The sequence below is a fragment of the Bufo gargarizans genome, chromosome 3 (assembly GCF_014858855.1).
Source record: "Bufo gargarizans isolate SCDJY-AF-19 chromosome 3, ASM1485885v1, whole genome shotgun sequence".
Lineage (NCBI taxonomy): Eukaryota > Metazoa > Chordata > Amphibia > Anura > Bufonidae > Bufo > Bufo gargarizans.
The window spans coordinates 170,740,212-171,028,569 of NC_058082.1; the positions used below are offsets into that span (position 1 = coordinate 170,740,212).

The 288,358-nt window shown below is 42.6% G+C and overlaps 2 protein-coding genes across 7 annotated transcripts; both read left to right on the forward strand.

Annotated features, from left to right (window-relative positions):
• Positions 1-28,580: 28,580 nt before the first annotated feature.
• SCEL (sciellin) lies at positions 28,581-145,561 on the forward strand. Of its 4 annotated transcripts, none has more exons than XM_044285241.1 (28): positions 28,581-28,676; positions 64,943-64,989; positions 66,041-66,167; positions 66,249-66,311; positions 67,791-67,859; positions 72,422-72,487; positions 77,276-77,299; positions 77,386-77,448; positions 89,027-89,098; positions 97,488-97,520; positions 99,537-99,611; positions 102,226-102,270; positions 103,874-103,939; positions 105,428-105,499; positions 109,069-109,128; positions 111,682-111,741; positions 115,884-115,943; positions 117,379-117,435; positions 118,174-118,227; positions 119,272-119,325; positions 120,275-120,328; positions 121,914-121,964; positions 124,050-124,334; positions 124,581-124,619; positions 128,646-128,723; positions 129,173-129,281; positions 138,424-138,526; positions 144,833-145,561. In XM_044285241.1, the coding sequence occupies exons 2-28, from the start codon at positions 64,962-64,964 to the stop codon at positions 144,847-144,849; spliced, it is 1,884 nt and encodes a 627-aa protein (XP_044141176.1). In that variant the 5' UTR covers positions 28,581-28,676; positions 64,943-64,961; the 3' UTR covers positions 144,850-145,561. The 4 variants fall into 4 exon arrangements, with proteins under 4 accessions (XP_044141176.1, XP_044141177.1, XP_044141178.1 ...); XM_044285242.1 differs by having other exon boundaries at positions 128,649-128,723; XM_044285243.1 differs by lacking the exon at positions 120,275-120,328.
• Positions 145,562-165,069: 19,508 nt separating this feature from the next.
• Positions 165,070-240,438, forward strand: SLAIN1 (SLAIN motif family member 1). Of its 3 annotated transcripts, XM_044287954.1 has the most exons (8): positions 165,070-165,536; positions 176,944-177,083; positions 206,839-206,985; positions 210,020-210,169; positions 211,534-211,887; positions 215,165-215,323; positions 223,064-223,346; positions 240,363-240,438. In XM_044287954.1, exons 1-8 carry the CDS (start codon positions 165,070-165,072, stop codon positions 240,436-240,438), a joined length of 1,776 nt encoding a protein of 591 aa, XP_044143889.1. The 3 variants fall into 3 exon arrangements, with proteins under 3 accessions (XP_044143889.1, XP_044143890.1, XP_044143891.1); XM_044287955.1 differs by lacking the exon at positions 206,839-206,985; XM_044287956.1 differs by lacking the exons at positions 165,070-165,536; positions 176,944-177,083; positions 206,839-206,985; positions 211,534-211,887 and having other exon boundaries at positions 210,109-210,169.
• The last annotated feature ends 47,920 nt before the right edge of the window (positions 240,439-288,358 follow it).

Genomic DNA, 288,358 nt, shown 5'->3' on the forward strand with positions numbered 1-288,358 from the left:
CTTTATATTTCCACCCTTAGATTAGTGGCCCAACGGCGTTTAACCCCTTAAATTCCTCAGTTACTTATTCAAAATGCTGAAAATGTATATAGTTGGCAAGGTTGGCACCTGTTTTAATGCCAATCCACAGTTTGGGCCAGGCTGGATACAGTTGGGTATTATAGAGGGGTCCTTACTCTTTATATTTCCACCCTTGGATTAGTGGACCAACGGCGTTTAACCCCTTAAATTCCTCAGTTACTTATTCAAAATACTGAAAATGTATATAGTTGGCAAGGTTGGCACCTGTTTTCCTGCCAATCCACAGTTTGGGCCAGGCTGGATACAGTTGGGTGTTATGGAGGGGCCCTTACTCTTTATATTTTAACCCTTTGATTAGTGGCCCAACGGCGTTTAACCCCTTATATTCCTCAGTTACTTATTCAAAATGCATATTTTTTCATCCATTTTTCACTATAGTTTTTTTCAGTAAAAACACCAATAATGTAGATTTTTTTTATTAATCTGATTGTTCACAAATAATATTTAACATTTATGTAGAAAAAAACAGATTTACTGCAGAGGAATAAGAGGAAAAAAGGTTTATTTGTCATAGTAATGTATAAGAAACTGCCGAATAAGAAACCAACTTCAGTGAATAAGAAACTGGACGAATAAGAAACCAACTTCAGCCTCGTAGCCACTGTCACCTTTTTCTGATGTAATCTTTACACAAAAAAGCTCCACAGTTAAGTTAACCAACACTCAGTAGGACCTGTGATGACCTCATAGCCATGTGACCAGTAATTGCTAGGTTACTGGTCACATGGTAATGATGTCATTAAGGTCCTAGAATTAAGATCATTAACACAGTACGATCATGATGCCTGTGTAGCCGACAGCCTGACACCCGATGCAGTAGCTAGCAGGGCTCAAGAGGCAGCTGCCTTGGGCCCCCCAGGAGCAACTGGGCCCAGGGCAGCTGCCCCTTTTGCCCCTTGGTAAAGACGGCCCTGCTTATTATAGCCAGATCATTGGCCCGTGTAAACTGAGCTTAAAGGGGTTATCCCATCATAATGATCACTGTTAAATCTATTAATGATTTGACAGTGATAATTTTTGTAAATATACTTTATTAACAAATCCCCACACGATTAGGATAAAATTCATCCCCACTTACCTGATTGTTGTGACTCGGTCTCCCCTGGTTACGACCACTGCTCTTCTCCAAAAGCCGGAAGGTCGCGCTTGCCCAGAAGACTCCTTCTTTTCTCCCGGCCGGGCCGCTCGCTGTTCTGAACGCGCACGCTGCCGCGCATGCGCGACGGTGACTTCTTCCCGGCCAGAATAGTACAGAGCTGCGAACGCGCACGCCGGCTCTGTAGGAATAAGTCACCATTGCGCATGCGCGGCGGCATGCGCATTCAGTCCAGCACGCGGCACGGCCGGGAGAAGACTTCAATCAAGATGAAGCCCGCCCCCAGCCAGAATCCAGTAAGTGAACGCGCGGTGGCAGCAGGTAAGTATAAAAACGTTAAGTGGGATAACCCCTTTAATAGGGACACTCAAGGCATTGTTGGTGAGCAGACTGAGAGAGAGGATTAGGGAGTCAATAGTCTTTTTGGTTGCATATTGTTTTTTATAAGTTGGTGAGTTCTTTTACAGTCATCTCTTAAGGTGCCTGTACAAGGTATTTGTACATATTTGTGTAAGAAATCTGCTCCAAAGCTGCACAAAAAAAAAACATACTGGGGGACATTTACTAAGAATGGCGTTTTGATTTGCGCTAAATAAATGAACTGTTTTCTCCAGAATTTTCACCATAAAGAATACACCACGCCAGAAATTAGTTATAAATGTCAAAGTGGGCGGGGCTATCGAATTGGTGCATATTACGATAGCCCCGCCCACTTTGGTGCATATCGGCAGAAATGGCTCCAATTGTTGTGGACAATTAAGCCAGCTTATGTGGTGGCGTTTTGTGTAAAAAGTCATATTTATGGCATAAAGATGCAACAGTTTTTCAAAAAGCTGCATATATGAAAAGAAAAAACAACTTGTCATGGGAACACTTGATAGCTAAGTATTAAAGGAGGATATGGACACCTTTGTAACATCTTTTTCACCAGGAGCAGCTCCAGACTACATTGTGGTTACAGGGCCTGTGGTGAGGTCACAGTGTGTGGGAGGAGTTAGGGGGACACAGGCTCTGTGCTGGTGGAGAATGCAGAGGTACTTTATGTATGGAAGGTGTGTATAAAACAGGGCTATCTCAGTGTAACCAGTCTATTGTACATTTTTGTATGTGTAATGTGCACACAGTAGTTCTATCTGTGTAATGGGCATGTAGCAGAGCTGTGTGTGCAATGTGTATATAGTAAACTATCTGTGTAACGGGCAAGTGGTAGAGCTGTGTATGTAATATGTATATAGTAGTGTCAGGTGGGCTCTGTGTATGGAAGCATCAGGTGGGTGCTATGTATGGCAGTGTCAGGTGGGCGCTGTGTATGGCAGCGTCAAGTGTATGGCAGCAGTGGTCTTATGTTTAGTGTATGATGTTGGATAAATGTGAAATTGTCTACATTTATTTATGCATGGGAGATTAGCGATTGGTTTCCCTGCAGAAATATCAGCCTTATAACGTTATGTGGGCCTATGCATTATATATGTGAATTTAATCCTATTCCTCCTCGGCTAAAAATACTCCTCAAAATTAAGAGGAGTATTTTTACTCTTCTGGAAAAAATGTAGTGCGACCTCTGCTGTCAGCTGTAACATACAGCTGACAGTCTGCTTCAAACTGGAGACATAACACCTTCCATGCCATGGTCCTTAGGGACCATTGTATGGAAGGGGCTAACCATCGGGCCGCTGCTCTGCTGTGGCAACTGCCCAATGCTGTCGCTATCCCTCTCTGGGGAAGAGTGTTAGCTGTGACATAAAGCTGACACTCTGCTTGAAATGGCTGGCATCGGTGCTGGCACTGATGTCGGACGTTTAACTCCTTCCATACCACTGTCCTTAGGGACCTCTGCATGGAGGGGATAACCATTGAGCCTCTGCTCTGCTGTGTCAGCGGCCCGATGCTTGAAGGGTAAACTGAGGGAGGGAGCTCCCTCCCCCATCGGGCCGCTGCGCTGCTCAGGCATTCGGATTGCCATGGTATAGCTGAGCCTGATTAGGCTTACTGTGAATGACAATACACTGCAGTACAATATACAGTGTGCCACAGTGTATTGTAGAGGCATCAGACCCACTGGATCTTCAAGAACCAAGTGGGTCCGAGTAAAAAAAAAAAGCAAAAAATAAATAAATAACTTCTTCCTATATCTGCACATATAATTGGTTAAAAATGTAAAGAATAAAGAAATGCTAAGCTTGTTTGGTATCACCGCATCCGTAACGACCTGATCTATAAAAGAATCATATACTTTTACCGCACAGTGAACGCCATAAAAAAAAAGAAATAAAAAAGAAAACTATGATGGAATAGCAATTTTGCCCACCGCACTTCCCACAAAATGGTATAAAAACTGATCAAAAGAGTCATATGTACCCCAAAATAGTACCAATCAAACCATCATCTCATCCCGCAAAAAAAGAGCCCTTACTTAAGACAATCGCCCCACAAATAAAAAAGATATGGCTTTCAGAAAATGGAGACACTATTTGTTTCAAAAATGGTCTTATTGTGAAAAAACTAAATATATAAAAAAAAAACAGACATATCAGGTATTTCTGCGTCCGTAACAACCTGCTGTATAAAAATATCATATGCGCTAACCCGTCTGGTGAACGCCATAAAAAAAAGTGCCCAAAAAAGCCAATTTTAATCACCTTACTACACAAAAAGTGCAATACCAAGCAATTAAAAAGTCATATATGCCCCAAAATGGTACCAATCAAACCGTCATCTCATCCAGCAAAAAATTAGCCCTTACTTAAGACAATCGCCCCACAAATAAAAAAGATAGGCTTTCAGAAAATGGAGACACTATTTGTTTCAAAAATGGTCTTATTGTGAAAAAACTAAATATATAAAAAAAAACAGACATATCAGGTATTTCTGCGTCCGTAACAACCTGCTGTATAAAAATATCATATGCGCTAACCCGTCTGGTGAACGCCATAAAAAAAAGTGCCCAAAAAAGCCAATTTTAATCACCTTACTACACAAAAAGTGCAATACCAAGCAATCAAAAAGTCATATATGCCCCAAAATGGTACCAATCAAACCGTCATCTCATCCAGCAAAAAATTAGCCCCCTAAATAAGACAATCGTCAAAAAAATAAAAAAATATGGCTTTCAGAAAATGGAGACACTAAAACATGATTTTTTGTTTCAAAAATGTTTTTACTGTGTAAAATAAAATAAAAATAAATCCACATATTAGGCATCACTGTGTCCATAACAACCTGATGTGATCCAACCCATCTGGTGAACACCATTAAAAAAATTAAATAAAATAAAAAATGTGCCCAAAAAATATGGCTTTCAGAAAATAGAAACACAAATGCATGATATATTTTTATTTTTATTGTGTAAATCCAAAATAAAATTATAAGAATAGACATATTAGGTATCACCGCGTTGTTACAACTCTACTCTGTCAGATGAACATTGTAAAAAACAAAAAATAAAAACTGTGCCAGAACAGCCATTTTTTGGTTACCTTGCCTCACAAAAAGAGTAATATACAGAGAGGAACAGAAGTATTTGAACACCCTGCGATTTTGCAAGTTCTCCCACTTAGAAATCATGGAGGGGTCTGAAATTCACATTGTAGGTGCATTCCCACTCTGAGAGACAGAATAAAAAAAATCAGGAAATCACATTGTATGATTTTTAAAGAATTTATTTGTCTTGCACAGCTGAACATAAGTATTTGAACACCTGAGAAACAGCAAGAATTCTGGCTCTCAAAGACCTGGTACTGTGCCTTTAAAAAGTCCACCTCTACTCCACTCATTAATCTAACTTAGTAGCACCTGTCTGAGCTCTTTAAAGACACCCACAGTCAGTCAGACACAAACTACTATCATGGGCAATACCAAAAAGAGACAAAATGACCACTGTATTTGATAATCCAGACTTTCCCTTGGGAGTAGGACAGCAGAAGTTGCTAGGAGTTCGGCGGGAAGAAACCTCAGGGTATATCAGCTGATTGTGAAAAACGCTATTCGTCTACTTGATTCGTTCCCTGGGAACAATAGAAGGGCTTGGTCCCATTACAATAGTATTAAAAACTTGATTTCCTCTTTAGGCCCTATTACGTTACTATCTAGGGAGCTCACACCTTTTGAATCTCTCTGCTTGCAAACAACTTCACCCACACATCTGGTGTCTCTGGTCTATGTCCGCATAATGGGTCTGCATCCATTCCGCAATTTTGCGGAAGGCGTGTGGACCCATTCATTTTCAATGTGGCCACAAAAGATGCGTACAGCACCACCATGCAAAACAGTTGCTGACGTGTTAATGGACCCTTATAGTCACTGGTAGCAGAGTCAATAACAGAATTCTTAGATAACCTGAACCTTGTACGCCGAACTTGAAGCACGAGTTCACTCAACACTAATCGCAACGTTTTAGCTCATAGCTTGAAAAGAGACTCTGTGAATGAGTATTGTTCACAAATCTGTCTAAATCTGTGCTAGTGAGCACTTCTCCTTTGCCGAGATAATCCATCCCACCTCACAGGTGCGGCATATCAAGGTGCTGATTAGACTGCATGAATATTGCACAGGTGTGCCCTAGACTGCCCACAATAAAAGACCACTCTGAAATGTGCACAGTTTTGCCTTAGTGGGGTGGGGGGGAGGGGTCAGAAAAGCAGTCAAAATCTGGTGTGGCCACCATTTGCCTCACGTAGTGCAAAGCATCTCTGTTGCATAGAGTTGATCAAGTTGTTGATTGTGGCTTGTGCAAGGTTCACTCCTCTTCAATAGCTGTTCGAAATTGCTGAATATTGACAGGAACTGGAACACGCTGTCGTATACGCCGATCCAGAGTATCCCAAACATGCTCAATGGGTGACATGTCCGGTGAGTATGCTGGCCATGCAAGAACTGGGATGTTTTCAGCTTGCAGGTGGTAGAAGATCTGAAAGACTGGCTGCACTTGAGTGATCTGACAGCTTCTTTTGGTTTCACGTAGTCTATGTGTTGCTGGAGATGGCCTTGTGGCTCGCCCAGCAGCCATTTCACAGCGAACTTTGCTCATTCGCCGAACAGGCGAACATATGGCGATGTCTGTCGGCGCCATATGCTTTGCATTGTGCAGAACTTTGACCCATGACACATCCATCAGGTGGAACACGACAGCCAATTGAGACATTTCAGCAAATGGACACCCTATGAATAAACCTAATCTGGCCGCCATTTCACATTTTGTTTTTTGCCAGTGTAGGGAGAGGTTGTTGTGTGGAGATGGGACAGACTGTTAGAGACACCAAATGCTAGCTAATAGCACCACAAAAGTCCTTTTAAGGACCGGTATAGGTGTGTTATCATAGAAAGTATAATATAGTGCATTTGTATTGTGCAGCAGTTGTGCCCGGTTCTGCTGCGATACTGCAGCTATACAGAGGGACAACCGCTATTGGAACGACTAATTGCAACTGGTGTGATATACCAGTTGCCCCCCAAAAAATGTGATTGAGGCAGGGGTGCGATATACCTAGAATATAATTTCTATATAGTGAATTTGTATTGTGCAGCATTTGTGTGCGGTTCTGCTGAAATACCGCAGCTATACAGAGGGACAAACGCCATTAGAACAACTAATTGCAACTGATGTGATATAACAGTTGCCCCAAAAAAAGTCTGATTGAGGCAGGGGTGCGTTGTACCTAGAATATAATTTCTATATAGTGCATTTGTATTGTGCTGCATTTGTGTGCGGTTCTGCTGAGATACCACAGTTAGTTATACAGAGGGACAAATGCCAATGGAACAACTAATTGCAACTGGTGTGATATACCAGTTGCCCCCCAAAATAACTGATTAAAGGGTTCTATATACCTGCTTCCACAAATACTGCTCTTCTCTAGGGACTTTTGCACAGGGTAATGAAAATGAGAGGCAGAGGAAGAGGCAGGCTGTTCCGCAGGGGTGGTAGTGGTCGGGCAGATGCACCAGGCCAAAGCCTAAGTGGGAAGGTGCGTGCGATTAAGTGAAAGGACGCACCAGAGTTGGTTTAGTGGCTCCCTCAGCCTTCCGCTTTTGCACCCTCCTCATCCTCTGTTTTAGCAACCTCCTCACTCTGCTGTGTGCACCCCCAAAGACACTGCCATAGCCCCTCCACTCGAGCCAGAGGAATTATTTTCCCATCCACTTCCAGACCTTACTGATGCGCAGCCATTCTTGGCATCGGATGAGGAAGAGAAGGTAGCAACGGCCGCCAACCAGCGGTCTGACGACAGTACCCAGATCAGCCCAAGAAGGGTGGTCCCCGCTGTTGCTGCCTACTCCGAGATCTCTAATATCAGTGTTGGTAAAGGTGACAATGATGATGTGTCGATGGACGTCACGTGGGTGCCCACAAGAGAGGAAGAGGAGGGAAGTTCAGAGGGAGAGACGGAGCAGCAGATAGGAAGGAGAAGGAGGAGCAGGCAGAACTCGCAGTGCACAGGAGGCAAAAAGCAGACTGCACGGTCACATCTTGAGCTCCCAGAACGCGGACACATGGCTACACAGTGTTGTATTTTTTTAACGTGTCAGCTGCTGAAAATAGTGTTGCCATCTGCAGCCTGTGCTGTCAACGCATAAGTCGCAGTAAGTCCAACGCTCACCTAGGGACGACCGCCTTAAGAAGGCACCTGGACTCCCATCACCGAGCCCGGTGGGAGCAATGCCATCAGAACCCACAAAGACACACTCCTGGTGCTCCACGTCCTGCCTCTTCCCTTTCTCCTCCCATTTTTCCTACACTCCACCTTCTACCGTGCCATCGTTGCATTCATCTGGCAGAAGGCAGGCTTCCCTGGCCCAAATGTTTGAGCATAAAAAAATGATGACGCCAGATAATCCTCTTGCCCAACGGCTGACCACTAGCTTGTCGGAACTGCTAGCCCGCCAACTATTGCCATATAAATTGGTGGACTCGGAGGCCTTTAGAAAATTTGTGGCCATTGGCACACCGCAATGGAAGGTACCCGGAAGGAAATATTTCTCCCAGAAGGGCCTCCCTGAACTATATGGCCACGTTCAGCAGCAAGTTAATATATCTCTGGCACACACTGTCGGTGCCAAGATACATTTGACCACAGACACGTGGTCTAGCAAACACGGGCAAGGAAAGTACATAACTTTTACTGCCCACTGGGTGAACCTTCTGAGGCCTGTCAAGCATGTAACCTGTGGCACCTGTGTGTATTTGATGTTTCTGCAATGGATTGCATGCAGGCGTGCCTCTTCTTCTACTCCTTCTCCATCCTCCGTCTCCTCCCCGGCTGAGTCCTCCTTTTCCACTGCTACCGCCTATTCCACTGCACCCCCAAGCTCCCCAGAACCTATTTGACGTGCCAGGTGAGACGTTGTCATGCTGTGCTGTGGCTGTTGCGCCTGGAAGCCAAGAGCCATACCGGTCCTGCACTCATTTCAGCTCTGTGGTCACAGGCTGATCAGTGGCTAACCCAGCTCAATTTGACAGTTGGTAAAGTGGTGTGCGACAACGGTGCCAATCTGCTGAGTGCGCTGAAACAGGGCAAAATGACACACGTACATGACACACGTCCTGAACTTAGTCGTGCAGCAATTCGTTGCCAAATACTCCGGGTTCCAGGATGTCTTGCGGGAGGCCAGGAAAATTTCTGCCCATTTTAGAAGATCTTGCACGGCCATGGCTCGCCTTGCTGACGTTTACTTGTGACACCACTTGCCCTTCAAATGTCTGATTTGTGACTGCCAGTGCCCGACACACTGAAACTTTACCTTATATATGCTTGATAGGCTTCTCCAGCATAAATGTGCCAATAACGACTACCTGTATGAACTTTGCGGCAGGACAGGTTCAGGGGAGCTTGTTTTTTTTTCACCGTGCCAGTGGCTACTCATGCGCGATGCATGCAGACTTTTGTGGCCATTTGATGAGATCACCAAACAGCTCAGTCGCAGCCAGGGCGCCACGAGTGACATCGTACCTTACGCCTTCTTTCTGGAGGGTGCATTGATCAAGCCGTCGAGGAACAGGAAGGTGAGGAAGTCCTAATGCTGAATTAATTCCCAGGGGGGGCTACTCCATCTGAGACAAGTCAGCAGGAGTCTGAAGAGGAGTCAGAGGAGGATGGTGACTGAGGGGGAAGGGGAGAAGGGGCAAGAAGAGCAGGCTTTAAACTTTTCTGGGATCCCTGGTGTTGTCCTTGGATGGAGGGAGGTGTCACCACCAGACATCTGAGAAGCTCTGACAGACGTCCTTCAGAACCTCCTCCTTGAGGTTCCTTTTGTTTTGCTTTCATTTTCTCATCTCGTTAGCCTCTCTCAGCTGTCATGTAGTTGCACCGATTGCATCCCTTTAAATCCCTTCCCATACTGCATCACTTCCCGGTTTATACAACTTCCTGGAGTGTGTGCATGCTGATGCTACTACTGAGTCTTCCACAGATAAGTTTTGTTCATTTATTTGTGTTTTCCTGTTTGCTGGATCCCAGGTGACCCTGACTCCCTCCGTATCAAGTATAGGGTGCCGGTGGTGGTGTCCCCTCACTATTATAGGGTGTTCAGGTGTTATACAGTCGAGGTACGAGGATATGCGATCATCTACCATTGAGATTTTTGCATAGGCTGAGCAGTTAGGGAGAGAGCCAGGTCTGTTGCAGGGCTCTCCCTTTTGTTCCTTAGTTTTGGATCCAGTCAGTCGGATCTTCATTTTGTGTCTTCTAGTTTTCTGTACACCTTCCGTGACATTATAAACCGCCAAAACCGTCTCAAGCATGGATCCGGTTTCACTTTTGACTGAACACATGGAGGGTCTTTCATTGGAGGTAGCAGATCTCCGTAAGACTGTTTCTCAGTTTCAGGTGACCGGTTCAGCTTGCGTTCATGGAGTTTGTTCTGAGCCTAAGATCTCGTTCCCGGATACGTTCTCCGGGGGTAGTGAGAATTTTGTTAGTTTTAGAGAGGCTTGCAAACTCCATTTTCGCCTACTTCCCCATTCCTCTGGTGATGAGGAGCGGAGGGTGGGGATCATCATCTCGCTGCTCAGGGATAACGCTCAGTCCTGGGCCTTTTCGCTGCCGGTGGGGGCACGGCCCCTCTGTTCAGTGGATTAATTTTTTTTAGCCCTGGGTCAGATATATGATGATCTCGATCGTATTGCTCTGGCTGAGTCTAGACTACGTCTTTTATGCCAGAGTAAACAGTCCGCAGAGATATACTGTTCAGAATTTCGGAGATGGGCAGCTGATACTAGTTGGAATGATGCTGCACTCCGAAGTCAATTTTGCCATGGTCTTTTAGAGGGATTGAAAGATGCATTTGCCTTTCATGAGAGACTTACCTTCTTGGACTCTGCCATGTCTCGGGCCGTTTGTATTGACAGGCGTCTTAGAGAGAGACGAGAGATCACTCCTTCCTGTCATACTCAGTCCAAGGACAGTGCGGCGGTCTCATTCAGTGCACAGGGGTCTCAGTCGCTCTCAATCCCTTCTGAGCAGGAGCCCATGCAGCTGGGTTTGATTGCCTCTGACAATAGAAGATTCAGCCCTCATAGGAAGGTTTGTTTCTGTTGTGGAGGTATAAATCATTTGGCAAATCTTTTTGGTTTGCCCCTCTAGGAGATTCAGGCAGTTTTTTGAGAGTAATAAAGTAACAAAAAGAAAAAATCCTCTAAAAACGTTCCATCTGTTACTATTGGCAAGGTTGATGCAGAAATTGAAGGTTTCCCGATTGCTTGTAGTTCCCGTTTTGTCCTACCTGCCAGGGTGGCGCTAGAGAGCAAGACATTTTTTTGTGAGATTTTTGTAGATAGTGGAGCAGCTGTCAATCTCATTGATCATCAATTTGCTATAACTCATGGTTTCCAGGTATGCACTTTGGGAAAGGATATACCTGTTTTTGCTATTGATTCCGTTCCACTTTCTCAGAAATCGTTAAAGGGCATAGTTCACAATATCCGTTTGATTGTGAGTGATACTCATGTTGAGGATGTGTCATGTTTCGTCCTAAGCGGGTTGCCTACTCTAGTGTTGGGGCTACCCTGGCTCACTAAACATAACCCCACCATTGATTGGCAAGCGAGGCAAATAAATGGTTGGAGTGACTTTTGCAGAGAGAATTGCCTCACGACATCTGTTTCTGAGGTTTCTACTAAGACTGTACCATCTTTTCTCTCTGAATTTTTGGATGTGTTCTCTGAGAGTGGTGTTCAGGACTTGCCCCCTCACAGGGAGTACGATTGCCCTATTAATCTCACCCCAGGCGCCAAGCTGCCTAAATCTCGTTTATACAATCTCTCCCAACCTGAAAGGGTCGCTATGCGTGCTTATATCTCTGAGAGTCTGAGAAAGGGACACATACGACCCTCAAAGTCACCTGTTGCCGCTGTTTTTTTCTTTGTTAAGAAAAAAGATGGTTCTTTAAGACCATGTCTGGATTTCAGGGAGCTGAACAGTATCACAATTTGTGACCCTTATCCGCTTCCTCTGATCCCAGACCTGTTTAACCAGATTGCTGGGGCTAAAGTTTTTTCTAAGTTTGATCTAAGAGGGGCATACAACCTGGTCAGGGTCAGAGAAAGAGACGAATGGAAGACGGCCTTCAATACCCCTGAGGGCCATTTTGAGAATTTGGTCATGCCTTTTGGTTTGATGAATGCTCCAGCCGTCTTTCAGCATTTTGTGAACAGCATTTTTTTATCATTTAATGGGGAAATTTGTATTAGTGTATCTAGATGACATTTTGATTTTTTCTCCTGATTTCAAAACTCATAAGGAACACTTACGTCAGGTCTTGCTCATCCTGCGGGAGAATAAATTGTACGCTAAACTGGAAAAATGTGTGTTTGCGGTTCCAGAAATTCAATTTCTGGGGTTTCTTCTCTCCGCTTCTGGTTTTCGCATGGACCCCGAGAAGGTCTGTGCTGTGCTTGAGTGGGAGCTTCCTGAGAATCAGAAGGCGCTGATGCGTTTTTTGGGTTTTGCCAATTATTTACAGGAAGTTTATTTTGAATTATTCCTCTGTTGTTAAACCACTCACTGATATGACTAGAAAGTGGGTAGATTTTTCCTCCTGGTCGGTAGAGGCACGTAAGGCCTTTTCTAATATCAAGGAGAGTTTTGTTTCCGCTCCCATCTTGGTGCAACCTGATATTTCTCTACCCTTCATAGTTGAGGTTGAAGCTTCTGAGGTGGGTGTGGGTGCGGTCTTGTCTCAGGGTCCCTCTCCTGCCAAATGGCGATTGTGTGCCTTTTTCTCGAAGAAACTCTCCTCCGCAGAGAGAAATTATGATGTGGGAGATAGGGAGTTGTTGGCCATCAAGTTGGCTTTTGAGGAATGGCGCCATTGGCTAGAGGGAGCCAGACACCCTATTACCGTGTTTACTGACCATAAGAATCTGGCCTACTTGGAGTCAGCCAAGCGTCTGAACCCGAGACAGGCCAGATGGTCTTTGCTCTTTTCAAGGTTTAATTTTGTTGTCACGTTCCGCCCTGGGGTTAAGAATGTGAAGGCGGATGCCCTGTCACGTTGTTTTCCGGGAGGTGGGAATTTTGAAGACCCGGGTCCCATTTTGGCTGAAGGTGTGGTGGTCTCTGCTCTTTATCCTGAATTGGAGGCAGAGGTTCAGGTAGCCCAGTCAGAGGCTCCTGATCTTTGTCCTCCTGGGAGGTTGTTTGTGCCTCTCGCTTTAAGACACACGATTTTTAAGGAACACCACAATACTGTCCTTGCTGGGCATCCGGGGGCAAGAGCCACAGTGGATCTCAATGCTCGGAGATTCTGGTGGCCGGCGCTTTGTAAGTCGGTTGAGGGTTTTGTGGCAGCCTGCGAGACCTGCGCTCGTGCCAAAGTCCCTCATTCACGGCCATCAGGTCCTCTCCTTCCGTTACCCATTCCTTCCCGTCCTTGGACACATCTGTCCATGGACTTCATTACGGACCTGCCTCGTTCCTCGGGGAAGACTGTAATTCTGGTGGTGGTGGACCGTTTTAGCAAAATGGTGCATTTCATTCCTTTTCCTGGCTTGCCCAATGCTAAGACGCTGGCGCAGGCATTTATTGATCACATTGTCAAATTGCATGGTATTCCTTCAGACATAGTCTCTGATAGGGGCACACAGTTTGTTTCCAGATTTTGGAAGGCTTTCTGTTCTCGCTTGGGGGTTCGGTTGTCATTCTCTTCTGTTTTCCACCCGCAGTCGAATGGTCAGACAGAGTGCATCAATCAGAATCTGGAGACATATCTGCGCTGTTTTGTGGCGGAGAATCAGGAGGATTGGTGTTATTTTTTGTCCCTTGCTGAGTTTGCTTTAAATAACCGTCGTCAGGAGTCCTCTGATAAGTCACCATTTTTTGGTGCATATGGGTTTGATCCGCAGTTTGGGACATTCTCTGGAGAGGGATCTTCTGGTTTACCTAATGTGGACAGATTCTCCTCGTCTTTGTCATCTATTTGGCAAAAGATTCAGGATAATATAAAGAGCATGAGTAAGAGATATAAGCGTGTGGCGGATAAGAGACGTGTGCCTGGTCCGGACCTGAATGTTGGTGATCTGGTGTGGTTGTCTACTAAGAATATCAAATTGAAGGTTCCCTGGAAGTTGGGTCCTAAGTTTATTGGGCCTTACAAAATCTTGTCCGTCATCAATCCTGTTGCCTATCGTCTTGATCTTCCTCAGACTTGGAAGATCCATAATGTTTTTCATAAGTCCTTATTAAAACCTTATGTCCAACCCATTGTACCCTCGTCTTTGCCTCCTCCTCCGATTGTGGTTGATGGTAATCTGGAATTTCAGGTCTCTACGATTGTGGATTCTCGTGTTGTCCGCGGTTCTCTCCAGTACCTCGTTCATTGGGAGGGTTATGGTCCTGAGGAGAGGATGTGGGTCCCAGTGACGGACATTAAGGCCACTCATCTCATCAGGGCTTTCCATAGGTCCCATCCTGAGAAGGTGGGCTCTGAGTGTCCGGAGTCCACTCGTTGAAGGAGGGGTACTGTCACCACCAGACATCTGAGAAGCTCTGATAGACGTCCTTCAGAACCTCCTCCTTGAGGTTCCTTTTGTTTTGCTTTCATTTTCTCATCTCGTTAGCCTCTCTCAGCTGTCATGTAGTTGCACTGATTGCATCCCTTTAAATGCCTTCCCATACTGCATCACTTTGCGGTTTATACAACTTCCTGGAGTGTGTGCATGCTGATGCTACTACTGAGTCTTCTACAGATAAGTTTTGTTCATTCATTTGTGTTTTCCTGTTTGCTGGATCCCAGGTGACCCTGACTCCCTCCGTATCAAGTGTAGGGAGCCGGTGGTGGTGTCCCCTCACTATTATAGGGTGTTCAGGTGTTATACAGTCGAGGTACGAGGATATGCGATCATCTACCATTGAGATTTTTGCATAGGCTGAGCAGTTAGGGAGAGAGCAGGTCTGTTGCAGGGCTCTCCCTTTTGTTCCTTAGTTTTGGATCCAGTCAGTCGGATCTTCATTTTGTGTCTTCTAGTTTTCTGTACACCTTCCGTGACAGGAGGAGACCGAGGATGACATTCTCCTGGGTGATGAGCAGGAGCTAGGCCGCTCCACCTCTTCAAATTTAGTGCAAATGTGGGCCTTCATGCTCCAGTGTTTGAAGAGGGCCCCCTGTATAAATAGCATAAAGGGCAAGGATCAGTACTGGGTGGCAACGTACTTAGACCCCCTGTACAAACACAAAATGTCAGACATGTTACCAGTATCACAGAGGGCTGTCAGAATGCAGCATTACCAGGCCTTGCTGCAAGAGATGTTGAATTCTGCTGTTGCCGGCGCTGGCAGAGGAATTTCCACCCACAGAGAAACAGTTGTGAGTACCAATCCTAAAGCGCATGCAAGAAGAGGGCGGTTTGAAGATGTGTTGGTCAATTTGAATATGAGATCATTCTTGCAAGCAACCCATCGACAGCCGCCCTCTGGATCCAGCCTCAGGGAACGCCTAGACAGACAGGTGTCCAACTACATCGGGTTAACGGCCGATGTGGATGTTTTGAGAAGCGAGGAACCCCTTGACTACTGGGTGTGCAGGCTTGACCTGTGGCCAGATCTGGCACAATTTGCCATGGAACTCTTGGCTTGCTTCTCGAGTGTCCTGTCCAAAAGGACGTTTAGCGCTGCAGGGGGGATCGTGACCGATAAGCGCACTCGCCTAGCTCACGACAGTGTGGACTACCTCACATTTCTAAAAATGAATGAGGCATGGATCTCAGAGGAATTCAACACCTGTGACGACCACGTTTAATTCAATTTCCTCATAACAGCCCAAAAATATCCTCCACCACACAGAACAAATAATGGTCCCTGTCTTAGGTAAATACAGCGGCACAAAAGGCATTTTCTGTCCGGTGAATGCCTAATGTTTGGGACCTCGGCGGAATTCAACACCTGTGACGATCACAGGTTATCGAATTTCAACTATTATAATATTTTTTTTTTTTTTCAAGAGGGGGGGATTTCGTTAGCCATGTTTTTAATCTAATTTTATATTTTTTGTTCTTTTAAACATATGTACAGTATTTGACATCTATTTGTACTGGCCTGCAGTAAAATCGATATCCAAAGACCGTCTAATATACCTCCAGCCACATAAATACTTGTTCTTTTCTGTCCGGTGAATGCTTAATGTTTGGGGTCTGTACTACACTGGCCTGCAGTACAATTGATATTGAATGGCCGTCTAATATATCTCCAGCCACATAATTAGTTGATCATTTATGTACGGTGAATACATAATTTTTTGGGGCCTGTAATCTAACTGGCCAACAGTAAAATTGTTATAAGGTGACCTGCCTAATTTACATCCAGCCACATTATCAATAATGCTTTTCTGTACGGTGAATGAATAATTTTTGGGGCCTGTAGTCCACCAGCCTTCTGTAAAATTGATATCCATTGATCATCTAATATATTCCGGCCACATAATCACTTGATCATTTATGTACGTTGAATACATATGTTTTGGGGCCTGTAATCTAACTGGCCAACAGTAAAATTCTTATACGGTGACCGCCTAATGTACCTCCATCCAAATTATCAATTGTTCTTTTCTGTACGGTGAATAATTAATTTTTGGGGCCTGTACTACACTGGCCTGCAGTAAAATTGATATTGAATGACCTTCTAATATACCTCCAGCCACATACAGTAATTACTTATTCTTTTCTGTCCGGTGAATGCCTAGTGTTTGGGACCTAGGAGGAATTCAACAACTGTGACGACCACGTGTTATCAAACTTCAACAATTTTTTTTAAGAGCGGGGATATCATTAGCCATGTTTTTGATCCAATTTTATATTTTTTGTTCTTTTAAACAAATGTATTTGACATCTATTTGTACTGGCCTGCAGTAAAATTTATATCCAATGACCGTCTAATATACCTACAGCCACATAATTACCTTTTCTTTTCTGTATGGTGAATGAATAATTTTTGGGGCCTGTAGTCCACTGGCCTGCACTAAAATTGATATCCAATGACCGTTTAATGTTTGGGGCCTGTAGTCCACTTAGGTGTTCCACAAGAATTAATGAAAAATAGAGATGACATTTCAGAATTTCACTTTTTTGGCAGATTTTCCATTTTAATCAATTTTTTCCAGTTACAAAGCAAGGGTTAACAGCCGAACATAACTCAATATTTATGGCCCTGATTCTGTAGTCTACAGAAACACCCCATATGTGGTCGTAAACTGCTGTACGGGCACACGGCACTGCACAGAAGGAAAGGAACGCCATATGGTTTTTGGAAGGCAGATTTTGCTGGACTGTTTTTTTGACACCATGTCTCATTTGAAGCCCCCCTGATGCACTCCTAGATTAGAAACTCCAAAAAAGTGACCCCATTTTGGAAACTACGGGATAAGATGGCAGTTTCGTTGGTAATATTTTAGGGTACATATGATTTTTGGTTGCTTTATATTACACTTTTTGTGAGGCAAGGTAATAGCTGTTTTGTGATCCTTTTAATTTTCATTATTTACAACATTCATCTGACCGGTTAGATCATGTGGTATTTTTACCATTTTTCTACTTTTTTGGTTGCTTGTTTCAGTCTTACATAACAAAGCATTTTTGAAAAAAAAATATTTTTTAGTGTCTCCACATTCTGAAAGACATAGTTTTATTAAAAAAAATTGGCGACTGTCTTGTGTAGGTGCTAATTTTTTTCTGGATGAGATGACGGTTTAATTGGTACTATTATAGGGTGCATATGACTTTTTGATCGCTTGCTATTACACTTTTTGTGATGTAAGGTGACAAAAAATTGCTTTTTTCACACCTTTTTTATTTTATTTTACGGTATTCACCTGAGAGGTTAGGTCATGTTATTTTTATATAGAGCAGGTTATTATGGATACGGCGATACCCAATATGCCTACTTTTTAAAAATTTATGTAAGGTTTACACAATGATTTCATTTTTTAAACAAAAAAAAATCATGTTTTAGTGTCTCCATAGTCTGAGAGCCATAGTTTTTTCAGTTTTTGGGGGATTATCTTAGGTAGGGTATCATTTTTGCAGGATGAGATGACGGTTTGATTGGCACTATTTTGGGGTGCGTATGACTTTTTGATCGCTTGCTATTACTTTTTTTGTGATGTAAGGTGACAAAAAATGGCTTTTTTCACACTGTTTTTATGGTGTTCATCTGAGGGGTTAGTTCATGTGATATGTTTATAGAGCCGGTCGATACGGGTGCGTCTTTCTTTTTTTCCCTATTTTTTACAAATTTAGTTTTACTTTATTTGGGGAAAATGATGTTTTTTTACTTGAAACTAAATTTTTGGGCGGGAAAACTTTATTTTTTTAACTTTTTTTGTCCCACTTTGGGACTTCAACTTCTGGGGGTCACAGCAGCACAGGGACCCGATGGCAGCTCCAATCCCCGTCTGACATCGCTGACCGCGGCACATGAAGGGTTAATACGCTGGCATCTGTGATTTCACTGATGCTGGCGCATGCAGCAGGGGTCCGGCTATCAGTGACTGCCGGACCCCTGCTGCAGATCAGGCTGGCTCAGGTCTTGCACCCTCCCGATCCCCATGAAGTACATGTACGTCACAGGTCTTTAAGTCCCGGAAAGAAATTACATACATGTACGTCATAGGTCCTTAAGGGTTTAAATATGTTTATATTGAGTTATGAATGTTACTTATTAAATTAATAAAGGCCGTGGCCAGTTTATGAAAAAAACGTATTCCAAACAAAAGTAATTGCTTTCAATGCTTTAATTTATATTTTAATGTTATTGTAAGTGGGTATGACGTTTTATCCCCGAAACACACATAATCCGCAATGTGTGCAGGCACCCTTAGGGCTCATGCACATGAACGTGTTTTCTTTCTGCGTGTGTTCCGTTTTTTATTGCGGACTGTATGCAGAACTATTCTATTCAGTGGGTCAACAAAAAAACTGAAGTTACTCCCTGTGCATTTTATTTCCGTATGTACGTTCCACAAATAATAGAACATGTCCTATTATTGTCTGCATTACATAAAAAGGATAGGACTGTTCTATTAGCTGTTCTGTTTATCAGGATATTTTGTGGATCTGTATTTTGAGGACAGCAAAATACATACGGTCGTCTGCATGACCCCTTAGGCGTATTTTGTTGCAGAAATTTTCTGCTACTGAAAATCAATTCGATTCATTTGATTGGGGTTGTTTTGGTGGTAAGTACATGGATTTCTGCAAAAATCATTCAGGAACTGATTTTCAATTCTGGAACATTTCTGCAACAAAATCTGCCATGTCACAGATGACACACTTAAAATCTCAACCATGTCGCCAAATGGTGTAAAATAAAAAATTATGGTATACTTATTTCAATCTCCAGCTATGTTCTCTGCACCGCTGGTCAAGTCCTCCTGCATCGGCTTGCTTAAATTTTGCAGCAGTGATGTGCAGGTGTACAGCACATCATCGTTGCAGGCAACTGTTGTCCTGATTTTTCATTTGACATTATTTGGCAGCATGTCTGAGATTTTTAATTACCTCACAAAATCCCTTAAAAATCTAACATTTTTTCCCCATAAAGTTGTTTAAGGCCTTCTTTGCACTTTTTGGGGTAAATTTTTATTTTATTTTTTAGTTTGTACTGTTTTGTGTATTTTAAATGCAGTTAAAACTACTGCTTAATGGGATTTTACAGCCTGTTTATATTAATGATCTATCTTATTGGTGGCTATCTGACACCTGACACCCCCGCCAATCAGTTGTTGGAAGAGGAGGGTGCCCTCCATGCAAGCGATGCTTCCTCTTCATTACACTGCTCTTCGTCTGCACTGTAGCAGTGACTCCATTCAAGTGAATTGAGCATGTAATTGTAATTACACTGCACTTCTGAGACGAGGGGCAGTGTAATGAAGAGGAAGTAGCGCTTGCATGGAGAGCCCTCCTCCTCTTCAAAAAGCTGATCAGTGGTGGCGGCAGGTGGCGGACCCCCGCCAATCAGATAAGGATGACCTATACTTGACTTGGCCATTAGATTGTTAGTAATACACTACATAGGAATCTTCTTTTCTCTTGCTTCCTTTTTGCTAAAAGGCTTCAACATCTACAAAGAGCCATAACTGAATGAGAGCCTGCTTTAATACTTAAAAATCCTGTAAGAGCAGTTAATGTTGCACTTAGCGATAAAGAGTGAGAAACAAATTGCTTCTTATATTTGCCAAGTCATAGATGTCCTGGATTGCTTTCATGCTTTGGGACAAAGCTACTTGAGTAGTGCAAATAACTGGTCAGGATCCATATTCTGCCCAGCAGGATTAGAAAATGATTATATTTAATTCTGCCATTTTCTTTTCAAGTGTTTAGTGTAGTTATAGCACCATGTGCTATAACTACAAAGACTGCTGCATTGTGGGTGGTGCAAAGCATTGTGGGAGTGCAAAGCATCCTGGGAAATAGAAGTCTCCAGTCACCAGGACACATCAGCAGATAAGAACCATTTGGCCCATCTAGTCTGCCCAATATACTGAATACTATGGATAGCCCTGGCCCTATCTTATATGAAGGATGGCCTTATGCCTATCCCATGCATGCTTAAACTCCTTCACTGTATTTGCAGCTACCACTTCTGCAGGAAGGCTATTCCATGCATCCACTACTCTCTCAGTAAAGTAATACTTCCTGATATTACTTTTAAACCTTTTCCGCTCTAATTTAAAACTATGACCTCTTGTAGCAGTTTTTCTTCTTTTAAATATTTTCTCCTCTTTTACCTTGTTGATACACTTTATGTATTTAAAAGTTTCTATCATATCCCCTCTGTCTCGTCTTTCATCCAAGCTATACATGTTAAGGTCCTTTAATCTTTCCTGGTAAGTTTTATCCTGCAATCCATGTACTAGTTTAGTAGCTCTTCTCTGAACTCTCTCCAAAGTATCAATATCCTTCTGGAGATATGGTCTCCAGTACTAAGCACAATACTCCAAATGAGGTCTCACTAGTGCTCTGTAGAGCGGCATGAGCACCTCCCTCTTTCTACTGGTAATTCCTCTCTCTATACACCCAAGCATTCTGCTAGCATTTCCTGCTGCTCTATGACATTGTCTGCCTACCTTTAAGTCTTCTGAAATAATGACCCCTAAATCCCTTTCCTCAGATACTGAGGTTAGGACCGTATAACTGATTTTATATTCTGCTCTTGGGTTTTTATGCCCCAGGTGCATTATCTTGCACTTATCAACATAAAATTTTAGTTGCCAGATTTTTGACCATTCCTCTAGTTTTCCTAAATCCTTTTCCATTTGTTGTATCCCTCCAGGAGCATCAACCCTGTTACAAATCTTTGTGTCATCAGCAAAAAGACACCTTACCATCGAGATCTTGTGCAATTTCGCTGATAAAGATATTAAACAATATAGGTCCCAGAACAGATCCCTGAGGTACCCCACTGGTAAGAAGACCATGGATTGAGTATACTCCATTGACTACAACCCTCCGTTGTCTGTCCCTCAGCCACTGCCTAATCCATTCAACAATATGGGAGTCCAAGCACAAAGACTACAATTTATTGATAAGCCTTCTATGTGGGACAGTATAAAAAGCCTTACTAAAGTCTAGATAAGCGATGTCTACTGCACCTCCGCCATCTATTATTCTAGTCACCCATTCAAAAAAATCAATAAGATTAGTTTGACATGATCGCCCAGAAGTAAACCCATACTGTTTTTCATCTTTCAATCCATGGGATTTTAGATGTTCCACAATCCTCTCCTTAAGTATGGTTTCCATTCATTTCCCCACTATTGATGTCAGGCTTACTGGCCGATAGTTGCCTGATTCCTCCCTACTACCTTTCTTGTGAATGGGCACAACATTTGCTAATTTCCAATCTTTTGGGACGACTCCTGTTACCAGTGATTGGTTAAATAAATCTGTTAATGGTTTTGCTAGTTCACTGCTAAGCTCTTTTAATAGCTTTGGGTGTATCCCATCAGGTCCCTGTGATTTATTTGTATTAATTTTAGACAGCTGACTTAGAACCTCTTCCTCTGTAAAGACACATGCATCAAAAGATACATTAGTCTTCCTTCCTAACTGAGGTCCTTTTCCTTTGTAAAAACTGAACAGAAGTATTCATTGAGGCAGTCAGCTAGTTCTTTATCTTCTTCCATATACCTTCCTTCTGTTGTTTTTAATTTGGTAATTCCTTGTTTTAGTTTCCTTTTTTCATTTATGTATCTGAAGAATGTCTTATCACCTTTTTTCACTGACTGAGCTAATTTCTCTTCTGCCTGTGCTTTAGAAGCTTTTATAACTTGCTTGGCCTCTCTCTGCCTAATCATATGAATTTGCCTGTCATCCTCTTTTTTTTAATTTTAGAATTACTAAATGTTATCTTTTTGTTTTTAATGATTTTGGTCACTTCTGCTGAGTACCACAGTGGTCTCTTCCCTTTTTTTGCTTTTACTGAGAAGCCTAATGCAATTATCTGTTGCCTTTAATAGTGCCACTTTTAAGTAGCCCCATTTCTCCTGTTTCTCCCTGAAACTGTTCCAATCTGATAGGATTCGAATACCACTAATCTAAGTTTAGAAAAGTCAGTTTTTATAAAGTTTCCCATAATGATAACTTCCCCTTTCAATGTGATTTTAGCTACTTCCTCAACTAGTAGATCATCTAATTATTTGACTTGGCCAGGTGGTCTATATATCACACCTACACGAGTTACCTTATGATTATCAAGCTCCAACGTAACCCAAACTGACTCTAAATTGGTCTCGCTAACTTGTTTTAAATTTGATTTTATGCTATCTTTCACATACAGGGCCACTCCTCCCCCTTTCTTGCCTTCTCTGTCTTTCCTATATAGAGAGAACCCTGGTATTGTTATATCCCAGTCATTACTCCCAGAGCTGTTCATTTAGTTGTAATTGTTACTCAGGGAGTTTTTACTACTGTTAGTTAGGCATGTAGTCCTATGTTACTCAGCCATTTTACCTTGTGCTTCAGTGTTATGCAAATGTTACAGTACATGCTATCTATACTTTATACTTATACATGCTATTTGTATTCATGTAGTTTTACCAAACAATCCTGTTTTGCCAACCAATCAACAATCCTGTTTTACCAATAAACAAGTTTGACTACAAAGAACAGTCCTCTTATTTGGAAGACAGGAATGGTTTATGCTGAATGTCAGACTGCACACCGTGTGAACATGTATGAAGACAGAATAATCCATGTGTAAGCCTTTGTTAGAGTTTATATATCCCAGGAAGGCCAAGCAAAAGTTGTTAGAGACATTTCTCCAGATAAGCATATACAGTGCTCTTGTTGATGCTATAGATGATGCAGCATGCATTTGATGAGATTTCGAATCAAGAGATAATTATGAGGATCCCATCCAAGTCTACTACCAGGCAGATCTACAGGAGAGTTGGAAAGATGTCATTCTTGAAAGGGGTCTCTAGGGTGTTGGTCTAATCAAAGGGCATCACCAGGTACTTAAAGTTGCCACCTTGGGAATTAAAAGCTGTCTTCCATTCTTCACCCTCACAGATTCAAATTAAATTGTACGCCCCTTTAAGCTTTAGTCTAGAGAAAATCCTCAGAAGTCATAGGCAATGGGTATTTGTTTTTAACTGTTTAGGACATAGTAGTTGATTATAGGGGTGCAAATTACCATAATTTTTCTCTAAGAATAAGAAACCTGCTGCAGCTATGCATATACATCCCCTTTTAAGAATCTCATTAATGTACTGGGACAAAGCTTTTGTCTAAGTGAAATGCAAGAGGTTGACCCTAACCTTGCAAGAAGTAGATCCAGAGTCAAGTGTATGGCACAATCTTAAGGCCTATGTAGATGTAAAGTTTCTCTCCATTGTTTGCTGAAGACATTCACTTATTCAGCATAAGGATTAGAAAGACCATTAAAATATGATTCTGGGAACCGGGTTGGGGGATGATAAAAAATAGGCAGATAAGAGTGGCAGGAATCTCCACTGTACCCAGAATTCTATTGTATGACACGTAAATTATTCTGAATCCATGAAAGTCCAAAGAAGAGGAGGCTGATCAACTACTGCAAGACACAAAAGGAAATTTACTCTTGACGGAGTGCCTCTACTGCCTAGTTAATGGGGTTATCCCATGAGTAATGTGAAAATTAAAATCATACATAATCTAGTACATGACAACCTCTTTCTAACACAACTATAACCAGCCCTGTACCTCACATGGATCCAGAAGATCTCCCCATTCATTGCTCCAATTATTCTGCTAGATTTGTTTCAAGCTGTCAGTTTAGGGGACGTGTCTTTTCTCAGGGCTATGTCCTTTCTTCTGCAGTTGAAGGAATGAACTGAGCATGTGCATCTGTCTCAGTGAGAAGAGAAACATTTGAAAACAGTGAACAGAGCAGTTAGACGAAGAGCAAACAGCAGGTTGTGTTGTACAGATAGATTTCATTGAATAACTCAGCAGCTATAATACATTTTTAATTACACGCAGTTACAAAAGTATTTAGAGCCAGGTCCTGATTTGAAAGTTGTAGAATATTTTTCATGGGATAACCCCTTTAAGGAATTGTTGACCTGGTGGATGACTTCAGGGAAGACTTCCCTATTGATACCTGCAATAGAGAGCAGTTTCTCCTTATGAACTTGATAATGGGAATGAAGGATTGGTGTATGAAGTTTCCAGCAGATCACAAATCTACTAAGGCTTGTACTAGGACCTTTACTTAGGGTAGCCTCTCTTACTTGTCCTATGCCATTGAGTTTTCTGTCTCAAAGGACAGTTTTTCCAAAAATGGCCCCTGTCATCTCAATAGAAGCTTGGATTGTTATTACACCTGTGTCAAGGCTGATTGGTAAGCTTGACCCTTTCTACCAGCATGGGTTTCTCATGCGTAAAAGATACTAAAGTTTACAGCAGTATCTGAAAAGCGAGTACTACTTAGTTATCTAGCGGACTTAACCAGTCTCTCTCTTACAACCTAATATCAAACTGATTTGAGAGAGAAATGCGTTCACCGAAAGAGGAAGGAAGGTCACAGCCAGCTAACTCATCTTTAATAACATAAAACAACTTCTAAGAATGTCGCTACTAGTGCTTCGTTGTTCCAGCTGATCTCAGAAGTTAGGGTTCGAAACTGGTATATTGGCCCAGAGTAGAGGTTCCCTGGCATAACTGAAGCAAACAAGAAGCTACCGAGAAGGTTCAGTTGGTTTTTCAAAAAATCCTTTAAATGTCTTAAAAAATAAGTGCAGGTGAGGCATGACTGGGTAATTCTGCCCCAAAAAAGGGACAACAGGGGGATAATACAGTACTGTCAAAAGTTTTAGGTAGGTGTGAGAAAATGCTGCAAAGTAAAAATACTTTCAAACATCACTGCGCTCATCATATGGTCGTCACATGATCCATCACCATGGTGATGGATCATGTGACGGACCATGTGATTTGCGCAGTGATTTCACCACAGGTCCTTTTCCTCAAAGAAGAAGAAAGAAGAGAAGCTGTTGTGTGCGAAAAAGTGGATTAAGGTGAGTTAAATTTTTATTTTATTTTTTAACCCCTCCATCACTATTTTACTTAGCATTCTGTATTAAGAATGCTATTATTTTCCCTTATAACCATGTTATAAGGGAAAATAATAAAATCTACACAACACCTAACCCAAACCCGAACTTCTGTGAAGAGGTTCGGGTTTGGGTACCAAACATGCCAATTTTTCTCACGCACGTGCAAAACGCATTTAAATGTTTTGCACTCGCGCAGAAAAATCACACATTTTCCCGTGACGCACCCGGCTCTTATCCGGCCCAAATCCGTGACGCCCATGTGAAAGAGGCCTTACAGTTGCCATCATAACATGGAGATGCTGATAAAGGAGTAGCAAACTATTGGGCATAGGTGGAATTTCTGGGTTGCAATGGATTTGTTTTAGTGTTAGGGTCCATTTACACATCCGCAAAATGGATCCACATCTGTTCTGCAATTTTGTGGAACGGGTGCAGACCCATTTATTTTCAATGTGGCCGGAATGTGCTGTCCGTATCCGCATTTGCAGATCTGCACTTCCGCATCCGTGCTTCCGTTTCCTAAAAAAATAGAACATGTCCTATTCTTGTCCGCAATTTTCTATTATAGTGTCGGGGATGTGCAGTCCGCAAATTGCAGAATGCACATTGCCAGTGTCCGTGTTTTACGGATCCGCAATATGCGGATCCACAGAACACTTATGGATGTGTGAATGGACCCTTAATCTGTGGAACCGAATCTGAGGCAACCTCTGGTTTTAACCCCTGTACAGGAATCTGGACTTCACCACTGAGAACCTCAGGTTCACTTCGTCACCAGATTAGTCTTTGTTACCAGCAGGAGTCAAATAAATGTAACAAAGAAGAAAACAGATAGTATAGTCAAACAATCCGAGGTCAGAAAAGGCTGAGTTTTTTCATTATGGTACACAGGCAGATGGTCAGGAATGGTGGCAGTTAAGAAGACAAGGTCAGGAACTAGCACTGTAAGTAATAGAGACATCAGCAAGAGTAGAGCACCTTAGTGTAGTACAGGGTTGTCCAAGATTTTAATACTGATGCCCTATCCCTGATAACGTTTAACAATTAAAGGGCTTTTCTGAGATTTTAATACTGATGAGCTGATCCCCCACCAATCAGCTGTTTGAGAAGTCACCGGCACTCCTGTAAGCTCTTTGGCCTTCTCGCAGCCTACCAAGCACAGTGCAGTACATTGTATAGCGCTCAGCCCCATTCACTTTTGTGGGGCTGAGCTGCGCCTAGACCACATGACAGTTGACCATGTTGTCACTGACCTAAGGAAAGCTGTGAGAAGGCCACAGAACTTACAGGTGCGTCAGTGCCTTCTGAAACAGCTGATCGGTCGGAGTCCCGTTTGCCAGACCCCCACCGATCATACACTGATGACCTATCCTGAGGATCGGTCATCGGTATTAAAATCTCAGAACCCCTTTAATTGTGAAACATTATCGGGAGTGAGCATTTGTACATCACAGACGTTCTCAATAATTGGCTTGATTCTTGGCCAGTATAAAAAGGCCCTAAGGCGTATCTATTGTTGATGATGCCACATGTTAGCTGTTGACAACACTAGCACAATCTTTCAAAACCCTCTGGCATTAGTATCAAAAGCTTGAAATTAGATGCATATAAGGCAGGATATTTTACAAAGTAAAGGCCTTGGGCCAGATTTATCATTACACTTACGTCTTACTCCACTTTTACATGTGTCCAAAGTCACTTTTGGCTAAGTCAGATTTATTAATGGTCCTTTAATACTGTGATAAATGTGGTTTGACGGTAGCAGTTTATCCTTCAGTAAGCGGCTTTACAAAAGTTGCACGTCTTTACGAAAAAGTACCATGTTCTATTAAAAAGTCGCATAAGATAAGCATGGTCCTCACTGGAGTGAAATTGCACAATTTTTTGTGACTTTTAAATTGTCGCAATAGTAAATCATACATAATAAAACACGCCCACTTTCAGAAAACTGGCGAGCATAGCGCAGAGCCAATAAAAGTAGCAAATTTTTGCGCAGTTTTAGCGATTGCGCAAAAAATTACGACTTTTTCACGCCATTATTTTGACTTGAGCTAATGATAAATCTGGCCCCTTGTCACACAGACCAAGCATTGGGGCAATTATTGTCGTTATGCTTTGGTGTGAAGGTTTGTTTTCAGTAATTACATCATGTAAGTTTGTGTTCCATGGGGTGATTACATCTTTACTGTGGCAAATAAAAACTAATTGTTTTTGGTGCAGCTGATAGTCCTGTGTAAAGTGGAATGTGCTGCTGGCAAACAATGAATACTTATAGGGATATAGGGATGAACACTTACAGTAATGATCACTAGTACCTATACTGTACAGAGGGATGTGTAAATGCAGCTCTCCCCTTTTCTCAATGATAGGCAGTTATCAGGAATTAATAGTTTATTCTCAATAATTTCTAATCATTCTGCCTGTGTAAAAGGGCCACACAGAAGAGCTATGAACACTCTATGTGCCACTGTAGGGTACCTCCGCGTGGCTCTGCACTACAGAGAAATTATCCCCTAGAAGCAATGCTTTGTATACAATCAGAGGTATTGTATATGGATATACAGTGAGGCCTCATAGATTTGTAGGTTCTATATTATTCCTCCATACAGTTTAGAAGTTGTAGGGAGCCATAACGCTCATTTGAGGCCTAAGTGAAATGGATTTTTATTTAGCGGATCCGGGCCGCAAAAAACAGATTGGTCGTGTGCATGAGGCCTTATACTGACAAACATAATGAACCAAGTAATGCACGAAGAAGGAATTGTTGAAATGGAATGAAACTTTCGGTGTGAGGGTAATGATGATATATGTAAGTGATTACAATATTAGAGCGAAAGGCTAATTTTATAAATGTATTACTAGTACCCTGTTAGGCCTCCTCTAGCCTGGATAAGATGAGATACGGTTGGGCATGGAGACATACAGGTTCCATATGGTATCCTGCATAAGAGCAATTGGATAATAGGGGCCCATATAACGTTCTGGGATAGGGGTCCTCAGCTGTCTATGTCCACTCCTGGTCTTCTTGGTACATCTGTTGCCATTTTCTGAATCAGGGTTAAATTTTTTTAGTATTTTTCAGCCCTAAAGCGTGTAACATAAGCAGCATCTCCAGGTTCTTCAGTGTCTACCCTCCGGCACTGTCAATGTGAACTAGTTATGTGTCCATGCAATTTTAGCATACAAATTAAAAGTGGTATTATTACCACAGCGACTGTGTCATCTTAAAACACAAGGCATTCCAGAGGGTGCTGCCCCTGGCCTAGTACTGATTTACTCTAGTTATGACAAAAATGTGAAAGTGCTTTGACTCACAAACACACAGACTTTACAGGTGGAAGGAATTTGCAGGTGACACCCATTCCACACCCCGCCTACCAGAAGAGTGAGTCACAATCTGTGAGGTAGAAGTCATACGGATATATCTCTCCTTCAGTCTATACCGACACAGCAGGTGACTACTTGGTCAGAACACTGCAGAGTGAGTAGTATATATACCGTACATTGTTTAATTTATGTATATAGAACTTCATTTTATATCGTTTTGCTGTGTCCGATTAATGTATGCGTATCTTGTGTGTTATATTAATTTTACGTGTAGCCATCATTTAGGTTCTGTAATGTCTTCAATAACATGTCAATTACATAGACAGGAACAGCAACACGGCCTCCACGAGCAAATGCAATGTTATATATGTGATTTATTTTACTGATAAAAGCACGGTTTAGAGAATTATTCCTATGCATACTCTTCCTATTCTTTTATCATCTCATAATTATATCTTACTCATGAATATTCTTCGACTCGCACTAGTCCTTTTGGCTACTTCTGTGCTTTGTAAGATATACTTGGCATCCCGGATGCATACGGATCGAATATATATAACATTAGATCTCTTCATTGCAAACATCGCTGAATGCATTTTCAGATGGGGCAGTTTTTCCTTGAGTATATTTTACTGCTAGTAAACTATAAAACACTTCTTTATGTATGAACACATTTGGGGTCATTTATCAAACTGGTGTAAATTAGAACTGGCTTAGTTGCCCATAGCAACCAATCAGAGTCCACCTTTCATGTTTGACAGCTCCTTTGGAAAAAGAAAGGTGGAATCTGATTGGTTGCTATGGACAACTAAGCCAGTTGTACTTTATACCAGTTTCATAAATGACCCCAATTATATGTAAGTTTATGATAGATGCTATCATTTTGCACAAATGACATCTCTCTTGGGAATGTGTTAAATGACGCAATACAATTGGTGTTCTCCCCTTCGCTGCATACAGGCCACTTATAAAAAGACAGGCTTACCCACCCTAACCTGGACAAACTAGTTCAGTTACTTTTCATGGTTATGAATAGCCAGGGATTACATTTTAGAAATATCTGTACTTTGTTTGCCTAGTGATTTTGAATTGTCAAATTTGTCAGACTAGGTGGGAGGCAGAGGATGAGCTAGACTTACCAGACGGGCAGGCTTATAATTACTGCTTCTGATGTGCTATTAGTAGGCTGCTAGTTACTGCATTGGTAATAATACGTCCATTCATTCTTATGGTAGCCGTCTAGTGAAGACAATGACTGGGATGTGTAAACTAGGTTTTTTAAACTGTTACCAAGAGCTCTGCTGTGGGTGGTGTATAGCATCATAAAATCCATCTACAATGAAAGGTTTGGTTTAGCATACCCAGCTAGACATGGCAGCGGCGTCAAGGCTTATTGGGGGCATGCCAGTACAAGAGGACTGAAGCTGTGCTCCCACTGGGTTGATCTGTTGTTAAATAGTCACATTAGAGTTATATAGACACGTTTTATTAGAAGTGTTTGTACTGTAATTACATGCTCAGCAGCATTTCACTCTTAAGAACATTTAAAAAAAAAGACATGACTTATGGAAATTATATATCTCACCATTTATTGGCTGCTTAACTCGTAAAGTACAACATGTGGATTTTATAGATGTAATGGCAATATGTATGGGAAGGGAAAATTATTGCAATAATAACAATATCTCGGCATATTCACAATGTCTCTATTCTCTTGCACACAGTGGGTGCAATGTTACTTCTGAATTTTAACAAGTTGGCAATGTTCTCATAATCCATCACACATATTGTATTGGCCATGACTAATTCAAGTGAGCCATTTATTCAATTAAATTAAAACCAAAAATAACCCTCATTTATAGCTTTTTTTTGTGTTGTATTTTCAGAGGGTGACCAGGTCAACGTTTGCATTGCAGTTTATGAGCATATCTTTCAGATATAGTTTGCACCCATACTCTAAAAAACAATACTGGCATGCAAACTAGCTTTCTAATAAATGGTATGCATGTGTATACCTTTATAGAAAATATTAGATTGCGAGCCTTAAAGAGAACCATTACAGACAGGAGCGTAGCTATAGGAAGGGGGGGGGGGGGCAGAGGTAGCAGTCGCTACTGGGCCCAAAAAACCTTGTGTCACATAAGAAGACTGGTATTATAGAAAGTGCATGCTGGTCAAGTTATACCTCTGGCTGGAGGGAAGGGGTTAAGTCAAGAATTTGGTATAGGAAGGGGGTGCCGTTTCAATTTTTGCCTCAGGCAGCACAAAGTCAATGTGCTTCCCTGCCCCTGGCCACAAATGGAAGTGGAGCCCCAGCTGAACTCTTGCACCAGGGCCCATGAGCTTTTAGCTAGGCCCTTGGTTACAGATGTGCGTGTATACAAGACTGGTGCTACATAATTATCAGAAAAGGGAATTCTCACGTGGTACAGTAGGTGTCAAACTGCTGGGTGTTGAGAGATAGGCATGTCAACAAGCAATTTACTGATCTTCAGATTACATTTTAAGTGCACATTAGTTTGAACACAGTGGAGAAATCTGGTGTTGAATGTTAGCTCTGTTCTATTGAAGGTGCAAATGTCTCGGAATTATCTGAGATTTTATGGATTCCTATGGTATTTTTAGACTTATGGGCTGGCCCATCCATTTATAAAATATATCACTTTTGAATGTATTTTTCTGAATTAAGGTTAGAAGTAGTGATGAGCGGCAGGTGCCATATTCGATTTCGACGAAATTCGCGAATATTCGATAGAATATTCGTCGAAATCGAATATTCGTCATTATTCTTGTTATCGCGATTAATATGCGATTTAAATAATCGAATTTCGATTTTAACTTAAAGGCTACTCTCATATTGAAATAGCAATGCGATTATTTCAAGTTATAATAATCGAATTTCGATTTTAACTTAGCACTGCTATATTCCATATTCGTTAATTCTAGCCTAATATGGAATATAGCAGTGCTAAGTTAAAATCGAAATTCGATTATTATAACTTGAATTAATCGAATTGCGATTTCAACTTGGACCTGGTTTACTATGGTTGGCTTGGTAGAATTAGCGAATATGACGAATATATTCGTTATATTCCACAAAACGAATATGGCGAATGTATTCGTTATATTCCACAAAACGAAGATAACGAAATATTCTCCATCTTCGTTTTAGCTACCTATTCATCAACTTCGCTAATTCTAGCAATCATATAGGAAAGTTTACTATAGAGACAGCTAAGTTTAATTCGCTATGCGATTATATGACTGCTTTTTAAAAAAAAAACAAATGGAATAATTATAATACCTGATAATTATTATAATTATTCTATTTATAAAAAAAAAGCAAAGTAATATAATCGCATAGCGAATTAAACTTAGCTGTCTCTATAGTAAACTTTCCTATATGATTGCTAGAATTAGCGAAGTTGATGAATAGGTAGCTAAAACGAAGATGGAGAATATTTCGTTATCTTTGTTTTGTGGAATATAACGAATACATTCGCCATATTCGTTTTGTGGAATATAACGAATATATTCGTCATATTCGCTAATTCTACCAAGCCAACCATAGTAAACCAGGTCCAAGTTGAAATCGCAATTCGATTAATTCAAGTTATAATAATCGAATTTCGATTTTAACTTAGCACTGCTATATTCCATATTAGGCTAGAATTAACGAATATGGAATATAGCAGTGCTAAGTTAAAATCGAAATTCGATTATTATAACTTGAAATAATCGCATTGCTATTTCAATAGGAGAGTAGCCTTTAAGTTAAAATCGAAATTCGATTATTATAACTTGAAATAATCGAATTGCGATTTCAACGTAATTCTCAAATCCGACAGTACATTCTAGTATATGGAGACGTTCCCATGGTGATGGGGACGCTCCATGAGCACGCAAGTCGGCAGAAGCAGCAACGGGCACTGACAGGAGCAGCCAGGAAGCCAGGAATCCAAAGGACAGGTAAGAACAACTTTAGTGAAGTGGGAAAGAAAAAAATATAAAAAAAAAAAAAAAAGAATATCACTATATTCGAAATATTCGCGAATTAGCGAAGTGCCGATATTCGCGAAAAAAATTTGATATTCGAATATTCGCGCTCAACACTAGTTAGAAGCAGCCAAATAAAGATCTCAAAGCATATATGGATATCTATAGCATCTTGAAGAGTAATCTACAGCTTTTTGAGATGCTACTATTGTATTACAATACTGATTGAGGTATACAACACAGGTGGATGAAAACAATGAAGTTGTACAGAACGTTCCAGTAATTACAAAAAACAAAAACAAAAAGTCAGTAAGCAGTGTTCACTGGATAGGAAAATATCAAGTGAATGGATACCTCTAGACATATTATGTTTAAAGGGAACCTGTCACCCAAAAATCGCCTATTAAGCTGTTTACAGTACCTTATAGTGCTGTATAGTCGTTTCCTGATGCACTTTTTGTTAGTTTTGCAGCATGTATGCTCAGTCAGAAATCGATGTTATATTCAGCTGCTGCCCCGTGCTTCAAGTCAGGCTTGAAGTCACGGGGGCAGCGGCCTCGGCGTCTTACATGGCCCTCTCCCCGCCCCCTGCCTCTGTGACTGACAGCCGAAATCCGATTCCGGGACCGCGCTCAACGGCCGCATGCGCAGTAAAGGGAGGCAGGAGCGCGGTCCCGGCTGCCGCGCGTACTACGCTCCGTCTTACTTTCGCCGCACTGCGCATGCGCCCGACATCCTGTATCAAACGCGGCCGCCCTTTACTGCGCATGCGGCCGTTGAGCGCGGTCCCGGAATCGGATTTCGGCTGTCAGTCACAGAGGCAGGGGGCGGGGAGAGGGCCATGTAAGACGCCGAGGCCGCTGCCCCCGTGACTTCAAGCCTGACTTGAAGCACGGGGCAGCAGCTGAATATAACATCGATTTCTGACTGAGCATACATGCTGCAAAACTAACAAAAAGTGCATCAGGAAACGACTATACAGCACTATAAGGTACTGTAAACAGCTTAATAGGCGATTTTTGGGTGACAGGTTCCCTTTAAATCTGGTAACACAATTACAAACTACAGTAACTAAAGCTTTCACAATCCTCCTTCTTGTATGCCTGGGCTTTAGGTTTATATGTATAAGCTCTTCAGGAAAAATATGTCTTGTAGCTTCGCCAGTTGACCAACAAAACTCAAATTTAGCATTTCCACCAGGTCATTGAATTTTTCTTGGAGAGATGACAGTTAGGTTATACTAGATGGTTACATTTAGATTATTTCTTCTCTAGACCAGGGTAAAATAGGTTGCGTGAAATACAATATCTTGAATATCATAATTCATGGTCAACACTGATCTCCATAGTGTATGATTGCTATTTTAAAGACAACATTTTGGAATAGTTAATGAGATTAATCATCTTGACAATCAGTCTTTAAACTTAAAGTTTATGTACCTAACCTTTCAACAAACTTTGCATTAATCAATAGTACAATGTGTGTGTACATGAGAAATAACACAATTTCTGGCCATCAGTAGCATTTTTTTAACATTTTTTTTAGGTGTATGCTATATATTTAGCTTGCCGTTCTTCCAAATCTGTTGAGTGGAGACTAGCTCCCATTCCCTGCACACAGAAAGTAGAGAAGAATCTGCATACTAACTTTTCTCTTACTCACTGGGAAGCTGCTCAGGATCATGAAGGATATTACAAAGAAGTACTGACCTATACTGATGTTAATAAAACACTTGGACTTAGACAGAAACTGTCTATGCAGTCTCAGTTGCTGTGCCTGTCTTTGAGTTGCTACTCATCCCCTCCCACCCAAATAGACTTATATTGACATGTGTCATCTGATCTTCAGTGATCTGCTCCGCCCTGGATTGTTTCAGGAGAAAGTTTAAAGTGAAAAGCATTCACTAATCAGGGGTGGGGGGGGGGGGAGACAGCTGATAACATGAGAACTAGACATTTCTCACTGATAAGATATATTACAAAGTTTCATATGGCTACTTCTATTATTTATTTATGCAAAGGTGTGTGAAAAGTTAGTGACCACTTCAGACATCCTGGTGATAATCCACACAAATGTAGAATTACATGTGGCCTATTCAAAAGAATGGCCTTCCATGTAAAACATGAATGGACCAGGTTTGTCAGACCTGAGCCAATCGCTGTTAGACCCCTTCTTTAACAGCCACTTGCTTTAATCAGGCTTTTAAAATCAGTTTTTTTTAAAATGAGAAACCCCCTTTATAATTAATATTTGTAGCACATCTATCATTATTATTTATGTTGGGATTTACATAGAAACAAGTATGGTTTAAAATGTGTTCCTGAAAATATCTTAGCTATTTTATTATTCAGGAATTGCACAATGAAAAGGTCATCTCCCTGCCCACCAATATGTTCCATTCAATTACATGTAACTAGTCCATCGTGAAATGCTACAAAGAGCACCGCTCTAGTATAACTGGAAACTTGACTCAACAGTTTGGATTGTCTCTTTAAACAGAGACAAACTATTTCACACACCCATTATTTTAGCAAAGTAAAATGCCTAGCTGTACAAACTGAATTCAGAAATAGAACTTGTTAGATATCTGTTATTCTTGCCAATTAGAGCACTAGTTCATGCCGCCAAAGATTTTTATCTTAACAGATATTTAGGAACTAAAGCCTTTTATATGCTACCATTTTGTATGAGACTTGTGCACATTTTCATTCCACCTTTTTATATAGAATGAAATGAGTGTCTTTCTATGACATAGTATTAATGTGTCATAAACGACTACATCAACAACTGTTTGGGGGTATTTATTTGGTAAGTGATTTAGTTTCAGTTTTGAGGCTGAAAGTTTTTTTTTTCCATTACATCAATAAAATACGCTACAAATGCTTGATCATTGGTGGATTAGATTGAGTGCCATTTTCCTTTGCAACAAAATGTCGTCAATGGAAACATCTCATAGAGAAAAGCTTAGAGATCCCAAGAAGGAAGGCGACAAGATGTCAGATGATCCTCAGAAACAGCACATACAAAACTCTAATAGCATCAGATAACTCAAATAACTTAAAGGGGTTGGCCCATCTGGGACATTGATGGCATATCGCTAGGATATGCCATCAATGTCACATAAGTGCAGTTCCCACTTCTGACATCCACTCCTAGCTCCATAATGGGGCCGCTGAAGGGAACAGAGAGTAGCCACGCATGTGCAGAAACCCTCCGTTCACCACTATAGGAGTTTTGTAAATAGCTGAGCCCTGGCTCTGCTATTTCCAGTGGTTCCATAGTAGTGCTTGAAGAGGTAGCCTTGCTTGATTGGTGCACTCTCTATTCACTGGTATGGGATTTCCGAAAAAAAGGCAAGCACGCTTGCTTGCCTATTTTTGGAACTCTGATAACAATGAATGGAGTGCACTCTGTGCGTAAGCTCTCCTTCATTTCAGGGCCCGTGTGGGACCCGCTCTTACTTGACATTGATGGTATATCCTAGCAATAGTCTATCAATGTCCAAGATGTGCCAACCCCTTTCAAAGCTATTGTACTCTTCAAATCATTTTGAATGATTGGAACATAACCCTTGGTGGTACATGGAAATTATCCTCAAATGCAGTGGATCTTGGTCAGAATAAAATACACGCTGTAACATTCTCCATGTTAAAGGAATTTTCTAACAGGTATGATTTATTAATATTCCATAGGCTAGGTAAGAAATCATTGCTGGGGTGTCCACCTCTGGGATACTCACTGATCATTGTAATGGTGATCCTGAGTACTACCACCCTATTCCTCCACTATGAGGAGGAATTTGTATAAAGTGTTGGTAGAGCATACATACAGCTACTCCATTTAGAGTCCATGGGGCTGACAGAAACAGTTGAACCCTGTACTCAGCTGTCTCTGTCAAAGGTGCTGAAAGGAGTGGTAGTGCACATGCTCAACCAGCGCTTCATTCAAATTCTATATCACTGTGGTCATGAAGTGCAAGGAATAGGTTGGGTGAACGTGGTGGTGTCAGTGGTGCAATCAGTGATCATACATCTGTCATCTATCCTGTTGACAGATGACATGTGTAGGAAAACTCCTTTAGGGCTCCTTCACGCACCAATTTTGTCTAGCTTTTTTATACCACTGCATCCATACTGCATGCCTTTTTGGGCATTTTTTTGTGGCTTTTTTTTACCCTATAGAGAAGGAGATGGAAAACTGCCTAAAAAAATATAGCTTTATCTTGAATTGGGCAAAAAAACACTTGTGTGTCCTGTATTTCATATTTACAGTGGACTTTCATCTAAGGCCTCTTTCACACTTGCGTTGTCCAGATCCGGCGTGTACTCCACTTACCGGAATTACACGGCGGATCCGGAAAAACGCAAGTGTACTGAAAGCATTTGAAGACGGATCCGTCTTCATAATGCTTTCAGTGTTACTATGGCGGCCAGGACGCTATTAAAGTCCTGGTTGCCATAGTACGAGCGGGGAGCAGTATACTTACAGTCCGTGTGGCTCCCGGGGCGCTCCCGAATGACGTCAGAGCGCCCCATGCACATGGATGACGTGCCAAGTGATCACGTGATCCATGCGCTTGGGGCGCCCTGACGCCACTCTGGAGCGCCCCGGGAGCCGCACGGATGGTAAGTATGCTGCTCCCCGCTCCCCACTACACTTTACCATGGCTGCCAGGACTTTAACGTCCCGGCAGCCATGGTAACCATTCAGAAAAAGCTAAACGTCGGATCCGGCAATGCGCCGAAACGACGTTTAGCTTAAGGCCGGATCTGGATCAATGCCTTTCAATGGGCATTAATTCCAGATCCGGCCTTGCGGCAAGTCTTCAGGATTTTTGGCCGGAGCAAAAAGCGCAGCATGCTGCAGTATTTTCTCCGGCCAAAAAACGTTCTGTTCCGGAACCGAAGACATCCTGATGCATCCTGAACGGATTTCACTCCATTCAGAATGCATTAGGATAAAACTGATCAGGATTCTTCCGGCATAGAGCCCCGACGACGGAACTCTATGCCGGAAGAAAAGAACGCAAGCGGGATAGAGCCCTAACATCTGTAGCTGGTATTTTTGCAACAAAAGCAATGGTGCTTAAAAATACCATAAAATACCTAGAGTATGTGTGAATCCACCCTTAAAGATTGCATACATAATACAATATAAGCCCATCAATGGACTTCTGGAATAAGCTATGTGAGCACAACTGGATATTTCTTGTCTCATCTGGACTCTTGAGTATGACGGGGGAGTGGGATATTTGCATATCTACAGTATCTGCCTGTATTTTCAGGTTTTGGGTGGAATAAGACTATAAATGATACTGAACTGAATATTCTGAATCTGCATTTCTAAAATTGTCTGATAATTCCATATATCAATACTAGATGTCCCCTTATCTTTTTTGGGAGCATGCTAATGTTTTGTTTATTGCATTCTAAAAAAAAATTTTTTATTATTCTCTGCATATTACACAATAATCAATGCTAATTATAAAAAAAATTGGAAAAATCAAACATGAAATTTCCCTACACATCTTGTAGGAAAGGGGACTGTGTATGAAAACCTGGATGAACACAAATTGGAGCGTTTGGTTATAGCAGCTAATCAGACTCCAGCTTCCTTTCTGAGTAGGTTAGAAAATGAAAGAAAGAGCTAAAAGGAATATACAGTTGTGTTCAAAATAATAGCAGTCGGACATCACTAACCTGATCAATCACTGTTTTTGGTAGAAATTATATGGCAAATAATTTACTAGCAGGTGTAGTAGAGTAATATGCATCCAATAGACCCAACAGTCATGACATGCATGCTGCTGATTCTTTATTTGAAAGAGGCATGTTCAAAATAATAGCAGTGTGGAGTTCAATGACTGAGGTCATTCATTCTTTGAAAAACAGGTGGCAATTATTGCCCTTATTTAAGGAAGGAAGGCAGCAAATGTTGTACATGCTAGTTACAGTGCATTTCTCTCTGAAATTCTGAGGAAATTGGGTCGTTTCAGACATTGTTGAGAAGAACAGCGTACCTTGATTAAAAAGTTGATTGGAGAGGGGAAAGCATATAAAGAAGTGCAGAAAATGATAGGCTGCTCAGCTAAAATGATCGCAAATGCTTTAAAATGGCAACCAAAACCCGAAGGACGTAGAAGAAAGCGAAAAACTACCATTCAAATGGATAGAAGAATAGCCAAAATGGCAAGGACTCAGCCAACAATCAGCTCCAGGAAGATAAAAAAAAGGCCTAAAGTTACCTGTGAGTACTGTTACAATTAGAAGACGCCTATGTGAAGCCAAGCTATCTGAAAGAAGCCCCCGCAAAGTCCCATTGTTGAAAAAAAGACATGTGCTGAAGAGGTTACAATTTGCCAAAGAACACATTGACTGGCCTAAAGAGACATTTTGTGGACTGATGAAAGTAATATTGTTCTTTTTGGGTCTAGTGGCCGGAGACAGTTTGTCAGACGACCCCCAAACACTGAATTCAAGCCACAGTACACTGTGAAGACAGTGAAGCATGGTGGCGCAAGCATCATGATGGGGGGATGTTTCTCTCTCATACTACAGTGTTGGGCCTATTTATCGCATACCAGGGATCATGGATCAGTTTGAATACATCAGAATACTTGAAGAGGTAATGCTGTCTTATGCTGAAGAGGAAATGCCCTTGAAATGGGTGTTCCAATAAGACAACGACCCCAAACACACGAGTAAACATGCAACATCTTGGTTCCAGGCCAACAAGATTGACGTTATGGAGTGGTCAGCCCAATCCCCGGATCTTAATCCAATAGAAAACTTGTGGGGTGACATAAAAAATGCAGTTTCTGAGGCAAAACCAAGAAATAGAGAAGAACTGTGGAATGTAGTCCAATCATCCTGGGCTGCAATACCTGTTCACAGAGGCCAGAAGTTGATTGACTCCATGCAACACAGATGTACAGCAGTTCTCAGAAACAGCGGTTATACAACAAAATATTAGTTAAGTGATTCAAAGGAAAGCAAAATCTTCAAACATTTTTCAGTTTATATAGTGAATGTTTGAGTTTGTAAAGAAGAATATAAACACTGCTATTTTTTTGAACCGCCTAATATTCACTTTTCTTCATTTTTTTTAGAGAAACAACACAAATTTTATATATTTTTCTTCATGTTTTGATTTGGAATAAAATGTGTAGTGTTCCCAATGCATTTATGTGTATGGAAATAAAAGCTATTAGAAGGATTTTAAGCTTTATTCACTTTTTAAAACACATTTGCCATTATTCTGAACACAACTGTACATTTAGTACAAGTGATAAGTAGCAGGTAGACTAGCAAGCATATAAAATAAAAAAAAACACAAAATTAATCTCTTAGCTTTGGGTCTGTTCTTGTTAAGCTCTTGTAGTCTGCACGCCAATGCCCAAAAAGGTCTATAACTAAGAGTGTTTGGAACATGTCTTTAAGGACTTTAGGACTTCTCTATGACAGGTACTGGGTATTTATTCACTTAGTGTCCATAGTAGGGTGTGCCTTGAACTTAATATTATTTTAGTGGTGTGTTATTCTCCAGAATGTGGGCTTGAAACTGATTCTAATTTAGAAGTTTTAGTTTAAGATAGTAAGAAGTAACCTTTAGGACTCTTTCACACGTCAGTAAATCAGGGATGTGTGCTGTGTTTTCCACGGTCATCACATGTATCCTTTGCTTTTCCACTGACTGGAAAACAATACAGATGAGGGCTAAAAAAAACTGACACAGACCAATAACAGACTCTTCACAGACATCTTCATGGATGAAAAGCAGATTTCTTTCATGGATGTCATCAATTCCATGGACATGTGAAAGAGGCCTTTCATACCTTACACATATGAGGTCGATGCAAGGAAATATTTTAATTTTTAGTCAATGTATTATGTAGATTTGGAATTTGTATATTATTCAAAAGTAGAGTTCTACTTTGGACTACATTCGCATGCAGTGATTTTTCCATAGATGTTGCGTTGCGTTGCGTTGAATCGGCAAAATCCGTACCTTTTCCACAACATAATAAGCATGTTGCAAATTTGGAAATCAGTAGCATGCTCATATTTTTGCACAGAATTTTTTTTTTGTTTTGGTGGATGCGATTTTAAAACCCCATCCTCATTTATTGTACTGTAAATTGCCTTGTATTTGTCTCAACGTGACCAGAAAACTGTAATGTTATTAACCAAGGCAACAAGGTTTATATACAGTGGATATAAAAAGTCTACTGTTAAAATGTCAGGTTTCTGTGATGTAAGAAAATGAGACAAAGATAAATCATGTCAGAACTTTTTCCACCTTTTAATGTGACCTATAAACTGTACCACTCAATTGAAAAACAAACTGAAATCTTTTAGGTGGAGGGAAGAAAACAAAAAAAAAAAACTAATAATGTGGTTGCATAAGTATGCACACCCTCTTATAACTGGGGATGTAGCTGTGTTCATAATTAAGCAATCACATTCAAAATCATGTTAAATAGGAGTCAGCATACACCTGCCATCATTTAAAGTGCCTCTGATTAACCCCAAATAAAGTTCAGCTGCTCTAGTTGGTTTTTCCTGAAATTTTCTTAGTTGCATCCAACAGCAAAAGCCATGGTCCACAGAGAGCTTACAACGCATCAGTGGGATCTCATTGTTAAAAGGTATCAGTCAGGAGAAGGGTACAAAAGAATTTCCAAGGTATTAGATATAACATGGAACACAGTGAAGACAGTAATCATCAATTGGAGAAAATATGGCACAACAGTGACATTACCAAGAACTGGACGTCCCTCCAAAATTGATGAAAAGACGAGAAGAAAACTGGTCTGGGAGGCTACCAAGAGGCCTACAGCAACATTAAAAGAGCTGCAGGAATATCTGGCAAGTACTGGCTGTGTGGTACATGTGACAACAATCTCCCATATTCTTGATATGTCTGGGCTATGCGGTAGAGTGGTAAGACGAAAGCCTTTTCTTACAAAGAAAAACATCCAAGCCAGGCTACATTTTGCAAAAACACAGCTGAATTCTCCCAAAAGCATGTGGGAAAAGGTGTTATGGTCTGATGAAACCAAGGTTGAACTTTTTGGCCTTAATTCCAAAAGATATGTTTGGCGCAAAAACAACACTGCACATCACCAAAAGAACACCATACCCACAGTGAAGCATGGTGGTGGCAGCATCATGCCAAGGGGCTGTTTTTCTTCAGCTGGAACTGGGGCCTTAGTTAAGCTAGAGGGAATTATGAACAGTTCCAAATACCAGTCAATATTGGCACAAAACCTTCAGGCTTTTACTAGAAAGCTGAACATGAAGAGGAACTTCATCTTTCAGCATGACAACGACCCAAAGCATACATCTAAAGCAACAAAAGAATGGCTTCACCAGAAGAAGATTAAAGTTTTGGAATGGCCCAGCCAGAGCCCAGACCTGAATCCTATTGAAAATCTGTGGGGTGATCTGAAGAGGGCTGTGCACAGGAGAAGCCCTCGCAATCTGACAGACTTGGAGCGTTTTTGCAAAGAGTGGGCAAATCTTGCCAAGTAAAAATAGACTCATACCCAAAAAGACTGAGTGCTGTAATAAAATCAAAAGGTGCTTCAACAAAGTATTAGCTTAGGGTGAGCACACTTATGCAACCATATTATTTTATTTTTATATTTTTTCTTCCCTCTACCTAAAAGATTTCAGTTTATTTTTCAATTGAGTTGTACAGTTTATAGGTCACATTAAAGGTGGAAAAAGTTCTGAAATGATTTATCTTTGTCTTATTTTTTTACATCACAGAAACCTGACATTTTAACAGGGGTGTGTGTAGACTTTTTATATCCACTGTATTTGCTCATTAGAGGATACTTAAACCTAATGCAAACAATAAAAACTGTTTTGCTTAGAAAATAAGCATATGTCATTTTGGTGTTGGTTATACTAAAAAGAACCTGTCACCTTTATGCTGCCCATACTAACGGCAGAATAAAGTAGAAAAGTAGAGACAGGTGAGTTGATTTCAGCGGTCTGTCATTTATAAGTTAAAACTAAGAGGTTGCCAAGAACCAACATCACAATCATTGCAGACTGGGCCTGGAAAAGAGTCCCGGCCACCTGAGAAGAGTCCTGGTTATTTATGGATTCCTGCTCTCCTGGCCACCTGCTGATGACTTACAGTCTTCTACCTAGTGTTCACCCTTTCTCTCTAGCAAAGAGCTGCCAATCATCAGCAGATGGGCGGGGAGAGATTTTTTTTTTTTTATGAATAACCACGATTCTCAGGTAGATTTGACTCTTTTCAAGGCCTGGGCTGTAATGATTATGATGCTGGTTCTCAGCAACCACTTACATTTAGCTCATGAGTGGAACACTGCTGAAATCAGCATTTCTGTCACTATTTTATGCTGCCATCAGTGAGCTCTGCATAAAGTTGATGAGTACAATGGAAGTTTAAGTACAATGGAAATTTTTACTGATTAAGTCAAAAATAAGATTTGGGTGAGGTCTATGATAAAGCCCCAAAGAACTGAGGACTCCTGCACATGATGGTGTCTGTATTTATGTCCACAAGCCACAAGACCTACGGCGTCCACTCCGCATTTGTCTCACTTCCTTCTAGAAATGACAAGAATAGCAGTGCAGCCATTAAACTGATTGGGGTCACAGTACGACTTGCAAATTGCCATAACTTTAGATTTGTAAAACAAATCAGCAGTATTGGAATTTTTTTCATTCTGAGGTTGTGGCAACGTGTGAATCACATTGTAATCCATTTCAGTTCAGTGGCTTCATAGCTAAACAGGGATCTTTGGTTGTGTGTCTTTGGTTGTGTGTCAGGTGTCATGGCCATGATTGCCAAATAGCCCAAGACTAAATATTGCTAATTAAGATAGGAAAAATGAAACCGTTGTGCTAGTGATTTCTTTTTGTAGATCAGTAGAGCAGTTTGTTTGACCAGAAGCTGCCAGGTTTAGACACTAATTATCACATTTTCCTGTAGTGGCAGTCCATAATAAATTAGGAATGTGAATGGTACCTTGCCAAGACAGGGGGTGCATTTCTAATTGGAATGCCTGAGGATTACCACAAACAGGATGTGTGTATAAGCACTATGCCAGGAACAGAAGTATCATTTGTAGCATGCTGTTCTTTAAGAATAAAAGATATGAAATACAAAGCCAAACGATAAGTTGTTACATCCAGGATGCCTTAAAGCGGCTCTGGATGCCAGGATGCTGTAAACACCTGGATAGCGTGCGCTCTTTATCATTCTGATGTTTGGAGTCAGCTCTGTGATTCTTGTAACAAATAGGAGATTTGCAACATACTAAATATCCATATCATATCATCCATATCAGGGGAAGGTAGTCTAGACCACCACAGGGAAAGTTAAAGGGGTTGTCCACATTTTAAAAAATCCTAAATCAACCAACCTTCCACCCAGCATGTCCTGAGTATACTCACTTCATCCTGACACTCAGTTCTGGGTCCTTGAGTCCTGGACTGTCTTTCCTGCATGTAAACTTCCCGCATGGACAGGGTCACATGCGCTGCGGTAACCTATGACTGCCTCAGCGGTGACTTGTGCCCACATGGCACATCAATTTCGGGTCACATGCTGTTTTGGGACACTTGACTGCTGAGGCCAGTCATTGGCTGGAGCTGCACACCTCATCCCTGAAAAGAGTACCACCTCTGTTACCTCAGAAGTCCCTAATAAGATATATGAATATGGGTTTTCTAAATTTGACAACCCCCTTAACAGAAGGTACATTTAGTGATCATTGATGTGCAATCTGAACGGCGAACTGGATAGGGACACATACTGTACTTTTTCACAGGACAGTACATACTATATAATATAATCTTATACAACCCCAAAGACTTATCCTATTATAATTGCATACTTGCAGGGTTTGGTAAATATCTAATACATAAAAATATTTTTTCATCCTGACATAGTGCCTTTTAATTTACCATACTAACTTGCGCAAAACGGGGTGGATTATGGGAGTACTCTGAGAGTAATTACACGAGATGTTGGGTTCACTATAAGGGCAAGAGCTTAGTAATTCTATTCAAGGAGAGAATACTGAATGTGTGGAGATGGGAGAGGCACACGTTAGAATGACAGCTATGAATAAACATGTCTGACAAGGCTGTGTCTTTTATATGTTAAACACCCCGAGCAGGGGCGTAGCTAAAGGCTCATGGGCCCTGGTGCTAGAGTTTAGCTTGTGGACAGGGGCAGGGAAGCACATAGCCTTCGAGCTGCCGGAGGCAAAAATTTAAACGGCCACCCCCTTATGCCAAATTCTTGACCTCACCCCTTCCCTCCAGCCAGAAGTGTAACTTGACCTGCATGCCAGAAGTATAATACCTGTATCTTCTTACGCGACAAAAGGGACTTTGGACCCCCTCAGGCTCCTGCTACCTCTGCACCCCCTATAGCTACGCCCTTGACCCCAAGCATTTACCCATGTTCACAAATCTCTCTCCAGTTTCCTCTAAATTCGGTACTTGGATTTTAGGAACACAAGGTCCTCTCTCTGTATATATATATATATATAAATAAAGCATGCTGTATATGGAGGCCTACAGGTTTGTCTGTATAGCGTCAATGTTTGTGGCGCATACAAGGCGTTACACAGATGCCATGAGCACTGTGATAGCTATCCTCATCTGTTCAGATTGTGCAACAGCGTGTATAATGGAAAATCTATTTAATGTAACTTCTTGATATATCCTATGATGGTGTTAATGTACTTATCAATTACTTATTGATCATTTAAATGGGATATGCTATGAACATTCTTCCTCGTGTATTCCTAGCCTGAAGTCTCTAATATCTGAGATCAGGCTTGTGTGTGTCCAGCCCAGTTCCTACAGGTAAATAGTTGATAATTTTCAATGGATAGTTAATCTATCCACACTCCTCACTCCTCTCATTTCTAAAATCAGGTATGTGGGTGTTCAGCTCAGTCCTACTTGGTAAACCATTGATAAGTGCCTGGCTAAAATTTAAATGTGCATAATGAACATGGTGGCCTTGGGACCTAGACCCCACCTGAACCCTATCATAGAAACGTATAGGAGATGCGGCAGTGTATGCACACTGTACTTTTCCCTTTAGTCTATGGGACTCCCACAATAGTTATTGCTATACTTACCTGTCCTCATTTCCAAGTGAGCAATCGGTGCAGTGTGGATGCCTCTTTCAGCTCATGACCAATTCTCCTGGTTTGGTTGTGATTGTTTTAACTGTATTTCTATTAAATTAATTACCTAGTGGAATATTGCAAAAATGTTGTACATGGAGTAAGGTTCCCACTGCATTCTTCTAGTAGATAACAAATTCCAGCACAATATGTGAATTAAAGATGTAATTAGGTAATTTTATTCAAGAACGGCTATGTCTGTGATGTTTCGGCCCCTAACCTTAACCCTAACTATTGCTGCAGAGGAAGACAGGAGACAGCATGAGAAGCGCTAAAGAAAAGTATATCCACACTACTGTGAATGTGCATTGAGGGCAAAATGTTACAGACACAGCCGCTCTGGAATAAAAATCCTCAATTGCATCTTTAATTCACATATTGTGCTGGTGTATTTCTGTTAAAACATTTTGAGAATATAATAGTAGAGGCAGAGTAAACAAATGCAACCAAACTAACACAATATCAACAGTCTATGCAGTTGGGTCAAGAACACGATAAAGAATAGTGAGAAAAAATATAATGCAAATGAGAAAAGAACCAACCTGGACATGAAGGTCTCCAAGGTGGCAGAAGTTCTGGGGTACAGGCTGTATGTGTCCTTCCTAAAATCTACAGAGAATCATTTTGTTTTGTTTTTTTAATAGCTTTTTTTTTTATATTGATTAATTTCCTCAATTATGTAAATGCTTTTAGTAAATTTGTTAATCCTTGTATTCTATATGGTAACATAGTAACATAGTACATAAGGCCAAAAATAGACATTTGTCCATCCAGTTCGGCCTGTTATCCTGCAAGTTGATCCAGAGGAAGGCAAAAAAAAACTGTGAGGTAGAAGCCTCACTTTAGGGGAATAAAAGATTCCTTCCCGACTCCAATCAGGCAATCAGAATAACTCCCCGGATCAACGATCCCTCTCTAGTAGCTATAGCCTGTAATATTATTACACTCCAGAAATACATCCAGGCCCCTCTTGAATTCCTTTATTGTACTCACCATCACCACCTCCTCAGGCAGAGAGTTCCATAGTCTCACTGCTCTTACCGTAAAGAATCCTCTTCTATGTTTGTGTACAAACCTTCTTTCCTCCAGACGCAGAGGATGTCCCCTCGTCACAGTCACAGTCCTGGGGATAAACAGATGATGGAAGAGATCTCTGTACCGACCTCTGATATACTTATACATAGCAATTAGATCTCCCCTCAGTCGTCTTTTTTCTAAAGTGAATAACCCTAATTCTTCAGGGTACTGTAGTTACCACATTCCAGTTATTACTTTAGTTGCCCTCCTCTGGACCCTATCCAGCTCTGCTATGTCTGCAGTGTTCACTGGAGCCCAGAACTGTACACAGTACTCCATGTGTGTGGTCTGACTAATGATTTGTAAAGTGGTAGGACTAAATAAGGGTCTGGCTATGACATTACTTAATTCCCTTAGGATACAGGGGTGTATGCCATCCGGTCCTGGCGATTTGTCTATTTTAATCTTTTTAAGTCGCTGTTGTACTTCTTCCTGGGTCAGACAGGACACTTTTAATGGGGAATTTATTTCAACATTCAGCATTTCATCTGACAGTTTATTTTCCTCAGTGAATACATTGGAGAAAAAAATATTTAACAGCTTTGCTTTCTCCTCGTCGCTCTCTGCCACTCCCCCCTCATTACTCTTTAAAGGACCGACACCTTCAGATTTATACTTTTTAACATTTATATAATTGAAGAACATTTTAGGGTTAGTTTTACTCTCTTTGGCAATTAATCTCTTGGTCTCTAGTTTGGCCGCTTTTATTTGTTTTTTACATGTTCTATTTTTTTCCTTGCTTCCGTGCTACCCTCCTGTTTTAGTGTTTTATATGCTTTCTTTTTGTCATTTATTGCTTTCTTTACAGTTCTGTCCACATTGGTTTCTTTTTGTTCCTTAACCTTTTATTCCCATACGGTGTATGTACCTCTCCCAATTGAGATTTTAGGATGCTTTCAAAGATATCCCATTTTGTGGCTGTATTTTTATTTGTGAGGACTTTATCCCATTTAGTTAGGACTATGGCCTCTCTTAGTTGGCTAATTTTAGCTTTTTTGAAGTTTAGTATTTTTGTTCCTCCCTGTAGAAACGCTCTTTTGAATGATAATTGGAAGGTTATTACTTTATGGTCACTATTTCCCAGGTGTCCCCCAACCTGCACGTCTGTTGTTCTGTCAGGCCTATTGGTTAATACAAAGTCCAGTATGGCCGTCCCTCTAGTCGGTCTTGAACCAGTTGGGAGAGGTAATTGTCTTTGGTTATTGCCAAGAACCTGTTTCCTTTATGAGATATACAAGTTTCAGTTTCCCAGTCTATATCTGGGTAGTTGAAGTCCCCCATAATAACCACCTCATTATGATTTGCCGCCTTGTCTATCTCATTTAGTAGTAGATTTTCTGTGGACTCTGGTATATTAGGTGGTTTATAGTAAACTCCTATTAGTAATTTAATATTGTTTTTAGCTCCATGTATCTCTACCCAGAGTGATGGGTCCCTCACTTTAGACAAGACTTTACATAAAGGCAGACACCTCCCCCTCTCTGGTTTTGACGATCCTTTCTAAACAGACTGTAACCCTGTACATTAGCTGCCCAGTCATAGCTATCATTCAGCCATGTCTCAGTTATTCCCACTATGTCATAGTCCTCCTCACACATCACTAATTACAGTTCCCCAGTTGTATTAGTCAGGCTTCTGGCATTAGTATACATACATTTGAGAGGTTTATGTATATTTTTTACCCTACACCTTTCCTTCTGGACTGTTCTAGTCCCTCCTTCCATTCCTCCCCCAGTCCCACTGCCTTGCCCCCGGTCTCTATCTTCCCCTCCTATAACATAATTACCCTCCCCCAGTCCCTAGTTTAAACACTCCTCCAACCTTCTAGCCATCTTCTTCCCCAACACAGCTGTCCCTTCCCCATTGAGGTGCAGCCCGTCCCTACGATAGAGCCTGTAGCCGATAGAGAAGTCAGCCCAGTTCTCCAGGAACCCAAACCCCTCCTTCCTACACCAGTTCTTGAGCCACTTGTTAATCTTTCTAATCTCCTGCTGCCTTTCTTGTATGGCCCGTGGTACAGGTAGTATTTTGGAAAATACTACCTTTGAGGTCCTTGCCCTAAGCTTTTGACCTAAATCCCTGAAATCATTTTTAAGGACTCTCCACCTACCCCTAACTTTGTCATTAGTTCCGATATGGACCATGACCGCTGGATTAAAGACAGGTACGGCGCAGGCGCGATATTTTGAATTCAAACAGGGCCAGCAGAGAACGATCCCGTTCCCTGGCCCTGTCAATCACACAGCAGAGGGGGCGTCATTATGAGAGGAGGATGCGGCTGCTACCAGCAAGTAGCCGCCCTACTTGCTGGTAGCAAGGTAATTTACATATTATAAAAATAGCTTTTTAACAAAATCTACAGAACCAAAATGAATATTTAGCTTATGTATAGGGAGCTCGCAGTGTAGGGATTATTATTAACCCCCCAAAAAAAAAAAACGGTTTGGGCTGACAGAAGCCCTTTAAGTAGTCACTTTATCTTAAGTAGTAAAAAAAAAATATCATAATCCTTATTGAATATATGCTTGCTATCTTGAATAGTGAATACTCCTTTACAGGGACTGGTGAAGCCATGATATCTAACAAAACCCATTGGAGGAGATTTTGCATATTTCATCAAAATTATGTGTTTTGGACACATTTTATGCCTAGCTCAACTATTTTATAATGTGTCTAGAGCAATGAGCATGGTTTAAAAAAAGACGTAACATATACCAAATTTACAGTATTAAAGCCATGCTCTATATTTGATCAATTTGAAGTAAATTGTGTCTGGTTTGAAGTTTTGCTGCAGGAGAACGACCAAGCTGCTACCTCCAGGAGTAGTCTCTGTGTGATTGACAGCTGACCCATAGGGGTCAGAGACACTAATGCAGGGGATCAGGCAAAACCATAATCAGAGAAAAGCTGAGGACAGAGCAGGCAGAGTACAAGCAATCCAATAAACAGTCGAAGGTCAGGTCAGGCAGCTGAGGATCAATATCCAGGAAATGTGCAGAAGTCTGTATATGGGCGGACAAACAAATACAGTACACCTTTGCAGGAACTAGCAAGCAAGGAACCTAATCATAGGCAAAGGTGCCTTAAGCATGCAAAAGTGGCCAGGTATTGGTTGGTGTGAATTAGGGTGTGCGTGCTGGCCCTTTAAGAGCCGGGGAGAGCACTTGCGCTCCTTATGTCCTGGAAAGAGAGGCAGTGCTGGCAAGGGACAGGCTGTGGCCTGCACGGGAAGATAGGTTAGGTAACTCTGATGGCTGGGCCCACCACAAGGGACCAGAGAAGTCTGGTGGGACTGGCCTGCCAGAACAGGAGTGAGAGGTTGAGCAGAGTGGCACCCTTCATACTGTCTTCGTACTCGCTTGCATTCTGATGCTAAGCTCCCACAAACCAGCAGTAAAATGCATTGAGAGGACTCTTCTTTGAGTCCTCTCTATTATGTGCGTGAGCATAGGAGTCCTCTTAATGGATTTTACTGCTCAATTGTTGGAGCATGGTGTTGGTATGCCAATGAATATGTAGATAGAAAATTGCATAACTGGACACGGTGTCACACTATTCACCGTTTACTCTAGTTTGGGGTGGGGTGTTTTGGAGCTGACAGATTCCCTTAAAAGATGGTCCCTGCTGTTGGGGAGGAGGGAGTGCCATAGCTGCCAGGTGACTGCTCTTTTATACAGCAGACACCCAAGCTAATGTATGTGATTGGCAATAACGTGGCTCTGAGCATGTTTTTCCATAGAGTGCTGTGTTCCTGGGGCCTGAACGGATCTCCCGCATTGAGATGAAGGGAGCCATTTATTTGTTGTTTGAGCATTAGGAAGGATCTCGGGCTACCAACCTCCTATAGACTGCAATGGTAATTCATTGCAGTCTATGGGAGAAGCAATTTCATGTTCAAGTCTTTCATGTTCAAGTCCTTTAAGAGGATCCCTTAAGGGGACTTAATATTAGTGTAAAATTAGTTTAAAAAAGTTTTTAAAAATATAAAAAAGTAAAAAGAAAAAAACAAATCACCCATAATACAAATAAGGCTACTTTCACAATCGTGTTTTGTGCGGATCCGTCATGGACGGATCTGTTCAGATAATACTGCCGTCTGCATCCATTCAGAACTGATCCATTTGTATTATCTTTAACATAGCCAAGATGGATCCATCTTGAACACCATTAAAAGTCAATGGAGGACGGATCTGTTTTCTATTGTGCCAGATTGTGTCAGTGAAAACAGATCCCCATTGACTTACATTGTGTGCCAGGACGGACGTTTTGGCTCAGTTTAATCAGACGGACACCAAAACGCTGCAGGCATCATTTTGGTGTCCGTCTCCAAAGCGGAATGGAGACTGATCTGATGCATTCTGAGCGGATCCTTTTCAATTTAGAATGCATTAGAATGCAAACTGATCCATTTTGGACCGCTTGTGAGAGCTCTGAACGGATCTCACAAACGGAAAGCCAAAGCGCCAGTGTGAAAGTAAACTAAAGATAAATAAACAATAAAAAAATTACTGTAAGATAATTTGCACAGCTGTTTCTCAAAACACCTGAACTACTAAAGTATGAACAGATTTATCCCATACATTGAACGCTGTGATGGAAAAAATAAATAAACAGATGATTATTGCAAAATGTTCATAGGCTACTTTTACGCCTGCATTGTTAATTCCGGTATTGAGATCCGGCAGAGGATCTCAATGCCTGAATTAAATGGATCCGTTTTGATTTTGCACATCAGGATGCATCCGTACCATTAGGATGCAGTTGTGTGAAATCAAAACGGATCCGTCACTAAATACTTTGAAAGTGAATGGGTGATGGATCCGGTTTTTTAGGCTCCTAAAAAAACTGATCAGTCACCAGTGACTTACATTGTTTTCAGTGCTGGATCCTTTTTTCCCCATTTTTATGTGTCTGGTCGCAAAACAGAATGCTGCCGGAACTGAAGAAATACTGATTCGTCCTGAACAGATCTCTTTCCATTCAGAACATATGAGGTCTGAATGGAAACACTTTTTTCCGGTATTGAAAGCATAACAGCATAAGGCCTCATGCGCACGGCCGCATTGGGAACCACAATTTGCGGTCCCCAATGCACCGGAAACATCCGTGCGGCGGCCGGGATGGAATGAGACTTAAACTTGAATGGGTCCGTGATTCGTCCGCACGCATTCTATTTTTTTGCTGTGCTGAGGCACGGACAGAAACACCATGGAAGCACTCCGTAGTGCTTCCGTGGGCTTCCGATCCATGCTTCCGTTCGGCAGTGCACCAATTCAGGTAAATGGGTCCGCATCCGTGATGAAAGTCACACACGCTCCAAAATGGTAGATCACCCGACAAAAATGAGCACTCAAACAAATCCATAGACAATTGAGGTCAGAATATGGTGATGCAAAAAATGTTTTTTTCCAAAGGTTTTTTTTTTAACTATTAAAATACAAGAAAAAAACTACAAAACTATTGCTGAATAGCGTTTTTCCAATTCCACCCCATTTGATTTTTTTTCCAGCTTCCCACTGCCTTGTATGCAATATTAAATGGTGCAAAAAAAAAAAAAAAAAACCCTCATATGTCTATGTGAAATGAAAAATAAAAATGTTATGGCTCAGGGAAGGCAGGGAGTGAAAAACAAAAATGCAAAAAAGGAAAATTACTTGGCCAGGAAGGGGTTAATACATGATCCTCTCCATTTGATAACATGCACCTGAAGATATGCTGTTTTAGGATGATATAGGCTGAAACTATGTTATTATTAGGATGCAATATAGAGGAAGGCAACAAAGGCCTAAGCATAGGGCTGCAGAATTGCTGGACTGCCCAGTTATTCTGCTTATAAAATTTGACATTTTATTCACTATATATATATATACTGCCTGTCCAAAAAAAAAGTTGCCACCAAAAAAAGCCTTTAGCTTTGATTACGGCACGCATTCGCCGTGGCATTGTTTCGATAAGCTTCTGCAATGTCACAAGATTTATTTCCATCCAGTGTTAATTTTTCACCAAGATCTTGCATTGATGATGGTAGAGTCTGACTGCTGCTCAAAGCCTTCTCCAGCACATCCCAAAGATTCTCAACGGGGTTAATGTCTGGACCGAAAATGATGTCTCATGCTCCCTGAGCCACTCTTTCACAATTTGAGCCCGATGAATCCTGGCATTGTCATCTTGGAATATGCCTGTGCCATCAAGGAAGAACAAATCCATTGATGGAATAACCTGGTCCTTCAGTATGTTCAGGTAGTCAGTTGACCTCATTCTTGGAGCACATACTGTTGCTGAACCTAGACCTGACCAACGGTTGCAACCCCAGATGATAGCACTGCCCCCACAGGCTTGTACAGTAGGCACTAGGCATGATGGGTGCATCACTTCATCTACCTCTCTTCTTACCCTGATGCGCCCATCACTCTGAAACAGGGTAAATCTGGACTCAGACCACATCACCTTCTTCCATTGCTCCAGAGAAAATTGAAGCCTTTTTTCTGGTTTGCCTCACTGATTAGTGGTTTTCTTACGGCTACACAGCTGTTCAGTCCCAATCCCTTGAGTTCCCTTCGCATTGTGCGTGTGGAAATGCTCTTACTTTCACTATTAAACATAGCCCCGAGTTCTACTGTTGTTTTTCTTCGATTTGATTATCACCAAACGTTTAAGTAATCGCCGATCACGATCATTCAGGATTTTTTTCCCGCCATATTTCTTCCTCGAATATGATGGGTCCTCGCTATCCTTCCAGTTTTTAATAATGCGTTGAACAGTTCTTAACCCAATTTTAGTAGTTTCTGCAATCTCCTTAGATGTTTTCTCTGCTTGATGCATGCCAATGATTTGACCCTTCTCAAACAGACTAACATCTTTTCCACGACCACGAGATGTGTCTTTCGACATGGTTGTTTAAGAAATGAGAAGCAACTCATTGCACCAGTTGGGGTTAAATAACTTGTTGCCAGATGAAAGATAATCGCCCATGCAGTAATTATCCAATAGGAGGCTCATAACTATTTGCTTAGTTAAATACAGGTGGCGACTTTTTTTTGGGACAGGCAGTATATACAGACGTGGACAAAATTGTTGGTACCCTTTGGTCAATGAAAGAAAAAGTCACAATGGTCACAGAAATAACTTTAATCTGACAAAAGTAATAATAAATTAAAATTCTATAAATGTTAACCAATGAAAGTCAGACATTGTTTTTCAACCATGCTTCAACAGAATTATGTAAAAAAATAAACTCATGAAACAGGCATGGACAAAAATGATGGTACCCCTAACTTAATATTTTGTTGCGCAACCTTTTGAGGCAATCACTGCAATCAAACGCTTCCTGTAACTGTCAATGAGACATCTGCACCTCTCAGCAGGTATTTTGGCCCACTCCTCATGAGCAAACTGCTCCAGTTGTGTCCGGTTTGAAGGGTGCCTTTTCCAGACTGCATGTTTCAGCTCCTTCCAAAGATGCTCAATAGGATTGAGGTCAGGGCTCATAGAAGGCCACTTTAGAATAGTCCAATTTTTTCCTCTTAGCCATTCTTGGGTGTTTTTAGCGGTGTGTTTTGGGTCATTGTCCTGTTGCAAGACCCATGACCTGCGACTGAGACCAAGCTTTCTGACACTGGCTAGTACATTTCTCTCTAGAATTCCTTGATAGTCTTGAGATTTCATTGTACCCTGCACAGATTCAAGACACCCTGTGCCAGACGCAGCAAAGCAGCCCCAGAACATAACAGAGCCTCCTCCATGTTTCACAGTAGGGACAGTGTTCTTTTCTTGATATGCTTCATTTTTTCGTCTGTGAACATACAGCTGATGTGCCTTGGCAAAAACTTCGATTTTTGTCTCATCTGTCCACAGGACATTCTCCCAGAAGCTTTGTGGCTTGTCAACATGTAGTTTGGCATATTCCAGTCTTGCTTTTTTATGATTCGTTTTCAACAATGGTGTCCTCCTTGGTCGTCTCCCATGTAGTCCACTTTGGCTCAAACAACGACGGATGGTGCGATCTGACACTGATGTTCCTTGAGCATGAAGTTCACCTTGAATCTCTTTAGAAGTCTTTCTAGGCTCTTTTGTTACCATTCGGATTATCCGTCTCTTAGATTTGTCATCAATTTTCCTCCTGCGGCCACGTCCAGGGAGGTTGGCTACAGTCCCATGGATCTTAAACTTATGAATAATATGTGCAACTGTACTCACAGGAACATCTAGTTGCTTGGAGATGGTCTTATAGCCTTTACCTTTAACATGCTTGTCTATAATTTTCTTTCTGATCTCTTGAGACAGCTCTTTCCTTTGCTTCCTCTGGTCCATGTCGAGTGTGGTACACACCATATCACCAAACAACACAGTGATTACCTGGAGCCATATATATAGGCCCAATGGCTGATTACAAGGTTGTAGACACCTGTGATGCTAATTAGTGGACACACCTTGAATTAACATGTCCCTTTGGTCACATTATGTTCTGTGTTTTCTAGGGGTACCATCATTTTTGTCCATGCCTGTTTCATGAGTTTATTTTTTTACATAATTCTGTTGAAGCATGGTTGAAAAACAATGTCTGACTTTCATTGGTTAACATTTATAGAATTTTAATTTATTATTACTTTTGTCAGATTAAAGTTATTTCTGTGACCATTGTGACTTTTTCTTTCATTGACCAAAGGGTACCAACAATTTTGTCCACGTCTGTATATATATATATATATATATATGTATATATATATATATGTACATATTTCATGCTTTACATAATGTAGTATGGTTATATACAGTACAAATTATTCAATAGAACCTACAAGAAGGAAATATCGTTTTGCAGAGAGGTCACAGTGATTTTGCCATACTAAACGATTAAAACACAATAAATCAGTATCGACTTTGCTGTACAAAGGCAGCCAAAAAAATCAATGTCAATAGTTGCAATTCCCCATGAATCCCCCGAAAATATCATGATTTAGTCTTTATAGAAATTCTAATAAAATAACTAATCCAATAAAGTTTTAAATTAATGTGTCGGTTTTGCTGTCGATGTAGAACTGTCTATTATTACGCTGTGAAGGTCAAAAAAGTAAGCCAGCCCCCCCCCCAATATTACCTCTCGTGCAAGGACCAGGTCCAGTCCGTAGTATAATTCAGGAAAACAATGAAAAATGTCCAGCACTGAGATGAATAAAAGTCTTCAATCTTCATTCCATAAATTTAAAAGAATACAATTCTTCACATGTACAGCAGTAACGCACCAACGCGTTTCGATCTATCAGATCTTAATCATAGTATGGGTCAAATGCAAGTATAGTACTCTTATATACCTGGAATGAAAATGGCTCCACCAACCAGGTTGGAATTGCCATTACCACACAGGTGGTTGTGATATCAGCCATTCCTTGCATTTAACCCCTGCTGTTCGCACATAAAAACAATGTCATATAAAATAAAATAAATGTGCAATAGAACATCTGACACCCAGTTAAACTTTGATAAAGCAAATCCAAACATCCACAACTCAGTATAAAAAGGAAATTGCCCTTTATAAACGGGAATATTACATGAGCATATATAAACATGCATAGCTTTGGGAAATGACATTATTTCTCTGACTCGGGCAGGGTCCACTGAGGCACATAAGCATATCAGGGCCACTATATTGAATTCCATGACATTGTACAGCAATTCATCTATGCCCCATAAATTTTTGACAAGATACATTCCAAAATTAAATTGTGTGTTGTGAACATATATTTTATTTTTGTAGGCCAGTTGGGTTAGTAGTGATACATTATTTCACGCTTCATATTTAGATCGTTAGTGGCTATTGTGTTTCATTAAAATATCCAATATGCCTCCCTATTATGCAGTAGATGCTAGACATTCCCCCCCTCCGCAGTGTCATCTGCGTTTGAAAACTGTTTACTTAAAGGGGTTGTCCAGGTTCAGAGCTGAACCCGGACATACCCTTATTTTCACCCAGGCAGCTCCCCTGAGGCTAGCATCGGAGCATCTCATGCAAGGTCTCTTTTGTTTTCAATAACAAACTGCCGGGCGGAAACTTCCGCCCAGCAGTGTGTTCGGTGATGTCACCGGCTCTGATGGGCGGGCTTTAGCGCTGCTCTAGCCGTTTTTACTGGCTAGGGCAGCGCTAAATCCTGCCCATCAGTTCCGGTGACATCACCGGGCTTCCTGGCAGCCCCATGGAGAGCCCTGGTACGTCACCGGATCTCCCCAAAATGCCTTTGCCCTGCGCAATTTAGCGTAGGGCAAAGGAGAGCATCGGAGCATGAACTTCTCCGATGCTCAAGTCAGGGGAGCTGCCGGGGTGAAAATGGAGGTACAGCTCTAATACTACGTCCGCATGTACGGCAAGGATGTGAACCACATCTATAAAAGCCTGTACTTTGTAGCCAAGTAGCCTTATGTGTTTTTATGGACTGGCATAAACTGGAGGTCTCCTAAAAATAACATCATATCCCTGTTGTATCAGTCCCTTTACCATAGCATCATCTTCCAAGATGGGCAAGAATTTATGAACAATATCTTTAGGGTCCATTCACACGTCCGTGGTGTATTGCGGATCCGCAAATTGCGGCACCCCTAATAAAACTGCCTATTCTGCCCCATTGAGAATGAATGGGTCTGCACCCGTTCCCGATATCGCAGAACAGATGTGGACCCATTTGCGAACGTCTGAATGGAGCCTTAATCTGATTGAACTGATTGCTGTATTGGAGAATAAGCAACTGTTTACTTTTAAATCTTGTTGTTTGCAACTTTGCTTTATTATTGATATTTTTCAGTATTTCAGGGTCAGTATTTTTGCCTCCTCATAATGGTTAGGATCAGAGCAGTTGCGCTTAACATTCGTTAATTCGCCTATGGGGATTGCTTTAAAGAGGACCTTTTTATCAGTTTTGACATAGGCTAATTATGGTATTACCTTGTAGGGTGGCCCCTACTGATGCCATGGGTATTTATATTTTTTTCAAACCCCCCACCGTTTGTCAGCTGTGGTCCCCCGATATTATGGCGCGTTATATTGTAATGAGCTGTAACTTTGCAGCGGGGCAGATACGCAGTCTTCTGCTGTGGGCGTCTCCTTCTCCCTTGCTGTGAGCGCGATCCAATCAGAGCAGACCGCTCACAGCCAGGGCGAAGGAGATGCCCAAAGCAGAAGACTGCGTCTCCACCCCATTGTGAAGTTACAGCTCATTACAATAACCGCCTTGTTAATAAAAATATCAATAAAAAAGCAAACAACAAGATTTAAAAGTGAACCGTTGCTTATTCTCCAATATAGCAATCAGTTCAATCAGATTAAAGATATTGTTCATAAATACTTGCCCATCTTGGAAGATGATGCTACGGTAATGGGACTGATACAACAGGGATGTGATGTTATTTATAGGAGACCCCCATCGATAGGACAAATCTTATTACCCAGTTTATGCCAGTCCATAAAAACACTCAAGGCTACTTGGCTACAAAGTACCGGCTTCACACTGGTTTACATCCTTGCCGTACATGAGGACATGTAGTATTGAGTAAACAGTTTTCAAACGCAGATGACACTGCATCTTTCACATTTAGGAATTATATCAATTGCAATACTAAATTTTTCATTTACATGATCCTATAGGTTGCACATCACGAAAACTAAAAACCCGAATTTTAGAACGTCTTAATGACATCACTAATCCAAAAACAAATAGGAACATATCAAGTGTATCCAAACATTTTTTACAGGCACTCAAAGGTTCACTAATGGGGCTGCAAGTGATTGGTATGGAAAAAAATCAAAAAAACCTTTGGGGGGGTGGCAATGTCAAAGATATACTGCATATTGGAGGCATATTGGACATTTCAATGCAACACAATAGCCACTAACGGTCTAAATATGAAGCCTGAAATAATGTTTCACTACTAACCCGACTGGCCTACAAAAATATTCCTATTTGTATAACATATATTTAGCTAGCATTAGTTTTAACTACCATCAGTACTATAATAGGCACTGCACTTTCGGCTAACTTTGCATAAATGTCACGGAATGTGTACAGGAAACAAGACCATGCAAAATGAATATATGACTAACTGGATCCAAAACTAAGGAACAAAAGGGAGAACCCTGCATAAGACCTGGCACTCTCCCTGACTGCTCAGCCTATGCGAACACCCCAATGGTGGATGATCGCATATCCTCGTACCTCGACTATATTACACCTGAACACCCTACAATAGTGAGGGGACACAACCACCGGCTCCCTACACTAGACACGGAGGGAGTCAGGGTCATCTGGGATCCAGCAAACATAAAATGAACATACAACACTTATCTTGTAGAAGACTGGGAAATAGGATCAGCATGCACACACACTCCAGGAAGTTGTATAAACCGCAAACTGATGCACTATGGGGAGGGATTTAAAGGGATGCAATCAGTCCAACTACAAGACAGCTGAGAGAGGCAAACGAGATGAGGAACTGAAAACCAAAACAAAGAAAGCTCAAGGAGGAGGTTCTGAAAGGCATCTGTCAGAGCTTCTCAGATGTCTGGTTGTGACAATAAAGCAATAGTACAATATAGTAAAATTGTAAACTTGTAATCTTCTTTCTCAACTTATCAGCCACGTACCAGCTAAATTCTCTCCCATCTCCTAAAGTAATCGTTCACTCTCAAGTAACAGCTAAAATCCGTGTTGAGCGAGGAGATGGGTTATAAACTCACTGAGGGGATTAGGTTGCATGCTACCCATAGATATCTATGGAAATGGGAGGGGGAAGAGTGAAGAGAGACAGATGCACAGACATGCAAGCTGTAGTAAGTTCTCTATCTCATCCCAGTGCTGGTTTGACAGCTACACTGCTCAGTAGTGATGGACGAACATCTGCCGGGACGGTTCGCGAACGAGATCAAATGTTCGCGAACTGCAAGTTCGCAGCGGGTCCCATTCATTTTAATGGCAGGCGAACCTGAAAAACCTTTAGCTCATATTTGCAGCCAAGAAATAATTACTAAAAGTGCACAGATAGTCCCACAACATGGACAGTGACATACCAGATGTATTATTCGAATTTGCAATCTCCATTCATTATTTTTTTTCAATGCGAAATATCGGCAATATAATGTTCACGTACGCGCATGCGCAAATGCACTATACAGTACCCAATGCACTATAAAGAAAGTATATTGGTATATAACACCCCGCTTTAATTAGTTTTTTTGTGGGACGACTGGTATATCACACCAGTAGAAATTATTTGTTCCAATAACGCTTGTCCGTCAATATACCTGCAGTATCGCAGCAGAACCGCACACAACTGCCGCACAATACAAATGCACTATAATATACTGTCTAACATAGAAAGTATATTATAATATTGTACAAGGAAGGCACTCCACTAGAATATACATAAAGATAAAACGTAACCTTTAATAATGTTACTATGAGGGTCCATTCACACGTCCGTAAGTGTTTTGAGGATCCGCAAAACATGGACACCAGCAATGTGCATTCCGCAATTTGTGGACTGCACATCGCCGGCACTATAATAGAAAATGCCTAATCTTGTCTGCAATTGCGGACAAGAATAGGACATGTTCTATTTTTTTGCAGAAACGGAAGCACAGATGCGGAAGTTCGGATTTGCAAATGCAGATGTGGATCCGCCAATGCGGATGCGGACAGCATATTCTGGCCCCATTGTAAATGTATGGGTCTGCACCCGTTCCACAAAATTGTGGAACGGATGCGGACCCATTTTGCGGACGTGTGAATAGAAAAGATATCCCTCAAAATTTAAATAAATTAAATTATTAAAGTTAAGCAAAAAGCATAGATGTGGTAGGCAATAACAAGTGCTCGGCGGCACTAAATCAGGTGCTCGGCGGCACCAAATCAGAAACCATATGTCCTACCACAATCTGGGGGGTTCCAGTGCACTTCCATGAATCCCAGAGGGAAATCAAAAAACATCTATCCCTGGGCTAGATGATGATGTGGTATTGAAGGACAGGATGGGCAAAGAACTGTCCCTGATATTGCCCTACAGGGGGGTGCTAGTCTGTCCCTAATAGCCTAACCACAGAGCACCCACCCTGATAAGAGCGACCCCGTCCGGAACCTTACCCTATATAAAAATGGCCCTAGTAAGCCCCTTGCCCCTAGGCTCCTGACTTCCAGGTGATCACTATATAGATCCATGTGTTTTTGACTCATTATAAAAGTATATTATAAGTATATCGCACCCCTCTGTGTATCACACATATTGATAGCACACCTATACTAGTGCTTAAAATGACTTTTGTGGCCCTATTAGCTAGCGTTTGGTGTCACTAACACCCTGTCCCTGCTCCACACAGCAACCTCTCCCTACACTGGCAAAACACTGAATGCAAAATGGCGGCCAGATCAGGTTTATTTATAGGGTATGTCCATGTGCTGAAATGTCTCAATTGTTTGTCCTGTACCACCTGATGGATGTGTCATGGGTCAAAGTTCGTCATAATGTAAAAGAATATGGCGGGCGCGAATTTCTCCATATGTTCGCATGTTTGGTGAATCGCGAACACGCAAATTTCACCACGAAACGACCGCCGGGCGAACCCCAAGGCCATCCCTACTGCTCAGTACTGCTGTATAATGTTCTCCATGCTACTGCTTGTGAGGGTGGGATACAAAGAGATAGGGGACCAAGATCTCCTCTTCTCCGTGTGCTGTGTAGGGGGATATCATAGCAGCTAGTCTTTACCTACTAGCTCAGGGAATACTGACAGATCTAGAAACCAATGCAGCATATGAGTCATATAATGGCCAGATGTACACTTTTCGTCAGGTACACACACGACAGCTTATTCTTAAAAGTCACTTGAAACAACAGGTACATTTTAAAGAGTCTGTGCTGAAATATGTGGTATGATCGCCTGCTTTCAATGCATTGTACTATGCCAGTGATTACCTGTGTATAGTCCTGTCATTAGAAACAAGTATTTTAATACTGCTGATACTTCCTTGTGTCAACTGACTCAATCAATCAAACCAAATATTTGGCAAGATGCAATGTAGGAGTGACTACAAAACCCGCCAGTTTCACTGAGTGTATCTACATATTTTACAGAGGTGCGGATCTGACTCATCTTCATTTAATCCACCATTATGTTCTCCAAAGTTAAAAGACTGTATCATCTACTAAAGAACACTGTTTATGCTTTTACTATTGAAACCTCTGCATAAGCACCTTTAAAGGCAACATGTCAGCAAAATCATGCTGCTCTTGATTACTGACAGCCTTTCTCATTACAGGGAACTGTTTTACCCAGAAATGCTCCAAAATGTGCAAAAAGATCTGGGCTTGAGGCGGTCTCCACTGGGTGGTTCCCCTCTGGCTTCTCCCCGCCTGGCTTTGGATGACAGATCTTTTCCTAATTTCATATATATAGAGACCAGTGAATCTAACCCATCAGAGCTCAGTGGACACTTCTCCCCACACGTAGCTCTTTTTGAAAACAAGCTTTCTAAAAAATACAGCAGAATTTTTGGGGAAAAACTGTTCACTGTAATGAGGGAACCTGTCAGAATTTCATGCTAGCTACTCACACTGTTAAGCAGGATCTAAGGACTCATGCACATTATGGACAAGGATAGGACTGTTCTATTAGGGGGCAGCTGTCCTGTTCCGCAAAATATGGAATTCACACCGACGTCATCCGTATTTTTTGCGGCCCGCAAAATACATACTTTCGTGTGCATGAGCCCTAAGTCAGGGTTACACCACCAGTGAGGCTAGGTGAGGCGATCTCCTCAGGCAGCACCAGGTAGAGGCAAGAGGGGGCAGCGGAAGGGCCATGGGTTGAAGGGAAGAGGTTAGGTTAAGAAATTGGCATTGGGAAGGGGGGGCGCTATTACAGGCAGCAGAAAGACTAGTTGCAACCCTGGTTACAAGGATCTGGATTTTTATGGTGTAACTCCTCAGGTTGTGTCTACAGAGTAGTTTCTGACTGGTGGAGCAAAGAAGTGACGAGAGTAATCTAACAATGCCAGGGTTCAAACTTAGGTATCAGAAAATTAATTGTCAGAGCCAAACAAAATCCAAAACAGCGTCAGAGCCGGGTCATAACCAGGAGGAAACAACAATTTAAAAAAACCAGAAGGCAAAGGGGAAGTAGAGGTCCAAAGTCGAACACAATTCAGAACCAGAAGGGTTAATCAAGTAGAGTAGTCAAGGAAATGCCAGGTCAAAGAACAGAGTAAACACCACACAATATGCACATCGGGAGCTGATTCCCCTAGAATGCTGAGCACTTAAAATGGGCCACACCATTAGCTCCTGGATTAGTCCACTGCCTCAGACCTCTGATTGGCCAACCAACCGAACCTTTGGATTGCCTAAGCTGTCGGGACCAGTGATTGACCAGGCGAGACTGAGTGACGAGTTATTTGCCATGCCCATGACAGGGTAGCTACAACTGGCGGGGACAGATATCATGGGCAAGATGACTGAAAAGTATGTAAAAATACTTTTAATGGACAGGTATGGTGCTGTTTCTAGAACTATGTAGAACCCTAGTATTTAGCAGTCATCAATCGTTACTTTTAAATAATCCAAATACCGTATTTTTCGCCGTATAAGACGCACTTTTTTCCCCCCAAAAGTGGGGGGAAAATAGCAGTGCGTCTTATACGGCGAATGTAGCTTATTTTGCCCAGTTTTCAATGATACACCCGCCGCGATGCCGTGCGGCGGGTGTATCAGCTGTGAGGGAGGAGGGGCTGGGGGCGGCATCTGCATTAATAATGACAGCGGGGCCCGTGCAGTGACTATTCTACTACACGGGCCCCGCTTACTGTATAATCATATCTCTCTAATGGTTAATTGTTCTATGCATGTAATCGCATAATGAGCGCTAATGAGCCCTGTGTATTACCGTACTTAAAACTAGCAGCGCTCGCCGTTCGGAGCAGAGAGGAGGCAGGAGGCAGGCCGGGAGGACGGGCACTTGCAGCGTGAGTCATACGTCACGCGCCTGCACCGCCCACTTATGAATGAAGCAGACGGCGCAGGCGCGTGACGTATGACTCACGTTGCAAGCGCCCGTCCTCCCGGCCTGCCTCCTGCCTCCTCTCTGCTCCGAACGGCGAGCGCTGCTAGTTTTAAGTACGGTAATACACAGCGCTCATTAGCGCTCATTATGCGATTACATGCATAGAACAATTAACTATTAGAGAGATATGATTATACAGTAAGCGGGGCCCGTGTAGTAGAATAGTCACTGCACGGGCCCCGCTGTCATTAAAGCAGATGCGACCCCCACCCCCTGTATTGAGGGTCATTCACTACAGGGACACTTATGGAGGGGATCTGTGGATGACAGCATAAGATGCTATATATGTGTCATCCACAGATCCCCCCATAACTGTCATTCACAGATCCTCATCCTCATAACAGTGCCATCCAGAGAGGATCCCCCATAAGTGTCACCCACAGATCCCCCATAAGTGTCACCCACAGATCCCCCATAAGTGTCACCCACAGATCCCCCATAAGTGTCACCCACAGATCCCCCATAAGTGTCACCCACAGATCCCCCATAAGTGTCACCCACAGATCCCCCATAAGTGTCACCCACAGATCCCCCATAAGTGTCACCCACAGATCCCCCATAAGTGTCACCCACAGATCCCCCATAAGTGTCACCCACAGATCCCCCATAAGTGTCACCCACAGATCCCCCATAAGTGTCACCCACAGATCCCCCATAAGTGTCACCCACAGATCCCCCATAAGTGTCACCCACAGATCCCCCATAAGTGTCACCCACAGATCCCCCATAACAGTGCCACCCACAGATCCCCCATAACAGTGCGTCACCCACAGACCACAATTAGTTCAAAACCCACCAAAAGTGCACCTTTTTTATTTTGAGTATTTTTAGCTAGAGCAGGTTTGGTTACTGTAGGTCACACCATTATTACCTGATTAGGTGGGTCCTTTTCACCCATTGCTCAATTATTGTACTATAGGTCTTACTGAAACATAAAAAAGGGAAAATATACAGATTACAAGTACACAGATTTTCAGGATTCTAGTCAGTGGCATTTATCACAATTGACTCTTAGTATATATTATTGTCCAATGACACTCTTTTGTTTTATATTTTCCAGGTTTGAAAGACCAGAAAAGATGTCTACTTATAGCAAACCTGGAAATGGTAATATTTATCTGCATAGTGTGCAAAAGAAAATAAATTAAACATTATATGGCCTAAAACTTGTCTTACGAATAGACAGAGAACTTCGGAATTATATTGAGCCTCTATCAATATAACTAATACATATAGGGTGATTATATCAACATGATGTTATATAATAGGACTAAGGCTATGTTCACATCTACATTCAATATTTCATTCTGGGATCCAATAACTTCTGACAAGAACAGCCTAACATAATGTACTTGCTGTAAAAGCAATAAAAACCTGATGGAACACCGGACAGACCCCATCATAAGTAAAAATCCAGCACACTGCAATGACTTTGATTATGAATAGAATCCATGGCACATTTGTGAACAAAGCCTTAAAAGGGGTTTTGAGGCTTACTGACTCCCTGCTGGTCTCCGCTTCCTGGTCCAGGCTTGATATAGGACATGGCAGGAGAAGCCTGCTCAACCAATCACTGGCTGTGGCAGATACTCACCTTAGTCAGTGATTGGCTGAATGGGGATTTTCTGCCAAGTCTCGACCAGGAAGCAGAGATCAGTTAGGACCCGATAACAGTAGGAAAGGCAGTGAAGGAGGATTGGTTAGGTGAGTAATACTTTGTCATTTTTCCTTATTTAAAATATTCCATTGGGTAAACCTTTTAAAGTTTCCCTGTACGTTGAGAAAACTTTTGAAATCTCCAAGCAACAAGTTTTGATCGGTGGGGCTGCTAGAATGAGGATACAGAAGTGCCTGCATCTCTCTCCTCACTGCAGTAGATGGATTCCACAGAAAGTCTACGGGTCTGTCCCAATTCTGTCTCCGGCAGTGAGGAGATTCAGAACGCAATATAAGCACTTCTCTCTCCTCGTTCTAGCAATCAGTGGGTCTCAGCGCTCGCACTCCCACCAAACAAAGATTTTGATATGTCACACGAAGTACAATGCCACTTTAAGACCTTTCCAAAATTACATGTTATGTAAAAGAAATAGGTAACCCATGACCATATGAGAGGTTTTAATAGGCAATTTATTTATCTTGTTTTTGTCCCACTAAATAGATGGCAAAAGCAATACTCTGGGATCGATGAACAGGCAGAATGTGATACAGGAGACAAACAAGAGAAGGACCCTGCTAACCGACAATAGCTGGATCAAAAACCGACCAGAAGAGGAAGAGGAAAAGATGTAATAAGACACCCCTGGCCACCATTTTTGAGTTTCCATTTTTGTGTTTGTGTGAACATTCTGCTTTTATATTTTTTACAGTAGAGACGAAAACTTTGGGAAAAGTGTCCTGAGCCGATATAAATCACAGGACAACTTGGACAGGTAATAATTAGACACACTGGCATAAAAAAGTCACTAATTATGGTGCACACCATATTTGCATAGTCATTTTCAACTTTTAGATCTTCTTGCCACTTTTGAACAGTGGCAAGGAAAAGGGGCATGCTTAGCGGGAGTGGCAGGGCTTTGCTTGGCCCACCAGATTTACTATAACTATACTCTAGTAATAGCTGAAGTCTGTGCCAGCAACTAGCGAGCTTCGAATTTCAGACTGCTAGAGATGCATCTGCGCACAGGGATCAATACTGGTGTAAGGGAATGCCAGTCTTGATAAAGGCCAGTTTTGATAAATTTATGAAACTATTTTATAGCAAAACTGTCTTTGTTGCCTGTTGCAACCAATCACAGCACAGCTTCCATTTTCCAAGAGCACTATGAGAAATGAAAGCTGTTCTGTGATTGGCTGCTATGGGCAATAAAAACAGTTTTTCTTTTAGATAGTTTCATAAATCTCCTCCATTGTATTGTGGCTTTACTGCTGGAATTTCTATACTACTCCTGATATTAAAGCAAATTTAAGAGAAAACTACAGTATTTGGTTTTAAAATAATTTATATATTTAGAATGTAATATAAGTAGAAACTATGGAACAAAGGGTCAGTTTTGTCTACACAAGTGCATAACCTTTATCCACTGTATCCACTTCCATTGCATTCACTTGTGATCAAATATATTTCTTTGAATTTAAGGAAAAATACACCAATTGAGGCTGTTTGGTGAAGGCTCCAACCCATAGGCACATTAGTTGTCTTAGCCATTCTGTCACTTTTGTTATTGGGCTGTTGGATGGTCTCTGCACAGGGCTACTTGTAATGCATTCCTAATTCCCAAACAGGCTTCAGCTTCTGGTAGTAGATGAAAGTAATGGTTAGCTGCACTATGCTAGATCGTACTGGGCCTTTTGTATTTGCTATAAGCTAAGGCTACTTTTGCACTTGCGGCAGAGTGATCCGGCAAGCAGTTCCGTCGCCGGCAAAACATATGCCAACTGATGGCATTAGTAAGACTGATCAGGATCCTGATCAGTCTTAAAAATGCCTGATCAGTCAGAAAAATGCATTGAAATGCCGGATTCGTCTTTCCGGTTTCATCCGGCTCTCCATTCAGAATGCATTTTCCGGTATAGAGCCCCTGGGACGGAACTGTATGCCGGAAAAGAAAAACACTAGTGTGAAAGTACCCTAACATTGCGGTTGATTTCCAGATTGATCTTGGAGAAGACATATCACTTGCAGATAATTGCATATTTAAAGAAATAAATAGTAGAAGGAGGAAAATAACTTTGATACTGAATGTCCGCTGTCAGTCTTTCATGCGCCTATTGTACATATACCAGTATGTGCAATGTTGAAATGGTAGAAGTCTCAACTGGGTCAGCTGTTTTGGGAAACCAGTGTAATACTCTGTAGATTTGCATGTTTTATAATAACTTGAACATGAGTGGTCTATGTTGTATTACAGCGGCACTGAAAAAGATGAAAAGAAGCAGCCTATACACAACAGATTCAAGTCGGATGATGCTTTAGACAGGTATCTGATTTTATGTTATATCGGTATGATTTCCCAAAAAAAATTTAAGAGATTAATAATAATAATAAAATCTCCTTGAAGCCCAATAAGAGACGTTTGATGAGCAGGTCCTGTTTACTAGGATTCCCCATTCAATCCAGGACCTCCTTGTGGGGCTGTTTTTTTTTTTTTTTTTTTAAATCCATTTTGGGATGATATTTTACATTGTTCTAAACTCATTAACATAAGTTGCAACATGATTTTTGCATACATCAATTTATTATTGACTTGCACTATACAGAAAAGATGTTTGTACCATGCTATACACTATATAAGACAGCGTGGTTTAGTTGAGTAGTTAAAGAGGACCTGTTATCACAAAATGTAGGCAGCAGGTTATAGAGCAGGAGGCACGGAGCAGATTATACTATCGTTTTGTGGGGAAAAAATGTAATCATTTATACCTCTACTCTTTCTGAGCTCAGTTGTACACAGGGTCTGTCTTATCGGACTGACAGCTATCTCTTATTAAAGACAGAGAATGCTATCAATCACAGATAAAACCCCCCCCGTGAACACCTATCATTGACTGACAGCTATCCCTGTATACACACACAGAATTCTCTCATTTACTAATAACACCTCCACCGTGTACAACTGAACTCAGAAACTGCAGAGAATTAAATGTTTTAATGACATTTTTTGTGGAATCTTTTCCCATAAAACTATATATCAATCTGCTCATCTCCTCCTGCTCTATAAACTGCTGCCTGCAGATTACATTGCATTTTCTGGTGACAAGTTAAAAATTTGTTTGCTAGATTTCTGATGCAGAAAATAGAGTAAACTTAGAACAGTAGCCTAGTTGATCTAGTTTTGGCTGTCTAACCTACAGTCCACCTACTATCATTAGACCCAAGGCAGAGTATTGTCAGCTTTCTGCTGGGTTCTGAGTAACAGTTTAATTTGAGACCATATTTTCCAGTATTACTATTTGTCCGCTTTCAGACAAGCGGGTTGCATACTGCAGACTCACTGCGTGAGTATAAAGCCTCATTCACATGACAGTGTATTGGTCAGTGATTTCCATTTGTGATTGTGAGCCAAAACCAGGATTGAAGCCTCCGGAGACATAAGGTATAAGAGAAAGATCTGCACCTGTTCTGTGTTTAGAGCCGCACCTGGTTTTGGCTCAAAATCACTGATGGAAATCACTGAGCAAAACAGTGACATGTGAATAAGGCATAAGACAGCTCCCGCCCTAAACCTCCACTCACATAGCATTATATTGATTTATGATTCTATTTGACCCTTACAGTTCTGAAATGTAGTGGATACCACTGACCGTATTATGTCAGTGTTATACAATACATTCCAGACCCCTAAGGGTTACATAGCATCATAAATCAATATAATGCTATGCGACCTCGACAGTGCTGGAAGTTCAGGACGGGAGCTGTCTTATATTCACGCAGCGAGTCCGCAGTTTGCAACTTGCTCATCTGAAAGCGGCCTTACTGTCCTAAGTCCTGAACCACTCTACTGAACTCAAATCAGTAGAATCACAGGGGTCCACGTTTGTTGTGGCCATAACACAAACATGAAATAAGGGTCTATTATGGCCTCATAAAACCTAATAGAGAAATAAACGCTGGATGGCTAGATGATCAAGTTCAGACATTACCCAGTCTGTAAATTGCAGAAACATTACAGCTTCCTACTCTTTGACCATGAGAAAGCAGCAGGAGGTTTTTGATAGTCCTCATCGTGAACAAGTATTCCCCAATATTAATTAAGCGATGTGACCACCAAGCACAATTTACATGGAGCTACACACTTGAGCTTATGCATATATTAATGTCAACTGTGAATTATTTATGTAGAACCACTTTCATATAGCTCCATTTCAGTAATGATTTCTAAAATATAGCTGCAGAAAGAATAAAGAAAGCCTTGTAAGAAATAATCTGATATTTGAAGTTATTCACATATCTATTTTCTCTCTTAATACAGTAGCATGATATATTGATAGGAAGTAATGCTAAGTTTCTTTATGTATTTCACTAAGAAATGTGTCAGATGTAACCATACAGTATATGACCCAACTGGAGTGCATGTTTTTGTCATTTTCTTACTAATAATTAATAATTAACGTAACTTTATTAATATCTCAAGTTACAGTACTATAAGATTAGCATTCCATTCTTCTATGTCATCTGCTGTAACTGTAATGGGTGTGGACAATACCCAGTTTCTAGTATCTTTATATTTCTTGTAAAACATGGTATTTCATGATGTTAGAGATATGTAGAGCAGACATTCAACCCAGACCTGCTTAGAACGAATGGCACATTTCAATAACGTGAGTAAGTCTTCTCAAAGGTTTCCATAAAAAATGAGTGCAATGAGTGTTCAATGAGGGGGTCACCATTGCTCTTGTTGCACCCAAGCTTCACTCCTTTCTATGGTTGGTCCCTCTCTTGCTGCTTTGTCACTGCCTTACCTTGTCAGGGACAGGCTGGCCACAGACATGAATGGAGATTGGTTATGCCCTCATTGCACTAAAGGCCTAATTTGCATTTTAAAGGGAACCTGTCACCAAAAAATCGCTTACTAAGCTGTTAATAGTACCTTATAGTGCTGCATAGTAGTTTCCTATTGCACTTTTTCATCGTTTAGCCGCATCTAGCCTCCTTGAGAAATCAATGTTTTATTCAGCCGCTGCCCCCTGCTTCAAGTCAGGTTTGAAGTCAAGGGGGCAGCGGCCTAGGCGTCTCCAATCCTGCTCTCCCCGCCTCCCGCCGCCTTTATTGACACGCCGGATCTCAGTGCCGGGACCGCGCTCCCAGCCCGCATGCGCTGTAAAGGGCTGCTGTAGCGCGATCCCGGCTCCGGCTCTTACACTCAGCCGGCTTCAGTTTCGCTACTGCGCATGCGCCCGGCATCTTCTGTAACTGCACTAGTATGTAAGGCTGGCGGGCACATGCGCAGTAGCGAAACTGAAGCTGGCTGAGTGTACGAGCCGGAGCCGGGATCGCGCTACAGCAGCCCTTTACTGCGCATGCGGGCTGGGAGCGCGGTCCCGGCACTGAGATCCGGCGTGTCAATAAAGGCGGCGGGAGGCGGGGAGAGCAGGATTGGAGACGCCTAGACCGCTGCCCCCTTGACTTCAAACCTGACTTGAAGCAGGGGGCAGCGGCTGAACAAAACATCGATTTCTCAAGGAGGCTAGATGCGGCTAAACGATGAAAAAGTGCATTAGGAAACTACTATGCAGCACTATAAGGTACTATTAACAGCTTAGTAAGCGTTTTTTTGGTGACAGGTTCCCTTTAAGAAAAACTATCATAACTCAGGAACGGAGCCTCAGATCCTTAAAAGAAAAACTGCATTTTAATCAGGTGAACCACAGCTACGTGTCTATGCTTTACTGCAAATTACTTTCTGGTTTGAGTTGGTTTACAACCCCTGACTTCTGGTGTGAGGAACTTGTAGTGGTCTCCTGGTTGGATGAGCTGTCACTCAGAGCAGTGGGGAGGGGATTCGAAGCAGCTCAAAGCAGAGAGAACCTCACAGTAAAGCTCCTCCTTCAGTGCACCTAAAGGGGCTGTTCAAGATTAGTAAATGGGTGGCCTATCCTCAGGATGATCCATAAATATCTGATCTGCAGGGGTCTGACACTCTGCACCTTTATTGAACAGCTGTTCCCAAGTAGCTCCTGCTTCAGGAGTAGGTGCCAGAACCATAAATCTACGTCCACTGAGTAGTGGGTGGAGCTGGATACTGAAATGCTGCTCCCAGTAACATCAATGCAATGTTCTCCACAGCACCTCCCTAGTGCTCTCAACAGTTTAGAATGGTCAATACTGCTGACAGATTCCCTTTGAGGGGGTTATCCAACATTTTGATATCAATGACCTATCCTCAGGATATCAATATCAGAGCAGCATGGGTCTGCCTTTCCCACCCCTGTCCATCAGCTGTTAGAAGAGGCCTCAGTGCTCTGGTGAGTGTTGTGGCCTCTTCTTAGGCCAGTGACATCATTTTCATCAGTAACATGACCTAGATGCAGCTCAGTTTCATTCAAGTGAATGGGGCTGAGCTGCAATACCAAGGTATTGGTAAGCTGCAAGGGGCCGCGGAGCTTACTAGAGAACTTTGGCCTCCTCAAAAAGCTTATTGGCGGGTGTCCCGAGGAGAGCTTATCAATATCAGAATCTCGGAAAACCCCTTTAAATCCTTATTGGCATTTCAGTTGGGAACCGTACTGGCATCTAAAACAAGCTTGTACAAAATAAAGATCTGATGGTGACAGATGTGCTTTAGCTTTGCATCTTGTGTTCTTGATTAATTGATTTGATAGAATACACTTCTGACAACGTAATGACTTGATTTAATTCGATTTCTAGATGTGTCAAAACACAACAACTAAGAGAATTAATGTTCTACAGTGCTTAAACAGATGAATCATTGTATCTTAACCATTTGGATTTTATTGCAATACATAGCAACATAACACAGATTATCAATGCAGTAATCTGTGATGACTTTTTTACAACCTGTGGTTCCATATTTCCTCACAGAATCCCATCAAGAAATACATTTGAAGGAGGAAATAAAGCAGCCACTCTGGAAAGAGTACCCATGAGGTAGTGCCTAACGAATAAAGGAGAGCGCAGATTTGCCTCTAGCTGCGGGTGCTTGTTGCTCTAGCATCGGGCAGTTACTTCTGTATGTAGAGTATTAATTATCTGCTACTTAATCAATCTTCATTAGCTCACCTACAAGATACCTTATATACCCAGCCTAATAAAACTGACGAGGCACGACGAGTTATTTACAAGACAAAGGCGTATTTCCAATGAAATCTTTGAAAACTCACACAGTGCCAGTCAGTATTATCGGTGGCTATATCCAATGTTCTTGTATTTTAATTTGGTGGCTTTTTATAAATCTTCCGTGTCACTTTAAGAACTGACTGTCTGACCAGTCCCAAATTTTTATCAACCATTACTTCCCTGTGATAATCTGGCCCAATGTGTCTGTTCTGTTTATGAACTTTCCCGGAAGACTTGATGGTTGACCAACATTTCCTGGTGAAGTGGGACAGGTTAACATTAAAGGGGTTGTCCAGTCTTTTAATATTGATGACCTATCCTCCCTTTAAAGGGGTTGTCTCACTTCAGCATATGGCACTTATCATGTAGAGAAAGTTAATACAAGGCACTTACTAATGTATTGTGATTGTCCATATTGCCCCCTTTAATGGCTTGATTCATTTTCCCATTATGCACTGCTCATTTTTATGGTTACGACCACTCTGCAATCCAGCAGCAGAGGCCGTGCTTGCACACTATAGGAAAAAGTGCCGGTCTCTCTGGTGGCCGAGACCGCGGGAGTGCACATGCGCAGCAGCTCCCGTCCCAGCAACTGCTGCAGTGCAGATATGAGGTGTTAATGAAGGTGATGGTACTATATTCACTTACATAGCCTGTTCTTGTGAGATTTACCAAATCTCACTAGAACAGCTCTTCTTCTCCCTAGCGGTGGAGCAGTGCACTGCGGCTGGACAGTGTCACAGCCAGGGAGAAGGAGACACCCACTGAGCAGAACTGAGGTCACCTCACTGTACCAGAGGTACTAATTAGAATATTAGGCGCCAGAAAACACAGGGGGGCATAAAGGCGCAACAGAAGGTACTATGTGACTACTTACCTTACATAGTGTTTTTTTTTTAATCCTATGAAAGGTCCTCTTTAATTTTGTCTACATGATAAATGCCATTTAAGGAACTGAGATAAGTGGAAGATAACTGGTCTGAGGCCCCTTCACCTCTTTTTCGTTCAGTGAAATACAGAGCTCAATGTAAAACAGTAATCTTATCCCACAACTAGTCATAGACTGCATACAGTACCAATTATATGTTAATTTAAGGTTCTTGAACAACTTTTGCAACAGAAACTCCTATGATGATACTTACTGACTACCAAGTTTCAAGTTAAGTATCTTCATTTAAACTAAGCAGACTCTATTAGATGTATATTTATTAACGTCACACCCTCATCTGGGTGAATGCACGTCACACTAATTCTTGTACATTGACTGTTTCAGAACAATGGGAGTGATGCATAGAAGTCTTGGCCTTATAAAGTGAGGTTCAGCTAATGATGCGAGAACATGTCAGACAGCATAGGGAATCACGGCGGCCCTATGGAAGGTCCATTTCCAGAATATATACTGCTATAAATGGCACATGTACTTTGATCATAACATCTGTATGCCTTGCCACCTCCAGGACAGTGTTCGGGAATTTAACGAAAGCCACAGCCTTTGAGGCTTTCAACCTTTGAGTATACCAGGCATTGATTCCATTAAATGACAGTAAGCAGAGATCTTGAAAATAGGAATTAGGAACACAAAAGAAAGAAGCAGATTGTATAACCTGACAGTACGCTTAGAGGGGCAGTGCCAAGTTTAAAAGTCCACAAGATAACCTGTCTGATCCATTCATTCGCTATGGGACTTCAGACATCCCAACCTGCAAAAACTCATTTCAGGGAGGTGCACTTCTCATTTCAGGGAGGTTTTTTGTTGTTGTTTTTCACAAACTTTTTATTACATTTTCCAAACATATGAAGTATCTGCACACTTTGCTCTATGGTGTGGAGGACCGGGCTCATTACCCTGCCCCAAATTATCATATTTATATATATGATTAAAGCATCCAGGGGGTGTGAATTTAACACTGGGGTAAATAATATAATTAAAATGGAGGGTTAAATGTGTAAATGTATTTAAAAAAAAAATGCATCTCTCTCAATAGTTATATAGCTACTGAATGAGACAGAAGGAGGGATGCCTTTTAACATATATATCTCCTTGAGAAGCCAATTTGACCCTAAAGGGTTAATTCAACCTGTAATCTAAACTCTGTCCTGTCACTTCTCTGCTATCTGACTGAGATAAACCTTTCCGGGAGATATTGTTTCACATGCGGGTGTCAGAGAGCTGCTATCTAATAGCGGGAGACTCCCTGAACCTCCGGGAGAGTTGAGATCCCTGGGACTTCAGGAGGTAGTTGTGTACAGCCCTCAGCTATCTCTGGCAGCTTCAATCAGATGAGAAACAGGACCCTATTCTTAGAGGTCCCAGCGGGCAGACCCCACTGACCACTGTCTGATGACCATGCATGTTTTTTTTCCCCTGGGGAATAAGGTGTTTCCAAACCCCTCTGGAATACATTCATCTTTCCCAAAACCAAAAGGCCAGGCATAGTGAAATACAGCATTCCCGAACTTTTGGTTGGGAGAGAGTGGGGGAACCCCATACACCGGGGATCAGCCACCTTCGGCACTCCTGGTGTTTTGATACTACAACTCCCAGAATGCTCCATTCACTTTTATGGGAGTTATAAGAACAGCTGAGCATGTTTGAATGCTGGGAGTTGTAGTTTCACAGCAGCTGGAGTGCCGAAGGTTGCTGATACCTGCCATATACCTTAGATAGTCAGCTGATCCCACCAGAATTTGCAGATCCCACTAGCATTCCCCTGATGTGTATGGCTACTTTAAGACCGGATTGCCTCTTTAAATTGGAAGCAGGTTGGAAGCTCACCGTTTTGATTGCGGTAACAATGCGCATTAGAAGTTGATGTTTAGATTGAGCTCCCTATTTCTACTGAACAGTTTATATTCCCACCTTTCACCTACGCTGCGGCTTTACCTTTGATTTGCATGCTTAGCACAGGCTCCGTACAGGAAATGGCTTTATTTGCAAGTTCTAGCATGCTTGCTGTATTCATGTATATTATGTTCTTTGGAAGTTGGACCCGTCACCTCTCCTGACCTGCCTGTTTCCGTAAATACTTGTATTCCCCATGCAGTACCAATTGTGGGGCAGCTTTTGGTTGAACTCTGCCTTGTGCCATTCCTCGGTTATTGCTCCTAGAAATGTATGAATAGATTGACAACTCTGCACTACCATTCCATATCAAGGAGGCATGACCTAGCATGGCCTGTTACTGTCTGCACTGACCGGGCAATGTCAGAGTGTATAAGGAAAACCCCCTCAACTGGTAACACCTCGTTGTTAGTTTATTCATACATTTCTCGGAGTAATTATAGAGAAGCAGCACAGTACAAGAGTCATAAGACTGCAAAAGTGTTCTATTATGGGCCATACAAGTATTTAGTAAAAATAGACCCATCAGGAACCTGGCAGGTCCTCTTCAAGATGTGTAACGCTGGCGGTGGTAGTCCCAAGTTTTTAAAAAAATTAGGAGCTATTTTATGGTGAACTTGTTTGTCATATAGTCTCTGACCAGGACAAAGATGTATGTCTGCCAAATGAGGGGGGGTCATTTACAAACAAATATATACCACTTTTTGGCGTATACCTGTCACAGATTGCAGCGCAACGGTTATTTGCGCCGCAATCTGCGACTTTTCCCTGCTCACACCAGGTCTAAAAAAGAGGGATTGACGGGGAAGGGACCGTCTCATTTATCATTTTCCACGCTTCTTTTAGCCGTAGAGAATGGTCCAAATCTACGGCAGCAAGGCAACTGGCGTAGATTTAGACAGGCGGTGGATACCCTGAAGTTATGTAGAAGCCGGCGCCTCTACGTAAATTCACTGCATCCACCGCTAGCTAAAGGGGTATTAAAACTGGCGTTTCAGACACTGATCTTTTTGTTTCCTGAGGTAGAAATATTTAAAATGTATTTCACGCATTATATCAGTACAGCTCAGTCCTATAGAAGGTGGCTCTGAGCAGACAATATAAAAAACAAGGAAAAGATTTGTATCCATGATACTGTTTCCAATGGTCATTGTCCATGCCCCTAAATTCTCATAACATTTTTGTTTGCATGATAATCTTAATCTCTGATTTCAAACACCAAATATATTAATTACTTGTCTTCTAACATATATTTTCGCTATAACATATTCCACTAATCACAGATACTCACCAGGCGTCACTTAATTAACAGTGCCTGCACTAGTAATTATTAATGTAACTAAGCTGACCTCATATGTAATAGGTCTAAAAGATGTTTAATGGTGAGAATTGCTTTAAAGAAAGCAGCAGGGACTATTACAGTGATATTATAAGAGCCGGCGAGCTACTAAAGCTTCATTATTGCAGTTAATTGCGCCACCTGTTGGGCGCCAGCAGTTGTACGCCTGAATGGAACAGTCTATGACTTACACCTCCAGCATGTGATATTATTAACTTTAGTAATGAATCTTCTCCTTATAATAGTCCTGTAAATATGCCAGATGACAAACCAGTTAAATAACCACACTTTTGAGCTAAGTAACCTTCTACGTGACTTTTAGACTTTGATTTATTATTTGTGTTTGAGATTTGGCAGCCTTTCATACATTCCTTATTGCCACTCCTAAATTATGTCCTTTTTTTTTACTTCCATTTAGTGGGACAGAAGCCACCAATAAAAGGTATGAATGTTTCTCTTCTATAGCTATAGATTGCACTTTGCATTGCACCCAGTCTCACACCAGGAATGGATCTTTACATTTCGCAGACAATCCTGGGCTCCCAGTAACAAGACAACAACTACGACAACGACTACAGAGGAATCCAAAAGGTATGTATGATATTTATGTTGGCCCTGCCTTCTGTCAATTTGGACCAGCCTACAACATGGGGCAACTTTTAGTTTTTTTTTTTTTCCGGAGCCACTTTAAGCTTCTAGTCAGTCCCTGAAAGAATCCTATGCTTATTACCCAGTAGTATCGAAATATTTGAAGGACAAAAATCTGTAAATAATAATTTTAAATATATTGATAGTCAATCTTTAATAGGTTAAAATATTGTCACCCAAAATATTGTATGACTACCTTTCTTCAGTCAGCTCACCCTTGCGGGGTGACATTGAGGATAGAGCCGTACTTAGAGGGAGACCTTGTCCCCTTCATGCTGCTTATTTCCTCATTACTTCTCTTTCCTATCTGTTGTATAGGACAAGAGATGCATGTAGCCTACGCGGCTCTCCTTTACTAGTGTTATAATGATATCTGTAGAAAGGCAAAGTGTTGTAGAAGTTCACACTATCAATAAGGAAGGGGGATGGAGCCAGACTTTCTGTTCACTGCTCATGAAGCACCATATTATATGCAATGTATATACACCATTGCCTTTAAAGGGGTTATCTCATCTTAGACAACGGGGGGGGGATATTACTAGGACCCGCACCTATGTCCTAAACGGAGCCCCACAAAGTGGTGGCTGGAGGACTCCGCTCCAGACACCACCAAGCGCTTTCTCCATAGAAGTGAATGGGAGCGCACCACGCATGACCGGCCACTTCTCTCATTCACTTCTATGGGTCCAACGGAAATAGCCGAGGCAGTGCCCGGCTATTTTTGGTGTCCCTATAGAAATGAATGGAGGGCGGCTGCGCATGCGCCCTCCACCACTTTTGGGGCTACGTTCTCGATATAGGTGCCTGTCCCAGTGGTGGAACCCGCACCTATCAGACAATGGGGGCATATCCTAATGATATGCCCCCATTGTCTGAAATGAGACAACCCCTTTAACTACAGAAGGAAATTTGCACCATCTTCTGTTTATCTTAGGGTGCAGCTTGTATGTCATATGCAGAATGCTATAACATTATATTTAGCTGTTACATTGATAATAGGTATAGCACTATGTATACTGTACCTATTACATTTCTACTAGCTCAAATAACTGAATACTATTGCACATATCTATAAGGTTGGCTTTCATGAATCTATTATGTTGTCACAGTGGCCAAAGAAAATGCTGTATTTAAATTCAATAAAGTGCAACACACATCTGCTACTTGTACTTTTACAACATAAAAGGGTGCGAAAAGTGTATCAGGTTATTGTATGTATGGATTTTGTGTTGCTGAAATGCAACCCCAATTAAAAAAAAATGGTGTAAAATGTAACTTAATGTAAATAATGATAGAATGCAATGATTTGCAAGTCTTATACACCCATATTTGGTTCACAGTAGATCATAGAACACATATCAGATGTTGAAAGTGAGACATTTGACCATTTCATGAAGAAAAATAACTAATTTAGAACTTGATGGCAGCAACACATCTAAAAAAAAAGTTGAGACACGGTCATGTCTATCATTGCATCCCCTCTTCTTTTATCAACAGTCTGTAAACGTCTAGGAAGTGAGGAGACCAATTGGAGTTGTAAGAGAGGAAATGTTGTCCCATTTCTGTCTGATGTAGGATTTTAGCTGCTCCGCAGTCCTGGCTCTTCTTTGCCGGATTTTTAATTTCATGATGAGCCAAATGTTTTCTATTGGTGAAAGGTCTGGATTACAGGCGGCCAGTTCAGCACCCAGACTCCTCTTCTGTGAAGCTTTGCTGTTGTGATGGATGCAATATGTGGTTTAGCATTGTCTTGCTAAAATATGCAAGACCTTCCCTGACGGAAACCTTTTCTAAATTATAGCATATGTTGTTCTAAATCCTCTATATACTGTTTAGCATTGATTGTGCCTTTCCAGGTGTGTAAACTGTCCATGCCATAGGAACTACTGCATCCCATCAGAGATGCAGGTTTTCAGACTGTAGGCTGGATGGTCCCTCTCCTCATGAGTCTGCAGAACATGTGTCCATTTTACCTCAGTTGGTGACATTTTTGGATTGTGTTGACATATGGCTTATTTTTGCTTTTTGAACTGTGTTCACAGACAGTGATTCATGAGTCCATGCAGTGATTTCCAGTACTGACTGTTTTAATGCAATGCCCACAGATCACAAGCATCCAATGCAGACCATCGGCCTTTGCCTTGAGCACATGGATTTCTCCAGATTCTCTGAATCTTTGGATGATATTATGTACTGTAGATGGAGGGATATTCAAAAGTCTTCTCAATTTTATATTGAGGAAGATTTTTCGGAAACTATTCCCCAACTTTTAGATGCAGTTTTTGGCAGATTGGTGAGGCTACTTTCACATTAGCGTTTTTGCAGGATCCATCGTGGATCTGCAAAAACACTTCCGATACCATAATACAAACGCATGCATCCGTCATGAACGGATCCGGTTGTATTATGTCTTCTATAGCCATGACGGATCCGTCATGAACACCATTGAAAGTCGTTTCCGTTTTCTATTGTGTCAGAGAAAACTGATCCGTCCCCATTGACTTACATTGTGTGCCAGGACGGATCCGTTTGCCTCCGCATTGTCAGGCAGACAGCAAAACGCTGCAGGCAGCGTTTTGGTGTCCGCCTCCAGAGCGGAATGGTGACTGAACGGAGGCAAACTGATGCATTCTGAGCAGATCCTTATCCATTCCAAATGCATTAGGGCAAAACTGATCCGATTTGGGCCGCTTGTGAGAGCCCTGAACAGATCTCAGAAACCTCAAACTCGAGTGTAAAAGTAGCCTGAAGCATCTTTGCTTCTGAAAGACTCTGTCTTTCTAACATGCTCTTTTTATATCGCGTTATGTGACCTTGTTGCGAGTTTCTTCCAAGCTGTTTTTTTATTTGCACCACTTACTTTTCCAGCCTTTTTTTCACTCCTGTCCTAACATTTGTGTTGGGACAGGAGATATATGGTAAAATGTCTCACTTATATATGATTTACTGTGTGTATATAAGGCTACTTTCACATTAGCGTTCGACTGTCCGCTTGTGAGCTCCGTTTGAAGGCTCTCACAAGCGGACCCAAACGCTTCCGTCCAGCCCCAATGCATTCTGAGTGGACTCGGATCCTCTCAGAATGCATCAGTCTGGCGGCGTTCAGCCTCCTCTCCGCTCAGCAGGCGGACACCTGAACGCTGCTTGCAGCGTTCGGGTGTCCGCCTGGCCGTGCGGAGGCGTGCGGATCCGTCCAGACTTACAATGTAAGTCAATGGGGACGGATCCGTTTGAAGATGACACACTATGGCTCAATCTTCAAACGGATCCGTCCCCCATTGACTTTCAATGTAAAAGTCTGGACGGATCCGTTCAGGCTAATTTCACACTTAGACATTTTTTGACAATATAATGCAGACAGATCCGTTCTGAACGGAGCCACCGTCTGCATTAATATGATCGGATCCGTTCAGAACGGATCCGATCGAACGCTAGTGTGAAAGTAGCCTAATGTGGGTGTATGAGACTTGGAAATCATTGCATTATGTCTTTATTTACATTTCTTTACATTTTACACAGTGTCCCAACTTTTTGGAAATTGAAGTTGTAAAAAAAAAGTGTCATTTATACGCATATTGCAACTGTATGTAACTGCCATTTTTCTGTGCATTACTATCAAATTACAGCTAGGCATCAATATTTCCCAGGGGAAGGAGTCCAAGGATATGGATAAGTGCTATAACATTAAGCTAGAAATAATACTCATAAAGCAACACAATATAAATCCAGCATTTGAATTCTAGAGCAGTTTCTCAATGTTTCTAAGCTAACTACCCTCCACTCACATACATTATATCACAGTACCCCCGGGCTATAATCATATACTGTGCTGCATCTACTAAATGGACGGTGTAAGTACAGGCTAGAGGCATGACATGTACCCTGGGTTAGAGCAGTGATGTCCAACAGCCCACTGTCATCATATCAGATCTATAGTATATACAGTATGTCATGTTTATTTTTTATTCATAAAATACATTCTATTCTTATTGTACGTTTTCACGGACATTCAATAATTAGCATTAATATTTTCTGACTATATTAGGTTCTGTACAGATTGGGCTTGTCTACGTGGTGGAGGTAAACATTGGGAATTTGTGACTCAGTATTCCTCAATGTATACGTCAGACGAATGCCACTGCATAGCCATATGAGCCATTGGCCACAATGGAAAAGAAACATATACCGCACTGCACACTATGTGTCTTAATGCATAGTCCACAGTGATGTAGGCTGAAAGGATACTCTCTTGACTTCCCACTGGTGAACGTGGGCCTATGAATAATTTTGACAAATGAGCCAGAAGCTTAACAGAAGATTTGCTGAATGTGTTCCCCGAAATGCAGAGTGATCATAGCCTTAAATATACATAAATTATTTCAGTTTGTAATAATCTGCCACCTTCAGCCATATGCATTCAATATTATTACAAGATGACAAGGGAAAACCCAATAGGTATTATGTATCAAAGCTCTCAGAAAAAGGGGCCCATAGCAAGTCACAAGAACCCATGCGTTCTTTCTCCCGGTCCAGTCCCAAATTGAAGGCTAATCATTGCTTGCTATGGGCATTACAACCACTTTTTCTCTGATACAGTTTTGTTACATAAGCCCCAATATGCCTATAGCTCATTTATGCACCCCAGTATTGCTACTACTAGTACCCTGCTTGACTACACAGCTCAACATTTGCTACTGTTTCCTTAACATAGTGACCTAGATAAAGTGCATGTCCTTAGAGGATACTGTGGCCTTTCATGTCAGTCTATGCTGTGTACGAGATTGTGCACTTACAGTATATTATTAATAATTCACCCAGGGAGTGGGAAATGCACAGGAGTCTTTACTTCTCTAAACATTTAGTTATATGCACTATGTAGTAGATTTTATACCCGAACTGCTGATGTTGATGTCTTGAGGATTGTCCCATTATCTGATCATCACAAAGTGATACATTTTTTAATCAGGCTTATCCACCAAAATATCATGATTTTTTTAAATTTTGTGTCGGATGTAAAATTAAACCATAGAATTGTGTTTATAGTGTCCACAAGATATAGGCACCAAAGGTCATGCTTCATACTGGTAAAATACCCTCTGAAAACATGGTGGTATGAAGCTGTCCCATTAAAAGGAGATGTCTGGTTTAGAAATACTCCATTAGGACATTCTAAGTTAATAGGAGGGAGGGCCTCACTTGGGTCCTCCATCAATAAGCCGGATCAGAGAGTGGATACAAAGAGCATCTGTGTCTCTGGAGAACCTAGTCCATGGATAACACAGACTGCCTATTGATTTTAATGAATAAAAATAAATCCCGGCAGTCGTATCTTTTTTTTCAATATATCAGTTTTATTCCATCCAAAGTGAAATGTCCCGACAACCAGGACGCGTTTCGGCGCTATGCCTTCCTCAACAGGTACATCCTCTAATGTGTATACAACCTTATATATAGTACTGAAAGATCCATCTAACCACATGACATCCCACACCCTAACTGGGTGGTGCTCATCGGGTGGTGAGTAATCAGCTTAAAAACAACACTAACACATAGTGACGAAAGAGCAGCAGTGATAAAGCAATGGTAAAGTATTCCAAAAAAACATTGTTACTGTATCAGCATAAGGATCCTCAATACAAAGCAGTAGTCTGGAAAAATATAAAAATATTGAAGGGATAAATAATCACAATTCAGAGGTGAACAACGTCATAATCTCTATTAAGGCCTTTAGGATGTAAGGTATCCAATATGGCTCCCTGCACAATAAAAGCTTTTTAATGTCACCCCTCTCCTTGGTAAAAAAAGCCTCCTACATCAAAGGAACTCCCTGTGTATGGATGACAAAACTTTTATGTGTGAACATGGAAGACAATGGAGGCACCGAAAAGTGCCCTTACTTTGTGTGAATAATACACTGTCTGAATGTATCTTCTGCTACCCAAATCCACATGTACTCATTTATCCCTATAATTTGGGTTTCTTTTATTACATATCAGTGGTGGGTTTTTAAATTCTTCCACCTTCGGATAGGCCTTTGTCAACAAATGCCAATGTTTGCGAACAATTTTGTCGAAACCCGCATTATAGGGATGAAATTTTTGTACAAATACCATTCTTGGCGGTTTTTCACAGGTAGAGAGATGTATGGATCTATCCAGATCTTCACTGGATCCTCACAAGTCATATCCAGATAATCAAAAAAGGACTCAAGGGATTCCTGCCCACATGCAATTTTTTTGATTTTTTATTATCTGAATATGACTTGTGAGGGTCTGAGATTTACCACGGTTTATGACAATAAGATGGTTAGTTTTTTGGACACAAATGTGATTAAAGATGAACATGGTCAGCCTCGAAAAGACACAGATAGAAACAGTATCCTCCATTTTTCTAGTGCCCATCCCCCATCTTTGAAAAAAGATATACCAAGGTCTCAATTTCAAAGAATTAAACTTTATTGGTACGGACACAGGTAATGCGACAGGAAGAGATGACTAGGAGGTTTGAAGAAAGGGGATATCTGTTGTCTATCTTAAAAGAAGCCAGTGAAGATCTGGATAGATCCATACATCTACATGTGAAAAACCGCCAAGAATGGCATTTGTACATAAATTTCATCCCTATAATGCGGGTTTCGACTAAATTGTTCGCAAACATTGGCATTTGTTGACAAAGGCCTATCTGAAGGTGGAAGAATTTAAAAACCCACCACTGATATGTAATAAAAGAAACCCAAATTATAGGGATAAATGAGTACATGTGGATTTGGGTAGCAGAAGATACATGGAGACAGTGTATTATTCACACAAATAAGGGGCACTTTTCGGTGCCTCCATTGTCTTCAGTGTTCACACATAATAAAAGGTTCGATGTTTTGTCATCCATACACAGGGAGTTCCTTTGATGTAGGAGGCTTTTTTACATGTGAATCCACAAATGTGACTTATCTTATAAAATGTCGCTGCGGCTTGTTGTATATTGGAGAGACAATGCAGACGATCGGGGATCGGATCTGCAAACACAAGTCGACCATTAGAAGAAAGAATGTACTGTTACCACCACCTCATCAGTGTGATAGATAGAAGCATGCTGTAGCACAACGGAGGTTTCAAGTAATAGAGCCGATCAAGAGACCAAGGAGAGGGGGGACATGAAAAAGCTTTTATTGTGCAGGAAGCCATATTGGATACCTTACATCCTAAAGGCCTTAATAGAGATTATGACGTTGTTCACCTCTGAATTGTGATTATTTATCCCTTCAATATTTTTATATTTTTCCAGACTACTGTTTCGTATTGAGGATCCTTATGCTGATACAGTAACAATGTTTTTTAGAATACTTTACCATTGCTTTATCACTGCTGCTCTTTCGTCACTATGTGTTGGTGTTATTTTTAAGCTGATTACTCACCACCCGATGAGCACCACCCAGTTAGGGTGTGGGATGTCATGTGGTTAGATGGATCTTTCACTACTATATATAAGGTTGTCAACACATTAGAGGATGTACCTGTTAATGAAGGCATAGCGCCGAAACGCGTCCTGGTTGTCGGGACATTTCACTTTGGATGGAATAAAACAGATATATTGAAAAAAAAGATACGACTGCCGGGATTTATTTTTATTTTTTATGTGGAGGTTGCTCCTTCCCGTAGCAGCGTTCACAAACGGACGAGGGCCGACCAGCTGGATTATTTATTGATTTTAATGGGCACCATGTAATGCTTCAGCTACTCTGAAATGGCGCTGAACACTTGAGAGGGAGCCCTGAGACGAGCTTATTTTTCAAGGGCATCAATCCAATAATAAAAAGGGATTGCCTGAAGTGGACAACTCCTTTAATGACCACTACCACTTATTAGATACAGCATCATACTAAAGCAACCACTTGCAGACTGCTGAACGACTTACATCGTCTGGAGGTTCAACATGTAACTCGGCAAGGACGGTCCATAACATTCTTGCCAAGTCTGCAAGCTGCAAAGAGATTATGCATCTGTAGGAGTGGTAAACGAGCAGTCAGTGACAGATAGAGAACGCAGAGATACATTTACCATCCGTGCCTTCCTGACCGCTGTATGCATGGAAGAGCGCTGTGCATACAGTTTAGGAAGCAGCCATGATGTACAGTAGTCCTATCCCTGCCATCACAAAATCTCCTGGTACTGGGTAACTGCAGGACCCAGATAAGCTCTGCAGTAAGTTTCTGGATGTTATATCCCCTATTTACCTTGGAAATCAGCAATAATAAAAACACAATGTTAAAATGTCCCCCATAGGTCTTGTATAACTTTATGGCGGCATAATGTGTAAAATAAAAAAGATAAAGCAAAAATAAATAAATAATGTCATCACTAACCCTACCCCTTCGACCATAAACTATATATCCCTTAGGGCTCGTTCACACGAATGCGTGATGCCCGCTTTCCGTATTGCGAACCGCATTTGCGGATCCGCAATACACGGGCCCCATTCCGTGGCCATTCCGCATCACGGATGCAGACCCATTCATTTCCATGGGTCCACAAATCCGGAGATGCGGAACGGAAGAACGGAATGGAATACAACGGAAGCACTACGGAGTGCTTTCTGGGGTTCTGTTCCGTGCTTCCGCACCGCAAAAAGATAGAACTTACTCTATCTTTTTGCGGAAAGGAAGGATCGCTGGACCCATTCAAGTGAATGGGTATGCGATCCCCATGCGCCTGCCCCACGGACGGTGCCCGTGCACGTTCATGTAAACAAGCCCTTATATAGAAAGGACAATAAAGGAAAGGAGATACAATTAAAAGATAGTATATTTGTTGCATTTATGGTATAAAAAATGTGGAAAACAGACACAAACATAAAAAATTCTAGATTAAAAATGACATTAAAATAAAACACATTGGGCCAGATTTATCATGACTGACAGCTCACTCCACTTTCACATATGGCTAAAGTCAGTTTTAGCCAAGTCAGATTTGGCTAAAAAATGTGGTTTGACGGTAGCAGTTTATCCGTCAGTAAGCAGCTTTACAAAAGTCTCACGTCTTTATGAAAAAGTCGCATGTTCTTTTAAAAAGTCTCATAAGATAAGCATGGTCCTCACTGGAGTGATTCTGAGCATTTTTTTGCGACTTTTTTGCGACTTTTTAAATTGTCGCAATAGTAAATCTGTCTAGAGATTCATTTAAATAAGAAAACACACCCACTTTCAGAAAACTGGCGAGCATAGTGCTGAGCCAATAAAAGTTTTTGCGCAGTTTAAGCAATTGCGCAAAAATTAGCGACGTTTTCGCTCCATTATTCTGACTTGAGCTAATGATAAATCTGGCCCTATGTATCTAAGCAGAAAAAGAAGCAAACATTATTCAAATAACTTAACAAAAAGGTCATCACTTGAAACCCACATGTACTAAAAAAAAATTGAAAATAACCCAGACTTGAACTGGTTAATATAAAATAATTGCTTTAAAAAAAAAAAGAAAAAAAACTTAAAGGGCTTCTTCAGCTTAAATTTTGCAGGCCCTCCCTATTTTACTTGTAAAGGGAAGCATATTTACCTGCTCCCTTCCGCTTAGTCCTGGCTCCTTTAGTACACTGCCGAGTTTGCTGTGTGTTAGTTCCCGATCCTAAGCTTCAAGCACTGCGGCCAGTCATTAGCTACAGGGGCATATATGACCCCTATCCGTTACAAGTGGGGACCAACTTCTTCACACTTTCAGTTCCCAGTTACATCTGGACATTAATCCTATTGTATAAACGTCCACGGTAGTAAATAAAGGGAAACTACCATGTTGTTATCATTGCTTCAATAGGTAGAAATTGTAGACAAACCTTGAGCTCATATGCAGCTGGCTCCTTTACCTCACAGATGATTGTGGACATTGGTATTACTTTCTGGGAGACATCCAGTTTGACAGGCCAACCGACAGAATAGTCTTGTATGAACTTGTCCCCCAGTTCTAGAGCTGCTGTATGCTCTATATCTTGATGAGTCTGAATCGGCGCTGCACCTCTGCACCTTAAACTCAATGTCCACCATTGACAATAATATTCTTTTTACAGTCAGTGAGCCTTACATTCTGTGCTGATTACCTTCATGAAATGTCTTTATCATGGTTGGAGCTCGCTTTCTGATACAGAGCTCAAAATTCTCATCAAGATAGCGAGCTAAATGACTGCCTGTAGCCACCAGAAGAGGGAGCTTAGGAGCATACTGCATACTGCTTTATTATTCAATGTGTAGAGCTTATGCTGAGAGCTCCTATGCACACTCTAGCGATGGCTGCAGATGGCCCCAATGTTTTTAGGGGAGAATTAAAAAAAAATCTGAAAATGTTCAAAATAAAAAGAATAATAAGAATTACTCAGCTCCACTGATCCTCAGCAAGATCCGAACAGCAGTGGCAGGGGATCAGTAGAGGTGAGTAATGCTTCATTTTTATTTTACATTTTCTTCTAATTTTTTTTCTTTATTATTTGTTTGAATGAGTCCGCATCCATTCCGTAATCTTGCGGAACGGGTGAGGGCCCATTCAATGGGGCCACAAAAGATGCGGACAGCACACCGCAAAAAATATAGAACATGTTCTATTCTTGTCCGCAATCACAGACAAGAATAGGCATTTTATAATGGGCCGTTCATTCCGTTCTGCAAATTGCGGAACACACACGGGGCGGCATCCATTTTTTGCAGATCCGTAATTTGCGGACTGCAAAACACTGCGTGGCCGTATGAATACGCCCTTATCCTTACCAATACTAAGCAATCATCTGTGATGTTTGTCGGAGCAGCCTCCTCAAATAGCTGATCGGCGGGGTTCCAGAGCGTCAGTTCCCCAATGATCACATACTAATGACCTCTCCTGAGTATCGGCTGTCACTAACGCTGTCAGTGTAATCATGACATACAATCGTTAATAAAACACACAGGTTACCCCTGTGTAATAGACCATAATAATATGACTCTTCTAAGTAAACTGCATCTGTGGGAATCCGCTGTTTGGATTATTTTTACAGTCAACCATTGTGTGAATCACTGTTTGCGCTGGACAAGCGTTGCTTGCTTTGGCTTTATTCTAAACAGTGTACTCTTTGATTATAGAAGAATCGTGAATGAATCCAGTGTTCTTTGCCGTCTGCATTGCCATTGTCTTCAGTTTAGTAAAATAAATTTACAAGGCGACACTACTAGGGACAACAATATCTGCATCATGGTGCAACAAGTAATGTAGAGTGGTGACTTGTACTGTACTAATGTATATATTTTACATGATAAAAAATGGGAAAATGACTTTATACATATTATCCAAATGCGGATCCGCATTTGAACATCAATTATCCAAGGGTCTGCCTCAGATTTCTGCTGCAGATTCCACACATCTTGTGTGAACATACCCTTAGGCAAATACATTTTCTAATAATTTTTAACTATTCACATGCATTTAAAAATGCTATGCTATTACATTTTCAATACACATACAATCATAGTTGGGATAATATATTAATTAAAATAATTGTTTTGTTTCACATACAGAAAATCCTGGGCTCCAACGAACAGGAACAGCACTACTACTACGACTACAACAAGAACAACAGAGTCTAGACAGTAAGAAAAAGAATCATTTGAACAACTTGCACAGTTTGGGGATTTAAAGGGAACCTGTCGCCAGATGTATGGTGTCCTAACTAAGGGCAGCATAAAAAAAAAATGTCCATCAGCAGTATGGTGCGAGGAGAGCTGGGAGCTCATGAGTATGAGGACTCATCAGCATGTGCTGGAGCTTTTAGGACCTAGGGTAGCATAAAACTGATGACAGATCCCTTTTAAATGTAGAGGGGTCAGGGTCCATCGTTTTTCACTTTACCTCTGGAGTCCTGCCTCATCTTTTGAACATATCTCCCTCTAAATGTAGATATACATCTTGGCCTTCAGTTTAACCACAACTACAATACTAAAAAAGAACAAAATAGGAAAATACCCCAAAGTCCAGTGCTGAATTCCAGCTACCACCTTCCTCTGGAATTGGTATTAGTGTATATTTGTGTTAGGTGCTTACGGTAGTACAGAGAAGAGCCCTGGAATGCAGGGAAAGAAATGCAGTCGGTTGTGGTGTGCCGAAACCGAGGATGAGGTAGGCCTAAGAAAGAAGAGGGCCCACCCAAGGAAAAGACATAAAAGAAATGAGTTGTAAATGAGTGGAGTGGTGGGAGGGACAAAGCTCAGACCTCAGACGGTGCAGGAGCCAGGTAAGGGGGGTGCCCTAAATAGGCTGGAGGCGGACCTCAGCCCCTCCCACAAATCCAGGCAAATGCCTTAATACTTGTGTTAGGTGCTTACGGTAGTACAGAGAAGAGCCCTGGAATGCAGGGAAAGAAATGCAGTCGGTTGTGGTGTGCCGAAACCGAGGATGAGGTAGGCCTAAGAAAGAAGAGGGCAAAAATGGAAATAACCAGTTTATTTGTAACCAATAAAACATGTACACAGCTCAACCCGACAAGCTTTGGAAAGCCACTCTTAACTCATGCGCTGGATTGGGAATGTACCGCGCATATGCGGACGACTTCCAGCGTCCCAATTTCTTGATAACATGGGTAGGGATGTTGGCACTGGAGGCCGTGGATGCCGCTCCAATGCGAAAGGAGTGCCCCGAGTAGCTGCCAGCGTTTAGGCCCAGTTGGGTGAGAAAAGACCTGACATGGATCATGAAGGTGGTCGTGGTGAGCACCGATCCATGCACTTGGAGTAGCGGTTGAGAGGGTAGGAACCTGTGAAGCTGACTGTAGGTGTCCAGTACCCTCACCGGGCACCATTTGTTGTGCGTGGGGTAATATGAGATGTTGACGGGTGAATGCTGACTACTTTTGGACTGAGGTAGGGTCAGGATGTAGTGATCCAGGTGTTTGGATAAGTGGGAGACGAGGAGACAAGGTGAGGTTTGGGACGTGGAGGTGGTAGTGAATTCCCCGGGCCTCAGGAACCCGTAGAAGGCTAAGTAAATTGCGGTTTTGATGACAGCGTCGGTATTTGAATCGACAGGCGTCGCGTCCAGCAGGTCGGATAACGCCTTGAAGACATGACTGTCGATGGGCAGCCTTTGGGCTGGACGCGCGGGTTCCGTCTTCTGAATGCCTCTGAGTATTGTTTTGATTTGGTGGGAGGCCATGAAGCTGGTGTAGTTAGGGTGCAAGATTAGCATGTGATGTTGGATGCCAGTGAGATATAGTTTGATGGTGTTGTATGACATTTTGAGTTTGAGGTGGCAAAAGGAAGCAAATCCCAAAACAGACGACATGATGAAAGGGTGCGTGATGTTGTGTTCTACCAGGAATCTGTTGAAAAGCGTGAACGCTCTGTTGTATGTCCTATGTGTATTGACTGATAGTGAAAGGTGGGCCAAAGACTGGCTATGCCGCATGATGGCCTCTAGTCCAGAATGAGTTGCTGAAATGACGGGGTGCTGGAGGCAGTGGGTGATGCTGACGGGAGATCCCGATGAAATGCCTGGAATTTGAAGCGAGACAAATTGTCAGCAGCCGAATTGCACACCCCCGGGACATGGAAACAATGCAAGAAAAAATTATTGCAGGCGGCCAGCCAAGTGAGTCTTCGCATGAACCTCATGATTGTGAGGGATTTAGAACGACCCTTGTTTATGATCTGGCAGGTTGCTTGGTTGTCCGAGTAGCAGCGGACCGCCAGATTTGCCCATAAATGACCCCACGCCACGGCAGCTGCTACGATGGGATAGATCTCAAACAGTGCTGAGGTAGTGGAGAATCCTTCCAAACCCTGGACCTCAGGAGGCCAGCCGCCCCACAGCCAGTCGTCCCCGAATATGGCCGCAAAGCCTGTGGTAGATGCCGCATCTGACCAGATGGAGGGGGAAGAGTCCGACAGCTGAGGGAGAAACAAGCTCCTGCCATTCCAGGTGGACAGAAATCTCCCCCACATACCTAGATCCGCCGCAGCGTGGGCATCCAGGGACAATCTGTGTGAGTCGTGTCGGAACAAGGGGAAGAGGTGCAGCAGCCGTGAAATAAACGAGCGACCCTGGGGTATGATGCGCATGGCAAAGTTCAGGGAGCCCAGCAGGGACTGTAGTTCTCTGCGGTTGCAGGTGCCGAGTTGAAGATAGCCGTCTATGTGGGTGAGAATGTCCTGGATCTTCCCAGACGGTAAGCTGGCTTGCATCAAAGCTGAATCCAACTGGATACCCAGGAAGGTGATGATCGTGTCCGGCCCCTCTGTCTTCTTGGTGGAGAGGGGGACCCCCAGTTCATTGAACAGCTTGATGGTGGCTCTGAGGCTGGAAGGAGGGGAAGTGTTTTCTTCCACCAATAGGAAGTCATCAAGGTAATGCAAAACCAGCGGGCATCTCGCTATGTTCAATAGCAACCAGCATAACGCCTCCGCAAACACGTCGAAGATGGCCGGGCTGCTTTTGGACCCGAAGGTCAATCGGGAGAAAAAATAGTACTTCCCTGACCACTTGATGCCGTGCAGGTGCCACAGGGTAGGGTGAATCGGCAGTAGTTTGAAGGCGTTGGCGATGTCGGTTTTGCTGAGCCATGCCCCCACCCCCGCTTGTCTGATGGCCGTGATGGCGTGGTCAATGGTGGTGTACTGTAGAGAGAATTCCTCCGAGGGAATGAGGGAGTTGAGACTGGGGTTGCCCGTCCCGTGAGGCGCCGATAGGTCGATGATGAGCCTCTGTTTCTGGGAAGATTTCCCAGTGACAATGCCAATGGGGTTGGTGCGCCATGTGGCGAACGGGGGAGTTTTGAAAGGACCTAGCACAAAACCCTCTGTTACCTCCTGGGCTATGAGGGCGTCAATGGCGGTGGGGTTGTGCAGAGCGGACAAAAGATTGGGACACTCCAGGGTGCCTGTTGGCATGTACAGGATGCCCGTGTGAAATCCTTCTGTCAACCCTGAGATGAGAAAATCTGAGAGATGCCTGGAGGGGTGCTGCGACATGAGCGCGGTAAAGACTGGCATGTTGATGGTTGATAGATACGGTTTAGTGAACATTTTATTCGGACACATGGATTTGGCATGTGCCCGGAAGCATTTGGTGCATATATGTAACAATTTACATCCGTTATAATTACAGGACCCCTCATTGAAATTGTTGCAAATCATAGATTTGCCTAGAAATTTGATCGGCCGGCCCAGTTTGTCCCGGGCCAGTCTCTCCGGGACCCCGGAGGGCCCAGCTGACTGGGAGGGGCCCTGTCTGACCGACGTGTTCGGGCAGAAATTGGTGGTGTGGGCCGTGGAGGAGCAGTGCGCACAGGCTGGGGTCCTAAGGCCTGCGAAGTGGCGGCAAAATATGACCGTGTCAATTCTTGCCCAGTTGGAGCGGACTCCGTACTGGGAGAAAGCCCCCGCCACTTTCGCCGAAAAAGACCTGTGATAGTCATAAAATGCTGATCCTCCGTATTTGTTGCCCAAGTCCACCAGTTTGTGCAAGTAGAGGTCGAGTTCCTCCCTTCTGTCGGGGTGGACCGCACAGATGACCTCTCTGTAGATTCCGAAGGCCAAAACGAATTCGGAAATGGTCAATTTCCTATTGAGCCGGGCATCCCTGGACTTGACTACAACTGACACCTCGTCATAGGCGTACGTCGTGTTTTCGACCACGTCCTGGGAGGCAATCAGAAGGGAGGCCAGGTTTACATCCTTACCTTCCAGGATATCCCGTTTCAAGTGCTCAGGAATCATATGCGCCGGGTTGACTTCCCGGTCCTCCATGCTAGTGGATGGAGTGATCACCGGTAAACCGGCCGGTGCTGGTGATGCTGCAGGTGGTGGACCCGTCAAGGAGAGGGTCGTGGTGACCGCCTCTAGCCTTTCCAGCCTGGCATTGACTGTTGACATGGATGTCATCAGAGAGGCCAGCATGGCGTGGATGTCCCCGGTGCCGGACTGGCTGGGCCCTTCCCCCGCATCCCCAGGATTGGATGATGCGCGCAGCAGCCGGAACAGCTCCGCCTTTCTCGCCGTGGCAGGGAAGGGAACGTGACGTTTCCTTAACTCCGCCGTGATGCGTGGAACCGTCCAGGACCGGATGGACGCAGGACTGGCTAGATCGTCTCCCGGAGTAGCAGTGACAGATCTAGCCGGGGTACCAGGTATGGAGAAGTTTTCTAACCCATCCAGTGACATACTACAATAAAAAAGTTGATTAATTTGAGGCCACGCAGGAACGTGCTGGCTAGCTAGGCCGAACCGGCGAAAAATTACATTTGCATGGTGACAGATGAGGCCCTGCTAGTTGCCAAGCGGCTTTGAGAGGCTCTACCTATGATTTGGCGCGAGGGGACAATGAGGCCACTCGTGGTAGCGGCAGGATCGTTGGCCTCTCGGTGACTGTAAGACAGTACTAGGGGAAGGGAGTGACAGGTGAGGCCCTCTCTATGCAACATGCGAGGCGGCTTACTAACGAGATGGCGCGTTGGGCAGGTGCCTCCGTACGTTTGAGGCGGGGTGTCGGCCTCGCGGGACCACTAACTGCTGGCGAAGCCAAAGAAGGGGGGGTACCTAGTGGGATGATGGTGCCCCTAAAGCCAGCACGCTGACCCTAACGGGACCGTCCGAAATGAGAGGAAGATTTTGGTGAAATGAGCAGGTGAACGTACCTGGTACCAAGAAAAATACTCCGGCTACACGGTAGTGTAAACAGTATGGGTTAACCGCCTAAAACACAAAGGGGGGGGGGGGTAGACATGACAAAGTGTGAAAAAAGTGTAAAGCATGTGGTACATGTGCATGACCGGGAGGATCATGGCGGTTGTCCGTGAAATGACAGCTTGCGCCTGGTATGAAAGGGGGGGCCGGTGCGTGCCGTGTGGCCATGCCCAGGTGAAAGTAAGTGTCTGCGATTGGATGGCGCATGGGGACCGTGCACCAGCCATTCCACCTGTCCATTTGGGTTTTTTTTTTTTTTTTTTTTCCCGTCCCCTGATGATCTGCTTATCAAAAGGGGAATAAAACATGCATCACAGTGCCGGTACAACTGATGAGATTCACATTTGGCACTGAAATCCATTGCAATCCGTGGGACCTGCTGAATCCCTGGTGAACACCGTTGAGGCTGATGATTGTGAATATGCAAATTGCTGCTGTATGATGATGGTAGTGCCCATGATGGAGAACAGGGGGGGGGGGGGCTGCTGGGAGGTTCTCTCGTCGTCCGCCGGCGTGCCCCCCGCACCAGATGTGGCCCGCACGGCCGCCGGGACACCGCGCACGCGGCGACGGAATTGCCGCGCATGTGCCGAATCCCGGCCGCGCATGCGCAGACCAGGCACCAGGACGCGGGCGGGCGCCACCGGCCGCGCGGCGGGAGGAGTGGTGATCCAGCAGGAGGTAGCGGGGAGGGGACGACAGGGCCGCGGTGAGCCCTGTGAAGGTGAAATGAGCCGCCCGTAGGCCGGGGGGGGGGGGGGGATGAGTGTGTGCGGGTGTGGTGTGCGCAGGAGGCGGTGGGGAGCGCCAGCCTGATGATGACATGCACGAGGGAGGAAGGGGGGCCAGACTGATGGTGGCCGCATGGAGCGACATCGGTGACTACCCCCTGGCGGCGAACCCATGCGCCTGGAGTCCGCCCGCGGGCGCCGGGATCCCGCGCATGCGCCGAAAAATCGCCGCGCATGCGCAGAACCGGCCCCAGGACGCGGCCGGGCGCCATTGGCCGCGCGCAAGCGGAGCGGCAACAGGCAGGAGGCTGCGGGTCAGGAGGTGAGAGTCTTCCCACGTGAGTGAGACAACGAGTGGAGAGGAGGCCGCAACAAGCAAAGGAAAGTTTGGCTATTGTTTACCTTGGTGATTGTCTTCTATGCGGGATTCTGCCATCAGCATGGGGCCATGCTAACTGTATGTAAGAGCGCCAGCCTGGTGAAGTGGATATGAACGGGGGAGGAAAGGGGGGGCCTGAAATGATGGAGGATGGGGGGGGGGTGAACCCACCGGGGAATGGGGCTGGGACTGACCGGGACTGACCGAAATCTGCTGGGGAGATGTGAGAAATGCCTGAGAAATGCGCTGGCGGTGACCGCTGTGAGAAGCCGTGACCTGGGTGCAGCGTGTGTGAAGCAACAGAAAAAGGGGGGACCATGCCGCATGCCGTCAGAGTGTGAGACCGGAGGTGGTGCAGATGTGACATAGAATGCATACCCAGGTGAGACAGAAATGCTTTTAGTGACTTGTATTGAAACCGTGACATTGGTGCGACATGATGAGAAGAGCTGAACCGGTACTGGGGCAACCGTGAGGCCCTGCAGACCCGAACGAATAACTCACAGTTTGACGGGCAAACGCGACCCACAGTGACACCGAGTGAAGCTGGGAAAGAACAGCAAGGCTCCAAAACCAGACCCAGACGGCGACGCAAAAGCTCTCAGAAAATCAGCGGCTCGTAGGTAAATTCCTCAGAACTCCAACAAGCGACTTCCTCTCACAAAGCTCAGACCTCAGACGGTGCAGGAGCCAGGTAAGGGGGGTGCCCTAAATAGGCTGGAGGCGGACCTCAGCCCCTCCCACAAATCCAGGCAAATGCCTTAATACGTATGTGATATGGTTGGGGAGAGCAAATTCTTTAGACAATTTGTGAACGACAGGCCGCAGCTTGACAATAGCATTAAAGGTCACCTTTAGCAGGGGCACAGTGGGCCCTGGTGTCTGGCACTTTTTGCCAGGGGTTCACGACAGCAATGAATCAGTGCAATTAAAAAGTAGCTGTCGTCTCATTTAAATGAATATCACTACATGTTGCATCTCAGCAGCCTGAAATGGCTGCACATGCAGTAAATCTGGTCTTAGACATAAAAATTAGAATTTATAATGTATCCCATGGTTGTAGCTTTACAACATTTTACAGTCATTAGTGGTATACACCATAGCAGCATTTAAAGGGGTATTCTGTTTAGAATGAGTTATCCCCTATCCGCCATCCACTGAACCTCCCATTGGTGAAATCTCCACAATCACTAGAATGGGGGTCTGTCGTCCCGTTTGAATGGAGAAGTAATTTGAGTATAGCAACCACTGCTTGAACCAGTCTATAGCATGGATGCCCAACCTGCAGCCCTCCAGCTGTTGTAAAACTACAACTCCCACAATGCCCTGCTGTAGGCTGGTAGCTGAAGTCTGTTCGGGCATGCTGGGAGTTGTAGTTTTGCAACAGCTGGAGGGCCGCAGGTTGAGCATGCCTGGTCTATAGGACTGCTGGAAATAACTCAATGCTGTACCTGGCTATCTCTGGCATTCCCATGCAGCTGAATGGAGTGGCAGTGTGCATGGTGAACCTGCAGCTCCATTAAGAAGGGGCAAATGACTCCCGATCTTATGATTATTGAGGGTCTCAAGGCTCAGGCCACCACCGATCTCACGGTTATCCCCTAGTGAAGGGGTTTTCCAGGCTCCTGATATTGGTAACTTCTCCTTAGTCATTTGTATCTGAGAAGCTGTTACCTGCAGCCGCCAGAGCTAACACTCTAAATGGAACCAAAAGCACAGGTCCGTACAAAGTGTAGTGGCTGTGCCGGGTTACTTCAGCTCAGTTTCAATTCACTTCAATGGATGAGGGGTAATTTGTTCTAACCTGAATACCCCTTTAATTTTGCCCTATAAAAGTAATCTCACAGCATAATAATTTCTTTAGTGAGTCTAGTGTGCCTTTAGACCAGGTCTGTAATGAAAAGGATATCGTTCCTCAAATTGACATGATTTTAGCACGAACATGGATAAAACAAGATTAGTGTACCGAGGGCTAAATATTTAAGAAATTCTTAGAATATGGACAACTAGAAGCCCGCTATCTGGAATATGTGTTTTTACACTACAGCATCCAGCATTGTTGTTTGTGATAATGATGGGCGCTCATTAAGCGTTAATATGCAGTATGGTCTGCATTACAAAGATTCCCTACAGGTTATACCATGAAGATGTACAGTATATCATATACTCATGCAAGTCCATTACTTCTCAACAGGGTTGTGCCAGGCAAACCAGAAGGGCAAAAAATGTAAGTAATCTATCATAGTATCATTTTTAGTTTATGGAAAGCTTTAAAGGAGGTATTCTATTTTCTGGCATTTTTCTACAGACCCTACAGCAATGCCAGACTCGAGGTGGTGACCATACTTACCTGATCCTTACCGTTGTGTTCTGGCTTCATTTCTGCCCGCTGGCTCAGCAGGTCACCCTACATCAAAAGGCATTTTGACATGAGATATGTGACCGATGGCTGCAGCAGTGATGTGTCACCTGTGTGGCACATGCAGCATGGGTGACACATGACCACTGCAGCAGTCATGTGTCTCATGTCAAAATGGATGTTGATGCGGGGAGACCCGAGACCTGCTGAGCGGGCAGGGCAGCGATGGAGCCACAACACAAGGGAAGGGAACAGATAAATATGATCACCACCGCAGGTCTGGCAATGCTTTTAGATCTGCTGGAAAACACTAGACAGGTGAACAACCCCTTTAAAAACTGTAAACTCCTTAGTACTGATGTAGCAAAGGTTAACGTGTTAAATACAAAGTTATGGTAAACTTGAAATTGACGTGTGGTGTATTAAGTGTCAAGTTCACAACTGCTACATTGGATAGGCACACTCAGATTTTTAATATTAAGAAGATGACAAATAGCAATGCAAAGTAGCAGTATGTGATTTCTCATGTCATTGTATTATATTGTATGACTGGATACTGGCTTTACAAATCAGAAACCATCCAAACAGCCATTCCAGATTATTCCTGTACCATACAGTACCTCAAGTGGTTAAAGAGGACTTCTCATCTCTCCTGACATGTCTGCTTTAGTAACTATGGGACCACCTTTTCTCATAACTCGGTTTTGCCATTCCTCTTTCATTCTTACTAGAAGCCCATGAATAAAGGCACATTTGGGTGCTCCCAGTTGGGGGTTTGCCCCTGCACCGTCTAACGCTTTCAGCACTGATTGGAAGACTGCGCAGAGACAATCCCCAACTGGTGACACCCAGATGGACTTTTATTCATAAGGTTCTAGCAGAAATAATAGAGGAATGGCATAACATAGTCATTAGAGATAAGTTTCATAAGTTTTGAAAATTTTGATTCAGCTGCTCCGCCGAATTTCCCAAAGAAATTAGATTTGTGGTGAATTACATTGTCGCGAACCATGTTATAATGGAAAGTAAAATATACAGAACACTGATCCCAAACCCGACCTTAATTGAGAAAGTGCGTGTTCGGGTCTGGGTACCACAGTCAGTTTTTTATCAGGCGCATGCAAAACGCATTGCACCCACGCAATAAAAACTGAACATCGGAACACAATTGCAGTAAAAACTGACTGCAATTGTGTACCTACTCGCACGATTTTCCCACGACGCACCCGCATCCTATCCGGCCCTCACTCGCACGCCCGTGTGAAAGAGGCCTAATAGTCATAAGAATAGATGCTCCAGAATTGTCATTTCATGTCGAATACAACTATTGACTAATACAGACATGTCAGGAGAGGCGATGAGTCCTTTCTAATATTCTGGTCCAGGCTTAATGTAGGTACATAAGGCAGAGTCATTTAGAAATAGAGATATTATAATGATCTCTTAAAAAAATAAGTCATTACACAGGGCTTGTATAATGTACGAGGGGTTGTGCAATGGTATTATTTTTTTGTATATGGCTCACAGTGGACTACAAACAAAAAATAAACATTACTCACCTCACCGGTCCTCCACCACTGCAGTTCTGACATTTACAGGCCCCCCTGCTCTCCACTTCCTGGTCCCTGTCTGACATACAGGAAATCACCAATCACTGGAGTCAAGCCAGGACCAGAAAGAGGACCAGCGAGGGGCAGTAAGCACTAGAATGGGAGCTGCAGGGGATCAGGGAGTATGGCTTCTTTTTGAGCCATATATAAAAATGTGATACTGCTGGACAACCCCTTAAATATGTTTGATACAAAATCTGGTTGGTTAATATAATTAAGTTAATACATTAATAAAACCATCCACATCAATTAACCCTATTGTCTTATCCATTAGCACTATTTTCTCATCTGATACCAGGACAACAGATATACAACCCAAATCCAGCTTTATTGATAGTGCCAGATCAAGGTACAGGAAATATGTACTGTTTTTTTTTAAGCTATATCTTATAATCTGCTGTACATTGTATAAATGCATCCTCCTTGAATTATAACGGTAATACAGTTGGAAGAGTAGAAAAATATTCATAATTTGCTCACAGTATATCATAGCTTCGTCAACCAACAAATATTCAATTCTGCCATGTGACAGAATGGGATAACATCTCATTTATTATACTCGGTAAGATTACAAATTGGTTTGCTTAAATTGCTCAAACTTGAGTTTTCTTTCTCAGCTAAAATCCCAAACATCATAAATCATGATTATAAAAGCCTATTCTAAGACAACAATACAGAAGCAAAGAATGAACATCACTGCATTATGAAAGTAAAATATACCCAAAATAAGAAAAGTAAAAATTTGTGGGGTCATTTATTAAGACCAGCATTTTAGATGCTGGTCTTAATAGCCCTTGCGCTGGCGGTGGATGCGCCAAAGTTATGTAGAAGTACCGCCCCCTCCATAGTGCCTGCCCCTTTAACAGTGACCTCCACAGTGCCCGCCTCTTTAACAGTGACCTCTACAGCAGCTGCCTCTTTAATAGTGGCCCCTGCCCCCTTAACAGTGAGCTCCACAGTGCATGCCCCTTTAACAGTGACCTCCACAGCAGCCTACCCCTTTAATAATTGCCACAGCCCCATTAACAGTGTCCTTTACAGCGCCCTGCTCCTTTATTAGTGGCCTCTGCCCCCTTAACAGTGACTTTCTCAGCGCCCTGCTCCTTTAATGCTAGGGCTACATGATGACATAGTGCGCACCCCTTTGACAGTGACCTCCACAGTGCCCGCCCCCTTAAAAGTGACCTCTATAGTGCCTGCCCCTTTAACAGTGACCTCCACAGCGGCCTGCTTCTTTATTAGTGACCTCCACAGTGCCTGGTTCTTTAACAATGACCTTCAAAGTGCCTGCCCCTTTAACAGTAACCTCCACAGTGCCCGCCCCTTTAACAGTGTCCTCCACAGCGCCCTGCCCCTTTAATAGTGGCCTCTGCCCCCTTAACAGTGACTTTCACAGCGTTCCTTTAAGGCTAGGGCACCGTGAAGACATGTGTCACACGACATTTTGTCATACCAATGTCGCGCAACAATTTTTATAATGATAGGCTATGGTGTTGCACTGCGACATGCTGCAACTGCGACACGACAGTCGCAAAAAACCCATCCAAAATGGATGCATGTAGCAGTGTAGTTGTGCCCTATGTGTCGTGCGACTTATTGTCGTCCTGTAGCCCTAGCCTAAAGCTGACCTACAGCAGTGAAGAAAAATGGCTGGTTTGTTATGGAAACCTGGTGTAAAACTGTGTGTATGTGGAGACTAAGGGCCTGCGAGCTTCTATTGGCTGATAAGGGACATGTGACCGTGTGTATGGCAGTTGGGATATGAAGAGAAAGACTTGCAGGCTTGTATTGGCTAATGCAGGTCATTTTTTGGGAATATCTCAGGAACGGTTTGTCCCAGAGAGCTGAGACCCCCCACAAGATTTATTTCCAGGTAGCAAGGGATGTGTTTACCAAGTTTCGTTGAAATCGATAGTTGCGTTTCACGGAACATACACACATACTGTATATACATACATATACACGTCATTCTTTATATACCGTATATATAGATTCAGATTTGGCAAGTTCTTTAAAATGAGCCATTCTTTCATAAATGTTTGTAAAGGTAGATACAATGTGGTAATGGGAGTGAGTGAGACACCTGAACTCAATTAAAAGGGTTCTCCAAGACTTTAGAACTGATAACCTCTCCTCAGTATCTGATCAACAGGGGTCTGACACCTGAGACGCCAGCTGATCAGCTGTTTGAGAAGGCTCCGGGGCTCCTGTGAGCGCTGCAACCTTCTTGCAGCTCACCAAGCACAGTGCTGTACAATGTATAGGGGCTCTGCTTGGTATCGCCCAGGGTAGGGATAGCTGAGAGAAGGCCGTGGCGCCACTGCGAGATTGGCGATTGGTGGGGGTCCTGGGTGTCATCAGCTGTAACGTTTCAGCAAGCCCCTATAAAGAGGTGTTTCCCAATACTTTTGGCCATACAGTGCATATACATGGCTTTTCATCATGTGCATGATTTCCATAGAGCAGATTACAAATGGCATTGTGATTCAGTGAGGTAGGAACACCATATAGATCATAAATAAGAACACTGTAAATGCTGTACCGTACATAAAACCTTCGGATGTGATAGCTGAAGATTTTGTCTTGACTGGGCTTACAGACATGTTCACCATGATGATAATAAATCCTGATAATATAATATGGGCCTAGACTTGTAGCTGTGGTCCAGATGCCAGAGGACCATGTGAGGATATCTGTTGGTTAAAATTACCTCAGATAGTGGTAATCTTCTCAGTTCACTGAAAGCGATAGACATTTACATTTCGTAGGTTGCCATGGTAACTGCTCGCCCTTTGAATTGCACACTGAGTACATGATCCACAATGTCGCTGTTGTAAGCAGCAAATGCAAACAAAACCACTGCTGGTGGATTGCATGCCATTAAAATGAGGAATATATTCCGTGTGCCTTTATTCTGATTTATTGGAAATAACATCCAATCACTGAATGTTTTTTTTTTTTAGGTTTGAGAAGAATGAGGAAAAGCTCAGCCCGACCCCCTCACCCAGGTAAAGGGTTTAACGTCCATGTTGAAATACATTATATAAAAATGGCTCATCTTTGTTCAAAATGAAGTGCATTTGTCATTGCTATTGCAGCTCTGTTGCATCTTCGCTTCTGTTTATAAGTGTGAACAGAGCATACACCTTCAATAGCTGCCAGCTGAACAGCTACTCCTCATGACGTCTCCATATAAATCCATGCCTGGATTGGCATGTGTTGTCAACAGAGGATAGATTGAAGTAAACTGTTGCTAGACACCATTGGCGACTTGTCACATGAGAAAAAAGGATCAGGCATGTTGAAATTCAACATGCCTGATCCCTCTTTCCGCTGATATCATCTGTCAGTTGATATTCAGGAGGTAGCTATGCACATAAGATAACTGGCCAGTCTCGCTGAATTCAGCAGGTTTATCCAACTTTTATCTTATGTGTTTAGTGGCCCTAATTCTTTCAAAAATCGCCAATATCAATGCTTTCACCCAATGCCTTGAATGAATAGAAAGGTGGGACATGTGCCCACATTCTCTATTCATTTCTATCTCCCTGTCACGGACGGGGGTAGGGAAGCGTGCACCCCCTGACTGCCACCCACGCCTCTACCCCTACCTACTTGCACGATCCATCCTGGGTAACGGGGTGCAACTGGACGGCAGTCCCTAACTTAAGTAAGTGCAGGGGGAAACAAAAGACAGGACAAACAGAACAGGAAGCAAGTCAAACTAGCCGAAGTCAAATACCAGGAAGTCAAATCAGTACAAGGGAGCAACAAGAGCGAGACCAAACACAAGCTGGAAGTCGGGCCCAGGGGATCACGACAAGCAACAGGGGATGAGCAGAAGTGAGGTCAAACGAGCAGAGCCGAGGTCAGGATTGAGGAACACAATTCCAGGAATAGAGGAGCACATAAATGACTTAGTCACAGGCGACCTGTGTCCAGCAGGCTGCCTGTTTAAATAGGCCTGGCTGGTGACTCACATGACGTGGCCAGCGTCACGTGACTCACAGCAGCTCAACTCAGCCGAACACCGATCATCATTATCGGCACTCGGCTCCCCTGCTGCTCGCCTGCTGCCATGGAGACGAGGACACAGGCTACGTCCTTGCCCCTCTCCTTGCGCAGGTTGCCGGCGGTGCTGCGAAGGAAGCATGTGCCGCCTGCCCCTCGTTACACTCCCAGAAAGAAGTAAGCAAAGGTGCTGGTTCCACGTCTCCCATGGAAAAGAATGAGGACAGCTGCTTCTCTTTATCCTCTTTATCTGTGGATATGCTTTAAATGTCTAATCTGTGAATACCCCTTTAAATCCACTCCCTCGGGCCCTACATTTGGTGTAACAGTGTATCAATTTTGCTTGGACTATTGTATAAAAGTAGAGAGGGAGAGAGCAGTTTCTGGGTGATATGTATGCGTTGTCTAGGGGTTCTCGCTCTCTCTATCTCTCAGGGCAATCGGAGAATATTTGATTTGGGTAGAATTGATTCTGACCCGAACAAATTGTTTTGAAAAATCTGTCAAATCCAAAGAAATGTGCTCAACATTTCAACATAAGTGATCTTTATCATCATCATATGTAAAGCAATTATATATGAGTTTTATCACGTTGACTAGGATTCAAAATGTAGATGAGAAGCCAAGGTTGCCTCCTAAATCACCTACTGCCAAAACCGATGACCGGTAAGTAAATGTTCTTTTCAGTATATATTCTACATCGGTCAACCTTTATTTTGCTATGAGTAAAAAGACCTAAGCATAAATTAGAATTTCCTTATCCATGAATTATGCAACTTGTGAGTGTCAGAAGCAAGAGAGATACGTCAAAAGCTGGAAAGGGCTATAAGGTGTAAAAGAGACTCAGTGGAAGAAATTACTGATGGTTGAGTGTTCTTCGTGTGTCTACTTTCAGTCAATATATGATGTGATTTTTGAGGTTTGGAATTCAGGTTTTCCTTCTTTCAAAATTCTTTTTATTGATTGACTTAAATCAAAAGTGGTCTTGTGTGAAAAGAATACAATGACATGAAGCACAACCATTGTCATACCAAAATTAGGTTAACAGCTGAGCATAACAACAGGGGTAGTTAGAGAAACCTGCATTATTGTACATTATCTCATTGCACATTACATCATTGTTTTTACAGCTTAGACAGTATATTGAGTCAGTATAGTCAAGCTAATTCTGCAGATTGAGGAAATCCTCAAGTTATCTAGACCAAATTGAAAGACAGCTTATATTTAGATGGTTAGGGTTGGTTAGGAGAGATAAGAAGGGGAAAAGGGGGTGGGAGAGGAGGGAGGAGAAACCAGGGAAGGGAGGGGGGGGGGGGAGAAGGAAGGGAAGGTGGTATGAGAGGGTGGGTTTAAACAAATATTCCTCTAGACAGTCCAAATAAGGAAAGTTTAATACATTGACTAGGCCTGAACGGCTAACATCAGCACCTGAAATTTAAGACTCAGAGACTCCATGACGGCAAAATCCAACCTTCTATTATTCCCCTCTATTGTCAGGGAGTAGGAGAAGGAGTTCGATCCATTACTATGGAGTGGACACATAATTAGAGATTACCTAGTTATGCCCTTGTTTTCCATGGCTTCCAAATCTTTTCAAACTTATAATGATTCCTAAGTTCCCAATGGGAGAGTTCCTCCAACCTGGCTATGTCATTAACTTTGGCAGACCAATGAGATCCAAATGGTACTTCCCCAGACCTCCATTTTGTAGCAATGAGTATTCTATCCGATGCTAGTAATATTCTTATCAAGCTTTTTTCTAAGTTGGAGAGGGTAGAAGGCAAAAGGGAGAGTAAGGCTATTTCTGGAAGGTGGGGGAATTTGCCAACTGAAAGTTTTAGAATCTTCCTGATCTGAAGGAAAATCTCGTCCCAGAAATCTGTTATTTTAGGACAAGACCACCAGATGTGGAAGAAATCTCCCACATGTGTGAGGCATCTCCAACATTTATTGGAGGAGAGGGTATATATTTTTCTCAGTTTGTGTGGTGTCATATACCATCTAGTAAGGAGTTTATAAGTGAACTGAGATGTCTTGTGATATATTAGCGTAAGACAAAACTGTGAAAGTTGTCCCAACAATGCTAGTGTTTAATGACCCATAACAACACGCTTGGACTAATATGTAATATTATCATTAAAATGATTATTTAAGGCCTGCATACCCCAGCAAGCCTGTCAATCCAGAGGCTGGAGAAAGAAGAAGTGCATTGGAAAGAAAGCAGAGGTACAGTATGACCGATTCATGTCAGCGAGTATACCTACAGCAAATAATTCACCAAAAAATAGTAATAATAAAGTTAATCTTGTCTGTTCTATTTCTTATATGTTTCTAGTGATGAGCGGCATAGGCAATATTCATGTTTGCGATATTTTGCGAATTCTAGAATTCGTGATCTCCAGTCATTATTTTTGCGATTGCGCAAATTGGCACTAATGATGCGCATATTTTTTGCGCAATACATGCAACTTCACATTTTATCAGGTCTGAGTAGATATTACTGATTGGTGCACTTAGTATTGTTGTGACATCACAGCAGAATGTCTGTAGCATGTACGTATGGACAGCAGAGAAACAGTAATTCCTATCACACTACCTAACACCCTGCACTGGAACCAGCTACACTATATCACTATCTAACCTGCACTGACTATCTCCCACTAACTATATGTATTATATACATAGGCTAACTAACTATCTAATGTAATTGGATGAGGAATAGGATCCAGATGAAAGCACAGAGCACAGCAATGTCACTGCGTTCTCTCTCAGAACGCCATAAAACTGTAGAAAATGGCTGCTGGGGAGGTTCTTATATTGTAAGGGGTAGGCAACTTTCCTATTGGTTGCTAGGGATGTTGCTAAGCTCTGACAAAGATATTGCAGCCTTCTCATTGGCCCACAAGCAAGAAGGGAGGTTACTAATGAAAACATTATTTTTGAATATACGCGATTACAAATATATAGCACTATATTCTACATCTTCGCAAATTCTTGAAGTGCCGAAATTTGCGATTAGAATATTTGCGATCAACACTATGGGCCAGATTTATCATTAGCTCAAGTCAAAAATAATGGAGTGAAAAATTCGCAAACTTTTGCGCAATCACTAAAACTGCGCAAGAATTTGTGACTATTATTGGCTCTGCGCTATTAAAGTGGGCGTGTTTTCTTATGTAAATGAATTTCTAGACAGATTTACCATTGCGACAATTTAAAAAGTTGCAAAAAATTGCGCAGAAAATTGCGCAAGTTCACTCCTGTGAGGACCATGCTTATCTTATGCGATTTTTTTAATAGAACATGAAACTTTTTCGTGCGACTTTCGTAAAGCCGCTTACTGAAGGATAAACTGCTACCGTAAAACCGCATTTATCACAGTATTAAAGGACCATTAATAAATCTGATTTAGCCAAAAGTGGAGTAAGATGTAAGTGTAATGATAAATCCAGTGGCGTAACTAGAGTTCTATGGGCCCCAGGGCAAACTTTAAATTGGGGCCCCCCGCCAAGACTCCACCCCCGCCAAGACTCCACCCCCGCCAAGACTCCACCCCCGCCAAGTTAAGTTTAAAAAAAAAAAAAAAAAAATCAGTTGCAGGTTTTTTGTGTATCCATGGACTACCTCCAGTGATACCAATTTTTTTTTTCCAGACATTATTAACGTCCACTGATGAGCCATCCATCTGCCCCACCCCCACCCTGATTGCAGACAATGGCAATAATAATGTCTGAATTCAGGGGGTGGGGCGGATGGATGGATGATCAGTGGGTGGTAATAATAATGTCTGAAATCAGGATGCGGGTGGGGCGGAATGGCGGATCATGGATGGATCATGAGTGAACAGCAATAATTTATTACCATCCACTGATGATCCATCCATCGGCCCCACCCCGGCCCTGATTTCAGACATTACTACCGTCCGTCCACTGATGATCCATCCATCGGCCCCACTCCAGCCCTGATTTCAGACGATAATAATGTCTGAATTCAGGGGGTGTGGCGGATGGATGGATGATCAGGGGACAACATGGATGAATCATTGCATTACTAATACTACCTACCAGTCTATAGACCAGTCCAGCAGGCAGTGAGGCAGGAGAAGATGGTCCTGGAGTGCAGTACTTCTGCTGCAATGCCCAGCGCTCGCCCTTGGTGTCTGTCTGTCGGTCGGTTGGTCGGTCGGTCGGTCCTCTTCTTTCTTCCTCGGAGAATCGCGCCCTGAGCCCTCTAATCTGTGCTGGCACAGGCACACACTGCTGGGGGGCGGGGCTCTGCCTCTTTTAAATCTGCTCTGGCGGGCTTTTGCTGCGCCTGTGCGCCTAGAGTCTACTCTCCTGAGTCCTGACGTCAGAGACTCTCATCTCGCGTGAGCGGAGGGACGGGTCACGCGGCCGTGGTCATGTGGGTGTATTGTGGGCGTATTGTGGGCGTGTGTAGCTTGAGGGAGGGCCCGGCGGAGGAGCGGCAGCAGCTGAGTGAGGGAGGACGGTGCACACAGGCAGCGCAGGTGAATCAAGCACAGATCAGTTTCGCAGGGCCCGCCTGCCGCCGCAAGCACTTGCTGGCCTGCAGCGGGCCCACCTCCCGCCGGGCCCGGTCGCAGTCGCACTCTCTGCGACCGCGATCGTTACGCCCCTGGATAAATCTGGCCCTATGTTCTTCCTCCTACCAGTTCCTCCACAATGACAGAACATGTGGACTGCTTGTGGTGTTTATCCTGAGCAGTGATGGCCAGTTCGCATGGTTCACCCACGAACATATGCGGGCTGCCATCTTTTTTCACAAGTCCGGCAAAGCACAGGTGAGCCCTTACTTGTGCCTGTGCCGTGAGCCAGTCTGAAAACAAATGCGGTCACCGGGAGCAGGCAGTTCCGAGAACAGTCCGATAAAGGCCCCCGGTGGCTGTTCTCGGAACTGCCTGCTCCCACTGACCGCACTTGTTTTCAGACTGGCTCACGTACAGGCACAGGTAAGGGCTTACCTGTGCCTTGCCGGACTTGTGAAAAAAGATGGCAGCCCGCATATGTTCGCGGGCGAACCATGCAAACTGGCCATCACTGATCCTGAGGCACCCTCAGCCCCTCTAAAGTGTAGTAAATGTAACCAGGGGATCACTGCTGCCTAGCAAGCGCAAAACTGCTTGTAATTACTGAACAATTAGAACATATTCATAAGCAACAGATATATTGCAGATATTCTGAAAATCTATTCTATTTATCTGAATGGGGTTGTTTGGACAGCAAGGACTTGGATTTCTGCAGGGTTGACTCAGGTGAATGGAACAGAAATTCCTACAACAAACCTGCCATATGTCATTATGTCTTTAGAATTGGAACTTTTTTTTTTTAAACTGGAGTTTTCATTTAATGCAACTCAAAAATAATCTAATTATTTGGAAATACAGGAGAGAATTTACTAGTTGTACTCCAGGTTCGTAGAAAAATCACACATTTTTTTGGGAAGCGGATGGCCCATTGCGTGGGGGGCTCTGTAGCCTGACACATTTACAAATAGCTGCTCCTGAAAACTTGCAGACATTACACTTCATGTTGACCTCCCAAAGACGCTCCAAGATTATTGAGGCATGTATCTCTTTTGGAGCATTTTTTAAACTTTGATTATAATAAATGATAAATTTATATATTCCTATCATAATCTCTACCCGCTACATCAAGAACAGCATTTCCCATGGGGAAACTGATGGAATTACGGTATTCTGTCTGTCAATATCTGTCAATCAGTCATGTATTCAGAGCTGTACATGTCAGTCATACTTCTATTTCTGTCAACAGAAGTCAAAATATAGATAATCTCATTGAAGTTTCAACCTCAAAAGTTTCCAGCAATAAAAGGTAACCCACAGTTAAATGTGCCTACAGGGCTGTAATGTACAGTATATCTTGTGAGCGGTCACCCCTTATAACCTATTTCTGAAACACAAAATATTCTTGTGGGAACAAAATGAACTAGTATCTTCATCTGAACAGCAAATCCATATGTATTTCACTGTATTCAGGATCCACATACCATTAGTCCAGTATACAGAATGCATGGAACATATCCTACCTACTTTTGGATTTTTTATGATTCTCAGAAAATTTGCGTGAAACACATGCTTCAACCCATGGCATTTTATAGAGACATAGAGGCCTACGGCACACGGCTAAACAAAAACGGAAATATAGGTCCATATTACATGTAAAACCTCAATGCACCAGGTGCTTAAATAGGTACTCCAGGATTTTTATAATGAGGGCCTATGTGCAGGATAGACCATCAACATCTAATCAGCGTGGGTCTGACATCATGCAACCCCACCAAACAGTTGTTATCGAGTAGCAGCGGCGCTGGAACTTCACAGCTCTGTCCATTCTGTAGCAGGCAGAGCTGGTTACTGCAACGCTGTTTACTTCTGCTGCCGGAACTACTGATGGCTGGGGGTGCAGGGTGTCAGACCCACGCTAATCAAATTTTGATGGTCTATTCTGTGGATAGGCCATCATTACAAAAATCCTACAATATCCTTGTTAGGCTACATTCACACGACCGTATGTGTTTTGCGGTCCGCAAAACACTGATCCACAAAAAATACGGATGGCATCCGTATTGCATCAATTTTTTTAGCGGATCCATTATAACAATGCCTATCCTTGTTCGCAAAATGGACACGAATAGGACATGCTCTATATTGTTGCAGGTGCTACGGAACAGACATACGGATGCGGACAGCACACGTGTGCTGTCCGCATTTTTTGCGGTCCCAAACAGAACGGACAAGGAAACAAAATACGTTATTGTGCATGTAGCCTAAGTCTGAATGTCCTAATAACCTGAGGCTTCTGTGCATGTGTGAACAAACTCTTAGGCCTCTTTCACACGGGCGTCATGTTTTTGGCCCTGATAAGATGCGGGTGCGTCGCGGGAAAATGTGCGATTTTTCCGCGTGAGTGCAAAACATTTTAATGCGTTTTGCACGCGCGTGAGAAAAATCGGCATGTTTGATACCCAAGCCCGAACTTCTTCACAGAAGTTCGGGTTTGGGTTAGGTGTTGTGTAGATTGTATTATTTTCCCTTATAACATGGTTATAAGAGAAACTAATAGCATTATTAATACAGAATGCTTAGTACAATAGGGCTGGAGGGGTTAAAAAATAAAAATAAAAATTTAACTCACCTTAATCCTCTTGTTCGCGCAGCCCGTCTTCTCTTCTGTCTTCATCTGTGAGGAAAAGGACCTGTAGTGACGTCACTGCGCTCATCACATGGTCCATCACATGATCCAGCACCATGGTGATGGATCAAGTGATGGACCATGTGATGAGTGCAGTGAAGTTCATCATAGGTCCTTTGCCCAGGTCCTGAAGAAAGAAGAGAAGCCGGGCTGCGCGAACAAGTGGATTAAGGTGAGTTAAATCATTATTTTTTTTTTTTTAACCTTTCCAGCCCTATTGTACTATGCATTCTGTATAAAGAATGCTATTATATTCCCTTATAACCATGTTATAAGGGAATATAATAATGATCAGGTCCCCATCCCGATCGTCTCCTAGCAACCATGCGTGAAAATAGTACCGCATCCGCACTTGTTTGCGGATGCTTGCGATTTTCACACAGCCCTATTCACTTCTATGAGGCCTGCGTTGCGTGAAAAAAACACACAAAATAGAGCATGCTGCAATTTTCAAGCAACACAAAAGTAATGCGTGAAAATAACCACTGGTGTGCACAGCCCCAGAGAAATGAAAGGGTCCGGATTCATTGCGGGTGCAATGCGTTCACCTCACGCATTGTACCTGCGCGGAAAACTCGCCCGTGTGAAAGGGGCCTTACTCAGAAAGAGAAAAAAATAATAATTACTTCACACCTTATAACAGAGATCTATGTCTAATCCATTATTAGGAATGTGAGAGTCTTAGTACACACTGTATAAAGCAGATAAAGACCATTTGTCACATGATGATCTCCTGCTATGGCAGGACCAAATGATGAGTAATCGTGCCACAAAACTGCACGGAGTAGGCATCCACAAGGCTGTGCACAGGGGCATAGCTATAAGCGGTCTAGAGGAGGCAGTTGTACCAGGTTGCAGGTGCTGAGAATCCTCAAAGTCCTCTCTGCCCCGTAAGAAGATAGTATTAGAAATGACACATGGTCAGTAGGGGGCAATGATACAAATTCTGTATTGGGCACCAGGAGCCATACATTACGTCTCAGGCTTTCTTCTTTCTTTGGGTTGAGTACGACTTTCTTTATAATATCTGTATACACATAAAGTAAGGATGAAAAAGAAAACTCTTTTATGCATAAAGTGCGACCAGATCAGCTGTCATCATCCTTGTCTGTGGAGTAGTTTTCCTTAATAGTTTTTTTTTTCTTAATGCTCTGCATTTTATTGATTTAATAGTACTCAAGACATTGACAACCTTATAGACATCAAACCCACCACAGAGAAAGCAAAGAAAAGGTAAGCACTTCAACCCAAGCTCTGCCAAAGAGTTATGTAGTGTGCGTTCAAAGCCTCGTTATATGGTTGTTTTTCAAGTTTTCACTGATGATCAATATTGATGGAGGGCAAGATTATATAAAATGTATAATTAGATACACTAAGTAAAAATAGCAATGTAGAAAAAACATAAGAAAATATCTTATGACCACAAATATGTAAAGCTACTTTCACACTGGTGTTTTGGTTTCCGTTTCTGAGATCCGTTCAGGGCTCTCACAAGCGGACCAAAACAGATCAGTTTTGCCCTAATGCATTTGGAATGAATAAGTATCCGCTCAGAATGCATCAGTTTGCCTCCGTTCCACCTCCATTCCGCTCTAGAGGCGGACACCAAAACGCTTGCAGCGTTTTTTTGTCTGCCTGACAATGTGGAGGCAAACGGATCCGTCCTGGCACACGTCCTGTGCGATTTTCCCGCGCAAGTGCAAAACATTTTAATGCGTTTTGCATGCTCGTGAAAAAAATCGGCATGTTTGGTGCCCAAACACGAACTTCTTCACAGAAGTTCGGGTTTGGGTTAGGTGTTGTGTAGATTGTATTATTTTCCCTTATAACATGGTTATAAGGAAAAATAATAGCATTCTTAATACAGAATGCATAGTACAATAGGGCTGGAGGGGTTAAAAAAAAATTACAAATAATTTAACTCACCTTAATCCACTTGTCGCGCAGCCCGGCTTCTCTTCTGTCTCATCTGTGAGGAAAAGGACCTGTGGTCACGTCACTGCACTCATCACATGGTCCATCACATGATCCAGCACCACAGCGATGGATCATGTGATGGACCATGTGATGAGTGCAGTTATGTCATCATAGGTCCTTTGCCCAGGTCCTGAAGAAAGAAGAGAAGCCGGGCTGATTGAACAAGTGGATTAAGGTGAGTTAAATTATTATAAAAAAATTTTAACCCTTCCAGCCCTATTGTACTATGCATTCTGTATTAAGAATGCTATTATTTATATTAAACCTCAAGAATACCTACAACTCAATTTGATTCCCCTGTTGAAAAAGCTGAGGGCCAAAATTAAGATATGGCAAAAAATCGTGCCCGCAAGAGCGGATAGAATCTCTCTAATAAAAATGGTAGTGTTGCCCCAGGTTCTTTATGTCCTTCGCAACTCGCCTGTATGGATCACGGACAAGTATTTTAGATTGATAGAGCGGATGCTTAATGATCTATTATGGGGGAGGAAGCGCGTGAGACTGAAGGCACTCTATTTTTCCATGCCCTATAATCAGGGAGGTCTCAACCTCCCTTATTTTAAGGGCTATTTTGTGGCCTCTCAACTTTGCTTTTTTAATGATTGGGAAAGTAGCCATTTCTGCAACAGAGTGGTGAAAGACTCAGGTTTTTCGGATTTTTTTACTGTACTGGAGTCCGATTACTTATCAAATCCACAGATTGGGTATACACTCTTTTGCAGAATGGCTATAAAGACGTGGCTGGTTATAAGGAGCTGGTGTGGAGTCAAGGCATCACTTATCTGTACTCCATTATGGCATAACTCAAAGCTCTTGGAGTTAGGGGATTTGGGTTGTTGCCAGTATTGGAGGACTAAGAATGTTCAGTACTTATACCAGGTGGTTAGCGGCGGACAAATCCTGTCCCCGACGGAGCTAAGGCAAAGAACAAACCTGGGTGAGGTGGCTTGGTATGCATACTTTCAATTGAGGTCAGCACTTTCTAGTACTTTGAATAGTCACCTTTTTACTATAGATACTCCGCAATTTTTACATGACTTACTCTGTAAAAAAGCTGTCACGAGAATTAAAATATCACATTGTTATAGACACTTAATGAAAGGATTTTTTTTGGGTGTTCTTTCTCCAGGACAAAGATCCTGGTCTTCTGTACTTCTAGAGATGGGTCCCCCAGATTGGGAGAATATAGGGGAAAGTTTAAAATTTGTTTCACACAACTTTAATCACACTGTTGTACAATTTAATATTTTGCACAAAATATATGTGACACCTTTGTGGTTATATAGGAGAGGACTTAGAGTCTCCTCTGACTGCCCACGCTGTGGCGATTCCGAGGCAGATCATTTACATCTGTTTTGGGACTGCCCAATGGTGAGCAGCTATTGGAGATCGGTCCAAATTAACTTGGCTCGTAAACTTAATATTGCTATCCCTCTGTCCCCCAGGATATGGGTCCTGGGAGATTTATCAGAGGTTAATTACCAGCCTATAAAACGCCAACTATTGATTAAAGTAATGTTTTTGGCCAGGCTTCTCATTTCCAGATTATGGTTTTGCTCTTCTGCTCCAGACTGCAACCATTGGTTAAGCTTGGTTGAGAAAGTGAAAAGTTATGAGAGGATTTTGTATAAACAAAGAGGATCCTATCTAAAGTGGGGCAAACTGTGGGCAGACTGGGACAAGCTTAAATAATTAATCTGGGTTATTTTATTTTCTCTTTTTTTTTTTTTTTTCTTTCTCCTGCAAGGTGGGGGGGGGGGGGGGGGGCTGGGCGGGGTGGGTTGGGAACGATCCTATTGGTCCGGTCTTTTCTATATGAATCATAAATAGTAAAGGAGGTGAAGTTGCATTTGGGAACTGGAGTATCTCTAGGAATGCTGGGGGATGGCAGGACCTTCCGGCATTAAACAATGGTTAAAAATTTTTAAACAAACCAAAATTTTTAATTGAACCATGACACCGTGCCGGTTATGGGTGGGGACCCGGGGCCCGGGATATTGGGCAGCCCGGCGAATGGGTGTGCCCTAGGACGCGGCTCTCTCTGACAGACATGTGGCTCGACTGCAGGCAGTGATATGACACATGTTGTATGGGTACCAAGAGGTGTTCTCTTAGCGGGACAGAGCCGGTTTTAGGTAGTGCTCATGTTTACATCTTCCCTAAATGCCGGTGATCACCGAGTGATACTCGAGTTGAGTCCCTTTATATGCGAGACACTAGTGTGGACATATGTGAGCTACGGTTAAGTCGGGCATTAAACTCTTAATTTAACTACATGGGGATGAGGCAGCAAAATATGCAAGAGGTTCCTTCTCTACTGCGATGGAAGACTGCTGGACCCCCAAATTTGTTTTATGAAATGCTTGCGATCAAAGATCGCAGTAGGCCCGCTACGCACGGTTAATGTGAGCACTGGATGAATGGCTACATGATTGTCAATCCTGTCAATTTCCTCCCTATGATCGGGGGAGAGAGCACGGGGCGCGCGCTCGCTCCCTGGTTGCCGCCCGGGCTGAGGGCCCCTGACCTTTTTTTTTCCCTGTATAGACAATAATATGTCAAGTGGGATGCTCTGTGTGTTTGTTTTGCCTTATTAGGCTGTGGATGACGGACGTATCCCGCCTTTCCCCCAGCAAGTGAGATCTCCATTTGTACTTTTTTTGTCTCCATAAGTATGGATACTTGCATGAAATTATTCCTAATCATGTTACAAATCACAAATTTACAGACTGAAGGATTTTATAATATTATAATTGTAATATGGATATGAATTTTTGCATTATAAATTAATAAAACATATAAAAAAAAAAAAAAATGAATGCTATTATTTTCCCTTATAACCATGTTATAAGGAAAAATAATAATGATCAGGTCCCCATCCCGATTGTCTCCTAGCAACCGTGCGTGAAAATCGCACCGCATCCGCACTTGCTTGCAGATGCTTGCAATTTTCACGCAGCCCCGTTCACTTCTATGGGGCCTGCATTGCTTTAAAAACACATAAAATAGAGCATGCTGCGATTTTCATGCAACGCACAAGTAATGCGTTAAAATCACTGCTGGTGTGCACTGCCCCATAGAAATTAATACGTCCGGATTCAGTGCAGGTGCAATGCGTTCACCTCACGCATTGCACCCGAGCGGAAAACTCGCCTGTGTGAAAGGGGCCTTAGAGTATTCTTAGGCCCCTTTCACACGGGCGGGATTTCCGCGCGGGTGCAGTGCTTGAGGTGAACGCATTGCACCCGGACCAATTCAATTCTATGGGGCTGTGCATATGAGCGGTGATTTTCACGCATCACCGCTTCAGACCAGCTGTCATCATCCTTGTCTGTGGAGTAGTTTTCCTTTTAATCGTTTTTTTTTTTTTAATGCTATGCATTTTATTGATTTAATAGTACTCAAGACATTGACAACCTTATAGACATCAAACCCACCACAGAGAAAGCAAAGAAAAGGTAAGCACTTCAACCCAAGCTCTGCCAAAGAGTTATGTAGTGTGCGTTCAAAGCCTCGTTATATGGTTGTTTTTCAAGTTTTCACTGATGATCAATATTGATGGACGGCAAGATTATATAAAGTTTATAATTAGATATACTGAGTAAAAATAGCAATGTAGAAAAAACGTGAGAAAATATGATATCTTATGACCACAAATATGTAAGGCTACTTTCACACTGGTGTTTTGGTTTCCATCTGTGAGATCCGTTCAGGGCTCTCACAAGCGGTCCAAAACAGATCAGTTTTGCCCTAATGCATTCGGAATGGATAAGGATCTGCTCAGAAGACATCAGTTTGCCTCCGTTCCACCTCCATTCCGCTCTAGAGGCGGACTTGCTGCTTGCGTTTTTTTTGTCTGCCTGACGATGTGGAGGCAAACGGATCCGTCCTGGCACAGAATGTAAGTCAATGGGGACCGATACGTTTTCACTGACACAATATGGCACAATAGAAAACGTTTTTGGCAATGTTAAAGATAATACAAACGGATCCGATCTGAACGGATGCATGCGGTTGTATTATTGGTGTGGATTTGTCTGTGCAGATCCATGATGGATCCGCACCAAACGCGAGTGTCAAAGTAGCCTAAGATGAAAATGAAGTTCCATGCAAATGTCCGTAAACGAGATATATATTTATTGGCGCTTGGCATTTTAGTTGTCACATTTGATGACATTTTGTGTAAAAAAAGATAGAAAAATATTTTTTTTACAGAAAAAGGCAAAAAAAATTACTGTAGAAAAAACATAGTGAAGTAGTCTAGGCTCATACAAATAGCTGTTGCTGCAATTCTAAGCCAAACACAAGAGCCGATACAGAGAGAGAGAAAGAGAAGAGAAAATTATGAGTATTATTAGTATTATAGTGTTAATAAAAGTCCTTCCACTATACTTTACCACTGATCCACCCCTGGTTTGGCTTGTGTTTGTGGTTTCGGTCTCCGAGTGCATTTTTTGGGCCAAAGAAAGTATGTGTACTCCTATGTAATGCCACTAGACCAGTACAGGGAAAAACATTGGTATAAAAATGCCATGCAAAAACACCACTAAAATACACCAAAACACATTGCAGCTTCAAAAAAGCTAGTAGATGTCTAGAGGACGACAAAAACACCAGGCAATGAGGGAAACACTAGACCCAGTGCATACTGTATTTCCCAAAAATGTCATTGACTAAAAAAAATAAAAAATTAAAGGGTAAAAAACACCAGTACAAAAAATGTCCTGCTTATTATATTTCCCATATACTTCCATGCAAGTTGTGGAGCTGCAAAAATACTCAACCAAATGCACTGGCTATATGAAAGATGCTTAAGGAACATACAGTACTTTATGACATATTTGTGCAGTTTACGCTGTTTCACATTTTTCATATTGTAACTTTCCCATTAAGAGAACAGCTGGATGACTTCATTGAAATATCAAATACGGCAAAGAACTTTCAAAATAAGTAAGTAAGAACATTTTACAGCTAAATGTGCTAAAAAGTATAAAATGTATAAGAAATATAATGCGGTCTGCATTCAATTGGAATATACATCTTATGCAGTTGCCAGGGTTCCTGGATTTACTGAAACAATTGACTATAAAAAAAAAAAAAAAAACTTTGGGGCAAAAAACTACCAAGCTGCTAATCCTGTTGTGAGATCATCTTCACTTGGCATTTTTTTTTTTTAGATGTTTGATTTTAGATTCTGTATAAACAAAATCCACATAAAACATGCAGTGCAATGTTTTACTGGATCCCATATTGAAATATGTGACATCCATGTCAGCCAGCCTAAAACTTTCAATTTAAATTGTCATGTAAATCTTGTAGATTTTTACGTAGATTCTTAGATAGATTCATTGAGGATCCTTGACACTAGTGAATGTGTGGTTACAAGAGAGATCTCCGATACATTTAATGATCTGGGCATTAGCATAAGCAGGCAATTGAAAAGATGGTTTTTCAACCTTTGGATATAAACAATGAATGTTTCCATTCACTGGCAGCAAGCATAGATTTTGAAAATTGCGATTAATTTATACTCAAATTATATTGAAAGCTGAACTTTTACTCAAAACTGGAAACCCCATTAATGAGTCTTCTTTGTGTATGACATTAAATATACAGTATTAATATACCGCATTACACTGTAGCGCTGTCTCCATGTAACCTGTACCCATTTCTCTACTTCATTTCTAGGGATGACCGTCTTGACAGCTTCATTGATATTAAAAAGCCTGATGTTAAAACTGGGTAACTCTTCCTCTATTAGCTTTTTATGTTTTCTGCCATTATGGTAAGGCCTAAACATAGGGTTGAGAGTCATCATAACTGTCAATAGGAAAGTGGAGTAGTAGTCCATGACAGCTACTCCGGTCACTGCTTTTACTTTCCCATCATCCTCTACTGGGTGGAATCTACTTCTCCTTTACACAAGCTTTGATACATCTTTCCCCTCAATGCTTTGCAGCACAACAGTAGAGATAGCATTTTTGTTGAAACAACCTTAGGGTACAGAGAAGCATTGAGGTATATTTACTGAGCTATCCAAAATTCTGACTCAATTAGAGCCCAAAACACTGGCTTACATTCATGTGTTTTAGACACTGTTTGCACCTCGCTAGAAAATAGCACATAACTTAGAGGAAGGGTCATTCATTATTGGGATGGGCTTCCACTTCACCAGCATTTGACAAAATGCTGGTGCAAATGAAGCTAGCCACTAGGTGGGGTTAAAGGGTCTACCATGTCATAGCATGAGCTGCCAGTAACGGATTGGCCATAGATCCTACAGAGAAAATTTCCCGGTGGGCCGATGCCCAGAGGGTCACCTAATCCCTCCTCTTGGCCAAAAGCCAGGTACAAAAAGACCTGATGCACTCAGCATTAATTCATTTAGGCAGTATTATCTGGTATGTGGTATTATGTTTTGGCTGTGTTTGGGATCCGCTCCAGGTTTTAGCTTTAAACAATTGATGCAAAATAATGAACAAATATGCAAGTGTGAATGAGGCCATGCAAATTTTCGTGTAACTATGTGTAACCATGGCACCTAGCAGAGTGCTGACCAAAAAATAATAGTGAACATATATAAGGGAGACTTACCAAAGTAGTGTATCCAGACCGGGATGGCGTTATCCCAACGCGCGTTTCGGCATGCCTTCGTCAAGTGTGAATGAGGCCATGCAAATTTTCGTGCAGACTTTCAGTACAAGGGGTGAATTCTGAAGCATTTCATAGGTAATCTTAAACAGATAGGACATTGTAAATTGATTGATTCTTCTATTTTTTTTTCAGAACTAAAAATATTGATAACTTAATCGATATTAAAACTCCTACTGTGAATAAAGGGTAAGAGAGATTGGGCTTCCCTAGATATGCAATTTTCTTACATATGTTGCTGTCATCTTGTCATGTTCTTGCAACTATGGAGCAATGTAGTAAAGGTAGTTTATTACCAGTTTTATTCCGAGTCTGCTGTTGTCTTAAAATTCTGAATCTTCTGAACACTATTCTGGGCGTTATTGCTGGTTGAGAGGGAAATGCTGTAGGACATATATATGACATAACATAATAATTAATACCGAAATAAGACCAACGTTGATACCCAAAACTACAATGAGTCAATGCAACACATGTTGCGGCAAAATAAAGGGGGTCAACTATTGTAAAGTACAAAAAAGTACCAGCTCCTTTAACAAAACAACGACCTACAAGATTTGAAGCCAAAGGTACAAATGCAAGAAAATATATAAACTTTAATAAATAACATGATTACATACATGACGTTACGTTAAAAAGAAGTAGCAGCAGGAAAAACCACCATCCCGGTGGTACATTACATAAAAAATAATAATAATGTATATATGCCAATCACAAATCTACAGTATATATAGTATGTGGTAAAGTCTCCTATATGAATACGTTCAATATCCCTGTATAGGACAAGAAAGTCACTACCAGGGAAGGGACCACAGTCAGACCTGCAAAAATAGCTGGACCATATGGAAACTATGTGTAACCATGGCACCTAGCGGACTGCTGACCAAAAAATAATAGTGAACATATATAAGGGAGACTTACCAAACAAAGTAGTGTATCCAGACCGGGATGGCGTTACCCCAACGCACGTTTCGGCGTGCCTTCGTCAAGCGTGAATGGGGCCATGCACATTTTCGTGCAGACTTTCAGTACAAGGGGTGAATTCTGAAGCATTTCATAGGCGATCTTAAAACAGATAGGACATTGTAACATGATTGATTCTTTTTGTAACATGATTGATTCTTCTTCTTTTTTTCAGAACTAAAAATATTGATAACTTAATCGATATTAAAACTCCTACTGTGAATAAAGGGTAAGAGAGATTGGGCTTCCCTAGATATGCAATTTTCTTACATATGTTGCTGTCATCTTGTCATGTTCTTGAAACTATAGAGCAATGTAGTAAAGGTAGTTTATTACCAGTTTTATTCCGAGTCTGCTGTTGTCTTAAAATGAATCTTCTGGACAATATTGCTGGTTGAAAGGGAAATGCTGTAGGACTAGGACATATATATGACATAACTCTAAAATGTAAATTTTTGGAGCTTACACTAAATGTCCACACATTGCACAAAAAGTATTTTTGGGACACCGCCAATCAGCTATTCTAAGGGTTAACGGAGCTCCAGTGAATGGAGCGTCATCTTCAAAGTTTAACTGTGCGCCATTTCCCTCATGGTGATGGTGCAGTGTAACTACAGCTGCTCGTCCCATTCACATTAATTAGAAGATCAGCTGGAATTATACTGCACTGCTGCTATAATCCATAATCTGTTGATCAGAACGAGAGGGAGAGAGTAGCAAAGGGGCACAGAGTTGCTGGGACCCACCCTCAGTGCACTTATCTGATAATTTGCATATGGATTGAAAGTACTTTTTATCCACAATGAAGTAACTGAAGATTAATTAAATTATTACATTCAGCTGAGCTAACCTTACAAGGCATTAAACCTAGTTCAGCCATGAGTTTCCAGGTGAACAGCCCCCTCCCCCCAACAACTTCTTTGCAACCCCCTCCTTTGGCTAGTCAAAATTGCTGTTTGTTAAGGGGGCCATGACAATAAAATCTTTTAGTCCTCCTTCTGAGTTTGGGCCCCAAGCAGTCACTTCCCCTATAGCTACGCCTCTGCATGCTGCATAACCATTTCTTCCTGTTGACCACTCCATGCCAGCTTTTTAGAAAAGTCGCCAGTGGGGCTTACAAAGGGAGAAAAGTTATACATTTTTGTGCGGAATGGGATTTGCACCAAATCTGTATCTTTTCTACATCAGAAAACGTGGGTAGTGCATTAAAGGGGTATTTATCTCCTATCCACAGGGCATAGCTATTCGATCGGTGAGGACCTTCCATTGGTACCCCCACTGATCATGAAAACTGAGGCCCATACCCCATGGAGCCCCCCTGAAATGGAAGGAGCGGCGGGTCAAAAAAGCGCAAAATCGCTCCATTAATTTCTATGGGAGTGCCGGAGATAGTTGCGTACAGCTCTCAGCTACTGTATCTCTGGCGTTCCCATAGAAATAAATGGAGCTGTGACGTGCTTTTCCAACCAGCCACGTCATCCATTTCAGGGGGGCTCCATGGGGTACGGCTCCCCTGCTGTTGTGATCGGTGGGGATCCCAGCAGTAGGAACCCCACCGATCTGATAGTTATCCTCTATCCCATAGATAGGAGAAAACTTTCTATACCTGGAATACTCCTTTAATATATCCCCCCTTAGTGTCATAGTTAGCACTGGGGGAGTTTATTAATTATAAAAAAAAATTGTATTTTTTAGTGCAATATACTTATATTCTAAAAAGTTCATCATAATTAAAATATACTATTGTAAGCATTTTGTAATTTTAGCCATTAATGTTTTCATATTCATGTTTCTTTTGCATTTTATAATTTAAGAAGTCTAGATCTGGATGACCTCATTGCCATAAGCAGAGATGGAAATAAAGGGTAAGAAATAGAATTATATTCATAAATGAAATTAAAATTAAATAATTTACAATGACCTTATGGTAGAGTACTTGGGGAAAATCAAATAGAATTACCTCGGAACTAATTGATGGAAAACCCTCATAACTTAAAAATACACATTTAAAAAAATATATAAAATCCTCGGAACACAGACTAAAACAAAACTAAAACATCCCAAGCCAATCAAAAACATAGACGGTCCATAAACACACTAATTAAGTAAAATAGTTTCATGAAAACAGTCACTATATGAATAGTCAGCTCCCCACTCTGTGACCGGAGAGTAGCAGGGTCTCCTTGCAGCTTCCTCCATCCTTATGGTCAGTGTGTGTTCTCACATCACAGCAGGGAAGCTGCAAGGAGACCCTGCTACTCTTCGGTCACAGAGTGGGGAGCTGACTATCCATATTTTTATGAAACGATGTTTTGCATTAATAGGCTTATGGACCTTCTATGGTTTTAATTGGGCTCAGGAAGTTTTCGTTTTGTTCAGAAGAATTTATATATTCTTTAATGTGTATTTTTTTTTTTTATTGTTTTAAATTCTATAGGGGGGTTGTATTTGATTTTTCACTGAGTTTATTATTTGTTGATCGTGGGGAAAGATTGACCTTAAACCTTGTCGAGCATCACATTTTTGGTGACCTGGTGCACAATTTAAATCTACTTTATGTAAACCTAGTAATGCCTTCTCAGTGGTGACCTAGTAAGGTGATTTAGAGGCCAATTTATGTGATTGAAATATAGTAAAAGAAGCAAGTAAAGGTGTTTTCTTTAGGAAGTGATAGCATATCTAATCCATTACTTTCTAATCATTGGGGTGCCAATGCCGAGATGCCCACAATCCTGAAAATGAATGGGGCTCAGGCATACATTTTTCCGTGCCTGGTGACTTGCTGTGCAGGGAAATAAAACACATCGCCATTCACTGTGAACTGCCAGAGGGATCTCTCACTTCATTTTTAGGAATCATTGGAAACTGATTGCCCACCACCCAGATCACATCTTCATGCCTTAAAAAAATCAGGAATATGACATTTTGCTGTAAAAACAGCTCAAGTACTGAAATAAAATAATTGACAAGTATGGACAAACATTCTGCAATCCCTTCTCTCATTTCATTTATGCTTAAGAAATAAAATGAAAGCTTTTATAACTAAGTACAAATGGCAACTGTGGACCTAATAAGGGAAATAATTAACAGCCATCAGAAAACACACGAGGGATGAACATTTGGGGCTAATTTCAGCTGCACTAGAGCAATGCCTGCTAAATTTAGAGTCTGAATGTGGAGAGCTGTTAGGGAGCACAATTATTGCCACTCGCACACAGGATGCTTTGTCACGCTGTGTACCAAATAATAGGCGTTCATTATTACATACAATCTGAGCAGAAATACAACACAGATAATGAAAACCTGTACAGGCCCTGCACATATGTGGAATACATATCCCTTTTGTTATACAGTAATAAACAACTATTATTACATACATTATTGAGCATAAATAAAAATGTCCAAATTCTGCTTAGAGTAATGCCATTAGGGCAATCTTGCTAAATTTGAAACGTCTGGTCATTACTTTAATAAATGCATACATAGCATTCTGTAATTAGACATGCCTTTAATCCGGCATCTGATCTGGAATTGATGCCAGATCCTTTAAAATGTCATTTCAATGCATAATTGGCTAACTTCTGGCTAACGTATCTCATCATGACAAACCTTAGCCAATGAATATGTCCATGAGGCCGCTATGGTATGTGATGTCTTACAATGCTGCTGCATGTCTTGGCGCAACAAACATCAACCTGTAGTAATGAATTCAATGAATTCAGAGATACAAGAATGTGATAGAGGTTTCTCCATTTTTACCCAGTAGCTTTTAAGATTTTGAAGTCTGAAAAATTTTGGGTTGCTTTCAGAAGAGCTTGCATGCGGTACCTGAATGATCATCCTGAAATGTCATTATAAACATTGAATTATTACAAATCTAACACAGTCACAGTATTAAGCAATGCATTATATGTCAGTGTTAAAACTATCATTTTCATTCATAATATTAGAACAGCCACGCCTGCTAGTAACAGTACTAATATCTCAAATCGAAGTTCAACCACAACTACCACCACCTACAATGTTAAGGAAGAATTCAGCAATGCACCAACCAGACGTTCCACCACAACCACTAGAGTTACAGATGACCAGGATATGCCAAGCAGACGGTCAACCAGCTCCTCAACCTACAAAGTCACTGATGAGAACTATGATATCCCAACTCGACGCTCAACCTCATCTTACAAGGACACCACTGATGGACCAAACACTTCCTCAAATGTAACCATCACAAGGTAGTGTAATGCAGTGGTGACATCTCTTATGTAATTTTGACCATTGCCAACCTAACATTGTCTATAAATATATCTTAGCTTCTTTACAAATTTCATTTATATTAGGAATAATATTCACAGTTCATTTTCAGTATTTAATTTGAATAATTGACCAACAGGATGCTATATTTTCTGTGATATGTTATTATTGTCATTCTTTGAGAATGTTTTTCAGAATTAACCCATATATTTGTCTATATATTCCAGCTATTCATCTCGTCCAAATTCATCTTATGGAGATGAAAGGTACCGAAATGATTACATTTATACCTGTTTCATGTACTTATATTTATTATCAGAGTAACCAGTGATGCCCCATCCCCCATACACATATCGATTATACACTTGTTTCTACAGAAGTAGTCAAATAAAGTTTTTTACAGCTTTAGCATGGCAGGAAAAAAGATACTTAAGTTTACAGTGATGTACTGAAATTCCTTGGGTCCAGCAGAGGAAATGATCTTGAGTTCCCACCCTCAAGACTGCAAAGGGCACCTGGGCAAGAAAAATAAGTGGCCCCCTTTTATGTAACAGCTAGTTTGTTGAGAGTGAAGCACTTATCATAAAGCTCCTTTATAGCAAGTTGTTTAATGATGTACCAATTTCTCTTGTAGATTTTAATTCATTACTAAGGGCTATGGCAATAGTTAAACAGTCCTTTACATGCAGTGAAGTAGATATTAGTATGCACTGGTGTTTTCTTGATATGTTGCCAGTTGCACATGCACATATGGTATGTCCATCCCTGATTTTATTACAAGGTCAACTCCAAACTAAATGTTCTTGAGCTAGACCTTAGGGGCCGTGTATATTAGAGCTTCTTTATTGTGGCAGGGCTTAGGTCCACTGGAGGGTCCTGTGGTACTGTGGTGGACCTGTCCAACCTTGTAAGTTTACATGCTATTCCAAAATGTATTTATCTGATGAATTTAGGGGGAAGCATATTATGCCTCTATTATTAAGGTGGCCGTACAACTTAAACAGCTGTCAGTCAAATAGTTGGCTAAGCTGACAGATGACAGACTATCCTCCTGAATCATCCATAGACATGCACACTCCGTTCAGCTGAGTGTGTATGTGTTTTCAATCGGGAGACAGAGGGATAAGCTGCTTCCAGACTCCTAGTGAATTATTTTCCACAGTAACAAAGAGTTGAACATGTGGACTCTGTTCAGGATAGTCAAAAAAAACTCTACAGTCAACTGATCCTACCAAAATCGGTCTGGCTGACATATTTAATGTCTATGAGCAGTTTTAGTTTTTGAACTAAGTGCTGCTTGATTATGTGCAGTTGCAAGGTAATACATGGGCAGCTGGACACAGAACCTTGTACCTCTCTCCTCAGATCACCCATGATTTATTCTTGTAAATATAATTAATCAGAAGTTGACCTATACTTTCCCTGGTATATGAAAACTATTGTAAATATAAAATCACAAAACTGAAGCAACAATCAGCCATTTGCAGTTACCAACTGTTTTACATTCTTTTACTTTAGCTCCTTAAAATTTCCACTATTTAAAATTAGAGGGACACTTTTAAAGTAGCACTAATATTGCATTAAAGGGGTATTCTGGATAGGGGTGATTACAAGAATGGGTACCCTTTACCCCTCACAGCCCCCGATATAAATGGAGCAGCAGGCCGTGTATGCGAAATGCACTCCATTCATCTCTATGGGCATTCCAGAAATAACCAATCTCCATAACTCCCATAGAGATGAATGGAGCTGTAGTGGGCATGCTCGACTTGCCGCTCCATTAGGGCCCCAAGGTGAACAGGGGATTGTGGGGGTCTCAACTGTAAGATCCCCATCGATCTAATGGTTATCCCCTACCTGCAGGATAAGGGATAACGTTTAAAAGGCATCTATCAGCAGATTTGTGCCTATGAAACTGTCTGACATGTTTTCTGTGCACCTGACAGCTGAAGACATCTGTGTTGGTCCCATGTTCATATCTGCCCGCATTTCTGAGAAAAATGATGTCTTAAGATAAAGGAGCACCTAGAGGCTATGTTTCCTCTGCGACTGCTGCATCCTCTGCACTTTGATTGACAGGGCCAGGCAGTGAAAACATAATCATTAGGGTTGAGTGAATTGGGTTTGGATTGCTGCATCTGAACCCGATTCTTTTAAAAACTTTGTTAAGAATATCGGCTCCGTCTTACTGTAAAATGTATTGCCTCCGCTGAGATCTTTCCAAAGTTTTAGCATCAAAATACTTAGCTGAACTCAGCCTCATTAATGAAGCCGAGTACAGCTTCGTATTTTGATGTAGTAATTTATGCAAATAAATGAAGTGACGTGATAGAAGCGAGATGAAGAAGTACTGTAAGTCTTGCGATATTTGCTGAAACTTCGGAAGGACCTCTGCAGAGGCAATACATTTAACAGTAGGACGGAGCCAATATTCTTAACTTCGTTTTTAAAAGAATTTGGTTTGAATACAGCAATCAAACCCGATTCGCTCAACCCTAATTATCAGGCCTGGCCCTGTGGATGAAAGTGGAGAGGGCACAGCCTTTGCAGAGAGCTGAGTCTCTAGGCATATCACGATGAGTTAAGAAATTTGAGTTAAAAGTTTGAGTGTTAACTCTGCTACATCCAAAATAGACGCCTTTAGCTGCCAAGTGCACATGCAACAGGTCAGACAGTTTCATAGGTACAAATCTGCTGACAGATGCCTTTTAAACAACTGGAATACCCCTTTAAGATTTTCATAAAATGCAGAAAAAAATCACATATTAACATATCGTAAGCATGGGAAACGGCATTGAGAGACAAGCAGAACAATTTTAGTACTTACTACTGTAGGTTGCACAGAACTGTTATATGGCACATTTATACGTCTACTGTGCTCTGCTGTCCATCCAGGCACTGCTGAATTCATACCGACAAACACAGATTTTTAGTCGGATTCATTATGGAAATATGGGTGAGAAAGTGGCCGTAGTTAGCTATGTTAGTTTCACTTCAGATTTATCCTTAAGGCCACTTTCACACGGGCGAGTATTCCGCGCGGGTGGGATGCGTGAGTTGAACGCATTGCACCCGCACTGAATCCTGACCCATTCATTTCTATGGGGCTGTGCACACGAGCAGTGATTTTCACGCATCACTTGTGCGTTGCATGAAAATCGCAGCATGCTCTTCTTTGTGTGCTTTCACGTAACGCAGGCCCCATAGAAATTAATGGGGTTGCGTGAAAATCGCAAGCATCCGCAAGCAAGTGCGGATACGGTGCGATTTTCACGCACAGTTGCTAGGTGACAATCGGGATGGGGAGCCGATCATTATTATTTCCCCTTAGAACATGGTTATAAGGGAAAATAATAGCATTCTGAATACAGAATGCATAGCAAAATAGGGCTGGAGGGGTTAAAAAATAATAATAATAATTTAACTCACCTAAATCCACTTGATCGCGCAGCCAGCATCTCTTCTGTCTTCATCTGTGAGCAATAGGACCTTTGATGACGTCACTATGCTCATCACATGATCCATCACCATGGTGATGGATCATGCGATGGACCATGTGATGAACACAGTGACGTCATCAAAGGTCCTATTTATCTCTATACAGATGAAGACAGAAGAGAAGCTGGGCTGCGCAAACAAGTGGATTAAGGTGAGTTAAATATTTTTTATTTATTTTTTTAACCCCTCCAGCTCTATTTTACTATGCATTCTGTATACAGAATGCTATTATTTTCCCTTTTACCATGTTATAAGGGGAAATAATACAATCTACACTACAACTAACTGAAACCTGAACTTCTGTGAAGTTCGGGTCTGGGTACCACAGTCGATTATTTATCACGCGCGTGCAAAACACATTGCACCCGCGCGATAAAAACTGAAAATCGGAAAGCAATCGCAGTCGAAACTGACTGCAATTGCGTTCCTACTTGCGCGGGATCGCCGCAATGCACCGGGACGCATCTGAACCTAATCCAGACACGCCCGTGTGAAAGAGGCCTAAGACTTTTTAAGAAGTCGCAGTCTCAATCTACTAGAGTAAAAAAAAACTGGAGTAGCTTTTGTAGACAAGTGTTAGGTTTAAGGATGAGACAAATGTATCAAACGTCATGTGACATTTGATAAAGCACTCAAGCAAAACTGACTTCAAATATTCCCCTCATGATAAATTTGCCCCATGGTCTTTTGCAGAAGTTTCACTGTTATTCAGAAACCTGCAGTAGGATTGAAACCTAATAGGTCATACCTCAATACTATTGCCATTTATCATAAAATAAATCTTTTTTTTTTAGCAGGAACTCATCCTCTAACACATATGGAAACAACCTTTTATCAAATTCAATTAAAACTGTTTACTCTACATCTGATCGGTAAGTACCTGTGGCAAACAGACTTTGACACGTTGCTTTTTGATAAGCAACTATGTTGACATTGACAAACTGACCATGCTTACAAGTAATATGACTTATGAATGTTCAAGCTTACTTTGCCATCCTATGTATGATGATAGGCTTATCAGTCATCTGGGATAACTGGCAGTTTTAATCTATAGCTAGGATAAGCAACTTCCAGCACTCCAGCTGTGGTGAAACTACAACTCCCAGCATGCACTCTTGCTTGGTCACTCTCAGGGCTCCCCTAGAAATGGACCACGTTGGGGAGTTGTAGTTTCACAACAGCTGTACATCTGGAGGTTGTTGACCTATAATCTGTAATATAAATCTGTCACAAGAAATGTGGCCTGGATAAGAGATGGTCTTCCTAAGGAGTTGTTTTTTGGATTTGTTTGAATATACACCTTTATTTTTTCTTTTATCAGATCTGTCATTCAAAAGGATTTTTGTACTTATTGCCGCAAATCACTTGGCATTGAGGCTAAAATGATTCTGAAAGAATTAAACATTTGCTGTCATGCAACATGCTTCAAGGTATGTAAATCACCTACAATAACAACCATAAAATAATGTGACAAATACAATAGTGCTTAAAAGTTTCTGACCCCCTTCAGAATTTTCCATATTTTTCCATACATTTGACATGAAACGACATCAGGTTTTCACACAAGTTCTAAAAGTAGATAGAGATAACCAAATCAAACAAAAGAGCAAAAAATATTAGACCTGGTCATTTCTTTATTGAGGAAAATGATCCAATATCACATGTCTGTGATTGGCAAAATTATGTGAACCTTCAGGATTAGCAGATAATTTGAAGATGAAATTAGAGTCAGTTTTTTTAATCAATGGAATGACAATCAGGTGTGAGTGGGTGACCTGCTTTATTTAAAGAACATATAATTAACAAAAAGTCTGATTGTCACAACACATTTGTTAAAGTGTATCATGGCACAAACAAAGCAGATTTCTGAGGACCTCGAAAGAAGAGTTGTTGATGCTCAACAGTGTAAAAAAGGTTACAAAACCTTCTCCAAAGAGTTTAGACTCCACCAATCCACTGTCAGACACATTGGGCCAGATTTATCATGACTCTGACAGCTCACTTCACTTTCACATATGGCTAAAGTCAGTTTTAGCCAAGTCAGATTTATGATCGGCCCTTTAAGACTGTAATAAATGTGGTTTGACGGTAGCAGTTCATCCGTCAGTAAGCAGCTTTACAAAAGTCGCACATCTTTACGAAAAAGTTGCATGTTTTTATGAAAAAGTCGCATGTTCTATTAAAAAGTCTTATAAGATAAGCATGGTCCTCACTGGAGTGAAATTGCGACTTTTTTGCGACTTTTTAAATAGTCCCAATAGTAAATCTGTCTAGAGATTCATTTACATAAGAAAACACGCCCACTTTCAGAAAACTAACGAGCATAGTGCAGAGCAGAAAAAAGTCGCAAATTTGTGCGCAGTTTTAGCGTTTGGGACTTTTTTTGGGACTTTTTCACTCCATTATTCTAACCTGAGCTAATGATAAATCTGGCCCATTGTGTACAAATGGAAGAAATTTAAGACCATTATTACTCTGCCTGCCAGCGGCCGATCAACAAAGATCATGCTGGGAGCAAGACGTGTAATAGTCCACAACATCACAAAGGTACCCAAGGTGAATGCTAAACATTTAGAGGCCTTTCTCACATTAGCTAATGCTAATGTTCATGATGAGTCCACCATCAGGAAGACATTAAACAACAATGGTGTGCATGGCAGGATTGCAAGTAGAAATCTACCGCTCTCCAAAAAGAACATTGCTACCCATTTGCAGTTTGCTAAAGATCACCTGGACAAGCCAAAATGCTATTGTAATATTATGAATGGATGAGAGCAAAATATAACTTTTTAGTTTAACTGAGAAGTGTTATGTTTGAAGAAATAAAAACACTGCATTAGAGCATAAAAACCTGTGAAACATGTTAGTGACAGTATCATGATTTTGCTGTATCTGGGCCAGGGCAACCTGTCATAACTGATGGAGCAATAAATTATACCAGCAAATTCTAAAGGAAACTGTCAGGACATCTGTCTGTGCGCAAAATCTCAAGAGAATGTGGGTCATGCAATAAGACAACAACCTTAAGGACATACATTTTTCTACCAAAGAATGGTTAAAGAATAGAGTTGAGCAGACACCTGAATGTTCTGGTCTGATGGGTTCGGCAGAACTTCACAAAAGAGTTCGAGTTTGAGTTTTTGAGCACTAAAATGGCTGTAAAAATTTCATGGAAAGGGCTAGAGGGCTGAAAATGGCATCAAAATGTGGTTAAGAGCATGCCAAGTGCTCTGCAAACAAATGAGGATAGGGAAATGACTTTAAATTACATAAAATATGTAAAAATAAAAAATTTAAGAACAGCAGTATCTAAAGCGTGTATCTCACACTTACAGATGTAGATAAAGCTGCAAATTAAGATTTTTGCCCAAAATGGGTGTTTATTTAATACCAGAATAGCACAGCAGTATATAAAGGTGGTATCTCACAATGACAGATGCAGCAAAGGCTGCAAAATTAAGATTTTTGCCCTAAATGGGTGTTTTTTTAATACCAGAATAGTACAGCAGTATCTAAAGCGTGTATCTCACACGTACAGATGCAGACAAGGCCGCAAATTAAGTATTTTGCCCAAAATAGGTGTTTTTTAAAACCCAGAAAATTATTTCAAGCTTGTTTTAAAGATAACAAATGCAGCAAAGGCTGCAATATTAAGTATTTTGCACAAAATGGGTGCTTTTTGAATAACAGAATATGACAGCAGTATATAACGCTTGAATTTCACACGTACGGATGCAGCAAGGGCTGTAAAATTGAGTATTTTGCCCAAAAAGGGTGTTTTTTAAAACCCAGAAAATTATTGCTGTATTTCTAGCTTAAATTGCACACTGACAATTGCTGCAAAGGCACCAGATGTAGGATATTGCCAAAAATGGGTGTCTTTTTAACCCCAGATTATTATTGCAGTATTTCAAGCTTGGATTTGAATGTCACAAAAGCACATATGCTGTGCTGGTGCACTGAGCTTGCATAAATGGCCACCGCCCACCTAACTAACGGATACAAGTTATTTTTCTCTGTCACTGGGCTCAGGGCAGGGTAAGAAGATTGTGCACTGCACCCACAAAACTAAATCTATGTAGATCGCTGAGTTAACAAGCACTTCAGATTAAAGATTCTCTCCTATTCTCTCCCTGAAATCACCAGCAGCATCCTCTCTCTACACTAAGCACAGCAGAGTGACGTGCAGCGCTACATGACTCCAGCTTATATAGAGGCTGGGTCACAGGCTGCACTGGCCAATCACAGCCATGCCATTAGTAGGCCTGGCTGTGATGGCTTCTAAGGGCACAGAGTTAAAGGGGTTATCCCATATTAGACAATGGGGGCATATCGCTAGGATATGCCCCCATTGTCTGATAGGTGCGGGTCCCACCTCTGGGACCCGCACCTACAACGAGAACGGAGCCGGGGAGAGTTGTGGCTGGAGGACCCCGGGTTTCCCAGGGTCCGTCCACCACCAGGCACAGCTCCCCACCTCTCCCATTGAAGTGAATGGGAGCGCACCGCGCATTAGCGGCCAACGCTCCCATTCATTTCTATGGGGCCGACGGAAATAGCCGAGCCAGCGCTCGGCTATTTTCGGCGGCTCCATAGAAATGAACGGAGGGCGGCTGCGCATGCTCAGTGCGCCCTCCTCAACTTTCTCTGCTCCGTTCTCCTTGTAGGTGCGGGTCCCAGCGATGGGATCCGCACCTATCAGACAATGGGGGCATATCCTAGCGATATGCCCCCATTGTTTAAGATGGGATAACCCCTTTAAACGCTTGTTGATTGGCTGTTCTGCAGCCTTTTAAAAAGCGCCATAAAATAGCCGAACACCGAACTCGAACCTGAACGTTTACTGGAATGTTCGGGTCCAGGGTCCAAAAATCCTAAAGTTCGGTACGAACCCGAACTTTACAGGTCTTAAAGCAAGCTGTTCGCGGGAGGAAACCCACCAATATAACTTAATTGAAGCTGTTTTATACAGAGAAATGGGCAAAAATTCCTCCAAGTCAGATACTGAAAGCAAAGGTTAACATACTTTTTCCTTTCACAGACATGTTATATTGGATCATTTTCCTCAATAAAAACATGACCAAGTCTAGTATTTATGTGAAATATGATGTAGTTTTAGGACGAATTTATGCAGAAATATAGAAAATTCTAAAGGGATCACCCTGGAAAAAATAATGATGACTTATCCTCAGGATAGATCATCATTATCACATCAGCAGGGGTCCAAGTCCCTGCCAATCAACTGTTTGAAGGAGCTGCTGTGCTCACTGAAACTATGGTAAGTGATGTAGACTCCCGGAAGCTTTTCAAGGACAGTGCCATACATCGTATAATTGCAGTGCTTGGTATTGCAGCTCAGCCCCATTTACTTGAATGGGGTTGAGCTGCAGCTAGGACATGTGACGGATGTACTGTATAGTGATATCACTCACCTAGGAAGAGGCTGCAACGCCCAAGGCCTCTTCCTAATAGCTGATCAGCGAGGGTCCTAGGTGTCGCACCCCTGCAGATATGATATTGAGGACCTATCCTGAGAATAAGTCATAAATATATTTTCCTGGATTAAGCAACACTGTATAATACTTCACTTTCCAAACAATCTATATAAGTTTTATAAAAAGCCTGAATTCTGATGATGGTGTAAGGTTATCAGACTTTATAGTACTAGTAAATCTAATTCAAGATGAAAACATGAATATTATATGAAAATAAAATATTAGTAAACTGTTAGGTATAGGACTAACTTGTTAGTATTGTGACTTACACAACCTTCCTGTTCTGGCCAGCAGTCGGTTCCTGCTGCTCCTCCTCTTCCTCACCCACAGTGGGCCTGGCCAGTCTCTTGTGCTGCTCTGGCAGGCTGTAACTTGCTCTTCTATCCTCAGTCTGCATGCACAGGGGCTGCCTGGCTCTTAAAGGGCTAATACACACATGCCCTAATTCTTCTCCAGCTTATGGCTGGCTGTCCCTGGGTATTTAATGCACCTTCCCCAGTGGGAGGGTGCCTGAGCTTTAGTTTTTTCTAGATTTCTAGTATCCAAGTGAAGGTGTGCTTTTCCTGTCTGTCTGTCGAATTCTGGCTGTCTATCGATTCTAACCCTCTGCTGCCTGACCCGACTACCAGCTGTTTATTGTACTGACCTATTGCTGCCTGCTGTGACCTTGCACTTATCCACATTAAATTTCAGTTGCCAGAGTTCTGACCATTCTTCTAGTTTTCCTAAATCCTTTTCCATTTGGTGTTTCCCTCCAGGAACATCAACCTTGTTACATATCTTTGTGTCATCAGCAAAAAGACAAACCTTACCATCGAGGCCTTTTGCAATATCACTTATGAAGATATTAAACAAAATTGGTCCCAGTACAGATCCCTGTGGAACCCCACTGGTAACATGACCTTGTTTTGAATGTTCTCCATTGACTACAACCCTCTGTTGTCTGTCACTCAGCCACTGCCTAATCCACTCAACAATATGGGAGTCCATGCTCAATGACTGCAGTTTATTGATAAGTCTTCTATGTGGGACAGTGTCAAAAGCCTTACTAAAATCTAGATATGCGATGTCTACTGCACCTCCACCGTCTATTATTTTAGTCACCCAGTCAAAAAAATCTATAAGATTTGTTTGACATGATCTCCCTGAAGTAAACCCATGTTGTTTTTCATCTTGCAATCCATGGGATTTTAGATGTTCCACAATCCTATCCTTTAATAGGGTTTCCATTAATTTGCCTACTATTGATGTCAGACTCACTGGTCTATAGTTGCTCGATTCCTCCCTACTACCTTTCTTGTGAATGGGCACGACATTTGCCAATTTCCAATCTTCCGGGACGACTCCTGTTACTAATGATTGGTTAAATAAATCTGTTAACGGTTTTGCCAGCTCACCACTAAGCTCTTTTAATAATTTTGGGTGTATCTCATCAGGCCCCTGTGACTTATTTGTCTTCACTTTAGACAGCAAACTTAGAACATCTTCCTCTGTAAAGACACATGCATCAAACGATTTATTAGTCATCCTTTCTAGTGGAGGTCCTTCTCCTTCTTTTTCTTTTGTAAAAACTGAACTGAAGTATTCATTAAGGCAGTCGGCTAGCCCTTTATTCTCTTCTACATACCTTCCGTCCTTTGTTTTTAATTTAGTTATTCCTTGTTTAAATTTCCTTTTTTCATTTATATATCTGAAGAATGTCTTATCCCCTTTTTTCATAGACTGAGCTAGTTTTTCTTCTGCCTGAGCTTTAGAAGTTCTTATAGCTTGCTTGGCCTCTTTCTGCCTAATCTTGTAGATTTCCTTATCTTCATTGCTCTGGGGTTTTTTATAATTACAAAATGCTAGCTTTTTTTTTTTTTATGATTTGGGCCACTTCTGCTGAGTACCACAGTGGTCTCTTCCTTTTTTTGCTTTTACTGACAAGTCTAATGCAATTTTCTGTTGCCTTCAATAATGCACCTTTTAAGTAGTCCCATTTCTCCTGGACTCCATGTAATCCGTTCCAGTCTGATAAGGACTCATTTATGACTAATGACTAATCTTCTTTGTCTAATAGTTGTAAGTTGAAAAATTTGCAATAAAAATTCGAATACGAAAATTCGCATATTACACAATCATTACCTTGCCGATTTTTCAAGTAAAAAAAATCGTGAATTTTCGAATTTTCAAATATTCGCGAAATATTTCGAATTCGAATATGACCCCTGCCGCTCATCACTATTTATCATCTCCGAGATGTTTCTAACTTTTGATTGGAGTCCACCTATGGTAAATTCAGTTGATTGGACATGATTTGGAAACACACACCCTCTGTCTAAGGTCTCAGAGTTGACAATGCATATCAGAGCAAAAACCAAGCCATGAGGAGGAAACAACTGCCTGTAGAGCTCATGGACAGGATTGCATGGAGGCACAGATCTGGAAAAGGCTAAAAAAAAATTCTACTGTACTGGATAATAGGCAAGAGTACAGTGACCTCCATAATTAATTCTTAAAGTTAAGAAAATCTGTAAAGAATAAATCAAGGCAACTGGACTTACTGTTGCCAGTTGCCTTGATTTATTCTATACAGATATAACATGACCTGGATAAATGAGAACCTTCACAGACTTAAATTAAAGAAGTCTGGAACAACCAAGACTCTTCCCACAGCTGGCCGCCCCATCAAATTAAATAATCGAGGGAGAAGGGCCTTGGTAAGTGAGGTGACCAAGAACCCAATGGTCACTCTACCTAAGCTCCAAAGATCCTATGTGCAGATTGAAGAAACTTCCAGAAGCATCTTCTCAGTAAATGACACATGAAACCTGTCTGCAGCTTGCATCATGTCTGGAGAAAATAAGGTCTTGTACATTACCAACGAATACCATCCCTACAGTCAAGCATGGTGTTCTTTTTTTTTTCAATGGCTTGGGCAGGGAGACTAGTCACGATCAAGATAAAGCTAAATGGAGCAAAGTACAGAGTTATTTTTAATGAATACCTTATCCAGAGTGCTCTGGACCTTATACTGGGCCCAAGGTCCACCTTTCAAAAAGACAATTACCCTAAGCACACAGCCAAGACAACATAGGAGTTGCTTAAGGACATATTTGTGAGTGTTATTGAGAGGCCCAGCCAGAGCCCTGACTTGAGCCCAATTGAACATCTCTGGAGAGTCCTGAAAATGGCTGTCCATCAATAGTCCCCATGACAGAGTTTGAGAAGATCTGCAGAGAAGAATTGAAAACAATCCCCAAATCCAGGTGTGCAAACCTTATGGTATCATACCCAAGAAGACTGGAGGCTGTAATCGCTGCCAAAATTGCTTGAACTAAGTAAAGGGTCTGAATTCTTATGTCAATGCAATATTTTATTAGTTCTTTTCCTTTTCAATAAATTAGCAAAGATTTCGAACATTCTGTTTTTACTTTGTCATTATGGGGTATTGAGTGCAGATTAATGAAGAAAAACATGATTTTTTTATTTTAACACAAGGCTGCAACATAACAAAATCTGAAAAAAGTGAAAGGGTCTGGAGACTTTCTGAATGCATTGTATTAATACTATTACTTCTGCAACCGTCTTATACCACCTAAAGTATGTGGGAGTGGGGATTACTGGCTAGTGCAGGGAATTGTAATTATTTTGCAAGTTTTAGAAATCGAAAACTAAAAAGTATTAACATAATCATTGTGTATACATTCAGATATTTAACAGGTAGATATGACTGTCCACTGGGCGAAACAGTGAGACATATGCTAGTTTTTATTGTTTACATTTAAATTAGTACGTAGGTGTTATGGTATCCATGGTTTCTGATTGTTAGCCACATCTGTCCATGGATTGTGTCAGGTATGGATGTTGCAGGGTTAACACGCTTTATGAGACATGTTATCAAATCTAAATGCAACTAAGTGCGTTAAGCAATTGCTTTTCAATGGCTTTTGTTTCAACATAACACGATGAGTAAAGAAATTTGAGTTAAGAGTGTGTGTGTTACCCCTGCTATGTCTGTATTACAGCTCAGCTCTACAGAAGTGCAAGGGGCTGAGTGGCAATACTAGGTTCATCCTGTAGACAGGAGAGGAGCTGTTTTGGGAAAAAAGGGGGCATGTTGGTCTAATTCTAAGTAACCCCTTGCTCTGTTTATACTGACATCATGGTTTCTGTATGACGGATCCAAATGGCCCCAGATAGACTCCATTGACTTATAAGCAAGGTCTTTCTTAAAGCATGCATATGATTCTGAAAACCCTTCTTAATTAAATAATTATTTTCTCCACCACACATCCAGCTGGTAAGCATCATTTGCTCACTAGCAAAGTTTCATTATTATCTTTATACTAATACCTCAAGCTATCCCATGATATTGAGCTTGTTTGACTGAATTACTTCTCCTATTTCTAGCCAAGACAGTTGTAGATATTTTTATGCGGGTTAGGCCTCATGCACACAACCGTTTTTTTAAGGTCCGCAAAAACGGAGTCCGTAGGTCCGTGATCCGTGACCGTTTTTTCGTCCGTGGGTCCTCCTTGATTTTTGGAGGATCCACAGACATGAAAAATGAAAAAAAAATCAAAGTCAAGTTTGCCATTGAAATGATAGGAAAAAACGGACACGGATTATGGACACGGATCACGGACACGGATGACCATCTTGTGTGCATCCGTGTTTTTTCACGGACCCATTGACTTGAATGGGTCCGTGAACCGTTGGCCGTGATAAAAATAGGAAAGGTCATATTTTTTTCACGGCCAGGAAACACGGATCACGGATGCGGCTGCCAAACAGTGCATTTTCAGATTTTTCCACGGACCCATTGAAAGTCAATGGGTCCGCGAAAAAAAACGGAAAACGGCACAACGGCCACGGATGCACACAACGGTCGTGTGCATGAGGCCTTAGACAAATGGGTTACATACTGTAAAATGAAACTTGCATTTGCATTGTTGTACTGATATCCCCAACTAACATAATTCACCTAAATAATATAAATCATATAAAAATACATGACTTTTATTATAGACGGAGCAGGGCCCTTCAATCTTTCAATGTGAAAAGTTTAACCACTTTTTTTGTTTGTTTTTGTTAGTGTGAAGCATGTTCTGGTTCCTTGGAAAATCTCAAGGCTGGAGACAGTATGTGGATCTTGAAGCAGACTATCCACTGTGAGCCTTGCTATTTTGCCGCAAGAGGTACGTAAAAGATTTGCCTACAGAAGCACTCCTAACTTACTAAATTAAGCATAATGTTCAATAAACAGATAATAGGATATACATAATCCATAAAAGTTTTTTTGCCATGGACATTTTACCCCCCAGATATCCCTTACCGTTGCATATAAGGCAAATCAAATTGAACAAATCCATGCTTCACTAGGTTTGATTTTCTCAAGAATTTTAGAAGAGAACAAATGTAGCCAAAAGGGGTGGGCAAATCATGACTAATGAGCTAAACACATGTAAGTAACTAGTAAAATTATTTAAGCTCTCTACACTAAAAAATAAACTTTCTTTAAAGGGTTTGGTCCATCTGATGCTGGCATATCTATGCCACCAATGTCCAATTAGTATGGATCCCACCTCTGGGACTTGCATCTATGTATAGAACAATGCCCCCAAAGTGCATGAGGGCACTGTTACTCTCCATTCACTTCTATGGGAGTGCTGAAAATAGCTGATCGCTGGCTCGGCTATTTAAAAAACTCATATAGAGGTGAATGGAGAGCATGCATTGCATGTCTGATGTGCTCTCAACCAGTCAGAGCACTCTGCTCATTTATGTATCAGTATGGACTTGTCTAAACTCTATAACCCTAAAACTCAGATAAACAGAAATAGTTTGATTGTGCCATCCGGTGGTCCTATGCAAACCAATCAGATTTTACTCATGGCTCCCTATGTCCAATCAGACCTATCTGACAAGGCCTGTTAAATTGACTGCATTCGTGTAATGGGGCTTCAATTTCATTGTTCTCTTATGATTTCCTCAAGTTTTTCTTTTGAGAAATACGTTCAGACTCTCATATCTATAAATAATAAATCAAAATCATCTTAGGATTGTTTAGAAATTTCGAAGGCTCACAGGTTGCACCCTTCAACTCTACATATTGTACATGGAGTTGCCATCGGAATAAAAGGACATATTTACTTGGTGGTCTTGTCCCACCCTCAAAACTTTCTAGGACACATTCCTACATCTCACATCTAAAATATGTAAAACACCTAAACAGTGGCTAAATATTTAAAGGGAGTCTGTCATCAACATTTCACCTTTGTAACCCTTCCCATAGCTTTCTAGCATGCTTACAATTAATAAAAACGTTACCTTTATGATCAATCCTGGACTTAAAAAACCGGCAAAAAACATCTTTGTAGCATATGCAAATGAGGGCTCGCAAGTGCCCAGGGGCGGCGTTACCCTCGTAGGTGCCCTGCTAGCTCAGCCTTTTCTTCGCTTCCCCTCGCCCCTTCCTTCCCTCCACCCGCCCATCCTTTCCCTCTGACCGCCTATCTACTAACTTCTTGTTTCGCCGAGATCCCGTGCCTGCGCACTCAGTCCGTCGGCCGGCGCATGCGCACTGCGATGCCCTCTACTTGTATGGCATCACAGTAATTAATGCGCATGCGCCAGCTTCGCGCCGTTAGCTGGCGCATGCGCATTAATTAACTCTGATGCCGTACAAGGAATGGGCATCGCAGTGCGCATGCGTCAGGTGACGGACTGAGTGCGCAGGCGCGGGATCTCGGGGAAACAATAAGTTAGTAGATAGGCGGTCAGAGGGAAAGGATGGGCGGGTCGGAGGGAAAGGAAGGGGCAGGGGAAGCAAAAGGCTGAGCTAGCAGGGCACCTACGAGGGTAACGCCGCCCCTGGGCACTCACGAGCCCTCATTTGCATATGCTACAAAGATGTTTTTTGCCGGTTTTATAAGTCCAGGATTGATCATAAAGGTAACGTTTTTATTAACTGTAAGGATGCTAGAAAGCTATGGGAAGGGTTACAAAGGTGAAATGTTGATGACAGACTCCCTTTAAGTTCATAATTATAACAAAAAAATAACAAAACAAGGATACTCCAGAAACATGCTGCATCTTTAAGCAGGGACCAAGCTATTAATCCCACCGCTTTGGAGATCTACACAAAGTCCTTCTGTCAAAAAAAGGTTAAACACATTAGACCAATCCTACCATATTGAGGAAGTAGTGGCTATCACTGGTCACATCTTTAATGATTCCACCACATTTGGGAACCCTGGCAAAACATATGTACCTCCCTACAGTAACACTCTCTAATTATAGGACCTTGATACTAAAGCAATTTACTAACGATTATTATAAAAGCAAACATTAATTGACTACTGCTACTCCACTAGGTCTCCATGCCATACATGCATCCCATCACCAACCTTCCAATTAAATTATTAGTTAATTTGAAATTCTAATTTTTCAGATGATTTAAAAGTGTAAAATATTTGTACCATATAATTACATATTTATACCATGGCTGCTTGGCTAAGCCCAAGGATATGGGATAGCCCGGTTGTCTTGAGATTAAGCTATTATTTTATTTTGTATTCTGAAACGTGTTTCTCAGTTTCTTTTCTCATTTAAACCATGTTAATAGTTACATAATGAATATGTGTTAAAGGGGTTTTCCCATCTTGGACATTGCGGGCATATTGCTAGGATACACCCCCAATGTCTGATAGGTGCGGGTCCCGCTTCTGGGACCTGCACCTGTTCTTAGAAAAGAGCCCGCAAAGTGACGGAGGGCGCATAGCACATGCACATGAGCATCTGCCCTTCATTCATTTGTATGGGAGCGCCGAAAATAGCCGAGTCCCATTGAAATTAATGGGAAGCGCAATGCACAAGCTCTGCCATGGCTCCATTAAATTCTAGCCAGAGCTCGGCTATTTTTGTCAGACTCATAGAAATGAATGGAGGGTGGCCGCGCCTGGACGGTGCGCCCTTAATCACTTTGTGGGCTCCGGTCTAAGGATAGGTGCAGGTCCCAGTGGGACCCGTACCTATCAGACATTGGGGGCATATCCTATTGATATGCACCCAATGTCTAAGATGGGACAACCCCTTTAAGGTACCCATTTTATGCTCACTGTACTATATCTGTGCACATGTTTCACTACTGATCTTTCTAAGGCTAGGTCTACACGACGACATTTGTCGCGCGACATTTTGTTGCACCAATGTCGCGCAACAATTTTTATAATGGCAGTCTATGGTGTCGCACTGCAACATGCGACATGCTGCGACTGCGACGCGACAGTCGCAGAAAATCCATTCAAGATGGATTTTTCTGCGACTGTCGCGTCGCAGTCGCAACATGTCGCATGTTGCAGTGCGACAGCATAGACTGCCATTATAAAAATTGTCGCGCGACATTAGTGCAACAAAATGTCGCGCGACAACTGTTGCGCCCTATCTGTCGCGCGACAAATGTCGTCGTGTAGACCTAGCCTAATAGTTCTGGTTCTTTGTACCTCTATACCTATGGTTCAATATAAAGGTGTCCCACCGCTGCAGAGACCATAGAAGTGTACGCCTTCCAGATTGTGTAATAAGCATAATTCTTAAGGGTATGTTAGCACAAATACAGTAAAAACATCTCCCTGCACCACGTGCATTAACTTAGTGTAGGAACCTAGACAGCTCAGGCTCTTGTATAATTAACATCTGTTTCCTCCAAACAGTCAAGGCTGAAAATCAGGTTTATGGATGACTTCTGTTGGTATAAATGTGTGAAAGTCTAGAAGTAGCACAAGGGAAAGACAGTAAATGCCACAGGGCACTTCGTTCTAGAAACTGGCTCTATAAATCGCCATAATTGAGTTCCTCACATTGGACATATATCCAGCTACAGAATACAAAAAACTTGGTCACATTTCTGGACTGAGCAAAGTGCTACAGTGCAAAAGACTGATGGCATGAAAAATCTTAGACACATTTGTCAGCAGTGAACAAATGAATGGAAGGGCAGCATCAGTTACTTTACAAATCACATTAGCTTTGGTTATTTTATTTACAAGACTGCTTTATTAAATAGTGTAAGGGATCATCTCTTTTCAGGGGGTCACACTCACAGATATCTTCGCAGACACAGTTATAATGGCCAAACTCTTGCTTTATTTCAGACAATTCAGCAAAGCGCAGGTTACGAAGTCACAGCTTCAACTTATCACGTGTGACATCCACACAAAATAACAAACCCTTGCCCGGCTAGGCTCTAACTAAAGACATCAACGTATCCCTGACTCACCTAGAGAGCCCTGTTCACACATGGAACACAAATGCAGCTTTCCTCAGCCATACAGTCCAACCACCTCCAGGATGTGACACTTCAATACCTTTTGGGGGATTGTGGCCCAGTAGTCCTCCCGACTCTGGCCTCGTGATCCTTGCTTCACAGGCGTCACCGCACCCCCCAAAGTTCAGGCTGTCGCCTAGCCTCGTTAGCTAACCCGGCTAAGACCACTCACACAGAGCCTCTGCTCCAGAATCACACACACTTCCCCCAGACCGACAAACTGGGAGGCGCTTTATTCCGGCCTGATTACAGCAGGCCTAAACCTGCGATCACCTCAGGTAGAAGGGAATACCCGTGCCGGAAAGGTGTGGATTGGCAGATCCCACTGCCAAGCCTTCCTGCCAATTAAATTGAAATCCAGCCCAGAATTAATAAACAAATCTGTCTCAGCAAACTATGCTTTGCTGAGACTTCTGTCACTCTCTGGATTTTAGTTGTCTGACCCATCTGAGGTACCTGAGTGGGACATACACGCCTTCCAGCACTGTTCACATTACCACAATAGATTAGTGTATTTATCCAGCTGCCTATGGTACGATTGATGGGTTGCATAAGACTATACAGGGAGTGCAGAATTATTAGGCAAATTAGTATTTTGACCACATCATCCTCTTTATGCATGTTGTCTTACTCCAAGCTGAATAGGCTCGAAAGCCTACTAACAATTAAGCATATTAGGTGATGTGCATCTCTGTAATGAGAAGGGGTGTGGTCTAATGACATCAACACCCTATATCAGGTGTGCATAATTATTAGGCAACTTCCTTTCCTTTGGCAAAATGGGTCAAAAGAAGGACTTGACAGGCTCAGAAAAGTCAAAAATAGTGAGATATCTTGCAGAGGGATGCAGCACTCTTAAAATTGCAAAGCTTCTGAAGCATGATCAGCGAACAATCAAGCGTTTCATTCAAAATAGTCAACAGGGTCGCAAGAAGCGTGTGGAAAAACCAAGGCGCAAAATAACTGCCCATGAACTGAGAAAAGTCAAGCGTGCAGCTGCCAAGATGCCACTTGCCACCAGTTTGGCCATATTTCAGAGCTGCAACATCACTGGAGTGCCCAAAAGCACAAGGTGTGCAATACTCAGAGACATGGCCAAGGTAAGAAAGGCTGAAAGACGACCACCACTGAACAAGACACACAAGCTGAAACGTCAAGACTGGGCCAAGAAATATCTCAAGACTGATTTTTCTAAGGTTTTATGGACTGATGAAATGAGAGTGAGTCTTGATGGGCCAGATGGATGGGCCCGTGGCTGGATTGGTAAAGGGCAGAGAGCTCCAGTCCGACTCAGACGCCAGCAAGGTGGAGGTGGAGTACTGGTTTGGGCTGGTATCATCAAAGATGAGCTTGTGGGGCCTTTTCAGGTTGAGGATGGAGTCAAGCTCAACTCCCAGTCCTACTGCCAGTTTCTGGAAGACACCTTCTTCAAGCAGTGGTACAGGAAGATGTCTGCATCCTTCAAGAAAAACATGATTTTCATGCAGGACAATGCTCCATCACACGCGTCCAAGTACTCCACAGCGTGGCTGGCAAGAAAGGGTATAAAAGAAGAAAATCTAATGACATGGCCTCCTTGTTCACCTGATCTGAACCCCATTGAGAACCTGTGGTCCATCATCAAATGTGAGATTTACAAGGAGGGAAAACAGTACACCTCTCTGAACAGTGTCTGGGATGCTGTGGTTGCTGCTGCACGCAATGTTGATGGTGAACAGATCAAAACACTGACAGAATCCATGGATGGCAGGCTTTTGAGTGTCCTTGCAAAGAAAGGTGGCTATATTGGTCACTGATTTGTTTTTGTTTTGTTTTTGAATGTGTGAAATGTATATTTGTGAATGTTGAGATGTTATATTGGTTTCACTGGTAAAAATAAATAATTGAAATGGGTATATATTAGTTTTTTTTAAGTTGCCTAATAATTATGCACAGTAATAGTCACCTGCACACACAGATATCCCCCTAAAATAGCTAAAACTAAAAACAAACTAAAAACTACTTCCAAAAATATTCAGCTTTGATATTAATGAGTTTTTTGGGTTCATTGAGAACATGGTTGTTGTTCAATAATAAAATTAATCCTCAAAAATACAACTTGCCTAATAATTCTGCACTCCCTGTAATGTATTACTTTGTATTCAGCCTGTAAAATATATTTGTCTTCTCATTTCAGAGAAATGGATCATCTGAATACAGAATCTAAAACTCTAGAACAAGAGATGAAATATGAAACATGGATTAATATATACTTTTCATAGCTTATTTCAGACAACTTGGGGGTATATGGAGTAACACTTAATGGCTATGTACACCTTTGGGGGCAATTTGTTTTTTATTTTTGCATTGTACTCCTTTTGAGCTAAAAATCATTTTTTTAATTGGTCTCTAATAAAAATGTGCAGCTGTTTTCCCTGCACAGTAGTAGAGAGATGTGATTTTTCTCTCTGCTCCGTCAGACAGAGAGCTGACGGTCTCCTTATGTGTGATGTCTGACCTTATAAACACTCATTATAGCTCAATACTTATCTAACTGATAAGCATGTGACTTCAATAAATGTTTATGACCTTTTAGTAATTTAGAGATAAGGTTTATTAGATGACCAGCACAACGTGAAAGTGAAAGTACTATTAACACAGCTCGACACAGTTTGTGAAAGAACGGCTCAATAAACTGAGTAAAATGCAATCATAAAAAAAAATTCCCCCAAAGGTGCCTTAAAACTTAAATTCATATTTATATATATATTGGGCTTTATGCAATAATAAAATACTATTGAAGTAGTGTTAAAGCCAGAATATCCTGTTGCCTCATAGGCTGAACAAAACAATGAGGGAATTTTCGTCTAGCAATAAACTTGATAGGATTACTATGGTTTAGCCTACACAATACAGAATAAATGGAGACAACGTAAAGTGAAAAAACATATAATGGGTTTATGTCAGGGGACATTGATGTATCTTCATTACACAGTATTTTAGTCTGCAGTCCATTAGTCTAAACAGGATATGTAAGGCATGTGTTTTATTATTAGGAATTTGGGCCCGATGGGCATTTGTATGGAGAAAGGATCCCTACTGTCTTTTATATAACTATATATATTTAGCACTTAGTGCACTTAAGTTACCTTTCCGAGACTGAACAAAATTAAAGTGTACCCACAGCTTCACAAGAAAATTAATTACAGTGCAAAACATTGCAATATAATTGGTTTTATGAATCACTTAGTGAAATCTGCTTTTGACCAAAATCATAGACCGCATGGGGTCTGACCGCCCTTAAAAGGGTTGTCCCACAAAAATACATTTTTCAAGCCAGTGCCTGGATCTGAATACTTTTGTAATTGCTTGTAATTAAAAATGTAGTATAGCTACTGAGTTATTCAATAAAGTTTATCTGTATAGTGCCACCTGTCGTTTGTTCTTTTCTCTTCTTTCTCTGTCCACCTCAGTAACATTACTGTTAGTAACTGTTAGTTCCATCATTTAACCACAACCAGCGGTAACTATTGTTGGAAGCTGTGACAGGGAGAGAGACGCTGCAGAAATGACACACTCCTGAGAAAGGACAGGCCCTCCAAGAAAGGGAACACCTCCTGAACTTTCAGCAAGAAGAGCATCAAGGAGGGCAACAGGGGCAATAAATGAGGGAGGAATCTCCAGATCCATGTGAGGAGCAGGGCTGGTTCTAGTTTATTTTAGAAAGAGATTGCCATGTACTATATGATGTACTATATGATGTCTGATTTTTGGTTCTTACAATAGTTATGGGATAACCCCTTTAACTAGGCAGTGTACTGCTTTTGCTACTAGGCTGTTTTCTCCAATGGGTAATCTTATGAATCTGTACGATCAAATAAGATTCTATGCAGAAGACAGGCCGAACTGGATGGACAAATGTCTTTTTTCGGCCTTATATACTATGTTACTATGTTACTACTATGTTACTAGAAGTCATTACAGAATGCTGTCTAGTTAGGTTTGGTGCATCTCAGGGAATTTTGCTTGTAACCCACAGCATGGACTATCCATGGTTTGTGATGCAAATAAAAGCAAAATACCCTAATATAGTGATTTAGAAAAAAAGATTATGTTTCAAAATCCTTCACTATAATCATGGTATGTATTCACATTTTTGGGGTCTTAGTAGTCTACTATGATTATCCCTAATTTTATTTTTGTGTTTTTCTTCTATTATATGATTTAAAGAAATTGCAGAATGTATTAGTAAATGCTCTACTTAGATCATATTGAAATCATATGCTGGGGGCTTCTTATGCTAAGGATTTACAGTGGCAAGAAAGACATAGTATACATGTAAGGCTACTTTCACACTAGCGTTTTTGCTGAATCCGGCAGGGTTCAGCAAAAAACACTTCCATTACTGATAATACAACCGTCTGCATCTGTTATGAACGGATCCGGTTGTATTTTCTTTAACATTGCCAAGACAGATCCGTCATGAACTCCATTGAAAGTTAATGAGTGACGGATCAGTTTTCTATCGTAGCAGAGAAAACGGATCCGTCCTCATTGACTTGCAATGGGGTCATGCTGGATCAGTCTTGCTTCGCATCCCAGGTCAGAAAGCAAAATATAACATGTTGCGGTTTGCTCTCCGGTCTGGGAATGCAACTAAACGGAACGGAATGCATTTTGGAGCCTTCTGTTCTATTCAGTTCAGTTTTGTCCCCATTGACAATGAATGTGAAAGTAGCCTTAGAAGGTTTATCTTTAGTAATTTAAACCTAAAACCCTGTTTTATGATCAAACATGCAAACTTTTTCCTTCTTTTGTAACTTTTTCTGTTTTAGCATATATTAAATGTCAAATGTAAAATATATATATATATATATATATATATATATATATATATATATACAACATTATTTTAATATCAGTTATTTGTTGTTGAGATTTATTTGTCTTCTTACTTCAACATGAAAATGATGGATGTATTTTACAGTAAATCAGTACACCAAAAAGTCCAAGATTGTTCCTCACTGGCAGGTGCAATGAAATTATAAACACCCAAAAATAAATATCAAGCACACTGCATACACAGATTTGTATGAAAATAAATCAATATTTTATTAAATATAAGTTAAAATTTGGAAGATTTCAGCCCGCACAACCCCTAGCAGGTGCAGATTGCTGTGGCGAAATACAAATACAAACGTAAAAACACAAAATGCAATCGCACACTGCAACCAGCACTCTGCCCTGCCTTTATGCTGGATATTGAATAAGGCATTGGTGTACATTTTGGCCAAAGCGTAATAAGCCACTCACCACGTCAAGGTCGCCTTCATGAGTTGTCCCTAACACTAGTTCCTACCTTTTATGGGCCATGACAGCCACATAAAGTCCAGGGAGCGCAGGTACAGCATGCACATCAAGCACAATCTGCTTTTAACCCTGTCCGGTGCCATTACAGCTTTCATCGGATCCAGGGATGCAAGTACCAACATGCATGCTGAGCCCACTATATACTTCTCCTGGAGCCTAATGGCTACTGGTAGGTGCTATGTTTTATACTGACTTTAAAACCAGCCTCCAGGGGACAGATTAACTGGACAGGTGTGCTTGACTGCTTGGAGATCGCCACACCTCCAATACGTACTACAAAGGAAAAATATGGAAGATTTCAGCCCGCACAACCCCTAGCAGGTGCAGATTGCTATGGCGAAATACAAATACAAACGTAAAAACACAAAATGCAATCGCACTCTGCAACCAGCACTCTGCCCTGCCTTTATGCTGGATGTTGAATAAGGCATTGGTGTACATTTTGGCCAAAGCGTAATAAGCCACTCACCACGTCAAGGTCGCCTTCATGAGTGGTCCCTAACACTAGTTCCTACCTTTTATGGGCCATGACAGCCACATAAAGTCCAGGGAGCGCAGGTAAGTTAAAATTTACAAACATATAATATGATATCGACAGATCAGCCACATGGAGGAGCCACAACATAGGTCACATGGACAGTAATGTAAGCATGTGACAGGAGTGAATATAAGTGTAAACCAAAATATGGCACTGCAAATAATACATAATAGTATACAGACCAAGAAGTGTGCTCCTCCAAAAACATCCCAACACATGTTGTGTGTCAGCTTCCTCAGGGGAAATGAATGAAGTGCAGGAAGGCTGAGGGGTCAGTAAATCAGTGACTTTAGAGCTGGGCCACAAAAGTCAAGAATGTTATGCCGGTTTTTCAATTTAGAAGAAAAAAAATCGTAAACCCTTTAATATTTAAAATGGTAACGGTAAATTGTTAATATTTACAATAGTACTTAAAAAAATCTACCAATAAAAAGTATTATAATTTCTTATCATAGAGAAGAAAAGACAGCAGTAAAGGGAAGGGTGGTTACGGTCATTATACCACCCTGGCTCATCCTTAGATGGTTGGTAAGCATCTTGATAAGGGTGACCTACCATAGAAACTTACTCTTAAAGGGGTTGTTCAAGAGAATTAAAAATCTTGGACAATACCTACAATGTGTAGGTAAAATCATATACTCACCTCGCTCCTTCAGTACTCTTGATTCTGTTAGTTTTCAAACCGCAGTGGTGACATCCCTGGATACGGCAGATAACTGTCTATAACTGAGGACAGTGATTAGCTGCATCAGTGAGGTGCCAAATCCAGGCATGTCACTGTACTGGTTGCTGACATGTACAGTGACATGCCTGGAATCGGCAGAGGACAGTGAGTGGCTGCGGAGATCATGTGTTGTATCCAGGCATGTCACTGCTGCTGTTTGAAAGGAAAAATCAGCAGGAGTGCCAGAGGAGCACCCTACAGAATGGCGCTAGGGTAAGGGGTGAATGTATGATTTTTTTTATTTTATTATAAGACATTGTAGGGGTTGTCCGAGATTTATAATTATCTTAAACAACCCTTTTAAGGACATTTTACATTGGACAATTATCAGCTGAAAGCTAGGGTCATTCCCAATCACTGGCAGGAAAAACTCATCTGTCGGCTGATCAGATATTTAATGATGGCATAAAATGATATTTTGCTGGCAGCAAATATAAACAGGAGATGAAATGCTGATAATAATGAAAACGAATGGCCACATGAACGATCCGATTGCTCATATGGCTGTTCATTTGGACAGTTATTAACAAACACTATTTGACTTGCTGTGTTGTTGATTGGCACTCGATACCAGGCAGAAATCTGCCAGTGTAAAAAGGCCCTTAGTGTCCTATAATGGTATTAATAATGGAAAGGGTACAAGGTAAATTTTTTAATTCTTTCCTACATAAAATAAAGCATTGTTAAATGCAAAGTGTATTTAAACTCAACCTAGGTTTAAAGCTGGTCACACAAATTATATATCAATGGCGCCCAAACTATGGATTCTAATAAATTGAATAATGGAAAGCCTTAAAATATACTTTTATTAGTACCGTTTAAAATGATAGGGGAGGTCAGAGGCCGACTGCCCAGATGCCAGCTCTTCCGCTGGGGTAGCCTGTGGGGAGTCAGCCTCTGAACAAGAGGATAGGGGAGGGCAGAGGCTGACTGCGCTCTGCCCAGATGCCAGCTTTTTTTGCTGGGGTAGCCTGTGGGGAGTCAGGCTCTGGACAAGAGGATAGTGGAGGGCAGAGGCCAACTGCGCTCTGCCCAGATGCCAGCTCTTCCGCTGGGGTAACCTGTAAGCAGTCAGGCTCTGGATCAAGGGAAAGGGTAGGGCAGAGGCTAGCAGTGCTCTGCCAAGATGCCAGCTCTTCTGCTGGAAGGGGGTAAGTGGGTATTAATGTCATCTCCACTACTCCCAGGACTCAGTTGAGAAGCTGCTGCTGGAGAGGGGGACTGGTTGTCCCCTCACTCTGTAACGTACATGGCTGCTGGGGCATGGAACCTGGAGTCTCCACTCCCTGTAGGACACACTGCCGCTGTAGAGAGAGACCGGTTGCCTCGTTTTACTTTACAAAACACTGCCGCTGGGAAGTAAGACCGACTGTCTCTACTCCCGGTAATGCTGCTTGGGGATTAACCGCCTGCTGCTGCTGGGACTAGGGACCGACAATCTCCTCTCCTCCCTGAAATCCTGTCTGCCACTAGGGAGAAAGACCGGTTGTCATCTTTCCCTGTAAGGTAAGCTGCCGCTGGGGAGTCAGAGCGACTGTTTGGACTCCGGGTAACACTGGCTGTAGCTGGGGATCTGGGCCGGCTGCCCAGCATCCGTGTAGGGCCGGTAGAGAGACATCAGTCCCATCTCTACCTGCCATCGGGAGGTCTTCCCAGAACTAGTCGATGAAGTTCCCTACTTTGGGAGCTGGTAGGGAAGCAGGGGGTATCGCCGCCCAGTCTTCCTAGTTGTAGGATGGAAGATCTGGCTCTGCTTGTCGGGTAGGTTGGGGCTGAACGGAGCTGAGCAGGTGTTGGTAGGTCTGCTCCAGCTTCCACTCCCTTGTTACCAGGTGGGTCATGTCTTTGCTCACCTCCCATCCGTCAGTATAAATGCATCCCCCCAGTACCTTAATGAATGAATAGGGAGAGATGAGACACATGTGATGGGATTATCTCCTGAATGTATCATAGGGTGATCTACTCATCTACACTGGAGTCGGCTACTCCTAGAATCAGCTATCTTAATCCCATCACTAACACAATCGGTGGGAGTCTCAGTGCAGAGTTAACCCTTTTTGTGTTGCTGGATTCACACCCTGCATCTTTAGTGGTCAATAGGAAATATGCGGCAAATGAACTCCACACATAAATTAGGGTTCATCGTTCTTTGTAACCCCAAAAGGGCTGAGGAGGTATCCATAGTTCTGGGTCCATTGTCCGTAGGAAGGAGGCTGGCCCTCAGGCTTCTCCAGCAGCCCCAGTGACGGTTCAGTCCATCACACCTGCCTGCAGTCTGACTGCTGGAATACTCATGTTGTATGTGTGGGACTACAAGTCCCAGTTGTACAGTACAATGACACTGTTGATACACACAGGATCTTCCTCCTATCTGTAGACACTTTCTCACAGCCAGCAGAAGAGTACAGAGGAGAGAAGTCCTCCGGTTTTTGTCAACTCTGTTTTTGCAGAGTGAGGAGGGAGGGATCCTGTGCTCAGTGTTTGTCTATTCCTCTGCCGGATTTCAATATCGGAATTAATAACGCAAGTTTCTTACTGCAAAAATGAGAAGCCAAGAAAACTATTCCAGAACATCAAATTTGAAACACTACAGCCATGCCCGCTCTTTTGGGAACTGAACAGGGTTGCATGGGAGGAGAGAGGGAGTTGCATAGGTAAGGGGGGGCAGTCACATAATTTTCTGTGGGGCCCAATTAGTTATACTTACACCACTGTGTCATAATGTAAGATTAAGGCCCCATTCACACAACTGTATTTTTGGTCTGCATCCGATCCGCATGGATCCGCAAAAAAATTCCACACTCAATTGTGCAGCCCAGCAAAAAGATATAACATGTCCTATTCTTGTCCTTGTCTGCCAAGAATAGGCATTGTTACAATGGATCTGCAAAAAAATGGCAAACCGCAAAAACACGGACATCATCCGTGGTTTTTGTTGATACTTATTTTGCGGGCTGAAAAATACATGCAGTTGTGTAAATGCATTCTAAGGCCACTTTCAGACGAGCAAGTTCTGCGCTCCGGACTCACAGCGCGAGTATGCAGCAGCTCCGGTCCTGAACTCCCAGCACTGACGGGGTCACAAAACATTATATTGATTTATTATCTAAATGGTAAAAAATCCGGAAGCAAGTGGCGATCAGGGGAGTTCAGGAATGCACCTAGCCTTTCTGATGCCTGAGGCAAAAACTGAAACTGTACTGCAGAAACAGATAATCCCCCTTCTGCTGCCCCACTCTTGCTCCTCCCTGGTGCTGCCTGAGGCAATCGCCTCACCTCGCCTCATTGGTGGTGCACCCCTGGGGGAGTCGTTCCTTGTTCTAATGCGCTGAGACCCAGCATAATAGAGTTGCAGTTCCTATGGAGGCCTGCAGATGGCAGACCTCCATAGGAAAACCACAAATACAGCTTAGACTGTAGTTCTATGAAATTCCAGTCTAAGCAAAAATAAAGCTGAGTACTGCATATTGTACCCCCTCCCCACTGACGTTCATAAAATTTAGTAAACTGATGGCCAATGCTCCCTAGGGCAGCCATCCAAACTTTCCCAAACTTCCCTGATTCTAACTTTTTTGCTATCTGAGGTGCCCCTGATTCCCATGCCAAATTCTCAATCCAACTCATTCCCTTCTTTCAGCCATGTCTTATCTCTGCAGAGTTTGCCACACATCTTAGGTTCCTTAGGTTCCTCACTTTTCTATCATCCTGCCTAACAGTGTTATCCTGCTGCTACTCCCAATACTGTGCCTACTGTGCTCCACAATGCCCCCAAATACTATCCTGAAGAAATAAGTGTCATACAGATAGAACCCCCCCATAGTAATAGTGCTCCTTAAAGTCCCACCCAGAGTGCCCTCATTAGAAATAGTGATAATGCTCCCCAAGAGTGACTCTATTAGTAGCAGAGCCTTCCATACTGTGCTAACAATAATAATAATAACCCCACAGTACCCCAGCAGTAATAATGACCACACAGGGTCCCCGGTAGAAATAAGGCCCCCTCTATAGTGCCACCAGTGGAAATAAGGCTCCCTATAGCACCCTCAGTAATAATACCCTTTATGGTGCCCTCAATAGAAATAGTGCCAATCCATTAGGCACTCCTATAAAGCCCCCAGTTGTCATAAGGCCCCTTATAATGTCCCTAGTCATTATAATGCACACTACAGTGCCTACAAGTATTTAACCTGTTAATTATGTCCCCCTACAGTGCCCCCTGTAGTTATAATGCACCATGCCATTAAAATGCTCTTCCTGTAGTGCCCCCCGAAATTATAATTCCTCAGCCCCTCCAACATACAGGCCCATGTCAATAATATCATTCCTTCCCTCTAACATACAGTCCCATGTAAATAACATCACACCCTCTCTCCAGCCACCTTCAATATACAGTCCCATGTAAATAACATCACTCCTCTGCATTCACCCCCTCCAACACAGTCCCATGTAAATAATATCACTCCCCTACCTTCAGCCTCCTCCAACACATAGTCACATATAAATAACATCACCCCCCCCAAATGCCTCCAATATACAGTCCCATGTAAATAACATCACTCCCTCCTGCAGCCACCTCCAACATACAGTTCCTTGTATATATCATCATCCCTCCCCTATCTTCTTCCAATATACAGTCCCATGTAAAAAAAAAAACATCACTCCCTCCCCCAACCACCTCCAACATACAGTCCCATACTTCCCAACTTTTGAAAATTGTAAAGAGGGACAAAATATTCCGGTCCGAATTGCGTACATTTTTTTCATACTAGGCCATGCATCTAACTCCGCCAGAACCATAATTACTGACACCATCAGAACTGCAGCAGCTGGAGATTGGTTAGGTGAGTATAAGTTCCTTTATTTTTATACAGCATGTGGAGCCCCGGGACATTTTTTTTCTTGCACTTCAATATCCATTTATATATTGGCATATAAATCATCGGATTATAGATATTTAAGGTACTAATTGCACCAAATAATTAAGTTATAGTCTAATATACAGGTATTAACCATACAGATAGTTTAGAAAGGAGCAATTTAGTAAATGTATTCATCCACATTTAAACATTTTTCCCCTGGTCAAAAAGAGGAACATTTAAAGGGGTTGTCCGGGTTCAGAGCTGGACCCGGACATACTGTACCCATATTTTCACCCAGGCAGCCCTCCTGATGTTAGCATCGGAGCATCTCATTCTCCGATGCGCTCCCTTTCCCTGCGCTAGATTGCGCAGGGCAAGGGCTCTTTTGTTTATAATAACACACTGCCGGGCAGAGGCTTCCGCCCGGCAGTGTGTTCGGTGATGTCACTGGCTCTGATGGGCATGCTTTAGCGCTGCCCTAGCCGTTTAACTGGCTAGGGCAGCGCTAAACCTTGCCCATCGGTGCGGGTGACGTCACCAGGCTTCCTGGCCCCCCCATGGAGAGCCCAGTTCGTCAACGGAACTCCTGAAAATGCCTTTGCCCTGCGCAATTTAGCACAGGGCAAAGGAGAGCATCGTAGCATGAGCTGATCTGATGCGCAAGTCAGGGGGGCTGCCTGGGTGAAAATGGCGGTATGTCCGGGTTCAGCTCTGAACCCGGACAACCCCTTTAAGAATCAAAAAGGGCCAGAGGGACTTGGGTCAAAAAGAGGGACACTTGGGAGGCATGCATTCCCATGTAAATAACATCTCTTCCCTTAGCCCTTCTAACATACAGTCCTAGCCCAGGTAAATAGCATCACTCCCTCCTTCACACAGGGAGGCGGTATAGGAGGAGAGAACTACAACTCCCAGGATTTATCTGGCTCTTACATTTAACCCATCCCTTCATCACTTCTCGTCATGTCACACATATCATCACTGGTCTTCACCACCATTTTAGCTCTTTACTGCTGAGCTCTGTCTTCTCCTGCACTGATCACGTAATTATAGCATCATTACAGGTCCTTCACCACCACTGAGCTCTGCCTCATGCGCTAATTACATGATGGAGATGTCATTACAGGTCCTTCAGCTCCTGCAGTGCAAGTCCTGGTCCTTAGTCACTGCTGTTGTTGCAGAGTGCCACACAATATTCGCTGTGTGCAGCAGATGCAATGTTCCCAGTGGCAATGGAGCAGCAGAGCAGAGGCCCTCTTTAGGGATGGGGACCTTCCCTAACATCAGTCCTGCTTCCTGGTCCACTCTTGGCACACAAAAATTACCTAGAGAGCATACTTACCAACATTTTAGTTGGCAAAACTGGGGCTTATAACCCCCACTCCCAAGAACACCCTGAACCCAACCAGAAACACCCACTTACGGGAGGGGTTTGTGTTAGCCCTGCCCATTTCCGGGCAGGGACAGCAAGAATTTGCCAGGAGTGTCTCTGAAAATCAGGGACAGTCCCATCACATTTAGGACAGTTGACAACTATGGGAGAGGCTTACTTAGCAAATCACTGGCAGCCAGTGGCGTAGGGATCGCCATAGCAACCATAGCAGTGGCTATGGGGCCCTATGTCACTGGCGGCCTGTCCAGGCCACCTTATGTTGACTTTATTATTATTTTTGTTATTAACACACACACTACACACAGGCAGCCAGGCCCGATCCGCGGACCGACCGTCCACTACACTAGACTAGGGCCTGGCTGGGGAAAGGGAGTCAGGACTGGAGCAGGGCGCACGCCGCACAAGCAGAAGATGAGGTAGGCGGTCGAGGGGGCCGGAACGGGGGCGTACCTGAGGGACAGAGGCGGAGCCAGGCACCAGCGCCGCAGGCCCGGCCGCAGCGCAGGAATTTGGAATTCTAAGTTCCGGAATCCATTGTGAGCTGCAGGGCAGGCTAGGGGAGGGCCGAGGGCGGGCACAATTAGTGGGCGGTCCGTCCGTGGCCCAGGCCGGGGAGGAGTCAGGAGCAGTCTCAGAGCAGGCAAGCAGCACAGATGAGGTAGGCAGTGGAGGGGGCCGGACCGGGGGCGTACCTGAATGGAGGGACTGGAGCCAGCCAGCCACCAGGTTGGAGAAGCAGCAGAGTGAGGCGGACTTAGGCGGTGGAGGGGGCCGGGCCGGGGGTGTACCTGGAGTGGAGGGACTAGGGAGGGAGTGGTCCCGCTGGCCGCACTGGCGCCAGTCAGATTCCCGCTCTCTGACTGCTGGAAACCAGTCTGAGCAGCTCAGCAGTGTCTGACTGAGATTGACTGAGTGAGAGTGTCTCAGTCTCAGTCTCGCACTGCTACTGCTGCCAGCCTGTGCCTGCCTGCGCTGTACTGGACCGGTCCTCTGCTCGGTGCTCCTGCCTCCTCCTCAACTGGTCTCCACTCCAGTCTCCTGTCCTGCCACTCCAGTCTGTGCCTGCTGCAGTGCCTGCTGTGACTAGTGTGCTCTAAATAAAAGTAAGTGAAAGAAAGTGAGAACTTATGATTTCTGAGATACTTGATCTAAATTCTAAAGTTAAAAAGAGCTGCCTGCAGAGTGGGGCCCCCCAAGAGAAGCAAGGGGCGCCCTCCTTATCATTGCAGGTCTGCAGGCAGCTCTTTTTAACTTCAGAATTCAGATCATCAGACTCTCACTAATTACAAATTTAACAGCTCACACACCCTGGCCTGTAGTGTCCACCGTCAGACAGGGGAGGGAAGAAACCCCAGAACTAGAGTGTGCCCCCCAACTTGGGGGGCACACTGACACTCTAGTTCTGGGGTTTCTTTTCTTCCCTCCCCTGTCTGACGGTGGACACTACAGGGGTGTGTGCTGTAATTAGTAAGTGAGAGTCGGATGATCTGAAGTTAAAAAGAGATGCCAGCAGTGATAAGGAGGGCGCCCCTTCCTTCTTTTGGGGGGCACACTCTAGTTCTGGGGTTTCCCAACCCCTTATATGACAGACTAAGGGTACTTTTACACTTGCGGCAGGGCGGATCCGGCAGGCTGTTCAGCCTATCGGATCCGTCCTGCCGCTATTCCGCTGCTCCGTCCCCATTGACTATAATGGGGATGGGGGCGGAGCTCCGGCGCAGCATGGCACTGCGCGGCGAGAGGCCACCGGGCGAAAAAGTCAGACTTGCAGTACTTTTCAGCCGCCAGCCTTTCACCGCACACCGCCGTGCTGCACCGGAGCTCCGTCCCCGTTCCCATTATAGTCAATGGGGATAGAGTGGCGGCAAGGCGAAATAGCGGCAGGACGGATCCAACAGGCTGAACAGCCTGCCGGATCCGTCCTGCCGCAAGTGTGAAACTACCCTAAGTTCTGCTCCTTATTGAAGGTTGCTGTACTCGCACTAGATGGTTCTACTGTGGGCGGGCTCAGAGCTGGTGGTCTGGTGGTGGCAGAGGCACTACTGTGGCAGGCACCAGGCTAGTCTGGACTGGGAGTCTGATGGGACTGACTTGTAAAAGTTAGATGAGAGAGAAAAGTCTGAGTGCACTCAGACTTTTCTCTCTCATCTAACTGAAGACGCATGGTAAGGCCCCATTCACACGTCTGTAAGTGTTTTGCAGATCCACGGGCCCGTGGATCCGCAAAACACTGACATCGGTAATGTGGGATCCGTAATTTGCGGACCGCACATTGCCGACACTGCATAGAATATGCCTACTTTTCTATGCTCATGGCAGTGGGAGATCTAGGATGGGTGCTTGGGTGGGAGCTCTGGAAGGGGTGGTGGTAGGCCCGATAGATATGTGGGGGCTGGGGAGGCCCATACATTTTTTTTGCTATGGGGCCCATGCATTTCTAGCTACGCCCCTGCTGGCAGCAGTAGTGCCAAAGGGCCATTGACCTGCCTCAACTAGGGTCTGGCCGAGCAGGTTCCTCCAGACATTTCTTGCACGGGGAAAGTGGACCACGAAGCAGAGATCACCAAAGACCTGGTAAGTGTTGTAATAGGAAAGGTGGGGGATCTTTGAGGTATCCCTCCTTTTATATTTTAACCCCACTCTGAGTGCATTCTAAAATAAGTATCAACCCCTGCAACCCTCAACCCCCAGCTGAATTTAGTGATTGTACTACAAATAAACTATTAGAAATCCACCATTAACAGTTATAAGTAAAAATATTCTCTGTTTGGTTATCTTTATTAGAGCAGAAGCAGTAAAATGTGTGGGCAGAATGTGAATCAGTTATGTGCAAATCATAATCTGTTGTTTTTATATATATATATATATATATATATATATATATATATATATATATATATATATATTATAAATCATGATGATAAAATGATTATTATAATTGAGTTTTGGGACCTCAAGGGTTAAATGCAAAGCTGCACCTGCATCCAGAAGAAGGCTTTCAATCTGCAATTTTCATTTCGATCATGTGAAGGATGTGTAATTGTAGACTTGATAACATCAACTTTAATTATAGCTCATAAACCAGGAGGATTGTCTTCTTGGGGCGGAACTAGACAAACTCTCTTATCTAAAGCCACAACCATTCTGGAAGACTAACAATTACAACTGCTGAAATCCGTGTCTCTGTGCTAATGATGCAGATCATATGGTATACTTAAACATGTTTTTGGGTTATCCGGGGTAGACCAGCAATATTTAATTCGGGCGGTTGTGACTCTTGGCTCCCCTGATGATCAGCTGTTTGAAGGGCCCATGACACTTTGGACAGGGCTGTGTCCTCTTCAAAGCTTACACTGCCCTGGACTGCACAATGCTCTACCCACCCTAGGTGCTAAATGTTAGATTGAGATGGTCTGACTACTGGGACTCCCAGTGACCCTGAGAACAGTGGATCCCCTATATCCAGACCACCCAAGTGTCACTCTTTTGGAGGGACAGTCCCACCTTTTGACCCAAGTCTCTCTTTGTTCCATAAATGTCCCTCTTTTTGATCTCTTTTTGATCTGAGGTATAGATTTTCATTATTCCATTTACAATATTGATCTAGAAAGTGTTTGCCTGGTTCCTCTCTCTAATTAGAGCCCACCTTGTATAGTATTTCATAATTTGATGCAATTTTAATTTAAGTATATAGATATGCAGGAAAAATTGATCCTTCACATAAGTGGCCCTTTTTGCATATCCCCACTCTGAATGAAGCTGTAGCGTTCATGTTGGTCTACTTCTCCTTTCACTTCAGGATCATTGGGAGTCCCAGCGATGAGAACCCAATCTGAAATGTATCACCTAACCTGTGAATAAGCAATAAATACTTTTTTGGGGGATAAACCCCTTTGAAGTGGCTCTATCACCCGCATCAACCCTACCAGACAGGTGGAGGTGAATTGTGTAGGGGGGGGGGGAAGGTGTTAGGTGAAATAAACAAGCAGAAGAGAAATACATTGAATATTGGAGGGGTGCAAGAGTTTTAGGCTACTTTCACACTGGCGTTTTGAATTCCGTTTGTGAGATCCGTTTCAGCGATCTCACAAACGGTTCAAAATGGATTAGTTCAGTCCCAATGCATTCTGAATGGATAAGGATCCGTTCAGTTTGGCTCCGTTCCGCCTCCATTACGCTCTGGATGCGGACACCAAAACACTGCTTGCAGCGTTTTGGTGTCCGCCTAGCGATGCATAGCCAAACGGATCCGTCCTGACTTACAATGTAAGTCAATGGGAGCGGATCCGTTTTCACTGACACAATATGGTGCAATTGAAAACGTTGTGACATTTTTCTTCATAATGCAAACGGATCCGTTCTGAATGGATATAATCGTTTGCATTATAGGTGCGGATCCGTCTGTGCAGATACCAGACAGATCCGCACCTAACGCAGGTGTGAAAGTAGCCTTAGGTGGAAGGCCACAGAGGAGGATGTTCTAGAAGTCTAGGCAGGAGATGATGAGGGTATGCACTAGAGTTTTAGTTGAGTCAGGGCTGAGGAAAGAGCAGATACAAAAAATATTTAGAGGCAACGTGAGGTGGTAAGGGCTTGGATGTGTGATTTGAAGGATAGGGTAGAATCCAATATCAACCAAAGGCAGTGGACTTGTGAGACAGGAGAAAGCGTGGAGCCATTGGCTGTGACTGATGAGTGAGTGAGAAGGGGGAAAGATGATAAAGGCGGTTTCCTACATTCTGGGCTTTAGAAGGTGGTAGGAGAAGACAAGGGATATCACTGACAGACATCATAGGATTCTGGAGAGAGAAGTAGTACTGAAATCCTAATGTCTCTATTAATAATGTCAACTATTAATAAAAAAGCTGTACCGTAGATGAGACCAATCCTGCAAACTGTAACATGATAATCCGAATCTGATAATCCATATACTTTTATATGTACGTTACATCGAAAAAATGGATATGTAGGTGTAAGCTTAGACAGGATGGGGTCATTTATCAAATTGGTGTAAAGTACAACTGGCTTATTTGCCTATAGCAACTGTGACACAGTGAGAGGTTTGGTCTGGGAAAACAGCTATTTTCCTCCCAGCATGTGCTGCTGGGCTGATTTACAGCCAGGTGAGGTCAAATACTGGACTGGATTTTAAATACCGGTCCGGGTTTTTGGCAGCACCTGGCTGTCCTTAAATAGGCAGCTGGGCTCAGAAGCCATGTCTCTGTGTTGGGATCTGGGAGCCTTGTGTCTGGATGAAGGCTTGCTACCTGTTTAGCTTGAAAACAGGTGGGTGCTGCTATCAGCAAGGACTCTTTGAGGCAGAATTGCCGCATGGTGTGAATTACCAACAACACCGCAAGGTGACTTTTTGCTTAAATATGACTGTTTGTTTTGTCACTTGCCTAAAGTAGTGTGAATAAAACACTGAACTGTTTGATCCAAAGAACTTGTTGTTGCCTTTATACTGTGTCCGCTAATCCTGTCGACCAGAGCGAGTCCCCACACAACTAATCAGATTCCACCTTTCATTTTCCAAAGGTGCTGTCCAAATGAAAGGTGGAATCCGATTGGTTGCTATGGGCAACTAAGTCAGTTCTACTTTACACTAGTTTGATAAATGACCTTGATGTCTAGACCTGCATTAGATTTATCACAGTCTTTCAGTCTGTGATAAGTCCAATTGGTCGTATTTCGAGTGAGTATTTTGTGGTGCTCACGTCCTAGGATTGGCATCCCAAGATGGACCTTTTTTGCTGTTGTAGTCTTTCAGTCTGGACGCTAAGGGCTCATGCACACGGTCGCTTCCGGATACTGGCCGTGTTTGTTATGCATTTTGGGGTAAAGAATAGAACTTTCCTATCCTTGGCTGCAAAACGGACAAGAAAAGGACATTTTTTTTTTTTTTTTACGGGGTCTCAGAACGATCATACGGATGAGGGCAGATACAGTGTGCTTTCCGCATGTTTTGTGGACCCATTGAAGTGAATGGGTCCGCATCCGTACCGCAAAAAATGTGGATTGGATGTGGACCAAAAATATGCTTGTGTGCATGAGCCCTAAATCTGATACAGACACTTTTTAAAGGAACCTGTCACTGGGATTTTGTGTATAGAGCTGAGGACATGGGTTGCTAGATGGCCGCTAGCACATCCGCAATACCCAGTCCCCATAGCTTTGTGTGCTTTTATTGTGCAAAAAAACTTCATGTGTATGCACCTAAGATGAGTCCTGTCCCTGACTCATCTCAGGGACAGGACTTGTTACGCACCCCGAGCATAAAAGGGGTTAAAACCATTTAGGCGATCTTCCCCTTCCAGAGCTACAGGCACAGCCACTTACAGAACACCAAACTCCCGAACGGCATACAAGAGAATGCTCCAAACTCCCAAACGGAATACAGCATAGCACTCCAAACTCCCGAACGGAACTTCACGAATAGCTGCTAGCAGACGAATAGGAAACGCACCCAAGCGGCTTACGCTCCTAGCAATCAGTCTCTAACAGCATACAGTGAATCCCCCCAAGAACGAGACGAGGCTCTGTGTTGAGGGTCAAGCAGTGGTCAGCCAGAGCTGTGTGTTTATTGTTCTTATATACACATTCTTACACATTAGTACCACCCACAGGGTTTTGTAAAACAACCAGTAACCCCGTACAATACACTCACGCTCCCACACAAAATCCTCCCCTCTGCCTGTGATACACTTACCTTACACAATGGGTTAATGTAATTATCACAGGCAGGAGAATACACAGTTTTACACAATGTCTTCTGTCCTGGAGACAATTGGGGAGTAATCCAATTTATCTCCAAGGGCAGAGGCAAAACTGTGCACCTATTGCATAAAACATAGACATTTAACATATCCTCAGATAGCTCAGGTCTGAGTGCATTCAATTATTAGGTGAATGGCACTCGGACTACATGAATACAGTTTAATTGCCATGGAGCCAAATTCTTTCACATAGTCTTTGTAGGGGAAAATCAAGCGTTTCAACATGGGGCCATAGTCTAAAGGAAGCAGGCGGGCAACCAGGCTTCTCCAGCACCCAGTGGCGAGGTTGGTTTCGCCACAGGACTCATCTCAGGTTAATTTGCATATGTATCAAATCAGTTTTTTTACACAATAAAAGCACACAGAGCTGTGGGGACTGGGTATTGCGGATGTGCTAGCGGCCATCTAGCAGCCCATGTCCTCAGCTCTATACACAAAATCCAGGTGACAGGTTCCCTTTAAGTTTAATATCCTGCAGAACTACATGTGTATAAGACCTTCTGCACAAGACCATTTAGCAGACCCACAAAATACGGATTCGGTCTGTTTGCATGCCGCACTTTTCAGGAGCCCCATTGCAGAAATGCCTATTCTTGTCTGCAAAATGGACAAGAAAAAGACTCGTTCTATATTTGAGGCACAGCCGCAGGGATGCAGGTAGGACACGGATGACATTCCTGTGATGTCTCCAAATATACGGCCACTGCAGCCCCAGCAAATTTGCTACTTTTAGGTGAAAAAGTAGTTGTATTAGGCTTCGTTCACATCACCGTCCAGCCTTTCCGTTCTCCTGCTCCGTTTAGGGGCAGGAGAATGGAATGGACGGATAAGCACATAACTGACGCCAAACGGGGTCAAACGGAGCCCTTAGGACCCCATAGACTATAATGGGGTCCGTTATGTTTCTGCTCAGAAGATGATTTGTAAGCGGAGACAAAAGTCCTGCAGGCACAACTTTTGTCTCCGCTTAAAAATCATCTTCTGAGCGGAAACATAACGGACCCCATTATAGTCTATGGCGTCCTCAGGCTCCGTTTGGCGTCAGTTATGTGCTTATCCATCCTTTCCGTTCTCCTGCCCCTAAACGGAGCAGGAGAACGGAAAGGCTAAACGGTGATGTAACTACACCAGCCAGGGGCTACCATAGTTTCATAGGTACACGGACAGCCATACATGCGCCTAATTTACGATGAGACACACTCCTAGTCATATATTAGCCGTATACTACAGCAGGGCAGGGGCGAAAAAGCTGTCTTAGGGTACTTTCACAATCGCGGCAAGAAACTCCGGCACGCTGCTCCGGCGGGTGAACAGCCTGTTGGATCCGTGCTGGATTACCGCTCTGGCCCCCTTGACTATAATGAGGGTGGGACTGAGTTCCGGCGGCAGCACAGCAAATATGCCGAGAGGCGTCCGGAATAAAACTACAACATGTCGTAGTTTTATTCCCATTATAGTCAATGAGGCCGGAGCGGTAGTGCACACGTGCACTAGCGACAGCACGGATCCGACAGGCTGTTCACCTGCCGGGGTTCCTTGCCGCTAGTGTGAAACTAGCCTTAGTAAATGTCCCCCAATGTATCTGTTAGACAGGTGCACACAGGCCTACTGATTTCAATGGGGCTTGGTCTGGGCCATGAAAAAGGGCAAAAACATGCCTTATTTTTTGACCGCCACTATGCACTTGCTGTTAAAAGCAGCCATGTGAATAGCCCCCATAGGCTTTTACCGGTTTCGAAAACGGCTGTATGGCGCTCATTACAAAAATGAAAAAACTGATGTTTTTCACTGTGGTGTGAATGTACCCTCAGGTGCACAGCCGTTTTCACTATCAATTAAAGTCTAGGGTGTGGGCAACCTGTGGCACTTGTGAAACTACAATTCCCAGCATGCTTGATTTATTTTGATGAGAGTTCTGAGAAGAGCAGAGCAAGTATGCATGCTGGGAGTAGTAGTTTCACAACAGATGATGTAGTGGCGCAGGTTGCCCACTCTAGGACATGGCCTTAAAGGATATAGGGACCCATGGCAGACACCTGTCCTTCACTGATGAAACACTGGCCGTTTCTTTAACGGATGCTAAATGGTCAATGACCTGAACAAGGACTCATGCACACGACCATATGTATTTTGCGGTCCGCAAAAAATACGTATGACATCCGTGTGCATTCCGTATTTTGTGGAACAGAACTGCTGGCCCCTAAAGAACAGTAATATCCTTGTACGTAATATTTTTCCTGAACGGAAATACGGAAACAGAATGCACGCGGTTTTGCGGACCCATTGAAATGAATGGTTCCGCATGCGGTCCACCAAAAAAAAAACGGAACGGACACGGAAAGAAAGTAGGTTTGTGTGATAAGAGTGGCTGCTTCCAGAGAACATTAGCATGCATTCCTCTGCACAGGCTGGACACAGGGCTGTAGGTGGGAGCCTGATTGATAGAGATGAGCAGAGTGGAAACCTCGGGGGCCCCAGCTGTGATGGACGCGGGCTCTGGGGGGAGCATTCTTATCAGTCAGCAGTCCCCAGAGTCTGGCTTCTCTTTGTTCCCATTGTGTGTCCCCCCCTCTCTCGGCATTAGTGGGAGGGGGCCCGGCGTTCACATCAATATGCTCGGCGCTGACAGGAGGCGCATCCACTCTGAGCAGGGGGATGCAGCCAGAGCACTGGTGCAGCAGCCATCAGCGTCCCTGACCGACGGAGCCCGGAGCCGCTCGTCCTACACCGCGCCGCCGGCCAGCCCCGAGCACTGTGCGGACTGCGGCTGTGCCATGGCGGAGGTGAAGTGCGGCACCGCAGCGGCCACTCCCGCCGCCACCAACGGGCTGGTGGTGATGAGCGCCGAGCTGGAGGTGAAGAAGCTGCAGGAGCTGGTCAGGAAGCTGGAGAAGCAGAATGAGCAGCTGAGGAACCGGGCGAGCGCCGTCAGCAACTGCACCGCCAGCCCGCACCTGCTGCTGCCGCCGCCCCCCGCAATGCATCAGCTGTCTGCCCTGGCACGGCCCGCCGGACTATGCCTGCCCAGCCCGGTGCCCACCCTGCTCTGCACCTCTGCTATCGGGGGAAGCCTGTACCCTCCGGATCACATAGGCTATTACAGTACTAGACCCCAGCTGTCATGTCTGAGTGCCACTGAGGGGCCACTGACTGACCACTCCAGTACCGGTGCCACCATCCTGGATGAGGTGGACATCCTGGACCTGGAAGATGGGTATTGTAGCGAAGAGGAAGACACCTGGTAATCACTCTCCCTGGGGGCACTGCTAGTAATTGTGCTTGGTAGGAGGGAACAGGTTGGCTCTGGGTGGAAGGTGCATGGCATGAATGCAGATCAGCTGGCAGCAGGGAAGCTGTATGTTCTAGAACCTCACCACTACAGATGTAGCAGAGCTCAGCGTGCCCTTTGGCCCTGTTACCTGTGGCTTTACATAGGACCCACTTAGAACCTGCAGGGTTATGTCACATTGCCCTCTGTGGTCCTGAGCCGCCCACAGGAATGGCCTTTATTAGCCCAAGAGGATTTCCCCTGTCGCTGCTCAGCCCCTGGCAGCAGGGGTACAATCTGTTCCTGGCAATAGGATTTGGGCTTATCACAGGCTAAATCTTCCCGAGCGGCTTTCCATAGCTGGTAGCAGGCTGCAGCTCTGCGTGGCGTCGGATGCAGGTTACACGTATCTTCTGAATGGCAAAGCATCCTCTGGTTTTGTACTATGCTGCCTGGGATTGGTGGGCATGGACGGGGGCGTTTTGTTTTGTATCACACCATCTCTTTGGCCCTATGCAGTGCATCGGAGAGCGGGTATTTATATCGTCTCCTAATATTCTCCTTTGTATTCAAGGCCCTGCAGGAGATTGTTATTATATCGGTGCCAGTCTGCATTCGCAAAACGGGGGGCCTATTCACTAACGGTCCTTAGAGACCATCTGCATTCAAGGTGTGTCCTTCCGCAATTAAATGATACCTGCAGGAGATACCCCAGCAACCCCATGCTATATAATGTGATGTGTGCAGTATAAGGGCTCATGCACGTGAACCGCAAACGGGTCCGCATTATATGGGCACTGGCCGTGTCCTATGTTTTGCGGAGCGGAGGCACAGATCGGAAACGCTACCAAGTGCTTCCATGGGCTTTTGGGTCTGTGCCTCCGCACCGCAAAATATAGGCCCTTATGTGGGTCTGCCTGAGCCCTAAGGGGGTGCACTCGCACCTGGCAGACTATTGTCTACCCTGCATTGTGTTTTGCAGAGTAAGGCCTCATGCACACGACCGTTTTTCGGGTGCGGACAAATTCACTTCAATGGGGCCGCAAAAGATGTGGACAGCACTCCGTGTGCTGTCCGCATCCTTTGCTCCGTTCTGTGGCCCCGCAAAAAAAAAATTGCATATCCTATTCTTGTCCGTTTTGCGGACAAGTATAGGCATTTCTACAATGGGCCGCCTGTTCCGTTTTTCCACAAATTGCGGAAGGCACAAGGACGGCTTCTGTTTTTAGCTGACCGCAAAAAACTGAACGGTCATGTGCATGTAGCCTAAATAATGTTCTTTTGTGGATTTTCTGCACAAGAATCTCTCCATTCAGTGCAATGGGAAACTGATTCTGCCGTGAAAAACGCTACAGACAAATCTGCAACAAAATACGGGCGGATTTGTCTGTAGCGTTTTCCACGGCAGAATCGGTTTCCCATTGCACTGAATGGAGAGATTCTCATACAAGATATAATTAACAAAATCCACACCATAGGGCCTCATGTACGCGTCCGTGGTTTTGGTTTGCATCTGATCCGCCTTTTTTGTGGACCCAGTCATCTCAATGTGTGCAGTCAGCATCCATAAGGCTGAGTTCACACGGGCGAGATTTCCGCGCGGGTGCAATGCGGTAGGGGAACGTATTGCACCCGCACTGAATCCGGCATTATTCATTTCAATGGGGCTGTGCACATGAGCGTTTTTTTTCACGCATCACTTCTGCAATGCTTTAAAATCGCAGCATGTTCTATATTCTGCGTTTGTAACGCAGGACAGGCCCCATAGAAATGAATGGGGATGCGTTAATAACGCATTGCATCCGCAAGCAAGTGCGGGTGCGATGCGTTTTTCCATGATGGTTGCTAAGAGATGTTGTTTGTAAACCTTCAGTTTTTTATCACACGCGTGAACCGACTGAACTTGCTTGCAAAATAGTGCGAGTTTCACTGAACGCATCCTGAGCCAATCCGTCACGCCCGTGTGAACCCAGCCGTCTGTTTCGTGGGCCCGCAAAAAATAGAGCCTGTTTTATTTTTTCAGTTTTGAGTAACAAAAAAAAAACCATGGCGGAATGCCTTTGGCCTGTGTTCGTGTTTTGCGGATCTGTGATTTGTGGACCGCAAAACACAGCCGTGTGCATGAACCCTAATACACACCCAAAAATCCACAACTTTGTGAAAAAAATCTGTAAATTCCGCCATGAATGCACCGTAACGGGTGCGCTGTGCCCCGCTTTAGACAAGCCACATGGCAAACTGTTTGCCTATGATTGAAGACCTGTGGGTCAGGCCCCATTTATCGGATTTTCTTAATTGTAGGAAAACCTCTGCAGTCTACAAAAAGGGGCAATTTTGCTTCATTTTCAAAATACACAAAATAGTGAAAAGAGACAGAAACCTCCACGAAAACAACTTGGGCTACTTTCACACTGACGTTCTGGCTTTCCGTTTGTGAGATCCGTTCAGGGCTCTCACAAGCGGTCCAAACGGATCAGTTTTGCCCTAATGCATTCTGAATAGAGAAGGATCTGCTCAGAGTGCATCAGTTTGCCTCCGTTCAGTCTACATTCTGCTCTGGAGGCGGACACCAAAACGCTGCTTGCAAAGCGGAGCCAAGCGTCCTGACACACAATGTAAGTCAATAGCGACGGATCCGTTTTCTCTGACACAATAGAAAACTGATCCGTCCTTCATTGACTTTCAATGGTGTTCAAGCCGGATCCGTCTTGGGTATGTTAAAGATAATGCAAACGGATCAGTTCTGAACGGATGCAGAAGGTTGTATTATCTGAACGGATCCGTCTTTGCAGATCCATGACGGATCCGCACCAAATGCGAGTGTGAAAGTAGCCTTACCCTAAAGTCAACTGCTAATTATCTTTTTCCAGGTAATGGGATAAAGTTACAAAATGGGACATCTGTATATGTGAAGTTCACTCCCGGAAATTTCATAGAAGTGAACAGCACATGCTGGGAGTTGTAGTTTCACAACAGCTAGAGTACCAGAGGTTGCGGACCCCTGGCATAGTGGTACAGTATCGGCCCTTAACATTCTATGGGCTCATATTCGTGATCTGAAGCAGATCGTGTTCGAGAGCCATTAGGCCATGTTCACACTGGCATTTTACCATTGGGGAAAATCCACTGTGGAAACCGTGGCAAAAATCGGAAGCTGCCACTTGGCTTTCTGCTGTCATTTTTCATGTTTTTGCTCTAGACCCACTCACTGGGGTTCATAGGAACGCTCGTTAGTGATTATCTGGCGGTGTAAATGTACCGCCAATCACCTGATGAACGAGCGAAACGCTCGTCCATCAGGTAATCCGATCATTTGTGCACACACAAAAATCACTTTGTGCCGGCAGCTGATCGTGCTGTGTATACACGATCTGCCAGCAAACAAGTCCGTATGGGGAAGGGCAAAGGCATTATTGATCGCTACTCACCATACATGTAAATGCACCAGTCTCCTCCACCGGCGATCAGCAGATTGTCAGGAAGGAATGCCTCCTGCTCTGGCGTTCCATGTAAAGGGACCTTAAGGCCCCGTGCACACAACAGGGGTGTGCTACAGTGACGGGAGGCTGTAAGCATCACTGATAAGGAGCTGTAAGCATCACTGATAAGGGCGTATTTGGGAGCCACATATACAGAATAGTGATGAGCAAATCAAGTTACTAAAAAAATCAGCCTGGCCCCTCTGCTAAAGGGACTCCCCCTCCTTGATTGACAGGGCCAGACATCTTACCAGCCCTGCGCTGTTGCTCCGAGTAGCGGTGCAAGTGCAGAGGATCTGCTGCTGTTCCCTGAGCAGGGCAGTCGCTAACTATACCGCTCATGTCTAGTTGGCATCTGCATCGCACAAGCAATAGGAGCAGATCCTCTGCGCTTGCGCCATTACAGGGCAGGTGAGATGTCTGGCCCTGTCAGTCAGCAAGAGGGAGTCTCCTGAACAGTGGGGCCAGCCCCTCGTTGTTCAAGGAGATGGACTTTTGAACAAATTGATTTGCTCATCAATAGTACAGAGCTGTCCTATACCACCTTACATATGGAATCCCATTGAACATGCTATTCATTTATTTTGTGCTGACTCTGAAATCCCCATATTATTACAGCGCCACACACAGGGTAACTGGGCAAACAGCCTGCTGGATCCGTACTAACATTTGCACACGGGTGCTGCCGGACTTAAAGGGAGTCATTAGCATTTCACGTTTGTAACCCTTCCCATAGCTTTCTAGCATGCTTACAGTTAATAAAAACATTACCTCTGGCATCAATCCTGGACTTATAAAACCGTCAAAAAACATCTTTGTAACATATGCAAATGAGGGCTCGCAAGTGCCCAGGGGCGGCGTTACCCTCGTAGGTGCCCTGGTAGCTCAGCCTTTTCTTCGCTTCCCCCCCGCCCGCCCATCCTTTGCCTCTGACCGCCTATCTACTAACTTGTTGTTTCGCCGAGATCCCGCGCCTGCGCACTCAGCCCGTCGGCCGGTGCATGCGCACTGCGATGCCCATTCCTTGTACGGCATCACAGTAATTAATGCGCATGCGCCGGCTAACAACAAGTTAGTAGATAGGCGGGCGGAGGGAAGGAAGGGACGGGGGGAAGCGAAGAAAAGGCTGAGCTAGCAGGACACCTACGAGGGTAACGCCGCGAGCCCTCATTTGCATATGTTACAAATAAGTTTTTTGACGGTTTTATAAGTCCAGGATTGATGCTAAAGGTAACGTTTTTATTAACTGTAAGCATGCTAGAAATCTATGGGAAGGGTTACAAATGTGAAATGCTGATGACAGACTCCCTTTAATAAGAGGCGGCTGGACAAAAACCACAGTGCGCTGCGGTATTTGTTCGGCTGCCTCTTGGCATTTTTGCCGTGCTGTGGCCGCATCTCCGGCTAGTCCCTATTATAGTAAATGGGGCTGGGGCGGACTTCCAGCAGCACATGTGTGCAAACTTGTTCACCTGCCGGAACAGCCTGCTGGAAAAGCTTAGAGAAATCTCATGTAAACTTTGCTTTTTCTCTTGGGTGCAGAGATTGACCCGCCATATGGATTTTGAAATCTGCAGCATGTCAACTAAAGTTCTTAATATCTGTATTCAGGATCATAGGCCCTGCAAAGAAGAGAGGAGAATGAGGCAGCTCTTTATCTTAGGGCTCGTTCACACGAACGTGTGAAGCCGGTGCCCATGCTGTGGACTGCAAATTGCGGTTCTCAATGCACGGGCACCATCCGTGGGGCAGCTGCATGGGGATCGTGGACCCATTCACTTGAATGGGTCCGCGATCCCTCCGTTCCACAAAAATATAGAGCATGTTCTATCCGTAGTGCTTCCGTAGTGTTCCGTTCAGTGCTTCCGTTCCGCATCTCCGGATTTGCGGACCGATTGAAGTGAATGGGGTTCGCATCCGTAATGAGGAATGGCCACAGAACGGTGCCCGTGTATTGCGGATCCACAAATGCGGTCCGCAATGCGGAAACGGGCAGCACACATTTGTGTGAACGAGCACTTAGTGTTGTGAAGTAACTTGTTCTGCTGTGTGATTAGGACAGGTTTTTGTGTGGACTTATAGGTACGGAGGCCATTTTAGTTCCCCTGATGATTGCTCCCAAGACAAAACAAGCCATTATAACTTGGAAGGTATTTGGGAATATTTTTTTATAATAAAGTAATATTTAGGTATTTTCATATTCTTAATTCCTGGAGAACCCCTTTTAATGAAAGTGTAAGATTTTCAGAAAATCCATATCAAATCCACACCAAAAACTGCTCAAAAAAGGCAGCCAAACCACGATAAATGTGTGGATTTATGAGCTGTTTTTGGTGCAGATTTCATGCTGATTTTCTGCATATAAACCCTTTTTTAGCCCATGTATTTAGCTTAGAAACACTAAATATAATACATAAAATGGTAACTATTTTCTGCTTGTGGGAGACATATCCATTCTTGTGAGATACAAAGCCCTGGCCTCGTCCTTGTCACATGTAACGTCTTTGTCCAGATCTGAACATAAAGTGACCATTTACAATAAAGTTGGTGTAATAATAGCACACGATTAACTGAGGAAAAGAACAATCCTTCGTTTTTTTTTATTGCTGTAAAGTTGGCTGTTTGGATGAGAGTGTAACCTACTTTTACTTGTTTTCATCCTCACTACTGAACCCTTTCAGGCTATTGAAGCCTTTCTTCCAAAAAGACTTTTCTCTAAGTGGGTCAAGAATTGAGTAAAAGATTCTTTGTAGACAAAGCCTTAAGATTAGCTCCACATTCAAGACGTGTGACAAACTGCTCATGTGCTAGAGCAAGAAAGCCCCTTATCCTGTTACATAGGCGAGACCTGACTATTATAAAGTGTCCCTCGGGCTAGACGTGGACGCTAGTGATACTGTATCTCAGATGGTTTCTGATTTCAGGTTGCCTTTAGGGGGTAACCAAAATGAGCGTGGGGATTTAGCTGCTCGATGTTCCTTGTGTATGTGAAGGCTGCCTAACATACCAGATGATGCCCACCTTGAAAGGGTGGCATACTTCTATCGTTTAATCCTGCAGTGTTAGGCCTCTTGCACATAAACGTTTTTTGTGTTCCGTATACGGAACCATTCATTTCAATGGATCTTCCCCAAAAAAACGGAAGGTATTCCTTATGCCTTCCATTTCCGTTTATCCGTTCCATTCAAAGATAGAACATGTCTTATTATTGTCCGCATAACGGACAAGGATAGTACTGTTCTATCAGGGGCCAGCTGTTCCGTTCCGCAAAATACAGAATGCACACTGACGTCATCCGGATTTTTAGCGGCTCTGTTTTTTGTGGACCGCAAAATACAGAAAAAGTCATACGGTCATGTTCAAGAGGCCTTATTCTTCTTACTAAAACTACTGAATGTAAGTAGGGGTCCAAAAGATCTTAGCATGACTGCAGGATCGGACTTCACAGAATTTGCTTGCTGCCTGGTTACCATGGAGACACATATGTCCGCACAGGAGCTGTCGTTAATATCTCTCTCTCTATCTTTATTTTGTTTTTATATGCATTGCCGCAATATAAGCATATTGTTGGTGGACATGGCCTCTAAGAACAGATTGGGGGTGGTTATAAGTAGACCAATAAGGCCTCTTTCACACGACCGTTTTTTTCCGTTTACGGGCCGTTTTTTGCATTCCGTATATGTAACCATTGATTTTGATGGTTCTGCAAAAAAATTTAATGTACTCCGTATGCATTCTGTTTCCGTTCCGTTGAAAGATAGAGCATGTCCTATTATTGCCTGCAAATCACATTCCGTGGCTTCATTCAAGTCAATGGGTCCGCAAAAAAAAAAAGGAACACATACGGAAATCCACCTGTATGTCTTCCGTATCCGTTTCGTTTTTGCGGAATCATCTATTGAAAATGTTATGCCCAGCCCAATTTTTTCTATGTAATTACTGTATATGCCATACGGAAAAACGGAACAATGGATCCGTGAAAAATGGACCGCAAAACTGAAAAAGCCATACGGTCGTGTAAAAGAGGCCTTAAAGGAAACCTGTCACCATGATTTTGTGCATAGAGCTGGGGACATGGGCTGCTAGATGGCCGCTAGCACATCTTCAGTACCCAGGTCCCATAGCTCTCTGCGCTTTTATTGTGTTAAAAAACAGTTTTGATTGATATGCAAATGACCTGATATGAGACCTGTAGCCTGAGATGAGTCAAGCGGAAAGGAGCCCAGTACCGCCCCGCGTCCTCCGAATCTCCTCCTTGCTGGCTGACGTTACAGAGCTGGAGCGCCGAAATCTCGCGATGCGCGAGCTAGCGCATGCGCAGTGTCGGCGTCATGTTCATTCCCTGTACTGGCATCAGCACAGGGAACGAACTACGCATGCGCTAGCTCGCGCATCGCAAGATTTCAGAGCTCCAGCTCTGTGACGTCAGCCAGCAAGGAGGAGATTCGGAGGACGCGGGGCGGTGCTGGGCTCCTTTCCGCTGGACTCCTTTCCGCTGGACTCCTCTCCGGATACAGGACTCATATCAGGTCATTTGCATATCAATCAAAACTGTGTTTTAACACAATAAAAGCGCAGAGAGCTATGGGACCTGTGTACTGCAGATGTGCTAGCGGCCATCTAGCAGCCCATGTCCCCAGCTCTATGCGCAAAATCCTGGTGACAGGTTCCCTTTAATGGGGAGTGACTGTACTGGACTTGTTCTTTTCATTATATTGATTTATGACTTTGGCTTCCATAGTTAAAATTCCATATTTGACACCACATTTTGTAGAGTAACTGGCACAGAAGAGGATATTTTATATTAGAGTGAATTGAAGTGAGTAGTTTAGTACATTGGGAAGCTGCTGCCAAGAAATGGAGAACTAGAGGCATGTAGTGAAAGCATAGTTTATAGCAGGGGTGGGCAACCTCCGGCACGCCACCTGTTGTGAAACTACAACTCTCACCATGCGTACTGGCTCTGCTCTTCTAAGAATGGCATGCTGGGAATTGTAGTTTCACAGCATCCGGAGTGCCGAAGGTTGCTGATCCCTGATTTATAGAAATGAATAGTTAGACCTCGTGCTGAATATTGTGTAGAAGATGAGTAGCTGTGTATATGAATCACATAGCAAGTCTTGGAGGGTGGGCAGAGAAGGACAACCTTTAAAGAGTGACTCCATTTTTCTTAAACTTTTTTTTTTTTTTTATGTCCCAAATGCCCTAAAAATAATTTTTCTAATATGCTTTTAATAGATTTTTACTTTTTGCTAAAATTTGCAACTATAATCCTGAATTCAGCCGAGCTTTAAATTCAGTATAGGCCTCATGCACATGACCGTTGTTTTGGTCCGCATCCGAGCCGCAGTATACGCAGCTTAAATGCGGACCTATTCACGCAAAAGATGCGGACAGCACTCCGTTGCTCTGTTCTGTGGTCTGCAAAAAAAAATATAACCTGTCCTATTCTTGTCCGTTTTTCGGGCAAGCATAGGCATTTATATTAATGGCTGTCCGCGCCGTTCCGCAAATTGCAGAATGCTCACGGACGCCATACGTGTTTTGCGGATCCCCAATTTGCGGACCGCAAAACACACAACGGTCGTGTGCATGTAGCCTTATTCACACATCGCTGACTGATTCCTTGTACTGTGTCAATGGGGCACACATTGCTGTTCCTGCCTGTGCCCCCTGAGGTTGGCTAAGTGCTGGCATAGCACATGGGTACCCTGTAACCATGTGCTATGCCAGGATTAGCTGAGCGGACTGGCTCCTGCCTGTGCCTAGTCCTACTTTGCTAAACAAAAAGATCTACATGTCAGCTTTAGGTGCAAATTTCTTTAGTAAAAAAAATAAAATAAAATAATCAAAATCAATAAAAATATATATTTTTTGTTGAATTAAAGTTTAGTTACTCTTTTAGTGACAAAGTAGTTTAGAGCATCAAGAGAAATCTGCAAAATTAGTGGAAGTAAATGTCATAGTAGTAGGATCTGATTGTTTGCTATGAGCAGTTAAGCCAATTTTCATTTACACCAGTTTTAATGACTGTCCCCCATAGTTTTTTTTTTAAATGGGTCCATGGTGCACATTTTATGGACATATGGGGTAATGTATCAAACTGATGTAAAAACTGCCTTAGGCTACTTTCACACTAGCGTTCGTCGGTCCGCTCGTGAGCTCCGTTTGAAGGAGCTCACGGGCGGACCCAAACGCCTCCGTCCAGCCCTGATGCAGTCTGAATGGAGCGGATCCGCTCAGACTGCATCAGTCTGGCGGCGTTCAGCCTCCGCTCCGCTCGCCTCCGCACGGACAGGCGGACAGCTGAACGCTGCTTGCAGCGTTCAGCTGTCCGCCTGGCCGTGCGGAGGCGAGCGGATCCGTCCAGACTTACAATGTAAGTCAATGGGAACGGATCCGCTTGAATATGTCACCATATGGCTCAATCTTCAAGCGGATCCGTCCCCCATTGACTTTACATTGAAAGTCTGAACGGATCCGCTCAGGCTAATTTCACACTTAGAATTTTTTCTAAGTTATTAATGCAGACGGATCCGTACTGAACGGAGCCTCTGTCTGCATTAATATGATCGGATCCGTTCAGAACGGATCCGATCAAGCGCAAGTGTGAAAGTAGCCTTAGCTGTCAGTAGCCACCAATCAGATTCCACCTTTCATTTTCCAAAGGAGCTGTCAAAAATGAAAGGTGATTGGTTGCTATGGGCAACTAAGCCAGTTCTACTTTACACCAGTTTGATAAATGACCCTAATTGTTTATTTTTTTTGCGAAATGGACATACAGATGCGGAAAATGTCTGATCTGCAAACAGGATAGAACATGTCCTATATTTGTCCACAAAATGCAGACCTTGGACCCATTGCAGTCAATAGGTCATTGAGATATGTGGATGCAACATGGACCACATCCATATTTTGCACATCTGCAATTTGTGGAGGTTGTGTGACTGAGGTATATATCTATCTATCTACGGGTATCTATCTCTCTATCCATTTATTTATCTATTTTTTTTAATTATATTAAAGGTCAATTATGTAATCTGTCTAATGACCATTTTCTATCTGCAAGGAGTACCTGCTGTATATTAGATTGCTAGACACAGTTACTCAAGGGATATATTTTGATACCCATGTGTCATTTTTATTTTGTTTAAATCCACTTTACCTTGTACTTAATAATAAAGCTGGTTTTGCTGAGTATATTTAAATTGAATTGGTGAATACTGTTATTCCATAAGGATGGTGGCTTTGTAGGGTCAAGGTTTATGACTCCTTAATCCTGAAGACATATGATCCAGTTTTACAGGGACAGTTAAAATTCCCTCTTTAGGGTCCATTCCGATGTCCGTAGTGCATTGCGGATCCGCAAATTACGGATCCGCAATACACCCGGCTGGCACCCCCATAGAACTGCCTATTCTTGTCTGCAATTGCGGACAAGAACAGGACAGGAGTATGATGAACGCTGATCGGCACTGCGGTGTAGATGGTGCGTGGTGCACGTGTCCAGGCGCCCCAGAGATACAATACTGAAGAAAGGCACTCGCGTCCGTTGCTTTATGCTGTTAGGTTTAAGAATAGGACATGTTCTATTTTTTTTTTCCAGAGCCGCGGACCGGAAGATCGGGGGCGTGGTCCGGAAATGCGGATGCGGAGAGCACATAGTGTGCCCTCCGCATCCATTCCATCCCCATAGAGAATGAATGAATGGGTCCGCACCCGTTTTGCAATTTGCGGAACCGATGTGGACCCATTACATGGACGTGTGAATGGAGCCTTAGTGTGGAACTTCCTTAAAACATCCCAAGTGTGAGTGCGTTATTGGGGTTTATCTGCAGTAAAACCTAAGCTGTAAGGTTTTACATGTTATGTGCATTTGGTTTACACTTTGTCTTTTCCAGGCTTTACGTGTCCCCTACCAAGAAGCAGAACCCGTTTGAGTCCGCCCTCAGCCCACTGGAATGGTGTAGGCAATTTCTAGATCATCCAAGTCCCGAAATAGAAGCAGCAAAGAGATCACTTTGCTTCCGACTTGAGCAAGGTAATCAATATAATATTGATTTGTACTATTTTTAAAACTGAGCCTTTCTAGAAACATCTTTATTCGTTTTTTCACATCTGGTAATGCTCCTGAGTTTCTTCTGCCGTGTACATTATCGTGGATTAAGTGCTGACTGGCATATCTGCAACACAACTGATGGGAAATGAGTGTCTATGGATCGCCTAGTAAAGTGGAAGTACTGCAGACCACACAATGTGCTTCTTAGCATATCAATGCTGTCATTCAGTCTGTTCATTGGTCTCTAAATACTTATACGTTGTGTATGGTAACCATGGGTGGGCTTTACTGGAAGTGTGCGCCGAGAGACCAGACGGTGGACGAGTCATATCACCTTTAATGGCGATGTATCTAATGACTTTGAACTCGCACACAGATAATCCACCAACCTTTTCTAACTCCAGGCCTATCTTCAGGATAGGCCACCGCTAGCTAATTGGCGGGGATTGGATACCCCATATCCCTGCCGATCTGTGGTTCTGTGTGGCACTGCATTGTCAAACATTGTATTGGACAGCGCTCGTCACCGCAGCGCCGCTCTCCTTGGATTCTATGGAAGCAGTGCTGTGTGTACAATGTTGACAGTGCTCTGTAGCTCCAGCGCTACACCATTTCGGTGATAGACTGACTTGCCCACCCAAATAGGTCAGGTGAGAACATCAGGACCTGCCTCACTCATTCCCGTCTGGCCGATTGCAATAAGAGGGGCTGCTTAGGCAGCCTTTCCAGTCCTGAAGCTCCCAGGGGGCCCCATGGCCGCCCAAATCGGCCTACCAATTTTAAAGGCTGTCAGCGCATGTGGCCTAGCTGCTATTAGTTCTGGTAGTCCAAACTAAAGCCTCATTCACACGTCAGTGTTTCACGGACATGTGCTGTAGGTATTCTCCACGGACAGCACACGTACCCATTCATTTTAATGTGTGTATTCAGACATCAGTGTTTTAGCAGAGTCCGTGGGTCAGTGTTTTTAGCGCAGATGCATGCTCTATTTTGTCCGTGTTCACGGATCCATCACGTCCATTATAGTCTATGGGTCAGTGAAAACCACTAATGCAACACGGATGCCATCCGTGTTGCATCAGTGTTTCACAGATCATTAAGAAGAGATGCTTTGAAAATTATTTTTCAGCTGTTCAGTGTCAGTGAAACACGGATGCAACACGGCGAGCAAAAAATGGACACATGGATCCTTCACGGATGCATCACTGACCACCTGCTCACGGATTTCACCACGGACATGGACGTGTGAATGAGGCTTAACAGATAAAAACTGTGTGGAAGGGACAAAGGGGGAGATTTATTAACTTGTATAAAGGAATGTTAGCTTAGTTGCCCATAGCAACCAATCAGATCCTACCTTTCATTTTCCAAAGGAGCACTGTAAAATGAAAGGTGAAATCTGATTGGTTGGGAAACTAAGTCAGTTTTCCTTTATACCAGCTTTGATAAATCTCCCCCAAAGTTTTACAGTGGTGACTTTACAACAACCAGGCAGCTCCCGAGCCGACTTTCTCCATCAATGCTGGCTGTCGTTGGCCACCTGCGGCGGACTGATACTCCACTAAAGCTGTGCATTTCACAGTTGGCAATTTAACCGTGTGTGTGTATATGTGATCCTCTGTCTTTGTGTATGTATGTATGTATGTATCTAAAATGTGCCTTTGCATATGTAAAATCATGGTTACTGTGTAAAGGCACTCCTATGTGTGTCAGTATGCGTGTAAATGTGCAGCTGTGTATGTAAAAGTATCTCTGTGTGCATATAAGTATACATATGTGTGTAAAAACGAATTTAGGCCACATTCACATTACTGCTAGTTATTTCTGTTGGGCTGCTACGTTATAGGTGCAGAAGAATGAAAATTATGAAATTGCCGAATTCAACAGATAACTGAAACCATTTGAACTGAACTGATCCCACTCAGGCAGAATCTGCAATAGAGGCCCCGAACGAAGCCTAAGGGCTCATGCACATGACCGTATGTAATTTGTGGTCCGCAAAAAATACGGGTGACGTCCGTGTGCATTCCATATTTAACGGAACAACTGGCCCCTAATTGAACAGCACTATCCTAGTCCATAATGCGGACAATAATAGGACATGTTCTATTTTTTTTGCGGAACGGAAATACGGACATAAGGAAATGGAATGCACATGGAGTAACTTGCGTTTTTTTTGCAGACCCATTGAAATGAGTGGTTCTGTATACGGTCCACAAAAAATATGGAACGGACACGGAAAGAAAATATGTTCGTGTGCATGAGCCCTTAACCGCAGATGTGAACATGTTTCTGGTATATTTAGGGCTGTTTCACACGAGCGGATGCCGTGCGTGACATCCGCTTCGTGAATGACAGCCAAGACCCGATGCGGACAGCAGAAGCACGGAGCATTAACATGATTGATAATGCTCCGTGCCTCTCTATGATCTCTTTACTACGAAATCACAGTGAGATAAAGTTGTCACTGTGATTTCGTAGTAAAGAGGTCACAGAGAGGCACGGAGCATTATCAATCATGTTAATGCTCATTGCTTCTGCTGTCCGCATCGGGTCTTTGCTGTCATTCACGCAGTGGATGTCACGCACCGCATCCACTCGTGTGAAACAGCCCTTACTGGATCTGTGACTTAAGCCAGATTTGCAGTATGTTTTCAGATGTATCCAGGTATACTACATGCTGTTTTTGATGGATTTTTTTAGTTGTTTGTTTTAAAGGGATTCTGTCACCTCTTTTTACTCTATAGAGATGCGGACATGAATGGCTAGATCGCCGCTAGCATGTCCGCAATATACCTGTCCCATATCTCTGTGTGGTTTTATTTAGGGGAAAAATGATTTTATATATATATATATATATATATATATATATATATATATATATATATATATATTATTGTGTGTGTAAATGAGCCTGGTAAGGAGCCCAAGGGGCTGTACTAACCGTTCTGGAGCCCAGCCATGCCCCCCTGTAAAGGAGCCCAGCATCGCCTGTAAACGGCAATCTCCTTCTTGCTCACGAAGTCAGATTGCCGTAATATCGCGAGCTTGCGCATGTGCAGTGCCGGTATAGTGTTCCTTTCCTGTGCTGGCATCAGCCTCAGGGAAGGAACTGCACATGCGCGAGCTCGCACATCGCGAGATTACGGCGATCTGACTTCATGAGCAAGGAGGAGATTGCTGGTTACAGGCGGTGCTAGGCTCCTTCAGAGGGGGGTGTGGCTGGGCTCCAGAGCGGTTAGTGCAGCCCCTTGGGCTCCTTACAAGGCTAATTTACATATATATAAAATGTATTTTTTCCCCTAAATAAAACCACACAGATATGGGACAGGTATATTGCGGACATGCTAGCGGCAATCTAGCCGTTCATGTCCGCATCTCTATAGGGTAAAAAGAGGTGACAGAATCCCTTTAAAGTAGCAGTGGAGCTATTTTTTTTTTTTTTACAAAGGCAAACATAAAGGGGTTGGCTAGATTCTAGATATTGATGTGCTATCCTCAGGATAAGTCAGCAATATCAAATTGGTGGGGGTCCTTGACTGTGTCCCCACCGATTTAACTGCTGGTGCCATAAATAACACGCTGGGTGGTGCCAGTGGCAGACAACTTGTCCTGCAGCTCAGTTTCCATTTACATGATAGGTCATCAATATCTAGAACCTGGATAACCCTTTGAAGCTTAGTTCTGGTACTGTGTCTATGTAATAAGATTGGTTCTGTTACATATCTATCTACTGAGCCTGGCTTTGATACTATGCCTATTTAGTATGCCTGGTTGTGGTACCATAGCTAAGTATGAAGCAAAGTTCTGGTACCATATCTATTTAGTAAGCGTGGTTCTGGTATCATAAATATGTAGTAAACATGGTGCTGGTATTGCATAAATGTAGACTCATGTAAAAAGTCCCTCTAAATGCTAACCCCCTCCAGGACCCCGACCAATCTTAATGTATTGGACCCTGAAATTTCTGATGGTGGTCCTGGTGCCCAATGCGCTGGGACAGTAAGGCCTCTTTCACACGGGCGTCATGTTTTTTGCCCGGATAAGAGGCGGGTGCGTTGCGGGAAAATGCACGATTTTTCCGCGCGAGTGCAAAACATTGTCATGCGTTTTGCACTCGCGTGAGAAAAGTCGCGCATGTTTGGTACCCAGACCCGAACTTCTTCACAGAAGTTCGGGCTTGGGATTGATGTTCTGTAGATTGTATTATTTTCCCTTATAACATGGTTATAAGGGAAAATAATAGCATTCTGACTACAGAATGCATAGTATAATAGTGCTGGAAGGGTTAAAAATAATAAAAAAGTTAACTCACCTTCTCCTCTTGTTCGCGTAGATCCCGGTCTGTTCTTTAGCTGTGGACTGAATGACCTGAGGTGATGTCAGATCACATGCTCCAATCACATGGTCCATCACCATGGTGATGGAGCATGTGATCTGATGTCATCAAAGGTCCTTCAGCCACAGCTAAAGAACAGACCGGCCTCTACGCGAACAAGAGGAGAAGGTGAGTTAACTTTTTTATTATTTTTAACCCTTCCAGCACTATTATACTAAGCATTCTGTAGTCAGAATGCTATTATTTTCCCTTATAACCATGTTATAAGGGAAAATAATACAGTGAATAGACTGTCACCTCGAACCCATGCGTGAAAATCGCACCGCATCCGCACTTGCTTGCGGATGCATGCGATTTTCACGCAACCCCATTCATTTCTATAGGGCCTGCGTTACGTGAAAAACGCACAAAGAGGAGCATGCTGCGATTTTCACGCAACGCACAAGTGATGCGTGAATATCACCGCTCGTGTGCACAGCCCCATAGAAATGAATGGGTCAGGATTCAGTGCGGGTGCAATGCGTTCACCGCACGCATCGCACCCGCACGGAAAACTCGCCCGTGTGAAAGGGGCCTAAGGCATTAAGAGTTGAGGATTCATTATTTACATACAAGGCCTGCCACCTGCGTCAGCAGATGGTCCGGGCCCAGCACGCTACAGTCGGACTCTTGTTTCCAGCGCTGCACTATTCTGGTGTGGTGCTTGATGGAGAAGTCATAGTAAGCGGACTATGGGAGGACTGTGAGCAGTAAATCCCATGCCATCTGAGGTCACAGCAGACCCGGGCTTATTTGGTGGAAAGATCCTTTCACAGGCTGAAGGGAGCAGAGGTGGAACGTGCACACCATGTGATGATTAAAGTGGTTGTGCGAGTTATGGAAAAATATAGGTAAAAGGCATGGATTGTAATAATACCAAAAACAGCCCATCCATTGGACCCCACTACACCACTTTAAGCATCCACTGTTCCTCCCTCCAATTTTTGCTTACAGGCTACAGCGGTAACACGGCCACGGCCATATCCACACATGATGCTGCAGTCACTGTATATGTGGTATGAGACCACTGAGGTTAGTGATTGGCTGCAGGGGTCATATGTGTTTACGGGCTTGCCACTGCTGCAGCTAGGTAAACAAAGACTAGAGGGGGCAGAGGGACCGGGGGTGCTGGAAATGGCGGGGGTCCAATGAGTGAGGAGTTGTTTTTTTCGTGCTTTTACAGTTCCTGCAGTACTTTTTTGTGCAAACTGATCATAACTGATGCTTAAAATAAGGGTCCACCATTCACACGTCCGTATTGCGGACAAGAATAGAACATGTTCTATTTTTTTCGGGAGCCACGGACCGGAAGATTGGGGCCGCGCTCCGGAAATGCAGATGCGGACAGCACACTGTGTGCTATCCGCATCCTTAATGGGTAATGTCGGGCACCAGGGTTGTATTATGGCTCTGTTATAGGGCTCCCATGGAAGTGTATGATCCCTCTCTTGTACCTCCATATTTCTAATTTCAGATGGAGCCATACAAAGGTTTTTTCTGTTGTATAGGGATTGAATCTGACAGATGCCCAGTCGGTCTATCTGTACAAAAGTCTTTGTGCTAAAGAAGGCATATGTGGCTCTGCCATCTGTGCGAGACCGGATATTGCTGTAAAGAAATGGCCTCGGGCAATGTTATTGACGGCGTGCGTTGTGCTGTTAAGGTTTGTAAGGGAGTCCTCCCACTAGATGGCGCTAGTGCTGGTCACCTTTAGTTTTGCAGTAATAGTTCACAATGAAAAATATTGGTGTGATGGCAGTATTGGCTCTGTTTTCTGAAACAATATTTACTCTGTAGGCTACCACTGAAGTTATGTTTAAAAAAGGAAGTTTGATGGCAGGGGGTTGTTCTGTGCGCTACCGATGGATAAGAACATGAATTGATATTTACTTTCCTGTTTCACACAGTAGATAGCTATGTCTATACAGAAAGTAATGCATTTACATTCTGTTTCCTACAGACAACACAAATCCCTTTCAGTACCGTGTCAAATGATTTAAAGTCTTCATGTGAGGCTGAGCAAAGTTCAAAAGGATGGGCAACTATGAAGGAACGGCCTGTGCTTCTCATTCCTGCTGGATCTGCTTCTGGCTTTGCGTAGAAAAACTGCACGTGTGTTTCCATCCTTAAAGGGGTTTTCTAGGCTTTTAGTATTGATGACGTATCCTCAGGATAGGTCATTGATATCAGATCAGCGGGGGTCCGACACCTGGCACCCCTGCCGATCAGCTGTATGAAGAGAAGGCACGAGCACACAGCTCTCTCTCTTCCTGCTCGCCATAGACATGGTGCCTTCTCTTCATACAGCTGATCGGCCGGGGTGCCAGGTGTCAGACCCCCGCCGATCTGATATTCATGATCTATTCTAGGTCTTTAATATTAGAAACCTGAAAAAACCCTTTAAGGTTGGAAGTTTTTGATGCAAAGTCAGAAGCAGATTCAGCAGGAATGAGAAGCACAGGCCGTTCCTTTATAGATGCCCATCCTTTTGAACCCGCTTCTTGCTCAGTCTTTAAAGAGGTTTTCCAGGTTAATGATATTAATTACCTGATCATCTGTTTTCTGCAGCCGTTGGAACAACCACAGAGAATGGAGCTGGAAGTGCACATGCTTGAAAGAGAGCTGTGCTGCGGTAACCCGGCACTGCATGTGCTGTACACCAATTATGGCTTTTGTTATGGCCCATGTTGCAATAGTTCCAATGAAGCAATAGTTTGCAATGGAGAATAATCACTCCTTGTAATTTCCATAGATTTTTAGCTCAGTTGAATATAATATTGATTGTGTATTGTTAAAACAAAATCATGTTAGTGAAAGATTTATTTTAAAGGGAATCTGTCACCAGCGACCTCTTAATCCATCTGTTTGCATAGACACATAGCTGTGGTTCACTTGATTAAAATGCTGTTTTTCTTTTGTAGATCCAAGGCTGTGTTCAGAGTTATGATACGTTTCCTAATATGTAAATTAGACCTTTGGTGCAATGAAGGCATCATCATTGCTCTCGTTGCACCCAAGCTCCACTCCTTCCTGTGGTCAGTCCCTCCCTCGCTGCTTTGCTACTGCCTAGCCCTGTCAATCAAAAAGTAGAAAAGGAGGCACTGGCCGAAAAAGGAGTGGAGCTTGGGTTCTTCTAGAGCAGGCATGCTCAACCTGCGGCCCTCCAGATGTTGTAAAACTACAATTCCCACAATGCCCTGCTGTAGGCTGATAGCTGTAGGCTGTTCAGGCATGCTGGGAGTTATAGTTTGGCAACAGCTGGAGGGCCGCAGGTTGATCAAGCCTGATCTAGAGCAATGATACTGCCCTCATTGCACCAAAGGCCTAATTTTCATATTTATAAAAAGTATAAATATAAAGTATAACTTGAAACGGAGCCTCAGATCAACTAAAGAAAAACTGAGTTTTAGGCTAGTTTCATACTAGCGATCAGAGCTCCCTACCAGGTCAGCCTGCTGGAGCTCACCGGATCTGGTATTGCCGGATGCTGCTTGAATGTGACTTGTGGTTTTAGTTCGGGCCAAATCTCTATATATTTGCCAGGCTGCGATCAGTTCTCCTGTAAGGCTACTTTCACACTAGCGTTCGGGGCTCCGCTTGTGAGTTCCGTTTAAAGGCTCTCACAAGCGGCCCCGAACGGATCCGTCCAGCCCTAATGCATTCTGAGTGGATACGGATCCGCTCAGAATGCATCAGTCTGGCAGCGTTTGGCCTCCGCTCCGCTCAGCAGGCGGACACCTGAACGCTGCTTGCAGCGTTCGGGTGTCCGCCTGGCCGTGCGGAGGCAAACGGATCCGTCCAGACTTACAATGTAAGTCAATGGGGACAGATCCGTTTGAATTTGACACTATATGGCTCAATTTTCAAACTGATCCGTCCCCCATTGACTTTACATTTAAAGTCTGGACGGATCTGTCTGAAGCTGCTTTCACACTTAATTTTTTCTACAATATAATGCAGACGGATCCGTTCTGAACGGATCCCATCGTCTGCATTATATGAGCGGATCCGTCTGGGCGGATCCGCTCTGAACGCAAGTGTGAAAGTAGCCTAAGCCTGCCGGAGCTCTGATCGTTTGTGTGCAACTAACCTAAAACGCTGTTCTTGTTGATCTGAGACACCATTCCAAGTTATACTTTTATTATAATTAAAATTAGGCCCTTGGCGCAATGAGGGCGGCACCGTTGCTCCTGATAAACCTAAGCTTTAATCCTTTTTGTGGCCAGCCCCTCCCTGACCGAAAAGCCTGCTGAAGCTTAACACTAGTGTGAAACTAGCCTTACTCAGGTGAACCACAGCAATGTGTCGATGCAAACAGTTGGACAGGGAGGTGGCTGGTGACAGATTCCCTTCATTTTTTTATTCTTATTTTTTTTAAATGCAGGGAAGTTTTTATAATAATAATAAAAAAATATATTCTACTCACTATACCGAACCTCCAGTTCTAGCTCGCCTCTCTGATCCTCAACACTGCTGCAGCCATGACATCATGTTTTTTTGCTGAAACCGTGACATGCCTGTATACCACACATGAGTGCTGCAACCAATCAGTGGCCTCAGCAGCAAGGCACAAGACCACTGAGGCTATGGCTTGACTGCAGAGGTCACATGTGCTGTATACCCTGTCACTGCTGCAGTCATGAAAACAGAGGCCATTCAGATGGATCGGAGCAGCAACGTTGGAATAGAGGTGGTTTGGAACACGCAGTATGACTTTTGTTCTATTATTCGAATGTCTTCCCTACACAAAAAAATGAATTCGGACAAACCCTGCATGGCAAAAAAAATTGTCTGCTAGGGGAAGTCTGCTTCTTGCCAGACTCCAGTGCTCTCTCATTATAGGGTTATCCCACAAATCTTTAGCTTACGTATTTGGAAGACTTTTCTTCCCTTTCCGCAGGTGAGCGGCAGCTCATCAAGCACCTTCATCTCGCAGGATGTAGTGTAATTAGCAGTTTTTAACTCCTTTACTCCCAGAGATACATATGGGATGTAATGCCTCCAAAACTTCCTTTTTTGCTGTCTAACCAGGTATCGCTATATATTATTTTGAATTTAGAAGTAGACATGAATGAAAGGTTTCTGGACCGCTTCACCTGCTGCCTTATGAGATCACTATGCCAGCGCTGAGTGGAGGGAGAAGCTGGACCAGCAGGAGGTGCTACCAAAGAGCAAAATTTGCATACAAAAAAAGCAACCTCCGACACTCCAGCTGTTCAGAAACTACAACTCCCAGAATCCTCCTTTCACTTCTATGGGAGCTACAAGAACAGCAGAGTAAATGTGCAAGCTGGGAGTTGTAGTTTCTCTATGTGATAACAGAGGATGAGCATATTTGCAGCTCCACAGTTATGGCTGCTCCATTCTCTCCATCCCCTTCTTCACTCCTCTCTTTCATCAGTGCAGGGATGAACAGGAGGCAGAACTGTCAGGATTCTGCATCCTGCTACAGCCTGGACAATGCTGGAGATGTGAATTGCCCACTGGCCCCGGGGTATGTAGAATTGGGGTCCATTCACATGTCCGTAGACCCCCTTACAGCTGCCTGATCTTGTCCGCAATTGCGGACAAGAATAGGACATATAAAAAAAAAATCTGGAGCCGCTAACTGGAAGTTCGGGGCCGCGCTCTGGAAATGCGGACAGCACGCTGTGTGCTGTCCACATCCATTCCTGCTACATAGAGAATGAATGGGTCCTCACCCGTTCTGGATAATTGCTGGACAGGTGCGGACACATTCTACGGACGTGTGACTCGACCCTTAAAGGGAGCCTGACAGCCATTTTATTGATGTAATGTAGGGGACAGGAGATGATACATACCTCAGTCCCTGCTTTTAATCAATGGTGGGTTGTAAAAATTAACTTTGAATGCTGTGCATCTGGGGCAGGCTGCAGTGCTTCAGGCACAGCGTATGACCAGCTCCACAGCCCCTCTCCTCTGCTTTGAGTGACGGCTGTAGCGTTCAGTCAGGAGACTGCACCAGATATCAATCCCTGCAGAGGAGAGGGGCTGTGGGACTACTCATACCCTGTGCCTGGAGCACTGTAGCCTGAGAGCCTGCCCCCTATGCCCTTGTGGGAGCAGCACCCCTGGCATTCAAACTAAATTTTTTCAACCCACCATTGATTAATAGCAGGGACAGGGGTATGTATTACATTCTTCTGTTCCCTGTCCCTACCATGTCTGCCAGCAGTTTTGCATCGACTGAACTGCTGGCAGATCCTTTTTAACCATTCCACTGTCCAGGATTTCTAAAATAACCCCCTTCAGTGACAGACCACAAGGAATTCAGACGCTAGCCCATTCGCTATATTAGGCAATCACAAACTCTGACATTAACCCATTCATTGCAATAGAACACCAGGGGCTATAACATAGAACAGCAGGTATATTGGTATTAACCCCTTACTGTCCTAAACCAGTTAAATATTTGGGCCCTGTTTGTTAGAATTTCCTTTTGTGCTTTTTATCGCCAGCTTTGGTCTGCTTCATATCACATCAGAGTCTTCCATCAGATCTATAGGTTGGGCCTCAGAAATATTTGGCGCTGTTTTTGTTTTTCTTTACCGCATACCTGTATATGAAATACTGCTGTCTACTACAGTGACCTAAAAGATGTAGAGACCTATACCACCCTAACATATGCCAAAATGGTGTCAGTCGGGTTCTACGGATACACCTATGAACTGGGAGTTTTACCTGCACATGCCGCAGATGCATTGTTCAAACATGTGAACAGGGTTATAGTGGGAAAAGAGGGCCCAGGGCCCCTAACTGCCGTGCTCATAGACTACAAAGATGTAGAGGGATCATTGATCCTGGGTAGTAGTAGTAATGTAATTTCTCACCCTGCTTTTTAATATCAAAAGTCCTTTGTATCCAGGTATACCACCGAGCTAGTATGATGAAGAACCCATTGAACCTCTGCACTGCAGATAAGGCAACATTCAGACGGCCATAGTGTTTTGGGGATCCGCAAAACATGGATACCGGCCGTGTACGTTCCGCAATTTGTGGACGGCACATGGCTGCAACCATAATAAAAAATGCCTATTCCTGTCCTTGATTGCGGACAACAATAGGACATACTCTATCCTTTCTGCGGGACGGAACCACGGATGCGGACACAGTGTGCTGTCCGCATTTTTTTGCAGCCCCAGTGAAATGAATAGGTCCGCACCCAATCCACAACATTGCGAAACAGGTGCAGACCTGTTCATACAGCCGTCTGAATGGACCCTAATACTGAACATTATGTACAAAGATGGAGGTTGGTAATCTGGAGCATGCTTACTTATATGACGAGCAAGCACAACTTTGCTGCATATAATAGTTCAAATGATTTATTAACCAGTGGCTAAGTGATACTGGTTTCATTTCGTAGAAAGATGTGATGCGTTATTCTCATGTAGCGGGAGGAGGATGGGATGTGTTCAGTGATCGCTTCATTGGTTTGTGTGAGAAATTGCTTGCCTTCCACGATTCGCCTGACCAGTTTGGTGCTTCCTTAATCACTGTAATCCTGTTTCTGTCTCACTTGAGATTCTGTGAAGTTTATAACAATTTTCTGGAGTCATGGTTCAGGTCCTCTGTGAATTCTGGACGATGGAAAATAGTCAATTGCTTTACCCATTTATTTTTCGTCTTTATCCTCCTAAATGTATGACAGACCATTTGCAAACATAAAGTAACTAACCTTTGCTTAAATTAAAAAATATATATTTATAAATTCATTGACAAAAGAAATGTACCAAGAAAGACATGTCGGGATTCAATGAAACTTGCTATGTGTGAATGTAATGAAGATGTACAACTGAAAAAGGAGACCCTGTTGGCGCCTCTATCCTGGATACAAGATGAGATCTGGTTGGTCATGGAGGCATACAGGTTGCATATGGTATCCTGGGGCACATATATCGACAGATGTTACAGCTGGGCCTGTAGATCCTGCACCTTGTCAAAGTCTGTCAACTGGGCAAAATAGGTTCACCTGAGACATAACTTAGTTTTGCAGCAATCCGACATTTCTATATTTTTTTTTTTGTGTGTGTATATATTAGGGTGTTTCATTTTTCCAAAGATGTGATTTTCATATGACTTACGCCCCGAGTCTCAGTGACGTAAAATATATATATGCTAAATTTCAAGAAGATTGGATAATTGGGGGTTGCACACATTGATCACTTTTATTACTACTCTCACTCCTGTATCTAGGAGGTTAATCTAAAATCGACTTCCATTTCAGGATCAGAGGGGCTCTGCATCAAGCAAGGTGAATGGCAAAGGCAATATACAGTTAGGTCCATAAATATTGGGACATCAACACAATTGAAACATTTTTGGCTCTACAGGGAGTGCAGAATTATTAGGCAAGTTGTATTTTTGAGGATTAATTTTATTATTGAACAACAACCATGTTCTCAATGAACCCCAAAAACTCATTAATATCAAAGCTGAATATTTTTGGAAGTAGTTTTTAGTTTTAGCTATTTTAGGGGGATATCTGTGTGTGCAGGTGACTATTACTGTACATAATTATTAGGCAACTTAACAAAAAACTAATATATACCCATTTCAATTATTTATTTTTACCAGTGAAACCAATATAACATCTCAACATTCACAAATATACATTTCTGACATTCAAAAACAAAACAAAAACAAATCAGTGACCAATATAGCCACCTTTCTTTGCAAGGACACTCAAAAGCCTGCCATCCATGAATTCTGTCAGTGTTTTGATCTGTTCACCATCAACATTGCGTGCAGCAGCAACCACGGCCTCCCAGACACTGTTCAGAGAGGTGTACTGTTTTCCCTTTTTGTAAATCTCACATTTGATGATGGACCACAGGTTCTCAATGGGGTTCAGATCAGGTGAACAAGGAGGCCATGTCATTAGATTTTCTTCTTTTATACCCTTTCTTGCCAGCCACGTTGTGGAGTACTTGGACGCGTGTGATGGAGCATTGTCCTGCATGAAAATCATGTTTTTCTTACCTTGCAGACTTCTTCCTGTACCACTGCTTGAAGAAGGTGTCTTCCAGAAACTGGCAGTAGGACTGGGAGTTGAGCTTGACTCCATCCTCAACCCAAAAAGGCCCCACAAGTTCATCTTTGATGATACCAGCCCAAACCAGTACTCCACCTCCACCTTGCTGGCATCTGAGTCGGACTGGAGCTCTCTGCCCTTTACCAATCCAGCCATCTGGCCCATCAAGACTCACTCTCATTTCATCAGTCCATAAAACCTTAGAAAAATCAGTCTTGAGATATTTCTTGGCCCAGTCTTGACGTTTCAGCTTGTGTGTCTTGTTCAGTGGTGGTCGTCTTTCAGCCTTTCTTACCTTGGCCATGTCTCTGAGTATTGCACACCTTGTGCTTTTGGGCACTCCAGTGATGTTGCAGCTCTGAAATATGGCCAAACTGGTGGCAAGTGGCATCTTGGCAGCTGCACGCTTGACTTTTCTCAGTTCATGGGCAGTTATTTTGCGCCTTGGTTTTTCCACACGCTTCTTGCGACCCTGTTGACTATTTTGAATGAAATGCTTGATTGTTCGATGATCACGCTTCAGAAGCTTTGCAATTTTAAGAGTGCTGCATCCCTCTGCAAGATATCTCACTATTTTTGACTTTTCTGAGCCTGTCAAGTCCTTCTTTTGACCCATTTTGCCAAAGTAAAGGAAGTTGCCTAATAATTATGCACACCTGATATAGGGTGTTTATGTCATTAGACCACACCCCTTCTCATTACAGAGATGCACATCACCTAATATGCTTAATTGGTAGTAGGCTTTCGAGCCTATACAGCTTGGAGTAAGACAACATGCATAAAGAGGATGATGTGGTCAAAATACTCATTTGCCTAATAATTTTGCACGTAGTGTATACACCACCACAATGGATTTAAAATGCAACGAACAAGATGTGCTTTAGCTGCAGACCGTCAGCTTTAATTTACATCCAAATCAGGTGACCGGTGTAGGAATTACAACAGTTTGCATATGTGCCTCCCACTTGTTAAGGGACCAAAAGTAATGGGACAATTGGCTTCTCAGCTGTTCCATGGCCAGGTGTGTGTTATTCCCTCATTATCCCAATTACAATGAGCAGATAAAAGGTCCAGAGTTCATTTAAAGTGTGATATTTACATTTGAAATCTGTTGTTGTCAAATCTCAAGATGAGATCCAAAGAGCTGCCACCATCAGTGAAGCAAGCCATCATTAGGCTAAAAAAACAAAACAAACCTATCAGAGAGATAGCAAATACATTAGGCGTGACCAAAACAACTGTTTGGAACATCCTTAAAAAGAAGGAATGCATTGGTGAGCTCAGCAACACCAAAAGACCCGGAAGACCATGGAAAACAACTGTGGTGGATGACCGAAGAATTATTTCCCTGGTGAAATAAGTGAATACAGAGGGTTCACCACAAGATGTAAACCATTGGTGAGCCTCAAAAACAGGAAGGCCAGATTAGAGTTTGCCAAACGGCATCTAAAAAAGCCTTCACAGTTCTGGAACAACATCCCATGGACAAATGAGACCAAGATCACCTTGTACCAGAGTGATGGGAAGAGAAGAGTATGGAGAAGGAAAGGAACTGCTCATGATCCTAAGCATACCACCTCATCAGTGAAGCATGGTGGTGGTAGTGTCATGGTGTGGGCATGTATGGCTGCCAATGGAACTGGTTCTCTTGTATTTATTGATGATGTGACTGGTGACAAAAGCAGCAGGATGACTTCTGAAGTGTTTCGGGCAATATTATCTGCTCATATTTAGCCAAATGCTTCAGAACTCATTGGACGGCGCTTCACAGTGCGGATGGACAATGACCCAAAGCATACTGCAAAAGCAACCAAAGAGTTTTTTAAGGGAAAGAAGTGGAATGTTATGCAATGGCCAAGTCAATCACCTGACCTGAATCTGATTGAACATGCATTTCACTTGCTGAAGACAAAACTGAAAGGAAAATGCCCCAAGAATAAGCAGGAACTGAAGACAGTTGCAGTAGAGGCCTGGCAGAGCATCACCAGGAATGAAACCCAGCATCTGGTGATGTCTATGCGATACAGACTCCAGGCTGTAATTGACTGCAAAGGATTTGCAACCAAGTATTAAAAAGTGAAAGTTTGTTTTATAATTATTATTATGTCCCATTACTTTTGGTCCCTTAACAAGTGGGAGGCACATATGCAAACTGTTCTTATTCTTACACCGTTTACCTGATTTGGATGTAAATACCCTCAAATTAAGGCCGACAGTCTGCAGTTAAAGCACATCTTGTTCGTTTATTTTCAAATCCATTTTCTCGGGGCGTAAGCAAAGTCTGCAAAGATTTAACATTTATTTTTTTCAATTACAAAATGAAACACCCTAGTGTGTGTGTGTGTGTGTGTGTATGTATGTATGTATGTATGTATGTATGTATATATATGTGTGTATGTGTATATATATATAATTTCAAAGAAGAGGCAGCACTCCAGGATAAGATGAAACGACCCGCTTTATTTCCCCTGTGCAACGTTTCAACTGCTCATTGCAGTCTTTCTCAAGCATAACATTTGGTGTCACAGCATCTTCATTTATACCCACAATGCTTAGTGGGTCAATTAACAAAGTGATTAACAATAATATAAAAAAGTGAATTTAAAAAGTTGTTTCATAATCATTTGTGAATTTCATATATAATCATGTATACAAAACACAATCTTTACATCCATAGTGTTATTTTATGGGCAATTGACAAAATCACAAAATAGGCCAACATTGCCCAGTACATAAAGTGCCTCGTGCTTAGTGCTAAATAATAGTGATCACCTGTAAGTGCTCATTACGCGGTCAATGGCCGCATGGTTTAAAATATAAACTTACAGAGTGGAGTGTCGTAATGGCAGGCATCTCGACGTCCCTGGGGCCTCACCGCGCATGCTCGGTATCCTGGATACCGGTGTACACAGAGAGAAGACGCAACCGGAAGTGATGTCAATCCCGATGCGCACACCAGCCTCCCGGCACCTTCCCCAAAGCCCGACGAGAATGCAGGGCCGCACCTCCCCGTTCGGCCTCCCGATTACATGTTAGTCACGTGAATCGTTGCCTGACAACTGGGACGCGCTTACCCTCAACACCACGTCGGCTCCAGGGTCAGTCAGAGCACGGTAGCGAGACCTATAATGGGAACAGGACATTTGAGAGAATGATCGGATCATGAACATTATTAGCATAGTTATTATATATATATAAGAGAAAAAGTGAACAAATACATAAATCAGGATATCAAGTCGCAAATATCGGAGGAACATAGTCCTAAGAGGACATAGCTCATCTCATGGAGAAAAGGGGGTGGCACATAGGGATGTACCACTGACGTGGTCATCCCCATATACCTGAAGGCTCATGGGGTACAGAGTGTTGTCCACACCCCGCATCCCCACATTCCTCTTCTACCCTCTTACATCTCCTGTATCCATAGCTTCCTCCATTCGCAACTCATCCGTTTTTCTTTCAATGTGAAGCCATAATTCAAGTTTCAAGTATGAACCCCATTCTCTTGTTCTAGACCTATACCGCCGAGGCGACTGCCACCATTCTCCTCCACCATGAAAATAACTTGAGAAGTAGATGTATCCTTTTAGGATCCCAATAGTCCTAAAAGAAAAATAGAGTTAGATAGAATACATTAATTGATTTAGACACCAAAGGTGATCACACAACCAATTTGGTAAGACAAAACAAAACAAAACCCCCACGGAGAGGTGCAAGAGAGCCTGACATTCTACATGATATTCCACTTAAAGTCCACATTCAGACCCTTAGGTTTGAGTGACTGAAGGCGATGTATCCACCGCAGTTCCCATTGTTTGAGGGTCACTGTGCGGTCGCCACCTCGTCTACCCCTTTGAACTTGGTCTATAATCATACATTTAAGGTCTTTCTCAGTATGGCCATACTCCACAAAATGCTTGGGGACTGGTAGATCCAATCTTTTACGCCTTATTGAAAATCGATGGTTATTTAAACGCGTTTTCCTGTCACATGTGGTCTCCCCTACATAGAGGAGACCACATGGACATTTCAACACGTAAATAACGAACGTGCTGTCACATGTAAGATAATGGCGGATGTCATATTGTACTCCAGTTTCTGGATGTGTAAACACACTACCCCTAATCATATATGTGCAGTTCACACATGTGAGGCACGGGAAACATCCCGTCCTCCTTGCACCAAGAAATGTTTGTACCTTCTTTTTGATGGGGACATCGGCCCTCACCAATCTGTCTCTCAGATTGGTTGGCCGTCTATACGACAGGAGGGGATGTCTCGTTAGTATTTGGTCTATGTGGGCGCTATTGCTTCTTTAGGTATTATTTCCATGATCCAAATTCCTCATTTTATCACTGTTTTTATTATGATCTTTACTGGCATTATCTTCACATAAAAGGAATTCTTTCCCGAAAATATAGACTACATGACACGTGTCATTTTATGCACGTGCACTTTGTATGTTTCTTGCAACAGATGTATGTAATTGGATGTTAATTGCAACCTCTATCTGATTGGTCTCACATTTATGAAATGTCTTTTATATGCTCTCACTTTCACTGCTTCCATGCTTGAGGAAGGCTCTTGTGAACCGAAACGTTGCAAGTTTTGCCATTTTTATGGGTGAATAAATCATTTATTTTACGTTCATTTTGGAGTGCAGTCCGGATTCTTTCGTCTCTACAATACTTAGGGTATTGCCGCTACCCCGTGCTGGACATTGCACCCACACCTTGGCTGGTGCTCCCGCTGGATTTTCTCTCTTTTCTATATATATATATATATATATATATATATATATATATATATATATATATATATATATATATATATATATATATATATATATATATAGATAGATAGATTTTATTTTTATATCTAACAAATTGTAGCTGGTCATTCTGATGTTCTGTATGTGGCAAACCCAGTGGTGGATGAGATAATAGACTGCAACACTTGACAAAACCTGCCTAAAATATATATATATATTTTGTATTTGTAATCTTTATAACAGACAATATACTAGTTAATTATTTTGAACAAAGGCAGCGTTGTTAGCAGTTATTATATCGATTCAGGAATGGTGTCAAGTAGGGCTCTTCTGTATGGGATTTGTGCTGCTAGGAAAATACTGATGTGGCTGTTTTACTGACACAAATTCAACTTTTATTACTGATGCCGAAGTGCTGTTCTTTTGTTTTTGGGGGTTGGAGGCAGTGACTAGTATCAGATTTCAATAATTGGAGATGATATTCCTGGCATCTTTAAGGTCATATTTTCAGCATCAGTAACCTCTAAGGGATGGAATTTGAGACCTTCAGTATAAGCCACTTAATGATCAGCGTTTTGCTCTTAAGCCATACACTGCGTGCCTATTATGTGAATCTGTATTCCTTATGGTACATACAATTACTGGCTGTAATAATTGTAAACCAGTGCCAGGAAATGAATATCTAATGAGGATAAGTTTGCTCTCATTCTTGAGATTGGGGGATGATGGGGAATAAAATGTAGAAGAAAAAGGGAAAAGACGTCCATCACTGAGATGAAAATATGTTTCACCGCATGTGGCGTTCATAAGCTCCTAACCCCTGAACATATGTGGTGAAACATGTTGGGGGAGCTTTGTTTGTTATTCTAAAATAAAAAAACGTTTGTGTTTACTATAGCTATGGGATCGACCTGCAGGCGTCAGTGTTAGGATATAGGGATGAGAATAGGGCTAATATATAGCTGGGAAGAGAACCACAAGCAACAGACTAGCTCTAACAGAGCAGGGGAGGATCATTGAACAGAAGCGAAGACTGAAAGGATTTATTGTAACAGAGTAAATGGTACATGAACAATTTAACATTATAGTTGCAACATGAAGGTTGCTGATGAGAAGTAAATCACTTTTAGTTGCTATCTGATAATATTGTAGCGGTGGTGTGGTTTAAATAACACGGCCACCGCTACTATATCCCTATACAGAGCTATTAGTGTTTTTTTATTTTCTTGAGTGTGGATACTAACAGTAGGCTTTATTGTAAATTATTCAACACGGAAAAAGATAAAAATACAGCATTGAAGACACTATATTTAGGGTACTTTCACACTAGTGGCAGGACAAATCCGACAGGCTGTTTACCCTCTCGGATCCCTCCTGCTGCTATTTCGCCGTGCCACCGGAGTGCCACTCCGTCCCCATTGACTATAATGGGGACGGGGGCGGAGCTCCGGCGCAGCACGGCAGTGCGCAGTGAGAGGCCGCCGGGCTAAAAGTACTGCATGTCCGACTTTTTAGTCCGGCGGCCTCTTGCCATGCACTGCCATGCTGTGTCGGAGCTCCGCCCCATCCCCATTATAGTCAATGGGGACGAAGCGGCATTCCGGCGGCACGGCAAAATAGCGGCAGTTAGTTATGTGTTTATTTTTATGATAATAAAAGTTTCATTTTTATTTATGTAAAAAAGAGAAAAGTAGTAATGCAGGCCAAAAACTGAATTAATATAGCCTTATGGCTATTGTTTTGAGTATTTTTTGCTAAATAATTCTGGGCCAACTAGGGTCAATTTTTTCTAGAATTCGATAACGCAACCAACGTGTTTCGTTCTAACAGATCTTAGTCATGGTATATCATGCCATGACTAAGATCTGTTAGATCGAAACGCGTTGGTGTGTTCAGGGGCGGATTGCCATACACCTTTTAAAGGGAAACTTTCCGGTAAGCCAATGCCCAGGGGGCCGCCTGAGTCCTCCTCACGGCCGGCTAGTGGAAGTTTTTGGAGATGTATTTTGTGCTGCTGACAGTATTCTGTGATGGGCTGTTGCATTTGACTCTGCTGGGGTGGTATAATGTGCCGCAATATGGTATTGCTGGCCACACCTACTTGTGTTGGCCATGCCTTCCATTAATGTGGACCCGACTACACGAATACTTTTAGTATTGTTTCCAGGGCCTCTTTAAGTTCCCAGTCCGCCCATTGTTGTGTTGCCACTTTCCATGTGGAGATGTATTTTTACATGAAGCCAAATCAAGATTTAATCTCGGTGATGGACATCTTTTCCCTTTTTCTCCTGGATTGCTTACGGACTGGGCTGGGTCCTTGCACAAGATGCTATATGGGTAGTGTTGGGTTGATTCCTGATTTACACAGAATAAAATATTGCCTACAGGTGAAACTCGAAAAAATTGAATATCGTGCAAAAGTCCATTTATTTCAGTAATGCAAATTAAAAGGAATTGCATTAGTGCAGCTTAAAATTCGAATTTTGTGAAAAGGTTCAATATTCTAGGCTCAGAGTGTCACACTCTAGTCAGCTAATTAATCCATACCCCCTGAGCAAAGGTACCTCATAATTGTGACTTTGGGCTTTCATAAGCTGTAAGCCATAATCATCCAAATTATATTACTGAAATAAAGTTGGTTTTACTATAGATGCAAAAGGTGATCCAGTTTTTCTTCAGCAAAACCACATTGGTTATCAAGTGCTTAGCAAGTGTTTACACACGTTGGGGGTAGGGCTGAAACGATTATTCGAATAACTCGATTAAATCGAGTCAAAAAATTCATCGATGCAGTTTCCCTGCATCGAGGAATCGTTCAGATCACGTGATCACGGAGCGGGAGTGAAATTAAGCGTCTCACTCACCGCTTCCGTGTCCTCCGGAGCCAGAGAGGCAGGACTGAGCGGCCGGCACAGCTGAGGGAGGAGGAGGAGGAGGAGGGAGTCTCTCCCTCCCCACTGTGCGCGGCTGCCGCTGAAGACCAAGGAGGAGGGGAGGGGAGGAGGAGAGGAGGGGAGGGACTGTGGCCACTGCACCACCAATGAATGTGCCGGCCATATCCCACAGGGTCCCCCTCCTCCCCCCCATCATTGGTGGCAGTGTCAGTTCCGATCGGAGCCCCAGCAGTGTAATGCTGGGGCTCCGATCGGTTACCATGGCAGCCAGGAGTCACGCTACTGAAGCCCTGGCTGCCATGGAATGTTAGTGAGCAGAGAGCAGCGCATTATACTCACGTGCGCTGTGGCCGCCGGTCGCTCCTTCTCATAGGTCTGTGCGGCGCATTGCTAATGCTGTAAGCATTAGCAATCCGCCGCACAGACAGAAGGAGCGACCGGCGGCCACAGCGCACGTGAGTATAATGCGCTGCTCTCTGCTCACTAACATTCCATGGCAGCCAGGGCTTCAGTAGCGTGACTCCTGGCTGCCATGGTAACCGATCGGAGCCCCAGCATTACACTGCTGGGGCTCCGATCGGAACTGACACTGCCACCAATGATGGGGGGGGGGAGGGGGACCCTGTGGCCACTGCCACCAATGATTAATACTGGGGAGGGGGGGTTGCGTTACGTTACGTTACCAGAGGGGGCATATCAGAGGCTGGGGGAGGCAGATCAGAGGCTGGGGGGAGGGGGGGGGGAGGCAGATCAGAGGCTGGGGGGAGGGGGGGGAGGCAGATCAGAGGCTGGGGGGAGGGGGGGGGAGGCAGATCAGAGGCTGGGGGGAGGGGGGGGGAGGCAGATCAGAGGCTGGGGGGAGGGGGGGGGAGGCAGATCAGAGGCTGGGGGGAGGGGGGGGGAGGCAGATCAGAGGCTGGGGGGAGGGGGGGGGGAGGCAGATCAGAGGCTGGGGGGAGGGGGGGGGGAGGCAGATCAGAGGCTGGGGGGAGGCAGATCAGAGGCTGGGGGGAGGGGGGGAGGCAGATCAGAGGCTGGGGGGAGGCAGATCAGAGGCTGGGGGGAGGGGGGGGGAGGCAGATCAGAGGCTGGGGGGAGGCAGATCAGAGGCTGGGGGGAGGGGGGAGGCAGATCAGAGGCTGGGGGAGGGGGGAGGCAGATCAGAGGCTGGGGGGAGGCAGATCAGAGGCTGGGGAGGGGGGGGGGGAGGCAGATCAGAGGCTGGGGGGAGGGGGGGGGAGGCAGATCAGAGGCTGGGGGGAGGGGGGGGGAGGCAGATCAGAGGCTGGGGGGAGGGGGGGGGGGAGGCAGATCAGAGGCTGGGGGGAGGGGGGGGGAGGCAGATCAGAGGCTGGGGGGAGGGGGGGAGGCAGATCAGAGGCTGGGGGGAGGCAGATCAGAGGCTGGGGGGAGGCAGATCAGAGGCTGGGGGGAGGCAGATCAGAGGCTGGGGGGAGGGGGGGGGCAGATCAGAGGCTGGGGGGAGGGGGGGGGAGGCAGATCAGAGGCTGGGGGGAGGGGGGGGAGGCAGATCAGAGGCTGGGGGGAGGCAGATCAGAGGCTGGGGGGAGGGGGGAGGCAGATCAGAGGCTGGGGGGGGGCAGATCAGAGGCTGGGGGGAGGGGGGGGCAGATCAGAGGCTGGGGGAGGGAGGGGGGGGCAGATCAGAGGCTGGGGGAGGGAGGGGGGGGCAGATCAGAGGCTGGGGGAGGGGGGGGGAGGCAGATCAGAGGCTGGGGGAGGGAGGGGGGGGCAGATCAGAGGCTGGGGGAGGGAGGGGGGGGCAGATCAGAGGCTGGGGGAGGGGGGGGGAGGCAGATCAGAGGCTGGGGGAGGGGGGGGGGAGGCAGATCAGAGGCTGGGGGAGGGGGGGGGAGGCAGATCAGAGGCTGGGGGAGGGGGGGGAGGCAGATCAGAGGCTGGGGGAGGGGGGGGAGGCAGATCAGAGGCTGGGGGAGGGGGGGAGGCAGATCAGAGGCTGGGGGGAGGGGGGGGAGGCAGATCAGAGGCTGGGGGGGAGGCAGATCAGAGGCTGGGGGGAGGGGGGGAGGCAGATCAGAGGCTGGGGGGAGGCAGATCAGAGGCTGGGGGGAGGGGGGGAGGCAGATCAGAGGCTGGGGGGAGGCAGATCAGAGGCTGGGGGGAGGGGGGGGGGAGGCAGATCAGAGGCTGGGGGGAGGGGGGGGAGGCAGATCAGAGGCTGGGGGGAGGGGGGGGGAGGCAGATCAGAGGCTGGGGGGAGGGGGGGGAGGCAGATCAGAGGCTGGGGGGAGGGGGGGGGAGGCAGATCAGAGGCTGGGGGGAGGGGGGGGGGAGGCAGATCAGAGGCTGGGGGGAGGGGGGGGGGAGGCAGATCAGAGGCTGGGGGGAGGGGGGGGGGAGGCAGATCAGAGGCTGGGGGGAGGGGGGGGGGAGGCAGATCAGAGGCTGGGGGGAGGGGGGGGGGAGGCAGATCAGAGGCTGGGGGGAGGGGGGGGGGGAGGCAGATCAGAGGCTGGGGGGAGGGGGGGGGGGAGGCAGATCAGAGGCTGGGGGGAGGGGGGGGGGAGGCAGATCAGAGGCTGGGGGGAGGGGGGGGGGAGGCAGATCAGAGGCTGGGGGGAGGGGGGGGGAGGCAGATCAGAGGCTGGGGGGAGGGGGGGGGGAAAGCAGATCAGAGGCTGGGGGGAGGGGGGGGAAAGCAGATCAGAGGCTGGGGGGGCAGATCAGAGGCAGGGGCAAGCAGATCAGAGGCTGGGGGGAGGCAGATGGAGAGTGGTTAATGGAGGCTGCAAGCACCACCTTGGCATGTATAAAGTTATTGGTTTAGAGAGGGGTTAATGAAGGCCAAGGTGCTTTCATTAACCTCTTCAGACCAATAACTTTATACATGCCTAATGCCAAGGTGCTTCCATTAACCCCTCCAAACCCAATGGGCATGTATAAAGTTATTGGTTTGGAGGGGTTAATGGAAGCACCTTGGCATTAGGCATGTATAAAGTTATTAACCCCTTCAAACCAATAACTTTATACATACCTAATTACGTACGTTATTTTAAGTAGCTTTTTCTTATTAGATTACTCGATGAATCGAGAAATATAATCGATAGAATACTCGATTACAAAAATATTCGTTTACTGCAGCCCTAGTTGGGGGTCATTTATTCAGACTCCATATGCCAGTTTGTGGCATAATAAGTTGCATGGGTTGGTTATGTAACTTTTAAAAAGCCTGTGCGTCTAAATTTTGGTGCATGTGGCGTGTTATGCCGTCCTTAACACTGGGGAGTGGCTAGGACAGGAAATGGGTGCATTTACACCAGGAAATAGGTGCAAATAATGTTTGAAATGTACTCTAGTCAGCGGCTAAATTAGATTTCAATCAAGGTGCATGGACTGGCGGAGGATGCACCTAATCCTCAGGCAGGGCAGGTGGTATCAAAGATTGAAATTTTTTAGCTTTAGGCCATATTTCCACATAGTGGTCGTGGGTTGGTAATATGCCACGCAGCTGAGAGCCACGTGGTCAAAACTGCAGCAGTTTTCCACGTTTTATCAGCATTAACAAGTGAAGCTTGTTAATGTGCTTCCGAACCATTAAAGGGGTTCTCCGGGAACTAAGAAAATGAAAATGAAAATGCTTAACTATTACTTTATTGTAAATATATTCCCATATACCTTTCATTATTTATAATGGCTCATTTTGTTTAGGGAGCAATGATTAGGAGAGAAAAAATGGCCGCTTTCCTATTAACACCCAAAACCTTTCCAAATCACACAGGAAGACTTTCAAGCACTAAGGTAAAGAGCTGCCTCATCCTCCTCTCCTACTTGTCAGGGGTTATGATCCTGAATACAGATTATAAGAACTTTAACTGAATCTCTGGGGAAATGGAGTCCATGAGGCGACATGAAGTACAGAGAGTATGGACAGGACAGACTGTGGTAATGAAGACTGCATACCTCTGTACTTCATGTCTCCTCATGAACTCCATTTCTACAGAGATTCAGCTGAAGATCATATTAAACTGTGTTCAGGATCATAATCCCTAACAAGTAGAGAGGACGATGAAACGGCTTTTTGGCTCACTGCTCTGAAGTAACTTGTCCTGCTGTGTGATTAAGGCCTCATGCACACGACCGTTGTGTGCATCCGTGGCCGTTGTGCCGTTTTCCGTTTTTTTTCGCGGACCCATTGACTTTCAATGGGTCCGTGGAAAAATCGGAAAGTGCACCGTTTTGCAGCTGAGGCCGTGATCCGTGTATCCTGTCCGTCAAAAAAATATGACCTGTCCTATTTTTTTGACGGACAACGGTTCACGGACCCATTCAAGTCAATGGGTCCGTGAAAGAACACGGATGCACACAAGATTGGCATCCGTGTCCGTGATCCGTGGCCGTAGGTTGCTTTCATACAGACGGATCCGAAGATCCGTCTGCATAAAAGCTTTTTCTGATCTAAGTTTTCACTTCGTGAAAACTCATTTCCGACAGTATATTCTAACACAGAAGCGTTCCCATGGTGATGGGGACGCTTCTAGTTAGAATACACTGCAAACTTTGTACAAGACTGCCCCCTGCTGCCTGGCAGCACCCGATCTCTTACAGGGGGATATGATAGCACAATTAACCCCTTCAGGTGCGGCACCTAAAGGGGTTAATTGTACTATCATATTCCCCTGTAAGAGATCAGGGCTGCCAGGCAGCAGGGGGCAGACCCCCCCCCCCCTCCCCAGTTTGAATATCGTTGGTGGCACAGTGTGCGCCCACCATCGCCCCCCCTCCCTCCCTCTATTGTAATAATTCGTTGGTGGCACAGTGTGCCCCCACCATCGCCCCCCCTCCCTCCCTATATTGTAATAAATCGTTGGTGGCATAGTGTGCCCCCACCATCGCCCCCCCCCCTCCCTCCCTCTATTGTATTAAATCGTTGGTGGCACAGTGTGCCAACCACCATCGCCCCCCCCCCCCCTCCCTCTATAGCAGTAACAACATTGGTGGCAGTGTGCGGTCTCCCATTCGCCCCCCCCCCCCCATCATTGGTGGCAGCGGAGTTCCGATCGGAGTCCCAGTTTAATCGCTGGGGCTCCGATCGGTAACCATGGCAACCAGGAAGCTACTGCAGCCCTGGTTGCCATGGTTACTTAGCAATAGTACAACAGTAGAAGATTCATACTTACCTGCTTGCTGCTGCGATGTCTGTGACCGGCCGGGAGCTCCTCCTACTGGTAAGTGACAGTTCTTTAGCAATGCGCCGCACAGACCTTTCACTTACCAGTAGGAGGAGCTCCCGGCCGGACACAGACATCGCAGCAGCAAGCAGGTAAGTATGAATCTTCTACAATTGTACTATTGCTAAGTAACCATGGCAACCAGGGCTGCAGTAGCGTCCTGGTTGCCATGGTTACCGATCGGAGCCCCAGCGATTAAACTGGGACTCCGATCGGAACTCCAGCTGCCACCAATGATGGGGGGGGGGGGGGGAATGGGAGACCGCACACTGCCACCAATGTTACTGCTATAGAGGGAGGGGGGGGGGCGATGGTGGTTGGCACACTGTGCCACCAACGATTATTTAATACAATAGAGGGAGGGAGGGGGGGGCGATGGTGGGCGCACACTGTGCCACCAACGATTTATTACAATAGAGGGAGGGAGGGGGGGGGCGATGGTGGGCGCACACTGTGCCACCAACGATATTCAAACTGGGGAGGGGGGGGTCTGCCCCCTGCTGCCTGGCAGCCCTGATCTCTTACAGGGGAATATGATAGTACAATTAATCCCTTTAGGTGCCGCACCTGAAGGGGTTAATTGTGCTATCATATCCCCCTGTAAGAGATCGGGTGCTGCCAGGCAGCAGGGGGCAGTCTTGTAGAAAGTTTGTAGTGTATTCTAACCTGAAGCGTCCCCATCACCATGGGAACGCCTCTGTGTTAGAATATACTGTCGGATCTGAGGTTCACGAAGTAGCTCATATCCGACAGTATATTCTAACATAGAGGCGTTCCCATGGTGATGGGGACGCTTCAAGTTAAAATATACCATCGGATTGGAGAAAACTCCAATCCGATGGTATAAAAGAACTCCAGACTTTACATTGAAAGTCAATGGGGACGGATCCGTTTGAAATGGCACCATATTGTGTCAACATCAAACGGATCCGTCCCCATTGACTTGCATTGTAATTCAGGACGGATCCGTTTGGCTCCGCACGGCCAGGCGGACACCAAAACGACTTTTTTTTCATGTCCGTGGATCCTCCAAAAATCAAGGAAGACCCACGGACGAAAAAACGGTCACGGATCACGGACCCACGGACCCCGTTTTTGCGGACCGTGAAAAAAAACTGTCGTGTGCATGAGGCCTAAGACAGGTCTTATGTGTACTAATAGGACGGTGGCCATTTTATTTCCCCCTGATGATTGCTCCCTAGACAAAACAAACCATTATAACTAATGAAAGGTATTTAGGAATATATTTATAATAAAGTAATATTTAAGTATTTTCATTTTCCTAATTCCCGGAGAACCCCTTTAAGCCATCCCAATAGTGCTTTTTAAAAAAAAAAAAATTATTGATTTTTTTTTCACCATGCGTGCGGCCATCCAGTTATTTCGGGGGAGTTCCAGGGGGTACGGAGCCTCTGTTCTCATGATGGTTGGGGCCCTAGTGGTAGTACCCCCACCGTCTGATACTTATTCCATATCAGTGATGGCCAGTTTGCATTGTTCGCCCGCGAACCTATGCGGGCTGCCATCTTTTTTCACAAGTCCGGCAAGGTACAGGTAAGCGATTGCATTTATGTTTTTGCATTTGTATCTGTATTTCGCCATAGCAATGTGCACCTGCATACAGGGTTGTGCTGGCTGAACCCCCCACATTTTTTTCTTTGTAGTATATATTGGAGTCGTGGCGATCTCCATGCAGTCATGCACACCTGACCAGTTAGTCTGCCCTGGAGGCTGGTTTTAAAGTCCGTATAAAACTGAGTCTGCTTATATAGCACCTTTTCCAGTAGCCATGTGGCTCCAGGAGAAGCATATAGTGGGCTCAGCATGCATGTTGGTACTTGCATCCCTGGATCCGATGAAAGCTGTAATGGCACCGGACGGGGTTAAAAGCAGAGTGTGCCTGGCGTGCATGCTGTACCTGCGCTCCCTGGACTTTGTGTGGCTGTCATGGCCCATAACAGGTAGGAACTAGTGTTGGGGACCACTCATGGAGGCGACCTTGACGTGGTGAGTGGCTTATTACGCTTTGGCCAAAATGTACACCAATGCCTCATTCAACATCCAGCATAGAGGCAGGGCAGAGTGCTGGTTGCAGAATGTGATTGCATTTGTGTTTTTGCACAGGTAAGCCCTTGCCTGTGCCTGTGCGCGAGCCGGTCTGAAAACAAGTGCAGTCAGCAGGAGCAGGCAGTTACGAGAACAGCCACCGGGGGCCTTCATCGGGCAGTTCTCGTAACTGCCTGCTCCCGGTGACCGCATTTGTTTTCAGACCGGCTCACGGCACAGGTAAGGGCTTACCTGTCCCCCGCCAGAGTTGTGAAAAAAGATCGCAGCCCGCATATGTTCGCGGGCGAACAATGCGAACTGGCCATCACCCCTATACTGTGGATAGGGGATAACTTTTACCTACCGCAATACCCCTTTAAAAAACAGAATGAGGAGACACAGCCCTAGGGCTCATATGTATTTTGCGGTCCGCAAAAAAAGCTATTAATGTCCGTGTGCATTACGTATTTTGCGGAATGGAACAACTGGCCCCTAATATAATAGTCCTATCCTTGTCCGTAATGCGGACAATAACAGGACATGTTCTATTTTTTTTCTTGCAAAACAGACATACGGAAACGGAATGCACACAGAGTAACTTCCGTATTTTTGTGGACCCGTTGAAATTAATGGTTCCATTTGCTGTGCGCAAAAAAAAATAAAAAATGGAACGGACACGAAAAGTAAATACGTTTGTGTGCATGAACCCTTACACACTATCACTATGAATGCAATTGAAATTGCAAATGAAAATACATAGGTGTTGAACTATGTTTAGAAGTGTGTAACGGAGCCAGTCAGAACAACCAGTTTGTTTTTATGTCTGTAAAAAAAATTATCTTTTTAGATATATATATTTTTTCCATTGAATGGGCGAGTCTGATCCACAAAAACAGACCACTATAGGGCCTGCACTGGGTTTCTCGATCGGAACACTGATCTGTTAAAAGAAACTGACATGTGAAAAGCTCTATTGACTTGTATAGATCAGGGTGCTATGCATTTTTATAGTCGTGTCAAAACCACTTAAAATTAAAATGCACAGTTGCAATATGATAGAATTCCGTATAACAATTGGGTTGTACTTGAGGAAACGACCTGTGACAGAATCTGGTTTTAATAAGTAATATTTTATGGTCTATTATATGAGCACAGCCACTATGTATTACAAGTATGTATGTAAACCTTTTGTACATATATATTTGACTAGCTGAATATTTTATGTCTGTATTTTGTTGAATATGTGTATTGGATCCTTATTGCCACCATTTTACAAAGACTTTTACCATTGTTACAAGGTGATGGGAATTTTTTTATTTTATATTTTAGGTATTGTTTTCCAATGAGTACTAATCAGTGATTTTTGTTCCTTTTTATATTTAGCTGGTCGTTGGAGGAGTCTCTTTTCTACTCCTGTTTCCTCTTTCCCATATAGTCCAGTTGCGAGACTCACTCCATTTTGCAACGGCTTAAATTCTCCCAGCATCCTTAAAACCCCAACTAAAGCAATACTAACACCAGAAAAGACAGGTAAACCTGCAACTTATTATTTTTTAAAATTTTGTATTAAAAATGTTGTGGGTTTTCATTATCATCAGTAAATTATTTTTACATTTTTTTTCAATTTGTGATACGGTTTTTACATCTCAATTTTTCTTCTCATTGTAATTTTAGTTGTTTTCATATCATAGCTTCACTTAAAGGGAATGTGTTATCAGAAAATGACCTATTGTTTAAATCATATTTTTATGTTAAGCATTTTTTTTTTTTTTTTTTTTTGGTGATTTGTTTTAATTTTCCATGTCACTATAAAAAAATAAAAAATAAAAATCCTAAAATCCTGCAGTTTTCTCACTGGCCACTAGGTCTAATACTATATTGGAACTTCCTGTTATGTACAGGTAAATTTCCGGTAGCCACCTCTGTACAGGTCTGCTGTGATGTCACCTACTGTGAATGTTGGATCCTTTATCTACTGCTTCCTGACATCTGCTCAGGTCACACAGCATGCTTACAAACCCTCCCATAGACGTCAAGGAGGTACCCGCCTTTCATTGTGGCTGCTCTCAAAGAACAGGGGGTTTTGACATATGTTGGGCCTAGTGGCCAGTGTGAAAATTGCTGTATTTTTATTTTTTTTTGACATGCAAGTTAAAAAAAAATGTTTAACATAAAAACTTGCTGAAGAAAATAGGTAATTTTCTGATCTCACATTTCATTTAACATTTTATTAAATGTCTCTCAAAGCTCTCCTTCAAAATGCAGTTTGTATTACTAGACGGGCACTAAACCAGTAATATCGAAATAATTTTGTAGAACCAAAGATCATTCAATGTACCTGAGTTTAATCAAAGTTGAACTACATAGTAGGTTACTTACATGGCAGTTGTCCACTGATTCCAGGCCTCGTACTTCAATATTTGGCACTTTAGTGAGAACATTGGCTGACCAAGGGCCAAGCGAGCGATAATGACATATATTTGAGAATGCATATTAACCAATTTGGATTTAAAGTATTTAGAAACTTTTTGGTTTCAAGTTTTTAGCCATTGTATGAGCTGGAAAGGATGGTTGCTGAGTCCTTCAGTGTAATTAATGTATTTTTTTATATTTTATGATTAAAATAAAAAATGAAAATTGTACATCACATAGTACACGACATTCTCTTTCAAACACAGCTAGAAGCAGCCCTGTATCTCACATTGATCCAGAGCTCCCTCATTCATTGCTTTTCTCTGATTATTTCAAGCTGGCAGTTCAGGGGACGTGTCCTTTCTGCTGCAGCTCTCTTCCTGTACGTGTCACAGCTTCAGTAGATATGGCTTGTGGCAGCTGAAGGATGGAACTGAGCACGTGCGTCCACCGCAGCCAGTTGGACAGAGAAGTAAGGAAAAGAACAAACAGGTGGCGCTATATACAGATACATTTTATTGAATAATAATTAATTACATGCAATTAGAAAAGTATTCACATCCAGGTGCTGGTTTGAAAAATGTAGAATATTTTTTTCTTTTTGTGGCACAACCCTTGTAGTGGTTATACAAGTCAAGACTTTCTTTCTTATAAACACAAAATAAATGTCTGAGAACAAACACATAAAAGGGTCTGTGGTTTAAAGGGGTTTTCTGGGCTTTACAAAAAAAAAAAAACCTGTACTGTCTTCTAATGTGGAGCGAGGGACAGGTAAGAGCACTTACACTTTCCCGTAACTCTAATACCATTGACATTTTATTGCGATCTAGGACTGTCTTTTTTTGCGAGTTTTGATGATGGTTCTCATCATTTGAGATTAGGAGCAGTGTGAAAATACTGTCCGGCGTTCCACTAGATCAGCATATAAGTGTCACATCAGAGGTTCATCCGGGTCCCTTATATCAAATCTTCAAAAAGAATATTAGCAGCGACCAGTATCTTGGTTTCTGTCACTCTCCTTTGAAACTGTTGAGTGTGTCTTAAGTGCACTTAAGGAGCTCCTTTCAAGCTGTAATAACCTTTTGTATATTTGTGCCATGCTTATGTTCAGCACACCAAGATGTTGCATACAGAGCCAGAGAAGACTAAGCAGAACCATTCAATAGCGTTTCTTTTAAACATACTTTGAATCGGGGACAAATCAGCAGGACATCGCTCTTTTTAATGAGCTGTGTTCTATAATAAAAAGCCTTCTATATAGCTATACATTGCTGACTTGTGTAATGCATTTGTGTGCACATCCCGCTCTACAGTAAAACAGATTTCTTTAGAGATATTGGGTCTCTTCGAATATTCCTGGTGTCTTGGGAGATCCTTCTCTTGTCTAATCATTATTCCTTCTCAGATGAATGTCCGTGTGAACACATTTCTGTGCAATTATTAGGCCTCGGCTACACTGAAACCTTTGGTAGCATGACTGAATCATTTTAACTATTGAACTACAGCTGCACTCCAAAAGCATGCACTCAGTTGAATGCAATCTCATAGACTGGAACTGTCACTCAGTAGCTGAAATCAATCAGTTGTGCTACAAAAAACCCGGCAACAAATTTGGTATAATGTGCAGATTTAGTGACCCAAGCTTGTCGTCTTATGTTTTGTACAGTTTCCCTGATTATGTAATATAGAAGTGTCTGGATCTCCGCTTTTCATTTCATATTGTGCCATGGTACGGCCACATTGATGCAGTTTTTGAATCCAAAACCCTAAAAGGAGAAAATGTATAGAAAAGTAAAGGGACTACTCCATTATTTATTAATTAATTAATTTTTTGTATTAATTTATTTTGATCCATTCCTGGTTTTGGCTTCAAACTGCATCAACAAATGTTACCTACCAGTTTAAAGACACCGGCTAAAGCATCTGTCGCTCCATTAGAATGGGACACACTATGGCAGGTATCGAAAGTGATCTGATGGCTCAATCACTCTCTGTAGAAGAGAGTCATCTGTCTGCTGCTTGTGACTTTCTTAGACGACACATAAAGATGGTAACAACATCTGTAAAAGTTGTACTATTTCTCACTCCACCAGTGTGGTACTGTATATGTTGTACCCCCTACTTACTGTAGAAGGGTTTTCTTGTTTTTCAGGTTACAATATGAAGACTTCACCCTTGAGCCCACAGTCTTCAATAGACAGTGAACTCAGCACCTCCGAGCTGGAAGATGATTCAATCTCCATGGGTTACAAACTACAGGACCTGACTGATGTCCAGATCATGGCACGGTTACAAGAAGAAAGTAAGGAATGTGTGAACCTTTTATTTTATTTTTATATTTTTTTTTTGCAGCTTTAGTATTTTCTTTAAAATTTTAGGTACATTATGTAAATTGTAAAATTATGTCAAAAGGTGACTATGTCAAAAGGTGACAGCATGACTTCATGGTACTGAAAGTACTGTTGATGGTAGGCTAATATTCAGCAGGCCCTCTGCTCTTGTATATTGTGTGTGTATAATTATATATAATGTGTAGCAAGAGTTGCATAGTACCGTGGTAGCCAGAAAAACTGTGTGCTGTAGAATACATACAAAAGTATTATTGGAGTGACACTTTTATTGGCTAATCAGCAAAAATCATATTGCAAGCTATCAGAGCACATGGCTCCTTCAGGCAAGATTAGAAAATTTGGCACATAGTTTGAGTCTTGAGTATATTGAGGAGAACTCTCTGCACTGCCATCTCCTGCCCCTCCAAGCAGCCATTGGCAGATGGTGATGGTGTTTCTGTGCACAGAGGCCTGCCAGTAACCGTGGGTAAAGGCGGAGGAACGCTTATCTTATAAATACATTGTACATAACCTATGCGCCTGGTGTTTTAGCTAACAGGAAAGTGGCGCTATACCCATACTATACTGTCCTTACATAGATTAATAGCAAAATCGCTTGAAGGGGTTGACAACATGAGAAAGCAATTAAAGGTGATCTGTGATAGAAAATGTATAGGTAAAAATCTGCCTTTCATTTAAAAGGGTTTTTTTTTTTTTTTTTTTTTTTTTTTTTACTGATGTCCTGTCCTCCTGGATAGGTCATCGCTATCTGATCGTCGGGGGCCCAGCACCCAGGACCCCCACCGATCAGCTGTTTGAGAAGGCACCGGTGTTCCTGTGTAGCGCCGCTGCCTTCTGGCAGCTTACCAAGCACGATGCCATACATTGTATAGCGTTTGTGCTTGGTATCACACCCAGCCCCATTCACTTCAATGGGCCTGAGCTGTGCCTAGGCTCTGTGACACACGAATGTGTCGTCACATGGGCTAGGAAAAGCAGAGAGAAGGGTGTGGCGCTGCATTCTTAAACAGCTGATCGGCGGGGTTCCAGGTGTCTGATCCCCACCGATCAAATACTGATGACCTATCCTGAGGATAGGTCATCCATTATTTAAAAAAAAATCTTGGAAACCCCTTTTAATGTACGAAGTTCTTCCAAAGCATGGGCCTTGTTATCTAATTTTACATTCTTAAATTTCTACTATACTTGATAAATGCTGGATTCTGTTTGGATATGTCTCCTGTATTCATCAAAACCGTGAATGTATAGATAATGGAGACAATTTATACGTATTACATTATACGTATTATCTTAAAGCTGCTTATTTCTTTTGCAGGCCTTAGGCAAGATTTTGCATCTACCTCCACTTGTAGTTCAGTATCAAGACATCGCTCAAGCCTTTCTCCGTATTCTGGAAAGAAAATCTCATGTGCCAGTAGTGATCAGGAATCAGACCGTTATAGTGTTGACGATGATGATGAAGAATTTGATCTGCTACCACCACCTCAACCAAGACTGAGTCGGTGCTCTCCTTTCCAACGAGGCATTCCTCACTCGCAAACTTTCTCTAGTATTCGGGAATGCAGGAGAAGCCCCAGTTCTCAGTTCCTGAATTCGAATGGATATCAGCAATACAGTTTTTCTTCTCAAGTTCAGACTCCAGAGCAACCACAAAATAGAACTAATGCAGGTAAAAAATATTCTGTCGTAGTGGTTATACATACTGTTAAATAGTAGATCTGAAGATTGAGCTTATATTGCAGGCATAATTTGAGTAACTGAATTAACCAGGTAAGTGTCCAAGGTAACCACATATTTCTGGTTCTGAGCTGCCGTAGACTTTGACAGAACCCATATTGTTGCTGTATTGATCAGGATCTACTTTGAACTGGTGGTACCCTGACTAGTTATCTGATGGGATCACATTTGGAGTATTTGAATTTATAAAACAAATGCCCCTAACCCATTTACCACTTGTATATTTGAATGGAGGTGATGCTACATAGATGTAGACAAAGCTCGGATAATTGGAACATTTAATGGCAAGGCAACACTCCAGAATGAGGAAACATTTTCGGCTTGAGAATCATATGCATTTATTATGTTCTGAGAGGAGACAGCATAAAAAATAAAAAAAACTTTATTAGGCCTCTATATTCCCTAGGCCAGTGATGGCGAACCTTTTAAAGGCCGAGTGCCCAAACTGCAACCCAAAACCCACTTATTTATTGCAAAGTGCCAACATAGCAATTTAACCTGAATACTACAGTCCAATATAGTATATCTTCCATGTACTCTATAATTTAGCTATAACAGCCTGCCTACATTCAGTGCGCTGCCCGTGCTGTTCATAGTGCGCCCTGCGCTGATGAATGGCAGGAAAAGTCTAAGGCATATTGGTACACCATAGACTTTTTCCAGAGTGCGGGTGCCCACAGAGGGCGCTCTGAGTGCCACCTCTGGCAGCCGTGCCATAGGTTCGCCATCACTGCCCTAGGCAATAAAGTTCTATTAGGTTAACAAATATTTGACCTGCATTTAACTACTGGTTTCATATCCCCTTGTTAATGCAAATATTCACATTGATCTTTTATGTACTTTAGCATTACTCTGCTCAAATATGAACTCAGTCGCAGATTCTGTTATATGTAGTAGGAAAAAGAACTGCATGCAGTGCTACTTTTCGCACCAATACAATGGTCAGTGGGGTTATTATTCTTTTTAAAGCGCCATTAATTCCATAGCTCTGTACATCCAGCTGGGGTTACACAGAAATAAAAAAACACAGTAAACCAGAAACTATTAACAGATGGTACAGCGGGGTAGAGGACCCTGCCCGCAAGAGCTTGCAATCTATAAGGGAAGGAGAAACACACAGTAGGTGAGGGTATAGGCTGCTCTTGTGGCTGTGTGGTGGCAGCATGCTCATTGCAGAGTGTGGGCTTTCCTGAAAAGGTGGGTTTTTAGGTCACTCTTGAGGCTTTGCATGTTGGGGTAGTGAGTTCCAGAGTAGGGGAGAGGCTTATGAGAAATCTTGTAGTTGATTGTGTAAGGAAGGGGTGAGAGGAGAACAGAGGAGGAGGTCCTGTGAGAATCTGAGATTAGGTGTGGGGATGTATCGAGAAAGCAGGTCAGAGATGTATGGAGGGGCTGGGTTGCGGACGGCCTTATATGTAGTTGTAAGTATTTTAAACTGAATTTACTGGGCAATAGGGAGCCAGTGAAGAGATTGGCAGAGGGGGGAAGCAGGGGAGAAACGAGGGGAGAGGTGGATTAACCTGGCAGCAGAGTTGAGAATAGATTGGTGTGAAGCGAGAGTGCTGGATGGGAGTCCACACAGGAGGATGTTGCAGTAGTCCAGGGGGGAGATGACTAGAGCATGCACTAGTATTTTAGTTGACCCACAGGTGAGGAAGACGCAAATATGAGAGATGTTCTAAAGTTGGAAATGGCAGGTGAGGGTGAGGGTTTGAATGTGTGGCTTAAAGGACAGGGCAGAATCCAATGTTACCCCCAGGCAGCGGGCCTGCGAGACTTGAGAAAGTGTTGTGCTATTAACTGTTATGGACAGGTCGGGTAGGGGGGCTGAGTGACATGTGGGAAAGACAATTAATTCAATTTTCTCCATGTTGAGTTGAATGAAATATTGCTGACAGACACACTGGGATTCTAGATAAGAGGGAAGAAACATCTGGGCCGGATAGGTAGATTTAAGTGTTGTCAGCATAGAGTTGGTATGGGAAGCCATGGGACTCTATGAGCTGTCCCAGGCTGAATGTATAAGTGGAGAAAAGCAGGAGACCCAGGACAGAGCCTTGAGGGACACTAACAGAAAGGGGGTGTGATGATGAGGTAGTGTATTAATGGGAAACGCTGAAGGTTCTGTTGGTGAGTTATAAGGAGATCCAGGAGAGAGCCTGGTCTTTGGCGCCAATGGAAGAGAGGATTTGTAAGAGGAGAGAATGGTCAACAGTGTTGAAGACAGAGGAAAGGTCAAGAAGGAGGAGCACAGAGTACTGACGTGTAACTTTGGCAGCTAGAAGATCGTTGGCGACTTTGGTTAGGGCAGTTTCAGTGCAGTGATTTGGTCTGAAGCCGGATTGCATCTGATCAAAAAATGATTGGGATGAAAGGTGAGAGGACAATTTGAGATGGACATGTTCTAGGAGTTTGGACGCAAATGGGATCAGTGAAATAGGATGATAAAGAGGATGGGTCCAGGAAAGGTTTCTTGAGTATGGCTGCGACGGTTGCATGTTTAAAAGAGTAAGGGAAGATACCAGTGGTTAGAGATAGGTTGAAGAGGTGGGTTATGGCAGGGATAATTATAGTGAGGTTAGGGACGAGGTGGGATGGGATTAGGTCAAGGGCACAAGTGGTGAGGTGGGACTTGGAGACTAAGTTGGAAAGCTTTTCTTTTGTGATGGTGGTAAACTGGGTTATGTGGGAAGAGCTTTGGGTGGGTGTGTAGGGGTGTAGTGGGGGATTTTTAAAGCTTTCACAGATTTTATTGGTTTTTATCTCTGAAATATGAGGCAAAGTCTTCAGCTGAAATGAGGGGTGTGGAAGGGGGCACGGGGGACGGAGTAGAGTTAAAGGTATTAAACAGTTGTTTGGGGTTATGGGAGAAAGAGGATATGAGAGTAGTGAAGTAGTCCTGTTTAGAGGAGGTGAGTGCAGAGTTGAATGTGAGAACAGCTTCTTTGTATGAGAGAAAGTCCTCCTTAGAGTGGGTTTTCTTGTGTGTGTGTGAGAGGGGCGACTGAGTCAAGGGCTGAAGTAACTGAGGTGTTGTCAGGCTCCATTGATGCTCATCGAGCAAACTGATCCATCACAGAGTTGAGCTTCCATTATAAATGTAAACCACAAGGCAGATGTGAACAGAGCCTTACTGATCTGCACACATTTATTGATGAATACTTTTATTGCATTTGATTTCTCTTACAATGGGTTTCTTTTTCCCCTAGATAAATTGCGTAGAAGCATGCCCAATTTGGCTCGAATGCCCGGCACAGCAACAACAACGACCTCCACTGTGGTTTCTCCAGTTACAGTACGCAATAGCCTAAGTTTTGATTCTAATCTGCATGGAGCTGCAAATGGATTATCCAGATTGCAGTCTAGTAGTAAGTATCTAAACCTGTCTACTTAATATGTACTGAATGTTAACCTACATTTTAAACTTAGTTGTAGTTTAAAATTATTTGTAGGCTAGCCTGCCCAATATGAAAGTCACACCTTGTTGGCTTCTTTGTTTCTGTATGTACAATTCGACTACTCCTGGAAAGTTCCTATTCATAACTGATGCCTCAGAGGGGAGGTTCAGTGCAGGCCTGTGTATAAGGAGACATAGGCTCTCTTCCAGAATGTATGCTGCAAGACCAGCATGGACACTAGGCTGTTTGATTTAAATAAAAACAAAACCTTACTGTACGTTGAGTCTTTGAGTGACTTGCTGCAACTTTACGTACAGTTGGTGTTGGCCGTTACATACAGATCTTATCCTGTTGCAGCAGTCCGGATTGGAGCTAACTCTCAACCCAGCCGTTTAAACCCTTACATGCCTTGGTCAACAGCAAATAGAGCATCAGAATCCTTTTTCCACCCCTTAAACTGGGCCAGCTTTTTTTTTTCTGCCATCCATGAGCCATAATTTTTGAAAACTCCGTTCACATAGTCATAAGAGAACCTATTTTTTACAGAGCAAGTTCTATTTTTGATGGCACCATTTAATTTGCCATAACGTGTACTGGAAAATGGGGGTGGGGGACAACCCCCCCCAAATTTTTTTTTTTTTTTTAGTAAGGCCTCATGCATCCGACCGTTGTGTGTGTCCGTTGTTCCGTTTTCCGTGATTTTCTGCGGACCCATTGACTTTCAATTGGTCCGTTGAAAACTCTGAAAATACACCGTTGTTCATCCGCGTCCGTGATCCGTGTTTCCTGTCCGTCAAAAAAAATATGACCTGTCCTATTTTGTTTTTTGACGGACAACGGTTCACGGACCAATTCAAGTCAATGGGTCCGTGAAAAAACACGGATGCACACAAGATTGTCGTCCGTGATCCGTGTCCGTATGCTACTTTCATACAGATGGATCCGAAGAGCCGTCTGCATAAAATATTTTTCAGAGCTTATCCGACAGTATATTCTAACACAGAGGCGTTCCCATAGTGATGGGGACGCTTCAAGTTAGAATATACTACGAACTGTGTACATGACTGCCCCCTGCTGCCTTGCAGCACCTGAGCTCTTACAGGGGGATGTGATCCGCACAATTAACCCCTCAGGTGCCGCACCTGAGGGGTTAATTGTGCGTATCATAGCCCCCTGTGAGAGATCAGGGGCTGCCAGGCAACAGGGGGCAGACCCCCCCTCCCTCCCCAGTTTTAATTTCATTGGTGGCCAGTGCGGCCCCCCCCCCCTCCCTCTATTGTATTAATTTCATTGGTGGCCAGCGTGCACCCGCCAAGGCCCCCCTCCCTCCCTCTATTGTATTAATTCCATTGGTGGCCAGTGTGCGCCCCGGCCCCCCCTCTATTGTATTAATTTCATTGGTGGTCAGTGTGCGGCCTCCCCCCCCCCCCCCCCCCCCCCCCCCCACCCAGATCATTGGTGGCAGCAGAGAGTTCCGATCAGAGTCCCAGTTTAATCGCTGGGCTCCGATCGGTAACCATGGCAACCAGGACGCTACTGCAGTCCTGGTTGCCATGGTTACTTAGCAATATTAGAAGCATCATACTTAAGTAACCATGGCAACCAGGACTGCAGTAGAGAAATTAATACAGTAGAGGGGGGGGCCGCACTGGCCACCAATGAAATTTAAACTGGGGAGGGAGTGGGGTCTGCACCTGAGGGGTTAATTGTGCGGATCACATCCCCCTGTAAGAGATCGGGTGCTGCCAGGCAGCAGGGGGCAGTCATGTACACAGTTCGTAGTATATTCTAACTTGAAGCGTCCCCATCACTATGGGAACACCTCTGTGTTAGAATATACTGTCGGATCTGAGTTTTCACGATCGAACTCAAATCCGATGGTATATTCTAACATAGAGGCATTCCCATGGTGATTGGATATACCATCGGATTGGAGAAAACTCTGATCTGATGGTATAATAGGGACTCCTGACTTTACATTGAAAGTCAATGGGGGACGGATCCGTTTGCAATTGCACCATATTGTGTCAACGTCAAACTGATCCGTCCCCATTGACTTGCATTGTAAGTCAGGACGGATCCGTTTGGCTCCGCACGGCCAGGCGGACACCAAAACGACTTTTTCCTTCATGTCCGTGGATCCTCAAAAAATCGAGGAAGAAAAAACGGACACGGAACTACGAAACCCGTTTTTGCGGACCGCCCAAAAAAAACGGTCATGTGCATGAGGCCTAATTGTGAGAATTTTAAGGCATTCACTGTGCATTAAAGTTATTTTTCAGTTATAACAATTTTTAAGCAAGTGCCCGCAGCCTGCCTGCTTAAACAGAAGATTCATACCCATCTGCACCACGCCGCTCTGGTCCTCCCTGCAACCTCCACTGTCTCCTTCTTCTGGCCTCCACACTGTTTACATCCGGTCATGCAAAAACATGGTCGAATACACTGCGGCCAAAAGCAGCACGTCACTGCTGAAGCTAGTAACTTTTTTCTCCCCAATTTTTGAGCTGAGTGTATCTCCTGACGGTCACTCAAGGCAATACAGAATGATTGCAGTGGTGGACACCCCAGTGTAATCTGGCACAACTAAGGCTGAGTTCACCCCTGAGTTATTTGGTCAGTTATTTCCATCAGTTGAAAAAAGAGAGGCTCCGGCACCAAGCGTGGACGTAGAAAAAGTTCCCAATCTTTATTCAGCAATTTTCATATATACAGCAAACAGTGGCACAGACTCCCACTTAATCCCAGGGATTGCCTGGGATTAAGTGGGAGCCTGTGCCACTGTTTGCTGTATATATGAAAATTGCTGAATAAAGATTGGGAACTTTTTCTACGTCCACGCTTGGTGCCGGAGCCTCTCTTTTTTCAATTGAATCTACCACACGGACTGACTTGGGTCCGCCCCGTGCACAGCTACATTGGACATGTGAGGTGAGCTGGCTTTTCTTCCTTTGCATATTTCCATCAGTTATTGTGAACCAAAACCACTAGTGAAGCCTACTCAGAGATCAGGTATAAAGGAAAGATTTGCACCTATTCTGTATTTTTTGACCCGCACCTGGCTTTGGCTTACAATAACTGATTCAAATAACTGAAGTGTGAACTCAGCCTAACTCCATGTTAACAGTAGCTCCCTTATTTTCATACAAAATAAAGTTTTATTGAGATTATTCATGATTGATTGAGTTTTGGTAAGTATCTAAACGATACAGCCTTTAACCACAATGGAATACATTTTATATATTGTTTGCATGCATTATTATTGGGATATAAATGATAGTTATTTCCAATTAAAACAAAAGTTTCATTTTTTGAGAAGTAATAAAACATTACATCAACCTCCATAGATTAAGGAATAAGATGAATTGTTAATATTTAATATTGCCATACCATTGAGCTCACACATTCAGGATACCGTTTTGTCTGTGGCCAAAAACCCTAATCAATAATTTGCTTACTTTGATCCAAGCAAAAGATGTTGGAATATTTCTAACCTGCTTGTGAATGAAGCACAGCTTGTTGATCTGATGAATTGGTCATCAAAGTCTCACCACTGGCAAGGGCAACTGAATAGTTGCCAGCCTCTGGAGATCTTCTTGGCTTGAAGTGTATCCCTTGATTTGTTCACCTATTTGTACGCCTAAAATTCACTTGCAGATAGGATGTGCAGATTTAAAGCTCATACAGATGTTAAAAAGATGTTTGATTTCACAGATTTTATAACTTTAGAAAAGTGTCTTGATACTTTTAGATTATACTGTATTATTTAGAATTTTTTTGCGGGGGATTGGCATATGTTATTGAAAATTAGGGCAAACTTAAAGGGGTTATCAGAGTTATGGGGAAAAAAATTAAACCTCATAAAACTCATCAGGACACGCATATACATTAGTTAAGCTTGATTTCTTAAGAGGAAAAACCCATACTTACACCTTTTCATGGTTCTGTTATTGCTGTGTTTACATGCTGAAGTACATGCTGAGGGGGCGTATAACAACAATGCCTGAGCTCTCCCTCATGAATAGTTGTGGGTGTGAACAATCTGACCTCCCCCTCACCCTGCTCTGCACATCCTAACTTTGCATTAAAAAAACTGTCACATGATCATTGACTAGCTCACACAGGCAGATCTTCCTGTCACATTGCAGATACAAAGGATAAGTTCTGCTAGTTATACAGTTGCAAGAAAAAGTATGTGAACCCTTTGGAATGATATGGATTTCTGCACACATTGGTCATAAAATGTGATCTGATCTTCATCTAAGTCACAACAATAGACAATCACAGTCTGCTTAAACTAATAACACACAAATAATTAAATGTTACCATGTTTCTATTGAACACACCATGTAAACATTCACAGTGCAGGTAAAAAAAGTATGTGAACCCCTAGACTAATGACATCTCCAAGAGCTAATTGGAGTGAGGTGTCAGCCAACTGGAGTCCAATCAATGAGATGAGATTGGAGGTGTTGGTTACAGCTGCCCTGCCCTATAAAAAACACACACCAGTTCTGGGTTTGCTTTTCACAAGAAGCATTGCCTGATGTGAATGATGCCTCGCACAAATGAGCTCTCAGAAGACCTACGATTAAGAATTGTTGATTTGCATAAAGCTGAAAAGCGTTATAAAAGTATCTCCAAAAGCCTTGCTGTTCATCAGTCCACGGTAAGACAAATTGTCTATAAATGGAGAAAGTTCAGCACTGCTGCTATTCTCCTTAGAAGTGGCCGTCCTGTAAAAATTACTGCAAGAGGACAGCGCAGACTGCTCCATGAGGTGAAGAAGAATCCTAGAGTGTCAGCTAAAGACTTACAAAAGTCTCTGGCATATGCTAACATCCCTGTTAGCGAATATACGATAGGTAAAACACTAAACAAGAATAGATTTCATGAGAGGATACCACAGAGGAAGCCACTGCTGTCCAAAAAAACATTGCTGCACGTTTAGTTTGCACAAGAGCACCTGGATGTTCCACAGCAGTACTGGCAAAATATTCTCTGGACAGATGAAACCAAAGTTGAGTTGTTTGGAAGAAACACACACCACTATGTGTGGAGAAAAAGAGGCACAGCACACAAACATCAAAACCTCATCCCAACTGTGAAGTATAGTGGTGGGGGCATCATGGTTTGGGGCTGCTTTGCTGCGTCAGGGCCTGGACGGATTGCTATAATCGAAGGAAAAATTAATTCCCAAGTTTATCAAGACATTTTGCAGGAGAACTTAAGGCCATCTTTCCAGCAGCTGAAGCTCAACAGAAGATGGGTGTTGCAACAGGACAACGACCCAAAGCATAGAAGTAAATCAACAACAGAATGGCCTAAATAGAAGAAAATATGCCTTCTAGAGTGGCCCAGTCAGAGTCCTGACCTCAACCCGATTGAGATGCTGTGACATGACCTCAAGAAAGCGATTCACACCAGACATCCCAAGAATATTGCTGAACTGAAACAGTTCTGTAAAGAGGAATGGTCAAGAATTACTCCTGACCGTTGTGCATGTCTGATCTGCAACTACTGGAAACGTTTGGTTGAAGTTATTGCTGCCAAAGGAGGTTCAACCAGTTATTAAATCCAAGGGTTTACATACTTTTTCCATCTGCACTGTGAATGTTTACATGGTGTGTTCAATAAAAACATGGTAACATTTAATTCTTTGTGTATTATTAGTTTAAGCAGACTGTGGTTGTCTATCATATCTATCAGATCATATTTTATGACCAATTTGTGCAGAAATCCATATAAATTAAATAAAGGGTTCACATCCTTTTTCTTGCAACTGTGTGTGTGTATATATTATATTAGTCTGTTATTGCAGCTCACTCCTATTCACTTGAATCAGCATGTGCTGCAGTACCAGACACATTGCATGCAAAAAGTGGTGCTCTCTATGGACCTCAGAGGTATGAGGGGTGAGAGGTTCTGTGGTACAGAGTTACGAGCATCTACACAGCAACTTAGCTGATTGCATAGGTTTTCAACGGGATTCAGGTCTGGAGAAAGTGCAGGCCAGTCCTTTGGAGGTACCCCAGTCTCCAGCAGCCGTTCCCTAATGATGCGGCCTTGATGAGCTGGCGCATTTTCATTCATTAAGATGAAATTAGGACTGTGTCGTTCATGTAAAGGCACAATGGCTGGATTAATGATGTTATTCAAGTAGTATGGGCTTGTCACTGTACCATTCACAAAGTGTAAGGCAGATCTGTATTGACTAGACACACCCACCCACACTGTAACCATCAAAGGATCATCTGGTGACAACAGTTAGCAGTCTTCTTGACGTCCTGGCTGACATTATTGGCAGCCATAATTTCTGCTCAGTGTGAATCAGATTTCATCAGTGAGAAGCACGGAGTCCTACTGGTCCCTCGTCCATTGTAGATGCGACCTGGCCCATGCAAGACGATGACGCTTGTGCCTGGTGGTGTGGTCAGGTACTCTTGCAGGTCGTCTAGCACGCAGACCACGCTGATGTAAATGGTTTTGAATGTTCTGACGTGACACTTGGGTGCCTCTCACCTCCCTTAAATGTGCCTGGAGTTGTGTGGCATTCATCATCTGGTTCTGCAAGGCATTGTTCACAATGAAGCGGTCATCAGTGTGGGATGTGGCCAAAGGACGTCCACTTCTATGCCTTTCTCTGACTCTTCCAGTCTTTCTGTTGCAACCTGCTGATGACACTCTGATTATCTGACTTCCGCCTGAGAACATCCTGCTTGAAGCCTCACAATAGCAAAGTACTGTTGATCAATTGTTAGGTGTCATCTTGGTCTCATGATGTCAAAATGTGAACAGCTTCATTAGGGGGACTGTTCAAATACCAATTCTAATTGAACCAGGAAATTTATTGGGCAATTCATGGATCAAGCACCTGCTGTGAATTTTGCTGTTAAGGTATTTGTTAGAGAACTGCAAGTTGTGCAAAAAGTACTGAACAGTTGGACATGTGCATTCAAAAGTTCAGGAAAGTTCACATTAACTTCACCTGTAAAGGTTAGAAGTGTGTTTGTTTATAGATTCATCCTGAAATTTCACGCACAAGCTAAATATCCCTAACTTTTTTGTGAGTGGTATATGGTGCCATTATCCCTAATTTGAATTATTGCTGTTTATGCTATGCAGTTTCCTTTCATTAGATGGTGAGGTTCATCTCATTCTGCTTTAGGAATACTAGTTACATTGCTGAGTGTAAATGAATAGGAGCAGCGCTGCAGTAACCAGCTCTGGCCACTACACAGAGTATGTAGCTGTTAGTTCCGGTGCCTTTTTCTGCTGATCTCAGTTGTACCCCTGCCCATCTGATGTTGATGAGCTATCCTAAGGATAGGTGATCAATACTTAATTCCCAGAGAACTCCTTTAAACCCCTTTCCTGACCATTGCTGTACATGCACAGTGTTGGTTGAGTCTTTAAAAATGGCACCCATTCGCAGGCGCCTTATAATGCCGATTGGAGACATTTATTCCTTTTAGATGCTGTGGTCAAATGTGACGGCCTTGGAAATGGAAAAATAATGTTATGGCTCCGGGAAAGGGAAGGGAGTTTAAAAAAAAAAAAGGATAATTACCCAGGGACGAAAGGCTTTATACAGTAAATGCGATCAGTTTGTTTCATTAACAATTTTTAGCCAATCTGCATGCTCACCCGATTAATAAAATATGCTGTGAGTTTGATTAGTTTTTTATATCTTACACCTTCCTTTTTCAGTACCATCACCTGGTCAACTTCAGCAGAGGGTACACAGTGTGGGGAACTTCCCAGTGTCTGTGAGGCCGCCTCTGAAAGCTACAGCCTATGTCAGCCCAACCATACAAGGCCATGGTGGCATTCCTCAGTCAACAAGTCTACAGTCTATATCAAGTTCTGGGATTCCTATGCCTAACAAGACTGCAAGTTCATTGCCTATAGCCAGAAGTGGTCTACCAAGACCAGCTTTGTCAAGCGTTGGTGCAAGTAGTATACCAAGGAGTAAAATTGTTAGTCCACGCAGGTAATTGGAGTTTTAAAGTGTAACTGTCATGTTTTCATTGAAAAAATACATTTTTAGCAATTGTTACTGCTGCTGCAGCATTATGCAAGAAGCAATCTTTCGTTTCCTTACATACCACTGTTTTCCTTGAGGTTTTTCCCTTAGTTACGGCTCTTTTAACCCCCACAATATGAGGATCTTCTCAAGATGGCTCCTCTGCCAGTTCTCTGGGGCCAAAACTGCCTTCCCTCACTTCCAATACACACTTGCTGTAGCCAGCAGTTTCCTGACAGCCAATCAGATTGGATTATTGAGAGACACGCCTCCTCACTCTGAAGCAGGCATGCAATGCCCCTCTGTCTTCTGTTTAAACTAAAGGGAAGACAGAAAAGCCCTAGCAATGATCTTTTAAGAGACCAATGGAAAGGGGACATTAATGAAAGCTGTTGTTATAAGGTAATTGCATATGTTTTGGCAATCACTGACAGACTAACTGAGGTGTACATGCCTAGTTCTAATACACTAGCAAATATAAAAAGTATGGCAGTTACACTTTAATGACATTTGACCATGTTACTTGTATTTTACTTTATTCAAGTTTTTCACTTTATTTTCTTAACATTAAAAATAGCCGCACATCCAAAATGGATTTAATTCTGACTAAGCCAGAGAAGAACCGTGTCTTATGATAAGTGACAAAACCATAGAAGATGCTATGTAAAGACATATTAAGGGGAGTTCACATCACCGTTATTTGTCTATTCTTTGAATCTGTCAGAAGAACAGAAAAGTAAAGAAAAAAAACGGATTCTGTCTATCAGTTATGCACATATAGCATCTGTTTGAGCAAATTCTGTATGAGATGGAAATGCCTCAAACTGATGCCAAATGTGCAAAACTGATGGAAAGGATCTATTTTTTTTTCTTAACTTTTCCTGTTCTTCTGATGGAACAGATTAACAGAAAAATAACGATGATGTGAACTCTCCCTTACATGGATTTTTTTAGGCTTGTATACAGAACAAGTGGGCATGTCTAGCACTTCCACTTAACAAAGTACAACAGTTTTTGTAGGAAAATAATGTCCATGTACTATCCACTGTCTTGTTTGCTTACTTTGGATGGGATATAGCATTTGTTTCCTATCATTTGTACTATGGACATCAGCAGTAAGATTAGGGTCACACCACGACTTTAAAAAACAAACCAACAAAAAAAAACCTGTACATTTTTAACAGGTTTCAAATTTCCTATTTAATTTAAATTTTCCATTAAAACAGGATGTAAAGATGCATCTGGCTCCCCTTTTTCTGCCCTACTGAAGAACAGGATACAGTTGGTGCTTAACCCTTTCACGTCTGCAATCTGTATATATACGTGATAGCTGCACATACCCCGTGCAGCTACCACGTATATATACGTTCTGGCAGCTCTTTAATCCAAGCGCTGCAAAGCGCTTGGATTAAAGCTTCTGCCCCTGCCCTGTATGCTGTCACGGACAGCATACAGTGCAGTAATGCCGGCAAGGGACCAATCAGAGTGGCCCCTTGCCGGCAATCGATCCGATTGGTTAGTCTGTGCAGACTAACCAATCGGATCGCGGCAGCATTAAAATGCCGGTTTCAGGCTCTGATCTGCGCTCTGCAGATCAGAGCCTGAAATCGGTAAGGTGTCCTCGTGCCCCCCGATCCTCCAAGCCTTTGGTGTGCCCCTCTGTGGTCCCCCCATCTGTGCCCCGCTGACCTGTGCCACGGAGATCTGTGCCTCCTGCGCAGCTGCGCTGATCTCCTTCCTGCCCTGATGCGGTCCGCCCCCTGCATTCATTTTCTGGCCGCCGGCATCCCCCCCCCCCCAGCGCTGCCCCCGATTCCCCATTCTGTGTGCGATGGCGGCGGCTCCATTCCTGAGCCGCCGCCATCAGCAGAGAGTGTCAGCTCTATGCTGACACTCTCCTGTAACCCCATAGATGCTGCGGTTGCGGCATCCATCGGGTTAACAGAGGGAGGGGGCTCCCCCTCTCCACCATCGGGGCTGCAGCGCTGTGATTGCAGCGCCCGATGGTTGCCATGGCAACCGGACGCTTTGCAAAAGCGTCCGGTTGCCATGGCAAAGGCGTCCAGTGCTGCCACCTACAGGCAGTCTGGAAGTATTATACTTTGCAATGCAAGAGCATTGCAAAGTATAGTACAACTATCAGCCCCACTGGATCTTCAAGGTCCAAGAGGGAACTGATAAAAAAAAGTGAAAATAATAAAAGTAAAAATAAATCAATAAATAAATAAAAATGTAAATAAAAAAAAAAAGACATTGCCTTTTCCTATAAAAAATGAAAAAATAAAATAAAATACACATATTAGGTGTCACCGCGTCCGTAACGACCGTCTCTATAAATATATCACGTGATGGACCCCGTCCGATAAACACCATAAAAATAAATTTAAAAAAAACAGTGCCAAAAAAGCTATTTTTGTCACCTTACATCACAAAAAGTGCAACAGCAAGCGATCAAAAAGGCTTATGACCCCTAAAATAGTATCAATCAAACCATCACTTCGTCCCGCAAAAAATGATACCCTATTTAAGACAATCGCCCAGAAAATAAAAAAGCTATGGCTCTCAGACTATAGAGACACTAAAACATCATTTTTTTGGTTTCAGAAATGCTATTATTGTGTAAAACTTAAATAAATAAGAAAAAGTATACATATTAGGTATTGCCACGTCCGTAACGATCTTCTCTATAAAACTATCACATGACCTAACTCCTCAGATGAACGCTGTGAAAATAAATAAATGAAAACTGTTCCAAAACAGCCAATTTTTGGGTCACCTTGCCCCATAAAGTGTAATAATGAATGATCAAAAAATCCTATGTACCCAAAAATGATACCAATAAAAACCTCAACACTTTCTGCAAAAAACGAGCCCCTGCACAAGACGATCGGCAAAAAAATAAAAAACATATGGCGTTCAGAAAACCAATCCAGCACAATCTGCCTTCCAAAAACCGTATGGCATTCCTTTCCTTCTGCGCCCTGCCGTGTGCCCGTACAGCAGTTTACGACCACATGTGGGGTGTTTCTGTAAACCGCGGAATCAGGGTAATAAATATTGAGTTTTGTTTGGCTGTTAACCCTCAATGTGTTAAAGAAAAAAAATATATAAAATGGAAAATCTGCCAAAAAAGTGAAATTTTAAAATTTCATCTCCATTTTCCTTTAATTCTTGTGGAACGCCTAAAGGGTTAACAAAGTTTGTAAAAATCAGTTTTGAGTAACTTGAGGGGTGTAGTTTCTATAATGGGGTCATTTATGGGGGTTTCCACTATGTAGGCCCCACAAAGTGACTTCAGACCTGAACTGGTCCTTAAAAAGTGGGTTTTGGAAATTTTCTTAAAAATTGTAAGAATTGCTTCTAAACTTCTAAGCCTTCTAAGGTCCTAAAAAAATAAAATGACATTTCCAAAATGATGCCAACATAAAATAGACATATGGGGAATGTTAAGTAATAAATATTTTATTAGGTATGACTTTCTGTTTTAGACGCAGAGAAATGGAAATTTGGAAAATTGTGAATTTTTCCTAATTTTTGGTAAATTTGGGATTTTTTCATAAATAAAGGTGAAATATATTGACTCAAATATATGACTATCATGAAGTACAATGTGTCACGAGAAAACAATCTCAGAATGGCGTGGATAAGTAAAAGTGTTCCAAAGCTATTACCACATAAAGTGACGCATGTCAGATTTGTAAATTTTGACCTGGACATTGGGGCATCAATGACCCTTGGTCATGAAAGGGTTAAAGGGTTTTTCTCACTTCAGTAAGTTGCATTTATACTGTAGAGAAAGTTAATACAAGCCACTTACTAATGTATTGTTATTATCCATATTGCCTCCTTTGCTGGTTGGATTAATTTTTCCATCACATTATACACTACTCGTTTCCATGGTTACAGAACACTCTGCAAACCATAAGTTGTGGTTGTGCTGGCACAATATAGGAAAAAGCACTAGGCTATGTGTGCTCCCATGGTCCCTGCCACCAGAGAGGCTGACACTTTTTCCTATAGTGTGCAAGCACGACCACCACTGATGGATTGCAGGGTGGTCTGTAACCTTGAAAACGAGCAGTGTATAATGTGATGGAAAAATGAATCCAGCCAGCAAAGGAGGCAATATGGACAATCACAATACATTAGTAAGTAGCTTGTATTAACCTACTCTACATGATAAATGCTACTTACTGAAGTGAGACAACCCCTTTAAGGAGTAATTTTTTTTTTTTCTGCAAATTTGGAAACCCTTAACTTATTTTTATGTCATTATAACGGTATAAAGACTTATTTTATGCAGGATAAGTTGTATTTTTTGTTTCATTTTGTATTACATTGTATAAGAATTTTTGCAGACACTAGGTTATATCCTACTAGAGGCAGGGTGTAATAGAGGCCGGAATATGGCAGGCCAGGGGGCCTTTAGAAGGCCACCGGCTGCCATGACAACTACTTGATATGCTATGACTGTTAGTCCACACAGGAAATTGCATTTTGTGTACAAAAGACCAGAACACATTTATACAACAATATAAAATCCACACATCAAATAATAGTTAACACCCTCGCCCATAAAATACAGTATACATTAACATTTCTAGGATAATGATTTGTTATACAGAGAAATCGCCTTAAGTAAAAATGAATTCCTATTTCAATCTGTATTACAACTGAGCTTTAAGTGCCTATTACTGAAGGAAATGTGCTGACTTATTAGGCGCTGGACTATTGGCGTACTGATAGGCTCACTCCATCCCTCTAACTATTCAGATGCCACGGCATCTGAGGGGTTAAGCTGCCGGGATCAGTAATCAGGTGTATAATACATTGGTGCGTTCCTGGCTCCCAAGCCTACACCATCACTACACTTGGCTATGTTATATTATGCTGCTGTGTGGGAAGGGGTTAAGTGTACCTCTTTTACAAATCTTGAAAAGAGAAAAAAAGTCCTTTTCAGCAGGATACAAAATATGGTGTGAACCTTATCTAGAATATCTCCACTGACCACAAGGGATACATATCAGACAACTGAAATTATATTTCATCATCCCTTACCGTGATTCATGCTGCAGAATGCACAGTTTGTACCGTTTAAAGGCCTCTTATTGGGTTAATTATATAAATAACCATTAAAAGCCTATTATGTCTTTCTGCATCACAAACTCTTCCAATAGATAGTTTCTCATTTTACAGATTAGAGCAAATCAATGCTAAATAAACTGTATTTATTACGAATTTAACAAAAACGAATCGTTCAAAGATTTTTGATTGGTTTTGAAGGAATTGCGTAACACTGAATATTGACAGGAAAAACCATGAGCGAGAGACTGAGAATCACACGACACTGGGAGGAGGAAGTGGTAAGGTAGGGCTTGCCCTTATTGGTAGTCAGCCTGGCAGACACCCTGATCAGCCAATCGGGGACGGAATTGAGGAAGGTTCTTTGCTGAGAACATCATAGGACACCATTCTGTATTCAGCGTCTGATCTGGAAGGATGTATTTTGACAGTGTCTGGCAAAAAGCTATAACAGACACAACCAACTAATGTAGTGAGATAGAGAGAGAACAGGGAGATATAATTGGGTATCTTTTAGGGCATTTGATCAGGGAAACCTTTTGAGGGAGTGAGGGACTGGTCACCCATTTGTGTTTTTAATACAGTTGCTGGCTGACAGCTAGTTCTGCATTATAAAACCCCCTGCATAAGAAACCTTTTTTTTTTCCTGTATATGAACAGACAGCTACAAAAAACACATTATTTTATAGGTTTTATTGTCATCAGCACCCCAATAGCATTCCACTGAGCAATCGTGCATTTTTTTTCTTCTAAGATGCATTACAGTGCATATACATGTAGTTATGCATATACAGTGGATATAAAAAAGTCTACACACCCCTGTTAAATGGCAGATTTCTGATGCAAAAAAATTAGACAAAGATAAATAATTTCAGAACTTTTTCCACCTTTTTAATGTGACCTATAAACTGTACAACTCAATTGAAAAAGAAACTGAAATCTTTTAGGTAGAGGGAAGAAAAAATATAAAAATAAAATATGGTTGTATAAGTGAGCACACCCTTAACCCCTTAAGGACTTATGACGTACCGGTACGGCATGTTTCCCCGAGTCCTTAAGGACCCATGACCTACCTGTACGTCATGTGTATTTCCGATCACCAGCGGGCAGTGATCGGAACCCGGTGCCTGCTCAAATCATTGAGCAGGCACCTTGGCTAAATGCGCAGGGGGGTCCCGTGACCCCCAGTGTCGGCAATCGCCGCAAACTGCAGGTCAATTCAGACCTGCGGTTTGCAGTGGCGTGTGGCAGTGCCATCGGGTCCCCAGGCGGCTGTAGGGGGGACCCGATGGCATGGAAGGCAGCGTGATGCCTAAGGAAGGCATTGCGCTGCCTTCCGGGGACGAGAGGTGTGTATGAGTAATACACACAGTATTACTCATACAGCCAATGCATTCCAATACAGAAGTATTGGAATGCATTGTAAAGGATTAGACCCCCAAAAGTTCAAGTCCCAAAGTGGGACAGAAAATGAAGTTTAAAAAAAAGTTTAAAAAATTATGTTTCCCCCCCCCCCCCCCAAAATTAAAAGTTTCAAGTAAAAATAAACAAAAACTTCATTTTCCCCAAATAAAGTAAAAAAAAAAAATTTGTAAAGTTTAGGGGGGAAAAAAAAGTATACATAATGGGTATCACCGCGTCCGTATCGACCCGCTCTATAAACATATAATATGACCTAACCCCTCAGATGAACACCGTAAAAAATAAAAACTGTGCTAAATAAACCATTTTTTTTTTTCACCTTACATCACAAAAAGTACAACCGCAAGCGATCAAAAAGGCGTTTGCCCACCAAAATAGTACCAATCTAACTATCACCTCATCCCGCAAAAAATGAGCCCCTACCTGAGACAATCGCCCAAAAAATTAAAAAACTATGGCTCAGAATATGGAGTCCCTAAAACATCTTTTTTTTTTTGTTTTAAAAAAGCTGTTATTGTGTAAAACTTACATAAATAAAAAAAATATACATATTTGGTATTGCTGCGTTCGTATCGACCGGCTCTATAAAAATATTACATGATCTAACCCCTCAGATAAACACCGTAAAGAATAAATAAAAACTGTGCTAAATAAACCATTTTTTGTCACCTTACATCACAAAAAGTGTAATAGCAAGCGATCAAAAAGTCATATGCACCCCAAAATAGTGCCAATAAAACAGTCATCTCATCCCGCAAAAATCATACCCTACCCAAGGTGATTGCCCAAAAACTGAAAAAATTATGGCTCTTCACTGTGTTCCATGGTAAATCTAATGCCTTAGAAATTCTTTTGTACCCTTCTCCTGACTGATACCTTTTAACAATGAGATCCCTGTGATGCTTTGGAAGCTCTCTTTGGACCAGGGCTTTTGCTGTGGGATGCAACTAAGAAATTTCAGGAAAGACCAACTAGAGCAGCTGAACTTTATTTGGGGTTAATCAGGGGCACTTTAAATGATGGCAGGTGTATGCTGACTCCTATTTACCATGATTTTGAATGTGATTGCTTAATTCTGAACACAGCTACATCCCCAGTTATAAGAGGGTGTGAACACTTATCCAACCACATTATTTTAGTTTTTTTAGTTTTCCTCTCTCCACCTAAAATATTTCAGTTTGTTTTTCAATTGACTGGTACAGTTTATAGGTCACATTAAAGGTGGAAAAAGTTCTGAAATTATTTTTATTTGTCTCCTTTTTTTTATCATGTCATCCAAACGAACAAAGTTGTCCTTACCCAGTGTACAAAAGATCACTTTTGTCAAAATGAACGAGGCATGGATCAGTGAGGATTATCACACACCTCCGGCTAAGGCTGATGAATAGACCCGCCCTTGCTGACGGTGCCCCATCATGCCACTGTCTGTCTGCCAGCCTGCCATCATGTTCCTTACGATATGGCTGGTGCTGCTGCTGCCACTGTCGGCCTGCTTAACATCCTGCTTCATATTGAAAGGCGGCCGCTGCCGCCGCCGGCGCCGCAGCTTACCCTTGTGCATGTATAAATACAGGCAGGTGTTCTGCCCAGTTAAAGGGGTTCTGCACTTTGTTTTAACTGATTATCTATCCTCTGGATAGATCATCAGCTTCTGATCGGCGGGGGTCCGACACCCGGGACCCCCGCCGATCATCTGTTTGAGAAGGCAGCGGCGCGGCCTTCTCTCTGTTTACCGCTGGCCCACTGATGTCACGACTAGTATCAACTAGCGTGGGCTGGGCTACGCTCCATTCAAGTGAACAGAGCTTAGCCCCGCCCACGCTAGTTGATACTAGTCGTGACATCAGTGGGTCGGACCAGAAGCTGATGATTTATCCAGAGGATAGATCATCAGTTAAAACAAAGTGCAGAACCCCTTTAAGGCATAATTTTTGGCCACTGCTTCTCATGACATTAATATGTGTCTTTATAAACAGGGGCAGGGATCTGTCCCATTAGTGCCTTATTCACACAGTCAGTGATTTTTATTAGTAATTTTGAGCCAAAACTAAGTGCGGCTCTAAACAAAGAATAGGTGTTGATCATTCCGTTATACCTTATCTCTGTGTGGTCTCCAATTCTGGTTTTGGAAATCACAGATCAAAACACTGATGTGTGAATAAGGCATCATTTTTGGATGCTTGGTCCCAGCAAGCTACATTTTTTTTTTTTTTACAATAGAACGCTATCTGCCCATGATAAAGGACAATTTTTGGAAGTTTTCTAATATGAAAAATCATAACATATGCAACAGCGCGTGTTTTTAACACCGTCAACCCTTGCGTTTACCCATAGCTATATGTCAGTGTGACTGTGACATTATTTGCTGTTGCAGTCATTGTGTTCAAGAGCTTAAAAGGGGGAAGGCGGTGAGAAAGAGCAAAAATTTTTTTATTTTTTTTAAGAATAATGAAAAGTTACAAAACAAGGTCCTAGGAGACCTCAGTGTGTCATATACAAAATCGGGCAAATTTTAGCAACTTTTGATTCATGTAGAATTGATTCGGACATGAATCATATTTTTTTGAAAAATTCAACAAAGTGGGCACAAAACTAATTTCAAGACGTTTCACTCATCTCTATTACAGATCTTTAAAGTGTAACTGTCTTTTCAAGTGTACATGATTATATGTAATCTGATCCTTTAGTGAGCAGGCAGCCAAGTGAGAATTTGGTGAAGAGGAGGGGAGATGAGTCTGATAAGAGAAGGAAGCATCTTTTTCTCAGGAGATATACTGCAAAATTTTTATATTCTTACTGGGTCCTCTACTTCCTTGTCCCTGGCTTGACACAGGCATCTCCTGCAGTTTCCTTTGTATTGAGCTGCCACCAGTAAACAGAGACCAGCAAGGGCCCAGTTAGAATTGCAATGGCGGCAATGAGGGGAGTAATGCTACTTTTTATTATTATTTTTTTGATCCCATTGGACAACCTCTTTTAAGAGAGAGCTTCAAAGAGATGGACGTGCCTATGGCTCAAAGCGCACAATAGGGTAGTACGTTCAATTTAAGTGGCAATAAAATAATGTACACTTGGAGGCTCACCTTATGTGGTTGTGCTTGTATAGGCACAAGTGTAATGTAGGCTTGTTGTATAGAAGACTGTCCTTTAGGTGTATGCTGCCGCAGGATAAGAAACTTCCAGGAGGGATGTCCACTCCCGTCAGAAAGATGGTTCCAGTAAAGAAGTAAACGTGCTTCAGCGCTTCAACCCCTATTCAGACCGTCTTTCATAAAAAATTGTGTATGCATATAAAACAATGCGTTTCGGGGATTTTAGACCCTCATCAACCTGATGAAGGGGGTTTAAAATCCCCGAAATGCATTGTTCTATATGCATACACAATTTTTTATGAATAAAGAAACTATTTTGATACAAAAGATCATCTGAATAGGGGTTGAAACGCCGAAGCAGGTTTACTCTTTTAAGAGAGACCGTTATGAGTGAAAACTTGCCACTAGTGACCATAAATGGAGTTTGAATTCCCTCAGGGATCATAGCTGAGGTTCCCACATCATCTATTATCATCTCTGAAGGAACTTGGGCTACTTTAACACTCGCTGTAAGCTTTTCCGGCAGGCTGTGCCCATGCATTGTGAATGGAGAGTAATCTGTTCAGGATGTCTTAAGTTCAGTCATTTTGACTGATGAGGCAAAAGATAAAACTGCAGCATGCTACAGTTTTATCTCCGGCCCAAAAAAACTGAAGACTTGCCTGAAAGGCATTCAAAATACCGGAATGCTGGATCCATCCTTCCAGTCTGTGCATGCGCAGACCGAAAAAAGATGAAAAAAATAAATGCCATATCCGTTTTGCCTGATGACACCGGAAAGACGGATCCGGCATTTCAATGCATTTTTCTGACTGAGCAGGCATTTTTAACTCCTTAAGGACACAGCCATATTTCACCTTAAGGACTAGGCCATTTTTTGCAAATCTGACCAGTGTCACTTTAAGTGCTGATAACTTTAAAACGCTTTGACTTATCCAGGCCATTCTGAGAGAGTTTTTTCGTCACATATTGTACTTTATGACACTGGTAAAATGAAGTTTAAAAAAAAAAAAATTATAAAAGAAAAACCAAATTTTCACAAAATTATTTGAAAAATTTCAAAGTTTCAATTTCTTTATTTCTATAATTCATAGTAATACCTCCAAAAATAGTTATTACTTTACATTCCCCATATGTCTACCTCATGTTTGGATAATTTTGGGAATTATATTTTTTGGGGGGATGTTACAAGGCTTAGAAGTTTAGAAGCAAATCTTTATATTTTTCAGAAGTTTTCAAAAACCCAATTTTTAGGGACCAGTTCAGGTCTGAAGTCACTTTGCGAGGCTTACATAAAAGAAACCACCCAAAAATGACCCCATTCTATAAACTACACCTCTCAAGGTATTCAAAACTGATTTTACAAACTTTGTTAACCCTTTAGGTGTTCCACAAGAATTAATGAAAAATAGAGATACAATTTCAAAATTTCACTTTTTTGGCAGATTTTCCATTTTAATAATTTTTTTTCCAGTTACAAAGCAAGGGTTAATAGCCAAACCAAACTTAATATTTATGGCCCTGATTTTGTAGTTTACAGAAACACCCCATAAACCGCTGTACGGGCACACGGCAGGGCGCAGAAAGAAAGGAATGCCATACGGTTTTTGGAAGGCAGGTTTTGCTGGACTTTTTTTTTTACACCATGTCCCATTTGAAGCCCCCCTGATGCACCCCTAGAGTAGAAAATCCCAAAAAGTGACCCCATTTTAGAAACTACGGGATAGGGTGGAAGTTTTGTTGGTACTAGTTTAGGGTACATATGATTTTTGGTTGCTCTATATTTCACTTTTTGTGAGGCAAGGTAACAAGAAAATATTTTATTTACAAAATTCATCTGACAGGTTAGATCATGTGGTATTTTTATAGACCAGGTTGTCCCAGACACGGCGATTACCTAATATGTATACTTTTTTTTAATTTAAGTTTTACACAATGATTTCATTTTTGAAGCAAAGAAAATCATGTTTTAGTGTTTCCATATTCTGAGAGCCATAATTTTTTCAGTTTTTGGGATATTGCCTTGGGTAGGGTATGATTTTTGCAGGATGAGATGACTGTTTTATTGGCACTATTTTGGGGTGCGTGTAACTTTTTGATCGTCTTGCTATTACACTTTTTGTGATGTAAGGTGACAAAAAATGGTTTATTTAGCACAGTTTTTAATTTTAAATATTTTACGATGTTCATCTGAGGGGTTAGGTCATGTGATATTTTTATAGAGCCGGTCGATACGGACGCGGCGATACATAATATGTATACTTTTTTCCTATTATTTATGTAAGTTTTACATAATAACAGCTTTTTAAAAAAAAAAAAATTTAGTGTCTCCATATTCTGAGCCTTTTTTTTTTTTTTTTGGGGGCGATTGTCTCAGGTAGGGGCTCATTTTTTGCGGGATGAGGTGATGGTTAGATTGGTACTATTTTGGTGGGCAAACGCCTTTTTGATCGCTTGCTGTTGTACTTTTTGTGATGTAAGGTGACAAAAAAAATGGTTTATTTAGCACAGTTTTTATTTTTTACGGTGTTCATCTGAGGGGTTAGGTCATATGATATGTTTATAGAGCCGGTCAATACGGACGCGGCGATACCGAATATGTATACTCCCCCCCCCTATTTTTTACCAATTTTTTACCTTTTGTTTTTAACTTTATTTGGGGAAAATGACGTTTTTGTTTTTACTTGAAACTTTTAATTTTTTTGGGGGAAAAAACTTTTTTTTTTCACTTTATTATTTGTCCCACTTTGGGACTTGAACTTTTGGGGGTCTAATCCTTTACAATGCATTCCAATACTTCTGTATTGGAATGCATTGGCTGTATGAGTAATACTATGGGGCTCGTCAGGGGCTGGATCTCAGGCTCGTCAACGGAAGGCAGCGCAATGCCTTCCTTGGGCATCGCACTGCCTGCCATGCCATCGGGTCCCCCCTACAGCCGCATGGGGACCCGATGGCACCACCGCAATAGGTAAAAGCCGCAAACCGCAGGTCTGAATTGACCTGCGGTTTGCGGCGATCTCTGCCATGGGGGGGGGGGGGTCACGGGACCCCCTGCGCATTTAGCCGAAGTGCCTGCTCAATGATTTGAGCAGGCTTCTGCTTCTGATCACCGGCCGCTGGGCAGCGGTGTTCAGAAATACACAGGGCATACAGGTACGCCCTGTGTCCTTAAGTACCAGGACATAAGGGCGTACCTGTACGCCCTGTGCCCTGAAGAGGTTAAGACTGATCAGGATCCTGATCAGTCTTACAAATGCCATCAGTTGGCATGCGTTTTGCCGGATCCGGCAGGCAGTTCCGGCGACGCAACTGCTTGCCGGATCACTCTGCCGCAAGTGTGAAAGTAGCCTTAGACACCACCTACATAAAAATTCTGAAAACCCTTCACCACTGTACAAATTGACCAGAAACTTGTATAGAAAGAAGCCTAGCTCCTTACGTATGATCTAGTAGACATTAGGAACCACTATATAATTAAGGTAGGAATTGCTCCCCTTACCTGCAGACCCCTGCACAAGAGGATGCACATGTACTTTAGTGTGTCCGCCCCAGTTACTGCTCATTTTCATGCTGTTAGTTGTAGTTGTATTGAAACTTTGGCAATTTTAAGAAGCTTTAGTCAAAAATGTATTACATTAAAAATATTCCAAGGGTGCAGACTAGGTGGCAGTGCCTAAATTCCACTCTTTAAACAAGCCTCCAAGATTAGGTCTTTCTCACCATTCAAGACGGTGCTCTGCCTCCAAGCTTTTTTAAATATACAACTAAAGAAAACCAAACAGGTGGCACCCACCAAAAAGTGGTTTTCTTTATTCCAAATTGTCATAAAACATCACCGATGCAGGCATGAGGCCACGCTGAGGAAGCTCTGAGGCGCGAAGCTACCGTCGCCACGAGTCACTTGCCTGTGCTATGTTTGTCTGCCGCATGCCTGCATCAGTGATGTTTTATGATGTTTTGGAATAAAGAAAACCGCTGTTTGGTGAGTGCCACCTACTTGTTTTTCTTTTGTTGTATATTTTAAAAATGTATTGCAGTTCGTAAAAAAGCAAACAAATGTTTAGGTGCCTGGTAGAATCTCTCACCTCTCCTGACGTGTCTGACGTGTTTTTTAGTTAATTTGTTTCTCCCATGAAATAATTGTGGAGCCTCTTGTTATCATTCAGAAAGCAATATGTTCATTCTTGGTGCAGATTATGCATTGAATTTTCTCAGAATTTAAATGGGACACTGCAATCCATGTCATAATCTGCACTAAAAACCACTTAAAATGGAAAGGTGCAATAAAAAACACATAATAGTGGAATTCTAATGTGGACTGCGCTCCTAAATATTCATCATAGTAATGTGGCTATGTAAACATACCCTTAGTGTGAAGGACAGATTTGTTGCAAAAGTTTCTATTTCGCATTCCACTAGGTGGAGTTTGCACAAAACCATGTGTTTGCTGCAGAAAAAAAACACCATTTAGAAGGAACTGATTTTCAGTCACAGAAATTCTGCAATAAATCTATTTGACTACAGTCTTAGGGCTCGTGCACATGAACGTACTGGCTCCGTGCATGTGCTGCGGACTGCAAATAGCGGTCTGCAGACCCACTGACTTGAATGGGTCTGCGATTTGTAAAATATGGCCAAAGATAGAACATGTTCTGTCTTTTTGCGGTGTGGAGGCACGGGCCCGAAAGCCTTCCAATCTGTGCCTCCGCTCTGCAAAAGATATGTGAAGTCCTATCTTCGGTCGTATCTTGCGGATTGCTGACCAATTCAAGCCAATAGGTCCACATTAGCAGCACGGAGTACACACGGCCAGTGGCCATATATTGCGGACATGCCGTTTACGGTCTGCCATACAGGCATGAGCCAGTACCGCTTGTGTGCATGAGCCCTCGAGTATCAAGACCAGAATTATCGTGTAAGTACACCAACTGGAATAAAAAAATAAAAACAGTTGCTTTTTCCATCAGAGATTGATTTCTGAAGGAACACCCAAAACCACAAGAGCCGCAGCAAAAATATTTCTCAGAAATAGGAACCTGTCCAACATGTTCTTGAATCCTGGCTCTTTTGATATGCTTGTCTTATTCCTATGAAAGCATTACCACTAGCTTACCTTTCTTGATATGAAGGTGGTTAGCCACACAGGAATCTTCCAAGACTACAGTATGGTAGTAACAAGAATGTTTGTTTGAGTCTTGACATTGTACTATTTTGAAAGGTTTTCATTTCTCAAATGCTAATTTAAAGGTAATCTGTCACCAGTTTTATGCTGCTTGGTTCTAACAGCTCAAGGAAATGCCAAGGAGTCCTGATATTCATGAGCTTCTGACTTTCTCCACCCCCCACCACTGATTGACAGTTTTTTTCCCACTTGAATTGGCAGCAGGGGGCAGAGAAAGCCAGGATCCCATGAATTTTCAGGACTCATTGGCATGTGTTGGAGCCGTTTAATAAAAGATTTTAACAAAACCGCTCACGTAATTACAGAAAGTGACTTAGCATTTTGCTAAGGGGATCTGTCACTACTTTGTCGCCCTTAGTTAGGACACCATAAACTGCTGACAGATTCCCTTTAAATATTAATATAACACAAAATGAATGCGCAAAGATATGCTCAGCACTGTGATAGCTCCATAAAACAGGAACTTTATTACAGCAGAGGTAAAATACAAGTAAGGGCTCCGTGCCTGTGCTGCGGACCGCATACGGCGTTTCCGCAATACTCTGGTCACCAGCCGTGTGACACTTGAAAGGGTCCGCAAATCTGGAGATGCGGTGCGGAAGCGCGGATCGGAACCCCACAGAAGCACTACGGAGTGCTTCCGTGGTGTGTTTCTGGCCGCGCCTCCGCACTGTAGTGCATGCACTACTTTTTGGTGGTGCGGATCGCCAAGTGAATGTGTCTGCGATCCGCATGCGGCTGCCCCACGGTTGGTGCTCGTGCATTGCGGACTGCAATTTGCAGTCAGCAGCACAGGCACAGAGCCCTTGCGTTCGTGGGCATGAGCCCTAACTCTGACATGTTTCAGGCTACAATAACCCTATCACAGTGCTAGACTTATCATTTGTGCTTTGTTTTGGAGCTCCAACTCGGTCCAAGCCATGCCAGTCTCCAGGTGATTATTTTTTTCATCGGATTCTACTATAGCTGCTGAGAAGTGCTGTTGTCAGCTCCCCGGACAGATCTGTTGTACCAGTTAGGCTACTTTCACACTTGCGTTCAGAGCGGATCCGTCTGGTGTCTGCACAGACGGATCCTCTCCTATAATGCAGACGATGGGATCCGTTCAGAACGGATCCGTCTGCATTATAGTTTAGAAAAAAATTCTAAGTGTGAAAGTTGCTCAGACGGATCCGTCCAGACTTTACATTGAAAGTCAATGGGGACGGATCAGTTTGAAATTGAGCCATATTGTGTCAACTTCAAACGGATCCGTCCCCATTGACTTACATTGTAAGTCTGGACGGATCCGTTTGCCTCCGCACGGCCAGGCGGACACCCGAATGCTGCAAGCAGCGTTCAGGTGTCCGCCTGCTGAGCGGAGCGGTGGACAAACGGTGTCAGACTGATGCATTCTAAGCGGATCCGCATCCACTCAGAATGCACTGGGGCAGTACGGATGCGTTCGGGGCCACTTGTGAGCCTCTTCAAACGGAACTCACAAGCGGAGCCCCGAACGCTAGTGTGAAAGTCGCCTAAAATAGATGTCAGAATAGTATGCAGGTCTTCTGTAAACAAAACTGGCATATTGTCTGAGAACATACGATTACCACCATTGCTTGGAATCTGACATCAGTTTTCAGACATTTCTCAGTGACCCATCCAGACTCTGAAGTTTACAAAATACGCCACAATTCTGGCATAATATATGCTCAAAAAAATGTCATAGATGCTGTGCTACACACAGTGTTTTAGACACTTTCATGTGGTGCTGTGTGCCAAAACGTGTTCCAGAATGTTGTAATGTTTTGGTATAAACTAAGTCAACAAATAAGTGGTTAAAGGTGTATTAGATTTATCAGCCAGCGTCGGCCACTGTGATAAATTTGACATATTAGTCTAGCGGGGTAGATTTATCAAACTGGTGTAAAGGGAAATCTGCTTAGTTGCCCACAGCAGCCAACCAAATTCCACCTTTCATTTTTCAGAGCTACTTTAAAAAATGAAAGGTAGAATCTGATTAGTTGCTGTGGCCTTTACACCAGTTTGATAATTCTTGCCCAGTGTGTTATAGGAAGTGATACAAAATAGCAATATTAATGGCAGGTATGTCAGTTTTATATTAGGAACCTTTTTATAAAGATTTCTACCAATTCATATACCAGTATTATTAGTTTTTTTTCTTCCATCTACTGCTTTTTATCTGCCATTCTTATTTTTCAGTTTTATTCAGCCTCCGAAGACACTTTCATCACTGAGTACTCTACGAGACGGAAATTGGAGAGACGGCTGCTACTAAGCTGTTACGACTACGGATCTTATGAGTAATGTGTATCCCAGCTGGCTGGGAAGAAGACACATACCTACGACACTGTTCTTGATATTTTAATATTTGTAACATATATGTGTTTTGTGGGCGTGCTATCAAAGACTACATGGCTCCTTTAACATGTGCTGTGGACTCATATACTTTTCACAACAATAACTGTATTTATTAACAACATGTATAATGTGTGGAACGAATGCAGAATGCATCAGCAAATAATGATTCACCACTTTTTTTTTAATTTTTTTTACTTTTTGTATCTTTCAACTTATTAATGCACTTAGCCTGTTTTTGTACACCGAAGTAAGCACTGCAATACTGGTTACCACAGCCTGCGGGGAAAACTCATCGAATGATTACTCACCTCTCAAGACGCTGCTTCACTTTTGTGCCATAAAGTAGTGTTAAATACATTTTTACCACATTGTATAGTATGGGATTTATCAGTAACATGCATAACGTGTTTTTGTTGCAAAGCACAAGGGTCAAGAAGAAGAGTCACTGTAATGTTCTACAAACCACCATTACTGCTGTATGTCTTGTTCCTTTTTTATGTTTCATGTTAATTTATTATTATTTAATAATTTCTGATTAATATCGGAATTACTCTGCAGCACTACTGCAACGGGGAGTGGGCTTTTCGTAGATACACAACAGTTTTACTTACCGTCAAAATACTGAAATCAAATGTCTCAATGGACATAAGACATAAAAAATTTTGATAGACGTTTTACAAAATTGAATTGCACTAATGCTTTAATAAGTCAGTATGATTTCATAGCTGACAAATGTATACTGCAGTTTTGGAATGTTTCAGTAATAAAGAATATTTTTGAGCATTTGTCTTTTTTGTATGTTCACATGATTGAGGCTTAGTTAAATAATACCGTTTAGCTTATATTAAAAGCTACAGAAATATTTGTATCTCCTTTTAAACAATGTAATCTTCATAGCACTATATTAGATAATCTGATTTTCACTTTTTTTTTTTTTTTTTTTTAATCAATCATGACATAACCCCTCTAACCCTTAGGCCCCTTTCACACGGGCGAGATTTCCACGCGGGTGCAATGCGTGAGGTGAACGCATTGCACCCGCACTGAATCCAGACCCATTCATTTTTTATGGGGCTGTGCACATGAGCGGTGATTTTTCACGCATCACTAGTGCATTGCGTGAAAATCGCAGCATGCTCCTCTTTGTGTGTTTTTCACGTAATGCAGGCCCCATAGAAATTAATGGGGTTGCGTGAAAATCGCAAGCAAGTGTGGATGCGGTGCGATTTTCACGCATGGTTGCTAGGTGACGATCGGGATGGGGACCCGATCATTATTATTTTCCCTTATAACATGGTTATAAGGGAAAATAATAGCATTCTGAATATAGAATGCTTTAACTGTCCTTAATCCACTTGTTCGCGCAGCTGGCATCTCTTCTGTCTTCATCTGTGAGGAAAAGTACCTTTGATGACATCACTACGTTAATCACATGATCCATCACCATGGTGATGGATCATGTGAATGACCATGTGATGAGCGTAGTGATGTCACCACAGGTCTTTTTCCTCACAGATGAAGACAGAAGAGATGCCGGGCTGCGCGAACAAGTGGATTAAGGCGAGTTAAATAATTTTTTATTTTTTTTTAACCCCTCCAGCCCTATTGTACTATGCATTCTGTATTCAGAATGCTATTATTTCCCCTTATAACCATGTTATAAGGGAACATAATACAATCTACACAACCTTGAACCCAAACCAGTTCGGGTCTGGGTACCACAGTTAGTTTTTTTTTATCACGCGCGTGCAAAACACATTGCACCCGCGCGATAAAAACTGAACAACTGAATGCAATCGCAGTCAAAACTGACTGCAATTGGGTACCTACTCGCGCGGGTTTGCCGCATTGCATCCGGACACGCTCATGTGAAAGAGGCCTTAGGCGTCTTGCACACGACCATATGGCTTTTTCAGTATTTTGCGGTGCGTTTTTCAGGGATCCGTTGTTCAGTTTTTTTGTTTCCATTCCGTGGAGTAGATTTGTTTACCTATAAAGGTAAAGAGGTATTCCTACTGATCTCTGCTCGTCCTTATCAGGGCTGTCACAATGAGCTTACTCCATAGCCTGCATTATTATCTCTTCTTTTGCTTATAAAGATAACAGTACCTCAGAAATGCAGATTGTGACCCATGTTCTCTCTATGGCTGCACATATACCTTAAATAGCGATTCATTTCACCTGATCCTTGTCATTAGTGTGTCGGATAAAACCGCCGTTCTCAGCGGGTTCGACTCACAAAAGTATAATAATAACTCCTCCAACATCATGTATCGGAGAAATGTTGGATTACTGACCATGTGCAGTAACTTGCACTATAACTAGCGGCAGGGACCCTTCTTCACACTGTATCGGCGCTCTCATCAGTAGCAGAAAGGTTTGGCTGTGGTTATCAGGACTGCTTGTCCTACATTTTCCTTCACACAAGCAGGGTGAGGTACAGCAGCGCTGGGTAATTAAGACTCGATGCCTGTGCCAGTTCACATAATGCAGACAAGAGCCTAGAAGCAGTATACAGTGCTGCCTGTCTATATTACATAAGGATACACAAGTATTATGCCACTGATATATATGATCATGAGGTATAGAGATGAGCGAAGTTTACAAAAATTTTGTTTTGACTGCTTTGCTGAATTTCGCTAAGAAATTATCTTCGGGACAAATACATTTGTAAGTAGCGGGTGCAATGACTGGGGAACGGTAATTGTGCTGCCCCCCCCCCCCCATCATTGAATTCCACAGATGCCGCATTCTGATCATGGCATCTAAGATTTAAAAAAAATGATTGCTTTCAGGGGTTAATCAGTTAAAACTAAAAAATAAACTTATCCATTTGAGTGCGAAGAGGCTGCCATGGCCATCTCGACTGAAGTTTCTGTGCGAAATCTCGCTCGCTGTGCAATGACTTCATATGTCACCCTGCGTAGGATCCTCAATCCAGATGGCTGAGGCAGCCTCTTCACGCACAAATGGAATTTTTTTTTACTGTGATTTCTGTAAAAATTGATTCGTTAACACAAAGCACAAGGAAATTTGGCTTCACGGTGAAATCAAATTTTCCCTGAAATCCGAATCGAATTCTACTTCGGATACTTTGATTCGCTCAACACTAATGAGGTATCAAAGCTAGCTACAGTCTGCTCGGATGATCTCTCCTCCTTAGGTCTCTTGCACACGAACGTTGCGGTCCCCAATGCACGGGCAACATCCATGCGGCGGCTGGGATGGATTGAGACCCATTCAACTTGAATAGGTCCGAGATCCGTCTGCACCGCAAAAAAATAGAACAACGTGCTTCCGTTCCGCATCTCAAGTGAATGGGTCCACATCCATGATGCGGAGTGCACACGGGCCGTTGCTTGTGTATTGCGGACCCGACTTATGCGGGCTACAATACGGGCACACAAAGTTTGTGTGCAAGAGGCCTTACTGAATTGCCAGTGGGTGGCAGTGGTCACTGCAGGAGGAGCGTCTCTGCTTTCTGCAGCAGGTAAGTGTCCATTGAACTCCAAAGCACTGTTTATGTGCTGCTGCAGCAAAGAGCTCAGGAGAAAAGCTCCTCCTGCTGTGAGCACTCTGCAATTCTGTCTGAACAACTAAATAAAATATAGAAAAATACATGGTGCTCCATAGTGCAAGCCATTGAAATAAAGAGTCAAGCATTAGATAAGACTCGCCAGAGTTGGACCGCTGCTGCTCCCTACTAGGAATTCCCCCCCCTCCAAGGAGCATCACAGACAGGTGCAGAAGCCAATTTAATAAAATGGAGCTGGAGCCTCATACAATGGTGTTCAAAGAAAATATATATACATTTTATACATACTGTGTATATAGATATATACAGTCAGGTCCATATATATTTGGACAGAGATAACATTTTTCTAATTTTTGTTCAGCACATTACCACAATGGATTTTAAACAAAACAATTCAGATGCAGTTTAAGCTGTTGTCTCCTCCTTTTTAATGCTCTGCCAGGCCTTTACTGCAGCGGTTTTCAGTGGCTGTTTCTTTGAGGGCCTTTCTGTCTGAAGTTTAGTCTTTAACAAGTGAAATGCTCTATTGGGTTTAGATCAGGTGATTGACTTGGCCATTCAAGAATATTCCACTTCTTTGCTTTAATAAACTCCTGGGTTGCTTTGGCTTTATGTTTTGGGTCATTGTCCATCTGTATTATGAAACGCCGACCAATCAGTTTAGCTGCATTTGACTGGATTCCAGCACACAGTATGTCTCTGAAAACCCCAGAATTCATCTGGCTGCTTCTGTCCTGTGTCACATCATCAATAAACACTAGGGACCCAGTACCACTGGCAGCCATGCATGCCCAAGCCATCACCTCTGCCGTGTTTTACAGTTGATGTGGTGTGCTTTGGGTCATGAGCTGTACCATGCCTTCGCCATACTTTTTTCTTTCCATCATTCTGGTTGAGGTTGATCTTGGTTTTATCTGTCCAAAGAATGTTCTTCCAGAAGTGAGCTGTTTTTTTAAGATTTTTTTTTAGCATCTTTAGCATTTGTCCAATCCACCCTTCTTATTCTTGAGGCTTATGAGTGGCTTGCACCGTGCAGTGAACCCTCTGTATTTACTTTCATGCAGTCTTCTCTTTATGGTAGATTTGGATATTGATACGCCTATATCCTGGAGAGTGTTGTTCACTTGCTGTGGTTCTTGTGAAGGGGTTTCTCTTCACCATGGTAAATATTCTGCGATCATCCACCACTGTTGTCTTCCGTGGCCGTCCAGGTCTTTTTGGATTGTTGAGGTCACCAGTAATTTTTTTTTTCTTTCTCAGGATGTACCAAACTAGATTTTTGCCACTCCTAATAGTGTAGCAATTTTTCGGATGGGTTTTTTCTGTTTTCGCAGATAAAGGTTGGCTTATTTCACCTGCATGGAGAGCTCCTTTGACCGCATGTTTACTTCTCAGCAAAATCTTCAAAATGCAAGCACCACATCTCAAATCAACTCCAGGCCTTTTATATGCTTAATTGAGAATGAAATAATGAAGATATTGCCCATGAAACAGCCTTTGAGTCAATTCTCCAATTACTTTTGGTCCCTTTAAAAACAGGGTGCCACACATAAAGGAGCTGAAACTCCTAAACCCTTCATCCAATTTTAATGTGTATACCCTGAAATAAAAGCTAAACGTTTGGACCTTATGTCCATGCCCATTATATAACTATAACTTGAATATGTTTTAGTAAACAGGTAATAAAAACAAAATTTGTGCCAGTGTCCAAATATATATATATATATCTATATGGACCTGTAGATATATTTACACAGAAGTATATCTATATAGGGCAGTTGGGAAACATATATGATAATATTATTTTAGATTTGAAAGGCACACCGTCAAAATAAGGGATTACCAATCCCAAAGAGGAGGTGCTCAGTGAAGGGGCTGTTAGGCCGCTAAACAACACTATATATATATATCCACGGCACACTCAAGTATTTGCACTTAGTTGAATGTAATTTATTTGTTTAACAACACCAACTTTGTATTTCGTATCATGGAGGCGGGGCCAATGTTTCGGTCCGCTCGGGACCTTGATCACGGCCTATAAACAGTACAAAAAGTATATTTGACATCAATGGGATGTTGAATCACAATCTTTTTACAAGATAAAGAAAGATAGAAAAACAAAAAGAAAGACAAGTCTATGTTGTCATGAAAATAATCCCAGTTGATATTTTGCCACCATGAGACCAGCGTTCTATCAGATAACAAAACAAAACCGAGTTGGAGTCTGATCAGGCCTATGTCACCTATCCTAAAAGGTAACTATCACATAAAAGACTATATAAGGATTTATGAACAAAATTACATCTCTACTTCAGATATGACAACTAGGCGATCAGATATCCATAAATATAGTCAATATCCACAAAAGGAAAAGGAAAACAAGATATGAAGGAATACAATGCAACAGACCCCATATTATACATGCAAGCGATCCATATTACATGTAAGTCGATAAGTGCCACACCAATATAGAAGTATATAGCATAAGGCTAAGTACATATAGACAGGGAGAGACAAGAAATACTACCCAGACATAACTTGATAACCAGCATAAATAGCATATATATACCTATTGAGGCAGAGACGGTGTGTGCTCGTTGGTGGTATGGGGAGACTGGCCGCAGAGCGCCAGTTATAGCGAGTCTACCACGTGTTTGTCTGACGTCATAGCTGCGCGTCTAGTTAGACTTGGAACGCAAGCCGTCCCTCCGCCAAACTGCGCATGCGTGAGCGCTGAAGCTCACGTCTACTGCGATCGCTCACCTATTCATCAATTATGAGCAGGTCAGTGCCACATAGGAGCTAAATTATTACAATAAACACAGTGGACATGGACATATTTAGCACATAGGTAATATATAAACAAGATGGACGCAAATTTACAACATGAGTACAATATTTAACACAGACAGTATATCTTAGTCTCCCCTGGCTAATATGGACAACATGCAAAGGACAACTCTCTAAGTGCGAAATATGCACGTTGAGTAATATCGATCATCATATATTGGGGGCACTTTTATAGTTGAATCTTTGTAAATCATGTATATCCATTCTCTCCAAAACGAATCCTTGCATGTTGTATGTGTACGTTTCATAGTATCGGTCATCACTTATCGTATTAGATACCTTGATTAGTTACAAGATTAAATATAACCAAAGTTAGTATATATTACGATACAAAGAAAAAAACAACAGAAATTAAAGCATACCTAGACCTATGTATCAGCGCGTCTAGATAAAAAAGAAAAAATGGAAAAACCGTTAGATATACAAGAATGATCAAAATTTAGAAAAGAAGAGACCATTTTTATAAACAGACATCCATATATCCTAATCATATTAGTAGATCAAATTCCCGATTAAGTCCATATGGTGATACCGTTTTGAGCTCATAGATCCAGAAAGACTCTCTTTTTTGCAATAAAAGCTTACGATTGCCCCCCCGCCTCGGCATGGGGACATGGTCTATGACTTGAAACTGCAACTGACTGACCCTATGTTGCATCTGTAAAAAGTGGTGAGGAATTGGAAGTTCTGCTTTTTTACATCTAATATCAGATTTGTGCTTACTAATCCTATCACAAATACATTGAGAAGTTTCCCCGATGTAGGCCTGGCCACAAGGGCATTTGATCATATAAACTATATGTGATAGTTACCTTTTAGGATAGGTGACATAGGCCTGATCAGACTCCAACTCGGTTTTATTTTGTTATCTGATAGAACGCTGGTCTCATGGTGGCAAAATATCAACTGGGATTATTTTCATGACAACATAGACTTGTCTTTCTTTTTGTTTTTCTATATTTCTTTATCTTGTAAAAAGATTGTGATTCAACATCCCATTGATGTCAAATATACTTTTTGTACTGTTTATAGGCCGTGATCAAGGTCCCGAGCGGACCGAAACGTTGGCCCCGCCTCCATGATATGAAATACAAAGTTGGTGTTGTTAAACAAATAAATTACATTCAACTAAGTGCAAATACTTGAGTGTGCCGTGGATATATATATATATATATAGTGTTGTTTAGTGGCCTAACAGCCCCTTCACTGAGCACCTCTTCTTTGGGATTGGTAATCCCTTATTTTGACGGTGTGCCTTTCAAATCTAAAATAATTTGTTGTGTTGTGAAATTGTGCACCCGTCTCTATGTCTATTACGACTTTTTCTTATGATAATGCCACTGCGGACGGGATCGTCTCTCAGGTAACAGCCTCAAGTGATTTTTTACACATTTCACATAGTGAAGTTAAATCCAGGGACCTGGAACGAGAATCAAAAAAATTAATCAGCTCTGAGCTTCATTGTGCTACTTTGGCTGAGTATTATAAAAATGGACTGATACCACATGGCCTGAGGGTTCATTTAAGACCCAATCTCTTCTCTACCAATAAGGATTATTGTGATAAATTTGAAACAATATTGAACAAATGCTCTATGGACATAATTGTCCTCAGTATTGATTTTTTACAGAGATCCATTCTTGAGTCAAAGGAGAAGATTTCGGCGATTGAAACTCAGCTTGCAGCAACTATTTCTCCCCAGGACCATACCGACCTCAAAAATAAAACTGAAAATTTTTTTGGAAGATCATCGGAAATACATTGAACAGACCAAAAGATCCAAATATATTCGTGACACAGAGGACTATCAGTTGAACCGGGTGTATAGGTGGCAATGGCAAGAACCAAATACCTATGGGCAGTATTCCTATGCGGATTAATCGTCCTCTTCTTCTGGGAGCGAGAAACCGACTTATCGCAGACCACAACGTTTTTTCAACCGGCGAGGCAACCACCCCCGGCGAAAGCAAAGAGGATACGCAGGGGACGACACTCCAACCGAACCGGAGGCACCTCCTATGCAGACCAGGTCCCAGGTAGGGATCTTGTAATTAACATTTCGTCTAGAACTTTGTCACCTGCTGAAACAATGGTTCTTTCCAAAGGACTGTCCTATTGCCCTATGGCACCTCTAAATCATTTTGATTTAATGCAGGACTTACATAAATGTTATCGTTCTTTACGATTAAAAGTTCACTTTGCTTCCTCTACTCCTACTGATAGAACAATGAGTCAAGATAGACTATCCATTACGTATTTGGGCCTTAGATCCAGAAGTAACTTCATGCCTCCTAAATATAACCATAGTGTTGAAGCATTTATTGATTTGGTGGATAGGGAAATACATCAGGCCTTAGACGCACAGAAAAGAGATAGATATCCAATAACAGGTAATTTATCTAGCATAGAAATCACAGCCCTTAGAACCTTGATGCAGGATGCTAGTATCACAATTAAACCTGCCGATAAGGGCGGTGCCATAGTTGTTATGGACACTAAATATTACATTCATGAAATAGAGACCCAACTCTCAGATACAGAAACCTACGAGCTGATTTCTTCTAATCCTACTTACAAAATTCAAAAATAAATTAATTCACTTTTAGACTCGGCACTGCAGCAGGGCATTATTGATAAAGCTACATTTAACTATTTACATAATGAATATCCTATGATGCGGTACTGTACACACTGCCAAAAATACATAAAAATCTTGAAAAACCACCGGGCCGGCCCATTGTAGCCTCTACTAATTCTTTATTATCACCTTTATCTATTTATCTTGAAAAAATCTTAACTCCATTAATTCAGAAAACAGATTCATTTCTGTTAGACACGAGTCATTTCTTAAATATTGTTTCTAATATCGACCCACTGCCAGAGGAGTCTTTTTTAGTGACGCTTGATGTGTGCAGCCTGTACACCTCCATATCTCACGATGGGGGTGTGCAGGCAGTATCTGACATCCTTCAATCTTCGTTACTGTCCATGGAACAACAAAACTTTTGCATTGATTTATTAAAGCTAGTATTACGATGTAATTATTTCATGTTCGGAGATAATTATTATATTCAGCGGAAGGGTACTGCAATGGGGGCTAATGTAGCCCCCCCCCCCTATGCTAATGCCTATATGGCGTACTTTGAGACATTGCATGTATACTCTAATTCATCTTTCAAACAGCATTGCAAGATATGGCGTCGTTTGATTGACGATATCTTCCTGGTGTGGGTGGGCACTCGTGATTCGTTTGACCAATTTTTTCAATATTTGAATAATATCGTATCAGATTTAAAGTTCACTGTGACTATCAGTGAGCTTACTGTTCATTTTTTGGATACGCTAATAACGAAAGATTCAGATGGTAGACTTACGGTAGATCTTTATAAAAAATCTACCGATAGAAATACTCTTCTTCTTTTTTCGAGTAATCATCCTCATAATACAAAAAAATCGGTACCAAAATCTCAGTTCATGAGAGTCAAGCGAATCGTGAGTGAACCCCACATCAGGAGGATTCGTCTACATGAAATGTCTCAAAGATTCCTTGAACGAGGGTATCCACAATCACTCCTAGACACAGAGCTCAATAAAATTATTGATAGTACTGACGTATTGACCAAGCCTGCCTCTCCCCCACGGATACCATTTATTACTACTTATCATTCGTTTGTACCCAAGATATATCAAATTATTCGTACACACTGGCCTCTTTTAAACAAATTTCATCCTGAGATCCCAGAATTTTTGCATCCTATGAGAATGTGTTATAAGCGACCACGCAATTTGAGGGACTCCCTGGTGCATGCCGATATAGGCCCGTATAAACCTAGATTTGTTCAGCCTACATTGGCTGCTTCCAAAAATGGAACGTTTCCTTGCTTAAATTGTGCCCAATGTACTCATGTTAAAAAAGGTAATACCTTTCCACATCCTCATTCTGGGAAAATGTATAATATTAAAAGATATTATACTTGTGCATCATCTTACGTAGTTTATATGATCAAATGCCCTTGTGGCCAGGCCTACATCGGGGAAACTTCTCAATGTATTCGTGATAGGATTAGTAAGCACAAATCTGATATTAGATGTAAAAAAGCAGAACTTCCAATTCCTCACCACTTTTTACAGATGCAACATAGGGTCAGTCAGTTGCAGTTTCAAGTCATAGACCATGTCCCCATGCCGAGGCGGGGGGGGCAATCGTAAGCTTTTATTGCAAAAAAGAGAGTCTTTCTGGATCTATGAGCTCAAAACGGTATCACCATATGGACTTAATCGGGAATTTGATCTACTAATATGATTAGGATATAAGGATGTCTGTTTATAAAAATGGTCTCTTCTTTTCTTTTAGTATTTCTTTCTAAATTTTGATCATTCTTGTATATCTAACGGTTTTTCCATTTTTTCTTTTTTATCTAGACGCGCTGATACATAGGTCTAGGTATGCTTTAATTTCTGTTGTTTTTTCTTTGTATCCTAATATATACTAACTTTGGTTATATTTAATCTTGTAACTAATCAAGGTATCTAATATGATAAGTGATGACCGATACTATGAAACGTACACATACAACATGCAAGGATTCGTTTTGGAGAGAATGGATATACATGATTTACAAAGATTCAACTTTAAAAGTGCCCCCAATATATGATGATCGATATTACTCAACGTGCATATTTCGCACTTAGAGAGTTGTCCTTTGCATGTTGTCCATATTAGCCAGGGGAGACTAAGATATACTGTCTGTGTTAAATATTGTACTCATGTTGTAAATTTGCGTCCAACTTGTTTATATATTACCTATGTGCTAAATATGTCCATGTCCACTGTGTTTATTGTAATAATTTAGCTTCTATGTGGCATTGACCTGCTCATAATTGATGTATAGGTGAGCGATCGCAGTAGACGTGAGCTTCAGCGCTCACGCATGCGCAGTTTGGCGGAGGGACGGCTTGCGTTCCAAGTCTAACCAGACACGCAGCTATGACGTCAGACGCCGACAAACACGTGGTAGACTCGCTATAACTGGCGCTCTACGGCCAGTCTCCCCATACCACCAACAAGCACACACCGTCTCTGCCTCAATAGGTATATATATGCTATTTATACTGGTTATCAAGTTATGTCTGGGTAGTATTTCTTGTCTCTCCCTGTCTATATGTACTTAGCCTTATGCTATATACTTCTATATCGGTGTGGCACTTGTAGTGTCCCACTAGGTAAAGGTGGGCACTACACAGGTGAATGTGTTTCATTGCATTGAATGTCATGTGCATGTTTTTCCCTGTGTTATCTGGGTGTCAGGCCTGTCAGGGTGTAGTTTAGCCTCCCAGACGTTAGAGGGAACTAGACAGCCCTAGATATATATAGGAAGGCCCAGACAGGAGAGGGTTCGTTCATTCCAGGGGACTAGAGGAGTTACCTTGTCAGCCTGAAGCTCCTGAGGCTAAGCTTAGCTCAGTTGAGATACCCCAGTAGCAGGACAGAACCTCCTGGGAGAAACCCACAGTCCTTCACCAGACAAGTCAGGATATTACAAGCAAAGATAAGTAACACTGATGGGCAGATGCATTAGAAGGTAAAGCAAGGATTTAATACAAGAGGAAGATATATATTTTACCAAGGATTTAAGCCACCATTTAGGCATCCGGGCCTTGGGATAGAAAGCCAGACAGGAGTTCTAGAAAGAACAGTGTACGCTATTTCTGAGGAAAGGTACAACCTGATTCTGAGTGCATTGTGGATTGACCCTCTGAGTATCTTGCATAATCAATACCTGCCATCTTGTGGAATAAGCCTGCTTGTAAAGCTGTGATCTAAGAGACTGTGTTACCATCTGTATGTACAAAGTTGGACTGTTAAATAAAGCAACGTTTGGTTCACTATACCACCTGTGTACCTCACTTATTCCAACTATCAACCGGTGTGCCACCATCAAAGGCACTGGCGTCACGAACCTTAAAGGGACCTTGCCCCAGGCACTCAAAATACCTGTAACATCCAGGGCACCTCATCCACCATCAGGCCTGGTCCCTACCTACAGAGTGTGCCCCAGAGGAACCGTGTCTACCTCTCCTTTACTGCCACATGCCTGCCCAGGGTTCTCCAATACAGTGAGCAACCCTCGATTGCCCATAACCGTGACCTCACTTCGCTATACCCTGCAGGTCTGGCGTGTTGCACACTTATCGACTTACATGTAATATGGATTGCTTGTATGTATAATATGGGGTCTGTTGCATTGTATTCCTTCATATCTTGTTTTCCTTTTCCTTTTGTGGATATTGACTATATTTATGGATATCTGATCGCCTAGTTGTCATATCTGAAGTAGAGATGTCATTTTGTTCATGAATCCTTATATAGTCTTTTATGTGATAGTTACCTTTTAGGATAGGTGACATAGGCCTGATCAGACTCCAACTCGGTTTTATTTTGTTATCTGATAGAACGCTGGTCTCATGGTGGCAAAATATCAACTGCGATTATTTTCATGACAACATAGACTTGTCTTTCTTTTTGTTTTTCTATCTTTCTTTATCTTGTAAAAAGATTGTGATTCAACATCCCATTGATGTCAAATATACTTTTTGTACTGTTTATAGGCCGTGATCAAGGTCCCGAGCGGACCGAAACGTTGGCCCCGCCTCCATGATACGAAATACAAAGTTGGTGTTGTTAAACAAATAAATTACATTCAACTAAGTGCAAATACTTGAGTGTGCCGTGGATATATATATATAGGGAAACATATATGAGACTGTACCATTTAAATATACAACATAAATAAATGGAAATCTAGGAGCCAAGAAGAGTAGGGTGGGGTGCTGTTAAAGGCTCCTGGTGAAATCTGATAGGGAGCTGAAATAAAGTGGGAATAGTAGTATAATGGGTAAGATATAGTAGGATGAACTAAGGCCTGGTTCATATCTTTTTTAGTTTTCCATTCTTCCATTAGAAGAACAGAGAGAAAAAAAAAGCCGGAATCTTTATTCTGTCTAAAATAATGGCAAAAACAGATGCAAAATGAGCATAAGGCCTCATGCACACGACTGTATGTATTTCGCAGTCTGCAAAAAAAGGATCAGTAAAAAATACGGATGACATCCGTGTGCATTCCGTATTTTGCGGAACAGAACAGCTGGCCCCTAATAGAATAGTACTATCTCTGTCCGCAATGCAGAAAATAATAGAACATGTGCTATTTTTTTTATTTTTTTGCGGAACAGAAATGCGGACATACGGAAGCGGATTGTACACGGAGTAACTTACTTTTTTTTGCAGACCAGTTGAAATAAATGAATCCATATCTGCAAAAAAAGGAACGGACACAAAGTAAATACGTGAGGCCTAAAGGACGGATCAGAAGAACAGAAAACGAAATGATGATGTGAACCCGGCCTTACATACAATAGACTAGAGAGATTTTCACATGAACTAGAAATTAAAGAAGAAAATAAAAAAAATAAAAAACTCAAACAAATCTTACTAGTAATGCCATGATTTGTTAACATGACTGAATATGAGTGACTGCAGTTATCAATAACAACCAGAAGAGGGCAGTATATAAAAGGGATGGATTTAAAAACAGATTTGTAGACACAAATAGAGTCAACTGCCAAAAACTAGGTAGTAAATTACCATTCTTTAAACCTGTATATTTAAATGGCACCATCTCATATATGGGCTTCCCAACTACCCTGCTATCTAGATATTGTTGGATTGTTTGATATACGTCTCTGTGTGTATATATTATGTCCTCTTTGAACACTTGTGTATGAGACTATTGCCTTATTGAATTTAATTTCCACATTTTGTATGGAACTTATTTAAACCTTCCGTTTTTGCTGGATTGTGTTTTTGCAGGAAGACAGACCACCTCTGAAACACGTTATACGTATTTTTACATGTATTTTAATTTTAATAAATTAGTTTTATCCCTGGACAGCGCCCTTGTATCCTGCTTCTGCTCATGATGATTCTGACTAAAGCTACTTTCACACTCGCGTTTGGTACGGATCCGTCAGAACGCATCCGTTTGTATTATCTGTAACATTAGCCAAAACGGATCCGTCTTGAACATCATTGAAGGGGACGGATCAGTTTTCTATTGTGCCAGATTGTGTCATAAAAAAATGGATCCGTCCCCATTGACTTACATTGTGTGTCAGGACGGATCAGTTTGGCTCAGTTTCGTCAGACGGACACCAACACTCTGCAGACAGCGTTCTGGTATCCGCCTCCAGAGCGGAATGGAGACAGAACGGAGGCAAACTGGTGCATTCTGAGCGGATCCTTCTCCATTCAGGATGCATTAGGGCAAAGCTGATCCAATTTGGACCACTTGTGAGAGCCTGAACGGATCTCACAAAATATGGTTGGGAATGTCCTTTTAAATGGCTTTTCTCACTTCAGCTATTGGCATTTATCATGTACATAGGGTTAATACAAGGCACTTTCTAACGTGTTGTGATTGTCCATAGTGTCACCTTTTCTGGCTTGATTCATTTTTCCAGGTGCTATTTACGTCACCTGTCACTTTTTTCAAGCTGGGTTTAGGGCATGGCCACACTTTCACGTTTCCGGATGCCGTTTATTTTATTTCCCATAGACTTTCAAGCTAACATCTGGAGCTGGTGTTTTTACTGCACAACACAGTAGAACGAGCAGGTATAAGATACCTCTAAGGCCTCATGCACACAGCCTTTGTCTGTCTGTGCCCGTGCTGCGGACTGCAAATTGCCACCATGGAGCTGCTGGATGCGGACTCATCTCAACTGAATGGGTGCGCATGTGGTGCACAAACGGCCGGTGCCCATATATAGCAGACCCGAAGTTTGCGGGCCGCAATATGGGCACCGGCCAATAACGACAGTTTGCATAAGGCCAAAGGCTGCAGAAGTACCCAAAACATCATCAAAACCTATGTGTGAAAGCACTGTAAATTGTCTTGACCCACTCTGCAGATGTGAACCTAACCTTCGCTGATTACGTGACTTCTACAGGTATACACTACTCACAAAAAGTTCGGAATTTTTGCCTAAATTTATTGAAAACGTAAAAAGTTCACGCTATAGTGTTAAAGGGATTCTGTCACCTGGATTTTGGTGACAGAGCTTTTAACATCATCACATCAGTCTGCTCGTTTTGGATTAAAATACACTAGTATTACTACCCTAAGTGTTGTCCTTTGTCTAGAAAATGGCTTTTATTAATATGGTAATTACCTGAGTAAGGTGCCCAAGGGGCTGTCCCTCCGGCCGTTGGAGCCCAGACGCGCCCCTTCTCCTGGAGCCCAGCACCGCCCCACTGCTAATTTATTTACTCCTCAAATGAAGTAGGTGCTCCTCCCGTGGCTGTGCAATCATTTTTACGAATCCAGTGGATATGCGCTTGTGCAGATCCACACACACCCTCCTCCAGCTGATTCCAGTGCGGCCGCGTCACTTTCGGGTATAGCATTTTGCCAAGGTATAGTAATCTGGCAGAACACCAGGACGGATCCGTTTGGCTCAGTTTCATCAGAGGGACACCAAAACGCTGCAGCATTTTGGTGTCCGTCTCCAAAGCGGAATGGAGACAGAACAGAGGCAAACTGGTGCATTCTGAGCGGATTCTTTTCCATTCAGAATGCATTAGAATGCAAACTGATCCGTTTTGGACCGCTTGTGAGAGCCCTGAACGGATCTCACAAACGGAAAGCCAAAACGCCAGTGTGAAAATTGCCTAACATCGCGTCCCTGCACCCGCCCCCTCATACATATTCATACCTCCTGCACATCGTCCACTCCTCCATCGACCCGCCCCCTCATACATATTCATCCTCCTGACTCATATTCCTCCCCCATATGTACGCCCATAAACTCCTCCTTGCTCTATCTCTGGCAAATGTCATGCGCTCAGTGTTTGCAGAGCAGAGAGGCAACGGAGGCAGACAGTGAACTAACATATTGGGAGCGGCTACATCTTTCCACAATGGTACATCATTTTTACTGGATTCCTTTTATGTTTACATACAATAACCAATTCTTAGTAATATATCCGAGCAATTATAAAGTTTTTTCATAATGTCCCCAATTTTGCTATGCTACACAGTAATAGAAAATACTGTAATATAATTATATGCATAGTTGATTCCATGAAAATAATGTAATGTATAAAAAAAATAATAATAAGGGGCTCGCTCCCACATGTATCCCTCCCTAAACATACCTGACAGCATCACACTGTAAGGGGCATGCTCCCACATATATCCATAAACATACCTGACAGCATCACAATTTGAGGGGCACGCTCCTATATATATCTATAAGCATACCTGAAATTATTACACTATAAGGGGCACACTCCCACATATATCCCTAAACATACCTGACAGTATCACACTGTAAGGGGCACGCTCCCACATATATCCATAAACATACCTGACAGCATCACAATTTGAGGGGCACGCTCCTACATATATCCATAAGCATGCCTGAAATTATTACACTATAAGGGGCACACTCCCACATGTATCCCTAAACATACCTGACAGCATCACACTGAAAGGGGCACGCTCCCACATGTATCCCTAAACATACCTGAAACCATCACACTGTAAGGGGCAAGCTCCCACATGTATCCATAAACATACCTGAAAGCATCACAATATGAGGGGCACGCTCACACATGTATCCCTAAACATACCTGAAAGCATCACAATATGAGGGGCACGCTCCCACATATATCCATAAACATACCTGGAATCATCACACTATAAGGGGCACACTCCCACATGTATCCATAAACATACTGAACAGTGTCACACTATAAGGATAACGCTCCCACTCGTATTCCTAAACATAACTGACAGCTTCACACTATAAGGGTCCATTCACACGTCCGTTGTTTCTTTCCTGATCTGTTCCGTTTTTTGCAGAACAGATCTGGACCAGATCTGGACCCATTAATTTTCAATGGGTCCTGAAAAAAAATCAGATATTGTGCTGTCCGTTTTTTTTCAGGACCCATTGAAAATGAATGGGTCCAGATCTGGTCCAGATCTGTTCCGCAAAAAACGGAACAGATCAGGAAAGAAACAACGGACGTGTGAATGGACCCTAAGGGGCACGCTCCCATCTGTATATCTATAAACAAATTTCAAGATAACCCTAATATACTGACCTGGAAATCCATTGAAACTCATGTATAACCACAGGAAAGTGAAATGCACACACTGCAACTCCAAAAGTACAGGGCTAAAAATATTTATTTTCAACTAGACAAAAGCCGACTGATTACATAAATAGGACTATCCTTTTATTTGAAATAAAAATTAAATAAAAATAAAAGCAGACTGATTACACTAATATGATTACCTTTTCTTTCAACTGAACCGTTGTTTCATAATTTTTTTTATTACACAATCAACATGCCATTATCTAAATGCAATATATGCAATTAGCATGGCCATGTAATCTTGTGAAATGTGCTGTGGTGAAAGTAATTCCTCCTTTCTAAAGCCTTCTGCCCCATTATCAAGTATTTCACATGGGAGGAGTTTTCTATGCTAACAAGCATAGTGATCTGCCTCCATTCATTATAATGCTCAATGCCCGGTGATGTCACAGGACTGGAGGGGCGGGGCTTAGCATGTTGGATGGCCAAGTTACCGCCCCTCCATCCTCTCTGCATAATTACCTAGGCTGCCAGTGACGTCACCTGGCTCCCTGAGCAGCGGAAGAGGAGGCTTTGCTCGCCTTCCAGGGACGCGGTACGTCACTGAAGACAAGAAAATACTCACTTACGGCCAAGAATTTACAGGAGTAAAACGGGGCTTGAGAAATATGTTCTAAAGGTACTACATGCATGTCTGTAATGTGTATGTTAGTAGATTACTATTAGACCAATGTCCCCAATCCCGGACAACACCTTTAAGAACTATCTTCAGCGTAAAGAAGAACAAGGAGTCCTGGAAGTCATGATATGACTCCCTGATCTCAAGATCATCAAGTCTATCTGGGATTATACAGTATGAAGAGACAGATAGTTTTGAACAAGCCTACATCCACAGAAGATCTGTGGTCTGCAAGTGAAGCTGACTATCTACCGTATCTGTCTGTTTGTCTATCTATAAATCTTGACAATGTTTATTTATAGGGCATACAAAAGGACCATAAGAAATGCAGTATGCTTGCTATTTGTTTTTATCAAATGAAGTCATCCATTTTTACTGGTCTAGAAATAAATCTCTAATGCAAAAATCTGTGGCACACCAGGATTTCTTTTCAAATGATGCTTTTATACATAACGTGTAGATTGACATCATTTTGTGTCTTAATTTCATCCGGTTTATATGTCAATATGACTGGTTTTGAGAATAGTCCCAACAATTCGGTCGGATAACAACCTTTATCAAGGGATCTAAAAGGAATATAAAAGATTTTTAACCCGTAGAGGACCCGCTCCGTACATGTACGGCACAGATGTCCGTAACTTAAGGACCAGCGCCGTACATGTACGGCGCTGTGATTGGGCGGATGCAGGAGATGTGCCGCCCGATCTGCGGCAGGGGCCTGGCAGTCACTGATAGCTGGACCCCTGCTGCATGCGCTGGGATAGGTGAAATCACTGATGCCGGCGCATTAATCCTTGATGTGCTGAGGTCAGCGCTGACCGCGGCACATGCCATGTCTGTTCGCGAATCGGAGCTTCCATCAGGTCCCCATGCTGCTGTGATGGGGACTCGATGGCAGGGAAGACAGCCCGATGCCTTCCTTAGGCATCGTGGCTGCCTTCCGGGAGAGCCTGTGAGATCCAGCCCCTTGGATCTCACAGGCAAGCAGGCTGCAAGTGTATTACACTCAGTAATACACTTACAGCCAATGCATCACAATACAGAATTATTGTGATGCATTGTAAAGAGGATCAAACCCCCAAAAGTTGAAGTCCCAGAGTGGGACAAAAAAATTAAGTTTAAATTTTTTTTAAAGTTCCAAGTAAAAAAAAATGCATCATTTTCCCAAAATAAAGTTAATAAAAAAAAAAAAAATAGGGAAAAAAAGAAAAGTAGACAAATTAGGTATCACCGCGTCCGTATCAACCGGCTCTATACAAATATCACATGACCTAACCCCTCAGAACACCGTCAAAAACATAAAATAAAAACTGTGCTAAAAATGCAGCACCAAGCGATCAAAAAGGCATATGCCCTCAAAATAGTACCAATCTAACTGTCACCTCATCCCGCAAAAAATTATACCCTAAAATAAAAAACTAAAAAACTATGGCTCTCAGACTATGGAGACACTAAAACATAATTTTTTTTGTTTAAAAAATGCTGTTATTGTGTAAAACTTAAGTATATAAAAAAAAAGTATACATATTAGGTATCTCTGCATCCGTAACAACCTGCTCTATAAAAATACCACATAACCTAACCCCTCAGGTGAACACCGTAAAAATAAATAAAAATAAAAACTGTGTCATTTTCTGTCACCTTACATCACAAAAAGTGTAATAGCAAGCGATCAATAATGATATCATTGTGTAAAACTTACATAAATAAAAAAAATAGACATATTAGATATCGCCACGTCCGTAAGAACCTTCTATATAAAAATATCACATGCCCTAACCCCTCAGATGACCACCGTAAAAAAAAAAAACTGTGTCAAAAAAGCAATTTTTTGTCACCTTACATCACAAAAAGTGTAACAGCAATGATCAAAAAGTCATATGCACCCCAAAATAGTGCCAATCAAACCATCATCTCATCCCGCAAAAATGATACTCTACCTAAGATAATTACCCAAAAACTATGGCTCTCAGACTATGGAAACACTAAAACATATATTTTTTTTGTTTTAAAAATATCATTGTGTAAATCTTACATAAAAAAAAAAAAAAGTAGACATATTAGGTATCGCCATGTCCGAAACAACCTGCTGTATAAAAATATCACATGACCTAACCCCTCAGATGAACACCGTAAGAAAAAAAACGGTGTCAAAAAAGACATTTTTTGTCACCTTACATCACAAAAAGTGTAATAGCAAGCGATCAAAAAGTCATATACACCCTAAAATAGTACCAATAAACCATAATCTCATCCCCCCAAAAATGAGCCCATACACAAGACAGTCGCCCAAAAAATAAAAATAAAATACAGCTTTCAGAATGTGGATACACAAAAAATTTATCTTTTTTCTAAAAATGCTTTATCATGTAAAACTGAAACTAACAACCAAAAAAGTTGTCATATTTGGTATTGTCGCGTCTGTAACAACCTGCTCTATAAAAATACCGCATCATCTAACCTGTCAGATGAACGTTGTAAATAACAAAAAATAAAAACACAGCCAAACCAGCTTTTTTTACTTTGCCTCACAAAAAGTGTAATATAGAGCAACCAAAAATCATATGTACCCTAAAATAGTACCAACAAAACTGCCACCTTATCCCGTAGTTTCCAAAATGGGGTCACTTTTTTGGAGTTTCTACTCTAGGGATGCATCAGGGGGGCTTCAAATGGGACATGGGGTCGAAAAAAAGGCCAGCAAAATCTGCCTTCCAAAAAACATATGGCATTCCTTTCCTTCTGCACAATGCCATGTGCTCGTATAGCAGTTTACAATCACATATGGGGTGTTTCTGTAAACTACAGAATCAGGCCAATAAATATTGAGTTTTGTTTGGCTGTTAACCCTTCCTTTGTTACTGGAAAAATGGATTAAAATGGAAAATCTGCCAATATAGTGAAATTTTGAAATGTTATCTCTATTTGCCAATAATTATTGTGGAACACCTAAAGGGTTAACAAAGTTTGTAAAATCAGTTTTGTATACCTTGAAGGGTGTAGTTTCTAAAATGTGGTCACTTTTTTGGAGTTTCCACTCTAGGGGTGCACCAGGGGGTCTTCAAATGTGACATGGCAGCTTAAAGAGGACCTTTCATCGGTCCAAACATTGCAAGATAATTATCAGGCTACATAGAGCGGCGCCCAGGGATCTCACTGCACTTACTATTATCCCTGGGCACCGCTCCGTTCGCCCGCTGTGTCCTTCGGTATCTTCACTGAATTGGTTCGATTAGGCAGAGTCTGCCCTGTTTCACCCTGTGCGTTCCTTCTCCCAGGCTGTAGCGCTGTCCAGTCGCAGCGCAGAGCTCACATCCTGGGAGAAAACGCCCAGGGGTGAAACAGGGCAGACTCCACCTAGTCGAGCCAATTCAGTGAAGATACCAGAGGACACAGCGGGCGAACAGAGCAGCACCCAGGGATAATAGTAAGTGCAGTGAGATCCCTGGACGCCGCTCTATGTAGCCTGATAATTATCTTGCAATGTTTGGACTGATGAAAGGTCCTCTTTAAAATTATCCCAGTGAAATCTGCTTTTCAAAAAACATATGACATTCCTTTCTTTCTGCGCAATACCATGTGCCCGTAGAGCAATTTACGACCCCATATGGGGTGTTCCTGTAAACTGCAGAATCAGGGCCATAAATATTGAGTTTTGTTTGGCTGTTAATCCTTGCTTTGTTAGTGGAAAAAAATGGACTAAAGTGGAAAATCTGCCAGAAAAGTGAAATTCTGAAATGTAATCTCTATTTTCCATCAATTTATGTGGAACACCTAAAGGGTTAACAAAGTTTGTAAAATCAGTTTTGAATACCTTAAGGGGTGTAGTTTCTAAAATGGGGTCAATTTTGGGTGGTTTCTGTGATGAATACCACGCCTCGTGCCCGCTTGACTTTACCTACGTCGAACTCACGAGACGTGATATGGTCATGGGTTACAAAAGCGTGACGTTACACTCTCCAGAGGAGCAGGTAAGGTCAGCTTGGTACAGTTTACACAGACACCTCCTGTCCACGCGGGCACAGAGCGGCAACAAGCTGAGAGAGCCTTTTCACTGCCGCATTAAAACAGCGCTGTCTCAGGCCGGGTAACTGCCACAAGCTTCTCGTTGGATATAAGCCCGGTCCGCTAACGGGATTATATAGGGTGAGAAACCAACCTCGCAGGAGCTTATAACTAGACCGAAGCACGGATGTGGGGATTTGTGATCGAGATGCAAGATAGCACAAGATTAAATTATATATTTAATCGCCATAAGGGAACACTAGATATAACACAATATACACAGAGAATATATACAGTGGTCCGAGGTTACAGATACAGGTGACATAGGTACAACAGGGTTAAGCAGAACAATAAGTCAGTTTACCAGATATATTAGTCCTTTGGGTAGTGATGAGTTCTCGGTTGTATTCACGTTGGAGGCAGTGATGTCATCCGATTGCAGGTTCCTCTAAACACATTGCACAATGTGACCCCCTTTTAGAGAAAAGACACACCCGCTTGCTGGCACAAGCCTTTTAACCTGTAGCCGATCCCTCCCCTCCCGGCCTTTGGGAGGGGTCCACCCCCTTTTTGCTGGGCTGGCAGCAAATGACCCACAAAACTCTTTAGGGTTCATAGCTCCAGGCCAGAAGGTCACAGGGAGATGGTTCTGGGACTAACGGATCCGCCTGGGTTCCAGCTACAAGTAGAGTCCAAACATGGTACTGCTATTGGGTTTCTGTGGGGAGATATGGATATCTTCCTTCCCTGGCATCCCACCCTCAAACAAAGACCATGGACATGTTCATTATGGCCAGTGGGACACAAATATGTATCCGGTTTGAGCCTGCGATGGCCGGGCGATTCATAATTGCTTATGAAATATAGGTGCCAACATGTCTGGGAGGTATACCTCCTGGTGGGGGGTTTTCCTGCAGGATCTGTGCTGTCTTACTGGAGGTGTGAAATGTAACCAAATGTGGCCTGCTAGGAGTTTTCTGCTATCTGGCTGCGGCTTTGAAGCAGGGCCCCCTTGTGGAGCTTGATTTCCTCTGCCTTCTTTCAGCAAATGGTGGGTGTAAGGACATGGCTGACAGTAAATATTAATCCATATTCCTCACAGTTTCTATTATGTAAACCTCACAAAGTGACTTCAGACCTGAACTGGTCCTTAAAATGTAGGTTTTTGAAATTTTCTGAAACATTTCAAGATTTGCTTCTAAACATTTAAGCCTTCTAATGTCCCCAAAAAATAAAATGGCCAATCAATTCACACAATGATCCAAACATGAAGTAGACATATGGGGAATGTAGAGTAATAACTATTTTTGGAGGTATTACTATCTATTATAAAAGTAGAGAAATAAAAATACATTCTTTTGACTCAATTTTACCACTGTCATGAAGCGTTTTAAAATTATCACCTCATAAAGTGACACATGTTGTCAGATTTGCAAAAAAAGGCCTGGTCCTTAAGGTGAAAAATGGCAGGGTCCTGAAGGGGTTAATCTATAGGGAATTTGGTTTACAAAAATTAATGTTACAGGTACAACATATAACGTATAAATTGATTGTCCCAAATACATTATTTATCATTTTTTTCTTTTTTTTTATTGCTTTTTTAACACCTACTTTCTCAACATGTTTTCATGGTGCTTTAGATCATATAATTGCAACTTCTAGCAATCTCAAGATCATGTTCATATTGCCTCTTATCTATATTAAAAGTATCTCAGATATGCTCCTATAGATGGTAGTGACCCATACTATATTATTGTTTACCCCATTCTAATTGAGATCGCTAGAATTTCTATACAACTAGGGAGGAACACCTGCCCTTCTCAGCCTCAAAATAGATTGTGCGCCTCTCGGCCGTGCGACGTCAGCTCCCCGGTACGCTGCTTCCTGTAAGGCAGGTACATTCTAACCCTTATGAATAGGCGGGACGTCTGCCATGGCGTCCGCATCCGTATTGAATCCCTGCAACTAAGGCCACAGGTAACTGACTCTCTCCATACTAGGGGGTTATTTCTGACACTGGGTGATTACTTTACATGATTCTCTGGTCCTAATGTACTCTCAATACATTGAATTATATTTACAGCTCCTCTTGTTCTCCCAAGGGTCCAATTACTCAGTATGTTCAGACATCAATATCATCACCCTCCATTAAATCTACCCCTCCCCACTCTGACCTTGTAACATTGGGGCATTATATTGTCCTCGAGACCATATTTGATTATACTTGAGCATTACATGTATAGACAGTTTGTGTATATATATGTATCTTATTCACCTATGATTGGTTATGTATTATATTATCAATTTACACTCACCTAAAGAATTATTAGGAACACCTGTTCTATTTCTCATTAATGTGATTATCTAGTCAACCAATCACATGACAGTTGCTTCAATGCATGTAGGGTTGGGGTCCTGGTCAAGACAATCTCCTGAACTCAAACTGAATGTCAAAATGGGAAAGAAAGGTGGGCTACAACAGCAGAAGACCCCGCCGGGTACCACTCATCTCCACTACAAATAGGAAAAAGAGGCTACAATTTGCACAAGCTCACCAAAATTGGACTGTTGAAGACTGGAAAAATGTTGCCTGGTCTGATGAGTCTCGATTTCTGTTGAGACATTCAAATGGTAGAGTCTGAATTTGGCGTAAACAGAATGAGAACATGTATCCATCATGCCTTGTTACCACTGTGCAGGCTGGTGGTGGTGGTGTAATGGTGTGGGGGATGTTTTCTGGGCACACTTTAGGCCCCTTAGTGCCAATTGGCCATCGTTTAAATGACACGGGCTACCTGAGATTGTTTCTGACCATGTCCATCCCTTCATGAACACCATGTACCCATCCTTTGATGGCTACTTCCAGCAGGATAATACACCATGTCACAAAGCTCGAATCATTTCAAATTTGTTTAATGAACATGACAATGAGTTCACTGTACTAAAAGGGCCCCCACAGTCACCAGATCGCAACCCAATAGAGCATCTTTGGGATGTGGTGGAACGGGAGCTTTGTGCCCTGGATCTGCATCCCTCAAATCTCCATCAACTGCAAGATGCTATCCTATCAATATGGGCCAACATTTCTAAAGAATGCTATCAGCACCTTGTTGAATCAATTCTACGTAGAATTAAGGCAGTTCTGAAGGCAAAAGGGGGTCCAACACCGTATTAGTATGGTGTTCCTAATAATTCTTTAGGTGAGTGTATACGTTATATGTTGTATTCCTGTGACATCAATTTTTGTAAACCAAATTCCCTATAAAAATCTTTTATATTCCTTTTAGATCCCTTGATAAAGGTTGTTATCCGCCCAAAACTTTCGGACTATTCGCAAGGCCAGTCACATTGATATATAAACCAGGTGGAATTAAAACAGAAAATGATGTAAATCTACATGTATGTATTAAAGCATCACTTGAAAAGAAATCCTGATGTGCCACAGATTTTTGCATTGGATTACACTGAAATAAATATCTGACTTGGGGTTTAGCTTGAACCAGTTTTTCACAAGGAATTCTTGGCACACATTATCACAACTGACAGACATTCTATCATAAAGTTATTGCTAATTCATCCTGGTTTTCCCTAACCTATCTAATTGTTCCAAAAATGGCACAAATTTAGACAGTCTGGACCTGCACCAGATTAATCACAGTGGCTCAGGCTGGATGATAAATTTGGTGCTGGACTAGACACTCTTCTCTGACTCTGTAACAACTATTATTTTGCTTACTTTGTGAAATTTATTGCAGAATTCTAGCTCAATTCTGGTGTAATCCAGTAAATCTTGGGTGACGGGTCTTGCCTTCTTTTACTTAAAAGCCATATCCCCTTTTCAAGCCATGCATCCTTTTCAAACTAGGTGCAGCTAATTTTTCTAAACCTAGATGCTCTAAAATGTGCCACATTTTAGTGGAATTTACATCCACATCGAGGTTCAATCACAATGGTAAATGTGGGCCAATGTTACCTAACTACCAATTCAGATCATGCTCTACTGTAGGCTTTGTTTCCACCAGGTTCATTTCAATGATCTAATTCTTGTCCTTGCACTCTTTCTCCTACTTGAACTAATTGTTATTTTATTTATGTATTTATTTTCTGTTTATTTCGAATGATTACTCCGGGTTCAAGGAGCCTGTGGCTTAGCCCTAAGCTTCCTGAGTTTGGACTACTCATTAGACTGAGAAAGCCCAAGGCTATGTCTTGGACTTGCAGCAAAAGCAATAATTTCAGAAAGAAAGCGCCACAGCACACATTGATAAGAGCAAGAAAAAGAAACTGATAGGGGAATAAAAATAAATAAAAAAACTGGGGAAAAAAAATGGTCTGCAATAGGAATTGCTTTGTTTTATTCCTAAGACAGTATTCTGAGTAGTGAAAGTATGTTTTTAATCTTCTTCAATGGTTTGAAGCTTACAGTGTGTTTGAAAGCCCCAAATATCAACTTTTACAGATAAAAAAAAAAAAGTCAAGGCACCCAGGAGACACTTCTATACTGCTCGGCAGATGTGATGTTTAAACCATCACTTTCTGAAAGCAAATGAGATAAAAAGAAACAAACTTCCAAAGTTGATTCACTATGTGGTGCATGAAGAGCAGAGCTGTGATATCTAGTCTTTCTAAAGCGTTCATGTTGTGATACAGTACCATACATCTCTAGGAACCTTCTTTTGTACCCAGTTTAGAAGAGAACATTTAAAAAGATTTAATCATGTGTGCTATCTTTATTCTTTCTTTCTTTTTTTTTTTTTTCTTTTTTTTTTTTTTTTTATCCTACTGCGATGATCATTTAGACTTAGAGATGTTACTGTAGCTGATCACAACAACCCCTTTTCCTACTGACGCTAGCCCAGAGATCCCTGCAGGTTTGGCTTCAGAAGCCCCATGGTCATATGGCTGCTGCGGAGGAAATAAAGTGTTATGTATAGACCATTTAAATGTATTATGTTAGTGAAAACTGCTCTTTGATAGCTCCTCTCAGCCATAGCCCATAGAAGGGTGGGGTCTGTCTAGAATATGATTGAATATCTGTTAGGGGCCCTCCACTATAGCCCAATAAGAGTTGAGGTCTGTCTATAACATGATCAAATTAGGAATATTGAAAAGAGCAGTTAAGATGAGACAACCTCTTTAAGGGACCATGCCGCACGTTCCCACACTGCTGGGCAGCCAGGAGCGCTGCTGTGCATGGCAAATTTAGAAATGCTAAACCAGAATTTCATCCCTTCATTATCAGGCACGGTGACGGTCCTAGATGTTGTACTCTTTTTTTTTTTTGTAAGATGGGAATACCCCTTTAAAGGTTGTCGGCAGATACTATAGTGTTTTACATCTCTTATGTGTAAATTGTGACCAGATGCGTTTCTTCAGTATTTATATAAAGCAGATAGCTAATAAAAGTGAGCTATTGAAAGATACCAAATTATTATCATGTGCCAGTGGTGGGCCCCTAAGCCCCTTTTACATTGGCCAATAACAAGGCAATTATCTAGAGTGAACCATTCATTCTAGATAATTGCCTATTGTTAAAAGGAACCTTTCGCGTTAAAATGCACTGTATTCTGTCAGCACCATGTTATAGAGCAGGAGGAGCTGAGCAGATTGATATATAGTTTTATGGGAGAAGATTCAGCATAACTCAGTCAATGAGGCTGCCCTCTTTGTATGGCCAATCATAGAGGTAAGGTTGTCAATCACTGAGAAGATCATCTCCTTGACTTCAAAGTTCTTTAGGAATGCAACTGAATAAATAAGCTTTTATGAATCATTTGCAATTAAACTATATGTAAATCTGCTCAGCTCCTCCCGCTCTATAACATGCTGCCTGCAGATTACACTGCATTTTCATTGTGACAGGTTCACTTTAAGTTGCATGTACTGTACATGCTGCAATTATCTCCTCTGTATGCGATGTCCCCATACAGATTTATAGTTTGATGGAAGCAATGACCCTGTGTACACGTATACACAGAACTTCTGGCAAACAAGGATTTTTGGTGCTGCAATAAAGATTCAGTCACCTGATGAACAAGCATTTGCTCATTCATTGGGTGATCCACAACACGTTTACACAGGTCAATTATCAGGACCAAGGGTTCCTATGGAAAAATGCTTCTATTGATATGCCAGTACCAGTACTGTACAGCAGAGGGCAGTATCAGACTGTCTAATGTATTTTACAGCTGCTCTCTGTGTCTGTACTGTTATGTGTAGTTATAGGCTGTGCAGCCACTTATAAAGCACAGCTGATCCTTCCATATAATTTCATGGGCTTGTTTTATTTAGTGTTTTTTATAGATACATTAACTGTGTTTCATTTGTATATTAGTCAGTAATCCTGTGGTGTCCATTTTGGTTTCTACATGGATTGTAAAGTGCTGTGGAATACAGTGGCACTATATAAATAATGATTATTATTATTTTTATAAAGCATACATATCTATGCTCATACATTCCCCCTGCAGATGTATATGTATTAAGAGGGATGCACCCAATTCAAAGTTTTGACTAAAGGGCCCTTTACACGGGCCAATTCTTGGCCAGATGATCGCTAACAAGCATTGCTTATCTGAAGGTTTAAGGGCTTATGCACATGATTGTATGTATTTTTTGGTCTGCAAAACAGGGATCCGCAAAAAGTTTGGATGATGTCCGTGCATTCCGTATTTTGCGGAACAGCTGGTCCCTAATAGAACAGTATTATCCCCTGTCCGTTATGCGGACAATAATAGAAAATGTTCTATTTCTTTGCGGATTGGACATGTGGATATATGGAAACGGAATGTGCACTAGATAACTTCCGTTTTTTGGGCGAACCCATTGAAATGAAATGTTCCGCATATGGTCTGGACAAAAATGGAACGGACACAGAAAGAAAATATGCGTTAATGTGCATGAGCCCTAAAGGTGCCGCTGATTACCTGATGAATGAGCGAAACGCAGCCGTCTCCTTCACTGATGAGCAGGCGCTTGACGGGAAGGAGTGGTTCCTTCCTGGCAATCGCCTGTAAAATTGGCCTTGGCCCATGTAAAGGGACCTTCAGATAGCTTAGTCAAATACACAGCACATGGCCATATTAAGGCCCGTACAGAGCTCCATAGGTACATACTATATTATACATTTAGGGATCTGTAGAGACCGTGTGGCACTGTAAAAACTCTGCGCACATGGCTTAGTGTGCAAGGGGTACTAGTATTCTCCTAACAGTACACAGCCAAAGACCCTTTTACTCAAAAGCTTGTTTGTTGGATGAGCACATTTGCAAAGTGAATAGGGCATGAATGATTGTTAATACAATTGTTTTATCCCCTTTCACTGATATATATCAAAAGGCACTTTAAATGAGCGCTGTTTGAGTTGTATATTGTCGATCGACACCCATTAACTGCCCAACATCGGCCTGTGTAGGAAGACCCTAGGGCTGTTTGTACACTAGCATTAAAATCTTCGGGTATGCTGTTCTGCCGGAGTTCATTGTATCCGGCATAGCCAGGAAGGGACGGACCACCTCCAGGCACTATTGACTGTAAAGAAACCCGTCAGGAATACGGCCTGTTTCCAGCATGTACTGGGATTCGGCTGGACAAAAAAACGCTGCAAGCAGGAGTTTTTCTCCAGATAGTGAATGGGCTCCGGCGGGGAAATGAAGATTTAAATGGTAGTGTGCAACTACAGATGTAGCAGGGGTAACACACACACTCTTAACTCAAATTTCTTAACTCATTGCGTTATCTTGAAACAAAAGCCATTGAAAAGCAATTGCTTAACGCACTTAGTTTCATTTAGTTTAGATAACATGTCTCATAAAGCATGTGTGTTAACCCTGCAACATCCGTAACTTAAGTCATGTGCCTATAAGTATTGTAGTGTGTTAATTGTTTTGTATTTATTGCTACATGTATAACACTGGACATCTTTGCACACATCGTATTGAAATGACAAATGCAGCAACATGAACTGTACTGAAGCCCTGACTGGGTGCCAGGCACTCTCTGCTTCATAGCCACCCATAGACCCTGGTCGCTATTAGCACCCTGTTATAGGGCAGGAGGAGCTGAGCAGATTTATATATAGTTTTGTGTTAAAAAGACATTTACATCTCTGGTTTTTCTGAATGCAAGATGGCTCATTTGGCTATTATCAGTGATTGATAACATTTTCTGTGTAAATGTGTGTACATAGATAGCTGTCATTGATAAGACAGTGTCCGTGTACAACTAAGCTCAGAAAAAGTAGACATTGAAATGTATAAATTCATCAAGCACCTGCATCTCCCAGATGAATTTAGACAACCTCCAGTGTAGCAAAAATCTCTGTTTGCTATGGAAGGTTTCTGCTTGACAGACTCCCATTATAGGGGTTATCCCACAAATTAAAAAAAGTTTTTTTACTCACATATCAACAGCTCATCAGGCACCAGCATTTCCCAGGATTTATTGCTATTAGCTCTTGTTAACTCCATTATCCCTTGCATACAAAATAGCCCCTTATACATGCCCTGGAGATAACTATGTAATACCACCACAATTTCCTTCTCCACTGTACTGTAGCTATATATATCTATTATTTTAGAAGTAGGGATGGATGAATGAAAGGTGTTTGGACTTCTTCACCTAATTGTCTATAAGATCATTAAACCAGCACAGAGAGGAGGAAGGGAGCAGGGAAATTATTACATCTCTGAAGTCAGGAGAAAGTGGACCAGAAGGATATACAGCAGGGTGCTCTGCCAAAGAGAAAAAATGTAATGTACATAAAAGAAAATGGACAATATTTTTATAGCATGTATATTTGTAATAATACTTAATTTGAAATGCCCTAGTTATTGCATTATAATACTTTTCATAGGACAACCTTTAACACCAGTGCTTTGAACACAGGTGGCATAGAATAGAATAAGTCCTTGGTAGACTACTTACCTCTACAGGTCTTTCTCTTCACCTATCACTTGGTTTGCTTTCTGGGATGTTATGGCTCTATCTTGGGGGGATATACGTTCAGGATGAGTTAGCTTGTTAATTTCACATCTTTGTGCTTTCTTTTTCTCACTACACTCTCTATCTGACTGAAATAGTTAGACCGGATAAACTGGATTAGAATGGCTCTAGAATGTACTGCCTTCTCCTTATATAGAGGATGTGGTGGCTATGAGATATGAACTATATTACTATGTGCTTATAGATGTACACAGTAAATGCATACATGACATGACAATTATGTTTGTGCATTGTGAAGTGTATGCAACTCTTGGAGCAGGATGCTGCACTGTGGGGCTGTGGATAGTCTGCATGAGGTGCCCGAAAGACCAATGACATACGGTATGTAACTGTTAGGCCTAGGCTTGTCCATAACTGTTGTGTCAGAGGGCTGGTGGCTAGAGCAGCTTGTTCATAAGTGGAACAATAGTAGCTTGGAGGCCAGAGTAGTAGAATTGAGCGGACAGCTGAAAGTTAGGGTTCGACGGGTTCGGCCGAACTTCGCAAAAAAGTTAGAGTTTGGGACCCGAACTTGACCCCGAACCCCATTGAAGTCAATGGGGACCCAAACTTTGGAGCACTAAAATGGCTCTATAAAAGTCATGGAAAGGGCTAGAGGGCTGCAAAAGGGAGCAAAATGTGGTTAAGAGCATGACAACAAATGTGGATAGGTAAATGACTTAAATAACATAAAATGCGTAAAAATAAAAAATATTAATCTTGATCTAGGAGGAGGAGGTCCATATGAAGTAGGAGGTTGAGGAGGCGGTGGATGTTGCGGTGTAGGTGGAAGCGGCGGTGGAGGAGGAGGAGGTAGCCAACCCTGTTTTTTTGTTTTGTTTAAATTAGGGTACACCCCAAAACATTGGGAAATATAAAAAAACAAAAAACAAAGAGAAAGTGCGCTGGAGTACAACAATGGCTGGGTGAGGCCGGTATACACGTCTATTCTGCACAAGGTACGAAGAAGTCCTGTGGGATCCATGCCTGGTTCATTTTAATGAACATGAGCTTGTTCACATTGGCTGTGGACAGGCGGCTACGGTTGTCTGTGATTACCCCTCCTGCCATGCTAAACAAACGTTCAGACAATACACTGGCTTCAGGGCAGCACCTCCAAGGCGTAAAGGGCAAGCTCGGGCCATGTGCCCAATTTGGAGACCCAGAAGTTGAAGGGGGAACCAATCAGTCAGTACGTGTAGGCATGTGCACACATACTGATCCACCATGTTGCTGAAATGCTGCCTCCTGCTAAAACGTTCCATATTAGCTGGTGGTGCTGGTTGTTGTGGTGTGCTGACAAAACTTTTCCACATTTTGGCCATGCTAACCCTGCCTTCTGAGGTGATGGCGGTGCCCCAGCTGTGTTGGCGACCTCTTCCTCCTCCTCAGCTTTTGCCATGTGCTTCCATTGAGCCCCCACTGTCAGGTGGGAATGCCATCAGCAGCGCGTCTACCAGCGTGCTCTTGTAGTAGCGCATCTTCCGATCAATAACAGACGTTTTTACAAAATTTAGTTCCCTGTCAGCAATGCAGAGATGGGGTTTTTCACCGGCAAAAATAGGTTAATGTCAACCATCAATATAACAGACGATTTTTAGAAATTTAGGTCCCCGTCACCTATGCAGAGCAGGGGTTTGTATACGGCAAAAATGGTAAAATGTCACCCAAGAACGTAACAGACGATTTTGCACCCTGCTCCCTCTTTTGCTGTTCTGGTGCCTCTGTGCGACCACTGCCTCTTCCTCCAAAATGCACACGTCACTCGCATGACCTTGATTCCATGTGGGGTCTAGTACCTCATCATCCTCCACATCATCTTCTACCCACTCTTTACCCCTGCCCTCCTTGTCGGTCTGCAGATTGCAGAAAGACACAGCAGTTGGCACCTGTGTTTCATCATCATCAGAGACGTGCTGCAGTGGTCTTCCCATGTCCTCATCCTGAAACATAAGTTGTTTGGCATCAGTGCTGCATGACTTGGGGCTCAGACTGCTTGGCTGATTTGCAAGGAGGATGAAGTGAAAGACTGATGGCCATGGGCTGCAGGTGCCAACTCTGATCTTTCAGCAGGGGACTGGATGGGAGACAATATGAAGGAACTGGAGGCACTGTCAGCCACCCAATCTACTATCGCCTGTACTTGTTCTGGCCTCCCCATTCATAGAGCTGCATTCGGCCTTACCAACTAATGCTGAAGGTTCTGTCGCCTACTCACACCTGAGGAAGGTATTTAACTTGGGCGTGTAGCTGGCACAGATCGACCATATCCTCTCCCAGCAACAGGATACCACGACCAGGTCCATGTCCCTTGTTTGACGCTCTCCTAATTTTTAGCGGTCACCCACCGAAGTAACAGACATTTTTACTAAATTAAGTTCCCTGTGAACAATGCAGAGCAGGGGTTTTTTAATGGCCAAAATGGGTTAATGTCACCCAACAATGGAACAGACGAATTTTTGAAATTTAGGTCCCAGTCACCTAGGCAGAGCAGGGTTTTTTTTGATGGGAAAAATGAGTTAATGTCACCCAACAATAGAACAGACAAGTTTTTTTTAACTTATTGCCGGTCTGCTATGCAGTGCAGGCAGCAAAGGTACTTTATTGCAAAGAAAAAGTTGTCTCACACACAATGAAACAGATGGATTTACCTGTATCTCTTTAACTACCAGAAATGCAGCACAGTGCAAAAAGGTACTTTATTGCCCCCCAAAAAGGTGTTTTTTTTAACATAAATTAAACAGATGGCTTTAACTGAGATTATATTTCACTCTCACAAACTGAATTTTTTTTTTTTTACATAACTAATGGTGGATATGTCACCCCTACAATGGAACAGATTGATTTGCGGAATTTATGTGCCTGCCTGTCACATGTGCAGGCCTCAGAGGTACTTTACACCCAAAAATAGGAATTTGAAGCCCAAAAATGTAACAGCGGTATTTACTGGTTTTATTTGACTGACAGGAATGCAGCGTAGGCCGCAAATGTACTTTCTAGCAACAAAAATTTGAATTTTTCAGCAAAAAATGTAACTGCAGTATTTGGCGGTTTTATTGGACTGTCAGAAATGCAGCACAGGGCAAAAATGTACTTTATTGCCCAAAAAAGAGGTTTCTTTAACCATAAATGAAACAGATGGATTTAACTGGGATTATATTTCAATCTCACAAATTAAGTACAGGGGTTTTTTACTTAAAAAATGGTGGATATGTCACCCCTACAATGGAACAGATGGATTTGCTGAATTGATCTGCCTGCCTGTCACATATGCAGTGCAGGCCTCAGAGGTACTTTACAACAAAAAATGTAAATATGTCACTCCACAATGGAACAAATAGATCTAACTGTTTATATTTCACTCTCAGAAATGCAGCACAAGGGTACTTTACAGAAAAAAACAGGGATATGTCACCCTCTAGGTCTCTGAACTCACAGACAGTATTATTTTTCCTTCCCCAACACCCACCTAACTAACAGACGGATTAAAACTTTTTTTTCAGTCTCACTGGGCTCAGGGTAGGGTACAAAAATGTTGCATTGCACCCCCAAAACAGTCTTTCCTAATCTCTCCCTCACAGCAGCAGCATCCTATCCCTACAACTAGTAAGAGCAGAGTGGCGTGGGGCGCTACGTGACTACAGCTTATATAGAGGCTGGGTCACATGCTGCACTTGGCCAATCACAGCCATGCCATTAGTAGGCATGGCTGTGATGGCTTCTAAGGGCACACAAGTTAAGCGCTTGTTGATTGGCTGCCCTGCAGGATAGTGGGGACCCATTGTATTTGAGGAAAAAATGTGGCGGGAAAAAAATCCTTAATGATTGTGATCGGCGATCACTTAAACGTTTGGTGAAATCAAATCGAAGAAAAACAACAGTAGAACTCCGGGCTATGTTTAATAGTGAAAGTAAGAGCATTTCCACACGGTACAATGCAAAGGGAACTCAAGGGATTGGGACTGAACAGCTGTGTAGCCGTAAGAAAACCACTAATCAGTGAGGCAAACCAGAAAAAAAGGCTTCAATTTGCGAGGGAGCATAAAGATTGGACTCTGGAGCAATGGAAGAAGGTGATGTGGTGTGATGAGTCCATATTTACTGTGTTCCAGAGTGATGGGCGCATCAGGGTAAGAAGAGAGGCAGATGAAGTGATGCACCCATCATGCCTAGTGCCTACTGAACAAGCCTGTGGGGGCAGTGCTATGTTCTGAGGTTGCTGCAGTTGGTCAGGTCTAGGTTCAGCAACAGTATGTGCTCCAAGAATGAGGTCAGCTGACTACCTGAACATACTGAAGGACCAGGTTATTCCATCAATGGATTTGTTCTTATCTGATGGCACGGGCATATTCCAAGGTGACAATGCCAGATTCATCGGGCTCAAGAGACATCATTTTCACACATGAATTGGCCACCACAGAGTCCAGACCTTAACCCCATTGAGAATCTTTGGGATGTGCTGGAGAAGGCTTTGCACAGCAGTCAGACTCTACCATCATCAATGAAAGATCTTGGTGAAAAAATAATGCAACACTGGATGGAAATAAATCTTGTGACATTGCAGAAGCTTATCGAAACAATGCCACAGTGAATGCATGCCTTAATCAAAGCTAAAGACGGTCCAACAAAATATTAGATTGTGTGACTTTTTTTTATGGCAGTGTATTTCATCATTACTGCTTTGCTATCTGTAGTTCATCCTATGTCCACCTCCCCTGTTTTTCATGTCTGTTGGTTGTCCATATTTCGTTTCTTTATGGAGTACCTCTACAGCTGGCTGTAATGGCATTTTTTGAGTGACCACATAGTAACTAAGGACATTATACCTCGATTGACAGAATTGTTCTTAACCACCTCCCATCTGCCCATAGACTATAAACGTCCGGGAGGTGGTTCTCTATTTCTGAATGGACGTTCCAGAACGTCCGTTCAGAAACTGCAGCTGCACGCTAATCGTGCAGCTGCTGATCGGGTTGCCCGCTGTCAGTGACAGCAGGGCAACCCAGAGAGAAGGCAGGGACAGTGCCCAGGTGTCCCTGCCTTCTGGATCGCCGCATACACAGCGCTCACCGAGCACTGTGTATGCAGAGCAGGAAGCGATATGCACTTCCTGTTCCGGCCCGGCAGTTATGTGACCGTCGGGACCGGAGAGTGCAGGAGCTGTGTGAGGTCTTTCACAGACCTCGATCAGCCCTGCACTGAGGCTGAACAGCACTGTATTGCGCTGTACAGCCTCTCTGGGGGGTGCATTTCTCCTGTAACTGGGGCTACTATGTCAGCCCCAGTTACAGGAGAAATTAACAGTGAAAAAAAATGTAAAAGTGAAGTAAATGTCCCCCAGAGGTCTTGTATGACCTTATGGGGGATGAAAAGTGTAAAAAAAAATAAAAAAAAATTAAGTTTTAAAAAAATAAGAAAAAAAATGTTTCACGTGTAAAAAAAATAAAAAATCCCCAAGTAAGGAATTAAAAAAAATGTTAAAAATAGAAAAAATAAAATAAAGTATACATATTTGGTAGTGCCACGTCTGTAACGGTCGGCTTTATAAATATATCACATATTCGACCCAGTCCAATAAACAGCATAAAAAATAAAAAAATAACTGTCAAAAAAAGCCATTTTTGTCACCTTACATCACAAAAAGTGCAACACCAAGTGATCAAAAAGGCGTATGTCCAAAATGGTACCAATAAAACCATCACCTTATCCCGCAAAAAATGAGCCCCTACATAAGAAAATCTCTCAAAAAAAAAACTATAGCTCTGAGAACATGGAGACACTAAAACATAATTTTTTTGGTTTAAAAAATGCTATTATTGTGTTAAAGTGAAATAAATAAATAAAGTATACATATTAGGTATTGCCGCATCCGTAAAAACCAGCTCTATAAAAATATCACATGACCTAACCCCTCAGGTGAGCAATTTTTGTCACCTTACATCACAAAAAGTGCAACACCAAGTGATCAAAAAGGTTGTATGTCCCACAAAATGGTACCAATGAAACCGTCACTTCATCCCGCAAAAAATGAGCCCCTACATAAGAAAATCTCTCAAAAAATAAAAAAAATAATAAGACACATTAAAACATAATTTTTTTGTTTCAAAAATGCTATTATTGTGTAAAACTTTAATAAATAAGAAAAAGTATACATATTAGGTATCAATCTGCTCTATAAAAATGTCACTTGACTGAACCCCTCAGGTGAATGCTGTAAAAATAAATAAATAAAAACTGTGCTAAAACAACCAATTTCTTGGTCACCTTGTCCCATAAAGTGTTATAATGAATGATCAAAAAATCATATGTACCCAAAAATAGTACCAATAAAACTGGCATCTTATCCCCTAGTTTCCAAAATGGGGTCATTTCTTGGGAGTTTCTACTGTAAGGGTGCATCAGGGGGGCTTCAAATAGGACATGGCATCTAAAAACCATGTGGAGTTCCTTTTCTTCTGCGCCCTGCCGTGTGCCCATACAGTAGTTTATGACCACATGTGGGGCGTTTCTGTAAACTGCAGAATCTGGGTAATAAATATTGAGTTTTGTTTGGCTGTTAACCATCGATGTGTTAAAGAAAAAATTGGACTAAAATGGAAAATCTGCCCAAAAAGTGAAATTTAAAAATGTGATCTCCATTTTCCTTTAACTCTTGCCTAAAGGGTTAACAACGTTTGTAAAATCGTTTTAAGTAACTTGAGGGGTGTAGTTTCTACAATGGGGTCATTTATGGGGATATCCACTATGTAGGCCCCACAAAGTGACTTCAGACCTGAACCGGTGCTTAAAAAGTGGGTTTTGGCAATTTTCAAAAAGATTTGAAAAATTGCCTTCTAACGTCCTTAAAAAAAAAATATATATATTTCCAAAATGATGCCAACATAAAGTAGACATATGGGGAATGTTAAGCAATAAATATTTTATGAGGTATCACTTTCTGTTTTGAAAGCAGAGAGATTGAAATTTAGAAAATTGCAAATTTTTCAAAATTTTTGGTAAATTTGGGATTTTTTCATAAATAATGGTGAAATATATTGACTCAAATTTATGACTATCATGAAGTACAATTTGTCATGAGAAGACAATCTCTGAATGACTTGGATAAGTAAAGGCTTTCCAAAGTTATTACTACATAAAGTGAGATATGTCAGTTTTGCTAAATTAGGTCAGGAAGGGGGTAAATGGCCTGGATACGAAGTGGTTAATTCCTGTAATTGAATTGCCTTGCCATATACTATGTTGGCTTCTACTTATAAAAATGTTGCATACCTTTAATAAAGATGTTTGTAAAAAAAAAAAAGTTAAGAAATAAAGATGCATATACCCATAGTAAAACATGCTTGTTCATTGTAATGTGCACACTTTCAGTTTGTGCACTTACAGTAAAATTCACATCGGATCATTTCTAGAATACATAAAACCCTTTAGGTTCAAGCAAAAGTGTCACACAAAGGGGTGAGGAAGGGTGCACAACTAACTCCACCCACACCTCTGTGCCTGCCTACTTGCACTTACCCATCCTAGGTAATGGAGCGCAACTGGGTGGCGGTCCCTGACCTGAGTAAGTGCAAGGGGAACACACAAGACAAACAAACACAAAGATGTCAAACTAGCAATGACTATATCAGGAGATAACTGCAGTACCAGGAAGGTTGCAAAAGCCAAACCATACAAGCAAAGGGTCAATACCAGGAGATGCAAACACAACCAGGGAACAGGCGAAGACGAAAACGAGGAACAAGCCAGGAGTCCAATACCAATACCAGGAATGTCTCAGGAAAGATACACCAAGTAATGGACCTAAATCACAGGCAGCCTGTGGAGGAGAGGAGTCCTGTGATGTGGCCAGAGCCACATGACTCACTCTCCTGCATACAGCTGAGCGCCGAGTGCCCAGCTCGGCGCTCAGACTTATTGCCATCACGATGGGAGCGGAGGACGCCGGCCACGCTGATGACGTGTGCGCGGCTGGGTCATCCCCGCTCCCTGTTGCTCTGGAGACGAGGATGCTCCGCTATTCCTGCAGGACGCCGGCGGCACATAGTAGAAGCGGCGCAGACCCTGCGTCCTGTAACAAAAAGAGTATCAAAATTGTAATTTTAGACCATTCTGATGACATCATCAGGTTCAGATAGGGGACAGCATAGCTAAATGTATAAATGCAGAAACAAGGCTTTTTTGTTTTATTATTACTCTGGCATTGTACAGTATGTGAAATGAAAACTAGTTAACATGATTAACATATTGATACAAACTGGTGCAAAAATGGCACATGTGTATGTGACATATTTATGTAGTGTTTGACTGTGACTTATTTTTTTTTCCCTTTGTTCTTGTGGCCAACCTTTTTCTGTTTGGTGTGGTCAGAATTGTTGGCGATGTTAAATGTGGCAAACTCAGAGGAAGTGTTAGGCAACTAACAATGGGTAAGATGTGACATACATTGTGGTAGCGTTTTGTTAACTGTGCCAAATCTCACATGCCAACATGGCAAAATCAGACATTTCATTTATTATATAAGAAATAAATATAAGGCGCTATAGTCAGTGGAAGCCTGCTGTTTTACACAACAGACATCCACTGGCACTGTCCATGATCGAAGACAACTCTGATCATGGACATATAACCATGCAGATAGTCTGCTGTATCCACAACATCTGAGAGGAAATTTACTAGGAGTGGGCTGCTTCCAGTGACCAAACATACCCCTAAAATGAGATTGCAGGAGCCATTCAGTTGCTATGACAGCCAGGAGTCTTGTGAAGGCTGGGCTTAACAAGAACATGGCAATTCTCCTATAGACTGCCTATGGTGTAAGTGATCTAATAACTGCATGTTCATACTCCCTACGAAAAATTTTAACAATGTAAAAAAAAAGTTTTTTAAAATATAAAAAGTAAATACAAGTAAACAAAATACCTGAACTATTAAAATTTAAAAGTATTTATCCCATACCGTGAACAGATGTAAATGATGGGTGCAGGGGCAGACATAAGCCAGTTCAGCTGCACAGGGTCCCAGCGTGTGAGGGGGCCCATTCATACTAGTGAGCGCTTACTTACCCCACCAGCTCCGCCTCCTCCCTGGTTTCCTCCAGTCTGACTGCGTACAGCACACACTATGACCTGACGCTGTACACAGTCAGGTCACGTGACTGTGCAGCGCGGGCTGTTGGAGACCAGCAGGGCAGGCACTGACATCAGGACACGGAGAGCAGCGGAGCAGGAGAGGTACATTTTAATTATTTGTTTTTAGTCTGATCTGAGGTCTGATGGGGCCCTGAGGGTCTGTCACATCGATTTGGGGGGCCAGAATGAGCATATTGGGGTGCCTGACTCTGGGGTTCATGAGCAAGTGACATTTGGGGGGCCTGAATGAGCATATGGGGGGGGGGGGGCAGGAATAACTGACATATGGGGGGACCAGAATAAATAAACAACTGATATTGGGGGGGGGTCCTCCTGAGCAACTGATATGGGGGGTCCTGGGCAACTGACATATGGGGGGCCTAAATAAGCAACTGATATGGGAGGTGGGTTTCCCAGAGCAACTGATATGGGTGGGGGTCCTGAGCAAGTGACATATGGGGGGGCCTGAATGAGCAACTGATATGGAGGTGGCCTGAGCAACTGATATGGGGGAGTGAATGGGCATCTGATATGGGGCGTCCTGAGCAACAGATATGGGGGCCTATCTGAGCAATTGACGTATGGGGGGGGGGGGCTTGAATAAGCAACTGATATGGGAGGGGGTCCTCCTGAGCAACAGATATGGGGCCTATCTGAGCAAGTCACATATGGGGGGGGCCTGAGCAATTGACATATGGGGCCTGCCTATCATATGGGGGGCAATATATTCCCCTTGTGTAATCATTTTGTGTAATATTACCATATCACTACTTACACCCATTTAAATAACATTTCTATGGGTCATTCAAATATATACATATATACATCTCTTTCATCTCTAATCCATCCTCTACATGCCGGCTGTAGCCCCGTCTCCCCACTGTGCGACGCAACCCTGCCTCCAACTTGCTCAACCGTGCCCACTCTGTTCTCTATGTGCTCCCCAAGCCCTCCTATCCACCACCCCTTCCAGGCCGCCGTGTGCTCTCCCTAACCACGCCCCCCCCACGGACACTCCTCCCATGGACCTCGGCAGGCCCTTCCACTCACTCCCCTTCATCGCTAGCAGCGCGGGTACCTAAGAAGTCAGCGTTCTGCATGTGCCTCTACAGATGAGCCATGATATCCCTCCAGCTCTCCGACCTGGGATATATGTTCCTATACTAAAGCGCTATCAGAATATATATATTTTTCTCATTACATCATGCGGGGCTATAATTTTTGGTCTGAGCTGCCAGGACACGTTGCTGCCGACTTGTTGCACGGACTAATATGTGTGTGTGTTGAGTGTCCATACAACGGACTAATATATATGGGTATTGAATATACATACAATACATATCTATAGGTTCTGATCCCCTTAGGGACAGAAATACCCCCTGCCTGTCGGTAAACACAACACCCCCTGTTTGCCAGTGGACACATCACATTAAATTTGTCATATCTACCGTTCACATCTTATACTGTTCATCTCTTCAAACGTATGGAAGTATCAACCTTGCTTTTCCACTATGGTTTACCAGCAACCACATCAAAAAGTCTGATTCTGTATGGTTTCTTAAGCTAGTGGCTTGCATTTGTTTTATTTATATATGACATACAGATCAGTCTCATGGTAGAGATATTATATATAAAAAAACATCAGTACAGTAACATTATTGTTATTGTTCTTGTTTTTGTTTTAGTATTTATCTCATCTACTATGATTATATTAATTAATCTTTTTATATATATACATTTTTTATCCTCTATGTATTTTCCCTATGTGTATTTTTGTTTATACTATCGTTTTGATACCATGTTTTACATATATATACTGTATATATATACAGTACAGACCAAAAGTTTGGACACACCTTCTCATTCAAAGAGTTTTCTTTATTTTCATGACTATGAAAATTCTAGATTCACACTGAAGGCATCAAAACTATAAATTAACACATGTGGAATTATATACATAACAAAAAAGTGTGAAACAACTGAAAATATGTCATATTCTAGGTTCTTCAAAGTAGCCACCTTTTGCTTTGATTACTGCTTTGCACACTGTTGGCATTCTCTTGATGACCATCAGTTGCGTTGTGGAGAAGTCAGGTGGATACACAGCTGATAGTCCTACTGAATAGACTGTTTGAATTTGTATTATGGCAAGAAAAAAGTAGCTAAGTAAAGAAAAACTAGTGGCCATCATTACTTTAAGAAATGAAGGTCAGTCAGTCTGAAAAATTGGGAAAACTTTGAAAGTGTCCTCAAGTGCAGTCACAAAAACCATCAAGCGCTACAAAGAAACTGGCTCACATGCGGACCGCCCCAGGAAAAGAAGACCAAGAGTCACCTCTGCTGCAGAGGATAAGTTCATCCGAGTCACCAGCCTCAGAAATCGCAGGTTAACAGCAGCTCAGATTAGAGACCAGGTCAATGCCACACAGAGTTCTAGCAGCAGACACATCTCTAGAACAACTGTTAAGAGGAGACTGTGTGAATCAGGCCTTCATGGTAGAATATCTGCTAGGAAACCACTGCTAAGGACAGGCAACAAGCAGAAGAGACTTGTTTGGGCTAAAGAACACAAGGAATGGACATTAGACCAGTGGAAATCTGTGCTTTGGTCTGATGAGTCCAAATTTGAGATCTTTGGTTCCAACCACCGTGTCTTTGTGCGATGCAGAAAAGGTGAACGGATGGACTCTACATGCCTGGTTCCCACCGTGAAGCATGGAGGAGGAGGTGTGATGGTGTGGGGGTGCTTTGCTGGTGACACTGTTGGGGATTTATTCAAAATTGAAGGCATACTGAACCAGCATGGCTACCACAGCATCTTGCAGCGGCATGCTATTCCATCCGGTTTGCGTTTAGTTGGACCATCATTTATTTTTCAACAGGACAACCTCCAGGTTGTGTAAGGGCTATTTGACCATGAAGGAGAGTGATGGGGTGCTGCGCCAGATGACCTGGCCTCCACAGTCACCGGACCTGAACCCAATCGAGATGGTTTGGGGTGAGCTGGGCCGCAGAGTGAAGGCAAAAGGGCCAACAAGTGCTAAGCATCTCTGGGAACTCCTTCAAGACTGTTGGAAGACCATTTCAGGTGACTACCTCTTGAAGCTCATCAAGAGAATGCCAAGAGTGTGCAAAGCAGTAATCAAAGCAAAAGGTGGCTACTTTGAAGAACCTAGAATATGACATATTTTCAGTTGTTTCACACTTTTTTGTTATGTATATAATTCCACATGTGTTAATTCATAGTTTTGATGCCTTCAGTGTGAATCTACAGCTTTCATAGTCATGAAAATAAAGAAAACTCTTTGAATGAGAAAGTGTGTCCAAACTTTTGGTCTGTGCTGTATATATATATATATATATATATATAACATATACTTTTTTTATACACAGGTGTATATTTATTATTTTATCAGTGTATGCTTTTGTAATTACACTTATGCGTAGTTATTAATTTACTTATTTCTTTATGTATTTATCATAATAATTTATTTGTTTGTTATATATATTATTATAGGGGAGCACAAATTTTGTGTTTTTCCAACACATGTTTCTCCATTTTTACTTAATCTTTATTTTAGACTTGATAAAGGGGACCATAGCACCCCGAAACGCGTTGTCTTACGAATAAATGGAATACTGCTGAACCCAAATATTGCCTTTGACCGGTTGTTTCGTGCGCCCTCTGTGGTCCACACGCTCTACCTAAGGTCCAGCGTACTCTTCTTCATACCGTTACCCAAGTGGCAGGGTGGCTCCTGCCCAAGGCGATCGGACGAATCTAGGCTGCACCAACCGTCACTTATCTACACTCAATCTCCATTGCAGTTGCATCCAACTGATGCAACCGCCGCAATAGGTGAGCAAACCATTTATTTTATTAGAAATCTGATTTGCTGAATTTACTTACCCTATGAGCGCCTTCTCTTTCCTATTGGCCATTATCTGCTATTTTATATACTGGCAGACATGGGGAGCAATATGGAGGGGGAGGAGCACTATGGGGGGGCCCTATATTGTATACTGACACACATGGGGGGCACTATGGAGGGGGGAAGCAATATGGGGGCCCTATATTATATACTGGCACACATGGGGGGCACTATGGAGAGGGAGGAGCACTATAGGGACTCTATCTTATATACTGGCACACATGGGGGCACTGTGGAGAGGGGGGGAAAGGAGCACTATGGGGGCATCTTCTGGGGCCCTATCTTATATACTGGCAGACATTGGGGGCACTATGGAGGGGAGGAGAACTTTGAGGGCCCTATCTTATATACTAGCACACATGGGGGGCAATATGGAGAAGGGGGAGCACTATGGGGGCATCTACTGGGGACCCTATCTTATATACTGGTACACATGGGGGGCACTATGGAGAAGGTGGGAGAGGAGCACTATTGGGGTCATTATATAGGGGAATTATACTGGCACACATTATGGGGAAATTTTATACTGGCACATTGTCAGGCACCATGGGGATAAGGGGGGGGGGGGGCACGATATAGGAGTATTTTATAATGGCGCAAATTATGGGGCACTATGGGGGGGGGGTTAGGTTGTCTTTGCACAGGGGCCCTCTGCTGTCTGTGTCCGCCACTGGATGGGTGTCAGAATATGGCAATGCAAAGAATTTTTTTTCAAGATATATATATATAAATAACACAAAGAAAGGACAGCAGCACTTGTTGGTGAAATCGGGTGCAAAATCCTCTGACCTTAGGCTGTTCGGTCAAAATGGTTGTAGCTTTTTCAAAGAAGAGGCAGCACTCCCTGATAAAAGTGAAAAGCGACCCGCTTTATTTCCCCTGTGCAACGTTTCAACTGCTCTTTGAAAAAGATATATATATATATATATATATATATATATATATATATAAAAAGAAACCCCGGCGGCACCACCCTCAAAAAATTGTAAGATAAAAATGGGTGCAAAATCCAAGTACGGCAGCAGGTGCTTACCCACTAATAGAGATGAAAAAATTGGACTGCACTCCAAGCGTGTCTTCAGGAAAATCTGTTTTAATCACCCATAAATGGCAAAGCGACGTTTCGGCTCCAACTGAGCCTTTCTCAAGCATTGGTGAACAGTAAATGGCAAGTATATAAAGGTGTATCCACACATACAATCAATAAAATCACATAATTGATACTTTACAAATAATACATGTATACAGTATACAAATGTGCAAAAATCGCAAATCGATCATAATACATAAAGTGACCTGTGCACATGTATTATTTTTAGGCTAGTTTCGCACCTGTGGTTATCTCCGGCAAGCTGTTCCGGCATAGAATGCTGAGAATCAGCTGGACAAAAACTGCTGCGTGCAGCTGTTTTTAACTGTCCAATTTCTGGCATATTTGCCGGGTAGTGGCCGGATCCTAGGATTATAGCCTATAGGGTCTGGAGGACAGGTGGCAGTATCCCGCAATGTCAGATCCGGAGAACTCCCACAGGCTGTCTCTACCAGAACAGCCTGCTGGAGAACTCTAACACAGATCTGGAACTAGCCTTAGCACAAAAGTGTACTATTGCACATTTATAAAGGCATTGAGCTGCCAAAATGATAGAAAACCACATACAAGACCCTATTTTTAAAACCACACCCCTAAAGGTATTCATCTTTGGGTGTAGTGAGTATTTTGAACCCCCCAGTTTTTTGAAGATATTTATGCTAAGCAGGTGAAAAAACAGATTTCCATTTTTTTTTACACAAAAATTTAATTTTAAAGACTTTAAAGTCTTCAGAAATATCCCAATTGTGGCCCTCATCTTATGTCTTGACACACAGCAGGGCCAAAATATAAAAGAGCACCTAATGACTTTCAGAACACAAATTTTGCTTGAAAATGTTTCTGGCCCTATTCACACTTGTAAAAGCATTAACCCCTTAAGGACCCATGACGTACATGTACGTCATTTCTTTCCGGAACTTAAAGACCCGTGACATACATGAACTTCATGGTGATCAGGCAGGTGCAGGAGCTGCGCCTGCCCGATCCGCGGCAGGGGTCCGGCAGTCACTGATAGCCGGACCCCTGCTGCACGCTCCGGCATTAGTGAAATCACTAATGCCGGCACGTAAACCCTTGATGTGCCACGGTCAGCGCTGGCACTTGCGATGTCGGGCGGGGTTTGGAGCTGCCATCGGGTCCCCGTGCTGCTGTAACGGGAACCGATGGCATTGAAGGCAGCACGATGCCTTCCTTTGGCATTGGGACTGCATTCCGGGGAGAGCCTGTGAGATCCAGCCCCCTGGATCTCACAGGCAGGAAGCTGTATGTGTAATACACACTGTATTACTCATACAGCCAATGCATTCCAATACAGAAGTATTGGAATGCATTGTAAAGGGGATCAGACCCACAAAAGTTGAAGTCCCAAAGTGGGACAAAAAAATAAAGTGAAAAGTAAAAAAAAAAATATTTTCCCCCAAATAAAGTAAATTTTGTATTTTTTTTTAAAGAGGGAAAGAAAAAGAAAATTAGACATATTAGGTATCGCCACGTCCGTAATAACCTGCTATATAAATAGACCACATGACATAACCCCTCCCTCTGCTGAATACCGTAAAAAAGCAATTTTTTGTCACCATACATCACAAAAAGTGTACCAATAAACCGTCATCTCATCCCGAAAAAAATGAGCCCCTACACAACACAGTCGCCCCAAAAATAAATAAAACTACGGCTTTCAGAATGTGGAGACACAAAAAATAATATTTTTTTTTCAAAAATGCTTTGTTATGCAAAACTGAAACAAACAAACAAACAAAAAAGTAGTCATATTTGGCATTGTCGCCTCCGTAACAACCTGCTCTATAAAAATACCACATGATCTAACCTGTCAGATGAATGTTGTGAATAACAAAAAAAGAAAACGGTGCCAAAACAGCTATTTCTTATTACCTTGCCTCACAAAAAGTGTAATATAGAGCAACCAAAAATCATATGTACCATAAAATAGTACCAACAAAACTGCCACCTTTTCCCGTAGTTTCCAAAATGGGGTCACATTTTTGGAGTTTCTACTCTAGGGGTGCATCAGGGGGGCTTCAAATGGGACATGGTGTCAAAAAACCAATCCAGCAAAATCTGTCTTCCAAAAACCGTATGGCGTTCCTTTCCTTCTGCGCAATGCCGTGTGCCCATACAGCAGTTTATGACCACATATGGAGTGCTTCTGTAAACTACAGAATCAGGGCAATAAATATTGAGTTTTGATTGGCTGTTAACCCTTGCTTTGTAACTGGAAAAAATTGATTCAAATGGAAAGTCTGCCAAAAAAAGTGAAATTTTGAAATGTTATCTCTATTTTCCATTAATTCTTGTGGAACACCTAAAGGGTAAACAAAGTTTGTAAAAACAGTTTTGAATACCTTGAGGGGTGTAGTTTGTAACATAGGGTCATTTTTGGGTGGCTTTCTATTATGTAAGCCTCTCAAATTGACTTCAGACCTGAACTGGTCCTGAAAAAGTGCATTTTAG

What these genes read in the sequence shown, in the direction of transcription:
- SCEL (XM_044285241.1), top strand. Translation starts at nt 64,962, where the DNA reads ATGTCTACTTATAGCAAACCTGGAAATG. An exon ending in TTATAGCAAACCTGGAAATG is followed by an intron (nt 64,990 to 66,040) that starts GTAATATTTATC and finishes CCCACTAAATAG; the next exon opens with ATGGCAAAAGCAATACTCTG. An exon ending in AAGCCTGATGTTAAAACTGG is followed by an intron (nt 118,228 to 119,271) that starts GTAACTCTTCCT and finishes TTTTTTTTTCAG; the next exon opens with AACTAAAAATATTGATAACT.
- SLAIN1 (XM_044287954.1), top strand. Translation starts at nt 165,070, where the DNA reads ATGGCGGAGGTGAAGTGCGGCACCGCAGCGGCCACTCCCGCCGCCACC. An exon ending in AGCGAAGAGGAAGACACCTG is followed by an intron (nt 165,537 to 176,943) that starts GTAATCACTCTC and finishes TGTCTTTTCCAG; the next exon opens with GCTTTACGTGTCCCCTACCA. An exon ending in GGCACGGTTACAAGAAGAAA is followed by an intron (nt 210,170 to 211,533) that starts GTAAGGAATGTG and finishes TTTCTTTTGCAG; the next exon opens with GCCTTAGGCAAGATTTTGCA.